The following is a 248,586-nucleotide window of genomic DNA, read 5'->3' as shown; positions in this document are numbered from 1 at the left end:
AGTTCCTTGTTGAGAAACCCGAATGGAAGAAAATTCCCTCAATGAACAGTAAAGGTGCCTAGTTTTGTACTCTTACCCCGCCCAAAACTGCCCCCCAAAGCTAATTTTCATGGCTTATCTTTAATAGACTTATTAATAGTCACTTCTTAGTGGTGCCCTGCATTCTCCAAATTACCTATATGAAATTGCTTATAACTAATTGCACACTTCAGTTGCAGTATTTATGAAATAAACTCTTTCCACTCTTTTGAGAACCTGAAGAGAATGTTTCTATATTCTTCCCTGGGATGTAAAATGTAGATTAAAGGACAACTGTAAGTTAAAAGAAACTATAAATTAGTATCCAAAATTTGTTTGAAATGAATGTTTCATTTCATATCCTGTGTTTCATATTTAGGGAAGAAAACTTTCCGTTTTTTATTAGTGGGAATGGGAAAAGAAGCACATCTTATTATATTTTAACTACTTGCTAAGATTTTTTCTTAAAGACAGAAGTTGGAATCTACATAGAAAACAAACTTATGGTTACCAGGGGGTAAGCAGGAGGAGGGATTAATGGGTGGTTGGTGTTGACATATACACACTACTATATATAAGATAGATAACTAATAAGGACCTACTGTATAGCATAGGGGACTCTGCTCGATACTCCAGAATGACCAATGTGATAAAAGAATCTGAAAGAGTGGGTATGTGTACATGTATAACTGATCCACTTTGCTATACACGTGAAACTAAGACAACATTGTAAATCAGCTATATTTCACTGAAAAAATTTTTGAAAAAGGAGGTTGGGGGCTTCCCTGGTGGCTCAGTGGTAAAGAACTGGCCTACCAATGCAGGAAACACGGGTTCGATCCCTGAGGGGAAAGATCCCGTATGCCACAGAACAACTAAGCCCCACGCATCACAATTACTGAGCCAGCACTCTAGAGCTGCGCTCTGCAAAAAGAGAAGCCACTGCAAGGAGAAGCCCTCAAACCGCAACCAGAGAGTAGCCTCCGCCCTCCACAACTAGACCCAGCACAGCCAAAAATAAATAAGTAAATGAAATTATTTTTTTTTAAAGACGTTGGGATCAAAGAATAAGAAGATATGCCGAGTAGCAAGAGAGCAACCCCGAAGCTTGATAAAATAGGTGAATGGGTTTCTCTTCAAAACAAGGTCACTAACAGGCTTCAGTGAACATATCCCCAGACCCAAAAGTGGTGACTTTGTTGTCTGGACAGTAGCATATCACAAGTATTGCTTTGGCAAGAAGGAATTTCCTGAAAAACCTGATAGTGATCCATTTTCTGGGTTACATGAATAGGTTGTTAACAATCTAGTAAATGAGTAAGTGCTTAAGCTCTAAAGCTGAGCTGCCTGTGTTCAAATCCTAGTCCACCACTTACTAGCTATGCCATTCAGTTCAGTTCAGATGCTCGGTCATGTCTGACCCTTTGCGACCCCATGAACTGCAGCACGCCAGGCTTCCCTGTCCTTCACCAACTCCCAGAGCTTGCTCAAACTCATGTGCGTTGAGTCGGTGATGCCATCCAACCATCTCACCCTATGTTGTCCCCTTCTCCTCCTGCCTTCAATGTTTCCCAGCATCAGGGGCTTTTCAAATGAGTCAGCTCTTTGCATCAGGTGGCCAAAGTATTGGAGTTTCAGCTTCAGCATCAGTTCTTCCATAGAATATTCAGGATGGATCTCCTTTAGGACATCTCCTGGTTTGATCTCCTTGCAGTCCAAGGGACTCTCACGAGTCTTCTCCAACACCACCGTTCAAAAGCATTGATTCTTCCACACTCAGCCTTCACTGCTTATGCCTCAGCATCCTCACTTGTAAAGTGGGCATAATAAGAGTTCTTAGGGAGTGAAAATTGAATAAGCTAATATAAGCTTGCAAGGCACAAATTAAGGACTCAATAATTGTTCTTTGTACCATTTATTATTATTTACCTCTATCAGACTTCAGCTCAAAGCTGATTGATATCAACATTGATAAGGAACTGAGGCAGAAAGTAAGAGAGGAAAAAAAAATTAATGTTTATTTGATCTATTTACCAAACATTTGCCGTGCTATATGTACATTCTTACTTAATCCTTATGATTCACTCAGTTATTCTTTTTCCAGTTTTCCAATTAGAGGATTATTACTTGACAATATTCTGGTGGTTTTTGCCACACATCAACATGAATCAACATTAGGAGTACACGTCCTGTCCCTCTTGAGCCCCCACTTCCACCTGCCTCCCCATCCCACCCCTCTAGGTTGTCACAGAGCACTGGCTTTGGGTTCGCTGAGTCATATATCAAACTCACCAGCTATCGACTTTACATGTGGTAATAAATACATTTCAATGTGTTCTCTCATATCTTCCCACCCTCTTCTTCCAGCACTGTGTCCAAAATGTCTGTGTCTCCTTCGCCACCCTGCAAGTAGGATCATCAGTACTATCTTTCTAGATTCCATATATATGCATTAATATACGATATGTCTTTCTCTTTCTGACTTACCTCACTCTGTCTAACAGACTCTAGGTTCATCCACCTCATTAGAACTGACTCAAATGTGTTCCTCTTTATAGTTAAGGATTCACTCAATTATTTGTCAAGCTCCTACTATGCATCAGTCTACAGCCCCCACTATATAAAGTCTCCAGTCAGGAAAAGACGATGGTTATAATAGACTGTGCCCTCATGGAACTTAATAAACTGAGGATTGGAGGGGTGAAATAACTTACCTAAAGACCCTGACTCCTATTTGAGAGGGGAGAGCTAAGATTCAGGCTCTGCTCCTTAAAGCAAATTATGCAGCTGCGAACTATTGACCTCTCTCCCTAATCGCCTTATTTTCTCCCCACCCTGCTATCAGGCCACACACACTGTCAAGCACAGATGGCTTCATTTTCCTGAAGGGCAGTGACAGATTCTTGGGGACCTGAAGCTCTAAGGGAGAGCCACGTAGGGTTCAACTCTGCTGTTGGTACCTAAGCAACCATTATGCACTAGGTCCTCTGAAGAATTCAAAGAGTTTTCACTGTCCTGTTTTCTCCTGACATTTTACTTTTTTTTAATTAAATTTTTTGCAAATTTATACGTGCTCATAATTTAAAAAATCAAAAGCATAAAGGGTACATAGCACAACATCATGTCCATCAACTTCCCTCTTCACAGAATTCATCACTTTCAACTCCTTTAGCTTATATTATACCATTCCCAGTTTATCAATTTTGTTATTCACTACTATCATGGCAGTTAAGGAGTTGGCGTTCTTATACCATTATTCCCGTTTCCCTTTCTCCAGCTTCCCACTATAGTTATTTCACAGGTTTTCTGGTACTCAGCAGTCAGTTTTCACATTTTGATGATGTAAATATTGTTTGGTGCTTCAAGCCAGAGTCGTGGCAGGAAATAAATGGCACCCTCAAACTGGGTAATCTGAAGAGATCAATAAAGGAACGGTTTCCCAAGGTGCAGGCAGAGTACAGAGAAACCATTAGTTGCAGTGTGGTATCCTAGTTACCAGTCCTAGGCCTGATGGGGCAACAGAAAGAAGTGGTCACCAGGAAAGACAGGAGTTCACAGACACAGACAGCTCAGTCCCACATGGAGGGCTCCATCTCACTCGCCCTCTCCCCCAGTCTCCAGGGATGGCAGAGGGATGGGGTACCGCTACTGTGTGTTTCCTTCAGGTCAGCCCCTCAGAGCCCAAAGCATGATGGAGAAGAGGACAGTGAACCTGCAGGCCAAATAGATGTCAAAAAAAAAAAAAAAGATGTCCTGCACTGCAGCCAACCAGGGTACCTTTCTTGACCAACTGTTTGTCCTTCACCACAGGTTTCATTGGGCTTTCCAGGTGACGCTAGTGGTTAAAAAAAAAAGAAAACAACCACCCCGCCTGCCAATGAAGGAGACATGAGAGAAGCAGGTTTGGTCCCTGGGTCAGGAAGATCCCCTGGAGGAGGGCACGGCAACCCACTCCAGTTCCAGTATTCTTGCCTGGGGAATCCCCATGGACAGAAGAGCCTGGCGGGCTACAGTCCACAGGGTCACAAGAGTCGGATACGACTGAAGTGGTGTAGTGTGCATGCAGTTTTCAGCTGGCTCCATCTTCTAACATTCCTATGGCTACTTTACTCCAAACTGTGGACAGACTGTGAAACTCCTCAGCTGGCACTTATATTTGAGCAAGTTGCTTTAAAGCGGGTTAGAAGCTCGATGTGCACAGGCAGGTCTGTCAAAGGGCTTCCATGAGGGTAACAGGGGAGGCAGCTTTGCCACCCTAGTCTCTCAAAAGTCGGTATTTGGGGAACTTTTCGAGGCCGTTCATCTCTCCAGAGAAGGAGCTCCATGTCTCTACCTGGGAGTATAATCTTCATGCTAACTCTCTGGGAACTGCCTCAAGAAGGGGCTTCTCTGTATGTCAACATGCTCTTGTGCCCCTGTCTTTAACCAGTACCTCTCACCACTGTACTTCATCCTGATTGCATTTCCCCAGAAAATAGACCCCCTATTTTCAGTGAGGGTAGAGGCAGGAGGCAGTCATTTTGTTGCACATATAGGGATAGGAATCTGGGTGCCTAGTCTCATATCCATTGTTTCAGCCCCACACTGCACTCCTTCCAATTCCCAAGCCCATCTAAGTGCTTTGCAGGGCAAATCAGCTTCCATCTCTTCCCCACGCCCTGCTGTGAGCACCTGAGTTTCATCTGGTGCTGGTCACGCTAATTTCGACCTTCTAAACAATTGTCAGCAGACCTTGTCTGCGGTTGTCTCCTCTTCCGGTCTCTGGGTCTTTGTATGATTACACTTTTGTATGTTCTTTTCCCCTTACTTTAGTGGGATCTAGGGAAGGACCTAAGATAAACATGTGAGTTCAACCCACCATGTTTAACCAGAGTCATTACTGAATTTTGGTGGTTTGGTTTTAGAATCAAGATGAATGTTCACCATTTCACGACTAGAGGTCCCATAAGATGATTGCTTTAAACTGGAGAAAAAAGCACAACCAAAAAGCTTGAGAATTACATTTTATTCAGCAGACATACTAAGGACTTAAGCCCAAGAGACAGACTCTCAGCTCTGAAGGATTGTCCTGAAGAGGCCAGGGAAGAGGCAGGATATATAGCAGTGTTGTGAAAAACAAACCACATAGTTGAATAGGAAAAGATTTCTGCTAATTAAAGAAAAAAACAAATATCTAAAAGTTAATGAATTTAGCACTTTGTATGGGAAGATTCGTTTTGTCTGGGCTTAATGAAATTATTCCTTTGGCATGCACCTCAGCTGTCTGGTGTCAGCATCCTATTCTTTTCCATCTGCTCAGGGTGCACTGTTGGAAGTGGCTACAGTGGCTGATGACTTGATGGCCACGCCATCAAGTTCACCGATTTGGCCACTGGAATTCTTTGTCCACAAACCAAACCCCTAGTAGCTATCTTCAGGCCCTTGTGATAGAGCAGCAAAGTTACTGAGCTCCTGCTTTTAGCCCTGATGTGTGTGTGAGCTTGTCACATGATCCCACTGCTAGGTTGTTCACTAGCCCAGTGTTTTCTACGGTGTGGTTAGCACCCCTCCAGGGGGTTGAGTAAGGATCAGAGAACTGAGCATTTCAAAATTCTGACTGTATAGTGATATCAGTTTAGTTCAGTTGAGTCACTCAGTCATGTCCAACTCTTTGTGACCCCATGAACCACAGCACACCAGGCCTCCCTGTCCATCACCAACTCCCAGAGTTCACCCAAACCCATGTCCATTGAGTCAGTGATGCCACCCAACCCTCTCATCCTCTGTCATCCCCTTCTCCTCCCAGCTTCAATCTTTCCCAGCATCAGGGACTTTTCAAATGAGTCAGTTCTTTGCATCAGGTGGCCAAAGTATTGGAGTTTCAGCTTCAACATCAGTCCTCCCAATGAACACCCAGGGCTGATCTCCTTTAGGATGGACTGGTTGGATCTCCTGGCAGTCCAAGGGACTCTCAAGAGTCTTCTCCAACACCACAGTTCAAGAGCATCAATTCTTCAGCACTCAGCTTTCTTTATAGTCTAACTCTCACATCCATACATGACTACTGGAAAACCATAGCCTTGACTAGACGGACTTTTGTTGACAAAGTAATGGCTCTGCTTTGTAATATGCTGTCTAGGTTGGTCATAACTTTCCTTCCAAGGAGTAAGCATGTTTTAATTTCATGGCTGCAGTCACCATCTGCAGTGATTTTGGAGCCCATAAAAATAGTCAGCCACCATTTCCACTGTTTCCCCATCTATTTCCCATGAAGTGATGGGACCAGATGCCATGATCTTCGTTTTCTGAATATTGAGCTTTAAGCCAACTTTTTCACTCTCCTCTTTCACTTTCATCAAGAGGCTTTTAGTTCCTCTTCACTTTCTGCCATAAGGGTGGTGTCATCTGCATATCTGAGGTTCTTGATATTTCTCCTGGCAATCTTGATTCCAGCTTGTGCTTCCCTCCAGCCCAGCGTTTCTCATGATGTACTCTGCATATAAGTTAAATAAGCAGGGTGACAATATACAGCCTTGACGTACTCCTTTTCCTATTTGGAACCAGTCTGTTGTTCCATGTCCAGCTCTAACTATTGCTTCCTGACCTGCATACAGATTTCTCAAAAGACAGGTCAGGTGGTCTGGTATTCCCATCTGTTTCAGAAGTTTCCATAGTTTATTGTGATCCATACAGTCAAAGGCTTTGGCATAGTCAATAAAGCAGAAATAGATGTTTTTCTGGAACTCTCTTGCTTTCTTTGATGATCTAGCGGATGTTGTCAATTTGATCTCTGGTTCCTCTGCCTTTTCTAAAACCAGTGATATACTTTTTTGTAAATTAAATGAAACTGGTTTATCAGGCACATATTTGTTAAAGATGAGACTGTAAAATACAGTGGGTTTAGAGAAGTGCATTGAGTAGAGTAGTATAAGTGCTATTTGCGAATGGCAAACATTGTGACAATGATATTTGCTGAACCTCAGTGCTGCTCAGTTGCAGCTGGCTAGTGCTACATGATTCAGAAAGAAGACTTAAGAAACACAGTTCTTTCCCAAAAAAGCCCTAGGGCCTGTGCTCTTCCTTCAGCTGGAATGGAAACTAAGGATTGTCCAGTGTGGGCATCTCTCTCTTGTGGAATGGGTGCAGAAATCCTTCCAGCCTGACTGGAGTTGGTCAGTTGTGCGTTGCAAGAGGGTGTCTGCAGACTGTGGGAACTAGAATAGCAGAGCAGGCCTGTGGAGCTGGCCTTCCTCTTAGCTGTGTTTCTGTCCCCAGAGACCTCCCCTCCTAGGCACCTTTGCTTCCGTAGCTCTGCGACATAGCCTGAGCACATGGAGGGGCTGGTACCTGACAGTTGGCTGGAGTGTCTGGTTCTTAGCCTCAGGGAGGCTGCTCACTTGTCTCAGAACGGCCCTGGCCCAGCTCCTGCTCAGAGGAGGCAGCGCAGGCAGGGAGGCAGGTGGTATCAGCGGTCTCCCCTGGCTCCTGGCGGCCTTCCTCTTCTTAGCCGGGGCTTTCGAGAGCTTCCTAGTGTTAGTCCCTCAGTGATGTCTGACTCTTTGCCACCCCATGGACTGTAGCCCGCCAGGCTCCTCTGTCCCTGGGACTTCCCAGGGAAGAAACCTGGAGTGAGTTGCCTCTTCGTTTCTCTGGGGGATCTTCCCAACCCAGGGATCGAACCCGGGTCTCCTGCACTGCAGGCAGAGTCATTGCCATCTGATCTGCCAGGGAAACCCCTAGGAAGTGTCTTCAGTTCAACATTCCTGATTGCCCCACAGGAACTGAAAAGGGAGCTAATATTTATTGGAGACCTACTGGGTGCTGGGAGCTTTACATTTAAACCTCACAACCTATGAAAACAAGGTTTTTACATTTTACAGAGGCTCCATAAGAGGAGGTAATTTGCTCAAGTTCTCACAGTGAGTGGCAGAGCCAGGAATCAAACCCAGGGCAATGTGAGGACAAAGCAAAGAGCCTCCCTGAGGGAGAGACACCAACAGGACTGTCCCTTGGAGACAAGGGCCTTACACTGCTGCTCTGTCTGGACATTGCATGGCTGCGTGCCTTACCAAACTGTGAGAAAAGCACCAGTGAGGGAGGCCAGGGTCTCATGGGCAGGGGCTGCCTTTCTGGATCCATGCAAAGGGCAGAAACCAGCCGGTGTGTGGCAATGACAAGGCAGCAGGGCCAGGGGTGGCCAGAAACAGCCACATGCTTTGCATCATGAGCTAAGGATTATGCACAGAAAAATTAGAAAAACTGTAGCCCCTCCCTGACCAGCCCAGACTTGTATATGCAACCAACTGTAGTACTAGGTAATAAGGCATATTAAAAAAAAAAGGAAAAGAAAAAGGTTGGTAAGGCAGATATGCACAGGTTCTGGAAGAGCTTCACTGAGAAAAGGGTCAAGCTGTGCCTGGGTGCAGGGCCAAGAAGAATGCTCAGAACCAATTAGAGTCCAAAGCAGATATAACACACTGTCAGACCAGTGACCACAAACTCGACTCTCTCCTCAGCTCCTTTCCTGAGATCAGAATATGGCCTATTGAGCAACTTCCTTGTGCCAAGTCATTTTGTTGGCCTTAAACCTACTATGTGGGTACTACTGTTTTTCCTATTTCACCCAGGCATGAAGTTTAGAAAGTGACTTGTCCAAACGGAATCATGTCAGAGCTTCCAGTGGGAAGGGTGGTTCGAACCCACTGACTCCCAAACCTGAGGTTCCCACAGAGACCCCCTTCCTGAGGGACAGTAAGTCTGGCGCCACAGAGGAAGGGAGTACAGAGGCTCAGCCATCTGCCCCTCCCTGTCCTGCAGGACCCTCCAAGTGCTGGGAGCTCTCCGGGGGACATTTGCGTTCTGAAACGCCTCGGCAGAAAGGTCGACAGGGCGCTCCTCAGCGGGGGTTAATCTGGGCCGTGTGTCCCCCCACAGGTCAGTCCCAGGACTCGCAAGATGGCAGGGGAACAAACAGGCTAACAGGAGGTGTCCTAGATGATCACCTCAGCTCCCGGCACATTCCTGACGCTCAGAGCTGAGGAGGGGCAGCCTCCACGGAGCCGGGCCTCGTATCAGCTTGATTTTCTGCTCTGCTGGGTCAGTGAGAGGCTGCGGCTTCCACAGAGAACCCTCTTCAGCGCGGCCTAGCAATTTCCAGAAAGGAGCTCCCCATCGTGCTTGCTGCACTTGGCCTCCCTGCAGAAAACTTGCCTGGACACCACCCGGATTTCTTGCCTTCCAGGCCAGGTGACAGCACATCTGACTTTGGGCAAGTGTCGTTACCTCCTGTGACTCAGTTCTGTTTCTGGAAAATAGGAATAATGATGTTCCCTTCTCCACAGGGCAGTTGGGAAGATTAAATCAAACAATGCCTTCAAAGGTTTTAGTAGGAGTGCTGGGAGGCTTCCCTAAGTGGCGCAGACGGTAAAGGAGATGCAGGTTCGATCCCTGGGTCCAGAAGATCCCCTGGAGGAGGGTATGGCAACCCACTCCAGTATTCTTGCCTGGAGAATCCCCATGGACAGAAGAGCCTGGAGGGCTACAGTCCATGGGGTCGCAGAAACGTCAGGCACGACTGAGCGGCTGACCAACAGCAAGAAAAAGGACTGCTGGGTACATACATATTAAGTATTCCGTAAACATGAGAGTGATTATTGTTACAAGTCTCACAAAGTCTGGATCCACAAGGTTTGGTGTCCGAGCACTGACTAGGAAGTGCCCTTCAGCAGTCGCAAGTAACTTCCAAATAGCTCAAGCCTGAGACTTGCCCTTTGGCAAAGTGAGAGGAGAGATGATGGTGATGTCCACAGCAGCACTGGGCATGAATTCTTGGTCCTGTCAAATCTCCTCTCATCAGTCAGCAGAAGTTAGGGCAACTCTCTTCCAATCTCCCACTGCCTCCAAAATTTCCTTTAGATATTTTCTATTTCTCTTTATTATATAGACTAATATCCTGTAGACCCAAATCCTTCTTTCCATTTCCAGTCCAACCACAGAATCTTCACCAACTGGGTATTGATTCTACATAATGAAAGCCCAACAAACAAGATGAGCAAAACCAAACTCCCCTCCCCTGAGACTGGGGAAAGAAGTTGATGAGAAGGAATCCCCCAGGGAGCAGAGAAGGCTGTGAACCACCGTGCCTGTACAGTATCCACACAACTGAATTTCAGGTTCCCTCCCGGAGATTCGCAGAGGGCAGAGAGGAGAACCAGGTCGAACTAGGTACAGTTCTACTTTGCATTCTGATTTGGTTTTCTCCTGGAGATGGAATCTCTAGGAAGAGGCCTCCCCAGTTCTTGACATTGTGGCGGTGAGTTTCAGCTCCATCTATGCTCCCAGGGTGCCCACCCTGCCATCCCTTTCACTCTGGAGTCTTTGACTCCACATGGATAAACACCCACCTGGTTAAGATCCTGCCGGGTCCTCAAATGTCTCAGAGGTCATTTATCGGGTGGGGGTAGCAAGGATCTGGGATTATTGCCTAATCCATTGCAAACTGTCTCCAGTCCCACCACCACCACCCCCTCTGCCAGGGAGAACAAAGTCTAAAGCCAGCTAGCACACTGTAAAATTGTCAACTTTCACCCATTACCCTAAAGAAGGTTTCCCACCAGAAGCCCCACACTCTGCCCTGAGAAATCAATGGGAGGGGGAGGATGGATTCCAGTGAACAGCCTTCCCAGCCTGCCCCATTCCAGGACTTTTCTCAGAAAACTCCCAATGGGTCTGAAGTCTTCCAGGGAAACTCAGCTGGGGTTCCTCCCTAGGCTGTTTCTAAGTTCCAGGAATGACAGCAGGGTGTGACGGGCCCGCAGCAACAGTCAGCCCCACCGGGGTCTGCAAGGGAGCCCTCCATGGGTGTTGGCTCTGGATCATCGCCCAAGGCAGGAAACAGGGGCCTCTGGTTGCCATGGAGATCTTGGCACAGCCTGTGCCCATCTGTGGCTGACAGGCAGCCTCCCTTAAGAAATGAGGAGGAGAAATTTGGTTGCTTGAGAACCAGCTCAGCTGAGGGGAAGGGTCTGTGACATCATGAGCCTGCCGCTGAGGGAGCTGCAGAGGAGGCTGAGGCTGGGAGCGCTGCGAGAACCGTGCTCCACTGAGATGGCCTCCTGCCAATCCTCTGACTTTAATGGCCGGGGTGTGGCCTCCCGCAGAGTGAGGTCTCTCTGTCAAGCTGCCAATCCCAAGCCAGGGCTGTTGGAAGAGGCTCTGGTACAGTGGAAAAACCCCAGAAGTCGAGCTGGGAGTGGAGCCACACCCACAGTGCTGGGAAAGAGCCCAGGCTGGTGGAGAAGGCTGTGGTGTCTGGTGCAGTGGAGAGAGCGCTAGACTGGTTGGGAGGTTCCTGTTTCTTAGTCAACACCCTGAAACACTAAGGTAGGGTCAAGAGCATGTCACTGCCCTCCCCTTCTCCCAGCCCTACTTCCCCAACACGTAATGATGGCTTGCCTGTAAGCCGATCCTATTGAGAGTGTAAGCAAAGAGTGTGTGCGTGTGAGGGGCTGGCCTCCCTCTGATTCAGGGGGTAAAGGAGGGCCAAGGCTGTGAGGGCCTCTCCTAAGCTTTCATCCCTTCTGTGGCTAAAACTGGTAGATGAGCTCAGTTAACATGTCCTTTAAGATACCTGACGCTGCAAGTGTGTTTGTGTAAAGGGCACGGCTTGACCCTACACACACGTGGACTGTGCAAGGCTAATGGAGCCCCAGGGAGAGGGAGGCTTTATTAGAAAGGGCCCTGAAGCAGCCCTGGGGGCAGGTGAGCCATCTGGACCTTCTGGCAGCCCTGGATGAGGATTTATCACAGTCACCCCTTGATATTCAGGGAACAAAGGGTCAACTGCTCTCCAGTCCATGAGCCACTCCAGGAAAGACTGAGGCACAGAGTAGTGGAGGAGAAGGAAGATTAGAGCAAGAGTTTGAAATCCACCTGCCTGCCTTCCATCTATGAGGCCTGAAGTGGTTACACTTTTGAGGCTGGGCAGTGTCACCAGTAAGAGAGAGGTAAAAATTCTTGTTCTGCTTTCCTCTCTTGGTTGAGGTGAAAACCTTGAGAGAATGGATACGAAAGCCTGCTCCCTTCCCACAAGCTACACAGAAAAGAAGGACCCCAATGAGCTTTATCCAGCTGCAGGGAGGCCTTCTCCACATCTGGACTCATTGTGGCCTCTGGTCCCTCCTGGGTTTCAAAGGAGCTCTCTTCTGTTCTTCTTAACACAAGTATGTGTGTTAGTCACTCAATTATGTCCGACTCTTTGCAACCCCACGGCCTGGAGCCTGCCAGGCTCCTCTGTCCATGGGATTCTCCAGGCAAGAACACTGGGGTGGGTAGCTATTTCCTTCTTCAGGGGAATCTTCCTGACCCAGGGATCAAACCTGGGTCTCCTGCATTGCAGGTGGATTCTTGACCATCTGAGCCTTCAACACAAACCCAGGCTCCCTTCTTGTACCCTTGAAAAATGAGGTGGGTCTACCTTTTCAGCTCAGGGTCCTCTGAGCAGGCTCAAATGACAGGGCAGAGGGGCTCCTTCTCCAGCAGACCCTGCTTTGTGAGGTGTAGCTAGATGAGTGCCTAAGCAAAATCCTAGGACCGAAATTTCAGTGAAGGTGCTCTGCAGTCAGCAGCTGCACAGACAAGAAGACCTCCATGCATTTCCCACACCCTGCCCCAGGAAATTACCAATAAACTTCCCTGGCTGTATTCCTATTTACAATTGGCTTGATCCTCTTGGAATTTTAGAGGAAATTGTTCTTCTTCTTTGAGGTAGGCTTTGGAATGTAATTCTCCATTTGGTAAGGTTTAAAGGTTTGAAACATCTATTCAGGAATCAAAGAGAGATGGGCTCCTGTTATCAGTGATTCACTTTCGAAGCCCCGTGAGACTGTTTTTATTAACAAATCCAGTACCCACCAGAGCCTTAGGAATGTTGGACCCTATTTTGGAACTATTATGGGGACAAGAGAGTGCCAGGCGTGGATTTCCTGTTACCACAAGTGGAGCCAGGAGCCTTGAATGTCTGCCTCTAGTCCCAGAACAGCCCCAATCACTTTCCAAAATAGGAGGTGGCCTTGTTATTGAGTCCTGAACAAAACTGGAAAAATGAAGGTGTGTGTGGAGGCTCAACTCCCTAGCTCTGAGCCTCCCTGGATGTTTGAACTGAAGGAGACAGACCCTCTTCTGCTTACAGTCAGGGATGCTGGGACTACAGAGAGAATCTGATTGCCACGATATCTTCGTGAAAAGCTGGAGTGAGAACCCCAGGTCATTGTTGCCTTTCTATCAGGCTACTCACTCATCTTTGCTAAGCCATGATTGTCACTGTCCTTGCCACCCAACCTGTCAGAGGGAAAGGCTATCAAAGGTCCCCACAGTTCTCATCTGCTGTGATTAGATAAGGGGCACATTCCGTTACAATGAGAATTGTCTGGCTTGGAGAGGTCCTGGGACTCCCTCTGCAGCACCGAGTTCTGAAGGTCTCAGTTTGGAAGCCACTTACATTCTGGTGACAGTCTTTGCCTTGGAATCTGTCAATGGGATGGAAGACTTGAGGCCTAACTCCCTGCCTCTTCCTACTGTCCATGGGGTTCACCAGGCAAGAGGATGCAAAGGTTAAATAGCACCATCAACTCAACTGACATGAATTTGAACAAACTCTAGGAGATAGTGGAGAACAGAGGAACCTGGTGTGCTACAGTCCATGGGGTTGAACAACAACAACAAATCCCTGCCAGGGGAGTATGAAGATGAAAGAGCGCAGGTCTAATCTCTTTCCTGGGGTAGAAAGTGGCTAGAAGGGTAATGCTTTAGTCTGTTCAGGCTGCTATAACAAAAGACCATAGACTGAATGGCTTATAAACAACAAACATTTCTCACGGTTCTGGAGGCTTGGAAGTTTAAGAGCAAGGTACTGGAAAGTTTCTAGGGAGGGTCTGTTTTCTAGTTTATAGTGGCAATCTTTTCGCTGTGTCTTCACATGGCAGAAGGGACAAGGAATCTCTCTAGGGTCTCCTTTATAAGGGCACTAACTCCATTCATGAAGTCTCTACCTGCATGACCTAATCACCTCCTAACAGCCCCACTTCTAAATACTAGTATCTTGGGAATTAGCTTTCAACATATGGCTTTTGGGGAGACACAGACGTTTTGTATACAGCAAAGGGAATTGGGAGTTTCTGAGGGGCTTCTGTTAGGGGGTCAAATGAGGAATGAACTCTGGAGGGAATGACAGTCTAATTCAAAAAGAGAAACAGAGGCAGCATCCAGTGCCTGAGGGTGAGGCCAGCTTGAAGGAGGGGAGAAGGAGTTGGGGGTAGGGAGCCATCAGTGTTCCAGAAGAGATGGCACCCAGGAGAACTTGAGGACTCAGGGCAGAGTCTTCAGCTGCCACTCCCATCATGAGAGAAGTAGACGGGGTTGGGAGGATGACATAAAGTTGTCTCCCACTTCATGAGCAGGGAGGCACCTGCTCTCTTCCCAGAGAGAGGAGCTTCCGCTGTGGCCCATATACAGCAGGCCCTGGCCTGTCAGGGATGGAGACCGATAAGGCAATCTGCATCTTGGATCCTGCAACTCTGGAAACTCAGCTTCGTAGCCATGGAAAAGGTGGGGGAAAAAAAAAAGTCAGGCCGTCAGTGAGTCTTCAGAGGGGCTGTGGGGGCACGCATGGTGTGTCAGAGAAGCGGACATTTCGTCTAGAGCTGGTTGGAGCTGCGTATGTCCTATACTTTCTGTTGTGTGCATGCCACATGGTCCTTACTCAGCCCTCAACCATCACCTCTCAACCATCTTGCTTTCACCCCATCTCTCCCATTCCCCCCAAACTTCAGTGACTTCCAGTGACCCCCCAAAACCAAAAAAGCAAACTGCCAAATCTTTTAGCCTGACGTTAAAAGCTAAAGATTCACCAGATGTACCTTGAATTTCCCGACTCCAGGCATTTGTTTTCCGCTTTCTCAACACCTGATCTTCATCGATTCAAGTCTCTATCTCTTTCTCTCTCTTTTTTTAAGGCTGAGTTCAGATCCTACCTCTTCCAGAAAGCCCTCACAGGTATCCCTGGCCAAAGGACCCATCTCTCATCTGAATGCTAGAGCATTACTTTCTACCTCTTTTGTGTCAATGCTACATTTTATCTTGCACTTTAATTACTGAGAGGGATGCTGTTGGTTTTCTCCATTAAATTTGTGGAGAAGCCTTCTAAATTTGTCTTATTCATTTTTGTATCCCCAGCACCTATAATGATACTCTTTACATAGCAGGCATGTAATTTGAAATATATTTATTAAACAAAATGTTGGTGATATGGAGATAGATGAGTGAGAAAGTTTCTGCCCATTAGGAGCTTACAATCTAATCCGAGAAAGAGATGCACAGCAATAAGAATTTAATATAAAGCCGAAGGAACAGCACTTGACCTGTGGAGGTATGGGGTTAGGGTGGGCAGGGATGGTGGCAAGAGGAATCATGCAGGTTGAAGGAACTGCCTAGGTGGAAGTGAGCGGCATATTTGGGGAATATGGTAAGTACTCTTGGGAATGGCATGCAGGAAAATAGGAGATAAGGCCAGAGAGGGGATGTGGGCTTTGGATCATAGAAAGTCTACTGAGCCTTTTCAAAGAATTTGGATTTTATTCGGGAGGCCATTGACTGAGGGGCCACTGAATGCTCTTGAGGAGGAAGATAATATATACTTACTGGATGAAGGAATGATATGTTTTGGGTAGACACCATTCTCTGGCCAAGGTCACTTTAGGAAAATCTTAGGCTGGATGTGGAACAGCACCCATTCTCTACTCAACAGCCAGCCTGTCCCCTGATCACATCACCTCTTTGTGAGATTTTCCCTTTTAAAGAACCTGCCCCCGCCTTCCCCAAAAAACCACTTTGTCAGGGTGAAAAGTCTTTTCTGCCTTCTGAAGCAGTTTCCTGCCCCACCCTCAGCTTTGACTTTAGTACAGAAGTTCTTGTGTTTGGATTGCATTAGTCAGGATTCTGTATTACTCAAGGTTCTCCAGAGAAAGAGAACATTTATATACAAAATGAGATGCATTATGAAGAATTGGCTTATGCGATTATGGAGGCTGCGAAGTCCCACGATCTGCTGTCGACAAGCTGGAGGTCCAGGAAAGCAGGTGGTGTGCATTCCAGCCCCAGCCAAAGGCCTGAGAAGCCGGAGTGTCAGCGGTGTAAGTTCCATGAGGATCAGAGACCCATGTCTCGGCTCAAGCAGATGGGCAGAGACACCCACTGACGCCCACTGCCTCTCATTGGAAACTGAACTTTCTGAACCTGGGACTGGCTTGGGACCCCTACATAATTTCTGGGCCTTTGTGGAATTGGTCGGGGGTGAGGGGTAGGAACTCCAATACTTTGGCCACCTCATGCCAACAGTTGACTCATTGGAAAGGACTCTGATGCTGGGAGGGATTGGGGGCAGGAGGAGAAGGGGACAACAGGATGAGATGGCTGGATAGCATCACTGACTCGATGGACGTGAGTCTGAGTGAACTCCGGGAGTTGGTGATGGACAGGGAGGCCTGGCGTGCTGCGATTCATGGGGTCACAAAGAGTCGGACACGACTGAGCGACTGAACTGAACTGAACTGAGAGGTAGGAGGGGGACAACATTCTATAGAGGAAAAACTCCTAGTTTGGAGTCCTCAGCCTGGATTAAAAAGTACCAGCTGAAATCAATGATTAGCTGTAGAACTTTGGCAAAACCAGTAATCTCTTTGTGCCTCAGTTTTCTCAACTGAAAAATGGGGATAATTATGCCTATTCCAAAGAATTAAAGTGAAGATGAGGATGGGGAATGTCTAGCTTGCTGCCTGACACACAGGAGGTGCTGAGTAAACAGTACTTGTTTGATTCATATTTGTAGAGTAAAATAGAAGCTCCAGTTCTACATAAACAGAGGGAAGCTGTGCTTGGAATGAACTGTTGTTAGGTGCCTTAGAGAACTGCAAACTCTCTGCCTAGATTATCTTCAGAGGTGGTCCCAAAGCCCAGCTGTTGAAGGTTCCTACCTGTCTCCCCAGCCTAACCTCTGCTCTCCCGGCTCTGCCCTCCTCCTACTGACAGCTGTGGTTGCACTGATAGGAAGGCAGGGGCCCAGCCCTGGCTGAATGAGGCCGCTGTTGCAAAGGTTGATGAACCACAGACACTGCTGCAATTCACCCTGCTCTGAGGAACCCTGGAGAACCTGTGGCTGGCCCTCAGTCCCTCCCAGCTATATGTTTGGGGAGACAGACTAGATTTCTGAGCCTCCTGGAGTGGTGGGAAAACTGTTTTTTGTTGTTTAGGTGCTAAGTCAACTCTGACTCTTACAACCCCATATATTGTAGCTGGCCAGGCTCCTCTGTCCATGGGATTTCCCAGGCAAGACTACTGGAGTGGGTTGCCATTACCTTCTCCAGGGAATCTTCCTGACCCAAGGATCCAATTTGCATCTCCTGCACTGGCAGGTGGATTCTTTACCACTAAGCCACCTAGGAAGCCCGGGAAAACTGCTAGGATGTGCTAGAAAGCTGCCCTGTTTTCTGGAGCTGAGGTTAGAGTTTTCCCTTCAAAACCAAGGAACTCACCAGTAGGGATATTTTTCACAGCTGGCGGCTATTAATCGGTGCACCAGGTGCATGGAGGAAGTGGATTCACCTATACCCTTAAAACATTCATGGGCAGGTAGGACAGCTGAGTCACACGCACACTTCTACTGCAAAGTGGTTGGCAGGATGTACAGACTGGTGTGGTGCAAGCATACAGGAGGAGGATACCAACTCTGCGGGTGTGTGGGTTTGGGGGGAGAGGGGAGGGTGAGAAGATGCGTACAGTTGAAAGAGACAGCGGAGGAAGGCCGGGCAGGAACCAGGGTGAGCCAAGGCTGGAGGTAAAAGATCATATGTTAAAAACATAAAACCTAGGCTGCTCTGGGGCGTGGCTGGGACACAGGAGCTTGACCGGTAGGGCAGCAGGGAGTGCAATCAAGAGGCTGAGGTTTTACTTTGAGTTGTGAGACTTGCAAGTTCCAGCCGTAGGGGGACAGGCAGGGTCACGTTTTGGACATCACACGACTTGGGTTAAGCAGACTGACGCTGTGCTAAGAATTTTCTTTTTTTCAACAAATATTCTGTCGAGTGTCGGTTACGTGCTAGAAGTTGGGCAGTGGGGAACAGCGGCAAAAATTCAGGTTGAGCCTTCCTTGAAAGTAACTTCCACATTTTACCGAAGAGGAAATGGAGGGTCGGCTTGATCCCGGCTTACGGCTCCGTGTTTTGTGCCAGAGAGAGCATGCCTCTGCGCAGTCCTTCTGAAGTCTAGGCGCACGTGGGGCGGCACGCCTGCGGGTCCTCCGCCTGCGGGTCCTCCGCCTGCGCGCGCCGCCGGGGCATCTTCACCGCCCCGCCCGGCTAGGAGCCCGCCCCCAGCCCAGCGCACACGTGGGTTCTCGCACGTCCGCCCGGTTCCCCCTTGACGTCAGCCTCGCGGTTCCATTTAAGGCCCCTCCCGCGCCCCACTCCGAGTACCGGAGCCGCTGCAGCCAAGTCCGGATCCCACGCCACGCGCCTCCGACGCCCGCCCGCTCGACGGCCACTCCCGGTACGGTCCGGCCCGGTGCTCTCTGCCCGAGGGCAAGGGCGATCGCTTTAGGCTTCACTGGCCCAGGCGCTGCCCATGGGGGTGGGGTCCCCGCTCTTGGGAGGTGTAGGCGCTGCTTCCAAAGGGCATAGTCCTAAGACCTGGGCGGTGGCCCCACCCTACCAAATGGTCTCGGGGGGCGGCCGAACGTTGCTGCTGCTCTAAGCGGGCACAATGGCCTCCGGCCGGGCTGGGAAACCAAGGAGGTGGTCGCACCTAACCTGGGGTCGAAGGTCCGGGTAGATGCAGACGGAATAGGAGACGACTGGTTGGGGAGGGGGGATGGGGGGTGCAGTACACCTCCGGGCTTGAAATGAGCAAGCCGCACGGAGCTCGAAGTCAGGTTGCCAGAGTCCACGGAACCGAAAAAGCTTCAGCAGTCTGGGGCAGGTTCCCGGAAGCTGGAAAGCCGCTGGGTGCGCTCGGATCGCATTTTAATCCTGGCACTCTCGAGAGGTGGGCTTCTTGGGGCAGCCGCTGCCTGCAGATGAGAGGGAGCTCTTGGCGCAAGTTACTTTTGTTAAGCAGCTGCCGCTGTGTCCGTCGCTGAACTAGACGTGGTGCATGCAAATACGAAGGAGAAAGGGTACCAGCTCTCCCGGCTCTCGGTAGAATCAAAGGAGGATCATCTGGTACTTTCATCTCCTTTTAACAAACGGGGAACCCAAGGCCCATTAGGGCATCTCTAAGGTCACAGTGAGTGCCTGCCAGAGTTGGGGGGAGGTAGACAGACCCTCTTTCTCCAGGGCTCCGCTCCCATCCGTATCCCCACACTGAAGGGAGCGCTGGAGCCCAGAGCTTCGGTTTTGGTGAAACGAGGAGATGTCTGCAGAAAGCACTCCCTTCCCCCTGCCAGGCTGAAGAAACCTTTCAGGGCTGTCTAGAAATAGCAGTGATTTGTCAGGAGAGACTCGATTCCAGCTTGGTGACTCTGGGCTGCCTGCCTGTAAGTCCTCTCAGATATTTTTGCCCTTTGGAGCAGTGTCAAGATTAGACGTAGTGCTTTCGGGATGCAATCTATGAAAATCTCTCCAGTGAACGCAGAACCACTCCTACCCCACCCTACCCCCCACCATCCACCCCCACCTCCCCGGCTCTGGAAATCGAGGCTTCCACCAAGAGGAACTTTATTGATGAACTTTAGGGGTCTCTGCAGCTACTGCTACATTCCCTGTAGTAACAAAATTTCCTCATACCAGGCCTCACGCCTTTGCAACAAAGATCACGGCAGAAGCCACGCGAGGTGCCTCCACGTGAGTTGGCTAACACCCCCTGGTGCCTGGTATCAAGATTAAAACTCTGGTTCTGGCAGCGCGCCAGGCCGGGGAGGCAGCCAGCCGGGCTTCATGAACAAGTGTGCTTCAGAGCACGAGTTCAGTCTGAAAAAGTCTTGATTCCGAGCTCATTCAGACCCACAGAGCAGTAGACTTCCTCCTCATCAGGTCCGCTTACGGGTGGGGCTCCGCAAGCCAGCGCCGGGCTGTCGGGGCTAGAGCTCACCTCTCAACAGCCAGCGGCGCCGAGGCACACGACTTTTGCCTCCGCCCAGCGCTGTGAAGTGCGCTTGCGCACAAGATGAGCAGCGCGGTGTGTGGGCGGGGGAAGGGCGGCCGCTAATCTTCCGGGTCTGGGCGGGGCGTAAACTCCGCGGGCCCCTGGCCACTGGCTGGCCACTGCTGCTTCGGGGGCGGGGGTTGGGGACTGGGAGGCGAAAACTAGAGCTGCGCATGAGCACAGCTCCCACGGGTTCTGGCTAGTGCTGTGAAGACGGTTAGAGCCGCTTTACGCACGTATCTGTGGTCCTTGCAGGGCTTGGCAAGAGTCCTGGGGATTGGAGTAGAGCTGTACCTGTGGTCCTTAAGGGCTTGGCAGGAGCCCTGGTGACTGCCGAAGTGTTGGGCCGGCAGCTTATAGTTATCTTGTTTGAAGAAAGGCTAGCTCCGCTTGGAGTTAATAAGTCAAGATGAGTGAGCCTTCAGGAGGCTATACTTATACCCAAACTTCAATATTATTTTTCCACGCCAAGGTGAGGAACTTTACACCAAGACCCTAGTCAGACCAGAGCCCAGCATTAGGCCTTTCAGTTCTTGTTTGCCTGTTGGTAGGTTTCTTCCCTTCTCCCCTCTTTTAGTCATTTCTTGTGATTTTTAGGGGCAGGTATCCCAAAAGAAAGCAAAAGAATCTTCTTCAGAACAGTTTTCGGAAGGATCCAAGTGACAGTGCATGTTTTTTCCCCTATAGGTTCCTTTAGGTTCTAAGTCCAAGATGGCAACTCTCAAGGATCAACTGATTCAGAATCTTCTTAAGGAAGAACATGTCCCCCAGAATAAGATTACAGTTGTTGGGGTTGGTGCTGTTGGCATGGCCTGTGCCATCAGTATCTTAATGAAGGTAAGTGAGAGCCTTTCACTTTGCAAGTCCCTAAAGATACCTTGACTCAACCCATCTACCATTTGCTCTCCAAGAATTGCATTATCACATTGTATATACAAATATATAAGCTCATGCACTCATTGAAAGAACTTTATGTGAAACAAACTTTTTAAAACCTGATGCTATACCAAACGGGTTATCTAAACTACAAAAAGTTTCTAAGTTGGAGACCCAGTTCCTTAAATTCGCTGTGCTTTATTAACCTCGTTAGTTGCCTACAAAGAAAAAGTAGAGTCTATGCCTTTAAGCAAGCTAAAATTATTTAAAAGTAATTTTTGAATTGAAATTGACACATATACATGGTAAAATTAAACTGAATGTGGGAACTCTTTTGCCCATAGTAATCACCTCTGCCTCGCTCCTTGGATAGCAGTTTTGGTATCAATAGTGGAGTTAGCATTTAATTAGAAAAAATTTGTGAATGAATAAAAAACACTTTTTATAGCATTCAAGCCTGGTTTGTATTAAAAAGAAATTGAGAGAGCTTACAATATTAAAATATTTTTAAGTTCAGATTTGGAGTTACTAATAGGAAAGTGAAGTGATGAATTCTGGATTCCGCACAAAAAGGACTGAAATGAGAAGGGACTGAAGCTGAAAATGAGCTCTGCAAAGGTCTTGTAACCACACAGGTTGCTCTTTGTGTTCTTAAAAGAGGCCACATGTCATTCAAAGTCTTTATTCCTTCCCCACTGGATCAGACATTGATGCCATTTATTTCTCCCAAACCAGTGAACCACCTGTGGTCATTTTCTGTGATGCCCCCTAACTCAGGTATGGCTAAGAGTAACTGGCAGACCACTTATTACACTGTAAATGATTAGGGGTAGATGTGCACCTCAGCTCTTATAATCTCTTTGGTTATGATAGTCCACATTCCATTTGTATTAAAGCTATTATTGGTACTCCTGAGATGCACCTATGAACTTCTATAGGTTCACCTGAAAGGATATTTTTCACTAACATTTGTAATGCACAAATCTGTCTATAAGTAAAACTTTATGTTGGTTAACATATGGAAAACATGTAACCAGGGAATGATCTAGAATACCACTTTTTAGGCTTAATACTAGTTGGTATCATCTATTTAATGACTAACAACCTAAAATCAATGTGTAAAACTGAATTTGAGAGACTAAATCGAGCAGTTGTACATAACTGGGTGGTACTCCCTGCAAATTCAGTGTTCTGCTTCTGTGCAATGGTGGTGGAGCTCTTGCCGAGGGTGCTCCAATGAGAGAGGAGGTCAGTTCTTTTTCCTATGTATATGTCATCTGTGAGTGAGCTTTTAATGAGAGCCTACCTCTACTTTGAGGTACGTACTGATAATAAAGTAGCAGAATTCTCCTATACCAAAAAAATGGAAATTTTGCATGCTTGTCTAAAAATTTGGAAATGGCTATTTTCCATTGAACTAAAATTTTATGTCTTTCAGGACTTGGCAGATGAAATTGCTCTTGTTGATGTCATGGAAGATAAACTGAAGGGAGAGATGATGGATCTCCAACATGGCAGCCTTTTCCTTAGAACACCAAAAATTGTCTCTGGCAAAGGTTGATTTTGGCAAATTTATATTAGATTCTGTGTTAGGCTTAATTCTTAATCAGGCTTGAAAATCCTATCAGTTCTTCAAAGATTTCTTCTTTATACAGGATAAGAGAACCTTTTGAACAATTTTGCATTGTTATCTATAGATATCAATGTTTGAATTTCCAAAAGTGTTTTAAAATGAAAATCCAGTTTGTCCATGATGTGGAAAACATCTGAATTATAATATAAAACTAGCAAAGCTTCTTAGGTTCATAGTGTACTACATTGCTTCAAATATTTAAATACACTTACTTCCATTACTTCCTTTCATACACTAACACAAGGTAGAGACTAGGGTAAATGAGCCTGGTCAGCAGATACTCTCGGCTTGACCCTGTCACACTTTACAAGCACCAGCCAGGAAACAGACTTGGGCCAAAATAGTCTGTTCTAACACTTGAAAATCATTGACCATTTATCTGATAGATTATTCGTTTCGTTGTCTTCAACCCAGGATTAACCATACTGTGCCACAGGATATATAGAAGTTAGACATGCTTGATAAGTGTGAAATTGCCTCTGCTTAAAAAAAAAAAAACCCATCCCTGAGCTGATATGACCAAATTAAGTAGAAACAGGAGTGTGGAAAAGTGTGAACATTAAGCTCAGGTGGCAAAAAATTTGGGTGTGTCTCATTTGATATGAGTGTAAAATAAATGTGATTCAGCTCCCCCCAGTCATAGTTATATAAAGCCACAACATAATTACATAATACAAGGGAGGTGTCGTTGTAGTCTTCTTCCATGTAAGTGGCCACAGTGATAAAACTCCAAAAGTAAAGGAGGAGTCTGGGCATATATATGCCGCATACACAAAACACTGATAAAACTGTCCATTTAAGAAGTTAATGGAACAAATTTTTGCTGGAGTTTTCTTAAAAGCCTTAATCTAGTCATTGTTTCTCTTTTGTCTAGACTATAATGTAACAGCAAACTCCAGGCTGGTTATCATCACAGCTGGGGCACGTCAGCAAGAGGGAGAGAGCCGTCTGAATTTGGTCCAGCGTAACGTGAACATCTTTAAATTCATCATTCCTAATATTGTAAAATACAGCCCAAATTGCAAGTTGCTTGTTGTTTCCAATCCAGGTGAGACTTTTAATGGCATAAAAATAGATGAGCTAGAGTAAAACTGATAGTATGTATCATAATCTATATATATTTCTCATATTTTTCATTTTCCTCCTGAGAGTGAATTTGTGCTTTTGTAAAATAGTTAAATTTAAAACATCAAGGGGAAACAAAGTCTTTAATGTAGTTGGCACTTCAAAATTTGTAACTTGCCTAGGAAGATTTTGGGTAAGGAATAATTATGAATAATGTGTTATTGATGCACAAGTTATTTTCATTAAACTACACTTCTTGAATTCCTAATATATTTGTTATACACAACATAGAGGCTTAAAAAATTAACAGAAATATTGATTGGTCATGATAAATACCAAGATCTATACAGAGCCATGAATCTTGAGTAGTCAGCCATTAGCTCATGATTCACATAGTGAAAATGTTAGTCTCTCAATGGTGTCCACCTCTTTGTGACCCCATGGACTAGGGCCTGCCAAGTTCCTCTGTCCATGGAATTCTGCAGGTGAAAATACTGGAGCGGGTAGCCATTCTATTTTCCAGGGGATCTTCCCAACCCAGGGATCAAACCCGGGTCTCCTGCATTGCGGGCAGATTCTTTACCTTCTGAGCCACCAGGTAAGCCCAATTCACATAATACCTCTGTCTAAATATTTTCTCCACAGTCGATATTTTGACCTATGTGGCTTGGAAGATAAGCGGCTTTCCCAAAAACCGTGTTATTGGAAGTGGTTGCAATCTGGATTCAGCTCGGTTCCGTTATCTCATGGGGGAGAGGCTGGGAGTTCACCCATTAAGCTGCCATGGGTGGATCCTTGGAGAGCATGGTGACTCTAGTGGTAAGTGTGACTTCTTTTATTGTTTGCAAAAAGATTGTGTAAAAAAATTAACCAGAATATCGTTACTGAATCAGAGTCTAAATCAGATATCCATTAGGGTAGATGGTTTCCAGAAATCTTATTTCTTGGTGTAATTATATGCTAGAATTGTTAAGATTTTAGCCATTTTTGTGTGACATATTTTGGTATAAGGGATGAGGAATGAAATTTATTACAATGAACATATTAATACCACAGCTGTTTATAGGCAAACTGCTGATCCAAATGGAGTGTATGAGAAAAAATCCATTATCACAGTTGAAAGATGTTATAATTTGTGCAGAGTTCTTGGTTCCTTATGGCAAGAAAATTCCTCTTATCTCATAATATCCCGTCTCAATATTTCCCATTAGGAAAAAGCAGATTAGTATACAGTGAAAAATCTTAGCTTTACATAAATTAATCAGTAAAAACGAAGAGTATTGGTAGTCTTGACCACCTACCAAAAGGGGATAATCTTCCTCAAATAAGAAAGCAGTTTTTGGAGAATGGGTCAGAATTACTGGTCAGCTAGGTAGTGCTGGGGAGTAAATATATTCTGTACTATTTTGTTTAGTGCCTGTATGGAGTGGAGTGAATGTTGCTGGTGTCTCCCTGAAGAATTTACACCCTGAATTAGGCACTGATGCAGATAAGGAACAGTGGAAAGCAGTTCACAAACAAGTGGTTGACAGGTAATAGATCTCATAGTTTATAACACAGAAGGTTAAAATTTATTATTTTTATTTAAGAAATTAAAAGTTTTGGAAATCCCCTGGTTGTCTAGTGGTTAGGACTTGAGGTTTCACTGCTGAGCTTGTGAGTTCATCCCTGGTTGAGGAACTGAGATCTGGCAAGCCCCACACGTGGCCAGAAACATAAAAGATTAAAATTTAATAACTTTTGCATTTGGTAACTGTCAGAAAACTTGTTTTCTAAAGCTTGTTAAAACTCGTACTATAAAACAGGTAAAGGTATTAGATATTGCAGGCATGTATTAATGTTACAGTCTACTTTTATTTGCCATAATTCTCAAATTATAGTATGATAACTCTTCCTGTGTTTGTAAACGAAGATATAAAACAAGTCTACCTGATTTAAGATTCAGTCTTTACTTCAAAAGCATGTATCATTGACTTAGTTAGGAATAAGAATTTTTTAATCTAAGATCTTATAATCATGAATAGAAACACAACTAGCTGCTTGTTTACTCATATGATTATAAAGTTTTAAGCAAGATACAAATTCATCATGGTACAAAAAATAATTAACTGTTACAAATTGTTCAAATAGGGAAACTTGCAGCTTACTAGCATTATTTACTTTAAATAAGGTAGCCATGTGTAGACCTCAGGTCTATGGAATTGAAGAATGAATCATGATTGGTCTCAGCAAGGCCCTCTGATTTGTATTTGTTAAAACCTGTGAACCCATCATCCAACCCAAGAAATGTTGACAGTTGCTGTTAACTAACTGTAGTGTTTGTTGAATTGGAATTATTAGTCTGCTGGTGCTTGGAAATGAGTGGATTCTGTGCTCTTCCCACTTACCCCTGTACCCCTAACCTCCCACCCCCACATACACACTCTTGAGATAATCCCACGTCAAGCATGCAATATGTAATCTTCTTGAGTCTGCTTTAAAATTTAGTATTGCATGTACAAGAATCATCTATTTTGTTGCCTGAGCCATAGTTGTTTGTTTTGACAGCTATGTATAATTTATCCATCCTCCTGTTGAAGAGCACTGGGGTTGTTGCCAGGTTCTTGCTATTACCAACAGTACTATTGCGAACATCCCCATACATAATATCCTGGCATACATGTGCAAGGGTTATACTTAGGTACATAATGCAAGTTTATTATTTATATAGTATTACTTATTATATCAGTGATTTCTTATAAAGCATGTGTTGAGTGAAAGCTTCTTCTTTGTTCTCCTGCCCTACTTTTTCCTGTCCTTCGCTATCCTACAGTGCTTATGAGGTGATCAAACTGAAAGGCTACACATCCTGGGCCATTGGACTGTCAGTGGCCGATTTGGCAGAAAGTATAATGAAGAATCTTAGGCGGGTGCATCCGATTTCCACCATGATTAAGGTAGGTCTATGTAGTAAAATGTACTTGAATGCCATTATTTCCTGTTTTGTTTTGTTTTTTAAACTCATTTCAGAAAGCAGTTAGATTAAGGTAAGTCCTCAATCATTGATTTGAGTGAAATAAATTAGTGCACCTGCAGCTTTCTTTTTTGAAAAGACCTGGTTGAGCTTTAGGATTAATGTCTACTAGTATTCTGGTTATTAGCACATAGCTACTTCCTGTTGACTGAAAAACTTGATTCAATTTTGTTGAGATGAGCGGAAGACTATAAAACACAAATTTTTCTCCTTTGGGAAAAAATAGAAATCACACTCAAAGTTACTAAAGTGTCTGACAATAAAAATTGGAAAGTATGAGGGATAATAGCAATAATGTAGATTTTCTTTTAGAATGGAAGTCTTGCTGCTATTTTAATGACTTCCTTTTACACTGTTCATTACATCCTAAGTGAAAATCTAGGAAGAGATTTTACTTGCCAAGTTGTATTAAGTAAGCTTCATGATTGTAGAGAATAGAAAGTCTTGGGAGATCCCATAGAAAAAACATAAAATATTTTTCATTTTATCCTCAGGGTCTCTACGGAATAAAAGAGGATGTCTTCCTTAGTGTTCCTTGCATCTTGGGACAGAATGGAATCTCAGACGTTGTGAAAGTGACTCTGACTCATGAGGAAGAGGCCTGTTTGAAGAAGAGTGCAGATACACTTTGGGGGATCCAGAAAGAACTGCAGTTTTAAAGTCTTCTAATGTTGTCACTTCACTGTCTAGGCTACACAGGATTTTAGTTGGAGGTTGTAACTCATATTGTCCTTTATATCTGATCTGTGATTAAAACAGTAATGTTAAGACAGCCTAGGAAAAAATCAATTTCCTAATGTTAGAAATAGGAATGGTTCATAAAACCCTGCTGGATGGCAAGGAATGCTTCATGAAACCTTGCAGCTGTATCCTGATGCTGCATGGCACTTACCTTGTGTGGTCCTAAATTGATTTATCAAATAATTCAACTTCCTCAAGAGGTTCCACTGCCCATGTTGCAGATGCTGCAGTTGCCCTTCAAACCAGATGTGTGTTTACTGTGTAACATAACCTCTGGTTCCTTTAGCCAAGGTGCCTAGTCCAACTTTTTTCCCTCCAGTTGATCACATCCTGGGATCCAATGTACAAATCCAGTATTGCATGCCATGTGCATAACTGTTCTAAAGAATCTTATGTACTGTATGTATCAGAATAGTATACATTGCCTTGTAATGTAAAAAGGAAAAATTACATAAATAAGGCAGCCAACTAAGTTACACCAACTAAAACAATAAATAAAGCTTGAACAGTGACTACTCTGTTAAGATACAAAGTCATAACGCTGTTATTTGTTCATTACATAAATGGGAGCCACTGGGTTATTGGCCTGCACAACAATGATTTTTTTTAAGGGGTACTGTTTACTAATGACCAGACTTAATTAATTAACATATTAAGGGTGTGATTACATTGGCTAGACTTGTTACCATTTCCATTGTAATCATACTATACTAAGCCCTCAAATATTATGAGATAATTTGATTATGGTGCTAATCATAACTGATACTCTACAATTCACATACGTTCAGTTCACTTCAGTTGCCCAGTCGTGTCTGACTCTTTGCGACCCCATGAATCGCAGCACCCCAGGCCTCCCTGTCCATCACCAACTCCCGAAGTTCACTCAGACTCATGTCCATCGAGTCGGTGATGCCATCCAGCCATCTCATCCTGTAGTCCCCTTCTCCTCCTGCCCCCAATCCCTCCCAGCATCAGGGTCTTTTCCAATGAGTCAACTCTTCACATGACGTGGCCAAAGTATTGGAGTATCAGCTTCAGCATCAGTCCTTCCAATGAACACCCAGGACAGATCTCTCTTAGGATGGACTGGTTGGATCTCCTTGCAGTCCAAGGGACTCTCAAGAGTCTTCTCCAACATCACACTTCAAAAGCATCAATTCTTCAGCACTGAGCTTTCTTCACAGTCCAATTCTCATATCCATACATGACTACTGGAAAAACCATAGCCTTGACTAGACGGACCTTTGTCGGCAAAGGAATATCTCTGCTTTTCAATATGCTATCTAGGTTGGTCATAACTTTCCTTCCAAGGAGTAAGTGTCTTTTAATTTCATGGCTGCAGTCACCATCTGTAGTGATTTTGGAGGCCCCCCCCCCCAAAAAAATAAAGTCTGATACTGTTTCCACTGTTTCCCCATCTATTTCTCATGAAATGATGGGGCCAGATGCCATGATCTTCGTTTTCTGAATGTTGAGCTTTAAGCCAACTTTTTCACTCTCCTTCACTTTCTTCAAGAGGCTTTTTAGTTCCTCTTCACTTTCTGCCATAAAGGTGGTATCATCTGCATATCTGAGGTTATTGATATTTCTCCCAGCAATCTTGATTCCAGCTTGTGCTTCTTCCAGCCCAGCATTTCTCATGATGTACTCTGCATAGAAGTTAAATAAGCAGGGTGACAATATACAGCCTTGACTCCTTTTCCTATTTGGAACCAGTCTGTTATTCCATGTCCAGTTCTAACTGTTGCTTCCTAACCTGCATATAGGTTTCTCAAGAGGCAGGTCAGGTGGTCTGGTATTCCCATCTCTTTCAGAATTTTCCAGTTTATTGTGATCTACACAGTCAAAGGCTTTGGCATAGTCAATAAAGCAGAAATAGATGTTTTTCTGGAACTCTTGCTCTTTTGATGATCCAGTGGATGTTGGCAATTTGATCTCTGGTTCCTCTGCCTTTTCTAAAACCAGCTTGAACATCTGGAAGTTCACAGTTCACATACTGCTAAAGCCTGGCTTGGAGAATTTTGAGCATTATTTTACTAGCTTGTGAGATGAGTGCAATTGTGCGGTAGTTTGACATTGTACAGGAGACAGGGATCAAGACCATCCCCATGGAAAAGAAATGCAAAAAAGCAAAATGGCTGTCTGAGGAGGCCTTATAAATAGCTGTGAAAAGAAGAGAGGTGAAAAGCAAAGGAGAAAAGGAAAGATATAAGCATCTGAATGCAGAGTTCCCAAGAATAGCAAGGAGAGATAAGAAAGCCTTCAGCGATCAATGCAAAGAAATAGAGGAAAACAACAGAATGGGAAAGACTAGAGATCTCTTCAAGAAAATTAGAGATACCAAGGGAACATTTCATGCAAAGATGGGCTCGATAAAGGACAGAAATGGTATGGACCTAACAAGCAGAAGATATTAAGAAGAGGTGGCAAGAATACACAGAATTGTACAAAAAAGATCTTCACGACCCACAATACTATGATGGTGTGATCACTCACCTAGAGCCAGCCAGACAACCTGGAATGCAAAGTCAAGTGAGCCTTAGAAAGCACCGCTATGAACAAAGCTAGTGGAGGTGATGGAATTCCAGTTGAGCTATTTCAAATCCTGAAAGATGATGCTGTGAAAGTGCTGCACTCAATATGCCAGCAAATTTGGAAAACTCAGCAGTGGCCACAGGACTGGTAAAGGTCAGTTTTCATTTTAATCTCAAAAAAAGGTAACAGCCTATACATAGATGTAGAAAACATTATTTGCCAACTGAACATAAGCAGTGGTTCTGTGCCACTACAGGGGGAGATTTTTAAGAACCTTCTCTCTGGAGGCCAGTAACAATTGTTTTTCAGTCGCTATGTTGTGTCCAACTCTGTGACACCATGGTCTGCAACATGCCAAACTTGCCTGTCCTTCACTATCTCTTGAGAGTTTGCTCAAACTCATGTTCCACTGAGTCAGTGATGCCATCCAACCATCTCATGGTACTTAATTTTAAACCAAATAGTCCTGGTGGTTATCTATTCAAAAATTTTCTTTAGATCTCCCTCAAAATATTTCTATAACTATGACCTTCTTGAGGCCTAAAAATCATACTTTCAGAGGTTAACTAGAACAACCTTATGGTCATCACTTCCAAACTTTCCTATTTGAGAGACAGTTAAGAGAACTATGTTTTTTAATGGGTCTCAAATGTAGAAGGATAAGACTAGCCTACATAGGCCTGATAATTAGCTGTTATAATAGGATTTGCCTTCCTATAGACTTCAATAGCCTTAAGATATGTTACATAGCGCAGAATTCACCCTTTTCAAGTGGATAGTTCTATGGATTCACATAGTTATGCAACTATTACCATTAAGAACTGTTAATTATCCCCCCAAAGAAATATGAAGTTATACCTATATCCTTTTGTAGATTCTGATGCAGTCTTTTAAAAAACATATTTACCCTTATTTCGTGTTTACACAATAAATCAGCTAATATCAACATGACAAAATGCTTAACTGATTAAATATTTCATGAAATTTCAGATTTAATCTCGTAAGGCTTCCTTACTTTCTGGCACATTATATGTTCCATGTTCACCATGTATCTTCCTGCCCTAGGCAAGGGTAGGCCAACTGTGCAAGGAGCCCTGATTGTTTTTAATGGAATATGATCTCATTTTAATAACCCTGGGAAGTGGACAAAGCAGGCCTTCAGTTCAATTCAGTTCAGTCGCTCAGTTGTGTCCGACTCTGCAACCCCATGAATCGCAGCACACCAGGCCTCCCTGTCCATCACCAACTCCTGGAGTTCACTCAGACTCACGTCCATCGAGTCAGTGATGCCATCCAGCCATCTCATCCTGTTGTCCCCTTCTCCTCCTGCCCCCAATTCCTCCCAGCATCAGAGTCTCTTCCAATGAGTCAACTCTTCGCATGAGGTGGCCAAAGTGCTGAGTTTCAGCTTCAGCATCATTCCCTCCAAAGAAATCCCATGGCTGATCTCCTTCAGAATGGACTGGTTGGATCTCCTTGCAGTCCAAGGGACTCTCAAGAGTCTTCTCCAACACCACAGTTCAAAAGCATCAATTCGGCGGTCAGCCTTAGCCCCATCTTAAAACAAGTTGCCAGTTGGTGGGAGAAGCAAAGGGGATGTTCAGAATATGTGCCTTGGGCAGGTATGAAGAGCCTCTTTCTTCACCTACAGTAGGAGTTCGATCAGTATGAAAATGACATTTCTTTTGGCATGCAGGTGTAAAGCTTGGATCTGGGGGTCATCTAAGTCAGCACTAGCTCACGCTCAGTCTCTAGTAAATGAGGTACAAGGGCCAGAAGATGTTGTGGAAGGAAGTAAACAAGCCAAGTGGTAGTACAGATTCAGTAGCCACTGCCACACCTGAGAAGCCCTTGCCTGGGGCTAGTAATAGGTTGTGAAAAGTGCCATAAGAGAAACAGGAGAGATGTTGGGAGGGGATGGTAGTTGATATATTTGTCAAGGAAAGTTAGAGGAACTGCCATTTTTGTTCAAAACTGAAAATGAGGAATCAACTTTTGACAAGGGCTGGTGATGGACAGGGAGGCCTGGCGTGCTGCAATTCATGGGGTCGCAAAGAGTCGGACACCACTGAGCAACTGAACTGAACTGGGAAAGAACTTTGCAGACATACGTAACAGGACAAAGTCCTGAAATGGGAAAAAGCTGTCCAAAAGCTGGAAGGAAGTGTGGTGTCTTGAGAAGAAGTTGGAGGGATGAAAGGAGGCCACGTACTGAACACTTCTTAGATTGTAGTAAAAATTAGTTAAGTGCATCGGAAAGCCATTGAAGGATTTTAAGCAGATTTATTGCATGATCTAAACTACATTAAAAAAAAAAAAACTACTGGCTTTTATACAGAAAATGGATTACCCTTTATATTTTGAAAAGGATTCAGATGCCAATGATGACAAAAGATGACAGGTGAGGTCGTGTCCCAACCTGTGAGTTATAAATTCCTCGGGTAAATTAAAATCCCTTAGAAAACTAACCATGCCCTTTTTTTTCATTACCACCTTGTTCTCTCAATTCAGCATTTCGAAGCATCGTCCTCAGGATGCTAGTTTTAGCTGGCCCACTGGTGAACAGGAGGTGAGAGTTCTTTCCCACGAAGGCTCCAAGCTTACCCCCTGGCCCACCAGGTGGGTCTGGTCTCCAAAGTTTCGACTTTAAATCAGTCTGAGGCCTAGACCAGCCAAAAGAAATGAAACGACACACCAATATCCCTCTCTTGCACACTCTTCGAGACCAACTAAAATTCCTTACACGGAGATTACGACAACACAACAGCAGGTCCCCACGAAGCCACTCACACCAGACGACAAGCCCTGGCCACTGCGCCTGCGCCCGAGGCGGCCGTGGGGCGGAGCTTGTGTGCAGACGGAGGAGAGGCGTGCGTGCGTAGGAGCGTGCTTGCCTAACGGTTTGGAGAGTAACGGTCGCTGGGCTTCACATGTCTACTGACGTTGCTGTGTAGTTTTTGGTGGTGTAGCTTAAAAAGCAACTTAAAGGTCGTGCATTGTGCATTCCGGCCTTGGGCCACACGATAAGCGTTTGTGAGTGACTGGGACTGGAGCGAAAGTGGTGGCTTGGGGCAGGGAGAAGTTTTAAAGACCTTTTGGTGCCCCAGTCTCTAATACTGATAGATACACTCGTCGGTTTTCTACCCCTCCACACCTGGCGAGCAGGCATTTTTTCCTTAGGCTTCCCCCTTCTGACATTCTGCAAACTCGAGAGGTACTTCCATAGGTGTGAGAGTGATTAGTTCAGGGAGATTGCTTCCTCTGAAATTACATTATCTCTATCAGGTTCTCAAAATGTCATCTGTCAAGGAGCAGCTTATTGAGAATCTAATTGAGGAAGATAAAGTCTCCCAGAATAAGGTCACCATTGTTGGAACAGGTGCTGTAGGCATGGCATGTGCGATCTGTATCTTGCTGAAGGTAAGTGATAAGTTTATACTGTGGCTGAAAATAAGTGAGCACTGATAGGTCTTGTAAATGTTGAGCGCAGGGTTGCAGGGTTAACCCCTTGACAGCAAAGAAGTATCACCTGATTTTTTACTTAAGAAACATTTATTTAGAGTTGACCATGTGTGAAGCATTGTCAGGCTGTTTAAATTTATTCATAGGAGACACATTGATTACATTATTTTGTTAAGATTAAAATGTAACCTTAGCAAAATAATTTTGCTAATATTATGGGCTTCCCCGATGGCTCAGCTGGTAAAGAATCCATCAGCAGGAGACACAGGAGACTGGGGTTTAATCCATGGATCAAAAAGATCCCCTGGAGGAGGAAATGGCAACCCATTCCACTATGCTTGCCTGGAAAAAGTCCATGAACAGAGAGGATCCTGGCAGGCTGCAGTCCAAACGGTGGCAAAGAATTGGACATAACTGAGTGACTAAGCACACATATGTGTTTAGTCAGACTATTTAAATTTATTCATAGAAACATTGATTACCTTATTTTGTTAATATTATATAACGTTTTCTCTTAAAGTGATTCATCGCTTTGCCTTTCTTGAAGAGTAAATGCGTGAAAATCATATTTCCCAATGGCTTAGACTTACATTTTTTAATTATATAAGCATTACCTGCTCATTATAAAACAAAAGCACCAAATTTGATAACAATGGAAGTCCTTTGATTTTCCTTACTATTTCCAGAATATCTTTCCATGTGCCTGTTGGCTATTTGTATAGCTTTGAAGAAGTGTCTGTTTCAAATCTTTTGCCCATTTTTAAATTGAGTTTGTTGTTGTAGGAGTACTTTTTATATTCTAAATATTAACTGCTTATTGTGAAGTCGCTCAGTCGTGTCCAACTCTTTGCAATCCCATGGACTGTAGTCTACCAGGCTCCTCTGTTCATGGGATTTTCCAGGCAAGAGTACTGGAGTGGGTTGCCATTTCCTTCTCCAGGGGATCTTCCTGACCCTGATCTTGATCGAACCCAGGTCTCCTGCTTTGCAGGCAGACGCTTTACCCTCTGAGCCACCAGGGAAGCCCACTTATTAGGTAAACGATTTTCAATTATTGGGTTTCCCTTGTGGCTCAGCTGGCAAAGAATCCACCTGCAATGCTGGTGACCTGGGTTTGATCCCTGGGTTGGGGAGATCCCCTGGAGAAGGCAAAGGCTGCCCACTCCAGTATTCTGGCCTAGAGAATTCCATGGACTGTATAGTCCATGGGATTGCAAAGAGTCAGACATGACTGAGTGATTTTCATTTCACTTTGAAAAATTTTCACCCATTCCTTGGATTTCCTTTTTGTTCTGTTGGTTGTGTCCTTTGATACACACAAGTTTGAAATTAAAAAAATTATTGGAATATAGTTGCTTTACAATGTTGTGTTTCTGCTGTACAGTGGAGTGAATCAGCTACATGTATACATTTTGGTTGTTCAGTTGCTCAGTCGTGTCTGACTCTTTGCCACCCCATGGATTACAGTACACCAGGCTTCCCTGTCCTTCACCATCTCCCAGAGCTTGCTCAGGCTCATGTCCATTGAATCAGTGATACCATCCAACCATCTCATCGTATGTTGTCCCCTTCTCCTCCTGCCTTCAATCTTTCACAGCATCAGGGTCTCTTTCAATGAGTCTGCTCTTCACATCAGGTGGCCAAAGTATTGGAGCTTCAGCTTCCAATGAATATTCAGGGCTGATTTCCTTTAGGATTGACTGGTTTGATCTCCTTGCAGTAAAAGGGACTCTCGAGAGTCTTCTCCAACATCACGGTTCTAAAGCATCAGTTCTTTGGTGATCAGCTCTTTTGGTCCAGCTCTCACATCCATACATGACTTGATGTGAGAAAAACCATCCAGACCTTTGACTACTTTGTGGGCAAAGTAATGTCTTTGTTTTTTAATATGCTGTCTAGGTTTGTCATAACTTTTCTTCCAAGGAGCAAGTGTCTTTTAATTTCATGCCTGCAGTCACCATCTGCAGTGATTTTGGAGCCCAAGAAAATAGTCTGTCACTGTCTCCATTGTTTCCCCAACTATTTGCTATGAAGTGATGGGACTGGATGCCATGGCCATGATCTTAGTGTTTTGAATGTTGAGATTTAAGCCAGCTTTTTCACTCTCTTCTTTCACCTTCATCAAGAGGTTCTTTAGTTCCTCTTTGCTTTCCACCATAAGGATGGTGTCATGTGCATATCTAAGTTTTTGCTATTTCTCCTGGCAGTCTTGATTCCAGCTTGAGCTTCATCTAGCCCGGCATTTCCCATGATGTATTCTGTATATAAGTTAAGCAGGGTGACAACATACAGCCTTGACGTATTCCTTTCCCAGTTTTGAATCAGTTCATATTGTTCCATGTCCCATTCTAACTGTTGCATCTTGACCTGCATACAGATTTCTCAGGAGGCAGGTAAGGTGGTCTGATATTCCCATCTCTTTTAAGAATTTTCCAGTTTGTTGTGATTCATACAGACAAAGGCTTTAGCATAGTCAATGAAGCAGAAGATGTTTTTCTAGAATTCTCTTGCTCTTTTCTATGATCCAATGGATGTTGGCAATTTGATCTCTGGTTCCTATGCCTTTTCTAAATCCAGCTTGAACATCTGGAAGTTCTCAGTTCACGTACTGTTGAAGCCTAGCTTGGAGAATTTTGAGCATTACTTTGCTAGCTTGTGAAATGAGTGCAATTGTGTGGTGGTTTGAACAGTCTTTGGCATTGCCTTTCTTTGGGATTGGAGTGCAAACTGACCTTTTCCAGTCCTGTGGCCCCTGCTGAGTTTTCCAAATTTGCTGGCATAGTGAGTGCAGCACTTTTAACAGCATCATCTTTTAGGATTTGAAATAGCTCAACTGAAATTCCATCACCTCCACTAGCTTTGTTTGCAGTACTTCTTCCTAAGGCCTGTTTGACTTCTTGGGCAGAACCCATTTGAAGAAAGGCAGATTCCAAAGCAAATACGTGGTTTCATTAACACAGCTTAAGAAAAACATTTCCATAAGAAAAACGCATTGGTTTGCTGAGCCATTTGCAGCTCAAAGTTAAGTTCAGGTGTAACCAAGTGTCCCGACAACACAGGATTAGAAGAGAGAGAGAGAGAGAAACGTCTGCCACTTGCAGTTTATTTCCTCCTGCCCCTTAGGGATTCCTAGCCTTCCTACCTGACTCATTCCTGCTGCTGCTGCTAAGTCACTTCAGTCGTGTTCAACTCTGTGCGACCCCATAGATGGCAGCCCACCAGGCTCCCCCATCCCTGGGATTCTCCAGGCAAGAACACTGGAGTGGTTTGCCATTTCCTTCTATGCATGAAAGTGAAAAGTGAAAGTGAAGTCGCTCAGTCCTGTCTGACTCCTGGCGACCCCATGGACTGCAGCCCACCAGGCTCCTCTGTCCATGGGATTTTCCAGGCAAGAGTACTGGAGTGGGGTGCCATTGCCTTCCCTACTGTCATTCCTAGCCCCTCATTTTTGGACTTCCTTCCATTTAGGTCACCACAGAGCACTGAGTATAGAGTTCCCTGTGCTATATAGTAGGTTCTCATCAGTTATCTATTTTATGCATAGTATCAATAGTGTATATACATCAATCTCAATTTCCCAATTCATCCCACCTCCTTCTCCCCCTTGGTGTCCGTATGTTGTCTACATCTGTGTCTCTTATTCCTGCTTTGCAAATAAGTGTTCATATGTACCATTTTTCTAGATTCCATGTATATGCATTACCATGCAATATTTGTTTTTCTTTTTCTGACTTTGCAGTTCAATTTATCTTTTTACTTTTGTTATTGTGCTTTTGGTATTATATCCAAAAATCACTGCCAAACCCAATGTCATGAAGTTTTCCCTCTATCTTTTCTCCTAAGGGTTTTATAGTTTTGGGGCTTACATTTAGCTCTTTGATCCATTTTTGGTTAATTTTATCTGTGGTATGATGTGGGCTTCCCTGGTGACTTAGAGGTTAAAGCATCCGCCTGGAATGCGGGAGACCCAGGCTCAATCCCTGGGTCAGGAAGATCCCTGGGGAAGGAAATGGCAACCCACTCCAGTACTCTTGCCTGGAGAATCCCATGGAGGGAGGAGCCTGGTAGGCTACAGTCCATGGAGTCGCAGAGAGTCAGACACGACTGAGTGACTTCACACACACACACACATATGGTATAATGTAAACAGTCCAACCTTATTCTTTTGCATGTAAGTGTCCAGTTATCCCAATACCATTTGTTGAAAATGCTATCCTTTGCCTACTGAATAATCCTGGCACTCTTGTCAAAAAATATCTGACAACATATGTGGGAATTTTCCCCCCTGGACTCTCTTCTGTTCCATTGATCTACATGTCTCTTTACGTCAGTACCACACTGTTTTGATTACTGTAGCTTTGTCATAAATATTGAAATCAGGAAGCTTAAGATCACCTTCTTTATTCCTTTTGAAGATTGTTTTGGTTATACAGAGTCTCTTGAGATTCCATAAGAATTGTAGAATGGAATTTTCTAATTCTTGAAACAAATGCCATTGGGATTTTTGTAGTGGTTGCATTATATCTGAAGATTGCTTGGAGTAGTATTGCCATCTTAATAAAACTTTATCTTCCAGTCCATGAACGTAGGATGTCTGTTTACTTGTTTCTTCTTTAATTTGTTTCAGCAGTTTTGTAGTTTTCATTGTTAAGTTTTTCACCTCTCTAAATGTTTTAAAGGTATTTTTTAGTCTTTATAGCAACCTTAGGAGGCAGGTACTGTTATCATCTCCATTTATAGATGAAAATACTGAAGCATATATGTTAAAGAGCTTGCTCATGGTCAAATGTCTAAGAGGTAAAAGGGCCAGAATTCATTTCCATTTTCTAAGCTCACAGACACTGTGCTCATTTGTTATGCCTGGGCCATATGCCCATTTGTGAAGAAACTGCTGAGTCTAGAAGGAAGGATGAAACAATTGGTTGGGTCTGGATGTATGGTTACTTACCCCTAAGTTGGAGGGCCAGCGTTAATTGTAATATACCAAGCCACATGAAGAGGTTTCCCAGAGGTGCCTACCTTTCATTTTTGGCCATAAGGATTCATACTAAAAACAGCTTCAACCAGTTCAGAAATTAGGCAAAAGGGTTAAATATAATAAAGTCCTTTGAAAGGATTTCATAAGTTTTCATTTGTTTTAAAGCTGTTATCTGAAGTGGGAAAAAAAACAATTCTGAAAAACTTAACAATTACTTGAAGGCAAAACAATTAATACTTTTTGCTACATTCTGTTGTTTACCTTAACTTCTGGTGTCTTTAGGTACATTCAGTTCAATTGCTCAGTCGTGTCTGACTCTTTGCGACCCCATGAACCGCAGCACGCCAGGCCTCCCTGTCCATCACCAACTCCCGAAGTTTACTCAAACTCATGTCCATTGATCGGTGGTGCCATCCAACCATCTCATCCTGTGTCGTCCCCTTCTCCTCCCGCCTACAATCTTTCCCAGCATCAGGGTCTTTTCAAATGAGTCAGCTCTTCGCATCAGGTGGCCAAAGTATAGGCACATTAAAAGACTTATTTTCTTTCTGGCCAAGCCTTGCAGCTTGCAGGATCTCAGTTCCCTGAACAGGGATTGAGAGATTGAACCCAAGCCATGGCAGTGAAAGCCCAAAATCGTAACCACTAGGCCACCAAAGAACTCCTGTAAAGAATTATTATTTTTATACCACTTTTTCTACTAAAAATGTAGCACTTCTTTGCACATTCTTTACCATCTGAGCTATAGGGAAGTCCGATTATAAAATAACCACATAAAATTTTTTCTTTTTCTCTTAAAATTGAAATGGGAATATTTTATTCAGTCCTTTCATGTATTTTAGGATTTGGCTGATGAGCTTGCCCTTATTGATGTTGTAGCAGACAAACTGAAGGGAGAAACAATGGATCTTCAACATGGTAGTCTTTTCTTTAATACTCCAAAGATCATCTCTGGAAAAGGTTAGTTTTATAAAATTATTTTCAAAACTTAAAAAAAATAGTGAAGTCTATCAAACTGTTGTCAATAAGTATAAAATTTAAAATAGCCCCTTTGTAATTAGGACATATAATTTAGAAGGTTAGTATTTTTTAAAAAGAACATTCCATTCTGATTGGAGAATATTTGATTAATACAAAAACAGTATTAAACTTTTTAAATCTCTCTTGTTAATGGTTTTGTGTATTTCTTTACTTTCTCTATTCGTTTTTTACACAACTGACATTGTATTATATAAATGCTTTTTAAGCTTGTCATTCAGTTGTATATATTTTCCCAAAGATGTGCAGTCTCAAATAGTTTTTGTAATATTATTGATGTATTTATCTATATTCTTGGTTTTTTTTGATGTGTGTATCTATATTTTTAACCTGTTTTTAGACAACCAGGTTTCAGGGTATAGTTTGAAGCTATAGAAGAGGAAATGGAGAGCTTAGCCCCATTAGCATTAACATTATGTTTTGGGCAACTAAGAATGCTTAGAGAATTAGGAAAAATAATTATTTAATCATAAAGTATTATATTTAGTGTGCTTTTTGGTAATGTGATTCAACAGATCTACTTGCTACTAGAAGCCCTCTTGTCTAACATGATTGGAACTGAAAGTGGTTACTTACTTTTAAAGTGCCTGTTAGAACCATAAAATTTTATATTGACCTGAAACATGTAAATGTACAAGAACTTCATTTGCTAATTTTCTGATTGGAGGGTAAGACCTTTGAGCATGGCTCAGCTGATTGGAGTTTTTGCAGTATTTTTTTTTTTAAATAGCCTACCAGTAATAATCATTTCTATTTCTTTAAAGTACTATAATTAGTTTAAAGCTACTCATGAAGCAGTCTAATCACAACATGCTAATAAATTTTTATGGTTTTTCTTCATTTTTATTTCTCTTATAACTAAAAGGAAGATTTTTAAACAGCTTTTTTTAACATGCCTTTCTAAAACATTCAACTTAATTTTCATAGTAACAGTCATTAAAAAATTAACTATGAAATACGACAAATTCTTGATATGCAGCAACTCATAAGCACAGAAGTATACAGACATATTAGAAGTCTACTATTAATAGGTGAGAGTGTTCAGTGTACCTTGGGTACCTTGTTTTATATCAGTTAATCTATTGAATTTGTTGAGCAGAGTCAAGTTAAAAAGCTACTCCTGTATTAAAATACTTTTAAAAATCATTCAGCTTTTAATTTCTAGTAATATGGCAGGATAAGTACCTGAATCAATCCTTTTGCTATAAATAACAAAACTTCTGCAAAAAATATGAAAGAATAAATATCAATACTTAAAGAATTGATAAGCTCTTAATAAAGTTAAGAGATTTTCAGAACAGGCACTGAATGAAGGCAGGAGATGATAGAGTTAAACAGCACTGTTGCTAGTTTTCAATAGCTAGCGTTAGCCAAACCTAGTGAACTTGAATTTTGGTTTTCCCTGCCTCAGAGGACTTAGCAGACTGGAGACAGCCTAATTTGAGGAGGTGCGTAGGAAATAACCCCATAAAGCAAAGCCCCAGTGGACTACACCAGGGATCAGTAAACTTTTTTCTGTAAAGGGTCATATAGTAAGTATTTCAGGCTTTGTGAGCAACATAGTCTCTGTCAAAACTTGCAGCCCTCCTGTTACATTAAAGCATCCATTTACAATACATAAGCATGTGGGTATGGCTATGTTCCAATGAGACTTTATTTACAAAAACAGGTAGTAGAACAGATTTGGCTTGCTGGCCTTAATTTGCCAATTTCTTAATGTAAGAATGACCTGGAAATGATTCCCTTCTCTGTATCTCTGGGAACTGCAAGTAAAATTGACTGTCTCAGAAATGCTTTAGTAAAAGAAGGAAATGGCTGCTAAGGATTTGGAGCCACAAGTTGGCCCTTAATTAAATTCCAATAAAAGCTTAGCAATCTTAAGATAGTCTCTGGAGGAAATACATTTTATTTAAGGCTTCAAAGAACTTCCCCAAATAAAGTTTCATGGAAGGTAAACATCTCACAGTATGAATAATTAGATCTACAACACAAATAAGCAGAAACCGACAGAGGCCACAGTAGATTTCTGATAAAGAAATTATAAAACAAATTATAATTTAACTGTGATTATTTAAAGAATAAAGTGCAAGCTTGAAAATATCAGTATAAGATAGGAAACTATAAGAAAAAGAACAGATTTTTATAAATAACCAAATATTAATATAACTTCTGACTATGAAATGGACTGAAATAAAAAATTAATAGATTTCATAATAGATTTCAAATAGACATATTTGAAGAAACAAGTGGTGAATCTAAGGCAGTTACCCAGAAGATGGCAAGAAGTAGAAAATATGACAGGTTAAGAATCATGGAGGATAGAGTGAGACAGTGTAAAATACTTCTACTTAGAAGAGTCGGTGAGGCAGAGGAAGTACTTGAAAAGATTTTGACTCAGCATTTTGGAGAACTGATGAAAAACAACCCATGGATTCAAGACAAATAATCTCAAGACGGATAAATAAAAATCCCCATTTAGACACAGTCTTGTGAAATTCAGTCAGTTCAGTTCAGTCACTCAGTCGTGTCTGACTCTTTGCGACCCCATGAATCGCAGCACCCCAGGCCTCCCTGTCCATCACCATGTCCTGGAGTTCACTCAGACTCACGTCCATCGAGTCCGTGATGCCATCTAGCCATCTCATCCTCGGTCGTCCCCTTCTCCTCCTGCCCCCAGTCTCTCCCAGCATCAGAATCTTTTCCAATGAGTCAACTCTTCGCATGAGGTAGCCAAAGTACTTGAGCTTCAGCTTTAGCATCATTCCTTCCAAAGAAATCCCAGGGCTGATCTCCTTCAGAATGGACTGGTTGGATCTCCTTGCAGTCCAAGGGACTCTCAAGAGTCTTCTCCAACACCACAGTTCAAAAGCATCAATTCTTCGGCGCTCAGCCTTCTTCACAGTCCAACTCTCACATCCATACATGACTACTGGAAAAACCATAGCCTTGACTAGATGGACCTTAGTCAGCAAAGTAATGTCTCTGCTTTTGAATATACTATCTAGGTTGGTCATAGCTTTTCTTCCAAGGAGTAAGCGTCTTTTAATTTCATGGCTGCAGTCACCATCTGCAGTGATTTTGGAGCCCCCAAAAATAAAGTCTGACACTGTTTCCACTGTTTCCCCATCTATTTCCCATGAAGTGATGGGACCAGATGCCATGATCTTCGTTTTCTGAATGTTGAGCTTTAAGCCAACTTTTTCACTCTCCTCTTTCACTTCCATCAAGAGGCTTTTTAGTTCCTCTTCACTTTCTTCCATAAGGGTGGTGTCATCCGCATATCTGAGGTTCTTGATATTTCTCCCGGCAATCTTGATTCCAGCTTGTGTTTCTTCCAGTCCAGTGTTACTCATGATGTACTCTGCATAGAAGTTAAATAAGCAGGGTGACAATACACAGCCTTGATGTACTCCTTTTCCTATTTGGAAACAGTCTGTTGTTCCACGTCCAGTTCTAACTGTTGCTTCCTGACCGGCATACCGATTTCTCAAGAGGCAGGTCAGGTGGTCTGGTATTCCCATCTCTTTCAGAATTTTCCACAGTTTACTGTGATCCACACAGTCAAAGGCTTTGGCATAGTCAATAAAGCAGAAATAGATGTTTTTCTGGAACTCTCTTGCCTCTTCAATGATCCAGCAGATGTTGGCAATTTGATCTCTGGTTCCTCTGCCTTTTCTAAAACCAGCTCGAACATCTGGAAGTTCACGGTTCACGTATTGCTGAAGCCTGGCTTGGAGAATTTTGAGCATTACTTTACTAGCATGTGAGATGAGTGCAATTGTGCGGTAGTTTGAGCATTCTTTGGCATTGGCTTTCTTTGGAATTGGAATGAAAACTGACGTTTTCCAGTCCTGTGGCCCCTGCTGAGTTTTCCAAATTTGCTGGCATATTGAGTGCAGCACTTTCACAGCATCGTCTTTTAGGATTTGAAATAGCTCAACTGGAATTCCATCACCTCCACTAGCTTTGTTCGTAGCGATGCTTTCCAAGGCCCACTTGACTTCACATTCCAGGATGTCTGGCTCTAGATGAGTGATCACACCATCATGATTATCTGGGTCGTGAAGATCTTTTTTGTACAGTTCTTCTGTGTATTCTTGCCACCTCTTCTTAATATCTTCTGCTTCTGTTAGGTCCATACCATTTCTGTCCTTTATCAAGCCCATCTTGGCATGAAATGTTCCCTTGGTATCTCTAATTTTCTTGAAGAGATCTCTAGTCTTTCCCATTCTGTTGTTTTCCTCTATTTCTTTGCACTGATCGCTGAAGAAGGCTTTCTTATCTCTTCTTGCTACTCTTTGGAACTCTGCATTCAGATGCTTATATCTTTCCTTTTCTCCTTTGCTTTTTGCCTCTCTTTTCACAGCTATTTGTAAGGCCTCCTCAGACAGCCATTTTGCTTTTTTGCATTTCTTTTCTATAGGGATGGTCTTGATCCCTGTCTCCTGTACAATGTCACAAACCTCATTCCATAGTTCATCAGGCACTCTATCTATCAGATCTAGGCCCTTAAATCTATTTCTCACTTCCACTGTATAATCATAAGGGATTTGATTTAGGTCATACCTGAATGGTCTAGCGGTATTCCCTGCTTTTTTCAATTTGAGTCTGAATATGGTAATAATGAGTTCATGATCTGAGCCACAGTCAGCTCCTGGTCTTGTTTTTGTTGACTGTATAGAGCTTCTCCATCTTTGGCTACAAAGAATATAATCAATCTGATTTCGGTGTTGACCATCTGGTGATGTCCATGTGTAGAGTCTTCTCTTGTGTTGTTGGAAGAGGGTGTTTGCTATGACCAGTGCACTTTCTTGGCAAAACTCCATTGGTCTTTGCCCTGCTTCATTCCACATTCCAAGGCCAAATTTGCCTGTTACTCCAGGTGTTTCTTGACTTCCTACTTTTGCATTCCAGTCCCCTATAATGAAAAGGACATCTTTTTTGGGTGTTAGTTCTAAAAAGTCTTGTAGGTCTTCATAGAACCATTCAAGTTCATCTTCTTCAGCGTTGCTGGTTGGGGTATAGACTTGGATAACTGTGATATTGAATGGTTTGCCTTGGATACGAACAGAGATCATTCTGTCGTTTTGAGATTGCATCCAAGTACTGCATTTCGGACTCTTTTGTTGACCATGATGGCTACTCCATTTCTTCTGAGGGATTCCTGCCTGCAGTAGTAGATATAATGGTCATCTGAGTTAAATTCATCCATTCCAGTCCATTTTAGTTCGCTGATTCCTAGAATGTCAACGTTCACTCTTGCCGTCTCTTGTTTGACCACTTCCAATTTGGCTTGATTCATGGACCTGACATTCCAGGTTCCTATGCAATATTGCTCTTTACAGCATCAGACCTTGCTTCTATCACCAGTCACATCCACAGCTGGGTATTGTTTTTGCTTGGCTTCATCCCTTCATTCCAAGATAAGAGAAACCCAAGTAAGATGGTAGGTGTTGCAAGAGGGCATCAGAGGGCAGACACACTGAAACCATACTCACAGAAAACTAGTCAATATAATCACACTAGGACCACAGCCTTGTCTAACTCAATGAAACCAAGCCACACCTGCGGGGCAACCCAAGACAGGCAGGTCATGGTGGAGAGGTCTGACAGAATGTGGTCCACTGGAGAAGGGAATGGCAAACCACTTCAGTATTCTTGCCTTTAGAACCCCATGAACAGTTTGAAAAGGCAAAATGATAGGATACTGAAAGAGGAACTCCCCAGGTCAGTAGGTGCCCAATATGCTACTGGAGGTCAGTGAAGATAACGTTACTGTGTGGAAAATCTGTTCATTCGGAAGTGCAAGCCATGGCAGTAGTAGAGTACTTTAATACCATCACCGTACAGTAGACTTTTAAAGAATTAAGGCACAGAGATCCTGGCAGTCTTGATCCAGATATTTTCTGTTTCCTTCTTTAGATTACAGTGTATCTGCAAATTCCAGATTAGTTATTATTACAGCAGGTGCACGGCAGCAAGAGGGAGAAAGTCGCCTTAACCTGGTCCAGCGTAATGTGGATATCATGAAGTCAGCCATTCCTGCCATAGTCCAAAATAGTCCTGACTGTAAGATGCTTATTGTTTCAAATCCAGGTGAGTCTTTTCTATTCCCTTTAACTGCATAAGGATGATATTTCCTTTCAGATCAGTTACTCAGTCATGTCCGACTCTTTGCGACCCCACCGACTGTAGCACGCCATGCCTCCCTGTCTGTCAGCAACTCCCAGAGCTTACTCAAACTCATGACCATCGCATTAGTGATAGTATCCAACCAAATCATCTTCTGTCGTCCCCTTCTCCTCCTGCCTTCAATCTTTCCCAGCATCAAGGGTCTTTTCCAATGAGTCGGCTCTTCGCATCAGGTGGCCAAAGTATTGGAGGTTCAGCTTCAGCATCAGTCCTTCCAGTGAATATTCAGGACTGATTTCCTTTAGGATGGACTGGTTGGATCTCCTTGCATTCCAGGGGACTCTCAAGAGTTTTCTCCAACACCACAGTTCAAAAGCATCTGTTCTTTAGCACTCAGCTTTCTTTATAGTCCAACTTTCACATCCATACATGACTACATAGCTTTGACTAGACAGACCTTTGTTGGCAAAGTAATGTCCCTGCTTTTGATTATGCTATCTAGGTTGCTCATAACTTTTGTTCTAAGAAGCAAGTGTCTTTTAATTTCATGGGTGCAATCACCATCTGCAGTGATTTTGGAGCCCCCCAAAATAAAGTCTGACACTGTTTCCACTGTTTCCCCATCTATTTGCCATGAAGTGATGGGACCGGATGTCATGATCTTAGTTTTCCTAATGTTGAGTTTTAAGCCAACCTTTTTACTCTCCTCTTTCATTTTCATCAAGAGGCTCTTTAGTTCTTCACTTTCTGCCTTAAGGGTGATGTCATCTGTGTCACTGAGGTTATTGATATTTCTCCAGGCAATCTTGATTCCAGCTTGTGCTTCATCTAACCCAGCATTTCACATGATATACTCTGCATGTAAGTTAAATAAGCAGGGTGACAATATACAGCCTTGACGTACTCCTTTCCCGTTTTGGAACCAGTCTTGTTGTTCCATGTCCAGTTCTAATTGTTGCTTCTTGACCTGCATACAGATTTCTCAGGAGGCAGGTCAGGTGGTCTGATAGTCCCATCTCTTTAAGAATTTTCCACAGTTTGTTGTGATCCACACAGTCAAAGGCTTTGGCGTAGTCAATAAATCAAAAGTAGATGTTTTTCTGGAACTCTGGATTTTTCAATGATCCAGTGGATTTTGGCAATTTGATCCCTGGTTCCTCTGCCTTTTCTGAATCCAACTTGAACATCTGGAAGTTTATGGCGCACGTACTGTTGAAGCCTGGCTTGGAGAATTTTGAGTATTATTTTGCTAGCGTGTGAGATGAGTGCAATTGTGCAGTAGTATGAACATTCTTTGCCATTGCCTTTCTTTGAGATTGGAACGAAAACTGACCTTTCCATAGCATTTCCTTTTTTTTTTTCCTTTTTACAACAACGTCATTTAGCAAATTTATGACGATAAACCACACCCATCCAAAGTACACAATGCTTTTGTTTTTCCCAGCATTATTGATGTATAATTGACATGTAAGTTTTATGTATTGTTGTTTAGTCACTAAGTTGTGTCCAACTCTTGTGTGACCTCTTGGACTGTCACCTGCCAGGCTTCTCTGTCCGTGGGATTTCCCAGGTAAGAATAAAGGAGTGGGTTGCTATTTCCTTCTCTAGGGGATCTTCCCAACCTAGGGATCAAACCCGTATCTCCTGCATTGGCAGCTGGATTCTTTACCACTGAGCCACCAGGGAAGCCTGTCCTATGCTGTTTATCATATTTATGTGTGGAATCAAAAAAAAAGGTACAGAGGAACTTATTTACAAAAGAAGTAGAGTCCCGGATGTAGAAAACAAACTTACGGTTTACCAGGGGAGGGGGAGGGAAGGATAAACTGGGAGATTGGAATTTACATATACACACTACTACACATAAAACAGACAACAATAGGCACTAGTGTATAGCACAGAGAGCTCTAATCAATACTCCATAATGGCCTACATAGGAAAAGAATCTAAAAAAGAGTGGATATATGTACATATATATATTGTTTTGTGACTTTTATGAGTTAATTTTGTCAAGTCTGTATTCTTTATTATACATGGACACATAAGTCTGTTTCATCTGTTTAGTGATCTACCAAGAGTGGGTATATGTATAGCTGATTCACTTTGCTGTATACCGGAAACTGACGCAACATTGTAAATCAGCTATACTCCGAAAAGGGGCTTCCCAGGTAGTGGAGTGGTAAAGAATCTGCCTGCCAGTGTAGGAGACACAAGAGACACAGATTCAATCCCTGGGTCAGAAAAATCCCCTAGAGAAGGGAATCGCAACCCACTCCAGTGTTATTGCCTGGGAAATCCCATGGACAAAAGGAGCCTGGTGTAGGCTATAGTCCATGGGCTTGCAAAGAGTTGGACAGGACTGAGCACACACACAGAATACTCTAATAAAAATTGAAAAAAATATTTTATTCAAAAGAGAATAAAAAGACACAGTAAAGTGAAAATAAAAAGATGGAAAAAGATATCGCATACAGATAGAAGCTAAAAGAAAGCTGGAGTTGCTATACTGATATCACGGAAATTAGACTTTAACACAAAAATTATTTTTGTAGACCAGAATATTATATAATGATAAAAGGCTAATAGATGCAGATAAGGCAGTAAACAATATTCCACACTGAATTACGATTTTAAAAAATAATTTACCAACCCATGAATGAAAGGAATTTTCTTCAACCTCATAAAAAAATATTTATTAAAAAACCCCAGCAAGCCTTATAGATGATATGGGGTGGGAGGGGGGAGGGGGATTCAGGATTGGAAGCTCGTATACACCCGTGGCTGATTCATGTCAATGTATGGCAAAACTAATACGGTATTGTAAAGTAAAATAAAGTAAAAATAAAATTAAAACAAAACAAAACCCTAGCTAGCCTTATACTTGATGGTACTAGACTGAATGATTTTACTTCTAAGACCAGGAATGAGGCAGTGAGACTTGCTTTTGCCACTTGTGTTTAGCATCATGCTAGAAATTCTAGGCAGAGTAACTGAATAGAGATTTATCAGATATTTTAAATGAACTATTTTAACTATGGCTAAAGAACTAAAATACAGCATGTCTAAAGAACTAAAGGAAATAATGAGGCTGATCTCTCACCAAATGGTGATTATTACTAAATAGATAAATAATATTTTTTAGAAAAGAATAGAAATTCTGAAGTTAAAAAGTTAAATGAACATTAACTAGAGGGACTCAATAGCAGAGTGAGAAGGCAGAAGAAAGAATCAGTGGACTTGAAGACAGGGTAGTTGTTTAATGCCTGGGCTTTCTCAGGGAGTTTCTGTTGATGTTTTTTTCTCTTTGTAGGATATGTATTTGCTTATTTTGTTTCATGCCTCATAATTTGTTGAAACTTGAACATTAAAAAACTACAATAGGAAAACTCTGTAAATGAAATTCTTTCTTCTCAGTGTTTGCTCTACATCAGCTTGTTGTAGATTGTTTTGTGACTTTTATGAGTTAATTCTGTCAAGTCTGTATTTTTTATTATATGTAGACCCAGAAGTCTATGTTTCATCTGTTTAGTGATCTGCCATTGGTTGGACAAAACTTTCCTTAAATGCTTGGAACCAAAAGATACGGGGCTTTGTGTACAGTCTTTGGTGCAGGGCTCTGTGTACAAGTTGGGGCATGCCTTCAGTACTTAGCCAGGCAGTTAATAACTGTGCCTTAGCCTTTACTTCCTGCTTTCATAGAACCTCATGGTTCAGTTCAGTTCAGTTCAGTCGCTCAGTCAGGTCCGATTCTTTGCGACCCCATGAATCACAGCACCCCAGGCCTCCCTGTCCATCACCAACTCCCGGAGTTCACTCAGACTCGCGTCCATCGAGTCAGTGATGCCATCCAGCCATCTCATCCTCTGTCGTCCCCTTCTTCTCCTGCCCCCAATCCCTCCCAGCATCTAAGTCTTTTCCAATGAGTCAACTCTTCGCATGAGGTGGCCAAAGTACTGGAGTTTCAGCTTTAGCATCCTTCCATCCAAATAAATCCCAGGGTTGATCTCCTTCAGAATGGACTGGTTGGATCTCCTTGCAGTCCAAGGGACTCTCAAGAGTCTTCTCCAACACCACAGATCAAAAGCATCAATTCTTTGGCGCTCAGCCTTCTTCACAGTCCAACTCTCACATCCGTACATGACCACTGGAAAAACCATAGCCTTGACTAGACGGACCTTAGTCGGCAAAGTAATGTCTCTGCTTTTGAATATACTATCTAGGTTGGTCATAACTTTTCTTCCAAGGAGTAAGCGTCTTTTAATTTCATGGCTGCAGTCACCATCTGCAGTGATTTTGGAGCCCCCAAAAATAAAGTCTGACACTGTTTCCACTGTTTCCCCATCTATTTCCCGTGAAGTGATGGGACTGGATGCCATGATCTTCGTTTTCTGAATATTGAGCTTTAAGCCAACTTTTTCACTTTCCTCTTTCACTTCCATCAAGAGGCTTTTTAGTTCCTCTTCACTTTCTACCATAAGGGTGGTGTCATCTGCATATCTGAGGTTCTTGATATTTCTCCCGGCAATCTTGATTCTAGCTTGTGTTTCTTCCAGTCCAGTATTTCTCATGATGTACTCTGCATAGAAGTTAAATAAGCAGGGTGACAATATACAGCCTTGACGTACTCCTTTTCCTATTTGGAAACAGTCTGTTGTTCCACGTCCAGTTCTAACTGCTGCTTCCTGGCCTGCATACCGATTTCTCAAGAGGCAGGTCAGGTGGTCTGGTATTCCCATCTCTTTCAGAATTTTCCACAGTTTACTGTGATCCACACAGTCAAAGGCTTTGGCATAGTCAATAAAGCAGAAATAGATGTTTTTCTGGAACTCTCTTGCTTCTTCGATGATCCAGCAGATGTTGGCAATTTGATCTCTGGTTCCTCTGCCTTTTCTAAAACCAGCTCGAACATCTGAAAGTTCACGGTTCACGTATTGCTGAAGCCTGGCTTGGAGAATTTTGAGCATTAGTTTACTAGCATGTGAGATGAGTGCAATTGTGTGGTAGTTTGAGCATTCTTTGGCATTGGCTTTCTTTGGAATTGGAATGAAAACTGACGTTTTCCAGTCCTGTGGCCCCTGCTGAGTTTTCCAAATTTGCTGGCATATTGAGTGCAGCACTTTCACAGCATCATCTTTTAGGATTTGAAATAGCTCAACTGGAATTCCATCACCTCCACTAGCTTTATTCATAGCGATGCTTTCCAAGGCGCACTTGACTACACATTCCAGGATGTCTGGCTCTAGATGAGTGATCACACCATCATGATTATCTGGGTCGTGAAGATCTTTTTTGTACAGTTCTTCTGTGTATTCTTGCCACCTCTTCTTAATATCTTCTGCTTCTGTTAGGTCCATACCATTTCTGTCCTTTATCAAGCCCATCTTGGCATGAAATGTTCCCTTGGTATCTCTAATTTTCTTGAAGAGATCTCTAGTCTTTCCCATTCTGTTGTTTTCCTCTATTTCTTTGCATTGATCACTGAAGAAGGCTTTCTTATCTCTTCTTGCTATTCTCTGGAACTCTGCTTTCAGATGCTTATATCTTTCCTTTTCTCCTTTGCTTTTTGCCTCTCTTTTCACAGCTTTTTGTAAGGCCTCCTCAGACAGCCATTTTGCTTTTTTGCATTTCTTTTCCATGGGGATAGTCTTGATCCCTGTCTCCTGTACAATGTCACAAACCTCATTCCATAGTTCATCAGGCACTCTATCTATCAGATCTAGGCCCTTAAATCTATTTCTCAACAGAGCTAAAGTTTACAATCTTCTCATGTTTTTCCTGAGCATGCACGTGGCTTTATTCTAGGTAGGAGACTCTGATAGTTTACATGAGACCATGGTGATGGAGAGGAAAAATCTAAGTGATCTTAAAGAGGAAAAATCTAGATGATCTTAAAGAGGTATAATTCACCAATCGTTAAATATACAGAGGCACATATTTTATTTCAAAAAAGAATCTTTCATTTTAAAATTCTGATGGTGAATCATTTAATCTTTTAAAACCCATCTGAGAGATTATCTTTTTTTCTTTGTTGACGCGATTCATTTTGAACTCTAATGAATCTATATTTGACTCCAAGTCAGTTCATCTGTCTATTCAGAAAATCAAATTGTAAGAAGAAGTTACTATGAATCTTTCTCTAACAAGAAATTTTTCTTCCTAGTGGATATTTTGACATACGTTGTCTGGAAGTTAAGTGGGTTACCTGCAACTCGTGTAATTGGAAGTGGTTGTAATCTAGACTCTGCCCGTTTCCGTTACCTAATTGGACAGAAGTTAGGTGTACATCCCTCCAGCTGCCATGGTTGGATTATTGGTGAACATGGTGATTCTAGTGGTAAGTGTAAACTCATTACCATTATATAATCACACTTCTTATCTTTAATAATGCTTATTTTCCTTAAAGTGTTGGCATTTTACTGTTGTTTTCCTTAACTTTCAGTCTTTTGTGTCATTGATTTAGCTACCTCACACAAAATAGTGCATAGAGAATATAGCTACTTTAAAATTCATTGAGTGTGTTTTTTTTTTGTTTTTTGTTTTGGTCTGGAGCACTTTCATTGTGGTTTTAAGGACAGAATTATTAAGATATAATACACATCCCATAAATTTTACCCATTTAAAGTGTGTAATTCACTGGACTTTTATTCACAAAGTTGTGCAACCATCACCACAGTCTAATAGTAGAAAATTTGCATCATCCCCAAGAACTCTCATTCCTGCACTGGTGCCCTAACCACAGGCAACCATTAATCTACTTTGTGACTCTTGAGTTTGTTTTCCCCTGACTTTTCACAGAAATAAAATTTTTTAATGTGTGATTTAAACTATTACTTAAGTCATATGTCTTGGCTCTTTTCCTAACTTAAACATTTAATCTCTGCTACACAATTAGAACTTCATGCTTATGATGCTCTCTAATTCTGTGATGTGCATCAGTCTTCTTTCCATAATGCCAGTAGATCCATTGAGAATAGGCAACATTTATTCCTTTATTCGATCACATTTGTTCAAAACATTTAATAAGTACTTCTCTTTTCTTCATACTTCAATGGTCATAGTATAATAAGTATTTTTATTTGATTCAAACAAATTTTTTTGACCAGTGCCTTAATTTGACTCTGTTGGCTGGTGTTATTGTCTTAGCTTAAAAGACAATAATCATTAAAAATAATTTTCCCAGATATGTTTTAATTTCTCCCATTTAATATTCCATGATTTTATTTAAAAAAACTCTGTATGGTTTAATAGTGTGATATTAATTTATTGCTCTTTGCCCTCTTATTTTGTTATTTCTTATAGATTATTTTCTTTGTGGATTCTATATTTGTATCTTGCTTTAACATGCCTCCTTACCACAAATTACCAATAAATTCTACTGCATATTTTATATTTTATGATACTTTATAATTTTACTTTTTACATTTCTCACTTTTGTCTATTTGAAACTTATTTTTATATATGGTGTAAGGTAGTAACCTAACTTTATTCTTAAAAACCACACTAAACTTACCATATATGTATAAATTAATAAAATATGATAAAGCCAACACCTGGGTAAAAAAAATCCACTGCACTTAAACAACTGAAGTATTGGGCAGAAGGGTTCATTATGAGATTTATTTCTTTTAGTGCCTTTATGGAGTGGAGTAAATGTTGCTGGTGTTTCTCTGAAGAGTCTAGACCCTAAGTTAGGAACTGATTCAGACAAGGACTCCTGGAAAAATATCCATAAGGAAGTTGTTGGAAGGTAACATTAGTTATTCACTTTCTTAGTACCTTAATAATCAGTTGTAACAACATATTTTACAGAGAAAAAGTATAAAAGTTGATTTTTGCTTTTTGTGAGGTAAATAACATTCTGAAAATTCCCATTGGACTCACATAATGCATAGCTTTTTTGGGGGGGACATTTTTCAAACAGAAAAGAAGACAGTAAGGACTTTGTTTCTATGATTTTGACTAAGTATATCATACAGGTGGAATCATTCAGTATTTGTCTCTTTGTGACTATTTTGCTTAGCATAATGTCCTTAAGGTTCATCCATATTATAGTATATGTCCGAGTTTCCTTACATTTTAAGACTGAATAATATTCTGTTGTATGTAAACATACCACATATTGCTTATTCATTCATCTCTAGATGGATTCTTGGTTCGCTTCCATGCTTTAGCTACTGTGAATAATGCTGCTATGAATATGCGTGTACAGATCTCTCTGAGACTCTGTTTTCAGTTCTTTGGGGTATATACCCGTAAGTGAAATTGCTGCTGTTGTTCAGTCGCCCAGTCGTGTCCAACTCTTTGCAACCCCATGAACTGCAGCACACCAGGCCTCCCTGTCCCTCACCATTTCCTGGAGTTTGCCCAAGTTCATGTCCATTGCATCAGGGATACCATCCAGCTGTCTCATCCTCTGATGCCCTCTTGTCCCTCTGCCCTTTGTTTTGAGGAAGCACACCATACTGTTTTCCACAGTGGCTATACCATTTCACATTCCCACCAATACTGTAGAGAAGTTCCAATTTCTCCACATCCTCACCAACACTTGTTATTTTCTCTTTAACAGTGGCCATCCTAATGGATGTGAGGTGATATCTTATTGTAGTTTTGATTTGCATTTCCTTAATTAGTGATGCTGAACATTTTGTCCTGTGCTATTAGGCCATCTGTATATCTTATTTGGAGAAATGTCTATTCAAGTCTTTTGCCCAGATTTGAATTGGATTTTTTGTTGGTGGTTGAGTTTTAAGAGTCCTTACTATATTCTGTATATTAATCTCTCATCAGATAATTTACAAATATTTTCTTCCATTCCATGTGGAATTCCATTCCACATTTTCATAGTCTTTTGATGTACAAAACTTAGACATTTTCATAAAGTGCTTTTGTCTGTTTTTTATTTTGTTGCCTTTTGTGTTCTATTCCAAGAAATTATTGCCAGATGCAATGTTGTGAAGTTTTGCCCTGTGTTTTCATGTAAGAGTATCATAGTTTTAGGTCTTACATTCAGATCTTTAATTCATCTTGAATTCGTTTTTATAAATGGTTTTAGGAAAGGGTCCAATTTTAATCTTTTGAATGTGGATATCCAGTTTCCCCAGAATCGTTGGTTGAAATGACTGCCCTTTTCCCATTTAGTGATGTTGGCACAATTTTTGAAAATCAGTTGAACAGATTTTCAGATATGGAGGTTTACTTCTGAGCTTTCTATTCTATCTCACTGGTCTATATGTTTATCTTGATGCCAGTACCATGCAATTTTGATTACTGTAGCTTTACAGTTAGTAAATTTTGAGGTCAGAAAGTATGAGTCCTTCAGCTTTCAAGATTGTTTTAGCTATTCTGAATCGCTTGAGATTCCATATGAATTTTAGGGTGAGTTTTTCAACTTCTGCAAAATCTATCCTTGGGAATTTTATGGAAATTTCATTAAATCTGTAGATGGTCTAGGGTAGTATTAGCCTCTTAATAATATTAAGTCTCCAGTTCATAAACATAGGTTGTGTTTCTGTTTGTTTATGTCTTCTTTAATTTCTTTCATCAGTGTTTTGTGGTTTTCATTGTGCAAGTCTTTTACCTGCTTGGTTAATTCTGAAGTACTTTTTTTTTTTTTTTTTGGTGCTATTGTAAATGGGATTCTTTTACTAATTTCCTTTTCAGATTGTTCATTGTCATTAAATAGGAATGCAGTATTTTAATGCTAACTTTCTACCTGCTAGTTTCCTGAATTCATTAATTAGTTAAACATTTTGTTGTTGTTGTTGTGTGTATGGAGTCTTCATGGTTTTCTGCATATAAGATCATATCATCTATAAGTAGAGATACTTTTATTGCTTCCTTTCCAATTTGGATGCCTTTTATTTGTCTTTCTTATCTAATTGCTCTGGATAGAACTTTCAATGTTGTGATGAATGGAACTGGCAAAAGGGAGCATCTTTGCCTTATTCTTGATCTTAAAGGAAAAGCTTTTAGTTTGTAACCATTGGGTATGACCTTCACTATGGGCTTTTCATGTATGGCTTTTATTATGTTGAGGTAATTTTTTTCTACTCCTAGCTTCTAAGGTGTTTTTATCATGAAAAAGTGTTATAAATTTTATCAAATAATTTCTCTGGGTCAATTGTAATGACAATGTGGTTTTCCTCTTTTATTCTCTTACTGTGATACATTACATTGGTGGATTTTGGTATGTTGAACTATCTTTGCTTCCTGGGACTGAATCATGGTATATAATCCATTAAATACTGTTGAATTCAGTTTGCTAGTATTTTGTTTAGGATTTTTGCCTCAATGTTTGTAAGGGATAATGGTCTGTAGTTTTTCCTTTTCTCTCTTCCTTCCCCTCCCCTTTTAAAATTATTTTAATTAAAAAAAATAGTGACTTTGTCTTTCTTTGGTATCTGTGTAATGCTTAGAATTAATAATAATGTCTTCACTTTCATTTCTGATTTTAGTAATTTGAGTCTTCTCTCTTTCTTCTTAATTCATCTAGCTAAAAGTTGTCAATTTTGTTGACCTTTTCAAAAAACTGTTGATTTTTTTCCATTGTCTTTCCATTCTCTATTTTGTTATTTCCACTCTAACCTGTATTATTTACTTCCATCTGCTAGATTTAGATTTAATGTGTCCTTCTTTTCCTAGTTCCTTAAGTTGAATGTTCGATTGTTGATTTGACATCTTTCTTGCTTTTTAATGTAAGCATATATAGCTGGCTGGCTATAAGTTTCCCTTTAATACTGCTTTCTTTGTCTAATAAGTTTTATGTTTTCATTTCTATTCATCTCCTAAGTATTTCCTAATTTCTATTGTGATTTCTTTTTTATCCATTGGGTTGTTATAGAGTGTGCTTCTTAATTTCCGCAGATTTGTGAATTGTTCAGTTTTACTTGTATTATTGATTTCTAAATTCCCCTTGTTGTGTCAGAGAATATGATGTATTCTCTGTATGATGCCTGTCTTAATAAATCTGTTGAGACTAGCGATTTCCCTAGTGGTCCAGTGTCTAAGACTCCATGCTCCCAGTGCAGGGCGCTCAGGTTTGGTCCCTGGTCAGGGAACTAGATCTCACATGCTGCAACTAAGAGTTCACATGCTGTAACTAAAGGGTCCTGCATGCCACAGTGAAGATTGAAGATCCGCGTACCACAGCTAAGACCCAGTACAGCCGAATAAATAAATATTTTTTAAAACTGAAAAGAACTAAATCTATTGAGACTTAATTTGTGGCGTAGCATTTAGTCTACTCTAGAAAATATCCCATGTATACGTGAGGAGAACATAGACACTGCTGTTGAGTAAAGTGTTCTGCTAGATTTGGTTGGTCTATTATGTTGAATTCTCAGTTTCTTTCCTTACTTTCTGATTGAGAGTGGGGTATTGAAGTCTTCAGTTATTATTGTAGAACTGTCTACCTTTTCCTTCAATATTTCCAGTATTTGCTTCATGTATTTTGATGGCCTGCTATTAGATGCACACATGTTTATATAATTATTGTTTTATTTTCTTGAACCTCTGGTTAGTATATAATGTCATTTGTCTATTGTCAACTCTGATTTAAAGTCTGTTTTGTCTGACATTAGTATAGCCACCTCTGCTCTCTTTTGGTTACTATTTGTATAAAATATCTTTTAATCTATTTGTGTCTTTGGCTTTACTTACTTTTAAGTAAGTTTCATGTGATAGCTTATACTTGGTTCATGTGTTTTTATCCATTCTGTCAATCTCTTTTGCTTGGAGAGTCTAATTCATTTACATTTAAAGTCGTTACTGATAAGGAGTGGCTTCTTCATTGTGCTCTTTGTTTTCTATATGCTCTAGAGCTTTTTGTTCCTCATTTCCTATATTACTGTTTCATGTTTATTTTTCATAGTGGAATATTTAAATTTCTTTCTTATTTTCTTTTGTATATATCCTACAGCTATTTAGGACTTCCCTGGTGGCTCAGACAGTAAAGCGTCTGTCTACAATGCAGGAGACCCAGGTTCGATCCCTGGGTCGGGAAGATCCCCTGGAGAAGGAAATGGCAATCCACTCCAGCACTATTGCCTGGAAAATCCCAAGAACAGAGGAGCCTGGTGGACTACAGTCCATGGGATTGCAAAGAGTCAGACACAACTGAGCGACTTCACTTACAGCTATTTATTATAGCTGTTTTTATTCTGGTTGCCATGGGGGATTACCTTTAGCACCCTAAAGTTATAATACTTTTAATTGAATTTCTACCAGCTTAACTTTAGTAATGTACAAAACCTCTGCTTCTTCATAGTTCTATCCTCACCCCTTTTGATTGTTGATGTCATAAAATTGCATCTTTATGCACTGTTTGCCCAAAAATATAAATTAATAATTCTTTTAAATGCAGTTGTTTCTTAAATTTTAAAATGAGAGTTACATACCAAAGTCACAGTGATACTACCTTTTTGACCAATTGTTCTTTTAAATGTATTAGTCTCTAAAATTATGCAGAAAACAAAAAGTGGAAGTAGAAACTATTGTTACCATATTACTAGCTTTTATAAATATCCATGCATTTACCTTTATTGAGATCTTTATTTTTTCACATGGCTTAAAATTACTGTTTATTTCACCCTGCAGGACTGCCTTGACTAATTCTTGCAGGGCAAGTTTAGTGGCAATGAACTCCCTTAGCTTTTGTTTCTTTCACAATGTCTTAATTTTTCCCTCACTTTAAAAAGATAGTTTTGCCAGATATAAGATTCTTGGTTGACATTTGTTTTATTTTTTATCAGTTTAAATATATCTGCCCACTACTTTCTGGCTTCCAAAGTTTCTGGTGATGATCATATTTTTAACTTCTTCAATCTTTTTTCTTTCTGTTTCTTAGGCTCAGTTATTTGCATTGTCCTATCTTTTAAGTTTAATGATTCTGTCTTCTGCCTGCTCAAATCTGTTGTTTAATCCATCTAGTGATTTTTCTTTTTCATTTCACTCATTGTTTTTTTCAGCTCTAGGAATTGGGGTCTGGGGTTTATTTTTAGGTTTTATGTTTCTTTATTGGTATTTCCATGTTGTTCACTCATCATTTTCTTGACTTTCACTATAGCTTCCTTTAGATTTTTGAGCATCTTTAAGACAGTTATTTTAAAGTCTTTGTCCAGTATATCTGCCATCAGTTTTTTTCCTCCAAGGACAGTTTCTGTTGGTTCATTTCTTCCTTTGAATGGGCTTTACTTTCATGTATTTTTGTATACCTTGTGATTTTTTTGTTGTTGTTGAAAACCAGATGTTTTAATCTAATAATGTGGCAACTTTAGAAATCAGAATCTATCCAGTCCCCAGGGTTTGCTGAGTTTTTGTTCTTGTTGGTATTGCTTTTGTGTTTTGATTGTTGAAAGTTCTTTCTGTGCCAAGACCAGCCTGAGTTGTAATCTTATGGTCTTTGATGTTGTTTCTAAGCCTGTGCACATAGGTGGTTACTTTCTAATTTCCTCAAAATATGCAGTTGCTTTTGTATATTCTGGTCTTCAGTGTCTGGCTCCCAAGAGGAAAAAAGAAATATTAAGGGAAGAGGAAAAGGGTACTTGGTCTTTACATTCCCTAGAGGCCACCTTAATAAAAAGGGGAGAAGCTTGCAATAGTTGTGGGGAGATGAAACAATAATGGCTTTGCCCTCTTTGTCTCCACCTCTGTTATCAGAAGCAGTAATCATTCATTAGAAAACAGATCTCTGATATTTGAAGAAAAGAGTCCTTTTCACAGGCTGTGCACAAGCTGCTTTGGGTACATGTGAACAGCTGCTACTGTGCTAAGAGCTTAAATTAACCACAATTTAATGTACAAGCCTTCCCTTGGAAGTTTTGAGCTTTCAGAAGACTCCAGAGTTTCCCCAAAAGTTATATCAAACAGAGTCTGGCATTGCATTTATTGTCTAGGTGGAGAGATAGATTCCTGGTGCTTCCTACTCTCCATCTTCCTAGAACCCTCCAGTACTTGAAGGTGAAAGTTGCTCAGCCGTGTCCAACTCGTTGTGACCCCATGGACTATAGCCCTCCAGGCTCCTCTGTCCATGGAATTCTCCAGGCAAGAATACTGGAGTGGGTAGCCATTCCCTTCTCCGGGGGATCTTCCCAACCCAGGGATCAAACCCAGGTCTCCCACACCGCAGGCAGATTCTTTACTGTCTGAGCCACCTAGGTTTTTAAACCTAGACAACTGTTTTGTGAAAAAGCATACTCAAAGTCATCTTTCCAAATATGCCTGGCTTTTTGGAAAAGATTCATACCTACAGTTAACCCTTTACCTTGATATCTCATCATGACCTGGGTGGTTATCTTTGTGTTATATATTGCTCATAATTCTTATGACAAACATGTCCTAATATTTTATACATAGAAAAAAGCAAGCTTTGTATACCTATAATCACCAGAATATATAAAATTAAATAGGTAACCAAAATCCCTCACCAGATGTTTTGATAATTCTTAATTAATTATACTATCTTAGTTTTCTTTTATTTACCATCATTTGTACCTTATTAAAGTTATTTGATAGCTGTATTTAATTATGTGTTCAGTTTCTCTGAACCAAACATTTCCTCTTCTGGTCAAACTGTTCCCACATCAGTTGGAAATTTCAGGTTAATATCCAAAAATATCTTTTCTTTGATGGTTGTTAGTGGTATGTTTCATTTTCTTAAATCTTCTTAAGAGGACCTACAAACGTTTGTTATGCCATATAGCTTTGGATAAGAGATTAAATTAATGCCTACCAAATGAAACATGTTAATATTAAAGAATCACTTCATATCATTCTCAAAAAAATGTCCCTTTCCCCCATCTACTATATATTTCCCATTATAGGGGCTATTGGAAGCTGTTTCCCAGTAAATGCAGGAATCTATCTGATCTGGCAGGACAACTCTAACCTAGACACTAAGGAACGTGTTTTAGCCAAGACTGCTTTCCAGACGTCATGGAGTAACCCATCTTTATAGGGATGTCACATTGTTGGACTTTTGTCTGCCCAGTCCCTGATAATTGTACTATAGGGACTGTTAGTTTCTTTTTCATTTGAAACACTGTTGCTATAAGGGAATAGTGATTAAGATCACATTTTCCACTGAAGTCCTGTGTGATTTGAATACCAAAAACTGCAACACATTACAGATGAGTACTCATTCCAGTTAGTCCTTAACAATGAAGTGTCCAAAATTAAAGTATTTACCCCTTTTTCATTTAGTAGAGGGTCTATAGTTATAAAGACTCCTCAGGATACTGCTAGTACTTTCCTTAAAACAACTCAACTCATATTATTCAACTCTAATTTTTCAGCGCCTAACTAACAATTGCAGGGGAGTGACAACATGATTCAATAGGATGTCGTTCCAATTTCTGAATGAGCATTTACTTTACAATATGGGTCAGTTTTTGTCTTAAAATACCTGCCTTAAAACTGCTTTTCCTTGATTCTACCTTTTATATCAGAAGTTTTAATTTCATAAGATTGGTTAACAACAACTAAAGGATTATGTTCTTAGCCATTTTCTTCTCAACCCTCTTCTCCAGATTCCACTATTAAGATTTGTTCTCAGTTACCTAACGCATAGCTTTATTCAGCTCTAAAGACCACCAGTCCGTCAGTCACTAGGCTAAACTTCCTTTCCTTTTTTTAAATTAATAACCGCACAGTCTTAGTTACATTGAGAGTCTGAAAGTTAATCTTAATTTTGATACCAATCTTCATGGCCTCTAATAGTGCCCTGGTTTTGGATTGATAGTCAAATCACAGGGCACCACAATAAATATAGTCCATGTTGAGCTGATCCATTTGCTACTGTGTTGTATGCAGCCCTGGAGCCTTGAAGCTGTGCCTAGGTGGTTGCAAGAACCCCCGATACAAATAGTGATGCTGTACATTCTGTGTTTCTTGTCCTGGATCCTTTTCTCAAAAATATATAAAATCTGAGCTAAGTTAAAACCTCTTTGTCCTTTAAGTTTTAACTGTCAATCCAAACTCACATTGCTGTTGGTGGTAATGCAAAAATAAAATACATATTTATTACAGAAAATAAGAACATTCATAAGCATAAAGAAGAGGTCGCCTGTAAGCCTGTTACTCAAAAATAATCATGTAATAATTTGGTGGATTGATATAATTCTAAAGTTCCTATAAAAGTACATTATGTTTTTTACAAGCCTGAGATAAGAAATTACATAATATTTAGGATTATGCTATTTTCCTTTGAAAAAATATCAAAACATTTCCCCATGCTTTAATATATTATTAATAATATATCCTTAGGGAAAAGATATAACTTATCTTATAATTATACAAAGTTACATTGACACCTTAAAAATTTTATGTGGTCAGCAAGATATATATGCTTTCAACATGATCAGATTCTATGTTTGGATATTTAAGCAAAAATACAAAAATTTGAAGCTAAGTTTCATTTCGAGTGGCACAAATGACCTAGTACTGTGCCTTTATGGTAAACAAAGGGTAAATTACTACTTACAGTGAATAATGACATTTACGAGAATAATATAGAAATTTTTATTGCCTATTCAGAGATAATTTCAAGAAGAGATCTCTAAGAAAATTTTAAGAGTGTTATTGAAATGTAGGTTGCTTTAGAATAGATGCTTGAAAAATATGTTCTCTCTGAATCAATTCTCATGAATTCGATTTTCTTACTTTCCACAACTGTAGTGCCTATGAGATTATCAAGCTGAAGGGGTATACCTCTTGGGGTATTGGACTGTCTGTGACAGATCTGGTAAAATCAATTTTGAAAAATCTTAGGAGAGTGCATCCAGTATCCACTATGGTGAAGGTAGGCTTAAATAGAATCTTCACTTATCATTCTTTGAATAATGCTGAGTCCTTACTATGTGCCAGGCATTACACAAAATGTTGAGAATATATTGGTGAACAAAACAGTCAGAGACTCTGACCTTATAGAGTTTAATGAAAGATAGCAACTTAATAAAACAGTTACAAAAGCCAATAATAACACATTTTGTTAAGTGCCATGATGACAAACGATGAAGTTCTTAGAGTATACAAGAAAAGACTTTAACTGCTCTGGGGAGGGGCCATTCTTGGTACAGGCAGGCAGGATTTTCTAAGGAAGTAAAATGTGGCCTAATCTGAATAATGAGTAGGAGTTAATTTGGAAGGCTGGACTAATATTCCAAGCAGAGGGAGGAACACATGTGAAGGGGACCTGAGGTAGATATAAAAAGAGGGCACTTGAGAATCTGGAAGGAAAAAAAGGTCAGTTATTGAAATGCACAGAGCAAAGGGAGCATAGGGAGGTGCATGATAAGGCTGGGGGAAGTAGGCAGGTTGGGCCACTGAAAGTCGTATAAGTCTTAAAAGGTGTCTGGGTTCTTACCGTAAGAGCTATGGGAATCTACCGAAGAACTTAAGAAAAGGACTGGTCTCACAGTCTTTGCTTTTGTTGTTAAAAAGATTCCTGGGGTTGTGATGGACAGAACAGATTTGAAGGGGACAAGAGTATAGGTAGACAAACTTGGGAAGAGGCTGTGTATTACAGAAAAAAGTAGTAGTAGAGATGAAGAGATGGGGACAAATTTGAGATACATTGTATTTTAGAGGTAAAATTCATAGGTCTTGGTAATGGAGTGAGGTGGAAAATGAGGGAGACAAAGGTCATTCTTAGATTTCTGTTTTGCACAGTTAAATGGTAGTATAATCCACTGAGGGAAGGCATATTCAAAGAGAATCAGATTTGAAGATCATGTTTGCAATTAGCGAGAAATTGAATTTGAGGTGCCTTTGTAATGTCTGAGAGAAAATAGGCAGTTGGGTACAAGCTTCTGGAATTCATAAAAGAGTTTTGGGTTGCAGTTATAAATGTGAGCATCATCACCACGAAAGCAGTAAGCCACAGAAGCCAACTCAAACTAGCTTAGGCTAAAGAGCATATGCTGATTCATGTAACTGAAATGCCAAGGAGGCCTGAACCACATGCTCAAATTGTATCGTTAGAGCTATTTTTTCTCTCCACAATCTTTGCTCATCTTTTCTCTCTTGTTGGCATTAATATCCTGTGGACATTTTTCATGGAGCAACAAAGATGGTTCCCATCAGCTGCATGCTTAGAGCCGACAGTATCAGTTCCCTGCCTCTCCATTACCCACACTAATTTCTTGATAATTGGCCTTTTGGGGATTACTTGTCCATTCCCATGATACTTGTCAGTTGGGGAGAGGAAGTTACTGAAAGGAAAGGAGAGGTTCTGTCAAAAAAAAAAAACAGAAAGAGATACTTGACAGGCAAAGACAATAGCTATCCCTTACACATGATAACTGAAATCATGAATTTCAATGAGCTTGCCTAAGGAGAGAGTATAAAGTGACAAGACAGGTTGAATCTTGAGGAATTTCAGTTTTGAAAGCTGAGTTTATAGTGTGAGTCCACGGAGGTGACTAAGTGGTGGCCGGAGCTAAAAGAGAAGCCAAGAGAACACAAAACCATGGTAACCAAGTGAGAGGAGGATGCCTTAAAGATGAAAGGATTGGCTTTCTGTTGTTGACTGATGTGAAGTCATGTAAAATGAAGGCTTGAAAATGCCAGGAAGATAAAGTGAAATATGTCATTGAGAGCCTTAGCAGGAGATGTTTAATAAAATAATAAGAATAAAAAAGTCTGATTGGAGAACACCAGGGTCTTCTTAACTTTGGCAGTGTTGACTTTCGGACCAGGTAATTCTTCATTGTTGGGAATGACTTTTGTGTTGTGGGATGTTAGCAGCATCCCTGGCCTCTACTCATTAGATGCCAGTACATACCAATTTTGACAATCAAAAATGTCTCCAGACATTACCTAATGTCCCTTGGGAGGCAAAATCATTTCCACCTCTTAAGTAACCTCTTACATAACCTCTTAAGTAACTGGGGAAATTAAAGCCAGTGTGGAAGTCGCTCAGTCGTGTCCAACTCTTTGCGACCCTATGGGCTGTAGCCCGCCAGGCTCCTCTGTCCATGAAATTCTCTAGGCAAGAATACTGGAGTGGGTAGCCATTCCTTTCTTCAGGGGATCTTCCTGACCCAGGGATTGAACCCAGACCTCCTGCATTGCAGGCAGATTCTTTACCATCTGAGCTACTAGGGAAGCCCAAAAGCCAGTATAAACAGCTCTTTTGAGGTAAGTGACTGTGAAAATAGAGCAGTAATTGGGGAGGAAAATCAGGGCAGGGCAAGTTTTTTTTCTTTTAAAAGATAAGATGTAAAGAAGATATTGGAGATAGAAATAATAAGCAGAGCATTCGGACTTCCCTGGTTGCACAGTGGTTAAGAATCTGCCTGCCAACACAGGGGACATGGGTTCGATCCCTGCTCCAGGAAGATTCCACATGCTGCAGACCAGCTAAGCCTGAGCACCGCAAGAACCGAGCCCATGCCCTAGAGCCCATGCTCAGCAATAAGAGAAGCCCATACATGGCAACAAAGACCCACCACATCTAACATAAATTAAAAATAAAAAATAAAATAAGCAGAGCATTCGTGAGGATATTAGCCCTAGGAAGGAGGAGGGACAGATATCTGTTTTAATAGGGGGTAACAAAGAGTCACTGCAGATAGTGATTGCAGCCATGAAATTAAAAGACATTTACTCCTTGGAAGAAAAGTTATGACCAACCTAGATAGCATATTCAAAAGCAGAGATATTACTTTGCCGACTAAGGTCCGTCTAGTCAAGGCTATGGTTTTTCCAGTAGTCATGTATGGATGTGAGAGTTGGACTGTGAAGACAGCTGAGCGCTGAAGAATTGATGCTTTTGAAGTGTGGTGTTGGAGAAGGCTCTTGAGAGTCCCTTGGACTGCAAGGAGATCCAACCAGTCCATTCTGAAGGAGATCAACCCTGGGATTTATTTGGAAGGAATGATGCTAAAGCTGAAACTCCAGTACTTTGGCCACCTCATGCGAAGAGTTGACTCATTGGAAAAGACTCTGATGCTGGGAGGGATTAGGGGCAGGAGGAGAAGGGGACAACAGGGGATGAAATGGCTGGATGGCATCACTGACTCGATGGATGTGAGTTTGAGTAAACTCCGGGAGATGGTGATGGACAGGGAGGCCTGGGGTGCTGCTATTCATGGGGTCGCAAAGAGTCGGACACGACTGAGCAACTGAACTGAACAAAGAAAACAGTGAATCATAGATTTGTAAGTTTGGCATTAGAAGCATCTGATGATGTCTATCTTTTTGGTGAAAGGAGACAAAATCATCTGCTGAAAGTCAAGGGAGATGGAGAAAAGTCGGATGTTTGAGAAGATTTGAAATCACCGTTGTAGATAATAAGAAATAGAATTTAACAGAATCAAGGCAGAATTTCTATCAAGTGGACTCATTTGAAATTGATAAGCATTAATTTTAACATATTAATGACTTTGTTGTCTCATTTTCTCTAGGGATCTGTGTGTAGGAATGGAGAAATAGATAGCTGAATTCATTGGGGTTTGGGTTTTATTTCGGGAGTGTTAAAAGGAGGAGAGAGAGGAAGACAGAGATAGATATAGGTGATTTTGGTTTCTACACATGTTAAAAATATGTTTGACCTTCTACTAAAGGGTCACAGTCAAATTCAAGACCTTTGCCCTTAAATGTTATATACATACAAATGAATAAATTACAAAAGAAAATGATTAGTAAAGATTTAAGAAATATTTATAAAAGCTAAAAATTAAAATAGGCAAAGGGTCTTAGAATGGCAAAAGGGTTACAGAATGGACCCAAGAAATAAATCTTAAGTTGGAGGAATCTCATAACAAATTTCAGAGTGGGATACTTGGGGTGGGAAGAGAAGGTCTCATGAACTAAAGAAAGAAGACAAGAAACTGGAAAGAAAGGGAATTGGTTGATTTATCCACATGGAGAATGACATCATCAAGGATAAGGGCAGAAACTGAGAGGGAAGATTATTAGGTGTTAGAGTCTTTTATGAATAACATGGAATACTCAATAGGTTTGGAGACGGTGATTAGAAAGAGAAGAGCTAAATAAGATGAGCCTCAAAAAATAGGGGGAATTTTTTTAAGAGAGCAAGGGATTAATAATTTGGACAAGACAGGAGTATACAGCGGATTCCACACACTGTTCCTCTTTTGAGGACGAGAGGGGCTCTGGGAGAATAAGCAATTACCTCCAGAGGGCTCCTGAAGAAGAGTTAGGTATCAAATGAAGGCTCCTCAAAAGAGATTGAGTAATATGGGAATTTCTTAGTCATTACTGAACAAATCAATAAATGAGTTGTATTTTATAGGAAATACTTAAACATTTGACATTAAGAGCAGAATCATTGTATGCTGTTATTCTTTTCTCCCAGTTCATTTTTATTCACATTTTCAGCAAATAAAGTTGGCAATAGAGTTTATTTAATATTACTATATTAACTTGATTTTTTTTTTTTTGGTCAATAAATAGAGAATTCTCTTTAAATAACCATTTCCTCACTTCATGGCCAGTCTAGGAGAAAAGGAAGCAAATTTCAGTACATCCAGGGGTCATATTGCCAGCCAGGCATGATGCTTAAAGGGAAAGAGGGTAGGCTGAGGGGCTGGCAGCAGGTCGTGGTCAGCACATAGGGGTAGGGCCCTTATTTCCAGTCCACCCAGCAGCCCCTAAGTGGGATGGACATGCGTTTCCAGTTTTAAGAAGCCCCTGCTAGTAGGAAGAGACACATTGAAAGTAGAGGGAACAAATTCCTGAATCACTAGCAGGGAAGGAGAATGGCTTCTGCTCCAGCCACACTAGCCTTTTTCCTGATGCCACCCAACCAACCCCTGCAGCTCATGTTCAAGCTCCAAAAGGCATTGTGCTACACAGAGATAGCACCAGGACCACGGACAGGAAAGGGAAGTGGGAGGAGGTAAGTGTAACTGGAGCTGGAGTGTGACTGGGAAGGGAATGTGCGTTGGCAGTCTGGTGGGCCAGTGGCCTTCCATGGCTAGGCATAGACCAGAGTGAAGTGAATGTGAGTAGAGCCTGGTGGGGAACCCTGCCAGGAGAAGACATGTAACTAGTCTGAGGAAATCATGAGGTTGAGTATCAAGTGGCTACCAAAATGAGGGAGCTGGACCGCAGTGGAGGAGATGGATAGGGAGCCCTTCTGTGGGCCACTAGAATAAAATAGGAACACTGAGCTCCTGAGTGAGCTCATTGTTCACTGAGGAGAGCCCCAGAGATGGTGAGAGGGAGGCTTGGCTGAGTAGTGCCAGTGGACTCTGAGCTATCAGGGGAAGCTGGGGGGCACCACTCCAGAGTTAAGGAGCCTCTCCCTTGCTCTGTGCTAGTTCCTGGCAACTTTACAGTCAGATTTGGAGGAAGAACAAGACCTTCCCATTGCTGCCTCCAACCCTATGTTCAACCCCAAGGGGTGAGGTAGGAAAATGCAATGGGTAGTGGGAGGCAGAGAGGTGTGAGAGATCTACTGAGTTTTCTTATCTTCCAGGGAGGAGGTGGAGGCTAGTGTGTGGTCATGTAGGCATTGTGTGAGTTACCCAGGTTGTAATAGGCTCTGGTAGCTGCCTCTACAGCCTTGGCTTCAGCTCCAGGGTTGACGGGAACATCAGGGCTGCTGATGGAAGGTTCCATGGCCCCAGTATAGGGTGGTGGCCATGGCTGCACCTATTCCACGGTACTGTCCATCATGAAGGACCCGGATAGAAGTCAGGTGCCAGCCAAGAGGGCAGGGGTGCATTCCATTAGTGACTGGCAGGGAGATTACATAAACCCTGCTGGGCATGAGAGGACCTTGTAACCTTAGGCTCTACCTCTGGAAACTTGAGAAGCCACCTGTTAGCACCTGTTGTCCAAACTTAATGGCATCCCCTGGTGTAGAGATTATGCAGAGCAGAGCTTTTCTAGCTACTTCCTACTTGTGCCTTCGCTGTTCTCTTATTTTACACCAAAAAACAAACACAGGCTGCTTGATCTCACAGGCTGCATAGTCCTTCATCAGACTGCATGGCATCCTTTCCCTTAGACAGAAATATGACAAAGGTTAAGGCTAAAGTAGACAATGTCTTTTTTGGTTCCTTTGAAGTCCTCTGGAATGTTCTTTGTGTCATTAAACACAAGTTCTTACATGGTCATAAGACATTACAATGCTTTTGGTGGTGTTCTCTCCACTGCCCTCAGTGATTCTTGAGTTCCATATTCTCTCTGTATATTCTAATTCTGAAGCTCTCTTGCATAGCAGCTTTTCCATATCACATTACTGAATAATAACCTAATTTTGCCTTTTAGGGCTCATATGGAATAAAAGAAGAAATCTTCCTCAGTATCCCTTGTGTCTTGGGACAAAATGGTGTCTCAGATGTTGTGAAAGTTAACTTGAATTCTGAGGAGGAGGCCCTTTTTAAGAAGAGCGCAAGCACACTTTGGAACATCCAAAAAGACCTGAAATTTTAAAACTTTTTAATGTTCCGTGTTTTAGAGAACAGAAGATAGTAGGCTGTATATTTTGAAAGTATTCTCACCTGATCTGTAAAAAATAAAAAGAACATTGGACCTATGACATAACTCCAGTCTCTCAAGACTAGAAAAAGGAAATGGTAAAGAACTTCTCCCCTTTAGGAATCTTTTATAGCTCTATTCTAATGGGCTCAACCTGTACAAATGTATGTCATAAATGTAAAAGTTGGCTTCAGGTTTATTAGAATATGTATAATAATCCATTTATACAGAGCTTATGATTCTTCTCATAAAACAATGGGATTTCTAGAATTGAAATTTCATCTTGTGCTTTCTTCCATTAGGACATCAGCATATTCACTTTATGTTGCTTCAGTAACTTCATGCATCTACATATAATCATTACAATTAATATCAATGTATATCAGAAGGAAAATAGAAATAAAACTTTATGGCCTAAAAAAATTAAATGAGGTATCTTCACCCTGCAAGTATTATACCAATTAATATAAACTCAAATAGTTGATTTGGTCCCACTGTTGAAATACCACACAGGGAGTTTAGACCAGGTTATTAATTTAGCATACGACTACTCTGCTTACTGTATTATGGTTATGAGGTCAGGATGACATGATTTCTGCCTTCAAGTATCTCACAGGAAGATTTAGGGTACCTCGACAGTCAGTTGGTAGCTCCCTCTTGGTGTCCAATGTTAGGAGTACACGTGCTTCATACAAAAATATATATTTCCTTGATTCCACAAAGAATTTAAGGCAGCTATAGGAAATAGACAATGAAACAAAAACTGAAAAATCAGGACCAAGGTAATTTATCAATTAGACTAGGACAGGACCGGTGGGAGAATTAGAAGGCTTGTATACAGGCCCTGAGGAGTTACATGGCTCTAGTGGAGGCAACCCCATTTGGTCAGAGAGTTATGGTTCACTCTCTTGCTAGTCTTGCTGTTTAATAGCTTTCAGTCATCTACTACTGAATATGGTTAGTTTCCCATTATTTTGTTCTCTCCTTTTTTTTCCATCTCTTCCCTTGAATGTACAAAATATGGTCGTGAGTGAGAGTTTCATTAGGATGGGGAGGAGGGGAGCCTAATGTGGGTTTGTCTTTTTATTTTTTAAAGTTCCTCTTATATACCAAATTAAAACTTCATTTTAGGAAAACCTTGCAGAGATCAAAAAAGCTGCAAAATACACTTTCTACAGGGAATATTCTAGGGAATAAAATTGCTCTACACTGTATGTTCTCAACTGGACCATTACTGTCCCAAGGGGTGAAAATTGGTTCTTGGGTGGGAGGTTGGTGAAAAAAATCTTTGATATTACAAAGGTTTGACTCGCCAAAGCTCAGGCCTACCAGACACAAGTCTCATTCTATAATATTTAATTTCACAATGTGGGGACAGGTGAGGGAGCTGAACACTTAGGGATAATGTCTGAAAAAGCTTTTGAGTAGACAATGAAAAAAAAGTTGAGAAACACTGCTCTACATTTTGTAAAAGAATTTGTCAGATGTGTATTATGTTTTATGATTCACAAGTGAGTTAGAAAACAGTCAAGTAGAATGTGGTGGGACAAGCAAGGAATGAGGGGGGATTTTATTAGATTCTACATTTAACAGACTTCATATATAATGAGCTGTAGAAATGGTTATCAGTTGTGTCTATGGTTATCAATTAGCACTGCCTTGATCAAAGTCTTAGTTTTGCATCTCATTTAAAAAATCTCTTGCATAGTGTTCAAAATTTTTTTCTACTTCAGCTCATATTTGTGGGTGGTAAAAAGCAGCCCTGCGATTCCTTTCTCCACAGCCCTGGTGAAAAATTCCCAGTGAAAAAGTGAAAGTGACAGTTAGTCTCTCAGTCTTCGCTTCATGACCCCCAGGACTGCAGCCTGCCAGGCTCTTCTGTCCATGGGATTCTCCAGGCAAGAATACTGGAGTGAGTAGCCATTCCATTCTCCAGGGGAGCTTTCTGAATCAGGAAGCAAAAGTCCTTACTTATCCTATACATTTAGGCAAGGTTTTTAAAAATAAATTTACTTGGGCTCCCCTGTAGCTGGATTCTGGGCAAGGAATGCTCTGTGTGATGGCCGAGGCCTTTCAGTTGAGTGTGCCTGCTTCACCCTGTGCTCTTGGAGCCCAGTGAGCCTCTGAAGCCCGCCGGCCAGAAGCATCAGCCTGCAGGGTGCACAGGTGGCAGGCAGCGGGCGCGCCGCCTCAGCGCTGAGTGTCCAGCGCCCGCTCCAGGCGGCCTCGGCCCGCGAGGTGTGCGCGGGCTGGCCGCCGCCTCGCGCAGCCTCAGTAGCCAGCGGCTTTCCTCCTCTGAGCTTCCGCCAGCTTTCTCCATCTTCCTCTTCCTCTTGCGTGGGCAGCCTGAGTCGTCCGCACCTGTGGGAGAATGGGGGGCTGTGGGAGTGAATTTCTGTTTCCTGGCGTTGACTCTTTGCTCCCTGCGGGCTGGTGGTGTGCCTGCCGCTCAGGGGAGGCTGGCTCTGCATCCATCTGAAGGCGGGCTGAGGTACTGCGCGCCTGAACCTTCTGGCCTGGGGCCTGTGGACTCGCCACGAATGCTGGGCTCCAGCCTGGAGCTAAGAGCTGGGGAGGGCAAATGGGAGGAAGAGCTTTCCCAGTGCTAAGTCTCATTTTTGGTGGAGCAGCCCCTTTTCCTTCCTTCATTCCCTCTTAACGCCTCTTTACTGCACCTTTTTCCTCCCCCTCCACTTGGTTTGTGTTCTGGATCATTCCCTAAGTGTCTGCAGCACCTCCTTCCCCACTGGCGCCCAGGAGTACTGTATATGACCCCTCTCACTACAGACCAATTCCAAATCGGAAGAGGCTTTGCAGTTTTTCCTCAGGATGGCCACCATCAAGTGTGAACTTCAGAAGAGGAAGAGCTTCACTATAGGAAGTGGATTGGCTGCCACTTGGCCTGTGCAGTCAGCATCTTACTAAAAGTTAAGTTGTACGCCGTTGTCAACAAGCCAGTGCAGTCAGCCTATTAAGAAAAAAATTAAGCTTAGGGGATCATATATAAGCTAATACGTGATAATAGAAATTAGCTATGCCAGAGAGCCATTTGAGTATGTTGCCTTTAAAGAGAAAGTTTTTTCATCTGCCTGTGCTGCCTTGCTCCATGGCTGCTTCCTAGCACAGTCAGCTGTAGCCCCAGAAGAGCAGCTCTTGTTCAAGAGCAGTCAGTTGCTTGTTGCTTCAGCTCTGAACAAGTCTGTCAGGTGCTTGGACAAATTTAAGAAGCAGGTAGGTATATGGCATTTTCAGAAGTGGCGAGGTCCTCAAGTGAGTTGCCACATCAGCAAAATAACTCAATTTTTAACAGATTATGAACAAACCAGAAAACTCTTCATGTACTTTATTATTCTAGAATAAAATAAATACATGCTGCTCTAATAAAATTTCCTTTAATCACTTAACAAGCCTAACATTGACCAGTGAAGCCTGTAAACATAATAAATAAAAAATAAAAAATAAAAGTGTCATTTATAGCCTGTCAATCTCTTACTGTCTTCAGCAAAAATAAACAGCCTGGTGGAGAACTGTTATCTTCACACTTGCAAATGATGGAGGCTGTTTTTGTTAAGGCTGTCAGAACACAATTATGACATATAGTCCAAAGAATGAAGTCACCTCCTTATCATGTTAATTAATTGTTCTCTTTTGAAGATCTATTGTGTTGACTAATTGAACAATAATTCAAGTAGAGTGTCCCAGAAAAACCACTTGAGCTCCCTCTTTGGAATCTGGCTGGTGGCTCTGAGATTACCAAAGGCCCTGACTCACCCTGACTTGTGTCCTCTTTTAGAAGCCTCATGTTCTGCGCATGGCTTCTTTCCCAATGGGCTGGAGACAACCAGGGGTTGTATTTTTTTGGCCAAGGCCTATAGAACAGCAGTTTTCCAGTGAAGTACCAGATACTTATTTATGTAAGAATGAAAAAAAAAAACCAAAAAACAGTAATATCCTTTCAGAAATTTCTAACTACTTTGTAACTATGTGACTTAACCTGGTGATAAAAGCAGTTATTAAAAGTCTGCCTCCTCTCCCCCTTCCCCAGAGAATTTATGTGCTCTGAGCCCTGGCGGGTCAGACAGTAAAGAATCTGCCTGTAATGCAGGAGACCTGGGTTCGATCCCTGGGTTGGAAAGATCCCCTTGAGAAGGGAAAGGCTACCCACCCCAGTAATCTGGCCTGGAGAACTCCATGGACAGAGGAGCCTGCCAGGCTACAGTCCATGGGGTCGCAGAGTTGGACACGACTAAGCGGCTTTCATTCATTCATTCATTCTGTGCCACTGGGTTAAGCAAACTTTCCTCGGGTGCAGGCACGTCCACTGCATACGGTTGTGCAGGTTGCGTCTAGTTCAAGAGGTGAGTGGGGGGCCTATCCAGCCCCTGTTGGCTTACCCCAGAGGAACAGGTGCTGTTTTCTATTGTTGCATCCAGAGGGAGCTGCTTTTTATAGTTCTTATTGGTATCCTCTGTGTTAGAAACAGCTCTATGCGAAAGCATGTTGATATTTCACTTTCACTCATGTAGTAACAGTATGAGGTACCCCTTTGCTTGACTAGGAAACTCAGCTCACTAGAACAACTGGAGAAATAGGTAGCAGAAAAAGAGTGTGCAACCTGTCAGTTGACAACTGTGTCCTTTTGAGATACCTCCAATCAATATAGAATTTTTGTTTTGAGCACTTCCTTAGTTTCTGGCATGTAAGATGTCTCAGCTTCTTCATCTCATATATTTCCTGCCTCAATCATAAATCAGCCTTTTTTTTAGGAAGCCTGATTCCTTAAGAGTATATTATAATCTGAGTGCTAGGTGTGCTCATTTCTACACACAGCATTTTAAAAACTATATTTCAAAGGTAGTTTTGTCAATTCTGCTCCATGCTACTAAATCTCTGTACTAATTCAGAGTATCTAGAAAGCATTGGTGTCTCAAGCAACAACCTTTTCCTTGTGATAGTTTCGACTTCTAGGCTAGTAAATTATAGTCTAGTTTAAATTGCTTGACTGTGAAGTTCCACCAATTAGAATACAGGAAAAAGATCCAACAGTATAAGTTGGACATGTACTTTAATTATGGATACTTGATCATTTATTTCTAAGTACTAGCTCAAATCATTAGTTTTTTTTTTAGTGCAAATTTTAATGATATATACTAAAGATAATATGTACTTATCTACATTATTTTTCAAAGGTAATACATTCACAAGGTTAAAAAATAAAAGTAATATAAAAAGATATGCATATGTCATATTTTCATTCTGTTTCCATCTAACCTTTCCCCTAAATTCCGCTTTAGGGAACCGTTTGTCTGTTTCCTGTATATCTTCTAGAGTTTCTTTTGCAAATACAAATGTATAATTTCCCACCTTTATTACAACAATGTAGCATGCTAGAAATATAGTGATTCCTTTTTGCAAGTAACATTGCCTGATTAAAGAACTATAAGGTTTCAAAGTTGGAAAGGGTCCTATATTTTAATCTATTTATTCAGAAAACTTACTGAGCTTCTGTATGCCAGGTAAATGCTAAGCACCAGATGAGTGAAAGTGAATGACTTCCTCTTCTCTAGGAAGATGTCATTAATTTTCTCTATTGACTTTCTATTTTTTACTTCCATTCTAGCCTTTACTATTTCCTGTTTTCTTTGCATTTAGGCTAATCTTTTTTTCTTGTTTCTTAAGATAGTTAAGATCTTTCCTGTTTTCTGTTAAGCATTTGCAGGCATTTCTAAAATTAATTTATTTGGCTGTGCCACTTTTAGTTGTGGCATGCAGAATCTTCAGTCTTTGTTATGGCAAGCAAACTCAGCTGCAGCACATGGGATCTAGTTCTCCAACCAGGGATCAAACCTGGGCTCCTTCCAAACAGGCATTGATTTTTTTCCCTTTAAGCACTGTATAAGTTGCACCCCATAAATTTTGGTATGTTGTGATTTTCATTTGTTTTGGATATTTCTAAATTTCTCTTGCAATTTTTCTTTTTTGAGGAACAGGATTGTGTTTTTTGTCATGTCTTAAATTTGAAATACACCTTGATGGCATCCTTGGCCTGAGATTCTTTGCCACAGTTCTTAACTATCACAACTTCAACGAAGTTCTTTACAGACTTTTTTCTTCTCTATTCATTTTATAGAGGCTATCCATTACCCTAGTTTCTTGTTTTCATCAAATGTTTGCTTTGGTGTTCAACTTAGAGGTCCTCCACCAATTTGACATATATAGACTCATAACTGGATGCAAACAAGCAAAGATGGGTTTAGTGCTTTTCAAAGGCTTTGGAAAATAGTACTCAAAAAAAGGTGCCTCTTCTAGAAAGCAATGTAGATCTCATTTTATACACTGTGAAAATCTCTGCATTTTGAATGGCTTGTTTATTCACATTTAATGTTATTGTAATGTTTGGATTTATGCCTGCCATTTTGCTATTTTTCTATGTCTTGTGTCTTCTGTTTCTTGTTTGTCCTTTACTTTTTTTTTTTTTTTTCTTTGCCTTAAGGGGATAGTTTCTAAAGTTCCATTTTAATTATTTTTTGTTGTTTAGATGCTAAATTTTGTCTGACTCTTTGTGACTCCATGGACTGCAGTGCGTCAGGCTTTCCTGCTCTTCCCTACCTCCCAAAGTTTGCTCAAACTCTTGTCCCTTGCCATTTAGCCATCTCATGCTCTGTTGCCCCCTTCTCCTCTTGCCCTCTCTTTCCTAGCATCAGGATCTTTTCCAATGAGTCATCAGGATCTTTTCCAATGAGTCGTCTGTTCTCATCAGGTGGCCAAAGTATTGGAGTTTTAGCTTCAGCATCAGTCCTTCCAGTGAATATTCAGGACTGATTTCTTTGAGGGTTGATTGGTTGGATCTCCTTGCAGTCCAAAGGCCTCTCAAGAGTCTTCTCCAACAGCACAGTTCAAAAGCGTCAGTTCTTCAGTGCTCAGACCCTCACATCCGTACATGAGTACTGGAAAAACCATAGCTTTGACTAGACGGACCTTTGTTGGCAAAGTAGTGTCTCTGCTTTTTAATATGCTGTCCAGGCTTGTCATAGCTTTCCTTCCAAGGAGCAAGCATCTTTTAATTTCATGGCTGCAGTTACCATCCACAGTGATTTTGGAGCCCAAGAAAATAAAATCTGTTACTGTTTCTACTTTTCCCCTTCTATATGCCATGAAGTGATGGGACTGGTTGCCATGATCTCTTAATTTTTTGAACGTTGAGTTTTAAGCCAGCTTTTTCACTCTCCTCTTTCACCTTCATAAAAAGCTTTTAGTTCCTCATTGCTTTCTATTAGAGTGGTATCATTTGTGTATCTGAGGTTGTTGCTATTTCTCCTAGCAATCTTGATTCCAGCTTGTGATTCATCCAACCCAGCATTTCACATGATGTACTCTGCATATATACAAAGTTAAATAAGCAGAGTGACAATATATTTAATACATTTCAAATTATGTTTTTTGAGGATCTTTTTTTAGGGTTTTCTCTTGTGGTTACAGTATCAACTTTAAGTTCCAGGACATACTTTATAATTTTGCACATTTAATTCTAAAATATAGAAACTTTGCTCCATTATAGCTTCAGTATCTCATCACTTTTGTGTTATTTTATATGTCTATATGTATTAAAAATGTAATGTTATAATTGCTTTATATAATCTTAAGTCTTTTGTAGAAGCTAATAGAAAAAATATAGTTTTTTAATATTAACTTTCTTATTTTTCATTTTTTGGTATTTTTTCTTTGTCTAGATATGAGTTACTGTCTGGTGTCACTTCTGTGCTCTACTAGTGTCTTTCCCTTCCTCCTTTGGATTGCTGTTGTCAAATACCTTCTATATCTTGTAGGCCCAAAAATAAATTTTATAGTTTTATGCAGCTGTGTTTTAAATAAAAGAGGTGTGTGTATACATTTTCTGCTAAACACATCTACCACCTCCAAATAAGGCCTTTTTTCTATAAGACCTTTATCCTTTTCCTGTACTATCACACTGGCTGTAGGAACTCCAGTAAAATGTTGAACACAAACAGTGATAGTGGGTATCTTTGTCTTGTTCTTGGTTGCAATGGAAATCCTTCTAGTTTTTCTTCATTATTTGTGATGCCTGTTTTGGATTTTTGATGCCTTTTCAGGTTGTTTCCTTTTCTTCCTAGATTGTTGAAATTTACCTTTATTAAACTCTTAATTCATTTGGAATTTCATCAGGTTTTTCTACAACTCAAATGATCTTTTTCTTTAAATCTGACATGGTGTGATATATTAATAGACTTTCTGATATTGAACCATCTTTGCATTTCTGGGTAAAACTTTCTTGGTCATGAACTATTTTTCAAAAACCCCACTTATTTGTAATATTTTATTTAGTATGTATCTGTAAATAAGATTTATTATTTTTCATGTGCTCTTTGCTCAGTTTTGGTATCAAGGTTTTACTATGTCCCCACTAAAAATTTTTTCCTATTATCTAATCAAACAGGTTGCCTGAGATAATGAACTGTTCTTGAAATTTTGATAAAACTTCATCAGTGTAATTTGTCCAGATTTTCCATTCTTAATTGAGTTGTCCCTTTCATCCAAGGTTTAAAATATATTGGCATGTGTTTTATGAGTTTTTAAACCTCTACTGTATATGTGCTTAACTCTTCTGTTTCCTATTTGTTGGGGATGTTGTGCCCTAGTATTGCTAGTTATTTTTCTAATTTATTAGTCCTCCTCTCCCCAAGAATTAGCTATTTTATTGATATTGGTGTTTTTAATCTTACCACTTTCTGCTCATTTATAAAAACTTCCTTTTACTTTATGATTAATACTCTTATCCTTGATCTTTCTTGTTTAAAAAATGCATTTAAGAATATACACTTTAACAGTACCACATTTTGTTTTGTGGTACTTTTACTGTCAGTTATAAATATTTTGTAATTCCTAGTTTTCTCTTTAATTCAGCGAGTCATTTAAGAGTATGCTTTTAGCCTTGAAACATTTTAAAATGTGTTATATTGTGGTTGATTCTAACTTAGCTGAATTGAGATCACAGAAATGTGGGTTAACATTCACCCTCTGAAATCTGTTAAGGCTTACACTGTGACCCAGGTAATAGACAATCTTTATAAATGTTCCTTATGTATTTGGGGGAAGGGGATGGACTTAATTGTATCATCTTTCTGTACCCATTCACACTTACTGACTTTACTATTTAGTTTCACTAAATTACTAATTTTTAATGATCTGTCAACCTCTGATAAAAGTAGTTAATCAAATCCACTTAGCATTTCCTATTTTTCCCAATGTATTTTGAGGGCGTTTCATGAGTTGTGCCTTGGTTCATTATCATTATATACTGTTAGACTATTTCATATATTGTTACATAGTACTCATCCTTATTAATACTTTTTTATTATTGAAAATTCTCTTTTGTTTTCCATTACTATAACGCCACTAAACTTCTGGCTAATAATTACCACTTTTTAAACTCAAGAAGAAAAAAATTCTGATAAAATAATGTTTAAAACACCAGACTATGTCACTTTTCCTTGTCTAGTGGGACTAAGGCCTGATTTTTGTTTTGCCTGACAGTTATATTCCATGTTTAGTTGTTTCTCTGTTTCCCTTTTAGCTAAGCTTTTGATCTAAATGGATTATTCTCTGACAAAAATTATTTCAAAAACTTGATAAGGGAATATTATTTCTTAAATGTTTTATGGATGAATGGAAATGTCTTTGCACAACAGGCTAAGCAGAGTAGCAACAAAAGTTTTTCACAATTTACTCTTACTGGGTAAATATTGTTGAGACTATGGTACACAGCTGGAGCTGGAGAGAGAACTATGTTTTTTTCCTCCACAAAACATCAGACTTACCAGTTTAAATTTAGGTAAGTGTAAAAAAGTTTATCATTTAAGATGAGAACTTTTTCTGACTTGATTTTTTTTCTGTCAGTGGCTATCTTAACTTTGTATCATGGAAGTTAAGAGCATTTCCCCCAAAACTGTTGTTACTGGGACAGCTTGTCGCTGAGCAGTGATCTGGCCACTGCTCCTGCTCCTTTCTGTTTCTTGACTTGGCTTGGTGTCCAGTCTGAAAGCTACTGTGGTTTTTGACCTTTCAGAGCACAGAGACTGGAGTGGTAAGCCTAAAAATGCCACTGAGCCATGCACACACTCTGAAATATATTTAGACTATATTGATCATATATTTAATCACAAAATACCTCTTGTGGGGAAAAAGGACTTTTATTCTACTTTAGGCCCTTTAGTAGTGTTTAAAATTTCAGCAAATTATTTTTATAATAAAATAACTTACCAGAAATACAGGTTTGAAAAAAAATGAGAATGTTACTATAATCCTGCGTATGTATGATTAAGAGTATAAGGCTTTCTTATTAACACAGCATGAAGTAACAAAATGTAGTTTGTATTTAACTTGGGATACTCTAGTTCAGAAAGGTCAGAGTTATAATTCAGTTAACATGAATTCTATTTACTGGAGAAAATTAAAGGGGAGAGGAGGAAGGGGTGCTAATATGATAGCAGTCCTTATTACCATCTTAGTTTCTTCTGGCTAAGAACCCTTGAAATCTAATACAAACCCTGGCTATGGAAAAGGACTTGAAGTGATAAAAGTTAAAACTTATACTTGGCAATTTCAAACTGTCCCTTTCTTGTTTGGCGTATCTCTGCCAAGAAGATCAAACTGTAGGCTCCATCCCTGAAGATTTACATTTAGCTGATTGGGGGTAGGGCTTAGACACCTGAATTTGTTGAGTTTTGCTAAAAATTCCTAGTTGTAAACCTCTCAGGGCAATTATAACCGTTTTGCTAAGGTTTTTTTTAAAAAAGCAAAACACTTGTTATATAACACTATGTAATAAATGGATTGGGGATATCTTTTCCTTAGTTTCTGTGTGGATTGGGGTGAACATTGCTGGGGTCTCTCTGAAGGATCTAAACTCAGATAAAGGAATGGATAAAGATCTAAGTAGTAGGGCAATGTCCACAAAGAAGTGGGTTGCCAGGGCAATATGTTAGTTTTGCATCTTCAGTACCTTGGAAGTTAGCTATAAGGCTGAATTGTGCCAGAGGGATGAGATTTGGGTCCCTTAAGTACATGTTGTGTCTCCGATACTTTTCTTTCATTAACACTTTTTATTTTTGTGTGATCATATTCACCAGATAATAAACTCTTAAGCAGTCAGGGACTAAGTCTTTCTTGTTCCTTGGTGAGCCTAACCCAGTATCTAACATACTGTAGGCACTTATTTGTTAAATTCTTGTTTAAAAGAATATATTTTTAAATTGTTGCTATAAATTCTTTACTGTTAATAGTAAAGTTGATTTCACATTAATTTCTAGGTCTCATAACTCTCACTTATCCTAGTAACTCTTTCCTACCTTAACCAAGTCCTGTAAGAAATTCCTAGGAAAAATTACTGATGGAAACAATTCAGATTTGTGGCATCGTCAGGCTGCCACACATGGATGTTCAAAGATACACACAGTCTACAGAAAGGGAGCCCTCTCTTGGGTCCCAGCTAATCATGTAACTTATGTTCATCATTTCTTCCAAATCCACAGTGGCTGTGAGACGATTAAAAAGAAATGGGGTGCTGCCCTATCTGTGCTGATGTAACAGCAAGTATTTTGAACAATCTTAGGAGTGCATCCAGTTGCCAACATAGTAAGGTAGAATGTTTATGTTTGAAAAAATGTTTATCACCAACATAAAATGAGATAAAAGAGCATTTATGGGGGATAATTTCTGAAGTTGATTCTACGGAAGCACCTCTTCCTATAATATATTCTTTACTGCTGTTGAAGAGAGACAAAGGGTGGGTGGTAGAGGAGGAAGAGACCTACCTTTGTAGACCTTTCTCCTGGCCTCCTGTGATATGTCTTACTATATTTGATTAGATGAAAGTCATTGCATCTTTGTTATTTAACTAAGTGAACTAGCTCTATAAATATCTAGTAACATTGGGAACCACTGTGTGGGCAGGTCTTGTACCATTTTGAGTTGTTCTCTAACTGTTTTCAATTGGTCCAAGAAAAGACCTAAGAAATCAGCGCTGGTCACAAAGATATCAGCAGTTAAGTCTCCTGGGGCGAGGGAAGTTGGAGCCCAGGTATGAAGCCTCCGATAGTTTGAATGGGAGAGGGTAAAGTAAAATAGAATTAAATCACTGGGAATAAAGTAACAGAAGTTTTAAAGTAGTTCCTTATAGGAAGTGGACTGTGGGCAAGGAGATAGGAAAAGAAGGGTAGGTCCCAGCAAACATGGGAAGAGGTTGGGGCCTGTGTGGAAAGATGGCAGATGAATCTGAACAATAAATGTCTAGTCATCTGTTTTAAACTGTTCTTTCCTGGTGGTCTTTTTTTCTGCCACAATTCATACTACAAATCTGTTAAATACTCATTCACCCAGCAACTGCTGCTTCTCATACTGCAGACCTTTGTTAGAAAAAAAGAAAAAGGAATAATTTTCAAGTCTTTACTTTCAGGGCCACTATTGAATAAATGAAGACTATACCTTAGTGTTCCATGTGTCCTGGGAGAGAATGGTATTACAGACCTCGTAAAGGTAAAGCTGACCCCTGAAGATGAGGCCCATTTGAAAAAGTGCAGAAACTCTTTGGGAAATTCAGAAGGAGCTCAAGCTTTAAAGTTACTTAAAACTACTATTCTGAGGTTATTGAAAAAGAGATGGTAGTTACAAGATTACATATGTCAAACTTCTGAATAAACCTGAATTCCTAAAAGTTGGAAAAATGGGGGAAGGGGGGCAGAGTGAGTCCTCTATTTAGCCCTTCAGCTCTGTTAGTTACCATCCCACATTTGGATGCAAATTCCCAAATGACTGTATCAAAGAAGGTGGTTTGGTGCCTCTGATGTACCAGTACTTGCCTTGTATATTACTTATGTAGCAGCCATTTGGTCCAAAAGGATGTTATAATGTATGTTTACTGTGTTTAGAAATTGATGCTTTTCATCAAGTTTATGCTAATTCTTTTGTTTTGTCTGGCTGATATATCCATGTTCATTTATATGCTGTAATAAAGCTGTAACTTCCTCTACCATGTAAAAATAAAAGTATATATACACAAAAATAACTCATATAAATGTCAGCTTCAATCCTAACACTGAATTAAACCTTGTTACTTTTAATTCTGGTAATTTTTACAAGTAGATTTTAATTTTTTAAGATTTAAACTGTATAAACTCTTCAGTGATGAGACCAAATTGGTCTGTCTTCTCTTGGGAAAGATTGCTTCACACCCTACATACCTTAAAGTATCTTAAATTAGAACGTTCGTTTCTTTAGAACCTTCCAGCTCTCATCTGACAGAGAACACTCTGTTCTGCTGGGTTAGCTCTATGGGACATATGGGTCGCAGGTGGGTGACCACAGTCTTACCCAGAGTCACTCACCAGGGAGACTGGCTGTAAACGACAGTAAGTGCAGACAGGCAGTGTACACTGTACCTTCCTCCTCAATTGTGGCCAGGTCATCCTGCTGAGTTACCATAAACCCTCAGATGTGTAGCTTGGCACTGGCCACTCTGCTACTCTCATGATGAAAACAGTTATGGTTCTGTCACGTCTGGAAAGGGAAAAAACTACACAGAATTGGCAGGAGGATATGAGGACCTTTCACAGAAAAAGTCATTCAAATCCAAACATTTGAACATTTGGATTCCTATGTATTATATCCCATATTGAGTAGAATCCACTTTATATGCTAGAGAATAATACTAGATTTCAACTCATGATGGATATTATACTTCGCTAAATTAGAAGCTGAGCTTTACGAAGGTTTCACATGTTTTGTTTCATATATTCTGTTGAGTAAAGAAGAGAAAAATTATGCAACAAATTTTATTTAGCATAGTCAGTCCCAACATTCAGCACAAAAAGAGTTTACAGAGGATAGAAAGTGCATTAATAAAAGCCAGTCTTTACCAAAAGAAAACAGAAAATATATTATTGATTCAAAATATTTTACACTTGAATGATAAACTGCAATAACTTATTTTGGGCACCTACTGATATAAGAGAAAGGAAGAGAAGAAAAGAATACTTTAGAAGAGTTCAGTCTCCCATCTGGTATCAGAGAAGTCAGTAGAGGTCACTGAGACCGGCAGTCTTTCTTGCTTTCTGCATTAGTGCCCTCAGCTGGAACTGTTTACGGGACAGAAGACGTACATGCTGTGAGGGGGAAGAAGTTAAACAGTTTAGACTAGCCCTTATCCAGGTCCAGGCATAAACTAGCAGACAGTTTGTAATCTAGATGGGAGTTAGGAACCCTAAACTCCTCAATGGTCCTCTGGAGCCCAATACTACATTTTATGTGGCTGTTAACTCACTGGATTGATGCTGGCAGGCTATGTTAAGGAACCTGCAGAGGCTTTCCTGGCAACTCAGATGGTAAAGAATCTGCCTGCAATGCAGGAGAAACACGTTCAATCCCTGGGACAGGAAGATCTCCTGGAGAAGAGAATGGCTACCCACTCTCTTGCCTGGAGAATTCCATGGACAGAAGAGCCTGATGGGCTACAGCCCATGAGGTCGCAAAGAGTTGGACAGAACTGAGCAACTAACACACTTGTATTCAGGAAAGTAGTCTTCTGAGACCATACGATGTGTCACAGGGAAAGCACCCCCATGCAGGATCTGGCTCAGTTCAAGCTACATCTTGAGACAACCAAGACGCCTGGGAAACTTGTACTGTGATCCTAACAAAAGTTAAAAAACTTTTAGAACTGTTTGTCACTACTTAGCTAAAAAAGGGGAAGGGCAGGGATGAGCAGCACAAGGCCACCTTTGGTCCAGTACCTAGCAAACAGCATCCTTTTCTCACCTCTCCATGTTTATCTTGGCCTAAGTTATACCACCCAAGCAGAGGACAGTGTGCAGAAAGGGAGCCCTCTCTTGGGTCCCAGCTATTCATATGCTTCTACCAGGTCCAAGAGTGGTTTGGCCATACACTCACAGTGAGATAGGCAGGGTCAGCAAGCAACCTGACCAGCCTTGCAGGCACACTGAAGCATCAGAAGCAGCTGTACTGAATATCCAAAGGGTGGCTGTTATCCCTAAAGCCATGCTCCTCATGACCTAACAGAGAACAGTAGCCAAACTTGGCTTACAGCTCTTCCACGTCTGTACAGTAGCATTAAGCCTGGAATAATCATTTAGAAGGCCCTATTGCTAGCAGGGCAAACCCAATACTCTACAAGGGAAACAGGTATAAAAGTATGCAAGTCTAAGAAAATTAACAGAGGGAAAAAAAAAGCAACAAGGATGGGGCAGTCGATGATCTTAATTTAGATGGTGTGACCTGAAAGAATGGAAATCTGACTGTGCCTGCTGATCCACCCGGGTGCAGCAGTAAGAAGAATTACATTCAGCTTGATGCCACCTTGGGCTAGGAACTGCAGCCACTAAGCCCACTTTTCTTCCCATACTCAGATTATCCTCAGTCCTCTCTGTAGGTGGGAAGACACTGCTCACAGCCATTTACCCCACCTGCTCACTTTTGGAAAGAAAAAGAATTTTAACTCATCCCCTACAGACAAACCCTCTTGATTTGTGGTTTCCAGCAACAGTGGTTCTAAAACGTTCCAAAACTCTGGAAAGCAGAGTGAAGAAGACATACCTTCAGGAAGACATCTAGGTCTATTACTCCCCGCCTCAAGGCTTCTCCCAGGTAAAAAATAGTGTCTTCAATAGCATTTTCCTCTGCATACAGATTTAGGATCTGTTTGTATAGAGGGGCTGTGGGAATGATAACTTCATCAATATCATTGTTTTCAGATTGATTTTCCATTTTCTCCAGGGCAGAACTGAGTTCTTCATCCTTCTTTCTCAAAAGTTCTATGTTTTTATCAACCTCAGCCTGAAAACAGAATAGTCCAAGCATGATGATTTTACACTAATTGTAATTATCCGTTTGTCAGACATCTACAACCCAACTGCACAGAAGCAGAATTGCTAATAAAACAATGCTTAAACAACTCATGGATGAGATTCACGTTTCAAATATAACACATTTCAAAGCTAGAGGAAAAGGTGTGCTCTAATAAGCTAAGTGCAAACAGGAGATGCTAAGCTGAGCACTTTTGGCGGCAGTGATAAGCCTGTCACTTACCAGTGATAAATACTGCAAACTAAACCTTCACACAAGACATGTTCCAGCAGGAGGTTTCTTACATTAAAATCATAAAAGAGGCCCTTCTTTCAAAACAAGGGGACATCTGCCTCAGAGGAACAACTTTCCCCAGTCTGCATAGACAATTCAATGCACAGAACTCCACAAACACTTGAATTTTAGTCCCAAGATATAGCAGGTGGTGGTTGCGGGCTCTGAATTGTACTGGTGCCACTTTCCTCAATGTCTGAAAATAGCTGACCATCGAGCAGCTCATTTTACACACTAGAACCATTTATTAGACTAACATGTACATACAAATCACTTTCTCCAAAGCCCTCAAACACTCAATAAACTCTCTATCCTTTCATCAAAAATGCACACTTACTGGAACAGATTCTCCCTCACAAGAATGAAAGTGAAAAGTGAAGCTGGTACTCAAATTAAGCTAGTGCCTCTACATCTTTAAACAAAAGAAGTCACAGGACTGACTTATACTGACTCTTCAGGGCACAGCAGTCTGATAAAAACGTGAGAAAGCTGAAGAGCTAAAGGTTGCATACCAAAGACACTTTAGATATAGTTCAAACAATGTTTGCAAACAAAAAAGAACTGATCCTTAAGTCTGCACCCTGAGTCTGCAGATCTTTATCATGGCTTAGAACTCTCAAATTCTTATTTCTGGTTAACTATCTGGTAACATCAACACTCCAACAGTCCTCCTATGGGTCAAAACATTATCCCGCAGTGTGAAGGTGCAAGCGAAAAATCCTCTAAATACATCCACTTCCCAGTCAAAGACTATATTTCAATCATAGGCTCCGTTTTTTAACAAGCTGTATAGGAGCTATGTTCAAGTGCTTAAGAGTTGTGTACAATCGTCTGAACTCTAATACCCACAGTACTCAGGGTAGCCATAGTACATACAGAAAACTTTGCCATAGCTACAATTAAAATAGTGCAGTTATACAATGAGTTACTTACTACTTCTTGATCTAAACGGTTAACCATCTCTTCGAGTTTCTGGTGACCTTTTTTCAGGTCTTCCTCTGTTCGTTTCAAGGCATTGAGTTCTGCCTGGGCACGATCCATTTCCTCCTTCATCCGCCATCTCAGTTTGTCGCTGACCGCTGAGATGAGAGAGGCTCGGATAGTGTCCTCGCTGATTGTGCCATCCCTACTGGGACCTGCAGGAGGAAAAGGCAAAACGCTTGCTTACTTCCCAGTCTCTCTCTATTCCTTTCACGGGAATCATCACAAAACAGGACAAAATACAAGTCTACACTTTCAAAGTGTGAGGGAAGAAAATGCTGTATGCCATATCATTAAACATAACATTAAAACAGGAGCTGATTCAGAAATACTCTCCCCATGAGAGGTTACTTCTTGTTCAGTCACTAAGTCATGTCCAGCTCTTTGCAATCCCATGGGACTGCAGCATGCAGGCTCCTCTGTCCTCCACTATCTCCTGGAGTTTGTTCAACTCATGTCCACTGAGATGGTGATGCTAACCGTCTTATCCACCACTGCCCACTTCTCCTTTTGTCTCAATCTTTCCCAGCATCAGGGTCTTTGCCAATGAGTTGGTTCTTCACAAAAGGTGGCTAAAGTATTGGAGATTCAACATCAGTCCTTCCAATGACTATTCAGGGTTGATTTCCTGTAGGACTGACTGGTTTGATCTCCCTGCAGTCCAAGGGACTCCCAAGAGTCTTCTCCAGTACTGCAATTTGAGATTACTGTTTATCCATATTTACCCACTTTCTTCACTTACAGCCCAAACAATTAGCTATTTTCTCAATGAGGCGGAGGCTCATTGAGAGCCTCTACAGGTATCTCTATAGATTACAAAGATCCCTAAATCTCCAACAAATGGAACAACAAATTTATACCAAGGAAAAACATCTGATTCAGGTCAAGTCCATTCTCAGGCTTTACTGCTAAGCTGAAGGAAAAAGGCACCACCCACTCTAGAGGCCATTAAGATTGAGAATGGGCAGTTTCCTTAAACCAATGTAGAGGTTAATACGGCTACCCTTCTGTAAGATGTTTATTCTGTTACCAAAAGAACAGGAAAGAACAGATGTGCAAAAGAGAACACCATCCAAAAAATTCAGCTGATAAACTTCTGTTCTCAGATTCTTTACTCTTTACCTTCCTAATCAGTGTCTTATATAAAACTTACCCCTCAGATATTTTTTTTTTAAAAGGTTCCTCCCTTTAATATAAGCATAGATACTTTTTATGACTACCAGTGTTCTTCAGCTAGGGTCATAAATCAGCAAATGAGACACGGTATTTTGATTTTCAGTTATGTTTGATGACAGAATACCATGTGGGGAATTATAATTACCTTTACTGCTTACAATGAATAAAGAATGATTACAGACTAACAGTATCACTTCCACTCTGAGCTGAAAATTTTTATCACCTTGATGCTGAGTTCTACTTACTGGGGAGTGGGGTGGGGGTGGGACCTTTAAGTCGGTTTGTAAAAATGTACCCAGATTCTCAGCACTCGTGTTCTCATCCATCACAGGCCCATTCCTGGTCCCATGCAAAGTGCGCGGTTTCTAAAAGGAAACTGCACTGTTCAAACTACAGTGTAGCCAGCACCACCTGCGCTCCCTACTGCTCCATCTAATCACAGCTCTTGCTATTCCATATGCTGATCTGGTCACTCCACTTTTTAGTTTTTGATTAGTAACGCTGTCTTCTCCCAAAAGCCGGCCCGTAACCAGGATACCCTGAATGCTTTTCCAAGCTTTTGTAAATGACACTGGGAGACCTTGGCGTCCTCGGATGTCACTGGTTTCAAAAACAGAGTCTAAGTCTACGGTTCTGTTTCCCCCCCTTTTTTGTTTCTACCACAGAAGAACTGTTTTTTGTCACTTGGATTCTATTCTTCTTGCAAGTGAAAATGAGCACAGACAGCACCTCCCATGGCCAGGTTTCCCTGAGGAGTGTCCTCTGTCCATCTGTGCTAAGGACGCTGCATGTATGCGGTAAAAAGAAGAGCCCCCCGTCAGACTCTCCTGCTAAGTCTCCCTCTTTCCTCTTAGGAACGTCCCGCTAAGAAGCACCCAAACAGCACCCATACTCCAGCATTTACAAAGAGGCAATTAATACTTTTGATTATTACCATATAAATCCATATATGCTTTTCAGAATTTACTTCCAATTTTACAAAAGTATGTCAGCTTATTATTTCACATTTTTGAGAAGCAAAACTATTAACTTTCAGATGTGTGCTTCGGAATTCAGAGTTGTAAAGCCAGAGGGTAACTTGAGGTCTTATTTTTCACATCCCTGACCTCTTAATACCTGACTTTTCCAAAGCGTTCTCATCAATTTACCAGTTACTGTATCATCTCTGGGCTCCTTCCCCTCAAGTTTTCCCAAAATCTTCCTCAGTGACCACCTCTCTATTCTCATCGTCTTGTACAGACACCGGATGACTCTTAGCGACCTCCCCGAATTCACCAATTCGTATCTCCACTCATTCCTCCTCGTAGCTTTAGCCTCTCGCTTCTCCCACTCCTGTCCCCATGAGCATCTCCCCCAGCCCTAACCCCTGCCCATCTCTTGGTCCTGAGCACAGGCTGCCTGCCACGACGGCCTCTCTCTCGTTGTGTCAGATCGCCGGCATATTCCAAAGGCCTTGTCTGCCGGAACCTAAACCAAACCTGATCCTCTGGATTCTTTCCTGAAGCCCTAAGCCCTCTTTAACCATCTTCTCATAAAAGAAAAAACAAAAACAAAAGTCCTCAGAACATGTTCAAAGACTGAAACTACCAGATGGGAGTCTTCCACTCTCTTCTCCCATTCTGCTTTGGAACAAGAATCCTAATCCTTTAATTATGTGCCTGACTCCTCACTATTCAAAAGCACTCACTTCCCTTTCTCAGGAAGACAACCTGCTTTCCTCTCAGTATGACTTAAAGATTTAGCTGTTTTAGACAAAACATTTTTGACATAAATTGATGTCAATCTCCCAAGACAATAAAAATAAAAATGAAAATAAGCAAATGGGACCTAATCAAACTTACAAGCTTTTGCACAGCAAAGGAAATCATAAACCAAATGGAAAGACAACCCACAGAATGAGAGAAAATATTTGCAAATGATGCATGCGACACGGGCTTAAATTTCCAAAATATACAAACAGCGCATCTACCTTGACAACAAAAACACAATCCACTGAAAGATGCGCAGAAGACCTAAGTAGACATTTCTCCAAAGAAGAATACAGATGGTCAATAGGCACACGAAAAGATGCTCAACATCGCTAATTATTATAGAGAAATGAAAAAACTACAATGAGGTATCACCCCACACCAGTCACATTAAAAAGTCTACTAATTACAAATGCTAGAGAGGGTATGCAGAAAATGGAAACCTCCTACACGGTTGGTGGGAGTGTAAGTTGGTGTAGCCACTGTGGAAAACAGCTTGGAGGTTCCTCAGAAAACTAAAACTAGAATTACCATATGATCCAGCAATTCCACTCCTGGGCGTATGCCTGGAAAAAATTGTAGTTAAAAAAAGACACGTACCCCAATGCTCACAGCAGCACACTCACAACAGTCAAGGCATGGAGACAACCTAAATGCCCATCAAGATGAGTGGATAAAGAGGATACAGTATATATATACAACAATACCACTCAGCTACAAAAGAACGAAATAATGCCATCTGCAGCAACATGGATGCAATGAGAGTCACACGAAGGGAAGTCACAAAGAGAAAGACAAACACCACATGGTAGCACTTATATCTAACACGTGGCACAGATGAACCTATCCATGAGTCACAAGCAGTGACACAGAGAGCAGGCTGGGGGCTGCCAAGGAGGCGGTGGGAGAGAGACGGCGAGAGTGTGGGGTCAGCAGACAAGCCGGGGAGGTCCTACTGTACAGCACAGGGGAGTATATTCAATGTCCCGAGACAGAGCACAGTGGAAAAGAAAATGAAAAGCAACGTGTGTATACACTTGTATAACAGTCATTCAGCTGTACAGTAGCAACTAACCTTATAAACCAACCATACTTCAATTTTTAAGAAAGACTTAAAAAAAAAAAAAACTTCATTTGGACAGAATTTATGCCAAATCAAAATCTCTAGTTTTTCACATTGCACTAATTTATTTAAGTCCTAAGTGACAGCAAAAAAGGGTACAACAGCTTAGAATTTTGTGCTCACAAGGTGATTTACAAAATAATGACTAGAGATGGTATTTCACTAAGCCCTCATTTTATGATAGATGCTTTAAAAATAGGAATTTTAAAACTTTTTTCTGAAAGAACTTTCTTATTACGCCCATCTGAAATGTTACTATGATTCCTGTGAGATACAACAAAACTATTCCCAGTGATTAGGAACCCAAATGATGTGAATATGGTCAGGCATTCAAACGTGTGGTCAATCACCTGCCATCAAAGTGTCCCATTCATCTGTGCAGAGATGATCTGAACTAGTGCAAACTCGAGGGTCTTCTTATAACTAGTCTGGATGTTTTACGTACAAACACATCAACAAACTTTGCTAAAATTATTACATTAAAATGGATCAAGTTATACTGATGCTAAATTTTCAAATCCAAATTAAAAAAATTTAAGTCCTGGAATTTATATTGTTTCTCTTATAAAATATATTAGGGCAAATGAAATGCTACCATACAGGACCAAATAAGTCCTTCCAAATAAGTTTCCAGCTAAAGCCACTATCATTCAAAATGGGAAGGAAGCTGAGGCAGCAGTCACTTGGCTTTCAACAAAGGTCACAGTTCACCCGAGGAGCCTAGAAATGCCAAGTCTAGACCTAGTCCTCTGCCTTACCACACACAGACATGTTCAGTATATCTGAACATTTTAACATCTATCTACTTTCTAAATAGAAGAAATGAATTGTAATTAAGTTATGAAATGTGAATGCCAAGAGAAAAGCCCAGATTAAAGTTCAAAATTAAATGAACCATGACACTTAAAGAGATTGTTTATGGGGGGTGGGAGGGAGGCTCTAGAGGGAGGGGATATATATATATATACAGTGATGACTGATACATGAGGTATAGCAGAAACCAGCACAATGCAGAGCGATTATCCTATTAAAAATGAAAAATAATAAAATACATTAAAAAAGAGATTGTTTATATAAACAAGAAAAAAGTTGGTAGAAAATTCTTTTCTTCTTCCTGATCACTTTTCAAAAAATCTTTTTTTCTTCTCAAATGTCTTAAGAGAAATTTTAATTTCTGTTATAATGAGCCTTGGATTAATAAGAGTTTGTGGCAAACTGCCAAACCTCAAGTCCCTACACACTGACCTTTTACTCATGCAGAATCAGATTTCAGGAGTGCCCTTCTACAACTCCAGATTAGCAGCAATTGAAAAGGTAACAGAGATTTTAAGAAACAATCCTAAACAAAACTTCATTTAAATGTCAGACAGGATTCAATCACTAACCTTAATCCTTAAGAAGTGAGATAATTTTTCTAGTATTAGGAAACCAGTACTCTACTCAGTGAATCTGATAATTCAATCAATAATTTGGGCCAGTAAAGTGCACTTTCTGATTTAAAACCATTTTTTAAACATTTAAAGATAATCAGTTTTATTTATCTCCTAACAATACTTACTGATGATCACTACTTCCTACAACTCAAAAAGAAATTCATTAGAGAAAGAATCCATAGTAACCCCAAAGAAAAATACAAAATAACTAGTAACTTTTCTGACCTCACATCTAACCAGCAAAAGTGAGTCATTTGCCCCCCCAGCATTTTTACTTCTGATGTTACCTGCTCAAGACTCACATAATCAACTTCAGTAATAATGACATTCATGCTACAGAGCAAATTACAGAGCCTAAGCAATCTGAAACAGAAGCTTAATGACCAACTACTCAGAAACTAGGTCAAGCGGACCCTGGGGATCACCGGATCAAGCTCATATTAGTTCCTTTTATAATAAAAACAAAAAAAACAGGTCGCTCTAAAACAGAAACATTTCAAACGACTATATGAGCAAAGTCATTCTGATTTATGCTACTAAACACAAATCAAGCAAATTCATTAAGCTGTGTACAAAGGGCTTTTTATTTATAGTCTATGAACAAGTGAGCTTCTGATACTACTGGCCAGGCTCTGGGCAGGTCACGGAACTTTCTCCCAAAAAGATCAGGGGACCTTAATTTTTTAAAAATCTTTTAAATACTAGTAGAACAATACTCTGAAGTTTCCATAACCACAACCAATGAGAAAAAAGGAAAACATAAGCAGGTTAACACTTCTTGAAAATAAACACACAGCAGAAAAAAAGATTTAAATTAATTTACATAACAGTTCAACAGACCTTATTAAAATAGGATACCAAAGTAGTAACTATTTTTAAAAAATGCTGCTACTATCATAATAATGAAAGATGCTACCAGCAGGGTTTAAGCACAAAGGCCAATTAATCTGAGGGACAGATTCCATCCTTAAAAAAATGGGTCAGAATCAGTCATTCCTTAAGATTATTTTGTGAAAAAGCACAATTAAAAAATTCTACAATAAGAACAAAACCAGAGGTATCGTGCTCCATGATTTCAAACTATACTACAAAGCTTTTCAGTAATCTAAACACTATGGTGCTGGGAAAAAAACAGGCAGATTAATGGGACACAACAGACAGCCCAGAAATAAACCCACACTCACATGGTCAATTGATCTCTGACAAAGGAGGCAAGAATACAGAACGGGAAAAAGACAGCCTCTTCAGTAAGTGGTTTCGGAAACACTGGACAGCTTTGTGTAAAAGAATCAAACTGAACTACTTTCTCACACTATATACAAAAATAAACTCAAAATGAATTAAACTTAAATGTTTGTAAGTCCTGAAACAAGACTCCTAGAAGAAAACACAGGCAATACTAGGAGTGAAACACACAGCATGATCAATGTAATTAACACTGCCATATGGGAAAGCTGTTAAGAGTAAATCCTAAAGAGTTCTTATTTTTTTAGTATTTTTTTCCTTAAAGTATTTTTTTCCTTTTGTATCTATAGGAGATGACAGATGTTCATTAAACTTACTGTGGTAATCACTTCATGATGTATGTAAGTCAAATCATTATGCTGTACATTTTAAACTTATACAGTACTATATGTCAATTATATCTAAATACAACTAACTGTAAGAAAGAAACTTAAAAAAAAAAAAAGAAAACATAGGCAGTATACTCTGTTTGACACTGGTCTTCACATTTTTTTGGATATGCTTCCTCAGGTAAGGGAACCTAAAGAAGAAAAAAAAGCACCACCACCCCCCCACCCACGCAAAAAAACCCAAGCAATAAAAAAACAACAAATGGGACTACATCAAACTAAAAAAAGCTTTTGATTAGCAAGAACTATCAACAAAATGAAAAGGTACCCTACTGAATGGAAGAAGATGCCTGTAAATGATATATCTGATAAGGGGTTAAGATCCAAAATATACAAAGAACTCATGAAACTGAGGATCAAAAAAGACGACCTGGTAAAAAACGGGCCTAGGACACCCAGATGCCGTGACAAGCTCAACACCACTGACCATCAGAGCGCTGCGATCAAAGCCAGAGTCAGAATGGCTGCTACCAAAAGGAGAACGGGTGCTGGTGAGGATGCGGAGGAAAGGGGACCCACATAATCGCAAACTGGTGCATCCACCTCAGAAAACAGTATGGAGGTTCCTCAAAGAAATTAAAACCAAAACCACCACGTGACACAGCAATTCCACTGCTGGGTATTTTTCCGAAGAAAACAAAAACAATGATTCAAAAAGATATATGCACCCCTATGTATTGTAGCATCATTTACAATAGTCAAGATATGGAAGCAACCTCAGCATCCATCAACAGACGAATGGATACCCCTCTTCAGCACATGCGACCACCTCCTCTGTCCTCACACAGGTCTAGGCCACCATCTCAGATCTGGATTCCTTTAATGGCCTCTTCAAGGAGGCCACCATTCCCTCCCAGGGTCTTGCACAGAGGTATCTGTTGGAACATCAATCAGATCAGATCACTCCTCTGCTCAAAGCCTGCCCATGGCTCCCCAGCTCACACAGAGGAAAAGCCACAGGCCTTGCCCTGACCCACAAGGACTTAGCTGAGCCAGGTCTGTTTCCTCTCCGACCCCATCTCCCCACACACCCTTAACTCACACCACTGGCCTCACTACTGTTGCTTGAACCAGGAACATACTCCCCCCTCAAAGTATAAGGTGTAGAAGCCTTTTTCCAGGCTTGGATAGAACTCTTCAAGCAAAGGTAACAGCAGTGAATAGATCTCCAGATCACCATACAAGCAAGCAGAGCACAGATGGGGCTGAAACAGCAGACCAGTGTGTTTGCTGCTCAGGGGGCTGCAGGAGGCCAGTGGTGTAAGCAAGGTGGATGCAAAGGAGGTGAGAAGAGGAGGCAGTCCTCCCCCTCCACGTCTTCCTGTGCCCCTCTTCAATTTGAATGTTTCTAGATAGCATGTGTCTCCACCTGGCACACTGCCTATTTGCTGTAAGTTTGTTTCCTGTCTTCCCTCACTGGAATGCAAACTCCATGAAGGCAGTAAGTTACTTTGTGTTGTTCCCAGTGGGGTTCTTACTCCTGGTAGGTAGCAAGCACTCAGTAATTTTACACTAAATGACCACATTAATAAACAAATAACTAAAAAAAAAAAAACAAAAAAAAACACAAGGGCTTCCCTTGTGGCTCAGCTGGTAAAGAATCCACCTGCAGTGCAGGAGACCTGGGTTCGATCCCTGGGTTGGGAAGATCCCCTGGAGAAGGGAAAGGCTACCCACTGCAGTATTCTGGTCTGGAGAATTCCATGGACTGTACAGTCCACAGGGTCGCAAACAGCTGGACACAACTGAGCAACTTTCATTTCACTTCAACTGAAAAAACAGATGAATAGATAAAGAAAAGGTGTTATGTGTATGTATGCGTGTGTTTGATGTACTGACAGTACATCCTCTAATGACCTTCATAAAGGAGCCAGTATGTCGACGGACTTTCTTCATATGTATATTCAAAACATGCGGAGGTGTCACTGAGCGGCACCACACTTTTCTGGGTACCACACGGGACCACACTTCAGTAACATTCTTGAACATTCGCTTGATACATCTTAAATCTTTCTTAACTTGGACTATAATATCCAACACCTTCATCACTCCTAGACTGCCACCTGGGCGCACCACCAGCACACTGGAGTCTGACAGAGAGAGTGCTACATGTGAATCAAGATGGAAGTGACTGGTCCCACATCACGCCACTCTTTGCTACCCAACAGTTTGGCCTTCTCCATGGGAATGCCCTGGTGGGGACCAAAGCTTTTCAAGGTGCCTGTTTTTCAGCCCTGAAAACATACAAATGACCACATATTCATACCTGTTTCTGCATTTTTCTGGGATCTGCTATTAGAACAAACAAATACTAATGCTGTCTCCTAAACTTATTCTTTATAATTTGGTGATGGTCAAGTAGTTTTAAGCCTTTAAGATCAGAGTTCAAGTTCTCTTATAGTCTTGGCAATGCCAACTTGGTAAAAGTTATATGCCCAGTCCTAACAAAAATGTTTGAGTCTTAAGAAATATATACTTGAATCTGAAAAAACAGAAATTAAAAATTTTCAGTTTTTTTAGATATCAAGGAAAGTTCACCTTCCTTCTGATGCTTTGTTAATAAATACTGGGCAGAAAATCTCAGGAAAACCATCCAAATTCCTCATCTTTTCCCACTGATCTTCCAGTAGAAAATGTTTTTGATAGTCAAGTGCAAAGATGACATCCAAAAAATAAACCTGATCTTACAAGAACTTTAAGGAAGAATTTAAGTTACAGATCATAAATTTTCCCTCATTAAATAATATAAATATTAAAATATCAGACCTGATAGAAAAGCACCATCAAAAGGCTTTTCATTATTCAACAGCTGCTGTCACTACTTAGTCAACGCCCTCTGCTGCTGCTGCTAAGTTGCTTCAGTCGTGTCCGACTCTATGAGACCCCATAGATGGTAGCCCACCTCGAGAAGGAAACGGCAACCGACTCCAGTGTTCTTGCCTGGAGAATCCCAGGGACGGGGGAGCCCTGTGGGCTGCCGTCTATGGGGTCACATAGAGTCGGACACGACTGAAGCGACTTAGCAGCAGCAGCAGCCCACCAGGCTCCCCTGTCCCTGGGATTCTCCAGGCAAGAACATTGGACTGGGTTGCCATTTCCTTCTCCAATGCATGAAAGTCAAAAGTTAAAGTGAAGTCACTTAGTCATGTCTGACCCTCAGCGACCCCATGGACTGCAGCCTACCAGGCTCCTCCATCCATGGGAGTGAGGCAAGAGTACTAGAGTGGGGTGCCACTTCCTTCTCCGAGCCAATGCCCTCAGTGACCATCAATCTCATGGATGCAGTTTTAAAGGTCAGGTTAGGCCAGAAGCTGTCTGAGAGGTAACAAAAATATAAAATGAGATGACAGAACAAATTCTCTTATTTTCTTTTAAGTGGTGTTCAAAATCTACATGGAATGGAGTCAGAAAGAGCTGTTTTAAGTCCCAAGATCTGCATCAATCCTCAGTCTTCTGCATTATTTCAAGAGATTGCTATACAGAATGTCATCTCGCTCTTCCAGTAAGCAGCCTAACTAAGGTGATGTGCTATTCACTAAAAATGATATGCTGTTCACTTGACCCAGAAACCCCCACAAAATCCAGCAAACGAAGAAGTTCAAATCTTCATGTTCACTTTAAGAACACTTGTGAAACTGCCCAGGCCATTAAGGGTACGCGTATCCAAAAAGCCACCAAGTATCTGAAGGGTGTCACTCTACAGAAGCGACGTGTGCCATTCTGTCATCCCAACAGTGGAGTTGGTAGGTGCGCACAGGCCAAACACTGGGGCTGGATGCAGGATTGACGGCCCAGAAAGAGTGCTGGATTTTTACTGCACATGCTCAAAAATGCAGAGAGTAAAAAGCTGAACTGAAGGGCTTAGATGTAGATTCTCTGCTCACTGAGCACATCCAGGTGAACAAAGCCCCTAAAACGTGGGGCAGGACTTACAGAGATCGCAGTGGGATCAAGCGGTACCTTAGCTCTCCCTGCCACACTGAGATGATCCTAAGTGAAAAAGAACAGACTGTTCCAAAACCAGAAAAGGAGGTTGCATGGAAGAAAAAGATATCCCAGAAGAAATGGAAGAAACAAAAACTTAGTCTGGGAATAAATGTCACCAAAAACAAAAAAAGCAGATAAAAGTGTTGGTTGCATTAAAAAAAAAAGTAATCTCTATCAATTCATTTTAAGTGGTTCTTTTACTTCAATATTGTTCAATATTGTACAAGCATCCACACTAATAATAAGGTACAAGTTAATTAATGATGCCTTGAAACAAGTCTTTGTTTTATATCATAAGAGCAAATCTTTAAACTGTCAAGTTCCACAAAGGATAAATAAACACATTAATTCTTTCTCATGCCTAAATAGTACAAAAATAATAGCACAAATCCTGATGACCACTGGCAGACTGAGAAAATATTGACTACTTGTGAACTCTAATATTTAAATGACACATTTATGTTTCTGCTTTCCTTTATGACAATTTTGAAGTTCAAGAGTGTTTTTCACAATGTACTACTAAAATATGATGAAAAAAAATCAAGCAGACAAGCAACAAAGGGTAGAAAAGCAACATACATTAAAAGATATTCTAGATAATCATATAATGATAATTTGTTTCTAGACTTTCTAAGAAAGTACTCTTAGAAATACAATAAAACATTGCTTTGATAATTTGTTTTAAAAACAAACATTAGATTTGATCCAAAATATACCATTTTCCCCATATTCCTATTTCTTGTTATATGGATGTCATTTATTCTAAGCTATAAAATGCTTCATACCTATTGCACTGAAATAGGTTAACATAAAAGATCTTTGGAAACTTAGGTTCTCTACAAATCAGATACCATCATCTCAATGAGAAATACAGGGTTATCAAACAGCACTATCAATTTACTGATCATGCCTGAGCCAAAATGGAGAACTTAACAGGAATTAGCATGTTTTGCTTATTGGAGTAAAGACCTCCCATCATCAGGTTTCTAACCCAAGCACTTAAATTACACTGTAGGACTTCCCTGGTGCTAAAGGGATCTGCCTGCCAATGCAGAGGATACAGGTTTGATCCCTGGTGCAGGAAGAGTCCACATGCTGCAGAGCAACTAAGCCAGTGCCTCACGACTACTGCACCTGTGCTCTAGAGCCTGCGAGCTCAACTCCTGAGCCCACGTGCCACGACCACTGCAGCCTGTGCGCTCAAGCCTGTATTCCACAAGAAGCCACTGCAGTGAGAAGCCAGTGGCCACAACGAAGAGCAGCCCCCGCTCACAACTAGTCAAAGCCTGCACACAGTAATGAAGACCCAGCACAGTCAAAAATAGAGAAATAAAATTACACTGTTAAAAAAAAAAAAAGACCTGATTACAGAAGGATGAGACGGATGAGAATATTTTTAAAAAACAAAACCAATGCCACTAGAATCTCAATAATTAGAATGTATCAATGACAAAAACAACTGAAGAGAATACTTTTGCTGGGAGGGAGGGATATTTACAACAGATATCAGGATGGTTACAATCTATCAGAAAATGTAATAGAAAAGTAAACTTCACAAGAGTCTATTGGGTTGGCCAAAAAGGTCATTCGGATTTTCCCATTTTACAGAAAAACCTGTATGAACTTTCTAGATGTTCCACATGTTTGTATATGTGTGCAGGGTTGTGGTGAGAATAGATTGGTCAGGGTAGGCCTGACTACTCCTTGCAAAGGAAATAGGCAGTGGACAAATCCCAAAATGAAAGAGTAGGAGATGAAGTCAGAAGTAATGGGGAGGAAAGCAGGATCATAAAGGGCCTTCCAAGCCTTCGAAATGTGGAATGAATTCTGAGTGAAACAGCAAAACCTTGGAAAGTTTTAAGTAGAGAAGTGATATAATTTATTTATCTTTTAATAGGCTCATTCTAGCTGTTATGCTAAAAACAGATGTAGGGGCTAAGGAAGGACAGAAGAAGGCTTCTGAAGTAAATCAGATGAGAGAATGGTGCCTTGGATCAGCACTGGATATGATCAGATTCTCGATATATTTTGAAAATAACAGGTTCCTGATGAAAAATCAAGGATGATGCCAAAGTCAGAGTATTAAGTAGGCATCATGGAGGTGATACCTTCAAGGATCACAGCCTTGTCATGGCAAAGGGGCCTGTATAACTCATTGAAGCTATGGGCTGTGCTGTGCAGGGCCACCTAAGACAGATGCGTCATAGTAAAGAGTTCTCTGACAAATCGTGGTCCAATGGAGGAAGCATTCTCGACACGAAAACCCCATAAACAGTATGAAAAGACAAAACAGATATGACACCAGAAGATGAGCCCCCCAGGCTGGAAGGTGTCCAATATATCTGGGATAGAGAAGAGGGCAATTATTAGCTCCAAGGAAGAACGAAGCAAATGGGCCAAAGCGGAAACAACGCTCAGTTGTGGATGTGTCTGGTGATGAAAGTAAAGTCCAAAGCTGTAAAGAACAATACGCATAGGAACCTGGAATGTTAGGTCCACGAATCAAAGTAAATAGGAGGTGGTCAAGCAGGAGATGGCAAGAGTTAACATCAACATCTTGGCAATCAGTGAACTAAAATGGATGAGAACCGGCAAATTTAATTCAGATGACCATTATACCTACTACCACAGGAAAGAATCCCTTAGAAGAAATGGAGTAGCCCTCATGATCAATGGAAGAGTCCAAAATTCAGTACTTAGGTGCAATCTCAAAAACAACAAAATTATCTTGGTTTGTTTCCAAGGCAACCATTTAACATTAATGGTTTAATGTTGGACAGTAATCCAAGTCTATGCCCCAACCACTGATGCCAAAGAGAGCTGGCAGAGAGAGTGCCTAAAAAACAATGGAAGGAGATTCATAACATTGTTGTACAGGAGACAGTGACCAAAATCATCCCAAAGAAAAAGAAAAGCAAGAAGGCAAAGTGATTGTCTGAGGACGCTTTACAAATAGCTGAGGAAAGAAGAGAAGTGAAAGGCAAGGGAGAAAGGGAAAAATATTTACAACTGAATGCAGAGTTCTCAAGAATAGCAAGAAGAGATGCAAAGACCTTCTTAAATGAACAATGCAAAGAAAGAGGAAAACAATAGAATGGGAAAAGACCCATTCTCTTTAAGAGTAGGGAAAAAGCAAATACAGCGGTACAGGTGGTGGCAGATAGTCAGGAAGGGTGGTGGGAGTCTGCAGAAGTTCCTGTATCACTTTCATTTTCCCAGTTGAAGAAAATTACATTTCAGGTAACTCTACTAATAAGCAACATAAAAAAGCAAGAAATACTGGTCAGAAATAATAGGTCTTACCTGACCCACTCATATTTCCCAATGGTGCTTTCTTCTCCTAAAAATGCACATCTACCTTTACATATAACCAGGCTGGAAAACCTAAGAATCTGTTGATAGTTCAACACATACAAGGTTCACCAATAAAAACACAGGAAAAAGTGATTAAGAATCAATCAAATTTATTTCTATGCTCTGGTAGAAGGCTCATTTAGAGCCTTAGAAGTGATAAATCACTTCAAGATTTAGAGTATAGGACACTGATAAAACTCTTCCTAGAGTTTTAGCTCTAAAAAGAAAGAGTACCCTAACAATTCACATGTAAAAGTGAATGGGAGGAGGGTGATAAAACTGATGGCATTTAAGGGTACAAACCTGTAACAAGTAATAAACCATAGGGTTTCCCTGGTGGCTCAGTGGTAGAGAATCCGCCTGACAATGCAGGAGATGTGGATTCAATCCCTGGGTTGGGAAGATGCCCTAGGGAAATGGAAACCCACTCCAGTATTCCTGTCTGGGAAACCCCGTGGACAGAGGAGCCTGGTGGGCTTTAGTCCAAGGGGTCACAAAAGAGTCACACATGACTTAGTGACTAACCAGCAAAAGCATCAACAGTAAACCACAGTGATCTAATGCACAGTATAATGGACTTCCCTGGTGGCTCAGATGGTAAAGTGTCTGTCTACAGTGCGAGAGACCCGGGTTCAATCCCTGGGTTGGGAAGATCCCCTGGAGAAGGAAATGGCAATCCACTCCAGTATACTGCCTAGAAAATCCCATGGACAGAGGATCCTGGAAGGCTACAGTCCATGGGGTCGCAAAGAGTCGGACATGACTGAGCGACTTCACTTTACTTCACTTCACTTTATAATGAATATAGAATATAACAGTGTACAACAATTATGCGATTAATATTGCTATAATGCAATCACATTATAATATATAAATCTACCAAAATAACACACTGTACTCCTTAAACTTACACAACGTTACATGTCACTTACTCAATAAAAAAGAAAAGTGAAATGCACTTTTCACAACAGGAGACTGAATTTCCTTCTGAGCAGAAACACAGTTTTGAAGGGTACTTACCAACAGTGGTCACAGGAGGCTGGGAAGGGTACTGGGAACTTGTTGTGGCAGGATACTGACCACCAGGTGGGTAAGGACAGCCTGTGTAACCACTAAAGAAAAGAACAGAAAACATTAAATACTGTGATGACCCAAAGAACCCCAGGAAGCTAAGCTGGATATTCTGTTGTTTTACCAGTTGGTGACTTTCCAGTTTTAGAGCTACAGTCATCTATTCAAGCGAAGTTCTACAGAAATTCCATTAATGACATTGGATTTAATGAAATACTCTTGCATGGCCGTGGTTTTTGTTTGCTTTCTCTTGGCCCACAGCATGCAGGATCTTAGTTCCCCAATCAACTATGCCCCTTACAGTAGAAGCACAGAGTCTTAACCACTGAACTGCCAGGGAAGTCCCTTGGCCCTGGTTATTTGAGGGCCACCTTCACAGTAGCAGAAAGCAACTTGAGTTTTTCTAAAGGCAATCCAACAATATCAGAACTGAAAGCAACAGATATTTTGTGAGAACTTTTCCATTCTGATTTCCTAGCATATAGTACTCATAGCCCATGAAAGTTGCACCTTTATTCTTTTCAATTCTCCTACTCATAATCCGGTATTTTCCTGACATATTAGAGTATTTCCTTATTCTTTGCTGGGTTTTTTTTTTTGGTTTTCATATCATACCTGTGACTACATAAATGAGTTGCTGAACTTGATGACTAATATGTTTCCTCAGCTGTAAAATGCTATTACTGTTTGCTGCTCCCTCCATCCCTAAATGCTTTCTTTTCTTAAGGTCATCCTCATAAATCAGTTCCTTCATTTATGAAGCCACCTCTGAGCTCCCACCTCCAAATCAGATGTGACCTCTCCTTTAAAGCTCAGTTTATCACAGTATTTACCATTTTCTGCCTTTTCTGATATCAGGAACTCTTTCTAATAATACATGCTTGCTAGTATATATACCAAAACTGAAACAACTATTCTTGACATACTTTTTAATTTCCTTGTATACATGCTGCAGGTGCTAAATAAAACTATCAAAAGATCTTAAAATTTGAAAGAGACCTTAGAGGTTATCTAGTCCAACTTTCTATAACAAGAATAAATAGTCTCATATTCACTGTTTTAAAAATACAAATTCTTGAGTCACTGACTTTTATTAGCTCTCCTTTAGGATAAAGGGAGAAGGGAAAGAGGTTCTCAAGCTCTTTTGCCAAGACCTTTCATATGCCAAAATATAGATAGCAATTTGAATAAAGTTACCCTTAACTCATCAGCATGTCATGAGATTAAAAGTTACATCACACACACACACAACCCCATTAAATCTTTGAAAAATAGCTGCCTCAAAAAGCAACTTCTTACAAATAACCTTACAAAAGACACTTTGAAGGTTATGTAAGATTAAGTGAATATGATTCACATTTCTGTCAATATTTTCAGCCTTCATTTTTATCTACGAGTCTTTTTTGAAGTGGCTTTATTGTTCAGAAGTCCATTTCCTTATTGTGTTTTTAATAATCATTCCCTATATATGTGAAGTTCATTCTAGCTTACTACCAACTGTTCATTATAAAGGCTTCAGATAGAATTCCAGCCTTAAGTCCAAAACTGATAACCGGTTACTGTATATAACAGCCATAGGAATCTGTCTCTCTTGTCTCTGATGGTTGTTCATCTAGTCTCTGCTTACTCATCTAAAGGTAAAAGAGTATTTACTACCTTATTAAGCTAGTCCCTGAAACTAAGAAAGGCCCCCAGGTAAATATGCTTGCTAAATTTAACTTATAAGAGCCGGCATATTATATATGTACATACATATGTTTATTTATGGCAGGTGTTGAGGAAATTTGGCTGCATTTATTTGTGAGGGTTTTTTGAAGCTGAGAAGAATTGAGGGTTAACATTTTGATAATTCTTATTAATTTCTAGTAGCTGTAAATTTCTTCTAGGCACCAAGTACAGGCCTTTCTTGCATTCTAAGCTAGTCCCAAGACTACCTTGGATTCTAAGTTAACCCCAAGGAGTGGAACCTACTCCTAGATTGCCACTGAAACAGGGACACATTTAAAACATGAGTTAATAATTATTTTACTGATTTTTCTCACATGTATTATTCATAGACTGATTTTACTATTAGTTTACTTCTATAATATTATCATCATATGGATAATAAAGGTTGGCAATAAACTGAATAAACAGTAGTCTATGAACTGAATAAGTAAATATCATGGGGACAAGAGTGACCCCATCATATGAATTATTAATTCATTCCCTATAGTTTACAGAAAAGGTCAGTTTTTTAAAAAGGATATTAAAATATTTTTCTCCATGGCTGAAGTCATCATAATTAGTACTCCATTAATCTTTCAGCTATTTACAACAGATATACAGTGTTCTCAAAAGGAAAGAAGCAAGGATTTCAAGGTCCAAAACTAATCAAGATCATCGTCATTTCCCACCCCTTTCCCGTCTGTAAATAGAATAGAGCTGCATTTCCTTAGAATGGAAAAAAAACTCCTGTTCAACTATGTACATACCATAAAATTTCACCAATAAACTGAGTTTTACCTTCCATTAAACTGCAACCAAATTTACTTGGAATGCCCTAGTTAGCACCCATTATTTTATTCTAGATCTAACAGAATTTCTAAAACAATTATTCAAAAGATATTTTTTCATTACCTGGGATTGGGAGGGTACCCGGATGGGTATGCAGAAATCCCACTTGGCATGCCTGGCATGTAGGAAGCTAAAAATAATTTTTAACATTTTAAAATAATATGCACAGTCCTGGATACACAGGTTATTAAATAAGACTTACATCACCATCAAGCACGGCAAAATTTCATACAGGTAAAGAATTCAAGTCTTGCCAAAAAACAAACACTCCATCCATATTAGTTCTTTACTACAGCTAATAAATATCTTCAAATCACCTAATTTTAAAAGCATTAAACATGAGTTACGACAACACACATGACAATCCCAACAAGGAATAACTGGCCAACAGGTCAACTCGGTTAGCTCTTTAAGCCTAAAGCAATCTACAATCTGAGAGACAGGAGTCAATTCAGTTTGGAATTTGGAGGAAGGGGTCCAAGGTCAGTTTCTTACAAAGTGACCTCTTTATTATATCTAAGGTATCTTTTGATATTTCTTACAAGATTATGTTGACCGATTAGCACAGTTGGTTTTGTTGGCTTGAGTGATGGTTTTAAAAGACTTCAGATTCCTATTAAGAAGTCCTACACAAAACTTATATTCACCTAGATTAGTTAAAACAAAACAAACAAAAGCTTGGAAATACTAAGGGGGAATACTAAGGGGTTCAAAGCTAGTATGCTTAAAGAATGTTTTATATATATTTTAAAGAGAACACTAATGATGTAGAAGCTAGTCAGTGGTGCCAAGAAGCTAACCAACACTGAGGAAGAAAAAGAGAATTTCAGCCTTAACTGGAATTGACTTGTCTGAGAATCAAATTATCCTCAGTGAAATTTTTCACACTGAAATAATGATGAATTAGCTATTAATTCAATCAATCAATATTTTAGTGCCTTCCTATGAAAGGTGTCAGATTGAAAAAAAAAAAAAAAAAGACTTCCTGGCCTCAAGCTGCTTATAGTTTTATGAGATAAACAAAGGAATATCAATACAGAGAGACAAGTTGTTATGACAGGGTGAGTACAGAGTGTTATATATGGGATCATGTAGGAGGTAGCTAATTTCAACACAGGCTGTGGTGGTAAACAAGAGTGATCGAGTAGATGAATAGTATACAAAGGCTTGAAGAGAGGCGGAACCTTCGGGAAATAAATTTTTGGAGTACATAATGCAAGTAGATGGGAAAAGCTTGCTGGGATCTGACTATAGGCCTTAAAAGTCTTTTTTTTTTTCTTCTTAAAAGTCTTTATCAGAGTTGCTGAGCTTACATCTCCAAGCATCAGTGTTCATAGTTTTCTTGTTAAGATGAATCTATAGGTGTCTTAAGTAAATTTTTTCTTAAGAAAAATGAAGCTAAGGATGATGTTTAATGCTATTTCAGAAAGGGAAAACATCTTCCAAAATGTTACAACTGCTAAATCTCATAAAACATTTCTTCTTCCCAGGTCAAAACACGGTTGATCTTTATGAACATCAAAAGATGAGGCTGGCCACTATTAGGTGTCAGCAACATGTACAGTCACTTACTAGTTTCTCTCCCCATGTTAGTTTCTCTCGCACACGTATAAACGACATTTCACCATTATAAGCAATCTCCTCATAATTATAAGTAATTTTCCTTTTCTAAGGTTCTGCAAAGCTATTAATTTGACCAAACTCTTCAAATTTTGATTTTGGGAAACAACAAAAGTTATCGGAGTCCAAGACTAATAAGGAAGCCGATAATGAGGTGAAATAATTTCAGGGCTAGAATAAAATGGAATACAAATAAGCATAACATATATAAGGATTAAATAAGAACCAATATGAAGTGTTCAGCTGTGTCTCACAGTTACCACTGATTAAGTGCTGACTATTACTATTAAAATGAGGTTTGGCCATAGCACACTTTTTTGGTGTGACTTCTACCTAACTCAAAAGTCACCCTAACACCAAAGATCAAAAATGTTTAAAAGATAATGATGATAATAATAATAGAAGTACATAATTTTTCAACTAGAAGATCGTATTTAAGTATGGATCCAAATTTGTGGGCTATTCCTTGATGTGTATGTGTAGGACAGAATTCAGACCTTCATTTCTTTGCAGTCATACCTAATAACAAAGAATATTATTTAAATGTATAAAAAATATTGGAACTGTAATGGGTAGACAGTAAGTTGGTCTCTGAGTAATTCACATATATTAGCTCTAGACTGTTTAGTGATTTACAATGAGTGAGCACAGAATGGAACTGTAACAGTAATCTATTTAGAGAGATCTCTTTCTAGAATGCTGCACTTCCAATGTTAATATTAGACTAGGAGAAATTTAGGAAAAACGTGTTGCTTAGGAGACTAACTTTCTTACCTTTATCATAAGTGGTCACTGGCTGTGTTATTTGAGCAAATAAATATGAATGACAAGCTAGGAAATATTTGGCATTTCAAACTTAGATGGGCAAGATTAATCTTGTGTATTAAAATCAACAAAATTTATTATGATGAAAACAAACTTCTGGACCAAAAGAATCCCTAGAATCTACTTAATTGAAAGAGCTACAAAATGCTACAACCAAACTTTTTCTGGGAAAGTAGGGAAGGAAAAGGATTCACGAAATTCTGTTAGATTCCCATTCAGCTTGTGAGTCATGATGCTACTCAAGATAGAATGAATTAAAGAGGAAGAGGATAATTTTCAGCAGAAGGAAAATGAAAGTTCATGTAATCTAACTTATAAGATAAATAATTTGGTTAATTACAATATTAAACAAAATCTGTTAAAAAAAACAAACCACAGCTCAAAACACAGTAAACAGGTTTAGTAAAGTCAAAACAAGTACAACCAACTCTCAATTATCTATGGTGATTTTAAAGTATCAGTAATAATTATTAAGAAAAAAAACAACCAGAAATAATAGAGATAATGTACACCAATTAGGGGAGAATTGATACTGACTCCATGCCCCACCCCCTGGACTCAAAGTAAAATGAATTGGCTGTACTCAAGAGAAGAAAGCTGAGAGCTAGAAGGTCATTGTGTATACCCAGAATAGCTGAACATGAATGATACAGTTGATTTTAAAATTGATTATTATCTACAACACTGATCCTGGAGTTGCAAAGAAAAGGAGGTCAGATTGCCTTTCGAGTTGCATCTGCCTCTAAATTGATCAAATAAAGCTATTCCATGGCATGCATAATTAAAAAAAAAAATTCCAGCTCTATTCCAGCATTCTTTCTCCTCCATTTTGGAACCCAGCACACCCATACTTAGATTTCTACCCACAAACGAAAGCCCAAATGCCAGTCTTTGTTGGGAATCTGTACATGCAGATGTGGGGCTTCAGAACACCTCCAAAAAATCCACTAACTTGATAAGCTAAAAAAGCAAAGGGAAGTCATTACAAAAAGCTCTTTTACAAGATTTTCTGTTTTCTTTTGTTTATGTGAGTTTAAAAATCAAATCTCAATTCTACTTACTATTTGGTGGCCCTGTTGCCTGGTATGGAGGATAGGATGCTGAAACAGTAGGACGAGAGAAGACAGGAGGCTCATCTCCAAACACCACAATCATGACTTGAATAAGCCCCAACAAGTCTGACTGTGGCTAAAAATGGAAAACAAATTTAACGCAGTTTACAGATTTAATTTTTGGTAAACAGGGAATGTCTGGCTAGTTATCTGTTTTCAACTTAGCTCCACAATTTTCTTTGTAGGACTCCAAACGTGAAAATTACATTTAACTAACAGAGAGCTATGTGATTTCTTACTATTTATGTGTAGCAAGGCTGCTGTTTCATGTATAGAAAACCAGCACTAGCAAAAGCACTATACTGCAAAATTCAGATAGTATTGTTCTTCATGTGACACCATACAGCTAACCAAAATTTATTATATTTCCAAAGGACAAATTAAGGATTCTGGTACAAATTTAGGAAAAGAAATAAGCACTAGTCACAAATATTATTTAAGGCCTTTGAAAACACATGTTCAACTAATTTTTATTAAAGATAGTATTGGAATTTCTTAAATTATAGGTAGACTCCATTTTAAAAATTACTAGATTGTTCTACAAAAGATACAAATTGTTAAAGGATCTTTCCTTCTAATACCATAGTCCAGTATTCTTGCCTGGAGAATCCCATGGACGGAGGAGCCTGGTGGGCTACAGTCCACGGGGTCGCAAAGAGTCGACACGAGTGAGAGACTTCATTTTCACCATGCTAGGCAAAGTTGTTCAAACTGGCTTATCTGATGATCCTGTTTCCACCCCTTACTATATTTTGTGTGTAGCTCATCTCATATACTTTATTCATGAGTTCATCAAGTTCTGAAGGATTACTCAACGATCTTGATCAGCTAACCATCTTCATAACTTTCCCTTCTCCTAACAGGAGAATTTACTAGCTGTTTTCAACTTTCCTAAGCATCAATTTTGTTTACTTCTGTCCCAAATATGGTCAATGACAACAGATAACATTTCAGAAAGCTTCTTATGCAAACTTACTGATTCTCACTATTCCATTATCTTTCTTATGTATGTTTGTGAACTTACGCACTGAGGCCGGGAGCAAGCATGTAAAGTATCTGTGTAGCACTGAAGAGAGTGGGCTAGAGATCATGGCTGGTGTGTGTGTGGGGTTGCTATTGAGAATCACAAAATTTAATCTCTTACTTTTAGTCCAAGAAAACTCCCAACTAACTCATAAAATGGTTTTAAAATCATGCAACTTAAAAACTGAGATATAGCATAAAATTTACCATCTAAAGGTATACAGTTCAGTGGGGTTTTTTCCCCCATCATCACTATCTAATTCAGAACACTGCCATCATCCTTAAAAGAAATCTGTACCTATTAGTGATCCCTTCCAATTTCCCCCTCCCTCCAGCCCCTGGTAACCACTAATCTATTTTGTCAATGGATTGCCTACTCTGAATATTTCATGTAAATGGAATATGTGTCTGATTTTGTTAATGTAGCATATTAATTTCAAAGGCTCACTCATGTTGTAGTATGAGTAACGACTTCGTTTATACAGTCTCATAACCATCATTTTGTCAAGACAAGTTTTATTTTAATTCTTTATCATACCATTCCTTTCATGTTAGTTTTTGAAGGAAGGAAAAGGAATTGTTTTACATCTACTTCCAGGCCTATTATAAAGCAACAGGTCATTAATATTTCAGAATGACAAATGACTAATTCAAAATAATAAGGATACTAAAAAAATGGCAAGAATATTAGTTTATTTTAGCTCAAATGCCTAAAGGTCAACTGAAACATATCTTTATAAAATTGCTTGCCTATTGAAAACCTGCAAAGAACAAAACTGCTTCCTTCCCTATCCCTGTTTGTTTGCTTTTCCAGAAAGCAATAAAAAGGTTAATTTTACATTCCAAGCAGTATATATGTTCAGAATTAAGATTAATAAGCAATTGGTAAGAGCAAGATAAATGACAGCAGCCCTCATTCATCCTCTGCATCATGCTGCTGCTGCTGCTGCTAAGTCGCTTCAGTCGAGTCCGACTCTGTGCGACCCCATAGACAGCAGCCCATCAGGCTCCCCCATCCCTGGGATTCTCCAGGCAAGAACACTGGAGTGGGTTGCCATTTCCTTCTCCAATGCATGAAAGTGAAAAATGAAAATGAAGTCGCTCAGTCGTGTCCGACCCCCAGCGACCCCATGGACTGTAACCCACCAGGCTCCTCCTCCCATGGGATTTTCCAGGCTAGAGTACTGGAGTGGGGTGCCATCGCCTTCTCCCCTGCATCATGCTAGATTACTGCAATAGCCTTCTGTGTGGCTTCTAGTTTTACTTATTTGCTATGATTGAGAGGACTGTCTATAGAAGTTCATGCTCCTCGCCCCTAATATAGAGTTGTTGCTGAGAATCAGTTGTTTATGCAGTAACTGCATTTTCTAGTCTCTCTTGCAACTAGATTTTACTAACAGACCATAAGCAGAAGAGATTTAACTTCTAAGCCAAGGTGCATAAGGAAGGCAGTCCTTCACTAGTCCCTCTTTGCTTGTCTTCCTTGATGCAGAGGACTCTGAAGCCCTGGCAGATGGTGGCACAATAAACTGGAAAGAGCCTGGTGCCTGAAGCTCTAGTGAAGGAAAGCTGCCTGCCAGCAAGGAAGACTCCTAGTGGACTATTATGTGGGCAAAAAATTTCTAGTGTTAAGTCTCTAGAATGTTTTAGAGCAGCTAGTGGTTTTTCAGTCAGAAAGCTAATTAATGTATTCATCTAGTACACTTCAGATATTATACCTGATAATCACTGTATTTAATACCCTACTCTTGTTCAAACATTTAAAATGACTCCCAACTGCTTTTTAAAGGACAAAATCTGTAGCTAAAAATCAGGATCTTCCATGATATAACCTTGAATACCATGCCAAAGTTAGCTATCATTATGTCTTGTTAGATCTGCAGAATATATCATACATAGATAAATGTATAAAACAAATGTAACTTTAAAGAGGAACCATAAAGGAAATATTTTTGTAGCCATCATCCAAGTTAAGAAGCAGAAGACTGCCAGTAACTTGTAAGTTCTGGACTGTATTCCCATCTATCTATAGTTACCCACTTCTCTGACTTAGTGGATAATCATTCCTTTCTTTAAACATACTACATCTTATAAACAATTCTCTAAACAGTATGTTTAATTTTTCCAATTTCTGAAGTTCATATGAATTAAATCAAACTGTGTATTCTATTCAGACTTATTTCAGCAATGTTTGTAAGATACATTCTTGTTCAAGAATATAATTATAAATTCATTTTGATCACTGTATGGTATTCTACTGAGTGAATATACAACTTCTTTATTCATGCTTCTACACTGCTAACAGTCACGTGGATTATTTATGTTGTCATGAACATTCTTGCTATGTTTCCTAAAGTATATATGTGCAAGGTTTACTCTTGTGCAGTGGTTTTCAACTGGGGGTGCTATTTTAGCCTCCTAATGAATACTAGAAACGTCTAGAGACATTTATAGTTGTCACAACTGTGTCATGATACTGGCATCTTGTGGATAACGGGCAGGGATTCTATATCCTGTAATAAACAGGACAGCCTTTCTACAGTAAAGAATTATCCAACCCCCAGCCCATAATACCAACAGCACTGAGGCTGAGAAACGCTGCTCTAGTGTAAAAGTAGAACCAAGGCGTGGAACTGCTGGGACACAGGGCACGGGCGCTTACAGGTTAAGGCCAAACTGATCTCAAGCAGCCGTGTAAACCTCCATCAGCGTGCCTAAGGCTTCTCTTTGTTCCACATCCTAACTCTTGGTATGGTCAACTGGGAGTGAAAATTTAATGGACATGTACTGGTATCTCATGATTTAAAATTATTATAGATTTCCCTCTCTACTAGCAGGATTAAAATCTTTCCATATATTTATTGGCCATTAGGATTTTTTGTGAAATACTTATCCAATAGTTTCATCTATTTTTCTATTGGGCTTCCTTCTTTTTATGATTCCCAAAAGTTATTTTTATGTTCTGGATATTATACTGTAGGTGAAGAGTATACTCTTTCAGTTTATGGTTAGTCTTTTCACACTTTTTACTTTGTGTTTAATGAACAGAAGTTCTTAATTTGCATAAACTCAAGGTAAAATTTAGTCTTTTCTTTTATAGTAAAAGTTTTGCATCTTCTTTAAAAAAAAACCCCACCTATTATGAGATCATGAAGGCAGTCTCCTATATTAAGTTTTACTTTTCTGCTTTTCACAATCTACCTGAAATTAATGTTTGTGTACAATACAAATAGGAATCTGTCCCAACTCCACTACTGAAGTTCTTAATCTTATTCCCACTGGTCTTCTGTACCATCACTGTTATACATTAGGTGTTTATACTTAGGCCTTTCTTTTTTTTTTTTTTTACTGTGCTTAGCTTTACTGTGTTTTCCAGATATTGCAATTTTTACAAATTGAAGGTTTGTGGCAACCCTGTGTTGTCAGATAATAGTTAACATTTTTTTTTAACAATAAAATATTTTTTAAAAACTTTCTTGAAGTATACTTGATTTACATTGTTAAGTTCTGCTGTACAGCAATGTGATTCAATTATACATATTCTTTTTTATATTCCATTATGGTTTGTTACAGTATACAATAATTTTTTTAAAAAATTAAGGTATAAACATTGTTTTTTTAGACCTAACACTACTGCACATTTAACAAACTACAGTACAGGGTAAACGTAACTTTTATATGCATTGGGAAACCATGCAATTCATGTGACTCATTTTATTACAATATTTGCCTTATTGCTATGGTCTGGAATCAAGTCTACAATGTCTCCAATATATGCCTGCACAGTGGATCTTTTTTCTTGGTTATTTATTATGCTCCATCTATCCATTTGAATACTTCTCTGACAATTCCAAGCCATCTTAATTACTATTTTTTTATAAAACATTTTGATACCTATAGGGCAAGTCCTTTCCATCTCATTCTTCTTGGCTATTCTCAATCTTTTGAACTTCCATATAAATTTTAGATTCAGCTTATCAAGTTCACAAAATTAAGAAACAAATACACAAAGAAACAAAAGCTTCTCTTAGGAAACAGTTCAGTTTGTAAATCTACTACAAACTGAAGAGTCTATGTAATACTGAGTCTTCCAATCCATGAATAAGGTTCTCTTTCTTTTGACTTAAGTCTTCTTTAGTGTCTTTCAATAAAATTGAAAATTTTCTCTGTAATAGATGTGTACATCTTTTGTAAGGTTTGTTTCTAGGTCTCTAGCATTAAAAATATAAAGTATTCATATGCCAGTTCATTCTCTATTCCACTGAGTCCAATCTGCTACTGACCCATCTATTGAGTTTTTAAATTTCTATTATTCTATTTTTCAGTTCTAAGATTTCTATTTGGTTCATTTTTTTAATATCTAATATAGTTCTCCACCTTGAACACATCAGTCATAATCATTTTCAAGTCTCTGTCTGATAACTGGGTTACCTGAGGGCAGTGCCTGTTTCTAGCGTCTTTTCTCCCCACTCTATCTATGTCCTATCTCTTGATGTACTTGGTAATTTTAAATTGTATGCTTGACACTGTTCATGAATAATTACACAGGTTCTATATACTATCTTCCTCCAGCCAAAGTTCACTCTATCTTATCCTTGGCAGATAAATGTGGAAAATCACCTTAATATAATCAGGGGCTGGGCTGATTCAAGGCTGGAGTTTTACAGAGCTCATTCTGAGTTCTCACTCACAGGGTGTGCTCCTCCAGCATGCCAACTTAAGAATCTAGGGTATTTACTTCTACCCATCCCTTATGGCTCAGACGGTAAAGTGTCTGCCTACAACGCCGGAGACCCGGGTTTGATCCCTGGGTCGGGAAGTTCCCCTGGAGAAGGAAATGGCAACCCACTCCAGTATCTTGCCTGGAAAATCCCATGGATGGAGGAGCCTGGTAGGCTACAGTCCATGGAGTCATAAAGAGTCGGACACGACTGAGCGACTTCACTCATCCTCCTTGATAAGGTTTCAAGCTCCTACTGCTTCCACAACCTAAGACTGCTGAGAACTTGGCTGTTTTTCAGAGGCTCTCTGCTTAGCTTTTTTAACATCGTGTCTTTGAAATTTAGGAATTCAGCATATGTCTTGAGTGGGAAATGCAGATTATATCTGGCTCACTTCTTTGTAGCTTCCTTTTCTCCTTAATTCTTGGCTCCTAAAATACTGGGTGCCTAGCAGACAGACCAACAACTGTTGTCTTTTGAGCTCTAGGAGACTGTCAGAAACTTTGCAGTCTTCTTTGCCTCTAGCTAAAGCCTTCTGCCCAGATTCTCAGCCTCTCACCTTGCACCAAGAATCAGTAAATACTCCTAGGGAAAACTGGCAGAAAGTTGATTCATCTTTTTGCAGTTTCCTTCTTCACAGGATCTTGGCCCTTCAAGTCCTAATTGTCTCACAGTTCTGTAAAGCATTTCACAGATGTTGGTTCTACTTTGTTTGGCTTTTCTAGCAATATTTTGGATAGAAATTGTCAGAGCTAAACCATCAAAAGTTTCTTCCTATTACTTCTTGACTGGAACACTTTGAGTAATGAGATTTGAGCAGTTTCACAAATACATGCCAAAGAATACTACTTTTTAAAATGTATTCCCCATATGTGAATTCTGTCTACTCTTAAAGGTTCAACTCAAGCAAACAAAATAGTGACTACACGTATTCTGTAAAGTACCAAGCTCTATAAAAATACAAGACATGTTTCTTTCAAAGAGCCTTTTTCAATTACCCAGCTCAGTGATTAGTGATCTTACATGAATTTATCCTCCTTTAATCCTACTTGAGTGTTAACATAAAGTAAATGCTAGTAAACAAAATATGTAATACAACAAATTCACAGAACACCATTAATACTTACGTGCTTCCACTCATGTAGATAAGGAAGATATATCTTCCCATTAGCATCCACATGCTTTCCTGTTTTAATAGTCATTGAGCTAGTAGGCTTAACGAAACAAATAGGGGGATTATACGGATATGTGTCCAGCAGCCACAGGCAGATTGGAATATTGTATGTATTACCTGACAGAGAAAGAGAAACTTCAGTTACTCTAACGGTTTAGTAGGTAAGCAAGAGCTACAACTAAGCAACACTTAAAAAAAAAAATCACAACAAATATTTTATGCTTCAAAGTCTGTTTAAGATCAGTTTCTCAAATTTTCAGTTTGTAAAATACAAGAGCAGGATTAAGGAGTTAACTGATCACTCTTTACCAGTGTGAGCTTACTGCTGTAAACATTATTCACAAATTATCTTTTGGTTCAAGCCATTATTATTTGACTTCAGTTACTAAAATTTCCTGGGAAGACCGGAGGCAATGGCATTCTATCAGAAAGGGATATACACTGGACTTGAAACTCCCGTGCCAAAAGTCGGACTGTGTAAGACCTAACCCAAATGTCAAACAGATGCTGACTACTGGTCACAGCCTGACCATTGAATGGCTCTTCAGAGGTAGTTTCAGAATCAATGATGTCATCTCCTTCTCTTTGCTTTATGAAACAGAATCTCTCTCAGTTGAGAAATCTGCCTACATATAGTCAAAATGAACTGTGTTTCAAAGGATCCAATAGAGTTAATATACTGAACATAAATCAAAGACTTTTCCTACTAAGCTCAAAGCCCAATGTCCCAAGCAATCATCTGAATCACCTAACAATTTAGATATATGTCCCCTTCTTAGGAAGAGTGTTACTTCATAAAAGTATATATACATACATTTCACTTGAAAAAAATCAGTGATGGGACTTTGGATTTATTTTTTTATTCAAAAGTACTTCTACAATGAACCGCCCCCCACCTCCCAAAGGATACATCTTAATACATAAAACATAACTTTATTTCCACCACCTAGAATTCTTTGCTTTGTGAAAATGATGCTTTCTCCAGAATTAGGCTTAAGAACTGTGCCATATAAAAAACTGGTGAGGGAACAGAGGTTTAGTTTAGATAAAATGCACATAAAAAAGGGAACCTTTGTGCACTGTTGGTGGGAATATAAACTGGTGCAGCCACTGTGGAAAACAGTATGGAGATTCCTTAAAAATGAAAAACAGAAAAACAGAAAAAAATACGATTTGGCAATTCTACTTCAGAGTATTTATCTGAAGAAAATTAAAATTCTAATTTGGAAAGCTGCAACATTAGTTACAATAGCCAAGATATGGAAGCACCCTAAGTACCTACTAATAGATGAATGGATAAAGATGCGGTATACAGATACACAATGAAGTAATACTGAGCCATAAAAAAGAATGAAATCTTGCCACTTGTGACAACATGGATGGACCCAGAGGGTATTATGTTAACTGAAATAAGTCAAACAGAGAAAGACAAATAAAGTATGACTTCACTTACAAGTGGAATTGAAAAAACAAGACAAATGAACAAACAACACTAAACAGAAACAGATTCATAGATCCGAAGAACAAACAGGCAGTTGCCAGAGGGGAGAAAGGAGATCAAGAGGTACAAACTTCCAGCTGCAGAATAAATGAATCATGGGTATGAAATGTATAGGGAGAGGAAAGTCAATAATTATGTAATGATTTGTATGGTGACAGATGGTAACTAGACTTATCATGATGATCACTTTGAAATGCACAGAAATATCAAATCACTGTGTTGTGTAACAAAAACTAACGCAGTGTTATCGGTGAATTATCCTTCATACATGCACAAATAAGCAAATATAGAAAAAGAGATCAGATTTGTGGTTATCAGAGGTGAGGGCTGGGGGGAAGGGTGAATTATAGGAAGGTATCAAAAGGTACAAACTTCCAGATTATAAGATAAATACTAGGAACGTAATGTACCACATGATAAATACCATGAACACTGCTTTATGTTATATATGAAAGTTAAGAGAGTACACATCACAAGAGAAAAATATTTTTTTTCTATTTCTCTAATTGTATCTGTAAGAGATGATGGATGTTTACTAAACTTAATGTGGTAATCATTTCTTGACATATGAAATAAAATCATTTCACTGTATACCTTAAACTTATCAATGCAATTATCAATTATATCTCAATAAAATTGGAAGAAAAAATAATGCTTTTAGTTATGTCAACCAGAGTTTTCTGCCTCCTACTTTTACTCATACCTATTTCCTCACCAGAGCTTACTTCCTGGGGTAAAGGCAAAGTCAGCTATCCTGCATTTTACTCATCCTTGCTCTATGAAATGCTGATGCTCAAGTGTTTTTTCTTTCTGAATGGCTGACTCATCCCTTAATATTAGTTTTGAACATCATTTCTTGGATGACCTTCCTATATGTTCCTGTTCTCCTCTATAATCTCACAGCACATATTTTATTATTCTATAGCAGTTATAGAATAGTATAAATGTCTATCTATTCCCCATTTCCTCTATTTGTGTATTTCTTCCAGAGACAGTACATCTTTTATCCACCTTTGCATCCCTAGCCCTTAACCCCTACAACACAGCAGGTACTATATAAGACCAGTGGGTAGGTTACAGAGACACCCGCCTTATCTAGTCACAAGGAACAATTAACCAACAAAAACAGAACAGCTGCTTATGAAGCTGAATGCTCCATTATCGCTTTAAGTATTTTAGCAAAGGGTGGCTGACTGGCTAAGAGATGTAATTATCCTTCATCAGCATTACAACCATAGATAATAGCTAATTTTGGTACCTGTTTATTATATACCAGTCTCTGAGCTAAGTCCTTTGCAGTATATATTATTATAAATTAATTATTCTTTGAGTTAGGACCATTATACAAATGCCACAGATGACCACTACCACAAAGCTTGGAGAAGGCAATGGCACCCCACTCCAGTACTTTTGCCTGGAGAATCCCATGGATAGAGGAGCCTGGGAGGCTACCATTCATGGGGTCACAAAGAATTGGACACGACCAAGCGACTTCACTCACTTTGTACTTTATCACTGGAGAAGGAAATGGCAACCCACTCTAGTATTCTTGCCTGGAGAATCCCATGGACAGAGAAGCCTGGCAGGCCATGGTCCATGGGGTCGCAGAGTCAGATATGACTGAAGTGACTAAGCATGCATTACAAAGCAAGAACTAAAACCCTACTCTGCCCTGCCTGTAAAGCCTCTATCTTAGTCACTACATTACACAGCTTCCCACTGTCAGGTAAGTTTGAACAGGAGGGGAGGCTGAACTAGGAGGCAGCCAAGATCCCTTTCTAGTTCTAAGATTCTCTGAAACAAAAATCTCCAGTGCCCCTAGGCACATACTTGTTGATAAATCTTTGTAAGGAAGGTGGTGGCGAAGGAAGCTTTGTAAGGAAGCTGAAAATATTAGGTGCTGCTGCCAAATGAACTTCAACTAGAAGTTAAAGCTTCTATATCATCATGAAAGTCATGAGAAAGCAAGCTTAATTTACTTACAATTCTTTGGCAACTAAGTATGAATTAAAATGCATCTATGCTAGAAACATAAATCACAGAAGACATTTACCTCTATAAGGCACAGGAATTGTTCCAGTAAGGTTCATTAGTTCCCTGGAACTGCCATCATTAAAAACTGAAAGGTAAGAATATTGAGTTAATCAATAAGCATTTGACAGATACTCTTACGTAAGTTATTCTTTCTGAAACAATGGCTACAATGCATTATTACTCTTGAAAGGGACAAACCTGCTAATGTTCAAACATTTTGTCCAATAACAAATTATCCTTTGTTGATTCACTTAATGGGATCAACTTTTGAATGAGTAAAGATACTATGAATTACTTGGGAAAATATATGTGAATGCTATAGTATCAACAAATAAGGGCTCTGGGTCTTCAACCAACATGATTATAAGATTACTTAAAAATCACGATGAATTTTTGCCCTGGGGGCTCAGATGATAAAGAATCCACCTGCAATACAGGAGACCTGGGTTCAATCCCTGGGTCAGGAAGTTAACTGGAAAAGAGAATGGCTACCCATTTCAGTATTCTTGCCTGGAGACTTCCATGGACAGAGGAGACTGGTGGACTACAGTCCATGGGGTTGCAGAGTGGGACACGACTGAGCGACTAATGCTTTCACTTCCACAAATATTAACCTAATAGCATTAAATTTTAGATTTCTCAGATGTTCACTCCCACTCACTGTCATTTTCAATCCCAATGTAGTATCCCACAATAATAAAAAGGAAAAAAGGACATCTTTTAATACAAGCATTTCTCACATCACACAAGTTTTCCTATCTATAATTGACTGAATAACTAGGGTACATAATCTGTATTCCATGGACAGCTATTATTTGCAACAATTTGGAATTAACCCTGTACTATATGGGAAAGGGCTATAATGTACAGTACAAGAACACAGAACTATACTGTTGACCTCAGTTCTTTTATCTACTATTGACACTTACACCCTGTGAGGTAATTTACTCTGATCTTATGTTTTAAAAAGACTACTCCATTAAATTCTAGGATGATATTTACTCTAAAAGCATGTTGATGATAATGGTTTAGACTTGGTCCAGTCACACAAAGCTATATAAGATTTGTTCAATGAGGCTGCAGTCTTTGTCAATTTTGATCATTTATTCTTTCAGTATTCATTAAAAACTACACACTTACCATAACTTTCTAGCCTTAGTCACTTTATTCCCCAAGAGAAGCCATGTTAAAAGTAACTCTAACTTTGGAAAGATGAGTTTTTTGCAGCTCTAAATACACAGTGCAGCAGGTGGACAGGAGGGAGAGCTGGGCCCTCGTGTGGGAGAGGACTTCTGGTTCACAACTGTTCAGGAAATTCAGGACCGATTCCCCCTCTGCGGCCTCCCACCTCTCCACCAGGCTCCTGTTTACAAAGCCCTTGGGGTGCGTGGAGTTTAGAGTGAGTCTCAGCTACAAATTTCAGCTCCTTGCACTCACCGCCAGGGGCCTCACTACAGGCACAAGGCAGCACGGTTTCCCTCGGCCCTGGCACACTGTCTACACGGAGACGGGGTTGGAGAGATTACGTTAGGATTGGTGGGGCCAAAAGGACTATTAACAACACCTCCAAATATTGTCATTTCTTACTTAAGTCACAACTTCATTTCATCTCAATAGAGCGGACACAAACCATCACCTACACACTCTACAGAATTAAGGACAACAGTTTTTAAGTGTTTTCTTCATCTATAAAATGAAAAGAATAGTCTAGAATATAATTTCACAAAATGTGTTCCTAAGAATACAAAGAGATGCTCTAGAGAGAAAAAAACGGTTCACTAATTAACTCTAGAATATACTGAACAATGTATTATCTTCTCTCCCCTCTTGGTGAGACAAAATACATAAACATATTAAAGGTTCTGAGAAATCTTGCTCCAAAGAAATCCATTTAATTTTGTTTAACCTGCAAGTATTCAAACTTATCCACAGAATCCCCTCTGTCTCCCCACCCCCCAAAACAACATTCTTCACAACTATGGATACTATTTCTGGAAATGATGGACTATACTATCTATAACATCACTTCTAGGTCTAAATTTGCACCACTTTTGTTAGAGTAGTATTTTAAAGCTTAAAATAACTAAACAAATATAAGATGTTATTATTACATCTTGTAATTTCCTCTCCCCCGAAACACATTTTTAGGTAAAGGCTCAGTCCTACAATGAAAAACAACAATAGACTTAAAAGGAAAATGGAAAACCTACGATTATTAACAAAAACAGTAAACTCCAACTTGGTATTTTTATACATAAACTCACCATATGAATCCAATACAGGTTTGAGATCTTTGTATAAACTAATAACGTTAACAGTTTCACGTACAGTTAGGTCTCTGTATTTGTACTGAAAAGGAAAGTAAAAAATGTATTTAGTTTAGAACAAATACACAAATTATACTGCTAGTTCAATCTTTTTAAAACTATTTTCTTAATAGCACTTTTCTTTAAAGTATAATGGTTCTGACTAATCAATAACAATTAAATAAAGACTGAAAGAACCTCAGTAGCTTTCTCTGTCACCTCTTCAAAACTTTACCTTCATTTTAGCTTTTTCTTAATATATGCTCTCCACCAAATCAAATCTCATTCTCAAAGACCTACCTCACATCTCTTTCCCTATCAATCAATTCTGTTCCAGACTTCCCTTTAGCCCATACCAATCTCACCCCGCAATGTATCACGTGCTGTATTGTATTCTCATACCCCTGCCTTGTGCCACTCAAGTCCAGGAAACCTAGGAACCTTGCTTACAGCTCTGAGCAGACTAGGAAACCAGGAAATGGGAATCTCCATGTGCTCACAACACCCTGAAGCTCCAGTTGACAAGCTCCACTCACGCACACAAAGCTTTCAATCAGCTTTTAGTGCTTCTCTCTTAAAAAGGAACAGTCAGCTATTCCAAAAAGAAAGTCTCCAAGAAGCATGTCACAGACCTAAACAAACAGAAAAGAAGGAACTAAAAATAAAAATGGGTGTTCCCTGATAGCTCAGTTGGTAAAGTATCCGCCTGCAATGCAGGACACCCCGGTTTGATTCCTGGGTTGAGAAGATCCACTGGAGAAGGGATAGGCTACCCACTCCAGTATTCTTGGCCTTCCCTTGTGGCTTCGCTGGTAAAGAATCTCCCTGCAATGCGGGAGACCTGGGTTCTTTCCCTGGGTTGGGAACATCCCCTGGAGAAGGGAAAGGCTACCCACTCCAGTATCCTGGCCTGGAGAATTCCATGGAATGTATAGTCCATGGGGTCACAAAAAGTCGGACAGGACTGAGCGACTTTCACTTTTAAGAATAAAAATAATGCAAGGAACAGAAGAAAACTTCAAAAACAATCAGCATTAAAAATTTCAAAGAAAGAAGAAATGATATTGTAGTGATAAGAACTCTCAGAAAAGGACGGGGACTCTTGGACATTTAAACAAAAATAAAAGAAGAAACAAGACATTCTTTTTCCTCTCCTGTATTTGCCCCTTCTCAGTGTTTTGGCTGGTTCTTTCTCTTCTCCTAACCTTTGATCGATTGAGTCCCAGGGCTCAGTCCTTGATCTTCTTCGTCTAAACTTACTCAGGTGTGGACCTCCATGCATTGCTTAAAATACCATTTATACACTGATAACTTCCAAATTTAAAAATTCCACTTTCCTGAACTCCAGACATGTATATCCAATTTGATATCTCCACTTAGATATCTAATGAAAGTCAAATGACGTAACATGATCAAATTGAACCCTTTGTCTTCCCCCCAATTCTATACCTCTTGCTGCTGCTGCTAAGTTGCTTCAGTCATGTCCAACTCTGTGCGACCCCATAGATGGCAGCCCACCAGGCTCCCCCGTCCCTGGGATTCTCCAGGCAAGAACGCTGGAGTGGGTTGCTATTTCCTTCTCCAATGCATGAAAGTGAAAAGTGAAAGTCACTCAGTCATGTCTGACTCTCAGCAACCCCATGGACTGCAGCCCACCAGGCTCTTCCGTCCATGGGATTTTCCAGGCAAGAGTACTGGAGTGGGTGCCATAGCCTTCTCCCTCTACCTCTCTTACATTCTTCCATATCCATATCCTTCTAGATGCTCAGCACAAAAACTTCGATATTATCCTGGATGCCTTGGTTTCCTACACATCCACAGTGAGTCTGTCAGAAAATCTTGTTAGTTCTACCTTCAAAATCTCCAGCATCTGATCCCTTCTCACTACCTTCAGAGCCACACTGAGGTTATTATTATACAACAGCCTTTTTAGGGGTGGCTATCCCTCTACTCTACTGAACCCGCTACGGTCCAGCCTCAGTACAGCAGCTTGAGCTATACTGTTAATACAGCCCCACCACACGGCAAGGAGATGCCAAAATGCTGACAGTGGCCTGCAAGCCCCTCCAAAATCTACCACTCCTTTATTTAGCAGCACTGTTTCCCTTTTCTCACTCCAGTCCAGCCCCTTTATGCCCCTTTGCTGTTTCTCTATCATGCATGACAAGAGGGCCCTTGAGCTTGAAAAACAAGCCCTCCTTCTTCCTGGAACGTTCTTACTCCAGACTGTTCCAGTTTGCTTCCTCACCGCTTTCAGGGTCTCTGATTAAACAGACCTCAGGAAGGCCTTCCTTTACTATTCTATAAAACTGCAACCTATCCTATCCTCACATTTGAGAAGTCTATCACCCTTTCTTGCTTTACTTTTCTCCAAAGCACTTAACACCCTTCAACACGCTACTTAATGAACTTACTGAGTTGTTTATTCCTTCTATGCAAATTTAAATTCCACAGGTACAGAGTTTTCTATCTGTTCTCTACTGTATCCCTAGAATCTAATAAAACAGTGTGAAGTGCATTACAATGTAATGTTAATGTATCAGCTCTCTCCTAACTAGTTGGCAGTGACTCCACTCTGGAAAATCCCATGGACGGAGGAGCCTGACAGGCTGCTGTTCATGGGGTCACAAAGAGTCTGACAGGACTGGGCGACTTCACTTTCACTTTTCACTTTCACGCACTGGAGAAGGAAATGGCAATCCACTCCAGTGTTCTTGCCTGGAGAATCCCAGGGACAGTGGAGCCTGGTGGGCTGCCGTCTATGGAGTCGCAGAGTCGGACACAACTGAAGTGACTTAGCAGCAGCAGCCACCAATAGGAATGCTGTTACATACAGCATGAAAGAATACAGATAGCTGTCTGTATGAAAAATCTAAATAATTTGTGTAAAGCAAGATGGACCAACAATAGATATACCTCTCTTAATTACAAAGATGATGACAGAAAAGGATGTTCAGCTAAAAGCTATATTTAAGTTGGAAGCTAAAAGTTGCTCTAAGGAAAAAAATAACTGTAGTAATATATAAAAAGATAATATAATGTTGTATGTCAATTATACTTCAAAAAACATATGTCAAAGCAGGTAGCCCAAAGTAATATGATGGGTGATGGAAGTCCCACAATCAGATAAGAGTAAAGGACCATCACCCTAGCAATGTGTCCCAGGTCCTGGCTACCAGTTCTTTCATTGGGCCACATCTACCTGAAAGGATAACAACTGAAGCTAATCCTCCACCAGAAGGAAAAAACTCCACAAATAGCTTCTATTATCCTACTTACTATTCCTACATATCTATCTATTAACAAGCTGGATAGAAAAGATGCCAGTAATCAGAAGTGACATCACCACTTGTAAGAGACTCAATTTTTCAGGCATTGGGTCAAGAACCAGATGAAAGACAAATGTTCTCTCCCACCTCTGCTCTATGTCCATTTTTATTAAAAAAATATTTATTTTTAATTGAAGGATAATTGCTTTACAGTATTGTGCTGGTTTCCACCAAACTATGTCCTTCTCTGCTCTTAGGATATAAAGAGGATGGAGGGAGGAGATGGCAGGTGTAGGTATAAAATATCTTTTAAAGATGTCCTGCCTCTGTCTTCGAAGGCAGGTTCCTCAACAGAAAGTTTAGGAAACTTGATTATGGTTTCTACAATTCCAAACCAATATTTGAATATTCTTGTCCTTATATATAGGTACTTTCATACACATACATGAAGGAATAAAACTTTAAGGACAATGTAATCAATTAAAAGATTTTTATAAATGCTATGGAACAGACACCCTTCAGTTACATAGTATATAAAATAATGTACTTTGAAAAACTAAATGCTACAACATTCAGGCCACAGTTTTCTAAGGCTCCCTAAAACTTCTGCAATTAAAGATAAGTTTACTCTATCAAAAGAAAATCAACTATATTTTAATTAGAAAAAAAGAAAGAAAATCAAAAGCCTCTAAGATATGATTAGAAAAATCAAAGAGTAGCTTTATTTCAAAAATCATTAATTTCTCCTTAGAGATTATTTGCTCTTCAATCAAAGACTATAGGGATGATTTTACTGGGCAAAAAAGTCTATTTTTCTAAGAAATAAGTTTACATATAATAATGTGTTTTAATAATACGGAAAACTGTTTTAAACTACTTCACTTTCTACCATTCTTATTTTAACAAAAGTATCTAAAGGTAAACCTGTTTAACTGGAGAATATTCAACTCTCAACCATTTCACATACATCTTATTCCCATTAATTAGCTTTGATAAATTGAAAAAAAAAAACCCACAAAACAACAAACAAACCAAAAAGCACCCAATTCACTCCGGTATCAGGTGCCATATTTTAAGTAGTTGTTAAAATAATTCACGGCTTTAAATACAACTGAAAAATACAACTTTTTTAAAAAAGGAGAAAAACCAGAAAGCAAACCCACACCGGTCCTGAACTGTTTAGATTAAAAATTTCAAAGTAAATCAACTGGCTTTATAAGCAGCATACAATTAAAAGGGAGTCACTCTGAGCAAATCAAAGACCCTGGAATGGTAATGGAATTCTATTTCACCCGAGGTAATGAGCTTCTCAGGACGTTTCTATTCATAATTGAGCCAATTCAACCAACAGTTACGATTTCCCGCGGGGTGGGCTATTGAGCTGCGTGAAGAATACAATCTGAAAAGGACACCACCTCAGGAAGCCGGGAGGGAAGGGCGAATGAAGAATGAGGAGCCCTGCACTGGGACAGGAGGGGCGGGGTTGCCCAAGCCCGAGTTTTAAGTACAACCCCCTCCTTGTGTTGATGAAAACTATGCTGCCCCACAGACCGCTCCAAACTCTCTCTCCCCGAAAAGAGGGCGGGCGGCAGGTGGCAGGCGGCCTCGGCTCCGCTCCATTGTTGACCGTCGCCGCCCCCCGCCGGCTCCGGCCCAGGGACTCCGGCCCCGGGAGACAGGCATCCTGGCGCGGGCGGCGGCAGAGGCGGCCGGGGGAAGCCCGGGGCTTCGGGCCCGCCTGGGGGGCTCGCTGGGCTGGTCCGGCAGGCCCTGGCGGCGCGGGGGGGAGTGGTGGGTGTGCGCCGAGAGGGCGCGCCGCAGCCTCACCTTGGACACCATTTTCTTGAGCTGGCTCTCCGACCCCGCCATGGCGGCCGCCTCGCGACTCCGGTCCCCGCAGGCAGAGGGTCAGCCGCTCCGGGGCCGCCCCAGGCCGCCCCACACAACCGCACACAGACGAGCCAGCCCCCCACCCCCCCGCCTCTAGCAACAGGAAATCGGCCTCCACGCCAGCACTTCCGCTTCCCTTACGTCACTTCCGAGGTCGGCGGTGGGTAGGGGTTGACGGCCTAGGTCAGCTCCAGGGAAACCCGTTCCGAGGGTGGAATTGCTGAGCCGGGATAATGAGATCGGCAGCTCTTTCACAGTTGCCCTCACACTAAAAGAGCAGGTGCAGGGAGGGTAAGAAGTAGGAGTACCTTTCCAGTGAGCTTTAATGACTGATGCGTCAAGTGGGAAGACTGGACTGGAGTCAGAAAAGTGTTCTGCCACTGACTTACCCTTCTGATAATTGCAGGCAAGTGCAAGGCTTGCTCGAGGCTTTTTTCCAACTCAGAGGAAAGGCTTGGATTAGGCGATGCCCAGGGTGTCTCTGGTTGTCAGGTTGTTTTTCATTAAGCTTCATATTACATTCACAAGGGCAAAGTGCAGAGCTCTCATTTCACAGGAAGCCAGGCAGTAATTTCTTTACAAGAGACCATTCACTTAGGTCAGAACTCCACTGTGCCCGACATGAATGATAATACAGGCTAACTTCTTCCTTGGACTTGGTGTGTGTACTAGCCTGTCCACTATAAAAATCCAAGTCTTTGAAATCAGGCTCAGCTTCAGATCCTCATGGTTTTGCACAGTGCAAGAGTAGGTACTCTTTTTTTTGGTTGTTGTTTGAAATCTGACAGAATTTTTATTTCACAGCACCCTAATATTGAAAAAGTGAACAAGCAGTTGAAAATGGTGCTCTGAAGTTCTGACATGATACTTAACAGCTGTTAAGTTGCTAGGTTACAAGCAAGGTGTACACAGATGGAAATGAACACGTAATATAAAAAGTTTAGGTAGATAAGAGATTCATATTTTATTTCTCCACTGACATATTTACAGTTGAATATAAATTAAAGGCCTGCTTGCACACCAAACCCAGGTCCTTTTGGTGGTTCAGTCAAAGAGGTAAGACCTCGAGCTGGCTCACAGAAGTGTCCACTCCTTGGCCCAGGTTTTGGGATTTTGCCAGCCTTGAGTTCATCAATAATTTCTTTAATATCCTTAGGTGTCAGATCCTCATAGTAGTTGCCATTTATTTGAACCACTGGTACATTTACACAGGCCCCTAAACACTCCACTTCTATAAGAGGGAAAAGTTTGTCAGGTGTAGTCTCCAACCTTTATTCCAAGTCTTTTTCTGAATGGCCTCCAGTATGCAGTCGGAGTTCAGCACAGACTTGAATGTGTTACAACTGGCTTTCGATTATACATTGTATAAAAAGTTGATACTTCAGACACTCTCACTGGAGGTACTTGTAAAATTTCTTCAGCATTGTTCATAGCAGAGATGGGCAGCCATACATCCTGTCTCTGGGATAAATCCAGAACTGGAAGCACAGCTGCTGCCTTATGCCCTTCTGGGTAGTTTTTCACAACGGCCTCTATCCTCTGGTGTGAAATCAAATGGAGTTTCTGGGTTATTCTCAGGAGTATCTCTGTGCACAAATAAGCCTCCTCCAGCTCCATTCTGAACAGCTATCTTATGCAAATTTCTTATATGTCTTCCCCAGTGGGTGCCGCAGAGAGGAATATGGCTGGCCAAACTGCAGGCCTTCGGGTCTCACCGGGCACGGTCCCAAGCAGTTGGTACACATGGCGTGCGCGCCCAATAGGTACTCTTAACTGAATTTCTACTACCCATAAAAGCTCCTCATGGTCATTTATATTAGTCATTATACATAAGTGTATATATATATACACATATATATATATACACATATATAAAAGTCATTATACATTAGTCAAACACCTCACTACCGGTTTTGTAAGTACCATGCCATTCAGGGCACTTGGATTTGAGGGGGTGTGAAGTATGATTATTTGGATAATTTTAGCATCGTGGTACTGAGGAACAGGCTGTAGTATTAATTCTCTTCTAAATTGGCATCTAAATGAAGGTCACATGAAGAAGGCCTAAATGAAGATATGTGGAAGCATCATTACATATTGTTGCCAACACACACACATAAAATATTCTATTCTAATAGGTATCTTTCTTTGGACACTATATACTAGTTAAGCATACAGCTTCAGTCAAACCAAACTATAGGACAGTCTGTCCTTCCCTGTACCTCTTCTTTGTCACTTAAAAATATATGGTTTTCAAGCTATTCTTAAAGACACAGCTTATTAGCCAGAAGCACCTTCAATTAGAGCAACTCTGCTTTTATCAATTGGAAGAATGTAGGTTATATATTTTTCAAAAGGTTTTGTTAAAAATAATTTTTAAAATTTTGAAAATAACAAAATACATTCTCTTCATTTTGCAGTTAAGCCACTTAAAATGGAGTAACTAAATATCCTGAGGACTTATGAATCATATGAAAGAATCTTTCTCTTCGATCCGAATAAATTTCCTTCCACTCAATAAATTAGGAATCTCCTGGTAATTTTCAAGTCAAAATTTATTTTATTCATTATTCTTGATATTTAAGAATAATTATTTGATACAATGTAAGTTGGAAAATATTTATCTCTGTTATAATATCAAAGAAGCATTTTAATCCAAGCCCCATTAAAAACCATAACAAGTAGAGGGAATGCATGATTTTGGAAAGATGAAAAAAAAAATGAAGGTTAATAGAAACCATCATGAATGTCAAATTATCACCAATTCACACTGAGATGGTGGTGGTACTACTTCTTAACTTATATGTGATTTATAATACTCAACACTCAAGAAAATATGTGATAGAATTATTTCTATATTGTGGGTTTCCGTAGGGCAAGGACTATAACTATTCATCCTTTTTTTTTTTTGCTTTATTCCCTCCCCCATCCCATCCCCCCAATTTGTTGTTATTCACCTTTGACTACTCATTCTAACACAGTTCTTGGAATAACAGTACAGTCAGTAAATATTGTACTGACATGTTCTTTTTATAATGCAGTTAATTCTTAGCAATTCCTCTATTTATACAGTATCTTGTAATTAGGTTATTGTTCAAGAGCATAATTAGGTATCTGATATTAGAAAAGGCTAGGATAAAAACACAAGCCAACGGTGCTTTTAGTTTTACTTTCCTAGTTCATACGGAAGGACAGTGAGGATACACCGTTACAGTTAACACCAAAATAACCTATTCATGTAGTGAAATTACACAGAACTAATGTTCATTTCTTCAAATGTCCAAAGTTTTTACACCTTTCCAAGCATATTAAATACTTTTCTTTTTTCTTAAACATGGAACATTGAATAAATTCACCTTTCCTTTATGATTTAAGCTCATCATTATAAGCATCCATTATTATGCTAAATCAGCATGAGTTTAACTACTTCCTCTCTGCCTAAAATGTATCTGCTCTTATAATCCATTGGCTCCCATCTCACTGACCAGGTTTAGGTTCACCTATAATATGCTTTCAAAGCACCTGGGACTTCTTCATATGACAGTACCACACTTGGAATTGTACATTTATTTGTGAGGTTTGTCCCTGCACTAGATTATAAGCACCATGGGAGCCTGTACCTAGTCCAGGGTTTGTTCACCATTGTATCTGCGGTGCCTAATATGGCACCTGGTGCATAGCAGGCTCCAAGTCTAGACTATCTCAATGACTAAATAACTAAATATCTACTTCAGTGCATACAGTTCGCCCCCCACCCTCCACCCCCCACCAAGCTATTTACTAAGGAATTTACTAAGTCAAAGAATCAGTGTTTCTAAAAAATATGTTGAAGAAAAAAAAGCCCCTACATGAGAGTATCAGAGTACAGACCCCAGCTTTATGGTCTTGTGGTAACTATTTTGACTCTTAGGCCTTTTTCCTCTTCTAGAGTTTAGAAAAAGTAGAGGTGGTATGGATAAGTGTCCCTTAGTCATGAGATTTTGGGCATTAAACCTCAATTTCCTCCTCTACAAAATGATGATAATAGTCTCTACCTCAGTGGGTTACTGTGAGGATTAATAAATGGCCCTGAGGAATAAAACAATAAAGTGCTTATGACACTGCCTGAAATATTGGAAGTGTTGATGCTAGGCGCTGCTATTAGTTATGTGTCACATTCCTAATAATATGCTGTCTTTCACATATGAAGATGTTATTGACCCATCACCCATTCAGGGTGCATAATGGTGCACCCTGCATCATTTCTTCAGGAGTAGTTAAAGGATGTACCATGAATCATTTCTTCAGTAGTTAAAGAATATGCTCAGAACAATCAGCCCATTCAATCAGTCTCTCCCCATTAAGACCAATGCCTTTACGAAACCCTCATATATTAAAGTAAATGCCTGGCTTTCATTCATAACCTATTTCCACTAAAAATATGCATGTCTCTATGGTTCTACTTATGGCACGGTGTGTTCTTTAAGATGCTTGAAATCTTATATAGCCCAGAAGAGATGACAGAAAATTGCAGAAAGGACAGTCCTGCTGGATATTAAACTACACTTCTTGTTCATATATTTAAAAACTGCGTTTTCCTTTTTACTATATTAAAGTATGTGTACAAAGAAAAGTATGTGCACACTTCTTTTCCATTTTTTTGGTAGCTAATTAATTTGAAGAGGGAAAACAAACCCCTTTATTATTATTATGTTTTTTACCAACATTATTTTAAAGAAAAACTGAAAATAGCATAAACTGGATCCTTTGAATGTAGAGCTAGCACAGATTTTAAATACAGACATACTGGGCCTTCAGCTTATGACGTTTAACAGTTAAAGGGTAATTTTCTTTTAAAAAGTTATGATTTTTAAAATATTCCCAAAGTGCTGAATGTGCTAATTGAGGATACATAACTTTTAAATGATGCATATTGCAGATGAATGTTTATCTCTGCTTAGGCTTAAAGAACAGTATAGATAATGTCAAGAACAGAGAAAATTAGATTTTTTTTCCTTCTTATCTAACTACCTAAGGATTTAAATTACAAAGCCAACCAAGAACCACCGACCTTAATCAAGCAGTTTGTAAGGATAAATAAGATAGAGAAGTTCTCTACTCCATATATATGCGTTGGTAAAATTAACCTTTCCTTTCAGGTAACTCTGAACTTTAGAATCAGAGTTTTAACTGTTGCTGGAGACCATGGATGGAGGACGCACTGCTCTGGAGTTTCTCAGTCACTGTTTCTTCTTTCACTGTGGTCTTGATGACTTCAGACACTCCACTCGTTCCAAGGATGCAAGGCAAACTTAAAAACACTTCACTATTTATATCATAATATCCCTGAAAGGAAAAAAAATTAGGATTAGAGCTACATCACTGCAAAAAAGTTAATATCATAAATATGGATATTTTCCTCCTTTTCTGGTCCTAGAACTACAAAGTGATACAAGCTGAATTTTTAAAAAACTTTGTTCACTTAGTTTCTAAATGAACTCCAGTTCATTTTTGTGAGAAGGGAAGAATTTGGTCAAAGATACTCCCTTTATGGGGAGGTAAGCTAGCACCCTGCAATATGGGTAACAGGATAGAGGTAAAGAAAAAAGACTGTCATTGGTTTCATATCTGGAGCAGAGAGGGGAAAGCCCAGGGATGTAGTGAAAGGAGGTGACCTGTTGCATCCCAGGGACTAACTTTCTGAGCTCTGTATCCAAAGCTGGCTTTATTCCATTAATGCTGGTGCTCTTGCATCTCACAGGTATATCCTGTTTGTCTGTCCTCTCCTCTCTATTTCATTGTCCCCATTCCCCCTCCTGGACATGGGGAAGGTCAGCACTGAAAGCGTTAAGCATCAGGCTTTGGTTCATGGTTTTAATTCCTTGGTAAAGTAAACTGGGCAATGCCAAAGGTTGTGGATTTGATCCTTGGAGGAAATGTGGGCCTTACAAAATGGGAGAGTAAATTTTGAAGGGTTTTATTGAAGAAATAAAAGATATTTTTTATATCTTTCTTCCCTGGAGACCCTCGTTTTCATAACTTGGTTCCTGTTGGTTTAGTTAAACATGGAAAGTTAAGATGTGTCCACCTGCCTTGGAGCAGACCCAGGTCTGAACTTTTTCAAATCCTTGATGCATTTGACTTGAAGGATATGAAACATGCAAGCACAGGTTACATAGTTCAGACTTACGTTCTACTGGATTAAGTTTTTCTTTAATGTCTGAAAGCATAGTTTTATGGTAGTCCTTTTGGGGAAGAACACAGTATTATCTAAAATTATTGGCAAAGTTAAATGTATTTTATATAACAAAGTTCTTAGAATGTTGAGAAGTAACTGAAAAAAAAAGTGATGACTAAATGTTTAGGCTGAGACAATTTATTTCAATAAATCTTTCAAAAGCCTTTTTTAAAATGCTGTTAATAAATTTCTGTGATTTTTCTTTTTAAATTCATTTTCCTGAGAGCATAGCTATTTGTTTTTTATTGTAAAACAATAATAATAAAGCAAACTCTCAAAAAAAAAAAAAAAGAAAGAAAAAAGATTGTTAGAGTAGATTCCCAGGGGAGAGGCTTAACATGGGCTCTGAGGGCAGTCAAATTTGGTAACCTGTTTTCAGTTTTCCCTTCCATGTTTTATTTCCCTTCCAGTATTCCTAAGTTTTTGCGAATATCTGGTTAAGCATTTGTGCCTCATCTTAGCTGTGCTTTAGGGACTTTATACTTGGAATAAAGCAGTAAAGGACAACCTGAACTGGAGAAACAGCCTGATGACCAGCTGAGGCCAGTTGGCATGTCAGCCTGGGGTGACCTGGCTGGCTGAGGAGATACATGACAACCAGACGTTTATGGAATACATAAATGCTTCTTGGGAATTCCAAAAATTAATGGGAGTGAAAGGCAACCTTGTAGAAGTCCAGACTTCCCATAGCCAAGCAAGATAGGGGTTAGACCAAACTATCTTCTCCCATGTGTTACTCTGAAAGCTGGTGATACTCAAGACATCAGGTTACATTGTGAACAGCACTTTTTTTGTTATATTAATAATGTAAATATTTAAAACTACGATGAGACAATGAGAACAACAATTACCTTTGCTAAAACTGATACAGAATGTACTTTCTTTTTATCATTCACAATACTGTCAAGCAGGTCAGCTACTGATAGTCCAACAGACCATGATCTTTGACCTTTTACCCTTAGTAGTTCCATGGCCCTAGATTATAAAAAACAGAACAGACAAATCATGATTTCAGAAAATGTACAAAATATGTATGTTTAGTTTTAGCTTATGTATAAAGTATTAATATTTTTATGACACAGAAGAGTTATATGACAATTGTAAGGAAAACCAACAGATAGCCCAGTAATTAAGCTTTTCTTAAAATATTAGGCAGTCCACAGGGAATCAATACAGATGGCCTAATAGTATAAAAAGATGCTTACCACCATTAATACTTACTAAATATGAGCTAAAACAATAAATACATCAATTTTGCCCATCAAAATTGGCAAAGAATGAAAAGACTAATGGGCTTCCCTGGTGGCTCAGCTGGTGAATCTGCCTGTAATGTGGGAGACCTGGGTTCTATACCCCTGGGTTGGGAAGATCCCCTGGAGGAGGGAAAGACTACCCACTCCAGTATTCTGCCCTGGAGAATTCCATGGACTGTATAGTCCATGGGGTCGCAAAGAGTCGGACATGACTGAGCAACTTTCACAAAAAGACTGATAACTACTTTTGCAGAAGCTACAGAGAAACTGGCATTCCCATAAGTGCTGTTCAGAGTGCAAAATTATTCAAGTTTTTAAGAGGAAGATTTGGCAACACCTGATCTAGAAATTACTCTTCTAGGAATTTGTCCTATGGTAATATGCTCAACTATGCAAAGATATACATATAAGTATGTTTGCTTTGTTGGAGACAGAAAAAATTTTGGAAACAATTCATCCAAAGAGGACTTGTTAAATAGATCACAACCAAATGTAGGACCATATATAGTTCTTGAGAACATAAAATACATTTATGTATACAATATGGGAAAATATCCAACATTTATTATTAAGGAAATAAAGCAAGTTGCAAGATAATATGAATAGCATAAATGTATTATAAAAACAACAATAATGACGATAATCCTTGCAGAAGCATGAGAAAACAACGTTTGGACACATGGACGCCAAATTGTTAATAGCGGTTGTTTCTGGAGAAAGAAATTACCCCTGCTTTTCACCTTATAGACATCTGCAGTATTTAAAGCTTTATCTTTGCTGTACACCAGAAACTAACACAACACTGTAAATCAACTATACTTCGATTAAACATAAAGTTTTATGAGTGCATACATTCTTTTTGTAACTAATTAAAAATTATACAAATTAAACAAACATGTTTGAATTCACTCCTCTTGAAAGCTATAAATGCAGGATTATATAGAGAAGCAGATTAGGATGGATTCTACAACATATTACTATTCTCAATATGAGGCTATTCTTTCCAGTTGTTACAGTCTAAAAACCATAAACTGAAGGTTTAAAAAGCTAAAATCACCTGAATCAGAATTCAGGAAAGGATGTTATATTATGAGACAGTAAAACAACAAATGGCATGAAAATATATAGTATGTAGAGTCCAACCTATGGGGTCCAGACCCCTAGAAGGCCTCTGAATAAACACAAAAGATTCAAGGATCTGTGCATTATACTTGGTTTCTGCTTGAAATTTTAATGGGGGTTATCCATTCACATGAGACTAATTTCCAAATGTATTCAACTAGGATTAATAAATACATATTGATTTTTAAGTGGTATGGGCCAATTCTCCTCTACTTTTAAGAAAATAGCCAATATCCTTAGATACAGGATCCTGTATCCTAAATATAGAAGTGGTAAATCACTGCCTACAAATAAGGAGTCTATTCCACCCTTTAAAAAGTCAACTGCATATCTAAATATCAGGCTTGCAAAATACTCTTAGATCTACTTTGAGATAAGAAATCAAAGAAGAGAAAATACTGCTCCCATGCACTCTGGATTTGTCCATACTTGTTAGTTTTATTTGCAGAAGCCTGGTAAGTACATGCCACGCAAACAGCCATTATGTTAGCTATGAAGTGTATGGCTTTCAGTTGGATACATGCAAATCTACACTCAGCGTTACCTGTTGGACAGCCGCATCTGAGAGTCCTGATTTGTTACTTCCTCTTGGCCACTCCATATGGGCACTAAAAATTAAATGAAAAATTGATTATTATCTTGTCAATAAATCTCTTAGGAGGAAGATGTGATAGGATCATCTGCAGTCAAGGGTACCTGCATCTAACTTCATAAACACTTCCCCCCTTCTGGATAGTTACATACTTCCACTGGTGGCATCAAATGTGCTGTACTGACTGCCTGAGGTGAGAAGGCATAGAGCTGTAGTTTCCTCAAAACATGATCCCAGAGTCTACTTGCAGCCCGTTACCTGTTCTCTCTCAACACTGGGCCATTTTACTGACTGAGTAGAAAGATTTTCTCAGCAAGCAGTGTATAATAGGCTCCCGTGTGCTGTAAGCCCTTGGCATTTGCTCCACTGGGAACCACACAGGCTAACTCTAACACCAGATGACGAATAATTTGGTCACCTATGGCTTCCCTGGTAGCTCAGCTGGTAAAGAATCTGCCTGCAGTGCAGGAGATCCGTGTTTGATTCCTGGGTCTGGAAGATCCCCTGGAGAAGGGATAGGCTACATACTCCAGTATTCTTGTGCTTCCCCTGTGGTTTAGGTGGTAAAGAATCTGCCTGCAATATGCAAGACCTAGGTTCGATCCCTGGGTTGGGAAGATCCCCTGGAGGAGGGCATGGCAACCCACTCTAGTATTCTTGCCTGGAGAATCCCATGGACAGAGAAGCCTATCAGGCTACAGTCCGTGGGTTCACAGAGAGCCAGATACGATTAAGCAACTAAGCACATACACTCTGGATGAGACTTCCACAGGTGTCAGAGAGCAGGGTCTTATTTTCTAAGAGCATATTTGGGTTTTCCATTTCCTTTCACTACACCATTTATAAAAACAATTTAAAAACTCAAAGCCATACATGTGAAATAGATATTTATACCATACTTTAATACAAAAAGTAACATTCTGAAACCTTTTTAACAGTCATTGATTTCTCATCACTGTGAAGACATTCTTTGATACAAATCTTTGGGTAGGCAAAATAGAAATACATTCAGATATGTAATACATATTTTACGCTCAAGATACAAGTCTTCTTTTCCTTGTTTTATTTTTCTGCTGTGCCGTGCAGCTTATAGGATCTTAGTTCCCTGACCAGGGACTGAAACCAGGCCCTGGCAGTAAAAGTGTCAAGCCCTAACCACTGGACTGCCAGAGAATTCCCACAGCTCTTCTAAACTGCATTAAAAGTGAGGCCAATTAGTGATTTCTCAGCATCAGCAACAAAGGACACCTTCCTTCCTCAAACTGATTGTTAAGATTCCAGGGGGCAGGGATCATGTGTCCTTCTGTGTCCTCTGGCACAGATTCTCTACCAAAGGAAAGAATGCACAGGAGGCAATACAGAACTGACCTCACACACAATCCATAATTATACTCAACAAAGGAAAACATGCTTGGAACGGTTAAGCTGGAAAACATGGAAAAGTTTTAGAAGTTTTTTTTTTTTTTGCTTTTATATATGTATACATTGTAGATATTAAAAATCAGTTTTCATCTTTCTCTATGGTTTCCTTATTATTTAATGTTAATGGGGTCACCAGAGATTGCAGTTTAGATCTTTAAGTTTCAAGATACCCAAGAGAGAGAATGATTGAGCTAGAAAAGAAATGAACACTATTGAGATGAATAGAATGGTATATGGGATTTTTTATCTCCCCTTTTGGCAGATGATTATGGCTTTGACTTTACAAAGATTTTCCTATGAGAATAATTCAGGACATTTGGAAGGCTGAAGTGAAGGGGAAGTCATTATTCCCTGATAGAAATGAAGTTCACAGTAGTACCACAGCAAGCTCTTGAGGACTACCCCTTTCACTGTAACAGACTGGATTATTTGTGGGAGATCCTCAAAAGTCCTCAAAGAATGTAGCAGCTTCCAGGCAGACACTTGAGCATATCTGGTTCGGTTAATTCAGATTAAAAAAAAAAAAAAAACCCTCAGCATCAGTGTCTATCTCAATGATAGCCACTGAAGGTCATAGAAGTTTTTATATTAAGTAAAAAAAACAAAACAAAAAATTGTTACATGAACAATATAAATGCATGTGGACAAATTAATAAGGGTCTTTTTTTAAACGTTTCACTTGAATAGGACTATACATGAATTATTTTCTAAAAAAAAGTTTGGTACATTAGTATATTCACAATAGACAGAAAATTGCAGAGAACAGTCTGCTAGATGAATGAGGATTTACAGATCTTGGGAAAATAAATAAAAAGGGAAAAGTAGGTATGGGAAAAGAACAGATACCAAGAAGTCTGGAACTTAATTATGAGTATTACTGCTATTATTACAAACATAATCACATGTTTCATCTTTCCTCTCTGAGTTTAGACCTTTTTATTTGAGTTTAGACTTTTAAGAGCCATGAGAAAACAATGTTCAGAGATGGAGAAAGCTTCACTATGCTCAAATTTGCTTCTGACACAGTCATTAGGATTTTCAGTTAAGTTTAGATAGACTTAATTATTTCATTTTTTGTTCACTTATTGCCCAACCGTTCACACTTCCTAAATGCATATTTATCCTAGATTAAGGATCCCTTTCAAATATTGCATCTAATCAATCCTTATCTTTCTGGTTCTATTCCTTAAGAATAGTAATCCTCTGGTCCCAAAAATTTTAATAAAAAATGACCATGGGATATTTCTTTTCCATTACATATAACACCTACCCCTTAGGTAAGACTGATACACACAGCAGATGAGCTAAACTGTTTTGATGTCCAGTCCTTGGATTTCTAAAACATCACTTGAAGGCGTTACCTGCACTTTACATGATTTCACTATCACAGCTAAAAACAGCAGCTCCAAATCACATGTTGTAACTAATTTGGTGGAGCACAGCAATGACCTATGATTACAAAAAGATGGTATCAGGATCATTCAAAATATTTCAAAACACATTTACTGAGGCCATTCCAAGTTCAAGGAGTTTACAGTCTGGTGGGGTAAAGACAGGTAAACATGCAATTGTAACACTGTGATAAGGAGTATAATAGAGGCGTGAGCTTACTTAACCTGGAGAATTAAGGAAGGCTTCCTGGGAGAGGTGGCACTCAAGCCCAGTCTTGAAGGATAAGCAGGACTTAGCCAAATGAATGAATGTTCAGGGAAAGGAAGTATCAGGTGCAAAGGCAAGGAAGCATGAGAGTGTAATGAGCCCTTCAGGAAGCTGCAAGTTGATGTGACTAGCATAAAATGCTTGTCAGAATGGCAGACAATGAGGCTCGGGAAGGAAGCAGGAAACAGATCCTAAAGGGTCTTACATGTCATGGAATTCTTCCCCATGTCATGTTGCAATTGTCATTTATAGAGGAAATAACTAAAGAAAATAACACCTCCTTTTGGGGATGTTTTTAAATTTTAAATGAGATTACAAAGCATTTAATACACACACTAAACACTCGATAAAAAAATTATTCTAATTTTGCTATGGTGTCACCAATACGAAGACATAACCAACTGGTGTCTATACATGAAACCAGCAGAAAGTGAGTCACTCAGTCATGTCTGACTCTTCGTGACCCCATGGACTGTAGCCAGCCAGACTCCTCTGTCCATGGAATTCTCCAGACAAAAACACTGGAGTGGGTAGCCATTCCCTTCTCCAGCAGATTTTCCCAACCCAGGAGTTGAACCCAGGTTCTCCCACATTGCAGGTGGATTCCCTGGTGTCTGAGCCACCAGGGAAGCCCAGCTGAGGAAAACCAGCAGAGGGAGCCTCTAATCCGAGGGAAGACTACCTGTCAGGGCAGGCGTGCCTGCTAAGTCACTTCAGGCATGTCCGACTCTTTGCAACTGTATGGACTGTAGCCCACCAGGCTCCTCCGTCCATTGGATTCTCCAGGCAAGAATACTGGAGTGGGTAAGCCATGCCCTTCCCAGTGGATCTGCCCCACCCAAAGATGGAACCAGCATCTCGTGTGTCTCCTGCATTGGCAGATGGGTTCTTTACTGCTAGCACCACCTGGGAAACCCAAGAATACTAGAGGGTGTAGCCATTCCCTCCTCCAGAGAGGATCTTCCCAGTGCAGGGATGGAACTGGGATCTCCTGCATCGCAGGCAGATTCTGTACTGTCTGAGCCACCAGGGAAACCCACCAATCAGTGGATGTAATTATTTCTCAAACAAAGTAGAATACATGATAAAAAAGTGATCTGACAGCAGTCCAAGGCTCAGTGGTAAAGAATCTGCCTGTAATGCAGGAGATGCAGGTTCAACCCCTGGATTGGGCAGGTCCCCTGAAGGAGAAAATGGCAACCCATTCCAGTCTTTCCTGGAAAATTCCATGGACAGAGGAGCCTGGAGGGCTACAGTCCATGGGCTCACAAAGACTCAGACACGACTGGGCATGAACATGAGACAAGACTAGACATAGGGAGATGGGCTGGGGAGTACATAAGTAGCTTCATTGGCATTCATAGTGTTTTTAATTGAGTATGGATTTATGAATGTTTGGTCAACTGTTTTAAAACAAATATATACATTATATATATATTCCATATATCAAATATTACATAAATCATATTTAAGTAATCTCAGTTCACATCCATCTACATCTATTTCTAGTTCCTACTTGAGAGTTCCATTCCTTGTACATAAAAATATGTATGTATTTATTGGGGGGGGGGGCTTTGATGGTCTTCATTGCTGCATGTAGGCTTTCTCTAGTCGCAGGGAATGGGGGCTACTCTTCCTTGTGGGGCATGGGCTCTAGGCATAAGGGCTTCAGTAGTTGCAGCTCTCAGGCTTAGTTGCTCCAAGGAATGTGGAATCTTCCTGGACCAGGGATGGAACTGGTGTGCCTTGCATTGCAAGGCAGATTCTTAACCACTAGACCACCAGGGAAGCCCAGTTCCTTGTGCTTTTACCCTACGTCTCTTGGACCTCTCTGGGCTCATCAATACTGCCTATTATAGTCACTTTCTGTATCAGTCTCTAACCTACCTAAAGACAGGGTCTTTATTCATTTATGTAGCTCCAACAGCAGTCAGCAAAGTGTCTTAGGTTTACTTATCAAGTCACACCATCCTTTATTTTCTCTTTACAATTTGAGATATTCCTATAACCATAATATAAAATGTTCTTATTAATTCAAAAATTGTAACTTAGGGGATTGGTTACATTTTGGTATTCTGGTACTTAAAAAGAATGAATGATGTCTATATGTTAATATGCAGTCATTTCCCAGTCATGACAATTAGAAAGAAGGCAAGATGCAGAATGATGTATGATGCGTATTTCATATGCTCGTCCTTACACAGAACATTTCTAAAAGGTGGCATTGCTTCTACAGAGAGGGACTAGGTGTCTGGCATAGAAGGGAGACATTTAATACTATATTATCTTTTTATACTATTTAATTGTTTTGCAATGTGAATGTACGACTTTTTCAACTAAAACAACAGCTTAATAATTTACTTTCAATAACAAGAAGGTACACAGACAAAATTCAAATTGGATCAGAATAAACAGCAACTTTACAAAAGAATAAACATCTTGAGACAATATATGATTAATTACATTTAACTAGCAAAAGCTTTTAATTCAAAGGAATGAGGGAATTTGTGATGATGTGATCAGGAAAAACTTCAAAGCTAAGTAAGAGGGACTTGACTGAGACCTCGAAGAATAAGATTTGAAAATGCTAAGTGAGAAGGAGAGGGATTATGAAAAAAGTAAACACAATGGGCAAAGATCCCTGTGGCTGAAGCAAAGGTGTAGGGCAGTGCCGAGATGCACAAGACCTTTAGTCCTTCTTTGACCTGAATGTAAGGCAATGCCAAAGAATGCTAAACTACTGCACAATTGCACTCATCTCACACACTAGTAAAGTAATGCTCAAAATTCTCCAAGCCAGGCTTCAGCAATACGTGAAGCGTGAACTTCAAGATGTTCATGCTGGTTTTAGAAAAGGCAGAGGAACCAGAAATCAAATTGCCAACATCCGCTGGATCATGGAAAAAGCAAATGAGTTCCAGAAAAACATCCATTTCTGCTTTATTGACTATGCCAAAGCTTTTGACTGTGTGGATCACAATCAACTGTGGAAAATTCTGAAGGAGATGGGAATACCAGACCACCTGACCTGCCTCTTAAGAAACCTATATGCAGGTCAGGAAGCAACAGTTAGAACTGGACATGGAACAACAGACTGGTTCCAAATAGGAAAAGGAGTAAGTCAAGGCTGTATATTGTCACCCTGCTTATTTAACTTCTATGCAAAGTACATCATGAGAAACGCTGGGCTGGAAGAAGCACAAGTTGGAATCAAGATCTCTGGGAGAAATATCAAGAACCTCAGATATGCAGATGACACCACCCTTATGGCAGAAAGTGAAGAGGAACTAAAAAGCCTCTTGATGAAAGTGAAAGAGGAGAGTGAAAAAGGTGGCTTAAAGCTCAACATTCAGAAAATGAAGATCATGGCATCCGGTCCCATCACTTCATGTCAAACAGATGGGGAAACAGTGGAGAAACAGTGTCAGCCTTTACTTTTTTGAGCTCCAAAATCACTGCAGATGGTGACTGCAGCCATGAAATTAAAAGACGCTTACTCCTTGGAAGAAAAGTTATGACCAACCTAGATAGCATATTGAAAAGCAGAGACATTACTTTGCCGACTAAGGTCCGTCTAGTTAAGGCTATGGTTTTTCCAGTGGTCATGTATGGATGTGAGAGTTGGACTGTGAAGAAAGCTGAGCGCCGAAGAATTGACGCTTTTGATCTGTGTTGTTGGAAAAGACTTTAGAGTCCCTTGGACTGCAAGGAGATCCAACCAGTCCATTCTGAAGGAGATCATCCCTGGGATTTCTTTGGAAGGAATGATGCTAAAGCTGAAACTCCAGTACTTTGGCCACCTCATGCGAAGAGCTGACTCTTTGGAAAAGACTGTGATGCTGGGAGGGATTGGGGGCAAGAGGAGAAGGGGATGACAGAGGATGAGATGGCTGGATGGCAGCACTGACTAGAAGGACGTGAGTCTGAGTGAATTCCGGGAGTTGATGATGGACAGGGAGGCCTGGCGTGCTGTGATTCATGGGGTCGCAAAGAGTCGGACACGACTGAGCGAGTGAACTGAACTGACCTGAAAAGGCTCTTGGAGTGGTCACTCCTACTAGCCCCACATTCATTGCTGACTCCCTACAACAAACTGTAATCGATGACCCTTTGAGTGGCTTCCAGCTCTCTAACAACATGACTGCCTCCATAACTATAACTGGGAAGAAAGATTAGGGCTGTATTTTGGGACTACTTGAATGGCAAGGAAAAGAATTTAATGATTTGGTCAGAGGAAGCCTGTGAATGTTTTTGAAAAGAGGAATGTGATTTAGGAAGACTGAATTAATATGTGAAACATACTGCAAACACTGTAAGTTTTAGCTAATATCATTATTAATTTGGCATCATTTATAGGGTACACTAGAGGGAAAAGGGCAAATTAACTGGGAGATTTACAATAATCAGACAAGCAAGAGATCAACATGGACCAGAACTCAAATGGCAATAATAACATTTGGGGTCTTGGGTTTATTTGAATCCCTAGACATGTTACTCAAATACATCTGCTCCAAGTTCTTATCTGCTCCCCATTTTCTCATTCTATTGATTAGTCTTTAGTGTCAGTAAGCATTTTGAGCCTGAAAAGCTATGTCTGCTTGAATCACATAGTCAGGATTTATAAAGATTTATTCTATTGCATGGAGAAGGCAATGGCACCCCACTCCAGTACTCCTGCCTGGAAACTCCCATGAAAGGAGGAGCCTGGTAGGCTGCAGTCCATGGGGTAGTGAAGAGTCAGACAGGACTGAGTGACTTCACTTTCACTTTTCACTTTCATGCATTGGAGAAGAAAATGGCAACCCACTCCAGTGTTCCTGCCTGGAGAATCCCAGGGATGGGGGAGTCTGGTGGGCTGCCGTCTATGGGGTCGCACAGAGTCAGGCACAACTGAAGCGACTTAGCAGCAGCAGCGGTCTATTGCCTGAGTCTTTCTAGCATTGAACTTTCTAGGTAGCCAGTGCAGATTTATACAGATTTTAAATCTTCCTCCAGTTCTTGAGTTAAATGATCACTTCCTCACAGGCAGAGAAGTTCTTTTGTACAATGTGCTCCACCTCTCAGCAACTATAGCATGAATAAAGCAGTAATAATACACTTTAAGAGTCAGACACGACTTAGCAACTGGAACAACAGTAACAATACACTTTAAATGAGGAAGCAATGATAAATTTCCTCCAGATTACCTTTTCAACATATCACTCGCACGCTCAAACACCTTTAATAGTTCCCCTCTGCCTGATAATCTTTCCAACCCTTTATCAGGTATTCAAGAAAAAAACCCTCCAAAATGAGTTATCAACAAGTTATCAACCAAGCTTATCTGGGTGAAACTCTGTAACAACCAGTCTAGATTTTTCTATCCCATGAACATGCCATACCTAAGTGTGTGCCTTTGCCTGTTTTCCCGTTCCTGGAATGCCTCTTCCACTCTTTGCTATTTATTTGAATCCTATTCATTCTTCCAAACTGCAGTTTAATGATGGCCTGCATAGAGTTTTCTCCAGTCATTTCAACCCATGTTAAATGCTCACTCAGAAGTGTCTAAGCACTGTAAGTCTAAAATATATTCATTCTGGCCCTTAATCAAAGAGTACCCTATACTTTTAATGTCAGCCAAAATAGCTTTATTAAAAATTTTGTCTTATCGCTCTAAAATAATTTTTTAAAAGATTTTTTGATGTGGACCATTTAAAAAATCTTTAATTTTTTTTACAAGATTGCTTCTATTTTATGTCTTGGTTTTCTGGCCCTAGGCATGTGGGATCTCAGCTCCCTGACCAGGGACTGAACCCACCCCTCTGCACTGGAAGGCAAAGTCTTTACCACTGGATCACCAGGGAAGCCCCCAGAATGATTTTTAAGAGTGGCGAAGGAAGAGGCTGTGCTCTGTGCCTCTTCTGGATCACACTGGCATGTTACAGTAGTGAGTAGATATACTTGCTTAAAATGAATGAAGATTAGCAAACTTAGGATAACGCACTTTTATCACCAGACCAACCTGACTTTACAGCATGAGAGAAATAATAAAGAAAAAAAGAAGAGATTACTGAATTAAATAGGGAAAGCAATCTTATGGGATAGGAAAAACGGCTTTTAAATCCAAGGGGACTAGATTTTATAAATGGTTTCTATGGTAGGGACAGAGCACAGAGCAAGTAGCTGGTTAAAAGAAAAAAAAGAGGGGGCATAAGGGTAAATAAAGAGTAAATATTTTGTTTAAAAGGTGAGAGACAGGAGGTATGCACCTAGAGAGATAGTCTGGACTTAGGAAAGGTAAGCAAGACTGCAGGATGGGAAAGTAAAGGAAAGAGTTCTGTACACGCTTTATGCGTGTGTAAAAGTTGCTCAGTCAAGTCTGACTCTTTGCGACACCATGGACTGTAGCCTGCCAGGCTCCTCTGTCCATGGGATTCTCCAGGAAAGAATGCTAGAGTGGGTTGCCATGCCCTCCTCCAGGGGATCTTCCAGACCCAGCAACTGAACCTGGGTCGCCTGCACTGCAGACAGATTCTTTTTTTTTTTTTTTTTCAGTTCAAACTCATTTCCCTTTTATTAAAGTCCAAGTTACAATACATGGTTTGGTACTCAACAAAGGAAACCTTGTTTGAATAAGGTATTATGTTATCATCAGTATTTCCAGGTGACTGTTTATAATCAAGTAGCATTATCAATAAGTCCTTGGGAAGCCCATCCATGAGGTTTACACTTTGTCAAGGCCCAGCTCCTCTGGAGTGGAGATTCCCAGTTCATTCAAAGTTGGTCTAAGTTCCTGGATGACATAGGGATAGATTTCCTTATGAGGTCCTGCTTTGTCCTTAACAACCTCTAGGATGCGAACTGCACTAGCAAAATCATATAAATGTCTGCATGCCCGCAAAGCAGCATCAATGATTTTGGGCTCTGGAACCAGGTCATAGCCAACAAGTGTGTTCATCCCTTTACGCAACTCCCAAGCATCAATATCTGGCTTATTGAAGTATATCACCCCACGAGCATCAAATTCCTCGTCTGTCTCATGTGACCCATGGGAGTAGCAGCGAAGTGACTGGACAGCGGCGGCTTGGCCGGGGGCCTGAGTGGGGTGCAGGAGGCTTCTAGGGCTGACCCAGGCGACTGCGGCTGCAGCTACAGAGCAGCAGCGGACAGCAGCGCCTAGCATGGCGGCGATGGCGGCGCACAGATTAAGGCTGAAGAGAAGCCGGGTGTGAGCCCACGACCGCTCTGCAGACAGATTCTTTACCATCTGAGCCACCAAGGAAGACCTGTGTATGCTTTAGGGTTTATTTAAATGCTGCTCTCCAGAAAATTAAACTTTTTTTTTTTAAGTCTTTATTTACACTATTGCTTCTGTTTTACGTTTCCACTTTTGACTGCAGGGCATGTAGGATCTTAGGTCCCTGACCAGGGATTGAACCCACACCCCCTGCCTTGGAAGCTGAAGTGTTAACCACTGGACTGCCAGGGAAGTCCCCAGAAAATTAAACTTTTAAATTCATCCTGGATGCTGAAATTCAAATACAAAATATAAAAATATATGACCTAAGGAGTCTTGCCTTTTATTTACAGAAGAGTAAATATAATTAGAATGACACGCTTGTAGAGTTTATTTACAATACAGGGCCCCACATACAAAAGGCACCCAAATATGGAAGGAAAACCAGCTAGGCTCCACAACTGGAATCCCCAGAACTATGCATATATGCATACCATGCCTCTGGTGATATAGATTATCAATATACGTAACTAATAAACATGTATTTCTTACCTTTGTCTTCTCCCTGCTCACCGATAACCCATACTTCTTTTCCTGAAGTCTGTGCCTTCAAGACATGTGTAATAATATATTGTAATCTCTGTGAATCCAGATTGCATCCAATTCCAATCACTCGGTTTGCAGGAAATGCACTCAGTTTCCAAGTCACATATGTCATGATTTCCACTAAATATTACATGCAAAGTGAAAATATAAATTATTTTTTAAAATATACTTCTAGCCTAGTTCCTAAACAAGATATTTTAATAAAGTATATCAAAACCTATATATATTCTTCTTAGGTCTTAAACGCACTATGAGGTATTATTTATTTTTATTATATATTATATACATTTATTTTAATTAACAATTAACAACAGCTAACCAGTATTTGGCATCATTTTACATAGCTTTGTATTAAATATAAATTTTTAACAGTGGAAAACAGATCATGTCTTAGAGCAGTAAAGGATGAAAGAGGAAAACTGGGTATAGAAAACCAGAAGATAATTTTTTTCATTGATCAAGTTCTCTTTTACATCTAGCTTAAGGTGAATTTCTACCTTGAAATTAAAATACTGATTCATACACCACCACCATGTAGTATAGCATTATCAACAAAAACACAACCATTTTTTTATTCTGTGCCAAAAAGATGTCAGGAATTTAAAACCAACGTCTTTCAATCAATTACTGTAAGAAAACAAGTGAAATGCCTATCATACTCCTCTAATGGGAACATAAAAAAAAAAAAATCTGTTCACCCATTTGAGTCCAGTACCATCTAATCCTTTGAAAAAATTTCTCAAGTAATTTGAGAAACAATTAAAAATAACAAATGTTAAAAATTCACTCTGGCGTGCTCACTAGCATCTTATGACACTTCAGAGTTAACAAAAGATCCTTCCTATAAGATATTGCATCTTTCTTTTGGGCGTTTTAAACTGTTTTCTCACTGAGAAAGGCATGGCTAACAGCCTGGAACATATTAAAAAGTAGTACTGTATAAAAAATTCTAAGTTGCAACCTTCTAGTTAATGCCAGTCAACAGTAGTAACTAGCTGACAGGATGTGGAAAGTACTGCCTTGTTCATCAAAAGAGCAAGTTAACTGAATACTCTAGCTGTCCCTTTATAACCCTGTTTTATGACATTTATTAGAAATGGCAATTCTACTGAGGCACTGGTCCATCAAATTCATTTAGAATAAAACCTTATACCTGGTTGAGATGCAACGAGCAGGATGCCATGCTGACTATAATGTCCCAGAGCTGGGACAAGAGCTCTGAACATGTCCACATTGCTCTGCACCACATCGAGGTAGGACTGAGAACTACCCAGAGAGTTGACTGTGAAGATCACCACCTTGGAATGAGCAGAGGCAGACAAATCTAATGAATAAAAAGAAACAGTCTAAGCTCAAGATAAAGGTTTTAACCAAGTTCTTGTTCATGATGATCAGGTTTTTCTTTTCTACAATTACACAGCTTTTAGCAGTTGCCTCCAGATCAACCCTGGCTCCATAGGAAGGATTCAAAATGCTGAGGTCTACTCCAAACAGAGAATTAGAAGCAACAGTGTATCCCAAGGGAGGAAAGAGCAGAAAAGATAAAATAAATTACAGGATCCAGACTTTAAAAGCAGGGAGGGATTTCGGTTTTTATATAATTCACAAAAATATATGCTATAGACAGAATGCACCTATAATCACTTACATCACTGATTTTTAAACTCTAAGTTTAGGAGTCCTACAGTTCCCTGAAAGTGACTCAGAGACCATGTAGGATAGTAAAAAGTAGAAAGATGGCTGGCAGGCACAGCTTCATGCTATTTACTTTGACCTCTGCAAGTGGTGCAGTGCTGCTTGCATCTGCTTTATTTATTAAGGATTCTACTCCAAAGAGGAAAAAAATGATTTGAAAATCTTTAAATAGTGTTGGCTCTTTTTCTACTTTTCCTTATGCTGAAGCCCAGTATCTTGGTTTTAGGTTCAAGTGAAAGAGGAGAGTGAAAAAGTTGGCTTAAAGCTCAACATTCAGAAAACGAAGATCATGGCATCTGGTCCCATCATTTCATGGGAAATAGATGGGGAAACAGTGGAAACAGTGTCAGACTTCATTTTTGGGGCTCCAAAATCACCGCAGATGGTAACTGCAGCCATGAAATTAAAAGACGCTTACTCCTTGGAAGGAAAGTTATGACCAACCTAAATAGCATATTGAAAAGCAGAGACATTACTTTGCCAACAAAGGTCTGTCTAGTCAAGGCTATGGTTTTTCCAGTGGTCATGTATGGATGTGAGAGTTGGACGGTTTAGAATGCTGAGTGCTGAAAATTAATGATTTTGAACTGTGGTGTTGGAGAAGACTTGAGAGTCCCTTGGGCTGCAAGGAGATCCAACCAGTCCATTCTAAAGGAGATCAGTCCTGGGTGTTCACTGGAAGGATTGATGTTGAAGCTGAAATTCCAATACTTTGGCCACCTTATGCGAAGTGTTGACTCATTGGAAAAGACCCTGATGCTGGGAAGGATTGTAGGCAAGAGGCGAAGGGGACGACAAAAGATGAGATGGTTGGATGACATCACTGACTCAATGGACATGGGTTGGGGTAGACTCCGGGAGTAGGTGATGGACAGGGAGGCCTGGGGTGCTGCAATTCATGGGGTCACAAAGAGTCGGACACGACTGAGCGACTGAACTGAACTGAACTGAATGGGACTTACATATAAGCAACTGTTATGACGTAGGAAAAGCTGTTCAGAATTCATGCCTCTGATCCTTACGAACACTTAAGCTATTTCACAACTGCATTTCTCTCTATTACACAGTATGTCTTGCAGTAAACTGAGACTGAAGTCGCTCAGTCGTGTCCAACTCTTTGCGACCCCATGGACTGTAGCCTACCAGGCTCCTCTGTCCATGGGTTTTCCCAGCCAAGTGTACTGGAGTGGGTTGCCATTTCCTTCTCCAGGGGATCTTCTCGACCCAGGGATCACACCCAGGTCTCCCGCATTGCAGGCAGCACTTTACTGTCTGAGCCACCACGGAAGCATTGTCTTGCAGTAAGTACATGCCAAAACACTGGCCAGAATTATCAGCATCAGTAACAGCAGAAAAATAATAAAGTAATAGATACACCAGTTCAGTCAACACGTATAAATCTTTATTAGCATCCTAGTGGGACAATGAGTAGACTCCAGGGTTTACAGTCTTAATTAAGCCTCTTAAAGCCATTTTTCTAACAAGTTGCAGAAGGGAACCTGTGTGCAATGTGTCTGTGAGATGCATTATCCAATTTTGGTTCATGTTCTGACACAATTGTGGGGGTAGAGATCCAAAAAACTGAAGTCCTAGATTTTAATTATGTTTCTTCATGAGTACTCTTAATTCCTATGTTCTAATGCTCAGACGAAAAACCTGGTCATGAGTCTCCTATAAACACTTCCATACCACTTCTACGTGCCAGGTACTGTTCTAAGACCTTGACATGTACGTACTCGTTTAATGTAGTCCACAACACACTGTGGGGTCCATATCATCCCCATTTTACAGATGAGTCTGAGGCGTAGAGAAGTTTAGTAACTTGCTCAAAGTTATAGAGCTAGTAAATAGCAGAGTCAGAATTCAAGCCCAGGCAATCTGGCTTCAGAGTGCTGATAAACATTATGCTATATTTAGAAACTCAGTCCTATACTCTCACAAAATGGAAGGAAATTGATATCTGGAAGGACGAGGGAGCTTGTCCATATTATTAAATATCAGCGAATGGTTGAACTATGACCCTACTACCAAGACAGGCCCCAACCTATCTTGCAAGATTTTTCTTTTCTTTTCTCTTCCTCCTGTAGCTTCCTCTACTTCAAATGATGGAAATGGCCTCACCCTCAAGGATGACTTAGAAGTAAACAGAGCAGTACCAAGTGCAAGAAAGGCTTCCTGCTTCAAAGTCTTTTACTCTCTCCATAGGCCTGGGGTGGATACCAGGCTTCTTTAAGTTTAAAAAGCACACAGGTGATTCTCACACAATTGATCAACCTATAACCCGCTGACTATTGAGCAAATTTTACTTTGTTCTGTATGTCAGCAACAACTTATAATATTCAACTACTGAACATTTTCTTCTCCAGGCACAGACATACCCATACACACATTTTGCTCATGCATGCAGAGACTATTTATTTCTGGAGTGAATCATGAGAAATTGGTAACAAACTTACTTGAAATGCCAGCTCAGCTGCTTACTGTGTGACTAAAGCCACAATCTCTCTGAGCAAACTATAAAATAAACTAAGAGCAGTAATGGGATATGAATACATGTAAATTAGCTAGAATATATTGCTGATTCCCTGAAAAAACATGGCATCTATAATTATTATTAAGGGATAAGAGACCAACATAATAGTGTCTTCAGCCAGGAAATGACATAATCAAAATAATATCATAGGATAATTATTCTATTAGTTCTGTTTAATATAAAATAAATCAGCAAGAAGGAAATAGGAACCTTCTTATACTGCTGGTGAGAGTATAAATTAGTACAACTCAAAAATATGTATTTTGAAAAACACCTTTTGTGAATTCCCTAGCAGACCAGTGATTAGGACTCTGCTTCCACTGCAGAGGGTAAGCACTGAATCCCTGGTCTGGGAACTAATTTCCTGCATGCCTCAAGGCACAGCCAAAATTAAAGAAACATTTTACTTAACATAAACAGAAACAACTTTTGACCCAGTAATTCTAGTTTATCCTACTGGGTAGAGAAATACATAGAGATTTTTATATTACAATGTTCTCTGTAGCATTATCTGTAATCACCAAAAAACAAACAAACAAACAAAAAAATTAAATGTCTATACCAATAGGAGATACTCATCCGATGGAGTATTATTAAGAAACTGTTCAAGAAATATAGGTATTTAGATCTTTATGTGCTGTTAATAATGATCTTCAGAATGATAATATAAATTTATCAATAACTTAAACACAGAATTGCCATATGATCTGGCAATTCCACTTCTGGGGACATCCCGAAAGGAACTGAAAAGAGGTGTTCAAACAAATACTTGTACATACATGTTCACAGCAGGACTACTCACAAGAGCAAAAAGATGCAACCCAAATGTATAGCAACTGATAAACAGATAAATAAAATGAGGCATATCCACACCACAGAATATTATTCAGCCATAAACAGGAGGGGTGCACTGATACACACTACAATATGGATGAACCCTGAAAACACTACACTGAGTGAAGAAAGCCAGGCACAAAGGCCACATGCTATGTAATTCCATTCATATGAAACATCCAGAAAAGGCAGATCCACAGAACAGGCCAGTGACTGCCAGGGCCTTGGGGAGAGTGGAAAATAGGGGAGTGACTGCTTAAGGTACGGAGGGTTTCCTTCGGGGCTAGGAAAAATGTTCTGGAACTAGTTAGTGGTGATGGTTGCACAACACTGTGTAAGTGCTGACTCACTAATGTAAATTTACGCATATGTATTTTAGCACAATAGAAAACAAAAAAAAGGGATAAAAGTGCAAAAAACAAGTGCAGAACCAGTTTCCCCAATATGACTCCTAAAGCAATTACTCTTTTAACAGTTCCCTCAGTATTTCTCCAGATTTAGTCTATGCACACACTGTTTGTCTACGTATATATAGTATGGCCATTTGCAGGGTCATATACACACATGTATATCCTTCTCCAAAGTATTTTAGCAGCTATTTAAAAACTCCAAACGGAGCAAAGTACAACTCTAGGATGATCATCAATGCCTGTCGTGATGGGGCATTAGCAAAATGTCACAATGAGCTTCAGTTCAGTTCAGTCGCTCAGTTGTGTCCGACTTTTTGAGACCCCATGAATTGCAGCACGCGAGGCCTCCCTGTCCATCACCAACTCCCGGAGTTCACTCAAACTCACGTCCATCGAGTCCGTGATGCCATCCAGCCATCTCATCCTCTGTCGTCCCCTTCTCCTCCTGCCTTCAATCCCTCCCCAGCATCAGAGTCTTTTCCAATGAGTCAACTCTTCGCATGAGGTAGCCAAAGTACTGGAGTTTCAGCTTTAGCATCAGTCCTTCCAAAGAATGATCCTTCCCAGGACTGATCTCCTTTAGAATGGACTGGTTGGATCTCCTTGCAGTCCAAGGGATTCTCAAGTCTTCTCCAACACCACAGTTCAAAAGCATCAATTCTTCGGCGCTCACCTTTCTTCACCATCCAACTCCCACATCCATACATGACCACTGGAAAAATCATAGCCTTGACTAGACGGACCTTTGTTGGCAAAGTAATGTCTCTGCTTTTCAATATGCTATCTAGGTTGGTCATAACTTTCTTTCCAAGGAGTAAGCATCTTCTAATTTCATGGCTGCAATCACCATCTGCAGCTTACTTTACAATAATTATTAATGTGCTTTTCCATATCATAGAACATATCTGAGATGTTACTAACATTAAATCACTTCATATAATAGTAATTAAATTGTTATCAGGACTATGCAATCAAAATTAACAGGGGGAACATGAAAGTTACCCCAAAATAGTACTCATTCATTCAAAACTCCTTACCTAGTGGCAGGCAAACCCTATATATCTACCCCAAGGATTGTAGTCTTTCAATTATCTGAAACAATTGTTACTGATGGTTAATGAGACACACAGGAAGAAACAGTTTCCTCAGGTCCTAAATGGCCTCACAACCTCTAGGGTCCATGTACTAAGCAGTCTCTCCTGGAGAGATTTGGAAGGGTTACGAGGTCCATTAAGAACTTCAGTACCTGGAAACTGGCAGGCACAAGAGAATACTCAGCTCCCCAAAGGATCCTACAAAAGGATCATTAGGCAACTATTGTACTCTTTCCAGAGAAAGAAAATAAATCCATTGTATCTTACAGGGATCAAGAGACGCCACAACTACTATATCCAATGTTTATAACCTATAGGTACAATTTCAACTTTTCTGATCCACTGTGGTTCTTAGTACATTCAGGCTTGTGAAATCATATGTCTCATTATTTCACTTAGAAAATATGGTTAAGAATACTGGAGACCTGCGTAAGGAAAGGCAAAGGAAAGCTAAGCAACTATAACATATTACAACCTGACTGACTCTAGCTATAACCTGGTTTCTGAGACTAAACATTCTCTAGTTCAATGGTCTTCCAATTTTTTTGATCATGTATCCCTGGTAATAAAGTAATTTTAATCCCTAATCATATTTATATTCACCTACATATATATGTGTCTATACTAATATATTACATACATTGTTAAATAGATGCAAATCTTTTGGACTAAAAAGAGGAAATAAAAATTACTTTTTAACATTTTAAATTTCATTTGTTAATGATATAAATTCTCTTTTTGTTCCTGTTAAAATTCACTTTAACAATTATTTTTAGTGAAATAATGTGAATTCAATTTTAAAAAAGTTTTTTTAATTCAAAAGATTTGCATCTATTTAACAATGTATATAATATATATAGGGTCTGGTGCTTGCCACCAAGTAAGGAGTTGCTATATATAGCACTTTGCTATATACCAAGAGGTATATATTAATTCCCATTTTACAGATAATAAGATTGAACTTTGAGAGATTATATCATCTGGCAAATGGCAAAACTAGTATACAAACCCCAATCTGTCTAACTCTAAAAACAGTTTTGTTAACCAATATATTATGAAAAAAGAAGAGTTTAGAGGAAATAATGTATACTAAGGTGTGAGTCAGATACCAAGAACAAATCCTTCCAACCAATATGAATGTTATCTGCTTATCTCTTATTAACATCATTAGTTGTGATCTCTCTACTTCATTTATATGAATCTTAGTTTCCCAATATGTAAACTGAGGGACTTGGACTAGGTGATCTTTAAGATGCTTTCAGTATTAAAATTCTAGGCCTCCAGGCAGAACACAGAGAATTTTTAGGGCAGTGAAGTACTGTTTGATACTATAAAGGTAAATACATGTTTGATTTGTCCACATTCATAGAATACTCGGACAAGAGTGAATCCTAATGTAAATAAACTATGGACTTTAGATGATAATGATGTGTCCAGGGAGGTCTGTCAACTGTACTACTCAAGGAGGGGATGTTGACAATCCAGAGCCTATGCATGTACAGGGCAGGAGGTATACAGAAAACCTCGATACCTTCTGCCCAACAGCACCCTGAACCTCAAACTGCCCTAAAAAATACAATCTACAGAAAAACTGACTCAAATACAGAGGCACAAATCTTTGAAGCAGAATAGCCAGACCTTTGCTGATTTCCACATTAGGCAGGTTGAAGATGTCAAGGTCCATCATCCCTCCTTTAGTCCCTTCTGAGAAGTCTAAAAGGACCACTTTGTCTGCAATGCCCTGGACAGTGCAAAAAGAAAAAGAACAGTATTACACTGAACATGCGCATTTACTCAGCTGAAATTTATTCAGAGATGACAGCTAAAGAACATGTTTGTGTGTGTGTCTGCTCGGGTCCTCAGTTGTGTCCAGCTCTTTGTGACGCCATGACTGTAGCCCACCAGGCTTCTCTGTCCGTGGAATTTTTCAGGTAAGAATACTGGAGCAAGTTGCCGTATCCTACTCTAGGGGATCTTCCCGACCTACATCTGTTGCATCTCCTGCACTGGCAGATGGATTCTTTACCACTGCGCCACCTGGGAAGCCCAAAGAAGAACACACATAGGCCTTATACTCTCTTATGAAGGAAGTAACACAACAGCAATAAAAGGGATATGCAAGCAAGAAAACAGTATCATGCACTTGAACGATGTGATCCTTTGGCTTAACTAAAAGCTGTGTTCTAACAGGGTTTAAACAGAAAGCCTCAAATTGCAGCTATCTTTTGATGGGATAATGAGTAATAAGGACAACATGGTGCACTCAATATGTTTGCTGTTGTTTTTGAGTTTGTTTCTGTTTTGTCATAACTTCCAATCTAAAGAATCTAGAGTGATTTTTTGATCTATTTTAGCACAATTGGTCGTTTAGCCTTTGGTTATTTTAGCACCATTTGGTCATTTCAAGCATGAAAGTCAACATTAACGCCAAGTTTCTCTAAAGAAAACAAAAAAGTTAATAGACATAGAGCTAAAACAGAACCAATTATCATGCAGTTCTCTCTCCCAGAGATCTCATGGGAAATACTCCACACGCCAGGAGACAGCTCCCTGGGTGCCACGGTGGGTTGACTGTTTATGACAGCATAGAAACTCCTGAGAGTCAATTTACCTTTGTGAGAGTCCTTTTTCCAAAAAGTAAAGGATCTGAGCATCTCCTAACTTAGAGCTTCTCAGTGCCTTTATGGTCCCTTTATGAGGGCACCATTTAAAACATCAGTGAAGCACACTGATCATGAGGGATACTTTTAAACTGCAGATCTGGAATAGGGCCTGAGATTAGGCATTTCTAATAAGATCTCAGATGATGCCAATGCCACACATTGGGTAGTAAGGATCTAGGATACAGGATCCATAAACAGAATGCCCAGCCTCAAACCCTGGCTCCTTTTATTAACAGTATGATTTGGGGCAAATTGGGTAACCTCCCTATGCCCTGGTTTCTCCATTTGTCAAACAATAGTAATGATAGTACCTGAGCAAATTTGGAAAACTCAGCAGTGGCCACAGGACTGGAAAACGTCAGTTTTCATTCCAATCCCAAAGAAAGGCAATGCCAAAGAATGCTCAAACTACCGCCCAATTGCACTCATCTCACATGCTAGTAAAGTAATGCTCAAAATCCTCCAAGCCAGGCTTCAGCAATACGTGAACCGTGAACTTCCAGATGTTCAAGCTGGTTTTAGAAAAGGCACAGGAACCAGAGATCAAATTGCCAACATCCACTGGATCATGGAAAAAGCAAATGAGTTCCAGAAAAACATCCATTTCTGCTTTATTGACTATGCCAAAGCCTTTGACTGTGTGGATCACAATCAACTGTGGAAACTTCTGAAAGAGATGGGAATACCAGACCACCTGACCTGCCTCTTGAGAAACCTATATGCTGGTCAGGAAGCAACAGTTAGAACTGGACATGGAACAACAGACTGGTTCCAAATAGGAAAAGGAGTACATCAAGGCTATATATTGTCACCCTGCTTATTTAACTTATATGCAGACTATATCATGAGAAATGCTGGGCTGGAAGAAGCACAGCTGGAATCAAGATTGCCGGGAGAAACATCAAGAACCTCAGATATGCAGATGACACCAACCTTATGGCAGAAAGTGAAGTGGAAAAAAAAGCCTCTTGATGAAAGTGAAAGAGGAGAGTGAAAAAGTTGGCTAAAAGCTCAACATTCAGAAAAAGAAGATCATGGCATCTGGTCCCATCACTTCATGGGAAATAGATGGGAAACAGTGGAAACAGTGTCAGCCTTTATTTTGGGGGGCTCCAAAATCACTGCAGATGGTGACTGCAGCCATGAAATTAAAAGACGCTTACTCCTTGGAAGAAAAGTTATGACCAACCTAGATAGCATATTCAAAAGCAGAGACATTACTTTGCCAACAAAGGTCTGTCTAGTCAAGGCTATGGTTTTTCCAGTGGTCATGTATGGATGTGAGAGTTGGACTGTGAAGAAGGCTGAGTGCCGAAGAATTGATGCTTTCGAAATGTGGTGTTGGAGAAGACTCTTGAGAGTCCCTTGGACTGCAAGGAGATCCAACCAGTCCATTCTGAAGGAGATTAGCCCTGGGATTTCTTTGGAAGGAATGGTGCTAAAGCTGAAACTCCAGTACTTTGGCCACCTCATGCAAAGAGTTGACTCATTGGAAAAGACTCTGATGCTGGGAGGGATTGGGGGCAAGAGGAGAAGGGGACGACAGAAGATGAGATGGCTGGATGGCATCACCGACTCGATGGATGTGAGTTTGAGCGAACTCCGGGAGTTGGTGATGGACAGGGAGGCCTGGCGTCCTGTGATTCATGGGGTCGCAAAGAGTCGGACACGACTGAGCGACTGAACTGAACTGAACTGAAGCCATAAGGTTGTTGTAAAAATGAATCAAGTGTTTAGATGAGTGCCTGGTACCTAGCAAACATTTAGTAAAGGTTATTGCTGTAACCATCATTATAACTACTGCCATTATTATGACTGCTACTGTACTAGTTGAATATTGTTGTACTATTTGAATACTGTACCTCATATCAAAATATTAGTAACTTTTTTTCCTTTTGTTTTGCTTTTTTTGGGTCGCATGGGCATGTGGGTCTTTGTTCCCCAACCAAGGATCAAACTCATACCTCTGCATTGGAAGTGCAGAGTCTTAACCACTGGAGTGCCAGGGAATTCCTCAGAATACTAATGTTTAAAAGGAAAAACAGAAAAAAACTTTCTATCTAGACAGTTCACAGACAAATACTGATAGTGAGACTTCTAACTGTTAAGGGGCCTTCTTGTGCTGTGCTGTGCTGTGCTGAGTAGCTCAGTCATGTCCAATTCTTTGCAATCCCATGGATTGCAGGCCACCAGGCTCCTCTGTCCATGGGGATTCTCCAGGCAAGAATACTGGAGTGGGTTGCCATGCCCTCCTCCAGGGGATCTTCCCAACCCAGGGATCGGACCCAGGTCTCTCGCATTGCAGATGGATTCTTTACCATCTGGGCCACCAGGTAAGCCCAAGAATAGGGTAGCCTATTCCTTCTCCAGGGGATCTTCCTGACCCAGGAATCGAACCAGGGTCTCCTGCACTGCAGGAGGATTCTTTATCAGCTGAGGTACGAGAGAAGCCCACTTACTGCACTTACCAAAAGCAAGTAAAATCGATAAAACTCAGTACTCTTGGGGATGCCAAAATGAGGTTAACGTGTACATTATTAGCAGCATAAATTACTTCTGCCTGTCTGAAGAGCAATCTAGCAATATATAGTAAGTGCCACAGAAACTACTCATGCCCTCTGACTCATAGTACTACTTCTGAGATTCTGTACATCTAAAAGAAAATTCAGACAAGAAAATAAGCAACTTCTAAGGCAATGTTTATAGAAATACTCTATTTAGTAACAAAAGATCTACAAACATTTCAAATTCCAATTAAGAAGAAGAGTGCATTCAGACAAGAGGATGGAGGAAATGAAACTACAATGTGCCACAAGGTAATATATATTATCCTGAACAGTCAGCTTTTAAAATCTTCTAGCTCCCTGGATACAATTTCACTCTTTGCTTAAGTAGAACCTACCTCCAAGACTTAAGTGAATCTTAAATAGAAAGAGACGAATTTACATGTCAACCAATCAAATTTTAATAGAACAGAAACTCAAATACCAGCTACCAAACAAACATATCAAGGGAGAGCCAGTCTACCCGGGGCTACATTGCTCAAATGACACAGACACGCTACTACGACGACACTGGGGACACTGGGCTGGGGAGGGTCTTTTCAACTTCCGTGAAGGGAGATTTAAGCCTTTCTAAAAATAATTTATATAGAAAAGATCCAGTAAAAAAGGATTGATGAAAAAATAGACAAATCTCAGACCACTGTAAAATATCAAATCAGGAACTATGATCCTAAAAGAAAGTGGAGTAATTACACAAGAAAAAGCAATTTTAAAAAATGTTAAGTTAAAAAAAAAAAAAAAAAGTTAACTTTAGAAAGAGCTAAATTAAGTATTATATTAAATAAGAGTTTAGTTAAAGCAGCATGACTCAGAAAACACAAAAGAATTTGTGACTCAGTCAGATGAGTGTCAACCTGAGGTTCCCTTGGATTAGGATGATGAGCCCATTGTTCAAACCAGGTTTTCCAAGCCTAGTTCATGTCTAACTACTAATTATGAAACAACATTACTAATGAGAGCTTTCAGCCATTTTTTTGTCAACTTACTAAATATATTTTAAGGCAAAATGAGGTTTTCCCACATGACAAAATGAAGTCATTATTTCTTGTGTGTTAAAACAGAAACTGCCTAAAAGTGTAGCAATATGACGTGTATTTATAACCACCATGCTTACGTACTTTGGCTGAAATTGCTAATGTGCAGGCAATTCCCAGTTCTCCACCTCCAACCACGGTAATTTTATTGACTGTTTTATTCTCACGATTTGCCCAGTTCTTTGAATTTATGTCTGAGACACCTAAAAAGAAAAGCAGATTATCATAATTTAAAAATAATATCATAAGTCTTTTTAGCATTACAAAAAAACCCCAAACTTTAATAACTTGAAAAGTTATTTAATAACAGAAAAGATGGCACTAGGCACTCCATACAGGCATTCAAAAATACTTTTGAACAAATGAAATGCAAGGAAGACAGAAATCTCATATTAAATATTTTATTAGAGGCTCCCCTGGTGGGCTGCCGTCTATGGGGTTGCACAGAGTCAGACACGACTGAAGTGACTTAGCAGTAGAGGCTACCACTTTAAAAAGAAAATGTCTTTCTAAGCTTTAAAAAAATAGGATTTCCATAATTTTGAAAAACATTGTGACTCTTACTGCTCTAGTCTACAATGAAAAAAATGTTTAAAACTTACTAAATTGTTGCAAGAATGGTTATTTTCCTTTGTCCTCAATGAAAAACAATGAGAATCACAGATTCTCTGGTCCAATAGAGGCAAAAAGCTACATACACATATAATGAAAGAGGTTTGGGATCATTAATACATATCAAATGGTATTCAACAAAACAAATTATCTTATCTGTCAGGATAAAAGTAATCTTTTACATTTTAAGAAACCATATTCATTGGAACTATATGGTAATACCCTATGATAAATATATAGGAATTTTTGATCCAACACAATTATGTATATACACAAGCATGTATTTATTTATAGAAATCAAGTAGCAGAGAATAAAGGATATTCGTGAGAAACTAAACTCATAAGCTATTATTAACAAAAATACAAACCTTCAGTGATTTTTGCAATATAGGCTAGCAAGTCTACCTGCCGTGCTTCGTCAGATGATGACAGAGAATATAGGGGAAGTTCCTCTTGAAATTTGGCAACCATTTCTTTAATTAATCCAACAATGATAGATTTAGGCTACAGAATACACAAAGGGAAAAGTTATGCAGAAATTTTGCTAAGGAATACTACCTTATTAATCTATACATTGTTAGAGTTAGCCAAAAGAATACTGCATAATGCTCTCATTTTTTGAAAACCCATACAAACCCATACAAAAATTACATAGTATTTTTAACTGAAAAACTTAATTCTTTTAATTAAAAAATACAGGGAGAAGTACTAAAACTACATCTCCAAAAAGTGCAACAACAGCAGAAATGTGTTTACTAGCAGAGTATCTTTATGTGGGAATAGTCTTGTCTAACTGCCTTTAAAAGTTTTTTTTTTATTTTTAAATAACTGCAGATTTACAGAAAAGCTGGCAAAAAAATAGTACAAAGAATTTTCATATGTTCTTCACTCAGATTGCTCAAATTTTAACATTTTATCACATGTGCTTTCTCAGTGCCTTTTCCTCTATTTCTGAACCAACTGAGAATAAACTGAAGATATGATACCCTTTCACCCCAAATACTTTAGCATACATTTCCTAAAAGAAAAAACGAAACACTGTCCTATACAGCCACTATCAAATAAAAAAATTAATGCTCATAAAATATTTATCTAATCCATTACTGCTTATTTGAACTGGTAAAACAACCTTAATGAAATGCACTTAACCTCTCTGAGCTTCAGTATTATTAGCAATATAATGTGAATAATAAATTCCAACAAATATGAGAAACAAATGAGCTAACGTATGCAAATTATGTTGTGAGTGTAAAATATATGTTTATTATTATTATTATAAGGAATACTTAAAGTGGTTTGCTCATTTTAAAAACTGCTTAATTCTCCAATCTGAGTTTCACTATATAATATGTGAAGTTGTCAAGTGTAAGAAAATTTGGGGAGATGGTCACTGTGGCAAATTGGAAAGAGTACATGTACAGTCACTCAAATTTATATTAAGAACATAACAAAACAAAGCAAAACAAAACCTCTTTGTTGTTCAAACAAAATTCTGTAGGCCTAATGCTGCACACTGACTCTCTTGGGGAAAATGTCTGCAATCCTTAGCCTAAGTGACCTCCAGAGTCCTTCTAGCTCCAAAACACTATATAATCATAGTAATGCTATACAATTTCAACTGCATGTGGGACTTACTGCAGTACTTTTTTAATCATAACTCATACTTTTTGAAGTGAAATATAGCTGATTTACAGTGTGGTGTTGGTTTCAGGTATACAGCAGAGTGAATCAGATATAGATATATAGACACACAGATTATAGACATAAGTATATCTATCTATCTAGTCTCTTCCAGATTCCTTTCATTATAGCTTACTACAAGATAGTGAAATATAGGGCCCTCCTGGTGGCTCAGTGGTAAAGAATCTGCCTGCCAATGCAGGAGACACAGGTTCCATCCCTGATCCGTTAAGACCCCACATGCCATGGAGCAACTGAGCACATGTGTCACAACTACTGAGCCTGGGGGCTGTAACTGCTGACCACACGACACAACTCCTGAAGTCCGTGCGCTCTCGAGCCTGTGCTGAGCACCAGGAGAAGACGCCACAAGGACAAGCTCCTGGCCTGCAGCTAGACAGCAGCCACTGTATTAACGAAGACCCAGCACAGCCAAAAATGAATAAATAAATAAACATTTTAAAAAGGATATTGAATACAGTTCTCTGTGCTATCCTGTAGATCTTTTTAATCTATTTTATTCATGTATTTTTATTTTTTGGCCACACGGTACTACATGTGGGATCTTAATTCGCTGACCCACGTACCCTGCTTTGGAAGTGCAGAGTCTTAACCACTGGACCACTTGGGAAGTCTCTACATATTTCATACATAGTAGTGTGTATCTGTTCATCCCAAACCCCTAATTTATCCCTCCACTCCCCCTAAATGTAATTCTAAGTAGGGCCATTTAAATAACGTATCTTCTTTAAGACTAGTTTTGGCTTATAAAAAAGAGGTTCAGAAAGTGAAATCAACACTGTCTGCAAGCAAGCACAACCCTGACTAGATCTGGGGACTACCTCTGAGTATTTATTAAACAAACTATGAAAAGAGATGCCAAAGTAAACCACAAAGAGGAAATAGGGAAGATAAGCTCACATAACAGGACACAGCACAGATGTAAAAAAAAAAAAAAATAGTTTTTTGTTTAACAGAGAGTAAAAATGGATGAAGGAGACAGACAATTCAAAAATGAAGAAATATACATGATAAATAAATACATGATAAGATTTCTATTTCTCAAGTAACCAAAAAACTAAGCATTAAGGTTAAAGACATCAATTTTGTCCTTCCAACTAACAAATTTTTATCATGCCCTAGGGAAAACCACTAGACCATTCAGATATGACCTAAATCAAATCCCTTATGATTATACAGTGGAAGTGACAAATAGAGTCACGGGATTAGATCTGATAGACAGAGTGCCTGAAGAACTATGGATGGAGGTTCATAACACTGCACAGGAGGCAGTCATCAAGACCATCCCCAAGAAAAAGAAACGCAAAAAGGCAAAATGGTTCTCTGAGGAGGCCTTACAAATAGCTGAGAAAAGAAGAGACGTGAAAGGCAAAGGAGAAAAGAAAAGATATAAGCATCTGAATGCAGAGTTCCAAAGAATAGCAAGGAGAGATAAGAAAGCTTTCCTCAGCAATCAATGCAAAGAAATAAAGGAAAACAATAGAATGGGAAAGACTAGAGATAAAAAAGACTATCTCTTCAAGAAAATCAAAGATAATGAGAATATTTCATGCAAAGATGGGTACAATGAAGGATAGAAATAGTACAGACCTAACAGAAGCAGAAGATATTAAGAAGAGGTGGCAAGAATACACAGAAGAACTGTACAAAAAAGATCTTCATGACCCACAATACCACGATGGTGTGATCACTCACCTGGAGACAGCCAGACAACCTGGAATGCAAAGTCAAGTGGGCCTTAGGAAGCATCACTATGAACAAAGCTAGTGGAGGTGATGCAATGCCAGTTGACCTATTTCAAATCCTAAAAAATGATGCTGTGAAAGTACTGCTCTCAATATGCCAGCAAATTTGGAAAACTCAGCAGTGGCCACAGGACTGGAAAAGGTCAGTTTTCATTCCAATTCCAAAGAAAGGCAATGCCAGAGAATGCTCAAACTACCACAAAACTGCACTCATCTCACACGCTAGCAAAGTAATGTTCAAAATTCTCCAAGCCAGGCTTCAACAGTACATAAAATGAGAACTTCCAGACATTCAGGCTAGATTTAGAAAAGGCAGAGGAACCAGGGATCAGGTTGCCAACATCCACTGGATCACTGAAAAAACAAGAGAGTTCTGGGAAAACATCTACTTCTGCTTTATTGACTATGTCAAAGCCTTTGATTGTGTGGATCAAAACAAACTGAAAAATTCTGAAAGTTATGGGAATACCAGACCACCTTACCTACCTCCAGAGAAGTCCGAATGCAGGTCAAGAAGCAAGTTAGAACTGGACATGGAAAAACAGACTGGTTCCAAATTAAGGCGGTATATTGTCACCCTGCTTATTTAACTTATATGCAGAGTACATCATGAGATATGCCAGGCTGGATGAAGCACAATCTGGAACCAAGATTACTGGGAGAAATATCAATAACCTCAGATATGCAGATGACACCACCCTTATGGCAGACAGTGAAGAACTAAAGAGCCTCTTGATGAATGTAAAAGAGGAGGGTGAAAATGCTGGCCTACAACTCAACATTCAGAAAACCAAGATCACGCCATCCAGTCCCATAACTTCATGGCAAACAGATGAGGAAACAACGGAAACAGTGAGAGACTTTATTTTGGGGGGCTCCAAAATCACTCTAGATGGTAACTGAAGCCAAGAAATTAAAAGACGCTTGCTGCTTGGAAGAAAAGCTATGACCAACCTAGACAGCATATTAAAAACCAGAGACATTACTTTGCCAACAAAGGTCCATCTAGTCAAGGCTATGGTTTTTCCAGGAGTCATGTATGGATGTGAGAGTTGGACCATAAAGGAAGCTGAGTGCCAAGAATTGATGTTTTTGAACTGTGGTATTGGAGAAGACTCATGAGAGTCCCTTGGACTGCAAGGAGATCCAAGTCCATCCTAAAGGAAATCAGTCCTGAATATTCGTTGGAAGGACTGATGTTGAAGCTGAAACTCCAATACCTTGGCTATCTGATGTAAAGAACTGACTCATTGGAAAAAACCCTGATGCTGGGAAAGACTGAAGGCAGGAGGAGAAGGGGTCGATAGAGGATAAGATGATTTGGATGGCATCACCAACTCGATGGACATGAGTTTGAGCAAGCTCCAGGAGTTGGTGATAGGGAAGCCTGGCAGGCTGCAGTCCATGGGGTCGCAAAGAGGCAGACACAACTGAGCGACTGAACTGAACTGAACTCATCACATTTAACTGGTAATTTTATTATTTAAATCACCAAGCAATGCAAATAATCTACAAGTTCATCAAGTAAACTCCCCATCTAAACTCCACTACTGACAATTTGGTGTGCATCTTTTCCTTTCTTTTTTTCTTTTCTCTTTAGAGGTTTTCTTTATATGAAAAATATAGAAAACCATAAAACAAAGTGAAATGCATCCACAGTTGCATATCCTTTTACAGTACCTATATAAAATAAGAAATGATCATTCTAACACCACCCCTATACTTTAACCTCACTCCTCTCGGACATCCCTGTCCTACAACTTTCTCAGTATATACAAATATATTATAAATTCTTTTCATAAAAGTTTTACTTATAAAAATGAGAGCATATTCTATATCCATAATAAATAATAAAAATAATAAATGAACCATAGGGATAAGCCAAAGCTTGTTTTGTCTTAAAGATAATACCTTCTTTTATAGCACCCTTTACAGCAAGGGTGCTATAAACCAGATACCCTCCTTCACTGATTTCTATTAATGGCAGAATCACAAGACTCTGTCTACTTCTTGGAAGCCAATTTGGGAAAATATAAGAATAGCCTTCAAAACATTTTAAAACTTTGATCCAATAATTCCATTCCTAGAGATTTATCATTAGAAAATTCTTAAAGATTTATAAGATGTACAAACATTTTATATTTACAAATATTTATATTTAAGGATGTTCACCATTAAATTTCTAACAAAGCAATTTACAAATATATCATGCAATATCCTAATGCTGGATCATCAGGCAACCATTTAAAAACCATGTGTTTTGAAAATACTGTCTAATATGGAAAAATGCACAATATAATGATAGAGTAAATATACAGAATGCATAATCTGAGGGTTTCTTTCTGTTTTGTGTTTTAAACCTGGGCCATATTTTTTTATTTTTTACTTTTATTTATCAATTTATTTGGCTGTGTCCCATGGCACGCAGGATTAGTGTCCTGAAACTGTGCTCCCTGCAGTGGAAGCTTGGAGTCTTATCCACTGGACTACCAGCGAAGTCCTTGTGAGGGCTTATAAAATATATAAACTAGTTTCATGCATCATCGGGGTGAATTTTTAAAACTTAACACTCAGTTAAAACAAGGCATGTAATAGAAGATCATGTACAATATGACTAAATTTACATAAAGGTTAAAAACAGGCAAAGCTACAAATAAATACACCTATTACCCAAGAATCTTTACTGGGGAGGAACTAGGAAATAATGCCTCAATATTTCACTAGCTCTCATTTGCTGTATCAAAACCGCAAACAACTGTAAAAAGACAGAGAGTAAACAATGGTTGGCTCCCAGGCCTGGAGAGAGCAGATTCAAGCAGGCTGCTGTCACCAGGGTTCTGGGACTTGGGTGCAGGAAGTTCAATTTCAAACTATGTTTAAAGACCATAAGAAGAATATCATTGAAAGAAAATTCAGTAACTTTTTATACCATCAGTATCAAAGGTAAACATTCAGAAAAATAAAAATTTTCAAAAGAAAATCCAAACTGATCTTACATGGCTCCAGTTTTGGAGATAGGGCAGGTATATTCTGCCTTGAGCATCCACATGCTTTCCAACTAAGATTCCCATATTTGCAGTTGGTTTTAAGAAGCAAATGGGGGGAGCAAAAGGGTGAGAATCCAAAATCCACAAACGAATAGGTATGTTATATGTATTACCTATTTGAGACAAAACAAACACATCTTCAAACAATAATGAAAAGCACACATGTTATATTTATGGTATAGCTAAGTGGCATTTTAAGATACAAGTCTAGTCAAATGTATAGGTAAAGGGTTTATGTAAACTGAGGCCTATTTCCCTATATTCATCCACATTCACACTGGAAATATGTTTCCATTAAAGCACCAGCATAACATTTGAGGAAAATTAATCAAGACAATGGCCAGCTTATTCAATTCAATTCAGTAAATATTTATAGGACCTACTGTACTAGAAGTATGGGATACAACTTTTTCTCTATGTAACATTCTATGCTCCACCCAAGTTATTTGTCTACAAGTCTATTTCCCCTTTAACACTATAAACGTCTAGAGGCGATTATATATTATTCATTTCCATGTTCCCTACTACAGTGCCTAACATATCGGATGCTCAGTAGAAGTTTCTTATATAAATAATGACTGAATGAATGAAAGATGAATTTGAGACTAGCCCTCAAGGTGCTCATTAATTAAAGATACCGTAATATACAAGCTGGGTTAGATACACAGAACTCAGAGCTGAAAATAACCTTAACAGTCACCTCATTCAGTGGATCTTAAATTTTAGTACACTGAGATAGGGACCCAAGTGAAAGCTCTTCCGTGTACATGTACCATGTAACGTGCTATATAACCATGTATATCATGCCTCATTTCAGTTCAGTTCAGTAGCTCAGTCATGTCCAACTCTTTGCAACCCCATGGACTGCAGGACACCAGGCCTCCCTGTCCATCCCCAACTCCCGGAGCTTACTCAAACTCATGTCCATCGAGTCAGTGATGCCATCCAACCATCTCATCCTCTGTCGTCCCCTTTTGCTCCTGTCTTCAATCTCTGCCAGTATCAGCGTCTTTTCTAGTGAGTCAGTTCTTCACGTCAGGTGTAAGGGCCAAAATCTAATTGCTTTGGTTTAGAGGAAGCCCAAAGCTAAAGCCAGGTGCAAAACCTAACCTTAAACCAGAAATCTGATCAATCACCTTAACCCTTCCATTGGGTCTCCCGATATTCGCTCCTGCTTTCATGGTCTTACTGCATATGTTTTACAGTGTATTTCAAACATGGCTGCTCAGGAGCAAGAATGCACAGGTTCAAATCCTAGTTCCACAAGTTACTAGCTATAGGATTTTAGGCAAGTTACTTAACTTCTCTGTGTCTCAATTCCTTCCTCTACAAAAAAGAGTAATAAAAGCTCCCACTTCATAGGACTGTTGTAAGGATAAAATCAGTTAAGGTACATAAAATGCTTAGAATAGTACATGACATGGTAAGTACCATGTTGTGCTCAGTTGCTAAGTCATGCCTGACTCTGCAACCACATGGACTACAGTCCACCAGGCTTTTCTGTCCATGGGATCCCAGGTAAGGATACTGAAGTGGGTTACCATTTCCTTCTCCAGGAGATCCTCCCAACCCAGAGATTAAACCTGCAATTCCTGCATTGGCAGGAGGATTCTTTACCACCAAGCCACCTGGGAAGCACAGTAAGTACCATGATGGTTTGGCAATTTTAAAAATTATCTTCAAACCCATTTTGGAAATAAGCAAGGTATAAATAAAAAGTTTTCTCCTCTACTGAAGAAATCTTTTCTCACTAAGGAAATCCTATATTTTTTTCATCTTGCTTCCTTCTCCCCTAAGCACAATGATACTTAGCTCTGCCTGTGTATTAGAAACTCTTTAAGAACTCTGAAATATACCAATACCCAGTCCTTGCCCCTCAAGTTTATGATTCAATGGGACCAGGTCTGGACAACATTTTCTAAAAGCTTCCCATGTAATTCTAAAGGACTGAAAGGCAGTACATAATAGAAATGTCCTGGGATGATTTTTATTATTTTATATCAGCAGTTCTCAGAACCATATTCCTCTTCTAACTTTATTGAAGTATTTAAAATTTTTGTTTTTATTTGGGTATACAACATAATGATTCAATATTTCTATATACTGCAAAATAATCCCCACAATAAGTCTGGTTACACCAGACACCATACACAGTATCTAAGTACTTACAGTATGGGAACAGATATAGCTGTTGGTCCAAACTTAACTTTATGATTATAAACTCATGTGATCACAGCACCAAAAAATGACTAACAAATACTGAGACACATCGTCACATTCCTCCAGAATTCACTCTAACATTATATACTCTAGACCAGTATATAATGACCAGCATTTGAAAAATTTGAAAAATGCTGGTCACAATCAATAGCTCATGAAATTAATTTAGCGGACTGCAAACAATAAAATTTTTAAATGGAATCAAACAGAAAAATACAATGGCAAGTAGTATGGAATTTCAGTTATATACATATATAACTCTGCATATGCAAGTATTTCTTATTGTGGGTCACAATCAAACACTTAAAAGCCACTCTTTAGGCCATGCAATTTTTTTGTTTTGGAGTGGTAGTCCCAATCTCAATGGAGCCATTTTCTAATGTTAATCACTACCCTTTAAAGAAAAGGAAACTAATGTCTACTGAAGTTATCTTCCTGGTTGATCAAGGTTCTGCTGTCTCCATCAATGCCCCTCCCCAGCTGCATTTATGCATTTTAATATCACACTCATGACAAAGCACGTGTGAGCCTGATTCCCATGGCATCTGGTCCCGTCACTTCATGGCAAATAGATGGGGAAACAGTGTAAACAGTGACAGACTTTATTATTTGGGGCTCCAAAATCACTGCAGATGGTGACTGCAGCCACGAAATTAAAAGACACTTGCTCCTTGGAAGAAAAGTTATGACCAACCTAGATAGCATATTAAAAAGCAAAGGCATTACTTTGCCAACAAAGGACCGTCTAGTCAAAGTTATGGTTTTTCCAGTAGTCATGTATGGATGTGAGAGTTGTACTATAAAGAAAGCTGAGCACTGAAGAATTGATGCTTTTGAACTGTGTTGTTGGATAAAATTCTTGAGAGTCCCTTGGTCTGCAAGGAGATCCAATCAGTCCATCCTAAAAGAAATCAGTCCTGAATATTCACTGGAAGGACTGATGCTGAAGCTGAACCTCCAATACTTTGGCCACCTGATGCAAAGAGCTGACTCATTTGAAAAGATCCTGATGCTGGGAAAGATTGAAGGCAGGAGGAGAAGGCGACGACAGGGGATGAGATGGCTGGATGGCATCACCAACTCAATGAACACGAGTTTGAGTAAACTCTGGGAGTTGGTGATGGACAGTGAGGCCTGGCGTGCTGCAGTCCATGGGGTCGCAGAGCCGGACATGTCTTAGTGACTGAAATGAACTTGTAAGATTTCACTGCTGGTATTCTCTCCGCCCTTCTTCCTTCTTTTTCATTCCTTTTTGTCAGCAAATGCCCTGCCTCCTAGCCTGCCCATTTACTTTCAGTAATTCATTACCCAAGATTCAGAACTCCTGGTAAAGTCCTTGGATTTAAAGTAATTATATCATAAGAAAATAATTTGAGCTAGCTATATAAAAAGTTCAGATGGGTTTGATACACATCTCTAAAGAATGGGTGAATGAAGAAAAAGTGTATCACCACCTTGACACAATCCGGAGGGATAAGAAATAATCCAAAAAATTTCTGCAGGTATATATTAGGAAATATCAAGAGAAGATTCACCTGCAGATTAGGACTGGGTAATGGGAGGTTAGATATAAGCTTAACCTCATCTTTTCTCAACTGTTTGAATTTTTTTAGCATGAACGTGTATTTTTTAGAATTATATTTTATTTTGATAAGACTTGGCCTCTGTTTTTAAATTTTTTATTTATTTACTTTTGGCTTGCTGCACAGCTTTTCTCCAATTGCTGTGAGCGGTTGCAGTGCACGGGCTTCTCACTGAGGTGGCTTCTCCTAGAGCACGGGCTCTAAGGCGCTTGGTCTTCAACAGTTGTGGCACATGGGCTCAGTAGTTCCTAGGCTCTACGGCACAGGCTCAACAGTTGAAGGGCATGGGCTTAGCTGTCCTCAGCATGTGGGATCTTCCCTGATGAGCCATCAAACCCGTGTCTCCTGCACTGGCAGGTGGATTCTTGACCACTGAGCTACCAGGGAAGCCCAGTATGTACTATTACATTAACAAAACTAGTAACCAGAACAGAGCAACAAAGGCAAAGAAATAAACGGGCAACATTTAACTGGGCACTTACTACGTGCCAGCAACTGTAAAAGCCAAGAGCTTTACTTAAGGGCAGCACATTTAATCCTCAAAATTCTAGAGTTAAGCTCTACCACTGGCCCACCTTACAGACAAGAAAGATAATAGACTCTGACCTCCTCCTATCAGCTTAGAAATAACTAGTGTGCATCACAAGGAGTTGATATAACTCTAGTCAAAAACAAAAGGGAAAAAAAGGGTGTACTACAAAATGAAAACGTATTGCATTACTACCTTGGAATTACTACTAGCATCAGAATCAATGACTCTACAGCTCCAGGAAGATGCAGAGGGCCAACAAGTGACATTTTAAGATAACTTTTATGGCCTCTTGTTACCTCCCTACATGATTTAACAAGCAATGATTCATTTAAATCCATAAGCTCCTCTGTCGATATGCAACTACCCTTGAAATCACAGGGGTTGCTAAGAACTATGATTTAATAGTCATTTAGTTAGTGTTTAGTTAGTGATTTTTTGTTTCTTTTTGGGGCAATACTTAACTATTTTAACCTGTCTGGTCATCTGAAAATATGTTGCTTTTTTTGAGTTTTAATGGGCTCTGTGTTTTAGAAATTTCCTATTGGAGTTCTAAGTTCCAGTCTGATAACCAGCTCTGTGGGCTCAGATAAACCACGGGACCAGGATTCAGTTTCACCTATAGCATAGGGATAATGCTACATCATACAGAGGAAAAGGAAGGGGAGCAAAACATGCAGTGGGAAAAAAAGGTGGAACCCCTGCAGTTTGCTTTGGAAAGCAGAGTAAACTCCACAAGCACAGGCTTATGTCTGTCCGGATCACTTGTGTACCTCAAAACCTAGCAGGGTAGTGGGCAGACAGCTGACATTCAATAAATAAATATCCACTGAACTGAACTGAATTTGTTGATATTAACACCTAGGCCTTCCTTCTCTGGGACAGCATTCTGCTATATCCAGTAAGATTCAGTATAGATCACTTACATTTTAAGTGAGGGAATTCCCTGCCAGTCCAGTGGTTAGGACGCCAAGCTTCCATTGCTGGGGGCCAGGATTTGATTCCTGGTCAACCCACTCCAGTGTTCTTGCCTGGAGAATCCCATGGACGGGGAAGCCTGGTGGGCTACCGTCTATGGGGTCGCACAGAGTCGGACATGACTGAAGCGACCTAGCAGCAGCAGCAGCAGCAGCAGGTGAATGAAGATCCCACAAGCCACGTGGTGTGGCCAAAAAAAATTAATTAATTAAAAATAAACAATTACTTAATTAAAAATCAACCAGCTTTTTAAAATGTTCTTTAACAGGTACTTTGAGAATGTTATGGAACTAAACGAATACAAGTTCTAATTAAATTGCTCTTTTACAAAATTCCCACATTTTCTCAACTTCCATACTTACCCTGATATATCACAGGAATAGTACCAGTGAAATTCAGTAGGTCTTTCTGGGTACTATCTTTGAAAACTAGAAGAAAAAAAAAGTCCCCAAAAGTGCAATCAGAAGTAGGAAGAACTGTATTATTAATGGGCATGCATGTACATACACACAAACAGAAACACACAATTTGTAAATACCATAATCTACAAACCAGTAAATACATTGACATGGGCAAAGTACTAAATGATGTTCTCTTGGAAAGCAGAGCAGGTAGCTGAAAGAACATAGAACTTTGATATTAAATCCCAAGTTCTTGGCCTGCTTTCCTACTTAGAAGTGATAGAAGAAACTTTTACATACTGAGATATGAGGAAGTCATCCTGGCTCATACATTATTTAACTTAAGCTTTATGCTAACTAGAATAGCCAGTTTTGTGGCCCCTTAAACATACATCATGTTAAATTTGTTTTAACAATGAAAGAAAAGGATACACTGTCCAGAAGCAAAGAATGTTTGTTTTGAAGACAAAGATAAATGCCTCTCTGCCCTAAAACATCAATGCTGGTACTCCTTCAATGATCAAGTTCCCTTCACAGGTGTCAAGGCCATGTTGACTCACTGTGTACGCTCATGAATGTTTTATTTGAAACCCTGAAGGAATGAACCCCTGTCACGTTTGATGCTCTTTGTTCTGACATATAAAACTGTGCTGAAAACCATGCTTCTTCAGACTAGCCCTTCAGAACTTTATGAGAGGCTGTCTCCTAAGCTATGATCCTCAGCTTGGCTTGAATAAAACTCCTTTCTGAACTTCCCTGGTGGCTCAGTAGCTAAGAATCCACCTGCCAATGCAGAGGACACGGGTTCGATCCCTGGTCCAGGAAGATACCATGTGGCGCACTGCAACTAAGCTTGTGTACCACAACTACAGAGCGTGTGCGCTAGAACCCTCGAGCCGCAACTACCAAGTTCGAGTGCTGCAAGTGCTGAAGCCTGCCTGTGCTCTGCAACAAGAGAAGCCACCACAGTGAGCAGCCCGCGTTTATTAACATCAGTTAATAATCACTTTCAGATATCAGATTATAAATTTTATAATCAGAAAAAAAGGTTTTATTTTTGAAAGTGACCTTCCAGAAAGATTACTAATAATCTTTGACTTCTCAAACTCCATTATTCTCAACCTTTTTTCAGTCTTCACATTCCTGAAGTTTCAACTTATCCATCAATAATTGGAACACACTGACAGACAGCTAATGCCCTATTTTCTGACCTGGATACAGAAAACACTACATGTGGTTTCAAACTGTCAAACTGCCTTAGAACAAGGTCCTTTTAAGACCTCAGTAGCTAACTATGCTACTTGGGCAGTGTAAGAAAAAAGTCTAAATAGATTTGAAGACTTATCAGAAAGGGAGAAGAGGAAAAGCTAGGCTAACAGAAAACTCAAGGCTAAGAGTGTACATAAGTACACATATTTACCTTGAACTATATGGGTGAAAAATAACAACGGGTGAAGGGGTCACTCTCAGGGAAAAACTAAAGTGGACAGAGGAGTAGAACAGAGATTGTTTCTCAGGGACACAGAACAATCTGGAAATGTGGTACAGAAACTACAGCCATTGTCCAAGCAAATTATTCAAAAACCCAAAAGAGAAATGATTATAACACATGACCAACACTGTCTTCAGTAACAAAATGTACAGTGGCAATATTAATCCTATAGCTTGAGGGTTTAATGGCACCATAGTTCACTTCTCTAGATGAGAGAAAAGAGATAAAGAATTAACTGGTACAACAAAGCTTTAAATCTGTAAGATGAAGGAAGACACTGTAAAAGAACATGTATTATTTAAGCAGAGGGCAAGAGGAACATGAGCACAAGCCCTAACTCCATGCTTAACTAGCTGTGTAATCTTAAGCAAGTTATTTAAACTCTCTGAAAACTGAAGATGATAATACTCACCTCACAGTTCTGGTTGTAAAATAATACAGATAAAACATTTGGAAACATATTTGGTGTTCAACAAATAGTAGCTGTTAAATCCCTCATCCCTGGCATTTATGTACCAGATGCCAGGGTGTTATTCAAGAAAGGCAAGAAAAAGATGGGCCAGAATCTAATCATTTCTTCCACACATAAAATTAGCTATTCTTTGGCCACTGTGAAAAAAATTTACAAACAATAAATGCTGGAGAGGGTGTGGATAAAAGGGAACCCTCTGGCACTGTTGGTGGGAATGCAAATTGATACAGCCACTATAGGAGGTGGTATGGAGATTCCTTAAAAAACTAGGAATAAAGCCACCATATGACCCAGCAATCCCACTACTAGGCATATACCTGAGGAAAAAAAACTTAAACAACACATGCACCCTAACGTTCACTGCAGCTCTACTTACAATAGCTAGGACACGGGAGCAACTTAGATGTCCATCGACAGATGAATGGACAAAGAAGCTATGGTACATATACAATGGTACATATACAATGGGATATTTACTCAGCCATAAAAAGGAACACATCTGAGTCAATTCTAATGAGGTAGATGAACCTAGAATCTATTATACAGGTAAAGTAAGTCAGAAAAACAATTCTCCTATACTCATACACATATATGGAATCTAGAAAGATAGTACTGATGAACTTATCTGCAGAGCAGCAATGGAAAGCTAGTGGAGGTGATGGAATTCCAGTTGAGCTGTTTCAAATCCTAAAAGATGATGCTGTGAAAGCGCTGCACTCAATATGCCAGCAAATTTGGAAAACTCAGCAGTGGCCATAGGACCGGAAAAGGTCAGTTTTCATTCCAATCCCAAAGAAATGCAAGGCCAAAGAATGCTCAAACTACCGCACAATTGCACTCATTTCACACACTAGTAAAGTAATGCTCAAAATTCTCCAAGCCAGGCTTCAGCAATACGTGAACCATGAACTTCCAGATGGTCAAGGTGGTTTTAGAAAAGGCAGAGGAATCAGAGATCAAATTGCCAACATCTGCTGGATCATGGAAAAAGCAAATGAGTTCCAGAAAAACATCTATTTCTGCTTTACTGACTATGCCAAAGCCTTTGACTGTGTGGATCACAATCAACTGTGGACAATTCTGAAAGAGATGGGAATACCAGACTACCTGATCTGCCTCTTGAGAAACCTGTATGCAGGTCAGGAAGTAACAGTTAGAACTGGACATGGAACAACAGACTGGTTCCAAATAGGAAAAGGAGTACATCAAGGCTGTATATTGTCACCCTGCTTATTTAACTTCTATGCAGAGTACATCATGAGAAACGCTGGGCTGGAAGAAGCACAAGCTGGAATCAAAATTGCCGGGAGAAATATCAAGAACCTCAGATATGCAGATGACACCACCCTTACGGCAGAAAGTGAAAAAGAACTAAACAGCTTCTTGATGAAAGTGAAAGAGGAGAGTGAAAAAGTTGGCTTAAAGCTCAACATTCAGAAAACTAAGATTATGGCATCCAGTCCCATCACTTCATGGCAAATAGATAGGGAAACAGTGGAAACAGTGTCAGACTTTATTTTTGGGACTCCAAAATCACTGCAGATGGTGACCACCGCCATGAAATTAAATTACTCCTTGGAAGGAAAGCTATGACCAACCTAGACAGCATATTAAAAAGCAAAGACATCACTTTGCCAACAAAGGTCTGTCGGGTCAAGGCTATGGTTTTTCCAGTAGTCAAGTATGGACGTGAGAGTTATAAAGAAAGCTGAGTGCCGAAGAATTGATGCTTTTGAACTGTGGTGTTGGAGAAGACTCTTGAGAGTCCCTTGGAGTGCAAAGAGATCCAACTAGTCCATCCTAAAGGAGATCAGTCCTGGGTGTTCATTGGAAGAACTGACGAAGCTGAGAATCCAATACTTTGGGCCACCTGATGCGAAGAACTGACTCATTTGAAAAGACCCTTATGTTGGGAAAGATTGAAGGCAGGAGAAGAAGGGGACGACAAAGAATGAGATGGTTAGATGACATCACTGACTCAATGGACATAAGTCTGAGTAAATTCCAGGAGTTGGTGATGGACAGGAAGGCCTGACGTGCTGCAGTCCATGGGGTCGCAAAGAGTTGGATGGGACTAAGCGACTGAACTGAATTGATATGTAAAATAGCAGCCAAAGGGAATTTGCTGTATGACTCTGGGAACTCAAACTGGGCTGGCAACAACCTAGAGGGGTGGGATGGGAAGGGAGGTTGGAGGGATGTTCAAGTGGGAGGGGGCATGGGTAAACCTATGGTTGATTCATGTTGACGTTTGGTAGAAACCAACACCAGGGACTTCCTTGGTGGCCCATTGGCTTAAGACTCCATGCTCCCAATGCAGGGTTCCTGGGTTCAATCTCTGGTCAGGGAATTAAGAACCCATGCTGCTGCTGCTGCTGCTAAGTCCTCATACACCACAACTAAGACATGGTACAGCCAAATATATTCATTAAATAAATAAATAAAAATTTAAAAAAAGAAAGAAACCAACACCATACTGTAAAGCAATTTTCCTTCAATTAAAAATAAATAAATTAAAAACAAAACAAAAATTAGCTATTCCTAAGAAATAGTTCAATTAACACCCCAAATTTTCTAATATATGAGCTGAATTAGATGTATTTTCTTAACTCAAGCTAATTCAAATACAAAATATATAGAATAAAGTTTTCAAAACTCTGTGCTTTGACTAATTCATAAGTCCTGAAATCAATTTAGTCAGTCTTAATCATCATTTGTTTTTAAAAGGGAGGGAATAGAAAATGCCAGAGTGTACATCATATTTTAGTTATGTATACATGGGATCATGATATAAAATGTATTTCCAAGTGAGAGCTGGGGTCAGAAATTTTGAAAGATGAAGAAGTAAAATCTTTCTCAGGTAACCAGACTCTCTATATTAAGCTAAAAAGATAACTAAAATGTCATTAATTTATTATCAACTATATATGTGATAGGCAAAATAATGGCCTCTGAAGATGTCCAAAACTCTAATCCTTGGAACACATATATTTATATTACCTTGCTTGGCAAAGAAACTTTTTTTAGATGCAATTAAGTTAAGGACCCTGACAATTTCCCTGAGGAAATTATCCTGTAAGATTAGAGTGGGCCTAAGCTAATCACTGGAGAAGGCATTGGCACCCCACTCCAGTGCTCTTGCCTGGAAAATCCCATGGACAGCGGAGCCTGGTGGGCTGCAGTCCATGGGGTCATGAAGAGTTGGACACAACTGAGCGACTTCACTTTCACTTTTCACTTTCATGCATTGGAGAAGGAAATGGCAACCGACTCCAGTGTTATTGCCTGGAGAATCCCAGGGACGGGGGAGCCTGGTGGGTTGCCATCTATGAGGTCGCACAGAGTCGGACATGACTGAAGTGACTTAGCAGCAGCAGCAGCAAGCTAATCACATTTAGTTCTTTCTTTTTTATTATTTACTTATTTTTCACTGTGCTGGATCTTCATTGCTGCACAGGGTTTTCTCCAGTTGTGGCCAGTGGGGGCTGCTCTCTAGGGGCAGTGCGGGGGCTTCTCATTGCAGTGGTTTCTCTTCTTGCGGAGCACGGGCTCTAAGGCCTGTGGGCTTCAGTAGCTGCAGCACATGGGCCAAGTAGTTGCAGCTCCCAGGCTTCAGAGCACAGGCTCAATAGTTTGGTGCATGAAACCATGCTCCCTGCATTGGCAGGCAGATTCTTTACCAATGAGCCACCAGGGAAGCCCCACAACTGGTTCTTAAAAGCAGAGAACCTGGGTTGCCCTGCAAGTCCAGAGGGTAAGAATCTGCCTTGCAACACAGGGGACACCAGCTCAGTCCCTGGTCTGGGAAGACCCCACATGACGCAGGGCAGCTAAGCCCACATGCCACAGCTACCGAAGCCTGACAACTCCAGAGCCCGCACTCCCAGCAAGAGAAGCCGCCACGCAGAAAAGCCCAAGCACCGCAACCAGAAAGTAGCCCCTGCTGGCCGCAAGTAGAGGAGGCTGGTGCGCAGCAATGAAGACCCACACAGCCAAATTAAACAGATTTAAAAAAATTTTTTAAGCAGAAAACCCTTTCTGTGGAGATTTGTGAAGGATGGCCAGAGAGATGCAAATTGCTAGCTTTAAAGATGGAGGAAGGTGACTCTGAGCCAAAGAATATGGGTGGCCATTAGAAACTAAAAAAGGTAGTCTTTTTTGCCTTTTTTTTTTTTTTTTTAAATCTCCCAGAGCCTCCAGAAAGGAACTAAGACCTACCAACATTTCCAACCTACAGAGACTTATGCTGGGCTTCTAACTTACAGAACCGTAAGATAGTAAATTTGTTTCAAGACACTTACTGTGTGCTAATTTGTTACAGCAGCAATAGGAAACTAATACAGTACAAATTTTATTAACTTCAAGTTTCCTTAAAAACCACAGGTCATAAAGTGTAGTTCAGAATCAGGGGATAAAAGAGAGAAATGAGAAATTATAACACAGTTATAGCTCTCTAAGAACAAATAATTAATAGTTTAATAATGCAGCAAAATCTAGAGTAAATGATTCTTACCATAGGTATCCATGGAATATCTGAAATGTGGGAAAAACATGTTTACGTTCTTCAGTTCTTCCACAGTTAAATCCCTGAACTTGTACTGAAAAGAGAAAAATGAACACAGAATAAGAATAAAACTATAGGCAATGGAACAATTACAAATTAACATTTAACTGAACACTTACTATGGGCTAGGCCCTGGGCTCTGAATTTTACAATCATGAATGGTATTTGATTTAATCTCATTAATAACAACCCTGTGAAGTAGGTAGGGCTTATAACTGCTCGACTTTATAGAAAATGAAAGCTAGAGAATCAAAATAACTTGCTGAGTTAGATAGCAAGTGAAACCACAGCTCAAACCCAGTGCCTGGGCCTTTAATATCTATATGAAATTACACTCCTGACATCATGGTTAAAGATCCACCTCTTATACCTGAATACCTCATTCACTTGAGATACCTTGAATTTCCCTTCCTGGCACTACAACTAGGTTTCAAAGAAAGAACAGAAAGCATGCAAGGGTTTGCAGTCAGGCTGAGAGAACTGCCTCCTCATTCATCCAGATGTAGTCTCAGAAACACCACCTTGGTTGCCCTGTGGGTAAAATCATTTAACTTCCTTGATCTTTTCTCATTGGCAAAGAGAAGAAGACTCCTACACTCCACCTCTTAGATTTGTGGTGGGGATTAAATGAAAAAAAAAAAAAGAAAAGTATGTTAACAGTCTATTACCATTCTGAAAATGAAATTGAGAAAACAATAAAAAAGAATAAAATATTTACGAATACATTTAACAAGATGCAAAACAGACTCTAAAAACTACAAAACATTGTTGAAAGAAATTAAAGTGGGTCTAAGTAAATAGAAAGACATCCCTTGTTGCTACATTAGAAAACTTCATATTGTTAAGATGGCAATAGTCCCCAACAGATTCAATGATCAGCAATCCACATTAAAATCCCAGCTGACTTTTTTTTTGCTCATTTGCAAAAATTCACATGGCGATCTTAAAATTCATATGGAAATTCAAAGAACACAGCCAAAACAATCTTAAAAAAGAACAAAAAAATCAAAAGAGTCATACTATAATCAAAAGACAGGCTACAATAAGACAGACAATAACAAATGTGGGAGAGGATGAGGAGAAATCAGAACCGTCTACACACACCACCGCTGGTGGTAAAATGGTGCAGCTGCTGTGGAAGAGTCTGGCAGTTCTTCAGAAGATTAAAGAGTTACCACTGTTGTTGCTTAGTTGCTAAGTCGTGTCTGACTCTTTGCCACCCTATGGACTGTAGCCCACCAGGCTCCTTTGTCCGTGGGATGTCCCAGGCCAGCATACTGGAGTGGGCTGCCATTTCCTTCTCTCGGGGATCTTTCCAACACAGGGACCGAACCCACATCTGCTGCAATGGCAGGTGGATTCATTACCCCTGAGCCACTAGCGAAGCCTGTTAGAGTTACCGTATGACCTAGCAATTCCACTCTGAGGCATACACCCCAGAAAAATGAAAACATGTCCACACAGAAACTTGCACACAATTGTTCACAGCAGCATTATTGATAACAGTCAATAAGGAAAACAATCCAAATGTCCAGTATGATATATCCATCAAGTGGAATTCACCCATAAAAATGAATAAAGAACTGATATATACATGGATAAATCATGAAAACATTATACTAAGTGAAAGAAAACAGACAAAAAGCCACATATTAAATGACTTGCATATAAAGTACAAAAATAGGAAAATCCATAGAAACAAAAAGTAGATGAGTGAGTGCCTAGGGCTGGAGGTGACTAGGAGAAAATCAAGAATAACTTCTAACAGATCCTGTTTCCTCTCTCTGAATCTTTTTTTTCATGTACAAGATCAATTTCTCATGTGCAAGAGATATAGCTCTACCACCTGGCAACTTCAGCAGGAAAGTATGAAAATCTCATGATTAACATTTGTAAAAGTGAGGTATTAAATGAAATGTGTGTACAACAGTAAGTGCAGACAGGAAATGATGAATCAACAGCATATCTAAATTACAGAGAGGCCTCTGAAAAGAGCTGTCTACAATTCATGTTAGAGCCTAGAAAGGTATAGGAACATAGAGGGAAGGAGGAAGGTCATTTTAGGAGAAGGTCATTTTGTTTGGGGGAAAAATTTTGGCAGAAGAAAAAGCATATCATTTATTAACAACTTGAAAACAGAAAACTCTTACTCATCTTTGTATTTCCCCACAGCAATCTGCACAGGGCATGCCTTCAATAAATGTAGGCTAACTGGATGGCAGCCAGCAAAGAGACAAGAGTCATACAAGTAGAGTGGACACAGAAAGCAATTATGATCCACAGGAGCAGCAATCACTAAGATCACTAAAATAAAGGGTCGACCAGTATTCCCTACAGCAGGGTAAACATGAATCCCAGATTCAGTGTTCCTGACTCAGTGAAATCAAAAGTGAATGAAATCATCCCAACTCTAAACACTAAACAAACGTACAAAAAACTGCACTTGGATTACACATTTATTATGCATCATATCATTTCTCTTTTGTTTTCTAGTTGATATTCTATGCTGTTTTCTACATTCTTAACATCCTCTGAGAATATAATAATTAATGGCTGCATAGGGATATATACTAGAATTGATCTAATTGCAAAGTAATATGAAAGTCTGTTGAAAAAGGGCAAAAGCACTCTTTGTTAGGGCTTGAAAACCCAAATATCACTACTAGTCAAATAGGTGATTTTCATTCTTGATGAAAAAGATCTATTTTATCTGTTAAAAATATATATATTACGGAAAAATCCCTAGAGGTCCAGTGGTTAGGACTCCATATTCTCACTGCCATGGGCCCAGGTTCAATCCCCTGTTGGAAAACTAAGATCCTGCATGCCTTGCAGCATGGCCAAAAAGAAAAAGTCATGTCACTTTTAGTCTATATGAAATAGAGTATCTTCCTAGTGTAATAGTAAATATAATCCACGACTATTAACATATAATCCATTACTATTCCTATACCACCTAAGAGAAGTCTGTGTAACATTCTCTGAAGATACACCTCAGACAATGCTATTTGCTTAAAGGGTGCAAGCAGCAAACTAAAGAGGAAAACTGGCCCATGAAATCCTAAAACCATTATACTGTCATACAAATCATTATGACTGGGGTTTCCCTGGTGGCTCAGTGGTAAAGAATCTGCCTGCCAATGCAGGAGACATGGGTCCGATCCCTGATCCTCGAGGTTTCCACATGCCACAAACAGCTAAGCCCACGTGCCACACTGTTGAGCCTACACTCCAGAGCCTGGGAGCCACTACTGAACCCACGTGCTGCAACTGCCGAAGCCCATGCGCCCTCGAGCCATGCTCCACAGCAAGAGAAGCCACCTCAATAAGAGGCCCGTGCACTGAAACTAGAGAACAGCCCTGCTCACCGCAACTAGAGAAAAGCCTGTGTGGTAGCGAAGACCCAGCACAGCCAGAAATAAACAGATAAATAAAACTGTACATTTAAAAAATGGATACGACTGCAAAATTGAGAAGTTACTAAAATTCAATCTTAATCTGCTCCACTGCAGTGTGCGTATTTAGTAGACTGATATTTATGAACATCAGAGTACTCCTGTATGACACTGCTCAAATGTTGGGCACTGAGGAGTATTTTATGGCATCACTTCTTTTTTTTTTTTTTAACAAATTAACCATTAAGGAATCTTACAAATTAAGTCCAACCCTATTATTTTATGAGTGAGCAAATCTAGGTTAAGTTACCTGTTCAAGGTAACTCAGCCAGGGAAGGTAGAAATAGAAATTAGGGAACCAGAAAATCTTTCCAAACCTAGTATTTAATATATACTAAAGAATATATATATATATATACACACACACACAAAAAAAAACATATATGTACATATATACACATTTTGAAAAATAAACACTTATAAACCAACCTACCCTCCAGTGCTGTCCAGCAAAAGTTTCTGCCATAATGGAAAAGATCATTGTGTGTGCTGTTGAATACAGTAGCCACATGTGGCTACCGACACTTGTGGCTGGTGTGACTTGAGAAACTCAATTTTTAATTTTATCTAATTTTGATGAATGTAAGATGCCGGGAGCCAGCGTGAGGAACTCTGCCCATGGCAAAGGTCATGAGGAAGGAGGCTTCGGCATATGCAAAGGCGGGATCGAGCCTCAGGAAACCCCCTGTTCCCGAGTATCTATCCCCAAAACCAGAGTCTACCTACTTCACTGTTTTATGCCCTCACCTATACCTCTGACTTTAAGGGGGCCTGTTCCCCCACCACCTCTCTCGGAGAAGGAGTTAACTTGCAGCTCCAGTTAATAAAAATTCCTGGGCGTGACAAGAGTGTTTCAACTTACAAACTCCTCTGAAGGTTCTCTAGCCTGCCTGAGCAGGTTCATCCAGCCACATGTGATTGTTTACAGCCTCCCAACATGAGAGGCACGAGATGCTTTAAACTTTCTATATACAGATTCTTTTGAGAAGTTACAAAATTATTAGTATAGTATTAGTGGGTTGATTAGAAATTATATTGGTGAAGGGGTTTTCATTTGTTGAGCCAATATTTGCTGCTAAATCTCCATATTCCCTGCCCTTATAATGAATATAACTAGCATATAGGAGAAATAAGTATTAACCTTTAAGATTAATCATGTTAAACCTTAGGCTAAGTAAATTCCCTTTCTTGATTGTAACTCACTACACCCTCACCCTATAGGAATGCAACTTTATTTGGAGGGTGGCGCCTGGTTTAAGAAAAAATCACCCCTAGAAAAAATAAGTTTTCTGGTTGACTGACCATTATCAGAAAGGGCCATAAAACATCAGCAGGCCTCATGGCCAGAAGATGATGTAAAACCCCTAAGATCTTTGTATAATTTTACATGAAGCACCTGATTTTGACAAAGGTCAGGTCTGCTGACTCCACGTGACTCTGTATTCATCCCTATGTATAACAAAAAGTATATAAGCAAACCTGAAAATAAATCAGATCAGTTTCTGGAAAGACTGATTCCCCCATGTCATTCTTTCTTTCCCCTTCTGGCTGAATTCCCATCTGGAGTGTGGATGCTATTCCACGTAAACCAAGTTATTCAGCCTCTTTTTCTCCACTAATTTTCCTACTACACTATTCTTTTCTAATCTCTCTTGATATCCGTAATTAAGTAAGTTTTTTCCTAGGACACCTACTCCGTCTCCCCTTCGAATTACCCTGGATCCACCGGGGCTGGACCCCGGCAGTAAAAAGCCACATGTGGTGAGTGGCTACCATACTACTGGACAGCACAGACCTTTCCAATCCCATTACATCTGTCTGGGTTTTTCTTCTCTCAACCATTCAACTGCCTACCTTAAATTGTAGTCATATTCCTTTGCCTTTCCTCCTCCATAGTTTTTATCATTTGTGTGCATCCTTAAATACCACTCTCTATTGCTTAGCTGCTTTTTGGTTTAATTAAAATATAATTTTGTATATAATCTCCAATTTTTTTCCTGAACATAGTGTTTCTAAGATTCACTCCTACTGCTGCATGTTGTAATATTTCATTCATTTTCACTGCTGCAGAGTAGTGTTTTCCATTGTGTGAATGAATATAGAACAAACTATCTTTTCCATCAATGAACATCTGGGTTGTTTCTAATTTTGAATTATGAATAATTCTGCAAATGTCTCTTGCTTCATATATTATGAATCATCTACAGTATCTACTTAGATGTAGAAGGACATAAAATAGACATAATCAAATTAATTTTAAAAAGCCCAAATTATTAAATAACCATTTAACCACCAACAGTGGGGATTCCCAGGTGACACAGTGGTAAAGAATTAGCCTGACAGTGCAAGCCTGACAGGAATATCCCCTGGAAGAGAAAATGGCAACCCACTCTAGTATTCTCGCTGGGAAAATTCCACGGACAGAGGAATCTGGTGGGCTACAGTCCATGGGTTTGCAAAGAGTCAGACATGACTGAGCAACTAAGTCACCCACGTAGTGAGAGAAAATGGTGTTTTACCATGTCTCAATTTGCTTTTCCATGGTTACTAATGGATTGGAAAAACACTCATTTCTCTGTCGTCTTCTTTTATTTTTCAAAAAATGACTATTTATGCCTCTTGTCCAATTTTGTATTGGTTTTAATACTGATATGTAGGCTAATTTATATAATCTGGATACCAATACTTTCGCAATTATGCATTACAATATTATTCACCAAGCTTGTATTTTGCCTCTTCACACTCTTTTTACACATAAAAGTTCTTAGTTTGAATGCAGTCAAATTTATCAGTCTCTTCTTTGAGTATTTTACATCTTGTTTAAAAAATGTTTGCATACTCTGAGTTCATGAAGATTCTTCCCTCCATTTACCTCTGTATGTTTTTAAAGCTCATCTCTTACATTTAAATCTTTAATCCATGGGGAATTTCTAGTTAGTAAGGTCCAATTTCATTTTCTCCAACATGGATAATCATTTGTCCCTGTATTCTCCTTTCTGTAGTTTCCTGCAATGCCTCTTCTGTTTTATAGAGCATTTTCAAAACATATGTGAACATGATTCTAAGCCCTCTAGTCTGTTCCCCTGGTTAATCATGCTATCCTATACCAATACCACACTAAGTCTCAATTACTAGTCTTGATATTTGGTAGAGCAAGCCCCACACCTATTCTTCTGTACGAATGTCAAGATTATTCTTGGCCTTTTGTCCTTCCAAATGAATTTTAGAATCAATTTGAAAAATTCCCCAAATACCCTGTTAGAATTTTGATTGGAACTGCATTGACTCTATAGGTCAATCTGGAGAAAGCAGATATCTTCATAGCCATGAAGTTGGAATATTTATCTAGGCGGGAATATTTTTAAGGTTTCCTTTGTTTTCAAGATTTTTCACATTCTCCATACAGTTGCTTGCTTTTAATGTACTATTCACAAAATTTGCAGCACTAAAATTATTTCTAAATATTAAGTTGTTATATTATTTGCCTACTTCAAGGACTAAGGAACTTTGGAAATATCTGCTAGACTGACTTGTTTCTAACTGGTTTCCTTAATTTACATATCCAACAGACATTTATTAAGCACCAGTGTGCCAGACTCTATCCTATGCACTTATAAAAATCTTCCTCAACTATTCTGCTTCAACCCCTGAGAAAATCACTGTCTCTCTTTTATCTTTTTCCTGCATTCCAGTCCCCTCAAAATTATTAAGTGTTTTTTTCTCGTCTCAACTTCAGCAATTCTTCCCCCTGGACACATCATGTTCCCCTCATTGAAAAACTTGATAGAGCGGTTCTTTTAATTTAATATTCTCTGAAGAGGAGCCAGAAAGCCTGTAACCCTAGGTACGATGATATTTCTTTTCCTACAAGACCTACACATCTGTCACAATAGATAAAATCATCCAAATTAGGCATATAAACAATTTCAATCAAAAAGACACGAACCCAACAAAAACGTCACAAATGTATGCTTTCCGCACAGATAAGTCTTACAAAGCGTTATGAATCACTGAACTAAGAAACTGGTGGAAAAGTATGCCTCAAGACTGTACACTGGTGGGGAATCAGACAGCCTGGACTAACAGCCTGGTGTAACATGGAAACTGACCTTAGTCACACCCTAGAATTGCAGGTCAGACTTCTGGGTCAGCCCTCCCAGTCAACCTTTCAACCTTAAGAGGACCTCTTCTGGGCGTTCCAACCCTGTTTTCATCCCCAAATCTACACCAGTCTTTCATTTACCGCAGTTACTTAGCACCCCCGTCGTTGTCAGACACAGGGCTAGATGAGGGAATAAATACAGCGCTGTCTGTGCCGCCATGAAGTTCACCTTCAAAGAGTAAGGTCTGTATAGAAATAATTACTCCACGGTGTGAACATCGATACATCCGAAAGCAAGGAGAGAGGAGGGAGTGATCCTATCTCCTAGGGAGTAACATCTGAATCCCAAAGAATGAACACTGCAAGTCAAAAACAGAGAGGTGTGGGTGAGGGTAGGCCATTTCTGCAGAGAGAAAGGCGTGGTTAAAGGGATAGGTGAGTGCTGGAAGCTGAGACAGAGAGAGAAGCTGGTGGCGTGAGAAGGTGTAAGAACGGGCGCAGGTTGGGGGGATCTCGGAACTGCGGGGGGAGCCGGAGCCGCGGCCGCACGGCACCCATTCCCCGCAGCCGGCTTCAGGCCAGCCCACCCTGGCTCCGAGCCCCGAGAAAAGCCGGTAAACGCCCCGAGGAAGTAGGCTGGCCACGGGCGGACGCCCCGGGACCCCGGCGCCCCAGACCCTGCCCGGCCGGCTGCCCGCACCTTGCCAAGGAGTCGCCTGAGAGCCTCGCTGTCGAACTCCATCTCCAGCCAGGACCGCGAGGCCGGTACCGCGACCCCAGCCCCAGGATCTCCTTCCGCACTTTCCCTGGACGGAGGCTGCCGCGGACCAAACTTCCCGAGCGGTCCTAGACCCCGCCCCTTCCCGGGCTCGAAAGTCCGCCCGCGTCCAACGCCCGGGGCTCAGCTCGGCTCCGCCCGCGGTCTGATGACCGATCGGCTGAGAACCGTGAGCGCCCACGGAACCATGACCCGGCTTGCTGGAAGGAAACTCGGGGACATCTGTGAAGAAAGGAATAGGAAGGACCCTAGGAGAGCCAGTAAAGGAGGTAGAAGACATTGGCGCTGTTCTGGGGAGAGAGTTTCGAGAAGGATGTGTTAAATTCGGCTGAGTATCGAGAAAGATCAAGACCCCCGAGTTGTAGTTGCATTTGGAAAGGAAGAGGTAATGGAAGTTCAAAAGCAAATCCTCGGTGGGGGGGAGGGGGGGCTAGACAGTAAAACCGAACAGGTCTAGAACCTTGTTAAAACTGGGAGGTAAGACAGCTGAGTGAGGGTTGTGCAACGTGGGGGGAAGGGGTTGGCTTTGCAGGACGGGGCAGGGCAGAGCATAACCACGCTGGCGGCAGAAAGAGGAAAAAGTCAAGTGACAAAAAGATTTTGAAGACAAAAGTAGGAGATTCGCGGATAAGGTCATCTGGAGCAGTAAGACGAAGAGATGCAATTTGCTGGCCTTGTTTGGTCTGCTTGAATGAGTTACTTACTTAGCAGCTTTGCAGCCCTGGTTTGAGCAGGTCTCCAGAGCTTGCTATTGTAACTCTAAAGAGGTTGTGTGGGCAGGAGGGTGATTGTATTTATGAGAAGAGCCAAAGGTAGGAATACTGTGACTCTATTAGTAGATGATGATGAAAGGTTGGAAGGAGCACTTATTTATTCAACAAACTTTTGTTGAACATGGGCTATTTGCTAGATATTGTTGGGGAGGAAGAAATTTTCCTCTATTTTTGTAACTTCTCGCTGGTCTAAAAAGTAAACTGACACCAGACAGAAAAACAGGAGAAAATCAGACTGAAATTAATAACACGTATACCTGGGAGAGACCCAGGAGAACTGTGAGTAACCACGATGGGGGTTGTGGTTTGAAACCTCAAAGGGGAGATAGTTTACATGGAGATGAAAAGTAAATGTTGGATAAACAAATATTTGCTGAGCCTTGTAGAGCCTAGGAGACTCTGAGTTCTAGGCTCTGCTGAGTTACTCCCACGCCTAGCTCATATTCCTTGCGGGTGATAGCTTACCTGGGGAACAGACCCTCTATCTAAAACCTTTGAGGCAGGTAAAAGTAAAAGTGAAGTCGTGTCCGACTCTTTGTGACCCCATGAACTGTAGCCTATCAGGCTCTTCCGTCCATGGGATTTTCCAGGCAAGAGTGCTGGAGTGGGTTGCCATTTCTTTCTCCAGGGGATCTTCCCAACCCAGGAATCAAACCCCGGTCTCTCGAATTGCAGGCAGATGCTTTACCGTCTGAGCCACCAGGGAGTAGGGGAAGGTCAAAGATTCTTCCTGAGTCTCTTGGGCTTTAAAAGTAATCATCGTCAATTAATCCTCCTACCAAAGGGACACGTTTTAGGGTGGCAAATTTTGCTCCCCTACAGTATTTTTCTAGATCTGACGATAGAGAAGTAAACAAAGTAGACAAAAGTATTGGCAGTCCTCAGGATGTCATTCTTTTATTAGTAAGAGCAAAACAATAAATATACTAAGTAAATGAGACCATATGTTAGAAGTGATTACATGTCGTGAGGAATAAATTTTTTAAAGGCAGGGTAAGAAGGTAAGGGTAGGTCTCCCTGACAGACTAAGCATTCCGTGTTAGAGGACATCCAGGGCCTTTAGACAGGTGTGTGCTTGGGGAAACTGCAGGGAGGCCAGTGTGGCTGGAGCCAAATGAAGAGGTGAGGAAGCAGAAGTAGGCAATTCAAAGAAACACGGGGGAGCCACAGATGGTTTAGGGGCAATGATTCTTCCAGTATGGTCCCCAGATTTCCTCGGTATCACTTGGATCTTTACAGAAATGTGCATTCTAAGGCCCCACCCCAGACTTAAATAGGAAACCCTGGGGATTGGGTCAAGCGGTCTTTTGTTGCTTTTTGTTTTTGATTGGAGTTAGTTTCTGCTGTAAAGCAGTCTTTACAAGCCTGCGTGATTCTAATGCATGATAAAGTCTGAGACCCACTAAAGGGATTTTGTGGATAATTGTGACTCTGGCTTGTTAGTGCCCTCCCGCAAGAGACCATCAGGAACACACCCACACTCAAGTAGGGTTGATCCCTCCTTGTGGTAAGGGAGCACGTACTGTGGAAAACTGCCAGGACGACTGAGTAAGAGCGTGGAAAGAACCTATTTCAGGATTTGGGCTCTGGGTAATTTGGGAGAGGACTTATGGAATCAAAGCTATACTTTGGATTGGGTGTTTTCAGAAGCCAGGGACAATTCTGAGATTGGATATCTCAATAAATATTATCTCTCAGATGGCCAAATGGGAGCAGGGTTAAGGCTGTAATTGGTAAAGCAGCAGTAGTCACATCAGCAGAGAGAAGAGGATGTTTGCTATTTCCTGGGTTGCACAGTAACCTTGTTTTTGTCTCTGCTTAGATGAAGTTATGATAAGGACTTGTTTTGTCTCATCTTATCATGGTCTGTGCTGTCTGATGCCAGTGTTCGGAGAGATTGTTTATATCCAACAAGAGATAACAGAAGCTTGGCTGTGAGTCCAGGTCATCTTCTAGCAACACTGAGGCCTATCTGGGTCAGTCCAGTTCTCAGATGTCAGGGGCTGCTTTTTTCTTCCTTAAACTTTTGCTCTGAGAAAAAGAGGATGCCACTGCAGGGTTTTGAACAGAGGAGTGACATGACCTGAGTTGTAAAAGAAGTCTGACTGCTTCACTGTGAAGAGAGGAGGCGGGGAGTGGAAGCCAGGAGACAGGTAGGAGGTGAGAAAGTTGAAGGATGAGGCCTCTTAAGAGCACATCACCCAGACCTATCACACCTCAGGAACTGTGAAACTTCCAGGGATTCTGAGGTCTTACAGATCCCGTCACAAATCCATTAATCAAGGAAAAGCGATCTAGGTAGAAGAAAGGCCTAAGCAAGTTTCTTCAGTCTTTTATGAAAACCTTTTATGAAAGAGGCCTTCCATTCAAACCAGAAATTCTCTTCCGGTTTAATCACTGTGGATTGATCACAGGCACTAGGACACTATGCCTGTTTGTGCGTGCACGCATGCTATCATTTCCCACATGGAGGATACATTGCTCAGAGTTTTATGTGCTCTGTTGCATGAATTCACCTAGATGGGATTTGTATCAATTATTATTGATAATAATATTATTGTTGTTGATAATATTATTGGAATAATTATTATCAATTATTATCTCTTTTACTGATGAGCAAACTGGGGTTTAGTGAACTATTTATTATCTATGTCCTTGTTTCTGAGATCCTGTTGAATAAGAGACATATCACTGACAGTGTTTGGAGGGAGAAAAGATTACGAAATTAAATATGTACTAGTTTTAACCTCACTTTGGGGAATTTGTCTTACAGAAATAAAAGTACCCAGGATGTTTGTACAAAGATGTTCATTATATTAAAAGGGGAAAAAAAGCCCCCAGGCTAAGAGATGGGTAATGTGTATATTCTGCACCTTTGTTTATAGCTTGAAAAAAATCACAAGAATGACTTGTTTAAAATTATAATATTTTTTATTTGTACTCTGCTTCTGATCTCTGTTTATATTCTGCTTTCACAATTATGGGTCCTACCAGACACATTATTTAGGGATAAAACCTTGGTATTCTGACTATCAGACAAATGTATCCTTATCATTTACTTCTTAAAAAACTTTTTTTTAATTGTAAAATACACGTAATGTACAATTTACTATCTTAACCATTTTAAGTATGCAGTTCAGTGGTAATAAATACATCCATAATGTTTTATAGCCATCACTACCATCTGTCCCCATAAATCTTCTTATGAAACAAAGGCCATACCCATTAAATAATAACTTCCCATTCTTCCCTCCCTCCAACCCCTGATAACCACCATTCTGCTTTCTGCCTTTATAATTTTTACTGAAGTATGCCACCAATGGAGTAGAGAGTCCAGAAACAGACCCTCACATTTATAGTCAATTATTTTTGACAAAAGTGTCAAGACCATTCAATGGGAAAAGAATAGTCATTTCAGCAAATGGCATTGGGAAATCTGACTATCCATATGCAAAAATGAAGTTAGATCCTTATGCAATACCATATACAAATATTAACTTAAAATGGATCAAAGACCTAAATGTTAAGACTTAAAACAATATAACTCCTAGGAGAAAATATAGGAAAAAAACTTCCTAAGATTAGATTTGCAGTGATTTCTTGGATATGACATGAAGGACATAGGCAACAAAAGAAAAAAATAGACAAATTGGACCTCATAAAAATTTAGAAATTTTGTTCACCAGAGGACAGTATCATTTACTTCTTAGATGTGTGAAGATTGTGGTGTTGATCGCTGACCAACAGCATATGCTGCATCTCAGGCAGTCCTGCCACAAATGTCCTTTGACCTCGTGAAATGAAACTGTAATCTTTCTTTTTTAAACTGGTTCTTTTTTTATAAAGATTTTATATAACCTCTCATGCTCTATCTGAACCAGCATAACTCTTTGAGGATCACTTTGCCTTCTCCGGTGAAGTAAAAAAACATAATACTCAAGAGAAATTTGTCTAAGAAATTTTGTTTTTCGCAATCACAATAATGTTTATGGTGGTAAAAAGTTGGGGGAAAAAAGAAGTCTAAATGCATATTTTGCCTATTGCTTGCTTATTACCTTTCAGTTCCAAGCCCACCATTCATTGCTTGCTCTGCTGTACTGGAACTGAACCTTTTAAGCATTTTCCCCTGCTAGTGGGCTTGATATTAAGTTCTGTCGATAGAGGGCCTAGGGTGATACTAAGGAGGAAGAGACTTCCTCCCTCCAGTGTGCTATTTTGGTCCTACTGTGTGGCTGCCAGGGGTACGAGTGGGGTGGTGGTGCTCACTGTGTGCAGCTTCAGTGGTCCTCTGTAAACTCCTCCTCACTGAGTTTCAGTGGTACCTGTGATAGTCAATCAGTTCTATGCGCCGCCCCCGCCCCCACAGTGAGATGGCTTTCTAGTCCATTCTACTGGCATATCCCCAGAAGGTAGATTCTCAGTGAAGATCAGTAAACCTGACAAACCATCCCCCCACCGCCTCCCGCCACCAGAGACTTCCAGCAAACTCCACCAGCATCTCAATGAGTGGTTCCCTATGTACCAGCTCCAGCCTGCAGCAGCTCATTGGATTTTCCCTACCATCCAGCTGACCCTGACCATCACTTCTCCAACAAGTTTTGGATCTCTGCCCTAGAGGGGAAGGCACTCTTTCCAGTTTATTCCTACCTTGGATTCTTTGCCTCAGTTCTAGTGGTGATGACTGCTGTCTATATATGCTAGTCCTATGATATGTACAGCTTTCAACCTCTTCCATTAATCTCCTGTTCCTAGTTACTAATTCTTTTTGTTGAATTTTCTCTGTCCAAATTATTGTGGTTTCTATCTCCTGACTCGATCTTGCCTGATATATCTATTACTGAGATAAAGATGAGGGAACTCCGTGGCAGTGGTTAGGAGTGGCACTTTCACTGCTGGGGCCCATGTTTCATCCCTGGTTAGGGAAGCTGCACAGCACAGACAAAGAAAAAAGAAAGAATAAGAGAAAGGGAGAAGGAGGACATACACGTGGAATACTATACAGGAACAAAAAAATAAGTTAGACTTCTGCTTCTATGAATGATCAGCCTCTACAGGAGTTGCCTTCTTTCCATAAACAAATAGAAAATTGTACAAAATATATGAAATAATTATCTTCAGGTCTTGCACAAGGGCCAGCACCAGTCCTTGAACTTTGAAAGACAGGAAACGAGAGAGTTGAGCCTTCCAGTTGCCCCAGCCTACTGCATCGAGGCAGCTTTCAGCCTGCAGCACAGACATGGGTTACCCGAATGAAGCCAAGTCAAAAGAAGGATAGTGGTGTGCCAAGGAAACCAGAGTGCCAGGAACTTGCAGGGTGGAGTCCTGAAAAGAGGCGATTCCACAGAGGAAGCACTCTGCAGATCTCCACAGGGACCCCTGTGAGTCTTTGGCTGAGTTCTGTCTATGCATATGTGGGGTAAAGACTCCGTGAGGCTGGGAACAAGAACCACCCAGAAACAGTAAGCCAAACACTTGTGGGAGCTCCCAAAGAGGCTGGGGATGTGGAAAATTCCACAGAATGGGAGACCTAACACCATAGGCATCAGGGAGAGTGTTCAGAAGGGTCATAGTTCAGCAATAGGGGTGATTACTCTTAGAGTAAAGGCTGTTCTTGATCCGCCGCTGCAGAGCTTTAAACACACCTCAGAGAACCAGACTGACTCAGAGAACGTAACTGAATCCCAGAAGGAAACCCAGCACTGCTGAATAGAATGCAAAAAATTCCTGCACTCAAGTGTAAAATTCCCAATGTTGAACATCTAACCAAAGTTGCCAGGCATTCAAAGAAGCAGGAAAATATCATCCATGACAACGAGAAAAAACAACCACCGAAACAGCCCCAGAAGTAACAGCAATGGGCCCTTAAAATGTTTATTATCAATCTCACAAATACGCTCAATGATGTAAAGGAAAACATGAACATGATATGGAGAAAACTGAAAGATAGCATTTGAAAAAAAAAAAGAAATTGAACTTCTAAGAGATGAGAGATACAACATCAAATTTAAAATATACTGTATGGGATTAACAGAAGCTTAGAGGATTAGCAGGAAAGATGATTGAAGTTGAAAAAGACTGCGATAGAAAATATCCAAAGTGGAACACAAAGAGAAGAATAATGAGCAGAGTTCCAGCAGGCGGTGGGACAAACTCCACATGTAATGGGGGTCACAGAAGAGGAACTGGGGGACAGAAGAAATGTTTGAAGAAACAGTAGCCAAACATTTCTCCAGTTTTATGAAAAGCATAAACACACTGATTCAAGAAGTTCACCAAACCCCAGGTAGAAAAAGCATGCAGAAATTTACACAAAGCAACCACAAAATCAAATTGCTGAAAATTAGTGATAGAGAAATTTTTAAACAGGCACTTTCCTTATGATCCACTAATCCTCCTCCTGGGATTTACCCTAGAAAAATTAAAACTTATGTTCCCTCTAAAAATTATATGCAAGTATTTATAACATCTCTGTTTTACATAGCGCAAAACTGGAAACAACCCTAACGCTATTTGACAGGGAAATTGACAAACTGATACAACCGTACAATGCAATAATACTCATTGAGAAAGAACTGACTATTGTACAACATGAATGAATCTCAAAAGCGTTAATGCTAAGTGAGAGAAGCCAGTGGAGAAGCCAGTGGAAGAAGGTTATGATTCCATTTACGTGAAGTTCAGTGGTTGTCAGGGACCAAGGGATTTAGGGAGAAGGGATTGACTTCAGAGGGGTGTGGGGAGTTTTTTGAGATGATCACAATTTTGTCTGTCTTAATTTTGGTGGTAGTTACAAGACTGATACATTTTTTAAATTGTATCAATCATACACTGAAAATGAATGTGTTTTATCCTATGTAATTTATACCTCAATAAAACTCCTTATTAGAAATGGAAGAAAGAATGTGTTTAGATTTTTTTCTCAATTGACCTAGGATGTATTGTTATAGGAGAAAAGCCAGTAATGAGTTAGCAAAAAGTTCGTTCAGGTTTTCCAGTAACAATTTAGAGAAAAAATCTGAACAAACTTTTTGGACAACCCAATATGTAGTAGAATATGTGGTATGATCACCTTTAATGAAACAACACTAAAAACCCCTCTGTGTGTATCTCTGTGTGTTCCTGTGTACCTCTATATGTATAGCCCTCTGTGTGTCTAATGATATTCACAAGCTCCTGGGTAAGTCTTTGGCAGAAGAATACACGCTAGACTGTAACACTTGTTACATCATGGGGCTAAGAAGAGGAAGAATATTACAGTTTTCTTTATACATCTTTGGATGATTTCATGTTTTACAATGAACACCCATTAGAAAATCATGAAAATAAGGGAAAGGATATCACACTAATGGGATGTGTATGTAGGAAGAACTCTGATGGGGGGAGGAACCCACCATGTCAGTGCAGGGGTGGTCATTAAACTTGACAAAAAAGGAGATTTTGGTAACCTCTGAGAGAGCATCCAGTTAGTGGGGTTGGGGCAGAAGTCAAGGTGTGAAGTGTGGAAGCAAAGCATGGACTGGAAAGAAAGGCTTTATGAACCACTTGTTCAGGAAGTGTGGTCATAATAAGCAATTTAATAGACAGGACAGTTAAGAAGGGAGCCGTGGCATTAACGAGTTTTTTGTGAGAATAGGTAAAGAATGCTTGTGGCTTCTTGAAGGCCAAGAAAAGAGAACCAGTGGACAGGAACTGAACAAAAGTGTTAAAGAATGCTATAAAATGATGAGGAAGAGAGGTGGGAGGGGAAGGGTTGCCGGGACAGAAATAAAGACTTCTCATTTCCCTAGAATTCAGTTGTGTTTCATTCACAGTTGTCATTGACCTAGGAATGCACCTTTCCCAACCGCAGTCTTAGTCTAAAGAGCTCAACTTCCTAACAGACAACTGGGCCCTGATCTGGAGCATCACCTGTATGACCTAATGCAGATCACTTGGGACCATACAGAAAGCTGAGCTCTGAAGAATTGATGCTTTTGAACTGTGATGTTGGAGAAGACTCTTGAGAGTCCCTTGGATGCAAGGAGATCAAACCAGTCCATCCTAAAGGAGATCAGTCCTGAATATTTATTGGAAATACTGATACTGAAGCTGAAGCTGCAATACTTGGGCCACCTGATGCGGAGAGCCAACTCATTGGAAAAGAGCCTGATGCTGGGAAAAAATTGAAGGCAGGAGGAGAAGGGATGACAGAGGGTGAGATGGTCGGATGGCGTCACCGACTTGATGGACATGAGTCTGAGCAGGCTTCAGGAGTTGGTGATGGACAGGGAAGCCTGGAGTGCTGCAGTCCATGGGGTCACAAAGAGTCGGACACGACTGAGTGACTGAACTGACTAGGCTTTGTAGGCCTCAGTTTTCTCATTGGTAAAATGGGGTAAATAATAGTACCTACCTCATATTGTTGCCGTGAGATAACGCATTCAGAGAGCTTACATTGCCGCTCACTGCTCATCTGGGGGCAGTCTCTCTGACCTGTGGTCCAGTCCATGTCATCATGATGTCACAATGCCCTATTAGACTCCAACTTCTCCACTAGAGAGTTGTGGATGCTTTGGAGCTAAGGACCTCTACCAACTGAGGGTTTCATGAGCATATTCCTTTGTCAAGATCTTGGTGAATAGTCCTTCACTGTGCAATCGTGTCTTAGAAATTGTTTTACTTGTTATCATGATCGTGCTTGGCTGGATGCTTTTTGTTGGATTTGCATGTTACTTGGGCACATTTCCAGAGTTCGTGGTAAGTAATGACCTTGCCTGTTAATTCTTGGTAGTCAGTCTTGGCTCTGGCTCACCCTCCCAGCTGGGATTTCTGACCAAACAGGAAAGATGGTTGCGGTCTCACCACTAATAAGAGGTCAGAGTGTGGTGGGAACAAAGTTAGTTTCCCAGGCTACTTCCCATCCCATTGGGACATCTTTAAGCCTTTACCCCTCCCCTTGGTTACTTGATATCACATATTTCAAAGCATGATGGAATCTGTAAGGGCTCTGCTAGAGACATTGCCTGACTTCTGGATTTCAGGCCAAGTGGATCAGTGGTTGCTGGGAGGAAAGGGAATGTGGGTATTGGTGGACGTTTGAGCAGCCCTTCCAGTCACATACAGGGGCAGTTACCTACTGGGACAATGAATTAGGGCCAGCTCTGCCTTAAAGCTTCTTTTTGCCTCAGCCTCCAACTCTGAAGTGGAAAGAGAGGTGGGTTGTTCAGGAGAGCAAGACACACCTGAGGAGCCAGCCTTTGGATGAAGATCTGCAACTCTGAGCGATTGTGATGGTCTGTTGAGCTGGATTCCTCCCTTTCAAGACAACTTGATAGCACCCGGAAATGTCAATGGAAAGTTTACTTTCCTCTGGAAAATAAAATGAACTGTGAAACGGGAGAGAATTTGAGGAGCACTGCTGAGGACAGCAAGCCCTGGTTCAAAGATTTGTTAATAACTACACACCTTCTGGGCATTCTTTTCAATGACTGTTCCACCTATTATTTTTTCCATGCAGACTCTATAATAAATTACACCAGCATTTTTAATGCCCCTTTTGGCAGATTCTGAAACTTGAGTTAATGTAAATTTGAGTTCAGGTCCTAACTTTGCAACTTCCTGGCCATATGACCTTAGGAAAGTTTAATCTCTCTGAACCTCAGTTTCTTCATCCATATGATGGAGATACTCCAGTATCTTTCTGTTTTTGTGAGAATTACACTTGGAAATTCATCTGAAGCATTTAATGCAAAACTTGACAAGTTAGTAAATGCTAACTTTAAGTAGTAAATGCTAACTTAACAACTAGGCCAAATAATGAACTAGTCAACAGACTTACTGGTGACTATGACCTTACTTGCTTACCTAGGGCCACACCAACCCATTTGTGCAGGTGAAGCATAGATCTCTGGACTTAAGACCTCTCTCATTCATTCCACTTGGCCAGCCTGTCTATAGGAAACATTAGTATCAGTGTCTTTTTAGCAAACTATCTCCTGAGTTTCTTGAATCCCACCCCATTTCATTCAGACTGGTTTTTTCAAAGATGTTCCCATTGTTAAAGAAACTTAACTCTTAAGAGTCTTAATATTATATAATATGCAATTACAGGAGCAGGTTTTCTGGGAATCTTCTCCAGAAGGCATGGGTATCAAGCAAGTCCCAGCCCTAGATATCCTAGGAGCAGGGCATAACGGGGTTCTTTTTTTTTCGCCATGTGCTCCAGAATTTCTATGAAAGTATCAGCCCGACAGTCAGACCTGTGCAGGGTGGGGTTGCACGTGGAGTCACTGGGCACCTATTTAACTTGAACCACTGCCACGGAGAAGGCAATGGCACCCCACTCCAGTACTCTTGCCTGGAAAATCCCATGGATGGAGGAGCCTGGCGGGCTCCAGTCCATGGGGTCGCTAAGAGTCGGACAAGACTGAGCGACTTCACTTTCACTCTTCACTTTCATGCATTGGAGAAGGAAATGGCAACCCACTCCAGCGTTCTTGCCTGGAGAATCCCAGGAACAGGGGAACCTGGTGGGCTGCCGTCCATGGGGTTGCAGAGTCGGACACGACTGAAGTGACTTAGCAGCAGCAGCAGCTGCCACGGTGTGATCCTGACCAAACCATTAAAATTGTGTGTGCCTCAGTTTCTCCAGCTATGAAATAAGCAGAATAGCCCATCTTCCTCTTCCCTTCTCAGGAAAGTCAAGAGGAGGCTTTCCCTGCATGATGAGGGTTTAGCTGTATCATTTCTCAAAATGCAAGACTTTTCTTCTTTGAGTAGCCTAACAACAGTTATTCAAGTTATTTAAGTAATTGCTTATAGTGTGCATAGCCAGTGACTCCTCCCCATTAATCCATAGTGTGTTGTTTTGTTCACAGCAATGCCTTGTGCATCTGATTGCATAAAACAGGTAGTCAAACTTTTGGCAGGTGATGAGTTAATAAAGATAAGATCCCAGCTAGACCCTAAACACACAGTCACCAAAGAACAGGGCCCTCCTACTCAGAGTTCTTTAGCCCTAAAACACCTGACACCCTGGTCAACTGTCCCATACTTTCTGACTCTGACTGGTTGGTCCTCAAGGTCACAAGAGTTGATGTCACAATTGGTGTCTGAGCTCTGCCCCCCAGATAGCCATGACGAGCCACTTCAGGTCAAACTAGACCACGAAGCTCCCCAGCCAGGAGCTACCATGCTGGACCATCCACCATCTGGTCTTGAATGAAGACAGCCCAGTTTCCAGGGCTCGGAAGAGAACACCACACCTTCCAGAACCACCTGTTTCGCTCTGCACACACCACCAGCTGAGAAGCCCTGCAATGATTGTTGTCTTATGGATGCTTCTCATTGCAGGAACAATGTGGAAGGGATACAAATATCCCCCAGGAGGGGTAAGTGTGCCTTCAGCTTTGTTCTCTCTTCCTACTTTGAAAATGTATTCCCTGGGATACATGAACCAAGCACCAAAATCCAACTTTAAAAACACTTGCTTTATTTTAAAAAGTTACTCTAGCATACCTACTGCTATTGTTATTCAGTATCTATCTGTTTAGAGTTGAGAGAGTTCCCTGTGCCTCTCATGTGATCTTTTATACATCTTTCCCTGAATCTTTACTCATAAGTTCTTTAGTGTCTTTCCAAAAACAAAAACAAAAAACTGGAGATACTGAGGGTGAAGATATTTCAGGCCCAGAGTCAAAGCTGTCTGACAGGCATGACCTGTTCTCATACTTACGGAACACTTCATATGCTCTGCCTTCAATTTCCCTTCTTAAATTAGCCCACATCAGCAACCCAGGCTTAACTGTCCCTCGTCACATAAACACTGAGTTGTAAAACTGTCCTGTTGGCAGATGTCTTTCCTCTCTTCTGTTAGACCCTGGGTGTTTGTCTTTTCTCTACCACTTGTGTGCTCCCACACTGCTAAGTCCCAGTGGCAGCTGGGCTTGGAGGCATTAGGTGAGGCAGAATGGGACACGACTACCCCTGCCTGCCCTTGGGAAGGAGGGCAGTTCCCGCAGCCCCACACCCTAGCCAACACTAGTCAAGACCCACCTGACCTCCTTTTCTCCCCCTAGACCCCAGTGGAAATAAGCAAAGATGATCCTGGTGAAGTGATGCAGCTCTGAAGCTTTCCCACCCAGCTGTACAGCTCCTGATGGTGTCACATATAAAGTAATTGCACACTATTTTGTCACATTTTATGTAACAAGTTACCACACTTTTAAAGATTAATGAAGACTTGGTATTCTGTTAGCTCAAAACAGGGAGATGGGACAGCAGGGAGGTAGCTGGGGGAATGGGAGGGATTGGGTCCCCTGTTTAATAATCCATAAGACTGGCATTAAGACTAAGATCCTTAGTTCAATTTGTCCCCTATTCAGTACCCTTTAGGAAATTCTGTAGAGCTCTTTAGACCTGTTTCCCACATAATACCTTTCTCCTGGGTCCAAGGACCAGGGTCCAGGCAGGGGTGGAAAAAAGACTGCAGCAACTTTAAGCCTGTCCTCTGGGTGGGGCTATTTCTCTGTGGCCTTTTCACAGCTGTCATTAAGAACCCAAAGTTTACACCATATGGGGAAAGGGGATTTTAACATTGGGTGCTAGATACTATTCGGTATTTTAATCCTTGTAGTAACCTTCTTAGTGACTTTTTACAGTGGCAAAAATGAAGTTGGGAGGCTTAAATATATTACCAACCCATACAGTTCTGTGTAGCAGAGATTAAGATCCAGGCCCATGAAAAGAGCATGCCAAGGAAAAGAGCTAAGCAAGAGACTGGGTTTTCCAAGATCTTGACCACCTTGGTTCAAATGTCTTCCTCACCTGAAGAGCCCAGCAGTTGCCTTTTCTTTTAGCAGTGATCACTGCTGAGCCCGGCAGCATGGGTAGAAACAAAAGTTAACTGCCCAGCCCTCAACAGGATGCAGTTTTGAGTTCATGAGACCCAGAAAAGGTTCCCACTCTTGTGTATAAGACTCATGCTATTAATCTGGGTGTCTGAGCCCTAGGATATTCCTAATAAGCCCTCTAAAAGTGGTTTGAGCTTTCTGACCCTAAAAGAGAAGTACATCTTTTGGTTATATAGACAGCATTTTGTTAATGACTATAGTATATGTTTGCTAAAGTATTTTTAAGTGCCTCTATGCACTGAATGGCTTACCCTTTTTAATAGAACAAGTGAATTCAAAATTTATATGCAGGACTGGATACTCGTATCTTTTATACTTGTATGACCTAGAGTCAACACATTACACCGAGTGCATACAGTATCTGGCTGCATGGCTGCACCCACTTGCCTCATATATTCCTAAGGACTCATCTTCCCATTTAGCTCAGGCTCTTTTTATCACAGGGGATCGGAACTGCTCAATTTCTTGAAAAGAGGTGCTATATACCCAGTTCTTCTTCCCTTGTTCCCTGAGTGTATCTCCAAACTGTTCTCCTAACTTGTATGTCTGATACCAGAAAAGTTCTCTAAGCTGGTGGGGCGAGAGGGACGAGGTGTCAGTGGCAGGGGACTGAGCGGACAAGAATGGGTAAGGGAGAAGGAACAGAGGTGTGGAGGGGGGTGTGGGTGTAAGGAGGTAAATCCATCTCTAAGTCTGATGAGTCTGCTGGGGTTTCTAGCTGGAATAATATTCAGGGTGATGAAATAAGGAATATGAGTTTTGTTAAATAAATGCAAACCAGTGAAAATATCAATAAAATATTTTTAATGCCTACAATTTCTTTTATACATAATTGCAAAACTTTTATCTGTATATGCAAAAGTAGATTCTCTTGCAGGTCAACAGCACCAGAAAACAAGCTATGCTATGTAAATGTTTCTTTAAACTTGATTTGTCCATTATGTAAAAGACATGGATTTAATAACTTCAAAGAAATCTATATCCCACTCTTAACCATACACTAACACCTGAATATTTCATCACATCCACTCACAAAATAAATAGTAGTCTAATATATTCAGCACATTGAAAATAAAACAACCAGTCTCTATATATTTATTCTCTTTCCAAACATGTTTTGGTCTCCTGTTATATCTCAGAAGTGTATTAATAGCTGCTTTTAAATTATAAAATACAAAACAGTAATTTATTTCTTGGAGAAGATCTTAGGGATTACATTAAAAAATGAAATTTCGAGTTCCCATAGACTTTCTTGATAACAGTCTTTGAACCTTCTCACGGCACACATGTAAGGCTGCCCGTGACATGTGGTACCCTGGCCTCCAAATGGACATAATTGCATTTGTAGTTTAGAGAAAATACAAAGACAAGTTCTGAAAGTAGCTTTTAAAGAAAAAGTGCCCCCTGCTTTAACATAGCAATATCTAAAGCAAGTGGGACTGTGCAATCAGAGCTCTATTGAGTTTTATGAAAACTACTTTCCCTTCACATCGTGTTTGAGAATGCTGCATCCATGATCATGTAACATTATTACAATAGTGAAATAACATTACTACATTCATGACTTAACATTACCCAATAAAAGGCACATCTTCAAATATTAATAAAATCTGAAAATCAAAAGAGGATACATTAAAAATCAAGCACTTAATTTGTAAACCTTGATAAAATAACAGCCTATTCCAGTTTCTTTAAAGATTTGTGAGCTGTTTAAGAGTGGTCAGGAGTTACAGAACAAAATGGAAGACAGGATTTGGAACAAGGCCAAGATTTAAAGATTCAGAACCTTTTTTTTCATGAGCTACATACAGAAGTGCTCTTTTATAATGTTGATGTTGAAGAAAACTGAAATCAACGTCTGTCTCATAGCAGAATGCAACCCGAGTGATCACACGTAAGGATCTTTTCTACCAAGTTCTGTAAACTTTAGCTAGCATAATGGTGCCTTTCTGTACAAGTAACTGCACAATATCATTGAGTAAAGTGCTAGTAAGCTTTAAGCCACCAGAAATCTTTCAGCTATGACAAGCACTTGATTGTGATTACATATTTCAGTCTGAATATTAAAATGTATATATATTCAAGCAAACTTGTGAAGCGGAAAAAAAAATCACATAAGGGACAGCAAAGAAAATAATGTTCCAAACCTGTTTATTACATGGAATATCACACTACTCTTGAATCATTAAAAGTATTTGAGATAGGTGAGAGGCAGTCTACAGGCTTTTCTGCCACCAGTGTTTTAACAGTTATATGTGATCATTAATAGTGGTTATCTATAACACCCCATTGTAGAGAAAAAGCAAGCTCTATAGATAAAAAAGAATACACAAAAACAACTTTCAGATCTTTTGAAGAGTCAATCTTCTTGTAGGATAACCTCTCCTACTTCCTGATCCCCACTGACGGATGGCTTAGGACAGCCACAAGGTTTATTATAGAATTTTCTACAAGCTTACGTCCCATTGTCCCCAGTCCTCTACCCAAGAGTCAGGGACACATGCTCTCTGGCATCATCACACCTCATTTTCTATAGCTGACCTTCCTTGAGACTTGGCTTTGCTCCAGCCAGAACCTAGGTCAGCCTGATTGGAATTGCTTAGACTTGAGGCTTAAGAGATATAACAAGTCTACAGATACGACTTGAAGAAAGGTAAGAATGAAAACGTTCCACAGCCTAGTAAGCACAGTAACAGGGAACATCCTCTTCTACCTGGGATAAAATCTCTTCACAGTGCATAGTTTGAAATAAAAGTGCAACATGGGCAAAAAGAGAAAGTGGTGGCCTTGATACACATGAATTTAGTTTTTGGTTTTTTACCATTAATCACCAAAGAATTTAAGATAAAAATAGAGTCATTAACACAAAAAGGTAAAGGGCACCTTGAATTCCAAAATATCCTTACAATGGGCAGTGGAATGAGGCGGAGGGGAGCCTCACATGTCACTTCCTTACGTCTGAAACTATTACTCTTCCAAATCTAATGTTTGAATAAAATAAGTATTTTTTCAATATAAAAATGAAATTTTTAGATAAAAATCAAACAGCACAGTGACCTTGTCTATTTTACACCAACAAAACAGTAAATCTGAAAGTAAAATTTGGAAGAGAATATTCTTAAACAAAAATGGCATAACTTGTATTTTAACTTGGAAAATTCTGTTAATTGCCTAATCACCTAAGTTAGTGAATAAGAATGCTCAGCATCCAATCCATGAATAATGCAGAATACAATTTATTCTACTTTATACTTTCAAAGTCACAGAAATGACATCCATATAATTATAACACCTACTCTACATTTTCAAGTTCTCAATCCAAACATAGAGATTAGGACTGGTCACTTTATTGCTGGCAGCATTCCTGGAAGGCCAGGTTCCTCATCAAAAGACAAATTTGGGAGCCAGGCAGCGCTGTACTCACGCATCAGCAGAATTATGGAAGTAAAGGAGCAATCCTTTATTTTCCTTTTTAGAGTAGCAAAGGAATAATACAAGATTGGCTGAATTGTGAGCGGCCCCACATGAGAGTGCATAGCTCTTGAGGATCAAGGCTGGCTCCTGTGAATAGTTAGCTTCGTAAGAGCACTCACTGGGCATTATGTCATCTGCATTACGATTTCACCCTGCAAAGTATGTGAAAATACTTTATGCTCTAACGACAGCCTGCAGATAGATGACAGTATGCATTCCTTCTCCTTGAGTACCCAACTAGAATTCTAAAATGATAAGGGGCTTCTTCAGTCTGAAGGCAGGACTTCCTTGCAGCAGTCTTCAGAAGTTCACAAAAATAAAAGCAGCAGCTAACGCTTCTTCAGCTTTTTGGCCTTTCGACGTCTCATTTCTTCTTCTTCACGTCTCATTTCCTCTAAATCTTCTTGCATACCTAATCTTAAGCTGTCAGGGAAAAAAGCAGGTATTTGTCAATATACATGAAATTATCACGTTCTTTAAAAAGCAAGACTGAAATTTCAACTGGGAGCTTACATGGAATGCGCTGATGCACTAAAAAGGCCTCAAGGCTTTACCAGTGAAAACAAGACTAAGCAGGAATATTTTTTTTTACCAGGAGCCACTGCCTCAAGTTATAGTGGAAAAAAGACCTTACATACAACTCAACAGAAAACACCTGAATACTCCCATTACACTAATAAATATGAATCATCTCATCAGCTTTAAAAAATAAAGAACAAGAAACATTTATGCAATAAGTAAGATTGTATTCTTGTCTCTTCCCAACACTCTAGTTTGCTATTTTATCTAGTTAGAGGACAGAGGGCAAGAGGGAGAGAGAGGTTTAATATTTGAGTTGAGAATGAGGTGAATATTTCACCAACTTAACACTATAAACGAAGTAATCACTTGTTACCCCTACACAAGAAATGACTATTTGTTTGATAGCCAAACAGGAATCCAACATCAGGAATATAATATCCCTCATCAGGTCCTTGAGGTCAGTGGCAGTACAGGTCAGCAAGACTGAGATGTATCTCATGCAGACAGGGAATTAAGGATGCGAAGAGGAAAATAACAACACGCAACAGCGGGATCTGGGGAGCTCTAGCATTTACTGTGTGCCTACATGGGTGAGGTGCTGCACTGTGCAACATGCACGCGTGATCTGGATCCTCACAAAACCGCAGTGAGGAGAAACAGTACATTCCCAGCTTACAAATGGGAAAACAGATTTTAAAGGCGAATTTGTCTGAAGCCCACAGCAAGTAAGCAGGACTGGAATTTAAACTGAGTGGCCCAAAGCCCCAGCTCCCGAGGATGCATCTGAAGCAGGGAACAGGAATTTTTTAGGAATTTCCACGCATGTATAGCTTGTGCTTACTTACCTCTTCGCTTCTTCTTTCTGCTGCTCCTTCCAACTACTCTCCATGTAACGTAAGGCATAATCGCTTTCATCTTTGTATCTGGTAAGAAAAAATCGAAGTTGTTAGGAAAAAATAACCCAACTTCCTAAAAGAATTACATCTTCTTGTTTTTAAAACCAACATCTTTATAACTAAATCAAACATACATTTAGGATTACTCTTCCTTGTTTGCAGGGAGTAGGGTGGTCAGAGGTTGGGTAAAGGGGAGTTTCTGAAGTAAATTATATGAGCCCTTCTAATTTCTCGTATCTGTGACATCAGAGGAGAAAACAAGTGCTGACTAATTTACACATACAGTTGGCCCTCGAACAACATGGGGGTGAACTACAGGGGTCCTCTTAAACAAAGATTTCTTTTTCATGCTACAGTAGGGCACCATAATTGGTTGCATCTATACACATGGAACCGCAGAGAGGGAGGAATGTGTATACAGAGGAATCATACATACAGAGGGCTGACTCAATCACACGTGGATTTTCCCCAACCCTCACACTGTTGCGGGTCAACTGTATGTCACCTCATTTAATCCTCCCAAATGTCATCAGAAAAATAACTGACTCAAGTTTATCCAGCTAGTAAGCTATGAACTTTAAACCCTGATTTTTCCTCTCCATCAGTGCTTCTCAATCTTTAAGGCTGCTGCAAACCACTGGGGAACCTTATAAAGCTAGTCTGGATTTAGATCTAAGCTGGGGCCTTGCAAGCCTGCGTTTCTAACAAGTTCCCAAGTGATGTCAGTGCTGTTGGTTCCATGGTGCTCCTCAGGCACCACACTTCTGCAGAGCTTTTACACCAAAGAAAAGCAGGTGTCAGATCAGACTTTCAACATAGCTCTGTGGATGGTTTTCTGATTTCAAAGCCAATCTATTTCTACTATACCAAGCTGCTTCACTCTTATCAAATATACATCTTATAAGGACAACAGTTAAATAGGCCCTTATACAAGTAACTACATAATTTTGCAATAATTCTTAAATACCAAGCGCCAAAAAAGTAAATCTAAACAATCATTGAAGGATTCCTGATTAAGAATTGTATTCAATGCCTCTACTATTAATGTTTATTTTTCCCCCATAGAATGGATTATTCAAAATAAAAGTCTATATACACACACACATATATATTTATATATAAATATATATATAAATCTTCTTTATCCTTACTTTTTTCGGTCATAGCCAAAGATTTCTCGAATGTGCTTGGATATTTCTTCCTGAGGTTCTCCTTCATCTTCAATGAAGTCTTCCATTTCAGAGTCATATTCTTCTTCTTCATCATCTTCCTCCTCTTCATATTCTCGCTGCCTTTTGTAACCACTAGGAAAGGGAAGCCTTTGAGGACCTAAGAATAAAAAGGCCATTATTTATAAGAGTAGTAAAATTTAATAGTCCCAACAAAGTCCTATGCAAGCTGAGATACTAAGAACTTATTAAGATGGCAGCCTCAAAAACCAGAGCCAGCAGGCTGGCCCCCAGCCAGCTGAATTCACTACTCCAGTCCTCTCTGTTGCTTCATGGTACTCAACAAGGAATACAATTTCTGTCTGTCCCAAGGCTTACCAGAACTGTTACACTTTTCTAGCTTAGTAGTTTCTGTTCTTTTGGATTTAAAAGACTAGAAAAATTTCTTAAAAAGAAAAAAAAAGTTACAAATCACTGAAGGAACACAAATTTTAATCTTGCCAAAAAAAGACACCAAAGGTAACAGTCTATTTATGATCATAATTCCATTACAGTTTTTAAAAGTCAGTATGAAAGATTCTCAGAAATGGATCATTGTTCGAACTGAGCAAGTCTGACTAAAAGGAAAAACTTGCCACACCAACCTTATTTTTGTCATTTTGCAAAAGCCAGGCACTGATCAACAGACTAGTATCTGGGAACAGCTGCTTCCTAGCCCTTGACTACAGGCACTCTCTTTGCTGTTCTGCAGCTGTTTTTAATATGCGTGGCTCGTCTCCTTAGCTCAGAACTCCTTAACTTCAGGGCTTTGACGTTTTGGGTCAGCTGTTTGTTGGTTATGAGGAAGCTGTCCTGTACAATGAAGGGTGACAGCATCCATGGCCTCCATCAACTAGATGGCAGTAGCATCCCATCCCCACTTGTGTCAATCAAAAATGTCTCCAGATGTTGTCAAATGTTCACCGGGGATCAAAACTGTCCTTGGTTGAGAACCAATGTTTTGACAAAAGTAGGAAGTTTAACACATGGAATACCATCTTTTGTTTCTTTTTATATTCTCCATGGTGTCTAACAACTGCTTCAACAAATCCTTACTACCGTGTAGAAATGACGATCTAGCAGTTAATAGGTGCCAACAATGATCCCATACCTTGGGACAGTAGATCCCTAAAGGACTGGTAGCTAGGGCCACAATGAGGAACAGAAACACAGGGACAGTCTGGAATCATTCCTGGCATATCATGGGTGCTCAACAATATTTGATGGAATCAGTTATGCATCAAAAGGCTTCAAGCTTATAAATGCACTCCAGTCCCTGAAGAGAGGCACTTACAGTCTTCATGAAGAGGTAAAGATGAATTCATTCATTGAACCACAAAAGGCATATACAATATATGCTTATCCTATCAAACCACAAAAGGCATATACAATATACACTTATCCTCTCATATAAATTCCATAGCTAAGCTTATTGCACTTGGAGACATTACAGAGGTGAACAAACAGGGCCCCAGATAAGTCTCTTTCTAAAGACTTTTCCAAGCCATAGTTATTAAAGGAACTCTCTGGCATAGGGCAGACAAAACATCAGGATTCTATCAACACAAGAATACACTGAAAAGCACATAGAAGAGCTCACAGCATCTTTGGTTCTATAAAACAAAGCATTCTTCCCAATTTCCTAGTGACAAATAAATACTTTTAGGATAAGGGGAAATCTTACCATGGGCAGATCTGTAGCCAGATAAGGATGGCTTCATTCCATTCATCTGTCCATTGCTGGGCCGGCTGATTATATTCTTGGAAGAAATTGTTTCTGAGACAACAGTGCATTTGGGCTTCAGAGGGGGACCTGAGGTATTAACTGTTCGCCCAGGTCCCAAGCTGCTCACTGGTCTACCGGGGCCTGAGCTGCTGACAGGTCGTCCAGCTGGAGCTGGGCCACTGACTGACCGGCCAGGGCCACTGATTGACCGCCCAGGGGGGCCTGAGCCACTCACTGGTCGTCGGAGGTCATGTGGACTGCTTACAGGCCGCCCAGGGCCCCCAGAGCTGCCCACGGGTCGCCCAGAACCACTGGAGCCACTGACAGGTCGCCCAGGGCCGCCTGAGCCGCTTGCAGGTCGACCAAGGCCACTTGTACCACTGACTGTCCGTCCTGAGGGACTGAAGTCACTGGCTGGCTTCCTGTTCCCACTGACTGATCGCTCGGGTCCTGAGTTGGAGCTGCCATTCTGGCGCTTGGGCACGGGGCCAGAACTAACCGTGGGCCGGGCAGTCCCTGTGCTAGGCCGCCCAGGGGCTGAGCTGGAGCTGCTGCCTGGCGGCCTGACACCTGGACTCTTGGCCTTATTGTGTGGGGTGGCCATGGGTCCAGGCCTGGAATGGCTAGGATGGGGAGGAGATTTTTTGGCTTTGTGCTCGGTAGCTGATTTCTGAGGCCCTTTAGCAGAAGTCTTTGGGACACTTGGTGAATAGGTGCTGGGGTGGGGCTTTCCAGCCCCATTAAAAACAGGTCTATCACGGCCCTCATGAAGCGACGGTTGGGAGCAACTGCCAGGGGCTACTTTGGTCCTCTCCCCTGGCACGGATTTGGACGAAGACAAATGCAAGCGTTTCTCATCAGCTGGGCTGGGTCTGGGTTTCTTCTCAGGATGAGGAAGGACAGTACCCTTGCAAGGAGGATGCGTGTCTCCAGAGCCTCTGCTAAGCTTTGTGCCCACACCTTCTTTCTGAGAGGGTGCTCTTCTGGTTGGCGGCAGTCTTGCATCTGTCTCAGGTGTCCTTTTCCTCCGCTTTCGTTCAAGGAATTCTCGCTCCCTAAGTTCTTCTGCAGTCATAGGCCGCTCTTCCGTCTTCTTCACGACCTTTATCTCCACTGGCTCGTACTGCTTCTTCTCAGCCAGCCTGAGTAGATCACTGAAGTTCATGACTGGTGGGGCACTTTTAAGGGGGACCTTTGGTTTGCTTTCAACTTTGGGAGGTTCTTGTTCTTCCTCGTACTCCTGCTCTGACTCTGCTTGATTGTATTCTAAGAATTCATCCTCTTCTTCCATCTCGTACTCTTGGTCTGCTCCCTGGCTAGTGTGACTTTGCATTGCCTGCCTCTTCTTTGACTTTTCCTCAACAGGAATCCCATTGTAACCGTGGAAATTATCCTTTGTCCTTTTGGCCATAGCTCTTGCTTTCTTGTCATGTTTTAGCTCAATTCGCTTTTTCACTAGTTCTTCTTTTCTCCTCTTCTCTTCTAAGGCTGAAAAAGACAAAACAACACATTATTCCAAGGTCTTGATAAAACTGTACGTTTATCTGAAATCAGTAGGTGGCCGAAACCAAGCAACATTCAAGCTACAGTTTGAAGAAATCTGAAAACTTCTAAGAATCAAATGAGGAAGTCATTCAAACAAGTATCAATGAGTCATCTTTACACAATGAGTGGATCACATATGGGTTTTTCTATATGACTAAGCAAGAGACAGTCTTGGCTTTTAGCTTCAAATACAGAAAATAGTTCATATTAAATAAATATACCAAGTTAAGAGAATACTAGTACCCACGTAATAGTTATTATGAATCAATGGATACTCAGACTTACTGAATCAGTTTCCTTGTCATTTGCATGAAGTAAAACTACTGCTTGAGTTTACTGGTTTTCAAAAACTATCCCTATCTTAACCTTTTAGATAGTACTCTCTATATTTAAAAAAATTAAAATACAAAGTAGGTAGAAACAGATTCAAAACTAAGGTTAAGAGGGAGTTTCCTGTGGTCTGGTGGTTAGGGCTCAGCACTTTCACTGCTGTGGTCCCAGGTTTAATTCCCGGTTGGGAAACTAAGATCCCACAGGCTGTACAGTACAGGCAAAAAAAAAAAAAAAAAAAAGGAAAAAACCCACAAAAATAAACAAACAAAAAACAACAATAGTGGAAAGGAATATTTTTTAAATGTCTATATGTGTATAATATAACTGAGTCACTTTGCTGTACAGCAGAGATTGATACAACATTGTAAATCAACGACACATCAATTAAAAGTACAAAGGAAAAAAAAGAACCAAGGTAAAAGAATGGAATTCTTACTGGAGTTGCTAATATGATCAATTAGAAGATATGGTCACGATTCTCAACAGGCTTTTAATTTAAGAGGAAATAAAAGATAATATCTATACAAATGACCAACATAAGAACATATGTAATACTACAAGTACAGCTGACTCAGATACATACACAACAAATCCATTAGCCGCTTACGATATTACAAGCATCCCATGGTTAGTTACAAGCCAGTTGTGAAGACAGAAGACTTTAGAACTGAGAATAAGGCTATAGATTCATACCTTTTCGTCTGAGCTCCTCTTCTTTCCTTCTGAGAAAAGCCTGGACAGCTGCTGACTGGACACCCTTAACTTTTGGGTCTTTTTTGGGAGGTCCCACTGCCAAACTGTATCTTTTCTGAAAATAAAAACAGAGTAAAAGTTACACACAATTAACTCTGAAACAATAGAGAGGTCTAAATGTTGACTAAAAAACCTATTCTGAGTAATTAAAAGACCACATAACCCTCATGAAAGCTCAGCTATAAAATTTCAGACTAAAAATGATTATATATGCCTGTTTCCAGGTGTAGAGTCTCTTCAAACATCTTCAACAATATATAAATGAACAACTCACAGAAACATCATTTTCAAGCTATTTTCCCAAAAAGGTACCTGGACTGGGGGAATTGAAAAAAATCACCACTAAAACAGACTGTTCTAGAATTCTGATTTAAAAGAGTATCCTTTTTCAGAACTTTCCAAGTCTACGGTAGAAAAACCTATCACAACTGTTTTCCTCCTGAGTACCCAACTCATGGTTTTCAGCTACTACACTGGTTATCTTGCCTACAATATTAAATATTGAGATCCTACTGTGATCTCGGGCAAAGGAGATGGCAAACCATAGCTAAAAGGCATTTCAAAGAAACTGAAGCTTCAAGAAGGGTCCAAGTCTCTGTAACCTTTAAGTGCAGCTCTATGTTCATTAAATATTAATTCTCCACACAAATCCTTTCAGACAAGTTTCCAGATCACCCAAAAGGTACTAACATCATCTTGGAACAGATGGTATTTCTCTGATCTTTGATTTTTATGCAATTGCACTGGGAAATGACTAAAACTAGAATAACGCTAATTTAAACCATAAAAGGAAAAATATTTTCATTTTATAATTATCATTAGAAAAGTATAATTAAACAGAGCTAATAACTCAGACCAGGATGATTAATCTCTAGGACCATTTCACATTAAACTTACAGGCTAGGAAATAAGAATTTTTTAATGCCCTTCTTTCATCTTAGGCAGATGACATTCTTATCCACTCAACCTTGCTGCTGTGCTGGTTTAAAAAGAAACGTTAACCTATAAGAATAAATTGAGCTACTAAGGAACCAAAAAAGTGACTCCCAAAATGTGTATCAAATTCCTGGAGGAAAGCCAAAGGACTCCTGCTTACTATACAGCTGCCAAACAGAAGGCATCTTGAAACAGGCTGGAAGTTCCAGCTAAGTTAGTCTACCCATGAAGCAGCTGGCCAAGAAAGCAGGCCCTAATCCAACCTGAAAATCCTGCGTGATGGCAATGCTTGAGACCTGACACGTCCCTCACACAGAGAAATCCCAAGAGAGCATCCAGATTCCTTTCCCAGTCGCCTTGGCTGCCACAGTGAAATTCTTTAACAAGTCCCTATCTTTGTAAATTCAGTTGCAGGCCCTTTCCATAGTGGATTGGGGCCCAAGGTTTAAAGGAGAAAAGGAGAGGGAAAGAAAGATAGGAGAAAGAGAATACTGCTTACCTAATTATATAGACATAAAATCTGTCGTGGTTACAAGAACCTCAAACATCGGCCTTATTCATAGGAAACGCACATTTTCTTAACAGAAGGGCTACTGTGAAGATGATTCAAGTTGCATAAGACACAAACTCATAAGCAGAGGCACGCACTCACATCAGGTAGATATATGAGAAGGGTGCATTTGTGCTGCCAAGCTCCAAATATTTCCCTCCCTGCCAACTATACAGCCCAGATTCATCTGCCAAATCGAAGCTTAATATAGGGGTCCCCTACCCCAAAATACCAATCTTAATGTTAGTTACTTAAAATAGGATTAGTTTGTTATCTAGGTATTGCAACAGCAAATGAGCACTTCCTAATTTGATTTCAGGGTCGATATCTTTCCCCTAACCTGGCACTTAAATAGGTAGGTAGTGGGTTATGTATTTTTGATTAGAGACACCAAAAGAGAAAAATAGTGCCAATGGGATATAGTTTAATACTGTGTTTAGTAAGCTTCAGCCACTCCCATATCACTGTCATGATTTTGCCCTTTTAGTATGCCAACTGTATTATTATTTACTAATTTTAAGAAAATATGTAGATTGAACACCATGACTTATTATTGCACCTTTACCTCAAGCAATAATACTCATGAAATGACAGGTCTGAAAGGCTAGTTCTATTTTCCCAAATTCTATCAAAATATAATTTAAAAATATGCATCTATGAGAATAAAAAGTACTTATGAGTCACCTAAAATCATGGTGACAGCCAGAGCTATGTGTACCGCACTTTGGGAAACACCGAGGAACATAAACCCCAGAAAGGTGGAACGCAAGAAAGCAGCAAGGGAGGGGGTTCAGGAACTTGGATTCACTCAGAAGAGAATCCCAAAGAGTCACTTAGCTTTCTTCCAAGTATACACCTATTTTCATCAATTCACATGCCAATTTCAAATTCAGCTTTGTTTAAAAAAAGACCTCCAATCCTTAAGGACACTTACTAAGCTGGGCTCACATTGAATTCAACAATTTTGCTGTCCTTGTCCTGTCCCTACGATGGAGAAGGAATTCAATAAATCTATAAAATGTCTTATTTTGTGGGTCTGCTGGGAAACAATTTAAGTAGGACAAGGTCCTACTTGATGAGGCTTGATCTTATTTACTGACTTGAGCTGAGTCATAATTAATAGTTTCTTACATCCTCTGTAGCTCGATGCACTCAAAGGCAGATACCAGGAGAATATTAAAATATTCTCTTAGGCAAAATTTAGATCAAAATGTAGACATTTGGGGCAGGAAAAAAAAGGGGGGCTAAGCCTCCAGAGACAGTGATCTTTTTTAAAACATTTTCAATGAGATACAATTCACAAACCATAAAATCCACCCATTTAGTGTGTACTAGTATATTCCCAGAGTTGTACAACCATCACCACTATTTCCAGAGCATTTTCACCTTCCCCAAAAGAAATCCCTTACCCTTCAGCAGTCGTTCCCCATTCCCCTCACTATGGCCCTGGCAGCCATTAATCTTTCTGCTTCTGTGGATTTGCCAGTTCTGGACACTTCATATAAATGAAATCATGCATCCAGTGTACACACATAGTGATTGATAATGCATCATAAAATAAAGTCTAGAAGCCACAGATACTGTATCAGTTCAGTTCAGGTGCTCAGTCGTGTCCAACTCTTCGCAACCCCATGAATCGCAGCATGCCAGGCCTCCCTGTTCATATAGGTTAGTGAGTATTCAAAGTATCTAAGATTTTCCAATTGAAAAAACTTTTTTTTCTCTATCTGCTCCAGAATTTCTATGAGAAACTCTAACCCATCAGACTTTACTGGACACTGAGAAGTGTCATCACAAAATATGTTACTACCCAAGGCTTTATTAGGCTGGAGTAGAGAGTCGGACGGAGAAGGCAATGGCACCCCACTCCAGTACTCCTGCCTGGAAAATCCCATGGATAGAGGAGCCTGGTAGGCTGCAGTCCATGGGGTCGCGAAGAGTCAGACACAACTGAGCAACTTCACTTTCACTTCTCACTTTCATGCATTGGAGAAGGAAATGGCAACCCACTCCAATGTTCTTGCCTGGAGAATCCCAGGGATGGGGGAGCCTGGTGGGCTGCCGTCTATGGGGTCGCACAGAGTCGGACACGACTGAAGCAACGCAGCAGCAGCAGCAGCGAGACAGATTCAGGTTTTATAGATGGCAAACCTTATTCACATCCCATTCCTGATGGACTACAGTATTAACTCCAGCCTGAGTTTCCAGCCTGTCCTACAAATTTCAGACTTGCCAGTCCCCACAATTATGTGACCCAATTTCCTAAAACATATCCTACTGGTTCTGTCTTTGTGGAGAACCCTAACTGCTGCAGTGGTCTTTTGTATTAATATCTTACCACTTTCATTTAATGTTTTAAAGGTTCGTGTTGTAACATATGTCAGTACTTCACACCTTTTCTGGATGAATATTTCATTTTATGGCTTATACCACATTTATCTAATCATCAGTTAATGGATATGTAGATTGTTTCTGCTTTTTGGCTATTATGAATAAGGCTCTGTGAACATATGTATACAAAGTTTTCTGTGAACGAATGCTTTCCTTTCTCTTGGGTCTATCACTATAGACCTTCTTAACATTGAGCTGGCTAGACTTTTGAAACAGGGGTTGCAGTCAGACCCTGGTATTAGCAGATTTGCTGTAAGAGAACATTTTACTGGACAGTTTTCTTCCTCCTCATGGGGCGCCCAGCAGAGAACCATGTTTTTAAAAGAAAGCTTCAGGCTGGGATTACACTGTATGCCATTTAATTCGGCAGGAGAACTATTTGGCACTTTCTCCCACATCAGATGGTCACATTTAGCTCTAGCGGCAACACATCAAGATGTACCCATCAATTCTGAATCTGATTCAAGGCACCAGGCTGTTTCATTGTTTGAGCTTCATGAAAAGCAGCTGGACAAGAGTTTCTTTTATCCTAAGTGTATCCATTTTATTACACTGCAGGCCAACTCAGTCATTCTGCTGGGCCCCAGTGAATGATCCACAACAGTGAAACTTATGCCCTCTAAATGCAGTATCAGAGATTTTGCCAAGATTTGTAATTCTGAAGCCAAGAGACCTAGAAAACATTAAGTCACTTTAAACATATGTGTTCCTTGCACTGAAACCATACTGTCACAGTCTGATTAAGAAAATCAAGAGTTTTCAGTGTGGAAATACATGTTCACCAAATATGTTATTAATATATAGGAATCAACAGCAATTCCTTCTTGAAAGTTCTTCTTTACTCGAGAGATAATATATTGTTGTAAATGTAGAAAATAAATATTCTGATGATTTTATATAGAGATTTATCATTGGTTAGAAATCAGAGTTAGAAATATTCAAAGGATATATCCTTAACTTTAATGACTATACAACTTCTACAATCCTCTCAATACATCGTAGTCAAGGAATGAATGCAAGCCTGGAAAACCAGTGATATGCATTAGGCTTGCTTACCTGGGTGGCTAAGAGGGTGAAAATAAAAGCACCAAAAAGCATGCTATTCAAGACTGCTAAGAGGTCAAATATAAATTTTAGTATTACTGTTTATAAAACTATACTTGATTATAAAGTATAGTATCAGATAGATACCTCAGAGTCTCTAGTTCAACTTCATGTTAGAAATGGCCCCAAAAGGACAACTGTATATTTACTGGCTATCACTCATACCATTTGTAGCAAAGACTGAATTAGAATCTAGATCTCCTGACTCTGGGGCAAAAGTTTTCCTATTACAATGTGCCTCACTTCTAACTTAATCCCAACACTTTCATCTCTAGCTCTAACTTCATTCTACATGCCCCTCCTTAATGCCATCTGCTTCCTAGACAATGCCATTACTCCAAACAAGTCCATCACAGAACCTTCCCCCAATCTCAGACCCCATTTCTGTTAACCATGCTGGCACTCTCCCAAACAGCCTGTAAATCTCTATTCACCAGTTTTCAAACGCTGTTAGTTTAGCCTTTAAATTTCTCTCCCATCAGATTTTACTGTACAGAGAGAAGTGTCATCAAAAAACCAACGGGGTTACTGCCTAAGGCTCTATTAGGTTGGAGTTGGGGGTAGGGAACTAGATGGATTCAGGCTTCATAGATGACAACCTTCCTCATCACCCCATTTCCAATAGACTCTCCTCATTCAACACAGGGTCATGATTAAGGAAACTCTGGAGCCACTTTGCCTGGACTAGATTCTCTGCTCTGCCATTACTAGCCCTGCCACTCATTAGCTGTGTGACTTTGGAAACGTTTCTTCGTCTCCCTGAACCTCAGTTTCCTTATCTGTAAAACAACCTTCCTTATATGGTTACTATGATAATTAAACTAATTAATATATAGAAAGTGCTTAGAACAGTGCCTGGCACAAAGTAAGCATTATAAATGCTAATTGCTGTTGTTATTATCCTTACTATTCATAAAGAGATTGCCTAGGTAGGGATGGGAAAGAGAACAGAATCTCCGTGGGGCAATATTACAGATGGACAAAAAGCACATGAAAAGATGCTCAACAGCACTAATTATTAGAGAAATGCAAATCAAAACTACAATCAGGTATCACCTCATAGCAGGCAGAATGGCCATAATCAAAAAATCTATAAACAATAAATAGTGGAGAGGGTATGGAGAAAGGGGAACCCTGTTACACTGCTGATAAGAAAGTAAATTGGTACAAGCATTATGGAGAACAGTACGGAGGTTCCTTAAAAACCTAAATATAGAACTACCTACCATATGATCCAGCAATCCCACTCTTGGGCATACATCCACAGAAAACCATTATTCAAAAGATAACATGCAAAAAAAAGATACATGCACCCAGTGTTCACTGCAGGACTATTTACAACAGCCAAGATATATGGAAGCAACCTAAGTATCCACTGACAGAGAAGTGGATAAAGGAGGATTGGATACAATGGAATATTACTTAGCCATAGAAAGAATGAAATAATGCCATTTGCAGTAACATGGATGGACCTAGAGATTAGCATACTGAGTGAAGTCAAGACAGAGAAAGACAAATATATGATAAATGTGGAAAATCCACCTGCAATGCAGGAGACCCAGGTTCAATCTATAGGTCAGGAATATCCCCCTGGAGAAGGGAATAACAACCCACTCCAATATTTTTGTCTGGAGAACCTCATGAAAAGAGGAGCCTGGAAGGCTACAGTCCATGGGGTCACAAAAAGTCGAGCATGAAAGTGACTAAGCATGCATACATAGCAGAGGGAACTCTACTCAGTACTCTGTAATGACCTATATGGGAAAATAATCTAAAAAAGAGTGTATATATGTATATGGAAAACTGACTCATTTTACTGTTCACCTCAAGGGTCCACAGACCCCCAAATCCTTATATGTCTAATACCATATGAAGGCTTCCTCTTTACTTTTTGATTTCAGGGTCACACCACAGTTACAGTATCTTGCCCGGGATAGTTTTCAGTCTGACTGTGAGAAAAACCATGTATCTTGCTTTGTGCACCACAAGGCATCAATTATAGTTACTTGAAACTTGCTTTTGCTAGAGGAACTCAGTGAGAAAAATATTAAGGGTAAAGTTACCAAAAATATCTTTTCCCCTTTATATATAAACAAAGCTAATAACAGTGACTGGTTACATCACCTTGATCAGCTGTGGGGTTTTTTTGTATTCAGTTTTCCACTGGGAAAAGGCATGATGCAATCCTCCTTTGGTTTTAACCAAAATCTTTTACAGATAACTATTTCTCTTAAAAAGAAACAATATGAACGAAAGCCGTCCCAAATGGGAACCGTTCACTGCTTTTCAAGTCAGATATAGTAGACATTTCTTTAAATAAAGGGTTCAAAGTGGCTGTACAGGTGTTTCAGATTTTAGCCTCCTTTGGATTTTAGTCTAATAAACGCCAGTTTATTTCCTTTCTGTAACAAAGTTGTGACAAAGGAACTTGATGACTGAAATTGAAAGTCAACTATGGTACGATCCAAATGGAAGGTGGGGACAAAGATGGCTAAAAGAGAAATACAAACCAAGCCCTTAGAGAAGGATGGATAACTCAGTATTTGTGAAGCAGGGTGTGTCTGCGTGGTGTGTGTGTGGTGTGTGTATACTGTAATGCTGTTTGACTTGGATGTTGGTTTATAAGGATACTTGCTTTGTAGTACTCTCCCACTGTGCAAAATGTTAGATTTCAGAACTCATAGTGTGAGCTAAAAGGTTTCACTTGGAGCTGATAAAGAAAATAACTTAAAATAATCAGATGACTTAAGATCATGGATGAAATTTAATACAATCTTGCTCTATTCCTCAATAATTTCTTTTGTGTTTTACTCTCATCTGAAGTAAAAAGATAAGGATTATAGTACTGATAAATACATGAAACCTCCAGGCTTACTAGCTTTTGGGATGAGTGGGAGGGAAAAACATACTTTCATGAAGTATATGCCTATAATCATCTATTAAATTTTAAATGACCTCACCAATTTACCCATTTTCCTTTTGCTTCCAATCTTTGTTATTCCAATCATAGATCAATAATGTATATATTCCAAAATACAGACATAATTTGAAATTTCCCACTCTAGAAATATGTACTTCTCTGTCAGCAATTTGGTTTTTAGAATAAGAAACAACTAACTTGGTACTGGTTCTTTCACAAGATAGTCCTGGGCCTCAGGGTAAGTATTATTTTTCTTTGATCTCCACTGAAATTGAGGAGGATGTAGAAAGAAATATGGACCCAATTATGCAAAGATAAATGTTACTAGATCCAATATTGACTTGCCTAAGAAATTTACAGAGGCAGAAAATAATTCTGTCTTTCAAGGTTTCATAACTTCAAGATCATTCAGAGTATTTGAGATGGGATGTGAATACATATAATAAACTGATCAATGTCGGTTTTATTTACCAGTTATTTTTACATCAGTATCTTCAAATGAGTAAAAGAATGAGCACAGGAGAGGAAAAAAAAATACTGCAAATATACAAAAATCTAAGAAATGCAGAACACATCATGAGAGCTTAATAAGATCTAGTTGAACTGACTTAAAAAGAGCGCCGTTTGAGCTCCACACCTCGTCGCTCAAACCGCAGGTATCACAATGCAATTCATCGGTTTACAGCTGGGGCTGTGGTACCATCTGAGGATCCTGAAATGATTAGTTTATGCAAAACAGCTACACCTTCGCAAACCAGGCCCTCACCACCACTACCCATTACTAAAGTCTTACACCGCTCAGCGAATTAGCAAACCTCATAGGGTAAATGGGACCTAGATTTCAAACAACATATCTGGAAGACCACAGGTAAACGGAAGCTCAAACTATTTCTCCCTTTCTGTTGGCCAAAATTTCGTGGAATCCACTCACACTCCCTTCCTAGGGAGGTGATAATTCAATCACCTGGTTGGCTGAGTGGGTTGGGAACACAAGTCAAAAAACTTGTTCGGGAAATCACAAAACGTTTAACCCAAAGATCAGCGGAAAATCAGCTCAAAAACTATCAGGCCAAGCCCCTAATACTCCTGAACTCCCCAATCTCTGGGTTGAAGTTTATGCCGAAGCTAGAAACTACGAGCATTAGATTCCACTACGTGCCAGGCACGGCTCTACTCACCAACTTTCACGCAACTCTAAAATACCCTAAACGCAAAGTTCAAGTTGTAGGGGTAACTAAGCCGAAACAAACCAAATCTGCTCGTCAGCACTCTCCCGTTTGCTTATCTCAAGCCCCCAGTAACTTCACCCCCCTGTACCCAGAAGTACATGTCCAAAAGTTTAAAAAAAAAAAAAAAAAAACAACGGCGTCCAGATCTTTCTTCTCCTGGAGCGGATGTGCTGATTCCTGAAGTTCCAAGGACCACACACTCGGAACTTGAAGACCAGGATCTCCTACAGTCGCGCCCCGGCTGGTACTTACCGGCACGTTGTTGACACCCTGCGCTTTGGAAGCTATCAGGAGAATTTCCCTGAAGTCCATTCTGGTCGAGGAGGAGGACTGGGCCAGCCTCTCGCAGAGGAGGGAGAGGGCGCCTTACCGAGGCGACCAGCAACAGCCTAATGATCTATCTGGCCAGCCTCTCTCCCACCCCTCCTCTGCACGACCACTTCCGGCGCTTTCCAATTTCGTCTGCCCGCCCACTTTACTCCAGAGGCCAGTATCCTTTCAGGCCCGCCGCTTCCATCGCGAGTCTTTGGTGTAACTTCCGCTTTCAGGCTCGAGACACGTAGAAACGTGGTACGTGGCTGCTGGCGTCGGCTCGAAGGGGCGGGACTAAGTCCTACCCGGACCAAGGAGACTCGACCTGTAAACTGGGGGGCGTGGCCGACGGAAAGCCGCTTCCCTGGAGGCGCTGGCGCAAGGCCTGTTTTCGTGCTCCGTGTTCGCTCCCGTGCGCTAGAGCGAGGGGGGTGAGGCGTTACTGTCTGAGTGTCACGGTTGGACGCTCAGGTCCGAGACGGCGGTAGCTCAACAGCAGAACCGACAGGTCTCGAGCAGGGGGTTACAGTTAGGCGTTTGTAGGCACTCGCCAGGCTGCGCAGATGCGAACGACACCGACTGGTCCCCTGTCCTGGGAACGCTTGATTCTTCGCATCCTGGCATAGGGTGTGTGCTCACCTCCTACACAGATGCAGGCGTGTGATGTACAGAGGCGCCCGCTTACTGCTTTTGCTTCATTTTCGATTATAAGCCCCACGTAGGGCAGCCAACTGTGCTTTGTGTAGTGGCTGAATGGAGAAATTTCTCACAGACCCAGCCTGGATATATTTGGTGCACTGATCAAAATGTACATATATGCCCCAATTTCACATTTGTTGGGAGTCCAGTCCTGGCTTCCTATTAAGGGTTATTTGGGGTCTCTAACGTCATTTCTAATTAGTGTAAAGTACACTAATTAGGCAGATAGGCTGTGGCTAAGAATAGGCGGGAATCCACCGCAGCCAAGCAGTAGGGATCTTCCAGTGTGATGAAATTGGTCCAAGACTGGTTATACTGATGGCTGGGCTACATTTTTACTAATCATCGTACTCATAAGTCAGTTTTACAATGTGTAAATTATCTCAATAGGGTAAATTATCTCTGCTGCTGCTAAGTCACTTCAGTCGTGACCGACCCTGTGCCACCCCATAGACGGCAGCCCACCAGGCTCTGCAGTCCCTGGGATTCTCCAGGCAAGAACACTGGAGTGGGTTGCCATTGCCTTCTCCAATGCATGAAAGTGAAAAGTGAAAGTGAAGTCGCTCAGTCCTGTCCAACTCTTAGCGACCCCATGGACTGCAGCCCACCAGGCTCCTCCGTCCATGGGATTTTCCAGGCAAGAGTACTGGAGTGGGGTGCCATTGCCTTCTCCAAAATTATCTCTGGTGGTTGTATAGTCGTTAAAAATCTGACTGCCAATGCAGGGGACGGGTTGGAGCCCTGGTCTAGGAAGATCCCACAGGCCACTGAGCAACTGAGCCTGTGCTCTATAAACTGTGTTCCACAGCAAGCAATGAGAAACCTGCACACCTGCAAGGAAGACTAACCCCTGATCACTGCAACTATTGAAAGCCCGGTGGGCAGCAATGAAGACTCAGAATAGCCATCAATCTTTAAAAAAATCATCTCAATAAGGCTGCTTAAAAGTATTAGGGAAAGCCCCTCAGTCTTCCTCTTCCAATCTAAGTTTTAAGGCTGAGGTGTGGCCCTGACTACATTTCCCTGTTTATGTTTGCCCAAACAACAGACCGAGATTAAATCTTTGTCCAATGGCAGAACTGTAGTTCGCAACGTTTTTACTCCATCTGGGAAGTCCAGCATAGCCCACGGTAGCCTATGCCGTCTTGTTCAGTCGCTCAGTCATGTCCAACTCTTTGCAACCCCATGGACTGCAGCATGCCAGGCCTCCCTGGCCACCACCAACTCCTGGAGCTTGTTCAAACTCATATCCATCAAGTTGCTGATGCCATCCAACCATCTCATCCTCTGTCCTTCCCCCGCCCATTTTTCCTCATGCTCTCAATCTTTGCCAGCATCAAGGTCTTTTCCAATGAGTCGACTCTTCACATCAGGTCACCAAAGTATTGGAACTTCACCATCAGTCCTTCCAGTGACTATTCATGGTTGATTTCCTTTTGGATTGACTGGTTTGATCTTGCAGTCCAAGGGACTCTTGAGTTGTCTCCATAACCACTAATCAATTCTTCAGTGCTCAGCCTTCTTTATGGTCCAGCTGTCACGTCTGTACATGACTATTGGAAAAACCATACCTTTGACTATACTGACCTTTGTCATATTTCCTTTCAAATACATATCAACCTGTTTTAAATAGCTCACTTGCAGAAGACCAACTCTACAAGTATTTCACCCTCATGGGATTGTGGGTTATAGGGAAGCTTGAGTGTAATATCAATATATTGAAAAAACTAACATGTCAGATTCCTCATCCATTAAAAGTTAAAACATAGATTTTAAAATTTTCTCCTAGTGGTTCTTTATCCAGTAGGCAGAGCCATCTTTCAATGGTTTCCCATTGTTTTTAGGATAAAGAACAAAATCTTAATCCTACCATGGCTTGAAAGGACTGCTATGATTTACCTGCACCCTCATCTTTAAGGTCATCAGATAGATTCTTTCATTTTGTTAGAAGAACCAAGCTCTCTTCTATTGCAGGCCCCTGGTATTCTAATCCCATCTGCCTGGTATGTGACCTCTAACATTTGCTGGGCAAGCTCCAACTCGTTCAGCACTCCATAAGCTGATGGTGATGGATATCAGGGTTCAAGGGCCAGTTTTGTTGATTCCTAGGTATTATATGAGACAAGTGCTTAACCTCTCTCTGTACCTCAGTTTAATCTATGATAGTAAAGTAATAATGATAGGATTGTTGTAAAATAATTCTTATAAGGACTGTAGATTAGTACCTGGCTGTTATGGGATGTATTGTGTGCCCCCCCCCCCCAAAATTTCATTGTTGTTGACAGAAATAAGCAACACTCTATAATGGGAATGAGAAGACTCTTGAGAGGCCCTTGGACAGCAAAGAAATCCAACTAGTCCATCCTAAAGGAAATCAGTCCTGAATATTCATTGGAAGGACTGATCCTGAGGTTGAAAATCCAATACTTTGGCCACCTGATGGGAAGAACTGACTCATTGGAAAAGACCCTGATGCTAGGAAAGATTGAAGGCAGGAGGAGAAGGGGACGGCAGAGGATGAGATGGTTGGATGGCATCACCAACTCGATGGACATGAGTTTGAGCAAGCTCCGGGAGTTGGTGGTAGCCAGGGAGGCCTGGCATGCTGCAGTCCGTTCACAGGGTTGCAAAGAGTTGGACACAACTGAGCAACTGAACTAAACAACTGAATAATGGGACTAGAAAAGAATTTTATTGGAAGAATTGATGCTTTTGAAGTGTGGTGTTGGAGAAGACTCTTGAGAGTCCCTTGGACTGCAAGGAGATCCAACCAGTCCATTCTAAAGGAGATCAGTCCTGGGTATTCTTTGGAAGCAATGATACTAAAGCTGAAACTCCAGTACTTTGGCCACCTCATTCTAAGAGTTGACTCATTGGAAAATACTCTGATGCTGGGAGGGATTGGGGGCAGGAGGAGAAGGGGACGACAGAGGATGAGATGGCTGGATGGCATCACCAACTCGATGGACGTGAGTCTGAGTGAACTCTGGGAATTGGTGATGGACAGGGAGGCCTGGCGTGCTGCGATTCATGGGGTTGCAAAGAGTCAGACATGACTGAGCGACTGAACTGAGCTGAACTGAACTGAGGATGAGAGCCAAGGAGACAGTTTCTCAGGTAGCTCTGAGGAACTGTTCCAAAGAAACATGGTTTTTAGCACCATGGTTTTTATATCATGTCAGAACAATGAACCTGAACCATCACAAGGTATATTCCTTCAAAGTTTCAAAGAAGGTAGATGAGCATGTATACAGCAAGTCAGCCTGGCTCTGACACCTGGGAAGGGAGCCTTATCATTAAAGGAGCACCAGCACTGATGTCGGAGAAGGCAATGGCACCCCACTCCAGTACTCTTGCCTGGAAAATCCCATGGACAGAGGAGCCTGGTGGGCTGCAGTCCATGGGGTCGCGAAGAGTCAGACACGACTCAGTGACTTCACTTTCACTTTCATGCATTGGAGAAGGAAATGGCAACCCACTCCAGTGTTCTTGCCTGGAGAATCCCAGGGACCGGGGAGCCTGGTGGGCTGCCATCTGTGGGGTCGCACAGGGTCAGACATGACTGAAGCGACTTAGCAACAGCACTGATGTGCCAGGAAAGGAGGCATTTATCTCTATCTTCAAAACAGACATTCTTTGCTTCTGGAAAATGTACCCTTTTCTTGAATGGTTACAGCAGATGTATAGTGTATGTTTAATAGGCTACAAAACAAGCTATTCTAGTTGGCATAAAGTTTAAGTTGACTTGAGTGTGCTAAGTCGCCTCAGTCGTGACCTACTCTTTGCTCACCTGTCGGGCTTAGTTGCTCTGTGACATGTGGGATCTTCCTGGATCAGGGATCGAACCCATGTCTCCTGCTTTGGCAGGCAGGTTCTTCACCACTGAGCAAAAGGGAAGCCCTTAGATAGGGTCCTTAAAAACATTTTTTTTTTTCTTTAGCCACTCCACATATCTTGTAGGATCTTAGTTCTCTGATGAGGGATCCAACTTGTATCCTCTGCAGTGAAAGTGTGCGATCCTAACCACTGAACAAAGGAAATCCCTGCAGATAAGGTCTTTAAAGACATAGCTAAGTTAAAATGAGGTCATTAGAGTGGACCCTAATCCAGTATGATGGTTGTCCTTGTACGAGGAAATATGGACACAAGTTCAGAGACAAGACACAAGGAGAGACGATTATCTATAAGCCAAGGGGAAAGGCCTCAGAAGAAATCAGCCCTGCTGATACCTTGATCTCAGACTTCTAGCTTCGAAAATTGTGAGAAAATAAATTTCTGCTATTCATGCCATGCAGCCTACAGTTCTTCGTTACGGTAGCTCTAGCAAATACACTGGCATATGGTGAGTATTCAATAAATGTCAGGTATTATTTCTCAAGAAAGCTCTCTGTGAACTAGCTCAGGGCCAGTTTCGTAAATTCTTACAGGTCCTGGCGTTTTCCTGTGTAGAACCTTTCACAGTTTGTAATTACATATTTGTGTTTTTTCTTTCTAGTTGCTGACTGTCTCTCACGTTAGATTGTAAGATCCATGAGAACAGGGACCAAGCCTATTTTATCCATTATATTTGTGTCACCAGCACAGTTCCCTGCACATAAAAGCTGCGATAAACACTTTGGTATACAGTTTTAAGTTGCTAAGAGAGTATATTTTAAAAGTTCGCATCACAAGAAAAAAAATTCTTATAAGAAGGTATGGCAATGCATGCCAATTAGACTTAAGTGCTGATCATTTCACAATCTATACAACTACTGAATTGTTATGTTGTACACCTGAAATTTATATAATCTTTCATGTCAATTTACCACAATTTGAAAATAGATCTACCATTTTAAAAAAAAATCACATTTGGGGCAAATTAATGAAAGCCCTCAATATTCAATATGATAATATTTGATTTAATCATAAGTGCCTGTGGTAAGGTACTTGATCCTATTTTAGAGATGAAAAAACTGAGGTTTGAAGAGATACCAGTCATACAGTCATATGACTGGTCAATAGGAGAGCCAAGATTTAAATCTGTGAGAGACTGGCCACCATACTAGACTGCCTCTTTATTTTTTAAATTATTTAATTAATTAATTAGGCTGTGCCAGGTCTTCATTGCAGCACGCAGAATCCAGTTTCCTGACCTCGGCCCCCTGCTTTGGGAGTGCAAAGTCTTAGCCACTGGATCACCAGGGAAGTCACTACACTTGTTTATATTTCAGTAAATCCATGAACATTTTATGTAAAAACCCAAATGAACTTTTTAGCCAATCCAATACATGTGAAATTAAAGATAATTTCGTAAGAGAGCTTGGATTAGATAATTAACATATGGTTACTCAAAAGCACCAAAAATAACTACTGGATGTGGGAATGAGGTAAGGAATAAGAGGAAAGGAAATTTTCTTGTACCCAAAGAAAATTTATATCACTGAATTCAGCAAGTATCTCCCGAGAAACTATTGTGTGCTCAACCTTATGTACAGTGCAGAGAGGAAAGGCCCAGCGCTTGCCTGGCCGGGGCTCTCGTTCTTGTGTGAACACTAGATACAATGATCTAGCCAGACAAAGTATTACTGCCTTAGGGGCACAAGGTAATGGGCGTAGAGTTGCCAGATTTAACAAGTAAAACGTTTATCTGAAACACCAAAAGCAATTTGTTGTTTATCTGAAATTCAAATTTCACTGGATGTCCTGTATTTTATTTGGCAACTCTAGAGGCGATTTAGTTCCGGCTAGAACATGAGCAAAGGCAGAGAGGCAGGAAAGCGTATGAAAGCATTTAGAGAACAAGTAGGGGAGGTGTATTTGGAAGAACATAAGGTGACCCTCGTTGGATCTGAGGGGTAGGAAGACCCGCTGGAGTAGGAAATGGCAACCCACTCCAGTATTCTTGCCGGAGAATTCCATGAACAGAGGAGCCTGGTGGGCTACAGCCATGGGGTGGCAAAGAGTTGGACACAACTGATCAACCAATACACACAAAGTCAGATAAGTAGGTGAACCCATGTTGCGAAGGTCTTGAGAGCCAAGCCAAGAGAGAAAGAGGAAGAGGAGCCAGTAAAAGGCCAATCACAAGACTTCCCTGGTGGTTCAGTGGCTAAGACTCCAAACTCCCAATGCAGGGGTCCCGGGTTAGATTCCTGATCAGGGAACTAGATCCTGCGTGCTGCAACTAAGACCAGGTGAAGCCGAGTAATAATTAATCAATTTAGAAAAAAGACCACTCAGAGAGGCAGGCGGAGGACCGCAGGAGTAGAGTGCAGTATTCCAGGAGGCCCTAGAGAAACTTTCCTAGGAAGAGAGGACAATCTAATAGGTCTAGGCTTCAAATGTCAAATGCTGTGAGGAAGCTCTGCATGAATAAGACTCAGAAGGTCACTGAATTCATAATTGAATTTTTATATGAAAATTTAAATCAATGTGATATCATTTATATTATTGTTTAGTCCCTAGGTCATGTCTGAGTTTTTCTGTGACCTCATGGACTGTAGCTTACCAGGTTCCTCAGTCCATGGGATTTCACAGGCAAGAATACTGGAATAGATGGCCATTTCCTTCTTTAGAGGATCTTCCTGACCCAGGGATTGAATCTGCATCTCCTGCATTGCAGGCAGATTCTTTACAACTGATCCAGGGAAGCCATCACTTAATTATGGAATCTTAAAAAAAAGAGAGAGAAATGGATACTAATGAACTTACAGAAGTAGACTCATAGAAAACAAAGAAGATGTAGGGGATAAATTAGGAATCTGGGATTAACATACACACACCACTATGTATAAAATAGGTAAACATCAAAGAACAACTTTGTAGCGCAAGGAACTATCATCAGTATCTTGTAATAACCTGTTTTTATGGGAAAATGTGTTATATTAATAATTTTGCTGTACACGTGAATACAACATACTATACTTCAGTTTTTTACATGGACCAAAAATAAAAGAAAAATTAAAATCACAGTGAGATCCCCTTTTCACCCATCTGATTGAACAAATTCAGAAGTTTAAAAAGGAGCAGTGTTGGTGAGTGAAAGTCGCTCAGTCATGTCCGACTCTTTGGATTTATAGTCCATGAAATTCTCCAAGCCAGAATACTGGAGTGGGTAGCCTTTCCTTTCTCCAGGGGACCTTCCCAACTCAGGGATCGAACCTGTCTCCCACATTGCAGGCGGATTCTTTACCAGCTGAGCCATAAGGGAAGCCCAAGAATACTGGAGTGGGTAGCCTATCCCTTCTCCAGTGGATCTTCGCAACCCAGGAATCGAACCGGGGTCTCCTGCATTGCAGGCAGACAGTATGGTGGGAACATGTTACTTTAATCTCTTTGAAGGCAATATGACAAAGAATTATAATGAAGGCTAGTGCTATTTTTTATGTGCCAGGTGCTCTTCTAAGCAGTTATTTTTCGTATATTAACTCATTGAATTTTCACAGCAACCCTGTGGGGGAGGTCCTATATAGAGCTGGAGAAACTGTGGTTTTAGAGATGGGGTGGTGAAGGGCATTGTCCAGGTTCATCCAACTAGTAAGAGGATAAGCCAGCACTTGGCTCCAGTTTGTGCTCTACTACAATATCCTAGTCCCATCAGTCAAAAATCTCAAATGCAACTACTCTGACACAAAAATTACCTTTCTAGGAAAATATTCTACCAGAATATTCACATGTGTGTGCAAAGACACTTGAATGACATCACTCATTGTATCATGGTCTGAAAAGCAATCTGAATGTCCAACAGTAGGAGACTAATTAAACACATTTTGGTATAGCCTTCAAGTGGAAAACTATGCGACCCTTACAAAGAGTAAGGCAGATATATATGTACACAGAGGGAATGAACTCTGAGCTAAGTGTTAGGTGAAAAGAGCAAGACTTAGAACAATGTGTGCCCCTGCTGGGGTTAAAAAAAATAGTGAATATAGATACTATACACATATATGCTCGTATATGGAGAAGGAAATGGCAACCCCCTCCAGTATTCTTGCCTAGAGAATCCTGTGGACAGAGGAGCCTGGAGGGCTGCTGTCTATGGGATCACACAGAGTCAGACATGACTGAAGTGACTTAGCAGCAGCAGCAGCAGCATGCTTGTATATATAAATATTATCTCTGAAGGGATGGGGATCAAGAAGATGAGTTAGAAAATGATTCCTTTGCAGCTCCCCTGGTGGTCCAGTGGCTAAGACTCCATGCTTCCAGAGCAGGGAGCCCAGGTTCAATCCCTGGTCAGGGAACTAGATCCCACTTGCCACATGGTGCAAGTAAGACTCGGCGCAGTCAGAACAAATAAATAAATATTTCTCAAAAAAAAAAAGAGAAGATGATTGTGTCTCTGGTAAAGTCAGTCACTGGTGGGAGGATGGAAGAAAGATTTTCTTTCTAGCTCAGTCTGTTTGGTAGCATTTGACTGTTTTCCCTTACACATGTACTACTTTTTCAAAAATAACACCATTTTTTTTTCCAGATTTTTACAAAACATTAACATAGCCAATAGTTTTGTAGCGTTCTCCACTTTATAATGTGCACTCAAACACAGGAATGTCTTTGATGCTCAGATAACCTTTGAGGAAAACCTTATGAACCCCTTTCCAGAGAGTCATGTCACAAACAGGAGGTAACTCTTTCAGGAGCCTTTGTCTGGAGTGGCCTCTCTGGAGCGCTGCACTATTGCAGCTGTGCTTGTATTGCCTTTTATGAGAGGCAGAGGCCTGAGCAGGGCAGGCCTGTGTGTTTAGCTGTCTCAGCACTCAGAGTTCCTCTAGGAATTAAAGAAACCCAACCTGATGGCATGGCTTCAATGAGCAGTTTCAGCGATGTGAGCTGGGGAGAACAGTGACTGGGGGTTAATGAGGTGGGAGGAAGAACGGATGACTTTGGGATTTGAAGACATTGGGTGATGAAGTGAAGGTGAGGCACATGCAAGAAGGAGGGTGGCGGCAACTGGGAGAAGGAGACTCAGATTGTGTGAACAGGGAATAATGGAATGAACTGCCTTCGCCAGTTGCAGGTCTAGGCTGTCATCTTAGCCCTGCCTTGGAAAGGCTACATGTCCTTAGGCCAGTTACTGTTTTGCTATTTTATTTGTTTAATGCATGTATTGCACGGTATTGGGGTTTAAAACATTTTTAAGTTTATTTTTATTTTTACCTTTTTTTTTGTATTGGGGTATAGCCAATGAACAATGTTGTGATAGTTTCAGATGTACAGAGAAGGGACTCAGCCATACATATACATGCATCCATTCACCCCAAACTCCCCTGCCCCCATCTAGGCTACCACATAACATTGAACAGAGTTCCATAAGCTATGTAGTAGGTCCTTATTGATTATCCATTTCAAATATAGCAGTGTGTACAAGTCCATTCCAAACTCCCTAGCTATCCCTTCCAACATTCTTTCCCCATCCACCTCCTGTTTGCATAGTATTTGAATCCAATGCTTGATGTGAAAAAATTTCAAATAATATAAAAGCCCCCATCTGCCCTACTCAATTTTCCCTCCCCCTTACCTGAGGAGTCATGTTGCTGGAGATGTTTTTATATGTTTTTATATGCACAATTATATCCAAGGTAAAATATATGGGTAATGTGCATATTTAGGGTACAAAATAGATACCTACATAGGATATATAATATTTTCATATCAATACAGATCTAGAACAGGTATATTTGGAAACATGATTTAATATATTCACAGAAATAAGATCAGCCTTTGTGTGAATGTATGTATATAAATTTTTTTTCAGTTTAAAATACATTGTAGAGCTCTTTTCATACCAGTACTGTTAAAAAAATTTAACCAAGTAAGTTTGAAGATCTAGTTAGCTTTAATCAATAATTCATCCATCAGGCAGAATCCTATCTTATGAATAGATGGGCGCTCTAAGCTGGGTCATCACAAACTTCAAAGGAGCTATGTTGTCGTTCAGTCACCCAGTCGACTTCAAGAATCTTCTCCAATACCGCAGTTGAAAAGCATCAATTCTTCAGCCCTCAGCTTTCTCTATAGTCCAACTCTCACATCCATACATGACTACTGGAAAAACCACAGCTTTGACTAGATAGACCTTTGTTGGCAAAGTAATGTCTCTGGTTTTTAGCATGCCGTCTAGGTTGGTCATAGCTTTTCTTCCAAGGAGCAAGTGTCTTTTAATTTCATGGTTGCAGTCACCATCTGCAGTGGTTTTGGAGCCCCCCAAAATAGACAGGTAAGATGGTTTGGTATTCCCTTCTCTCTAAGAGCTTTCCACAGTTTGTTATGATCCACACAAAAGCTTTAGCGTAGTCGATGAAACAGAAACAAATGTTTTCCTGAAATTCCCTTGCTTTCTCTATAACCCAGTGAAGGTTGGCAATTTTATCTCTAGTTCCTTTTCCTTTTCTAAGACCAGCTTGGACATCTGGAAGTTCGTGGTTCGCATAATGCTGAAGCCTAGCATGCAAGATTTTAAGCACAACCTTAGTAGCATGGGAGATGAGTGTGACTGTCCAGTGGCTAGCACATTCTTTGGTACTACCCTTCTTGGGAACTGGGATGAGAATTGACCTTTTCCAGTCCTGTGACCACTGCTGTATCTTCCAGATTTTCTGACATAATGAAAGCAAAATCTTGATGGCATCCTCCTTTAGGGATTTAAATAGTTCTGCTGGAATTTCATCCCATCCACTAGCTTTATTTAAAGCAGTGCTTAGCAAAAGAAAAAAAAATTTAAGGCCAGGATGTCTACTTTTGGGAGGTGGGGAATGGGCAAGGTCTTTATCATGCAAACTACCTCTTCTTCCGGGAGGAGGATGGGAATGAAGAGGGAAAGGTGACACTTTGTGTGCTGACCAGAAAATTCCAAAGACTAGTTAAGATTTCATTTCTGGTAAAAGTCAAAGCTACAGTTAGTTTAGGTATCAAATCTAGATTTGGTGTCCTGGGCACAAATGATGCCATTTGGAGCTTTTCTCCGTAACAGTACATATTGATCTTATAATTGTTTATAGGAAAAAATAATATTTCATAGTATGTATTTTGTAGAGTTTATTTGACCAAACTTAATGAACTATAGGGGCTTCCCTGGTGGCTCAGGCTGCAATGCAGGAGACCCAGGTTTCTCCTGGATTCTTCCAGATCCCTGCATCTGGAAGATCCCTTGGAGGAGGCCAAGGCAACCCACTTTAGTACTGTTGCCTAGAGAATCCCATGGACAGAGGAGCCTGGCGGGCTGCAGTCCTTAAGGTCACGCAGAGTTGGACACGACTGAAGCGACTAAGCAGCAGCAGCAGCAATGAACTGTAAGGCTTTAACAAGTTTTTACTATCACAAAAAGTGCTGCAGTGAGTATCCTCATACGTGCTTTAACGTGTAAATAAATATTCCTCATGTTTTCCCGTGTTAGATATTTAGATACCTAGGAATTGGATTGCTGGGATGAAGTGTATGCGCAATAAAAAGTTTGATAGCTACTATTTGATTGTCCTCTCTACTATTTAACTTTACCTATCAAGTTAGATGGGCTCCCTCGGTGGCTCAGCGGTAAAGAATCTGCCTGCAGTGCAGGAGACACAGGAGATGCAGCTTCAATTCCTGGGTAGGGAAGATCCCCTGGAGGAGGGCATGGCATGGCTAGTATCCCTGCTTGGAGAATCCCAGGGAAAGAGGAGCCGGGCAGGCTATAGCCCATAGGGTTACAAAGAATTGGATGACTGAAGAAGGGACTTACCAAGCACGTACCAATTTAGATTCCTATCAATAATACATTGAAGCACTGTTTTCTCTATACATCAGATCTGAATAGTATTCAACTTAAATTTTTGCCATTTTGATGGGTTAAAAATATTTCATTGTTGTCTTATTTTTCCTATGCTCCCTGTTACTAGCTGGGGTCTTTTCATATGCTAATCAATCATTCGTTTTTCTTTTTCTTCTGTAAATTGTTCACATCTGCAATGGATATTTTTGATTATTTTGCTGGCATCCATTCCACTCACTCTCCTATAGTATTAACAGAGATTCCATCTGGGTGTGACCCTACTATCAGCTTTACTGAGTGCCACAACCCAATCAGCACAATCTCACCTTTGTTTTCCAAGTGATTTAATTAAAAGGCCTAAACCAATCAAGCCGGAGTCTGTATTCCTTAGACTGAGTACAATGCCTAGGGCCCATAGTCTTTTCATGAGCGCAGAAAAACATCTTGCTGCTGCTAAGGTGCTTCAGTCGTGTCTGACTCTGTGCCACCCCATAGACGGCAGCCCACCAGGCTCCCCCATCCCTGGGATTCTCCAGGCAAGAACACTGGAGTGGGTTGCCATGGACTGCAGCCCACCAGGCTCCTCCGTCCATGGGATTTTCCATGCAAGAGTACTGGAGTGGGTTGCCATTGCTTTCTCCAAAAACATCTTAATTTCTTCTAAAATCAAAATTAAAAAAAAATTTAGGTTAAAGAAGGTTCTTTAATAAATGTTATGGGAACTTCCCTGGTAGTCCAGTGGCTAAGACTTCAAGCTCCTAATGCAGGGGGCACAGGTTTGATTCCTGGTCAGGCTTCCTAGGTGGCTCAGTGATAAAGTATATGCCTGCAATGCAGGAGACAAAGGAGACACAGGAGACCTGGGTTTGATCCCTGGGTCAGGCAGATCCCCTGGAGGAAGGCATGGCAACCCACTCCAACATTCTTGCCTGGAAAATTCCATGGACAGAGGAGCCTGGTGGGTTACAGTCCATGGGGACACAAAGAGTCACACACGACTGAGCAGCATGCATGCAGGGAAGTAGATTCCACATGCTGCAACTAAAAGATTCTGAGTGCAGCAACTAAAACCATGTGCAGCCAAATAAATACATACTTTAAAAAATAAATGTTCTGAACTGAATTGTGTCCCCCTCAAACTCATCCCAAATCTCCAATATGATTGTATTTGGTGATAGGGCCTTTAAGGAGGTAATTAAGGTTAAATGAAGTCATGAGAGTGCAATCCTAATCCCATAGGACTGGTGTCCTTAAAAGTAGAGATTGAGATACCAGAGGGTTCTCTTTCCACGCCTAGTTGGAAGAAAGGCCATGTATTTTGCCATGGCCACTGAACAGAAGAATACAATATATAATATTTGTGTATCCATCTTAGCTTGCCAAGAGTCAGACATAACTGAAGCCATTTAGCATGCATCCATCTTTGCTATCAGTGAAGTCGTAAAATATAATTAAAAAACATTTTTAGTGCAGGAAGGGAACCATGAAGGCAAAGGTGCCTAGAGCCCATGAAAGCCATAATATTGCCCTGAAATTAGGCCCTAACATCTCTTGGTGCAGGCCTTTAGAATAAGAGTAGGGAAAGAGGGTTTCCTAGGCAGTTCAGTGGTAAAGAATCCACTTGGCGATGCAGGAGATGCAAGTTCAATCCCTGGGTCAGAAGATCCCCTGGAAAAGGAAATGGCAACCCACTCCAGTATTCATGCCTGGGAAATCCCATAGACAGAAGATCCCATGGTGGGCTATAGTCCATGGCGTCACGAAGAATTGGATGCAACTGAGTACAATCCCAAAGAAAGGCAATGCCAAAGAATGCTCAAGCTACTGCACAATTGCACTCATCTCACACGCTAGTACAGTAATGCTCAAAATTCTCCAAGCCAGGCTTCAGCAATACGTGAACCGTGAACTTCCTGATGTTCAAGCTGGTTTTAGAAAAGGCAGAGGAACCAGAGATCAAATTGCCAACATCTGCTGGATCATGGAAAAAGCAAGAGAGTTCCAGAGAAACATCTATTTCTGCTTTATTGACTATGCCAAAGCCTTTGACTGTGTGGATCACAATAAATTGTGGAAAATTTTGAAAGAGGTGGGAATATGAAACCACCTGACCTGCCTCTTGAGAAACCTGTATGCAGGTCAGGAAGCAATAGTTAGAACTGGACATGGAACAACAGACTGGTTCCAAATAGGAAAAGGAGTACGTCAAGGCTGTATATTGTCACCCTGCTTATTTAACTTCTATGCAGAATACATCATGAGAAACGCTGGGCTGGAAGAAGCACAAGCTGGAATCAAGATCTCTGGGAGAAATATCAGTCACCTCAGATATGCAGATGACACCACCCTTATGGCAGAAAGGGAAGAGGAACTTAAAAGCCTCTTGATGAAAGTGAAAGAGGAGAGTGAAAAAGGTGGCTTAAAGCTCAACATTCAGAAAACGAAGATCATGGCATCCAGGTCCCATCACTTCATGGGAAATAGATGGGGAAACAGTGGAAACAGTGTCAGACTTTATTTTCTGGGGCTCCAAAAATCACTGCAGATGGTGACTGCAGCCATGAAATTAAAAGACGCTTACTCCTTGGAAGGAAAGTTATGACCAACATAGATAGCATATTCAAAAGCAGAGACATTCCTTTGCCGACTAAGGTCCATCTAGTCAAGGCTATGGTTTTTCCAGTGGTCATGTATGGATGTGAGAGTTGGACTGTGAAGAAAGCTGAGCACCGAAGAATTGATGCTTTTGAACTGTGGTGTTGGAGAAGACTGTTGAGAGTCCCTTGGACTGCAAGGAGATCCAACCAGTCCATTCTAAAGGAGATCAGTCCTGGGATTTCTTTGGAAGGAATGATGCTAAAGCTGAAACTCCAGTACTTCGGCCACCTCATGCAAAGAGTTGACTCACTGGAAAAGACTCTGATGCTGGGGGAGATTGGGGGCAGGAGGAAAAGGGGACGACAGAGGATGAGATGGCTGAATGGCATCACCGTCTCATTGTACGTGAGTTTGAGTGAACTCCGGGAGTTGGTGATGGACAAGGAGGCCTGGTGTGCTGCAGTTCATGGAGGCTCAAAGAGTCAGACATGACTGAGCGACTGAAATGAACTGAACTGAGTACAATGCATGCATGCATTTGGTTTTAAATTTTATCATAAAATTATTAAATTAAATATTAATTAATATTAAACACTAAGATTATTTTTAGTAAGAATAGTTTTTTATCCACTCCTCTCCATACTCTTCAGAGTGCACCCTTCCCGCCGCAAGCAACCATACTCTATCCTTCTGGATGCTTCCCTATTATTTAACTTTTAAATGTCTAAATAGTATCTTTATAATCTCTGTCTTTTTAAAAGTATTTGTGAAAAGAAGTGAAAGGAAAAGGAGAAAAGGAACGGTATACCCATCTGAATTCAGAGTTCCAAAGAATAGCAAGGAGAGATAAGAAAGCCTTCCTCAGTGAACAATGCAAGAAATAGAGGAAAGCAATAGAATGGGAATGACTAGAGATCTCTTCAAGAAAATCAGAGATACCAAGGGAACATTTCATGCAAAGATGGGCACATTAAAGGACAGAAATGGTATGGACCTAACAGAAGCAGAAGATATTAAGAAGAGGTGGCAAGAATACACAGAAGAACTATACAAAAAAGATCTTAATGACTAGGATAACCATGATGGTGTGATCACTCACCTAGAGCCAGACATCCTGGAGTTTGAAGTCAAGTGGGCCTTAGGAAGCATCACTATGAACAAAGCTAGTGGAGGTGATGGGATTCCAGCTGAGCTATTTCAAGTCCTAAAAGATGATGCTGTTAAAGTGCTGCACTCAATATGCCAGCAAATTTGGAAAACCCAGCAGTGGTCACAGGACTGGAAAAGGTCAGTTTTCATTCCAATCCCAAAGAAAGGCAATGCCAAAGAATGTTCAAATTACCCTAAAACTGCACTCATTTCACACGCTAGCAAAGTAATACTCAAAATTCCCCAAGCTAGGCTTCAACAGTACGTGAACCGAGAACTTCCAGATATTCAAGCTGGATTTAGAAAAGGCAGAGAAACCAGATATCAAATTGCCAACATTCATCAGATCATTGATAAAGCAAGAGAATTCCAGAAAAACATCTGCTTCATTGACTATGCTAAAGCCTTTGACTGTGTGGAGCATAACAAACTGGAAAATTCTTAAAGAGCTAGGAATACCAGACCATCTTACCTACTTCTTGAGAAACTAGTATGCAGGTCAAGAAGCAATAGTTTGAACTAGACACGGAACAACAGGCTGGTTCAAAATTAGGAAAGGAGTATGTTAAGGCTGTGTATTGTCACCCTGCTTATTTAACTTATATGCAGAGTACATCATGAGAAATGCTGGGCTGGATGAAGCACAAGTTGGAATCAAGATTGCTAGGAGAAATATCAAACCTCAGATATACAGATGACACCACCCTTATGGCAGAAAGTGAAGAGGAACTAAAGAGCCTCTTGAAGATTAAAGAGGAGAGTGAACAAAGCTGGCTTAAAACTCAACATTAAAAAAACTAAGATCATGGCACCTATTCCCATCACTTCATGGCAAATAGATGGGGAAACAAAGGAAACAGTGACAAACTTTATTTTCTTGGGCTCCAAAATCACTGCAGACGGTGACTGCAGCCATGAAATTAAAAGACGCTTACTGCTTGGAAAGAAAGCTACAACAAACCTAGACAGCATATTTAAAAGCAGAGACGTTACTTTATAGTCAAAGCTTTGTTTTTTTCAGTAGTCATGTATAGATGCAAGAATTGGACCATAAAGTAGGTTGAGCACTGAAGAACTGATGCTTTTCCACTGTGATGGTGAAGAAGACTCTTGCAAGTCCCTTGGAGATCAAACCAGTCCATCCTAAAGGAAATCAGTCCTGAATATTCATCGGAAGGACTGATGGTGAAGCTGAAACTCCAATACCTTGGCCACCTGATGCGAAGAGTCAACTCATTGGAAAAGACCCTGATGCTGGGAAAGATAGAAGGTAGGAGAAGGGGACTACAGAGGATGAGATGGTTGGATGTCATCACTGACTCAATGGACATGAGTTTGATCTAGCTCTGGGAGATGATGAAGAACAGGGAAGCCTGGTGTGTTGCAGTCCATGGGATCTCAAAGAGTCACGGACACGACTGAGAGACTGAACAGAAACAAAAGGTATTTGTTTATTTGGCTGCACCACGTCTTAATTTCACCATACTGGAGCTTTAATTGTCGTTGTAGCACATGGAAAGCTGCAGCATGTGACCTCTTAGCTTCCCCTCATGAGATCTAGTTCCCCGACCAGGGATCCAACCCAGAGCCTGTGCTTTGGGAGCTGGAAACCTTAGCAACTGGACCACCAGAAAAGTCCCCTGATTTCTGTCTTTTTTACTCTAATAATGATCATAGGGGGGCTTCTGTAGTGGCTCAGATGGTAAAGATTCTGCCTGCAATGCATCAGAATCCCTGCGTCAGGAAGATCCCCTGGAGAAGGGAATGGCTACCCACCCCAGTGTTCTTGCCTGGAAAATAGAAATCAACACATGTAAAGTGTTTAGTGCTCAACAAATTGTAGCTTTAATGTTATTAGTCATCAAAACAACACAATGAGGAAAACATTCTTCTGATGAGGAAACAGAGGCACCAGAGCCGATGTTACTTTCGTGAGATTTCACCTCTTGTAAGGGGCTGGAGCTAGGAGTCTAAATCCAGAGCCACGGTAATTCACGTATCACCTGCAACCACCATCTTGAAAACCCCTGGGGAGGAATGTGATACGGTAGAAGTGTCTGAGAATAAGGGAGGTAAGGCGTGGTGAGGCTGGAAACTCAAATTTTTCAAAGTTCTGGAATAGGATTGCAGGATAAATTATGCAACACCTAGTTATATTTGAATTTCAGATAAACCAGGAGTAATTTTTTAGTACAAGTATGAACCAGCTAAAAAGTTCTTTGTCATTTATCTGATATTCATTAACTGGAGATCTTGCATTTTAATTTACTTAAAGAGGTACCTAGGAACCAAGGCTTTTGTTCCAGCACAGGAAGTGGCACAGGAGTAGGCAATTAGAGCCCGGGGGATGGGTGGTAAATCCATCCCCTGCCACTAGGAGGCAGTAGAGGACTGAGTAGGAGGGGCCGGGGGAGCTGAGGGTGTCTGCAGAGCAGGCCTGGGAAAAGGCTTTGGGGCTGCTGTCCATCAAGACTAGAATTTTAAATCAAATCACAAAAGAAAGAGCACGCAGCTCACAGAAAAAGAACAGCTTATTCATGACTAATAAACATGAACCGAAGCTCACTGCCATTCATAATTAAATGAATAAGCCTGAAATAAAATGAGGTATTTTCCAACTCTCAAATTGGCAAAAATAAAAATATCAAAAGGATTAAAAACTCAGTTTCATGAAAGTATGAGGAAATACTATGTGAGTGGAGTCTAGCATATCGTCTTTGGATTAATATAAAATTTAAAAATGAATGTAGCCTTTACATGCCTTTAAAATTTCATAGGTTTCCCCAGTGGCTCAGTCAGTAAAAAATCCACCTGTAATGCTGGAGACCTGGGTTCAGTCCCTGGGCTGGGAAGATCCCCTGGAGGTGGGCATGTAACCCACTCCAGTATTCTTGCCTGGTGAATCCGTGGACCAAAGAGCCTGGTGGGCTGCAGTCCATGGGGTGGCAAAGAGTAGGACACAACTACTCTTTGAGTGACTAAGGACATGTAGCCTTTAACCAATGGTTTAACTTTTAGGGATCTATCAGACAGATCTGCTTTCACATATAGGTGGGAACATATGAAGATGTTCATTTTTGTATTAGCTAAAACCAAGGCAAACAAACTGCCTAAACATTCATGCAAAGGAACATGATTAATAAATGATAACAGATAATGTAATACCATGGAATCATTTAAAGAATGCTATAGATCTATATGTTGATAAGTTTTAAAAATCCAGGGTATTTTTCCAAGTGAACAAAGCAGTGTGCACACCATTTTACAGATTTTTTCCAATTTGTATGTAACAGAGAGGGAATGAGATGTGTTTATAAATTCATAAGACATTTCTGAAAGAATACCCAAGAAACCATCCACAGTAGTTCTGTGGCAGAGGGATCTGGGATGGGCAGGGGGTCTGGGGTGAGCAGAAAATTTACTACCTACTGTATCAGTTTTACTTGTTCGTTTTTTTAAACCTTATGTTGGTATAGCCTTTACCAATTTAAAATAAAGTAGAAATTTGGGAAGATACCCTGGAGAAGGAAATGCCAACCCACTCCATTATTCTTGCCTGGGAAATCCCATGGACAGAGAAACCTGGTAACTCCATGGGAGTTGCAAAAACAGTCAGACAGGGCTTAGTGATTAATCAATAACACAAGAAATCTGAAGGGACAAAGAACGTCAAAGTCGGGCTAAGAGATAGAAGGCAATGTGTCCAAAAACGAGATAGGAAAAGAAAAATGGTCTAGTCCCTGGGGAACTCGTGAGTCAAGAGGCAGCAGCAAGCTGGGAAGGTCTGTCCAGAACCCATGGAAAACCTCTGCCTCCTAGGATGCCTGGCCTACCTTGGGGTGAGCTAGAGAAGTGCCCACAATCTCCGTAGTCAAGAGGCTACTGTGCAGGGACTCTGCCCATTGGTTGCTTCTTGTGCAGCCAGAAGATAAGATGACTAATACAAACTGGGGTGAGGGAGGCCAGCCCAGGGCAGGGCCTGCAGCCTCTTCTCACCTGGGTACTTTATTTTAATTAAGACAGTCTGAGTCATCACTTTTCTGGTTTCACAAAGAGCTTGTGATCATGTTAACCCACTGGGTTGTTTCTTGTTTTTAAATAATTTTGTTTATTTGTTTGTTTTTGGCTGTCCTGGGTCTTCATTGCTGTGCCGGCCTTTCTCTAGTTGTGGAGAGCCAGGCTACTCACTAGCTGTGGTGCACACGCTTCTTATTGCCATGGCTTTTCTTGTTTTAGAGCACAGGCTCTTGGGCAAACCAGTTTCAGTAGCTGTGGCATGTTGGCTTGGTAATTTCGGCTCCCAGGTTCCAGAATGCTCTCAATAGTTGATTGCGTACTGGTTTAGTTGATTTGCAACCTGTGGAATTTTCCTGGATCAGTGCTCAAACCCATGTCTCCTGCATTGGCAGGCAGATTCTTTATCATTGAGCCACCAGGGAAGCCCAGCCACTGGGTTTTTGATGCTACTGACAGGAGGAACCTAGAATATTATGGATGTGAGAAATGGACCATAAAGAAGGCTGAGCACCAAAAAACGGATGCTTTTGAACTATGGTGCTGAAGAAGACTCTTCAAAGTCCCTTGGACTGCAAGGAGATCAAATCAGTCAATCCTAAAGGAAATCAGTCCTAAACATTCATTGGAAAGACTGATGCTGAAGCTGAGGCTCCAATACTTTGGCCACCTGATGCGAAGAACTGACTCATTGGAAAAGACCCTGATGACGGGAAAGATTGAAGGCAGGAGAAGAAGGGGACAACAGAGGATGAGATGGCATCACTGATTCAGTGGACATGAGTTTGAGCAAACTCTGAGAGATAGTGAAGGACAGAGAACCCTAGTGTGCTGCAGTTCATAGGATCACAAAGAGTTGGACACAACTTAGTGACTGAACAACAACAAGAACAGAATATTAACAAAAGCAAGAAGAGAGAGACAGAGAGGCCAGAAGTAGCGGGAGCGGCTAAATGGGAAAATATGAAGATGTTTAGTCCAGGAGACAGAGTTTAGAACGAGAACAGTGGTTCTCAAAGTGTGTACTGCAGACATGGCCCTAAACATTGAAAAACACTGACTCCACCTCCGATCACATTTGTAATTAAACAATAAAAAGGTATGGAAGTCCAATAAAGTTCTGAATTTTCTCCTAGTGACATTTTCTCCATTGTTTTGATCTTTTAAATATCAAACAGAATCCTTTCCTCATCTTTCTGCCTCCCTTATTTGCTAATTCATGGAACTTGTGATTTAATCTCAGTACTGGATAATTACTACTAGCATCGAACATATTGGGTTGGCCAAAAAGTTTGTTAGGGTTTTTCCATACCGTCTTACAGAAAAACCCCAACAAACTTTTTGGACAACCCAATACCTGGCTTTTTGATGGCTACCTCAGCACTACTGCATTGGAAGGTCTAGAGGCAGGGCCAGGAAATTGAATTTTAACCAGATGAGGAAATAATAATAAATCCTACAGTAACCAGCACTCAAGATGGCCTCACTGACGCCTGCACTGTGATGGTCCCAGCCTTGTGTGGTTGTCTCCTGCATGGTACTGGGGTTAGCATCTGGTGGCTGCAAAGTGATTTCATGCCCAAGATTAGGCTATAAATGTTTTTGGCTTCCACCTTGGGTGCCCACTTTCCATCTCTTTTCGGAATCTGTCACTCTGGAAAAGCAAGCTTCTATGTTGTGAAGCTTACGTTTTTAGGAGAGGCCTACAAGGCAAGCACTGGGGCTTCCCATGTGGCGCTAGTGGTAAAGAACCTGTCTGCCAATGGAGGAGACATAAGAATCATGGGTTTTATACCTGGATCAGGAAGATCCCCTGGAGGAGGGAATAGCAACCAACTCCAGTATTTTTTGCCTGGAGAATCCCATGGAGAGAGGAGCCTGGCAGGCTATAGGCCATAGGGTCACACAGAGTTGGACACGACTGAAGCGACTTAGCATGCACACACGCGCACACACACACACATAGGCAAGGACTAGAAGCCTCTGAGTAGCTAAGAACTGAAGCTTGTGAGAGTGAGAGTGAAAAAGCTGGCTTAAAACTCAACATTCAGAAAACTAAGATCGTGGCATCCCATCCCATCACTTCATGCAAATAGTTGGGGAAACAATGGAAATGGTGACCGACTATTTTCTTGAGCTCCAAAATCACTGCAAATGGTGAGTGCAGCCATGAAATTAAGAGATACTTGCTCCTTGGAAGAAAAGCTGTGACCAACCTAGATAGCATATTACAAAGCAGAGACATTACTTTGCCAACAAAGGTCTGTCTAGTCAAAGCTATGGTTTTTCCAGTGGTCATGTATGGATGTGAGAGTTGGACCATAAAGAAAGCTGAGTGCCGAAGAACTGATACTTATGAATTGTGGTGTTGGAAGAAGACTCTTGGACTGCAAGGAGATCAAACCAGTCCATCCTAAAGGAAATTAGTCCTGAATATTTATTGAAAGGACTGATGCTGAAACTGAAGCTCCAATACTTTGGCCACCTGATGTGAAGAACTGATTCATTGGAAAAGACCCTGATGCTGGGAAGGATTGAAGGCAGGAGAAGGGGACTACAGAGGATGAGATAGTTGGATGGCATCACCAACTCGATGCATATGAGTTTGAGCAAGCTCTGAGAGTTGGTGAAGGACAGGGAAGCCTGGTGTGCTGCAGTCCATGGGGTCAGAAAGAGTCAGACACGACTGAGTGACTGATTTGAACTGAACTGAAGCTTGTGAACAACCATGTGAATGACATTGGTAGGGGATTCTTCAGCCCCTTTGAGCCCTGAGATAACTGCAGCCCCAGGCTTGACTGCAGCCTCATGCAAGACTGATTCCAATCATCTCTGCTAGCTACTTCTGCATTCCTGACCCTCGGAATCCATGAGATAAGAAATGCCTGTTGTTTAAGTTTAGAAGTAAAGTGTTCTGCAGCAATAGAAAACTAGTACAAGTACTTTTGGGGGGAAGCTTACTATGTATTACACTTTCTTCCAAGTGTTCAACACACATTATGCCATGTGAATTTCTCTGCATATTTGTGGGGTAGGGATTATTGTCCCCTTTTTACAAGGGAAAAACTAAAGTTCAATGAGAGTGCTAAAATACCATCGTTTTGCTTACAAAGGTTGTACTAGAATATACAAAACGTTGAGTGAAGATATCACAAGCCAGTTACTTTAACAACAAATTTAAAAATTTTTTAACTAAAACTGAGCTTTGGTTTAATTATCAGACAAAATCATTTATATTTCTTCCCCAAAATATACTCCCAAATGTACCCAGAGTAGCTAAATTAGTTGGCCATTCAACATAATATTTTTCACTTAACATTTTGGAGAATTCCTGCCAAGTTTCAGTATATTAAAATTGAGGCGTAATTAATGCTAAGGACAGAGAAGGCAATGGCAACCCACTCCAGTACTCTTGCCTGGAGAATCCCATGGACGGAGGAGCCCACCTGTCTATGGGGTCGCACAGAGTCGGACCCGACTGAAGCGACTTAGCATGCAATGCTAAGGCAGCCTTCTTACAATTAATTGGTAGTAAAATAGTAATCCCTTTTTAGTGAGCTTATCAACTTGTGTCAATAAAATCATGCCATTAGCAGAAATGATAACAAAGAAAAAGAAAGATTAAGAGAGTTTAAGAGGCATGTTCTCAGGAATTCCCCGATTTCAGCCATTAAGACTCACTTAACTGAGTGAGCATTCACTGCACAGGGCATTGGTTTGATCCCTGGTCGGGGAAATAAAATCCAGGAAGCTGCATGGTGTGGCCAAATAAATAAACAAATAAATTTTTAAAATGGCAGAGATTCTATGACAGAATATCATAATAAATCTCATTTTCAGAGACCGTGGACTAGAACAATAGTAAACCTGTCATTGATAAACAAGATAAGTAACAGTCACTCATCTTAGCCAAGACAGAAGGATGAGTGGTAAAGATCCTGCAAGCCTCGACATGGGCCAAAAAATAAAAAGCATGTTCTCACGCTGGGTGGTTGCTAAATTGGAATTTAGCCTAGGCCTCTGCACTCCTGAGCTGGGCCCATTCCTACAGCTTGAGGCTTTCCCTCTGTGAAATCCCGCACAGGCCTCTTACAGAGGCAAGGTAGAACTGGGTCACAGGTCCTGACGGCCGCTGGATGTGAACATGGACTTTACTGGCCATGAAGTGTGACTGGACCTGAGGGAAGAGATAGGGGAAGCTCGGATTTAGCGAGCTGAATGTTAGCTAACTCCCTCCTCCCAACTTCTTCCTCCGACAGTGCTCATCTCTGCTGCAGCAAAGACAGAACAGATTTTTAGAACCAGCTGGACCTGATGTCTAACCCAGGCTCTGCCACTTACTTGCTGTGTGACTGTGGCCTAGCAATTTCACCTCTGTGTCTAAGCTGCTTATTTTCATTCATTCATTCATTTAATCAATCAATTGCATATTTATTAAAGAGTATTGTTTGAGAACTTACTAGGTACTAGAATTTCGTGGTGAACAAGACGAAGTCCCTTATCTGCAAGAGCTTTCATTCTAGCAGGTATGAAAGGGTGTTTGGGAGACAGAAACAAACAAGAAAACTAACAGATAATGTCATGGGAAAGGTAGCAGACACTATAAAACACAAGAAAACAAGTAAAAGGATAGAGTGACCAGGCGTGCTTCTTATATGTAGGAGATGGTAATCCCTACTTCATAGGATTGTTATAAAAATTCTGTAAGATATAATACACAAAATACTTTGCACTGTACCTGGGACGGATTAGTAATAATGGTAACAGTTACTGAGTGCTTATTATGTGCTAGGTACCATTCCAGGTACTATAGATATATTAACTTATATAATCACTTTGTTCCATAGATGTACAAATAGGCACAGGTAGGTTCAAGGTCAGGAGGTTAACAGCTGATAGAATTGGGACTTGAACCCTAACATTCTGGCCTCAGAGCCTATGATTTTAGTTGATTTGCTAAATGTTAGTGGCTCTCTCTGCCATCCATATCATGGCATCTGGTCCCATCACTTCATGGGAAATAGATGGGGAAACAGTGGAAACAGTGTCAGACTTTATTTTGGGGGGCTCCAAAATCACTGCAGATGGTGATTGCAGCCATGAAATTAAAAGACGCTTACTCCTTGGAAGAAAAGTTATGACCAACCTAGATAGCATATTAAAAAGCAAAGACATTACTAAGGTCCGTCTAGTCAAGGCTATGGTTTTTCCTGTGGTCACGCATGGATGTGAGAGTTGGACTGTGAAGAAGGCTGAGTGCCGAAGAATTGATGTGTTTGAACTGTGGTGTTGGAGAAGACTCTTGAGAGTTCCTTGGACTGCAAGGAGATCCAACCAGTCCATTCTGAAGGAGATCAGTCCTGGGATTTCTTTGGAAGGAATGATGCTAAAGCTGAAGCTCCAATACTTTGGCCACCTCATGAGAAGAGTTGACTCATTGGAAAAGACTCTGATGCTGGGAGGGATTGGGGGCAGGAGGAGAAGGGGATGACAGAGGATGAAATGGCTGGATGGCATCACCGACTCAATGGACATGAATCTGAGTGAACTCTGGGAGTTGTTGATGGACAGGGAGGCCTGGCGTGCTGCGATTCATGGGGTCACAAAGAGTCGGACACAACTGAGCGACTGAACTGAACTGAGAACTGCAGAGGAGGGCATATTCAGTTTTGTTGGAGTTGGCAGGGATAGACACCAGGTGGGGCTTAGGGCAGCTTGTGGAGCAGAAGCAGGGCATCTGGAATTGAGTAACCAAGTAATCTGATGATGGGACTAGATAACAAAGAAGGGGAGAGTTTGAGATGATGAAGTTATGAAATAATGGAATAGGATGGTGTCTTCATCGGCATAGGCTACTGTAACCAAATGCCGTAGACTGTGTGGCTTACAGAGTAGACATTTATATTCTCATAGTTGTAGGGGTTGAAAGTCTGAGATCAGGACGCCAGTATGGTCAAGTTCTGATAAGGGCTGTCTACCTGGCCTGCTGATTGCTCTCTTCTAGCTGTGAAATCAGTGGTGGACAGAAAGATAGAGAGGGAGAGGCCGAGGGCAATGTCTCTTCTTATATGGGCACTAATCCCATCAAGAGCGTCTTACCCACATGACTTCATTTAACCCTAATTACCTCCCCAAAGTCCTATTTCCATGTACCATCATACTGGGGATCAGGGCTTTAACATTTGAATTTGAGGAGAGACACAATTCAGTCACCAGCAAAGAGGATAGATAGAACCTATGGAACTTACTGCCAGAATCTGGATCCACAAGGCTGCCAATGGACAAGAATCAACAAGGATTAAACATAGTAGGAAAAATGCCAAGTCCTGAATTTAGATACAAAACAATTACAAAGTCAACGGATGGAAAAAAGTATTTCTAGGTAATTAACTAGAAAATAACCCAAGCTGGTGGGACAAGATGGTCATCAAAAAAGCTGACTCTTCTTTGGTCAGATGTAGGCATTCCTGGGACAACATTCTATCTGGGCATCCCCCACAACACAGTTCTAAGGTGCTCTGAAGTTTTAATGTGGGGTCTCCCAGCCCCTGCCACCTAAAAACAAATCCTGCCATCCGCAACCCACTTTCCCAGATTTTTTTCAAAAAGGCTGTCATATTTGTATTCATGAACTTTATGGAGCACTGATGCATTAAATTTTTAGCGACTATATGTTACATAACATGCCACAGTATGCTAGGTCTTTGTATAGATAATGAATAGCGGTTATTAAAAAGCTAAAAAAAACCACATGAAAATAAAAATTTATGTTGAGAAAATTAAAATTGAGAACAAGTCTAGGATTATTTTAAGTGGTACAAAACCATGTTCAGGGCAACTTACAGAACATTAAGAAACAGTCTGAGAGCGACTGCTTTACTGTGTAATTGCCTCCATTTTTTCAGCCCCTTAAGTGCCTTGTTACCAGTGGGCTTTTCATACTGTGGCCACAAAACCCAGTCCTTCTGTTTCTCCCTCTTCATCATTTTTAGCTCTCCTCCCTCAGTGGCTATATGGCATGTCTAATCAGACAGTCATTCATTCATTTGCCAAATATTTATTGAGCAGCTTCTGTGCCAGACTCTGTGTTAAACATTGATGATACAATATGACCAGAAATAGGCATGGTCTCATCTCTTAGGAAACTTCTAATCTGGCAGGGGGAAAGTTAATCAAATAGCCTCATTTAATTGTGCCTATAATTATAAATTGAGATGACAACTATAAAAGAACAAATTGATGTAGGCACCATGGGAACAGATATCAAAGGCAGTTCAGTCACCTTTACCATTGAATTTACTTGATTAAGTTAAGGAAATCATAGGGAGTTAATTATGACAGATCAATACAATGCCTTATGAAAAACACAGTTTATCATCTTGAGTAAACAACCCAGTTTCATACAAAAAGCATCTCAATAAAAGTAATTTCTTTAAAAAATATTTATGGGGTAAATGTTGTTAGTCAGCAACCCTTGAAACCATGAAAACCAACCTGTCATATTACAAGGAAGTTCTTTGCCTCTTAGTAAGCAAATATAGAAGCTCAACTTTATAATGACAGGCTATAAGTTAACATAGATTTAACATAAATTTTATGATAATGATATGTAAATATTCTCTAGTCTTTAAATTATCTACCCAAGATGTAAGGCCAGCTGAAAACTTTGTCTCCAAGCAGCTGTGTCAGCAGTCATCTTATTCTTTTCAAGACTCCTCATTAAATGGGAAATTAAAGTTTGTGGCCTCTGGCTTCAGATATAATTTCTGGGCAACGTTAATTAAAGAATTCTGGGAGATTTATAATTTCTGTTTCCTTGTACGTGACCTAAGTCAAGTCTCTTAGCCTCTCTGAGCCTCAAGTTACTCATGGAGACAATAATAGTGCTTATATAAAAAAGATTCTATAAGAATTAAAAACTATATAGGGAATTCTCTGGCAGTCCACTGGTTAGGCATTTGCACTGCAGGGGTGATGGGTTCAATCCCTGGTCAGGGAACTGAGATCCCACAAGCTATGTGGGGCAGCCAAAAAAACAAAACAACAATAAATAAACAAATAAACTGAATTATTATATAACTATAAATAACTTAGTTCAGTTCAGTTCAGTCACTCAGTCCTGTCTGATTCTTTGTGACCCCATGGACTGCAGCATACCAGGCTTCCCTGTCCATCACTAACTCCCAGAGCTTGCTCAAACTCAAGTCCATCGAGTCACTGATGCCATCCAACCATGTCATCCCCTGTCATCCCCTTCTCCTCCTGTCTTCAGTCTTTCCCAGAATCAGGGTCTTTTCCAATGAGTCAGGTCTTCACATCAGGTGGCCAAAGTATTGGAGTTTCAGCTTCAAAATCAGTCCTTCCAATGAACACCCAGGACTAATCTCCTTTAGGATTGACTGGTTTGATCTCCTTGCAGTCCAACGGACTCTC

At 40.4% G+C, this 248,586-nt stretch overlaps 7 protein-coding genes and 1 pseudogene across 18 annotated transcripts; 3 read left to right on the top strand and 5 right to left on the bottom strand.

Annotated features, from left to right (window-relative positions):
* Positions 1-15,975: 15,975 nt before the first annotated feature.
* Positions 15,976-28,027, top strand: LDHA (L-lactate dehydrogenase A chain). 5 transcript variants are annotated; one of them, XM_042238235.2, is made up of 11 exons: positions 18,516-18,594; positions 19,162-19,265; positions 19,490-19,579; positions 19,833-19,886; positions 20,875-21,024; positions 22,502-22,619; positions 23,571-23,744; positions 24,407-24,580; positions 25,176-25,293; positions 26,574-26,697; positions 27,269-28,027. In XM_042238235.2, exons 5-11 carry the CDS (start codon positions 20,899-20,901, stop codon positions 27,431-27,433), a joined length of 999 nt encoding a protein of 332 aa, XP_042094169.1. In that variant the 5' UTR covers positions 18,516-18,594; positions 19,162-19,265; positions 19,490-19,579; positions 19,833-19,886; positions 20,875-20,898; the 3' UTR covers positions 27,434-28,027. The 5 variants fall into 5 exon arrangements, with proteins under 5 accessions (XP_042094173.1, XP_042094169.1, XP_042094170.1 ...); XM_042238236.2 differs by lacking the exon at positions 19,490-19,579; XM_042238237.2 differs by having other exon boundaries at positions 19,162-19,886.
* Positions 28,028-32,903: 4,876 nt separating this feature from the next.
* On the top strand, positions 32,904-69,462 carry LOC101118315 (L-lactate dehydrogenase C chain). 2 transcript variants are annotated; one of them, XM_027959707.3, is made up of 7 exons: positions 32,904-33,470; positions 39,333-39,450; positions 45,451-45,624; positions 51,821-51,994; positions 53,290-53,407; positions 62,332-62,455; positions 68,899-69,462. In XM_027959707.3, exons 1-7 carry the CDS (start codon positions 33,345-33,347, stop codon positions 69,061-69,063), a joined length of 999 nt encoding a protein of 332 aa, XP_027815508.1. In that variant the 5' UTR covers positions 32,904-33,344; the 3' UTR covers positions 69,064-69,462. The 2 variants fall into 2 exon arrangements, with proteins under 2 accessions (XP_027815508.1, XP_027815507.1); XM_027959706.3 differs by lacking the exon at positions 45,451-45,624.
* Positions 69,463-82,941: 13,479 nt separating this feature from the next.
* TSG101 (tumor susceptibility 101) lies at positions 82,942-125,931 on the bottom strand. Its single transcript, XM_004019463.5, has 10 exons — positions 125,751-125,931; positions 120,613-120,697; positions 118,368-118,433; positions 114,767-114,930; positions 107,845-107,971; positions 104,402-104,468; positions 101,732-101,823; positions 86,209-86,411; positions 84,733-84,972; positions 82,942-83,285 (listed from the first exon to the last, which is right to left on the bottom strand). The coding sequence occupies exons 1-10, from the start codon at positions 125,790-125,792 to the stop codon at positions 83,196-83,198; spliced, it is 1,176 nt and encodes a 391-aa protein (XP_004019512.1). The 5' UTR covers positions 125,793-125,931; the 3' UTR covers positions 82,942-83,195.
* Positions 125,932-126,752: 821 nt separating this feature from the next.
* LOC105604170 (NADH dehydrogenase [ubiquinone] flavoprotein 2, mitochondrial-like) lies at positions 126,753-127,524 on the bottom strand (annotated as a pseudogene).
* Positions 127,525-128,350: 826 nt separating this feature from the next.
* Positions 128,351-186,452, bottom strand: UEVLD (UEV and lactate/malate dehyrogenase domains). 5 transcript variants are annotated; one of them, XM_004019458.4, is made up of 12 exons: positions 186,329-186,452; positions 178,021-178,105; positions 171,505-171,570; positions 165,782-165,945; positions 159,708-159,843; positions 158,812-158,930; positions 154,105-154,207; positions 147,054-147,224; positions 145,847-146,020; positions 134,950-135,013; positions 132,882-133,005; positions 128,351-131,138 (listed from the first exon to the last, which is right to left on the bottom strand). In XM_004019458.4, exons 1-12 carry the CDS (start codon positions 186,368-186,370, stop codon positions 130,971-130,973), a joined length of 1,416 nt encoding a protein of 471 aa, XP_004019507.3. In that variant the 5' UTR covers positions 186,371-186,452; the 3' UTR covers positions 128,351-130,970. The 5 variants fall into 5 exon arrangements, with proteins under 5 accessions (XP_004019507.3, XP_060259969.1, XP_060259970.1 ...); XM_060403986.1 differs by lacking the exons at positions 165,782-165,945; positions 171,505-171,570; positions 186,329-186,452 and having other exon boundaries at positions 178,021-178,107; XM_060403987.1 differs by lacking the exons at positions 165,782-165,945; positions 178,021-178,105; positions 186,329-186,452 and having other exon boundaries at positions 171,505-171,571.
* Positions 144,590-145,339, bottom strand: LOC101117799 (cytochrome c oxidase subunit 5A, mitochondrial). The gene has a single exon (XM_015103095.4). It carries the CDS (start codon positions 145,322-145,324, stop codon positions 144,782-144,784), a length of 543 nt encoding a protein of 180 aa, XP_014958581.3. The 5' UTR covers positions 145,325-145,339; the 3' UTR covers positions 144,590-144,781.
* A 79-nt stretch (positions 186,453-186,531) lies between the features above and the next one.
* Positions 186,532-200,885, top strand: MISFA (mitochondrial sheath formation associated). Of its 3 annotated transcripts, XR_001023408.5 has the most exons (4): positions 186,532-186,791; positions 195,060-195,915; positions 196,347-198,548; positions 199,236-200,885. XR_001023408.5 is itself a non-coding variant. In XM_060403989.1 (3 exons), exons 2-3 carry the CDS (start codon positions 195,847-195,849, stop codon positions 196,437-196,439), a joined length of 162 nt encoding a protein of 53 aa, XP_060259972.1. In that variant the 5' UTR covers positions 186,532-186,791; positions 195,060-195,846; the 3' UTR covers positions 196,440-200,885. The 3 variants fall into 3 exon arrangements, 1 of the variants encoding a protein (XP_060259972.1); XM_060403989.1 differs by having other exon boundaries at positions 196,347-200,885; XR_009597823.1 differs by having other exon boundaries at positions 186,532-186,675; positions 195,060-200,885.
* On the bottom strand, positions 200,851-220,050 carry SPTY2D1 (SPT2 chromatin protein domain containing 1). Its single transcript, XM_004019457.4, has 6 exons — positions 219,909-220,050; positions 210,467-210,581; positions 207,854-209,383; positions 206,113-206,290; positions 204,911-204,988; positions 200,851-203,966 (listed from the first exon to the last, which is right to left on the bottom strand). The coding sequence occupies exons 1-6, from the start codon at positions 219,966-219,968 to the stop codon at positions 203,873-203,875; spliced, it is 2,055 nt and encodes a 684-aa protein (XP_004019506.1). The 5' UTR covers positions 219,969-220,050; the 3' UTR covers positions 200,851-203,872.
* Positions 220,051-248,586: the final 28,536 nt, after the last annotated feature.

The sequence above is a fragment of the Ovis aries genome, chromosome 21 (genome assembly GCF_016772045.2).
Source record: "Ovis aries strain OAR_USU_Benz2616 breed Rambouillet chromosome 21, ARS-UI_Ramb_v3.0, whole genome shotgun sequence".
Taxonomy (NCBI): Eukaryota; Metazoa; Chordata; class Mammalia; order Artiodactyla; family Bovidae; genus Ovis; species Ovis aries.
The sequence above is the reverse complement of the archived record's forward strand: the minus strand, read 5'-3'. Positions and strand labels throughout refer to the sequence as shown.

Excerpts from the sequence above, each read along its gene's own strand:
- LDHA (XM_042238237.2), top strand. The coding sequence starts at position 19,644 with ATGCAATCTATGAAAATCTCTCCAGTGAACGCAGAACCACTCCTACCC. Across the intron at positions 21,025-22,501 it reads CCATCAGTATCTTAATGAAG|GACTTGGCAGATGAAATTGC; the intron begins GTAAGTGAGAGC and ends TATGTCTTTCAG. Across the intron at positions 24,581-25,175 it reads AGAGCATGGTGACTCTAGTG|TGCCTGTATGGAGTGGAGTG; the intron begins GTAAGTGTGACT and ends TATTTTGTTTAG.
- LOC101118315 (XM_027959707.3), top strand. The coding sequence starts at position 33,345 with ATGTCATCTGTCAAGGAGCAGCTTATTGAGAATCTAATTGAGGAAGAT. Across the intron at positions 39,451-45,450 it reads AAAGATCATCTCTGGAAAAG|ATTACAGTGTATCTGCAAAT; the intron begins GTTAGTTTTATA and ends TTCCTTCTTTAG. Across the intron at positions 45,625-51,820 it reads GCTTATTGTTTCAAATCCAG|TGGATATTTTGACATACGTT; the intron begins GTGAGTCTTTTC and ends TTTTCTTCCTAG.
- TSG101 (XM_004019463.5), bottom strand. The coding sequence starts at position 125,792 with ATGGCGGGGTCGGAGAGCCAGCTCAAGAAAATGGTGTCCAAG. Across the intron at positions 104,469-107,844 it reads GGCAACAGGGCCACCAAATA|CTTCCTACATGCCAGGCATG; the intron begins GTAAGTAGAATT and ends AATTATTTTTAG. Across the intron at positions 86,412-101,731 it reads GCCTCCTGTGACCACTGTTG|GTCCCAGTAGGGATGGCACA; the intron begins GTAAGTACCCTT and ends TTCCTCCTGCAG.
- LOC101117799 (XM_015103095.4), bottom strand. The coding sequence starts at position 145,324 with ATGGTAAAGAATCTGTCTGCAGAGCGGTCGTGGGCTCACACCCGGCTT.
- UEVLD (XM_004019458.4), bottom strand. The coding sequence starts at position 186,370 with ATGGAGTTCGACAGCGAGGCTCTCAGGCGACTCCTTGGCAAG. Across the intron at positions 178,106-186,328 it reads TCAGGCGACTCCTTGGCAAG|TACAAGTTCAGGGATTTAAC; the intron begins GTGCGGGCAGCC and ends TTCTCTTTTCAG. Across the intron at positions 147,225-154,104 it reads TAATGTGGAAATCAGCAAAG|ATTTGTCTGCCTCTGCTCAT; the intron begins GTCTGGCTATTC and ends TTTATTCATTAG.
- MISFA (XM_060403989.1), top strand. The coding sequence starts at position 195,847 with ATGATCGTGCTTGGCTGGATGCTTTTTGTTGGATTTGCATGTTACTTG. Across the intron at positions 195,916-196,346 it reads GCACATTTCCAGAGTTCGTG|CCTCCAACTCTGAAGTGGAA; the intron begins GTAAGTAATGAC and ends TTTTTGCCTCAG.
- SPTY2D1 (XM_004019457.4), bottom strand. The coding sequence starts at position 219,968 with ATGGACTTCAGGGAAATTCTCCTGATAGCTTCCAAAGCGCAGGGTGTC. Across the intron at positions 204,989-206,112 it reads TTTGGCTATGACCGAAAAAA|ATACAAAGATGAAAGCGATT; the intron begins GTAAGGATAAAG and ends TTTTCTTACCAG. Across the intron at positions 203,967-204,910 it reads CAGAAAGAAGAAGCGAAGAG|CTTAAGATTAGGTATGCAAG; the intron begins GTAAGTAAGCAC and ends TTTCCCTGACAG.